The sequence below is a fragment of the Papilio machaon genome, chromosome 5, assembly GCF_912999745.1.
Source record: "Papilio machaon chromosome 5, ilPapMach1.1, whole genome shotgun sequence".
Lineage (NCBI taxonomy): Eukaryota > Metazoa > Arthropoda > Insecta > Lepidoptera > Papilionidae > Papilio > Papilio machaon.
Genome location: NC_059990.1, coordinates 4,511,649 through 4,785,633, shown reverse-complemented (window position 1 = coordinate 4,785,633; position 273,985 = coordinate 4,511,649). Strand labels below are relative to the sequence as shown.

General features: G+C 34.7%; 19 protein-coding genes and 1 non-coding gene across 27 annotated transcripts; 13 read left to right on the top strand and 7 right to left on the bottom strand.

Moving 5' to 3' along the window:
• Positions 1-11,950: 11,950 nt before the first annotated feature.
• On the bottom strand, positions 11,951-26,326 carry LOC106708595 (ras-related and estrogen-regulated growth inhibitor). Its single transcript, XM_045678076.1, has 7 exons — positions 26,175-26,326; positions 23,444-23,612; positions 21,482-21,618; positions 21,074-21,229; positions 18,510-18,662; positions 12,898-13,051; positions 11,951-12,215 (listed from the first exon to the last, which is right to left on the bottom strand). The coding sequence occupies exons 2-7, from the start codon at positions 23,568-23,570 to the stop codon at positions 11,974-11,976; spliced, it is 969 nt and encodes a 322-aa protein (XP_045534032.1). The 5' UTR covers positions 23,571-23,612; positions 26,175-26,326; the 3' UTR covers positions 11,951-11,973.
• A 5,029-nt stretch (positions 26,327-31,355) lies between these two features.
• LOC106708664 (probable glutamine--tRNA ligase) lies at positions 31,356-37,216 on the top strand. Its single transcript, XM_014500201.2, has 12 exons — positions 31,356-31,586; positions 31,678-32,076; positions 32,172-32,283; positions 32,525-32,854; positions 33,001-33,188; positions 33,287-33,513; positions 33,651-33,787; positions 34,896-35,067; positions 35,216-35,453; positions 35,832-35,986; positions 36,427-36,616; positions 37,134-37,216. Exons 1-12 carry the CDS (start codon positions 31,470-31,472, stop codon positions 37,179-37,181), a joined length of 2,313 nt encoding a protein of 770 aa, XP_014355687.2. The 5' UTR covers positions 31,356-31,469; the 3' UTR covers positions 37,182-37,216.
• Positions 37,217-38,206: 990 nt separating this feature from the next.
• On the top strand, positions 38,207-63,532 carry LOC106708852 (MAP kinase-activating death domain protein). Of its 2 annotated transcripts, XM_045678181.1 has the most exons (40): positions 38,207-38,333; positions 43,317-43,520; positions 43,680-43,860; positions 45,191-45,332; positions 45,493-45,640; positions 45,896-46,053; positions 46,309-46,559; positions 46,801-47,053; positions 47,433-47,559; positions 48,069-48,101; positions 49,047-49,138; positions 49,396-49,618; positions 49,744-49,902; positions 50,013-50,223; positions 50,348-50,449; positions 50,535-50,629; positions 50,774-50,956; positions 51,197-51,415; positions 52,158-52,292; positions 52,565-52,618; positions 52,995-53,198; positions 53,430-53,604; positions 54,044-54,264; positions 54,398-54,556; positions 54,654-54,912; positions 55,075-55,199; positions 55,830-55,973; positions 56,499-56,655; positions 56,739-57,076; positions 57,184-57,325; positions 57,527-57,654; positions 57,791-57,916; positions 58,241-58,282; positions 59,139-59,147; positions 60,155-60,227; positions 60,424-60,470; positions 61,698-61,961; positions 62,099-62,491; positions 62,597-62,694; positions 63,246-63,532. In XM_045678181.1, the coding sequence occupies exons 2-40, from the start codon at positions 43,419-43,421 to the stop codon at positions 63,397-63,399; spliced, it is 6,126 nt and encodes a 2,041-aa protein (XP_045534137.1). In that variant the 5' UTR covers positions 38,207-38,333; positions 43,317-43,418; the 3' UTR covers positions 63,400-63,532. The 2 variants fall into 2 exon arrangements, with proteins under 2 accessions (XP_045534137.1, XP_045534136.1); XM_045678180.1 differs by lacking the exons at positions 52,565-52,618; positions 62,099-62,491; positions 62,597-62,694; positions 63,246-63,532 and adding an exon at positions 60,560-60,684 and having other exon boundaries at positions 56,496-56,655; positions 61,698-61,765.
• Positions 63,533-67,113: 3,581 nt separating this feature from the next.
• LOC106708888 lies at positions 67,114-74,998 on the bottom strand. The gene is made up of 6 exons (XM_014500479.2): positions 74,918-74,998; positions 70,730-72,905; positions 68,569-69,724; positions 68,100-68,220; positions 67,361-67,771; positions 67,114-67,143 (listed from the first exon to the last, which is right to left on the bottom strand). Exons 2-6 carry the CDS (start codon positions 72,897-72,899, stop codon positions 67,114-67,116), a joined length of 3,888 nt encoding a protein of 1,295 aa, XP_014355965.2. The 5' UTR covers positions 72,900-72,905; positions 74,918-74,998.
• Positions 74,999-76,272: 1,274 nt separating this feature from the next.
• On the bottom strand, positions 76,273-90,301 carry LOC106708860 (THO complex subunit 2). 3 transcript variants are annotated; one of them, XM_045677864.1, is made up of 31 exons: positions 90,259-90,301; positions 89,914-90,175; positions 89,261-89,426; positions 88,773-89,014; positions 88,565-88,698; positions 88,239-88,495; positions 88,015-88,164; positions 87,413-87,582; positions 86,819-86,984; positions 86,570-86,739; positions 86,286-86,484; positions 85,735-85,985; positions 85,428-85,545; positions 85,188-85,320; positions 84,687-84,850; positions 84,124-84,380; positions 83,837-83,996; positions 82,890-83,138; positions 82,302-82,522; positions 81,957-82,125; positions 81,369-81,482; positions 81,092-81,206; positions 80,799-80,883; positions 80,621-80,690; positions 80,404-80,473; positions 80,054-80,094; positions 78,097-78,195; positions 77,760-77,817; positions 77,033-77,103; positions 76,898-76,947; positions 76,273-76,311 (listed from the first exon to the last, which is right to left on the bottom strand). In XM_045677864.1, the coding sequence occupies exons 2-31, from the start codon at positions 89,979-89,981 to the stop codon at positions 76,278-76,280; spliced, it is 4,251 nt and encodes a 1,416-aa protein (XP_045533820.1). In that variant the 5' UTR covers positions 89,982-90,175; positions 90,259-90,301; the 3' UTR covers positions 76,273-76,277. The 3 variants fall into 3 exon arrangements, with proteins under 3 accessions (XP_045533820.1, XP_045533819.1, XP_045533821.1); XM_045677863.1 differs by having other exon boundaries at positions 89,914-90,273; XM_045677865.1 differs by having other exon boundaries at positions 76,273-76,308; positions 89,914-90,273.
• A 675-nt stretch (positions 90,302-90,976) lies between these two features.
• Positions 90,977-91,531, top strand: LOC106708790 (probable 28S ribosomal protein S6, mitochondrial). The gene has a single exon (XM_014500345.2). The coding sequence runs from the start codon at positions 91,038-91,040 to the stop codon at positions 91,488-91,490; it is 453 nt and encodes a 150-aa protein (XP_014355831.1). The 5' UTR covers positions 90,977-91,037; the 3' UTR covers positions 91,491-91,531.
• Positions 91,532-91,918: 387 nt separating this feature from the next.
• LOC106708806 (soma ferritin) lies at positions 91,919-92,764 on the top strand. Its single transcript, XM_014500361.2, has 2 exons — positions 91,919-92,350; positions 92,509-92,764. Exons 1-2 carry the CDS (start codon positions 91,961-91,963, stop codon positions 92,734-92,736), a joined length of 618 nt encoding a protein of 205 aa, XP_014355847.2. The 5' UTR covers positions 91,919-91,960; the 3' UTR covers positions 92,737-92,764.
• A 175-nt stretch (positions 92,765-92,939) lies between these two features.
• LOC106708593 (Bardet-Biedl syndrome 7 protein homolog) lies at positions 92,940-97,215 on the bottom strand. Its single transcript, XM_014500131.2, has 15 exons — positions 97,046-97,215; positions 96,845-96,968; positions 96,552-96,666; positions 96,310-96,439; positions 95,819-96,009; positions 95,439-95,616; positions 95,121-95,302; positions 94,921-95,038; positions 94,699-94,839; positions 94,301-94,530; positions 94,024-94,182; positions 93,805-93,914; positions 93,618-93,720; positions 93,298-93,422; positions 92,940-93,103 (listed from the first exon to the last, which is right to left on the bottom strand). Exons 1-15 carry the CDS (start codon positions 97,148-97,150, stop codon positions 92,940-92,942), a joined length of 2,175 nt encoding a protein of 724 aa, XP_014355617.2. The 5' UTR covers positions 97,151-97,215.
• A 693-nt stretch (positions 97,216-97,908) lies between these two features.
• Positions 97,909-101,488, top strand: LOC106708908 (translation initiation factor eIF-2B subunit epsilon). Its single transcript, XM_014500509.2, has 10 exons — positions 97,909-98,176; positions 98,245-98,369; positions 98,453-98,644; positions 98,748-98,925; positions 99,123-99,367; positions 99,576-99,695; positions 99,770-100,083; positions 100,168-100,350; positions 100,447-100,727; positions 101,198-101,488. The coding sequence occupies exons 1-10, from the start codon at positions 98,084-98,086 to the stop codon at positions 101,405-101,407; spliced, it is 1,941 nt and encodes a 646-aa protein (XP_014355995.2). The 5' UTR covers positions 97,909-98,083; the 3' UTR covers positions 101,408-101,488.
• A 75-nt stretch (positions 101,489-101,563) lies between these two features.
• Positions 101,564-102,361, bottom strand: LOC106708907 (anaphase-promoting complex subunit 10). Its single transcript, XM_014500508.2, has 3 exons — positions 102,239-102,361; positions 101,933-102,169; positions 101,564-101,790 (listed from the first exon to the last, which is right to left on the bottom strand). The coding sequence occupies exons 1-3, from the start codon at positions 102,330-102,332 to the stop codon at positions 101,579-101,581; spliced, it is 543 nt and encodes a 180-aa protein (XP_014355994.1). The 5' UTR covers positions 102,333-102,361; the 3' UTR covers positions 101,564-101,578.
• Positions 102,362-106,068: 3,707 nt separating this feature from the next.
• LOC106708805 (G1/S-specific cyclin-D2) lies at positions 106,069-116,348 on the top strand. Its single transcript, XM_014500360.2, has 4 exons — positions 106,069-106,448; positions 107,308-107,523; positions 110,562-110,718; positions 115,846-116,348. Exons 1-4 carry the CDS (start codon positions 106,212-106,214, stop codon positions 116,127-116,129), a joined length of 894 nt encoding a protein of 297 aa, XP_014355846.1. The 5' UTR covers positions 106,069-106,211; the 3' UTR covers positions 116,130-116,348.
• A 7,048-nt stretch (positions 116,349-123,396) lies between these two features.
• LOC106721646 lies at positions 123,397-127,530 on the top strand. Its single transcript, XM_045678026.1, has one exon. It carries the CDS (start codon positions 123,397-123,399, stop codon positions 127,528-127,530), a length of 4,134 nt encoding a protein of 1,377 aa, XP_045533982.1.
• Positions 127,531-131,082: 3,552 nt separating this feature from the next.
• Trnam-cau lies at positions 131,083-131,155 on the top strand. The gene has a single exon. It is a non-coding gene; the product is annotated as a tRNA-Met (tRNA).
• A 1,795-nt stretch (positions 131,156-132,950) lies between these two features.
• On the top strand, positions 132,951-158,275 carry LOC106708803 (paired mesoderm homeobox protein 2A). Its single transcript, XM_014500358.2, has 4 exons — positions 132,951-133,179; positions 139,615-139,811; positions 153,919-154,126; positions 157,787-158,275. The coding sequence occupies exons 1-4, from the start codon at positions 132,951-132,953 to the stop codon at positions 157,990-157,992; spliced, it is 840 nt and encodes a 279-aa protein (XP_014355844.2). The 3' UTR covers positions 157,993-158,275.
• Positions 158,276-162,530: 4,255 nt separating this feature from the next.
• LOC106708684 (muscle-specific protein 20) lies at positions 162,531-164,308 on the top strand. Its single transcript, XM_014500221.2, has 4 exons — positions 162,531-162,632; positions 162,740-162,951; positions 163,156-163,276; positions 163,857-164,308. Exons 1-4 carry the CDS (start codon positions 162,603-162,605, stop codon positions 164,046-164,048), a joined length of 555 nt encoding a protein of 184 aa, XP_014355707.2. The 5' UTR covers positions 162,531-162,602; the 3' UTR covers positions 164,049-164,308.
• A 2,178-nt stretch (positions 164,309-166,486) lies between these two features.
• LOC123721023 lies at positions 166,487-183,826 on the top strand. Of its 2 annotated transcripts, none has more exons than XM_045678030.1 (3): positions 166,487-166,745; positions 169,313-169,396; positions 183,558-183,826. In XM_045678030.1, exons 1-3 carry the CDS (start codon positions 166,716-166,718, stop codon positions 183,759-183,761), a joined length of 318 nt encoding a protein of 105 aa, XP_045533986.1. In that variant the 5' UTR covers positions 166,487-166,715; the 3' UTR covers positions 183,762-183,826. The 2 variants fall into 2 exon arrangements, with proteins under 2 accessions (XP_045533986.1, XP_045533985.1); XM_045678029.1 differs by having other exon boundaries at positions 166,489-166,745; positions 183,555-183,826.
• Positions 183,730-191,026, top strand: LOC106708830 (muscle LIM protein 1). 4 transcript variants are annotated; one of them, XM_014500386.2, is made up of 11 exons: positions 183,730-183,825; positions 184,456-184,589; positions 185,073-185,238; positions 186,227-186,350; positions 186,784-186,880; positions 187,051-187,135; positions 187,988-188,284; positions 188,375-188,507; positions 188,763-188,950; positions 189,400-189,553; positions 190,379-191,026. In XM_014500386.2, exons 2-11 carry the CDS (start codon positions 184,475-184,477, stop codon positions 190,499-190,501), a joined length of 1,482 nt encoding a protein of 493 aa, XP_014355872.1. In that variant the 5' UTR covers positions 183,730-183,825; positions 184,456-184,474; the 3' UTR covers positions 190,502-191,026. The 4 variants fall into 4 exon arrangements, with proteins under 4 accessions (XP_014355872.1, XP_014355873.2, XP_014355876.1 ...); XM_014500387.2 differs by lacking the exon at positions 186,784-186,880 and adding an exon at positions 186,537-186,633; XM_014500388.2 differs by lacking the exon at positions 183,730-183,825 and adding an exon at positions 183,861-184,054.
• LOC106708831 (selenoprotein F) lies at positions 189,560-190,362 on the bottom strand. Its single transcript, XM_014500391.2, has one exon. It carries the CDS (start codon positions 190,131-190,133, stop codon positions 189,627-189,629), a length of 507 nt encoding a protein of 168 aa, XP_014355877.2. The 5' UTR covers positions 190,134-190,362; the 3' UTR covers positions 189,560-189,626.
• Positions 191,027-192,439: 1,413 nt separating the features above from the next.
• Positions 192,440-199,929, bottom strand: LOC106708592 (DNA repair protein complementing XP-C cells homolog). The gene is made up of 11 exons (XM_045678186.1): positions 199,420-199,929; positions 199,200-199,315; positions 198,646-198,916; positions 197,091-198,452; positions 196,173-196,859; positions 195,593-195,864; positions 195,043-195,284; positions 194,335-194,560; positions 194,031-194,199; positions 193,505-193,659; positions 192,440-192,679 (listed from the first exon to the last, which is right to left on the bottom strand). The coding sequence occupies exons 1-11, from the start codon at positions 199,787-199,789 to the stop codon at positions 192,482-192,484; spliced, it is 4,068 nt and encodes a 1,355-aa protein (XP_045534142.1). The 5' UTR covers positions 199,790-199,929; the 3' UTR covers positions 192,440-192,481.
• A 17,064-nt stretch (positions 199,930-216,993) lies between these two features.
• On the top strand, positions 216,994-258,423 carry LOC106708681 (LIM domain only protein 3). Its single transcript, XM_014500217.2, has 7 exons — positions 216,994-217,359; positions 244,407-244,491; positions 253,779-254,013; positions 254,775-254,900; positions 255,205-255,346; positions 257,816-257,974; positions 258,358-258,423. Exons 2-6 carry the CDS (start codon positions 244,446-244,448, stop codon positions 257,942-257,944), a joined length of 678 nt encoding a protein of 225 aa, XP_014355703.1. The 5' UTR covers positions 216,994-217,359; positions 244,407-244,445; the 3' UTR covers positions 257,945-257,974; positions 258,358-258,423.
• The last annotated feature ends 15,562 nt before the right edge of the window (positions 258,424-273,985 follow it).

Sequence of the window (273,985 nt, the reverse complement as noted above, 5' to 3'; positions counted from 1 at the left end):
CTTTGTGACTTTTAAGATGGAATACTGCCAATGAACTTGACTGTACGGATTGTTAGGTTATTTTTTGTTATGACAAATTCGATCGAAAACTGTGATTCTGATTGGAATTTGAATCCAAGGACCTCTATGTAACGGCATTGATTAATGGCTAGATCATAGTGGACGGAGGAAGGAGTGAAGTATATTAAAAGATTTAATATTTTCCTCAATTCTAATACGGAAGTTGAGGAAAGCTTCGCTCTGATTGGTATAAATTTAAAGACACCGCTGTTATCTATTTAGATTCATCTCATTCATTTGATTAAGATGAATCACGCATGTTAAGAGGTCTCGTGTCGTGTTGATTGTCTTCGACGAAATCTAATTTGACGCCTGCAAATGAAACTCTTGCTAACGGACAAACGTCTACATATTGAAAAACGTAGAAGCTTACCTTATGTTATTTGCACAATTTATCAGTAACTCAGTTTCCCACTTTTGGGGTATTCTAATTAAGAAACGATACTTATTTATATAGACATCTATGTTTTATCTTTTATAGAAATTGTGAAGTAAATCCTGAGGCCATTAAGTCTTTTTCATCTTTTTATATCTTACGGATCTGTTTAGCATCGCACCATTTATTCCTTTCTGCGAATTGGCTATATTTCTGGAGTCATTTAATACGAATCAATTGTCAGTCTTTAAGGTAAAGACTGGAAAAAGTATAATCCTAACATATCAACGTAATATCATACAGGGCTATTGACACTAAGTCCGTATTTTTTTTTAATTGTTATATTAACTAAATCCATATGTGTGGTATTTAGAAAATATGATATTCATAGTTACCTGTGTTTCTATCAAACATAATGAACACGAGTGTACATAAATCAATTTGCTATTGACCGTGTTTATCTCCGTGCAGTAATACAAAAGTCGCACGCCTTTTATCACACGATTCAGCAAGGGTTATCCGTTACTTATGTTTCGTAATTCTTACGTTAACTGATACCGAATTTAATTTAATTGTTATTAACTGCTATGAGGAACATCATCCATCGACTCGACAATAAAAATGCTTATCGCTACGATTTCTGGGACTTTGACAACCATTGTACTGGTCCTACTTTCACGTTGTTGTTGATTTTTATTCATTTTTAATATGCGTATATTAATAATTAAATATTTGTATCAAAATAAACAAAGCGGACCAGGAGGTCCTACGCGGGCGGTCTCCAAGAATAACAATATTTCACTAAGCGCACCTTACATTGTTACTAAAACAAGTTTATCTCGGGCGCCTAGTATTATTTCACTACGCTATATTTACTCGAAATTATCGTAAGGTGCAATTGAAAGTGGACGTGTAATAGGCGGTCATTATCTGAGACTCGTCTCGTAAACAGCAGAAGATGGAATATCCCAGGCGATCAAGTTCAGTGACTGGACGTGTGCCAGACGACGCTACTTGTCGCTTGACGGCGAGTCACTGACTCCCCTCTCACTAGTTATATTCATATTAATTCTTTGCGAATTGTAGCTCTCAAAATAGCCTTTCTATTTACAAACAATGTGACAATTTGACGGATGATTCTGTACATGTTAATGAGAATTAATTGCGTTGTAAGTGTGTCGGCAGCACGGCGCATCGGACGTATGTCTACGTGTATATTATATGAACATACAGCTGTCTGCGGTTGGGGGTCAGCCGCCGAGATAGTCCAATATGTTGCAATCAGAAGATATGTTAATTTGATTAAAATGTATATTAATAAATTAACAGAAGTTAACTGAATCACAATGGTTTGCAGTTATAGTTGTAGTACATAGTATATTTCCACTTTAATAAATATTTGACGGCTCCATCCTTTTTTCCTATAACATTTACCATACAGCACATTTGCTGTAGTCAGACTCACAACCATCAAAAACGTTAGGTTATGAGTTATTATTTATTATTTATTTATTTATTTACAATACAATAAAAAAAACCTAAAATAGAACTATGTCCCACAAAATTATATAAAATAATTTGACTGTGGGATCAAGTAATTTAATTTAAATTTAAATTGATATAATATAAAATTAATATATATAAATCTCACAGTCAATGTGAAAAGTAGCTTTATTCATCATGGCAAGCAAAATGTTTTTGTATACATGCAGTGAAAACCCACAGTAAATCTGAACATTGTACTGAGATGAGCAGCTAATATCTATACATTATAACCGCAACATGAAGTAGCAGAGTTCTTATCGCGCGTGTCCATAATTCACTCGAATTAGAATGATAAGTTTGAAAGCTGTCAGCGCCGCGTCTGGCGCCACCAGACTTGTTTGATGGATTAAATATAGGTAACATACAACACAAAATTAAATAGGTTACTTACAGCTAGTATACTTAATTATGTGGTGTACTCAGTATAAATTGTATTGTCTTAAAGCAATTCATATAAATCTTTAAAGACTTCAGTGATATCTTTATAATTGCCCTATTTTGCATTTCAGACCTTTACTTAAAGATACTTAGGTGGTAAAATAGATTCCCTGTACTAAATACCAATTAATAATATTAAAAAAAAATTAAATTAAAATAAATCGAATTTTGAAATTTTAGGAATAGAAAGCTTAAATTAACAACAAGCTTATAACAACGAAAGCTCATATGAAATAGTTTTCATACAATAAACGTGGTGAAACTTTTTGGTACCAACGATTGTGTTTAAGTTTACGAGCCGACATTAAGCAACTGGCAGTTTATGTTTAAGGCTACTACTATGTTGCACGCAACACCGATTTCTTAGGAGGTTTAATTTTAAAATTCATAATAATAATATTGTTAGACTTAGTGCTAAATAAATAACGTTGTATCCACAATGTATTAGAAGCTTTGTTGTAAGTTGTGAGTATGTTGAAGGGTATATTGAGGAACGACCCGGGAAAGGAGTTTATTTATTTATTCATCGAAGATAAATGTTGAAGGAAAAATATAACTTTAGAATTCGACAAGCCTTATTTGTTAGTTATTCTGATTTTACTGATTTAGTTGAAAATCTTACTAATATTTATAAATGCGAAAGTTTGGATATTTGGATAGATGTTTGTAGAAGGTATCTCCAGATCTGAAATTTGGCAAAGATGTCGAACATAGTCTCGTGGAAGACATAGGCTACTAATTAAGTTTTCTTTTTAATTCCGCGGTGAAGGAGTCGCGGGCGACAGCTAGTATTTAAATAGTTTTAAAGGCATTTATAATTTAGAAATACATATATCGTGATGTACGCGTCTTTTTTTGATTATACCTTGGTGTCATAATGACGAGATTTTTGCTGTCCCACTGAGATGTAATCTGTTTGATTAAGGTTTAATTTGTCGGCTCCATTCCTAAAGCGGTCGGTCAAACCTTCGCGACAATATAACTGTTATCTTAATAAACTATTGCCCTAATTTTGTTGTTACGAATGGGTACAGTAATATTCTATTTACAGTATGAAACTAAAATTAATTTGATTGATGTTAACAATCTAGAACGTGACAAGGCCAGATATCGGCGATTGTTTTGTTTCGCTAGTAACATGCAATAAACAACGGCTAATTAAATGCAACTAAGTGATAGAAATAGCTATTAGTGGACGCCCTCTGACACCCGACATATCATTTACTTGATGTCAGTAAATTTTAGAGAGCGTTCCCTCAGACTGGTGTCTCTTCGATTTCATTTATATCACTGATTACGTCACAGCCGTCTGCTTTAGATAACTTTCTGCCTAGAAAGTTTGATTGTTGGATTTTAAAATTGAAAAAATCTGGGTATGAATTTGAAAATCAATATAATCTGTACTTTTTCTGACTGGTCTCTCACCAATGACAATGAATGACTTGTGGCACTTACAATGCAATAAAGACAAAATCTACAGCCTTGTGCATCAAGAATAAACATTGGGACGTCCTGTTGTGCTACCGACACTTCCCTTCAATATCAAAACAATTTAGTATAATCAAATTTAATTTCATATTGCATTGAACCATATAGGTTAAGAAACTTAACAAGTTTCTGTTTATTGTGCGGACAATTTTTGTAGAAGATTATTTTCGTCAGGTATTTTTGTGGTTCTAAAAGATATTATAAGGCCCGATAAACGTATTCCAGCTAAGTGTACTTTTAAACTGTACATTTGATAATTTCATCATTTCGATAGGCAGAAAATTAGCATTATAAATTAAATGTGACAATATTAATGAAATATTGCATTTAAATTCACATTCTTAATATATTACATACATGGAATGTAACAATTTGCAAGTATAATACATTTGAGAATATAAAAATGAAGTAATAATACCTACTTGTAACTTCTTAGTATTTTTGCAAACAGAAGAAATACTTCGTAACGTAAGGTTTTAAAATCGTAAATCGTAGCCTTTGCTGTCATTTCTTATAACATCAGACATTTTAACGCTATGTTTTTACAGGAGTAGGTAAAGTGGGACCACCCTTGCACCAATCTTCCCGGTATTCCTGTGTAAACTTTGCGGGATGACCTATCGATGTGTTTAACGCTCCAAGAAGTTGATTTTACGACGTGCACGCAGCCGCCGTACGCACTTTATTTACATTCTATTCAAACAAGAATTCTGCAAATAGCATGGCTCCGGTGCTCTCTTGCAAAATACTCGTATTTATGTGTTCCAAGCGGCACAAGGATCCTGATTCAGTATTTATGTTTAGATACAGTATGAGATTGTAAAACGTACTCTCACGAGTATGTTATAAACAAAGTTGTGAGGAGAAAGCTTCTCTTGTAAATTTATTGGTGAGTGCGAAACATCAAAAGAGCTTAGCTTCAATCTCGAGATTTGATCCTCTGTCGAGTATCAAGCGTTATCATTGTTTATTTATGGAGTCAACTGCACGCTAGTAATTTATTGCGACCGACTTCCTTGTTCTAGAGTGAGGTCTATCAGTTAGGGTATCTGATACTCCTATTACTGTTTCGTAATATGAAGTATATTGAAGCTTCTACGTCTTCTGATTCAATTGAGGTAGACAGAGATAGAATAACTGTTGCTCGAAGTTTTTGTTCACATTTCTAATGCAAGGTATGATTGATTGATGCCAAAATGTAATAATAATAATATAGAATGATACCGGAGTGTTAAATAATTGAACAACTGTAACAATAAGTTGCAATTTAGAAGTATACTCGTAGATATTCATGTGGAATAAGATTTCAAGCTTTATATCAAATAGCTTTTACCCGCGACTCCGTCTGCGCGGAATAAAAAATAGAAAACTGGGTAAAAATTATCCTATGTCCGTTTCCTGGTTCTAAGCTACCTGCCCACCAATTTTCGGTCAAATCGATTCAGCCGATCTTGAGTTATAAATAGTGTAACTAACACGACTTTCTTTTATATATATAGATTTGTGAGGAATCAAAAAGTTCCTTGTAAATTGCAATTCGACTGAGGTTGAGGATTTGTGCAAGACTTTCAACAACAATAACACAGAGCATCGGTTGTTAGTATGTGATGGCTGCGGCGAATGCTCGCCCGTGGGTGGTTCGTACAATAAAACATTCATTAATCACGAGTTAGCGGGCATCCTTAGCATTACGAGAGACGTGCAGTTAATTGTGACTAACCTATTGTTTAATAGCGTATTTAGACCTTGTTACATTCTGTATTACCTAACAGTGAGCTTCCATTGCAAAACGTAAAAAAAAGTCAGTTAAAAGTAAACTACAATTTACGGTCATAAAATCCATTTTTTTTCGTTTCATGTTTAGTTTATTATTTTATCAACACTAATAGAGTATGACAGTGAATGGCTTAGCTTTGTACTTGCTCTTGATTTAAATTATTTATTTAATAGACGTTACAAAAACATTTAGGTATTTTAAACTCAAAAGAACAAATAGCATTGTATTGGTGTTGTTTCGTCTGGGAGATATAAACTTCTCAAATTAATTTATATTATGAACGTATTATTATTGATATGTATAACTTCTTATGGGCAAATGCCGACACTGTTTAGATTATGCAAGTCTTTATATTACCATGTGCCTTCTCACGTTTCATTGCTTATTGTTAGCATCTTTACGATTGTTTTTATTAGGTCAAACTCAGACGGTCTCAACTGGGACAGACTGAAGAATACTTTTTTGGAAAGGAATAGAGCTGTAAGTAAAAGACGCAACTTTCCGACCTAGAATGCAAGTTGCGAAAGAAATGTTTCAGTTTAGTTCTGAGATACCAAAGAAGATTTTGGCAATTGTAAGAAGACCGATTGACTTGGTTGAAATTCCGCAGAAACTGATGTTTGATATTACTGATTTAGGAATTTGAAAATATACTCGACACACGATGCGTTTGTTTTTTTTATTGTTGTCAATAACAACAAGCAAAAATTATATGAAAGTTAGATAAAACTGTTATGTTGGAAAAATATATCAACTCTATTAATATAAATTTGTAGCTTATCCTTTACCTCGCATTTGTACTTTTGCCTGCCCTTTCTATAGTAAGTATTCTTTAATAGTAGGTATATATACACATATAAAATAAAAATAAAAGAACTTGGTAACAATTTAAGTTGCACGTGGCGAACACCACGTCAACAACAAACCACCCGCTCTCTTCTCACATCCTAGTACTAAGAAGTCAACAATCGTTACTATTATTACCTAACTGAATGATACGAGTACGTAGTACGGGCGTAGGCGCAGTGCAGCATTGTCAACGGTGCAATTGCACCAATGCGCCGTAAGCCGTAGGGCTGCCAATTTTTCATATTCGTAAATCGTAACGTTAGCGTTGAAAATAAAGCGACGACCACCGATCGACCTCTCATTTACGACATCCCTTCATCTTTAGCGGGCGACAATAGTCTGCGATTGTATATGGAATTGTTAGTTGGTTACTTAACAGTAAGGGAAATCACTTAACAAGTCTTAGAAAGAAAGTAAGACTGTTTTCAAATCATCCATACCAGACATCCAAGACATCTAACCATGACATCGGAGAGGTGGCAGCCCTAGCTGTAAACCGAGTGCAGGACTATTTATATCATAATAGAGGCAAGAGTGGTGAGTTAGACGCACCGACCCCGCTCCACTGCATCGCCGCGGCCTATAAATCCCGCGGTCACAATGCACTCGCATGCTCCAACTATCCTCCTAGTAAACAAACAACACACTTATAGCCACTTTATAGGAATTGAACATAATCGACAGTACAATTCATAACAGTTACGTGTCCCCTTCCCGCAATAACCCTTCGGTTGTATGCTCTTTTGTTTTTAACTGATGTCTCTTCCGACAATTTAAAATGATTACTTATAGAATATTGTTTATCTTACCTAAAAGTTGTCAATCGAATTATGCTTTCACTATTGCTGGGAAACTCCCACTGCTGGGTAACTTCTTTTGAAACATATTATAGTCTGCGTTTTTACAAAGAGAATGACAAAATGTATAAGTATATATAATTAACACGGCAGTGGAAACCCACTGTTACAAAGCTAAATTGTTTAGGACAGCGGTGGAGAACCTTTATGTATCGACGTGCCATTTTATGAAAGTAATGTTAATGAGATCCCAGACGTGTCATCAAACAATTTTGCCTTTGTGATTATATTGTAGCGTAGAAATCACTCGTGTTCGGTCCTTTAATTACTTCAATATTTCGTACCTTTTTCGTAGTGATAAATAAATTTTGTGGTTATTGATGTGGCCAAAATATTGTATCGCGTGCCATGGGTTCGCCACCCCTGGTCTAGTAATGCTTTAATTGAGATTTGATAAATTTAATAGAGTAGGCGGTAGAAACGATAATATTTAAATTAAAATTTCCATTTAAGATTGATACTTCACGAGTAGTGGAACCATCCACCCAACTTTGTGTCTTTTCGAATTAATATTACATAATTTATCTTGGACGAAATGTAATCCACCGAAAAGTATGTAAATTTGTAAACACAGTTAAGTGTAATGCATTGCACAAATGCATTCTAAATTTATATGCATATGAACTACAGTAGCATGTATCTCCGGGCTCCCATATTTGTGGTCAATTGGCATTATCACGAGAGTCGACACGTAGGGCGAATGCTGAGAACGGGAGCCTATTGCGAACAGGGTAGCCATGGATTGCGCCAAGCGAGTGGAAATTTATTTACGATATATTTTTAATTTATTGAACATGTTAGGACAATACTTATGTAACATAAATATAAATTTATTAGTAAAATTGTTGTACTCACCTATACTAAAACGTACTTTGAGCATTCAGTGATCGGACATATAGATACGAACACCACATTTTTCTTCACTCGTGTGTTTTGTATGAATTTGTTCCTTCATTTTAATTAAACGAATTTCACGAACTTTATCGCGTTTATCTAATGTCGCGTCGCGCGGGGACTGACGTATTGACGTCCCGATATACAAGTTGATAGTCAAGTACCCTCTTTTTTATTTGAATTTTTACACCAATCTACGCTGAATTAATTTTATGTGTATTATGAGAGTTAATTTTATTCATTACAAAGTAGATTAGAATGGAGATTACAAACATAGGTATAACGTAAGATTTTTTCCGAATGAATATAATGTTTTCTGCGAGAATGTACATATTTATGAGTATGTGGGAGTGTATATAAATGTATTGTACAATATCAGTGCGTTTTAACTTGCTGACTGACCTGTCGATTTTCAAGTGTAAGATTACAGTATTCTTCCAAGTAGCAACAGGAGTAAAGTCATTGGAGTTTCTTGATTTTTAAATTAAATTTCAGTTCACAATTTAGACTATTTTTGGTTGTTATATATTATGGTGACCGTAGCCATGATGAATTGGTACCGACTGGGTCGGCAGTGCGCGTTGCACTGCTTTACTAACCTACATACTGAAGGATTACACAAGCACTCTTCAAAGTTTTTTACAACGTTTTAGATAATTCTTTAGTAAGGGCTAATCTTTATTTGTATAAAGCGATGAGGTGCTTAGACTTCTGGCCAAAATCCTAAGGTACGTTTTATTCACTAGTCATTAAAGTAAAATTGCCAATTTTCCATTTGGTATTTTCCCTTATACTTCTTCATTGTAATTAACTTATTGGTGTAGTTATGAAAACGCACTTCCTTGCTTGTATAATGCGACAGGAGTAAAGTAGTCTCAATACTCGTAATATGATTGTTAACCTTTAGTTATAAAAGTACTAGCTGGCGCCACAGACTCCGTCGAAAGGGAATTAAAAAAAAATTAATTATCCTATGAGTTCTTCCAGACTATATTCTACATATACCAAATTTAATCGAAAAGCCTCTAGCCGTTCCGGAGATATCTTCCAACAAACATCCATCCAAACATTCGCATTTATAATATTAGTATGTATGATATGATTTCTACATCACACGTTATTTTATTTTTAGGATATATTATTGACATTATTAATTTAGGTGTTGGATAATATTACCGTGTATTAGTTCGTAAAGAGCGTTCCCGTATAGAAAAGCGCGCTTTAATCATTCTTGTTAATATAATGTGCCCCGCATCATGTTTACCCGGGGTCAGAAAGAGTTTGACTTTCGCGTAAACAAATGCCATAATTGTGATAAATCTAATCTGTACACGCGACGTTCCATTTGACCTCAAGACATCAGTAATTTTCCATCGACGTTGTGTCGCTTAGTTACCTATGAATGTAGTTGATAGGTGAATTCATTGCAGAATGTTGTTATACAATCATTACAGCTTTTTTACTGCAAACAAGATGGCAGTTACATTTAATACTTAGTACTAATACTAAGCACAAATATCACCTCCTTGGAAAAGGGGGTAAACGGACGTCTGACACAGTCCTCGTATTTTTTCTTTTTTTTTCTACCGGTATTTTAATATCCATTTATACACTCGGTCGACGTAGCCACTTTTGACTACTTTGGCAACAAAAGGTAAATAAATCTTTTTGTTACCAAGAAAAGGTAAGTCCTTACTTTGGTAACAAAAGGATTAACCTTTTGTTGCTAAAGTCCCACATAACATATTTTTACCCGTATATAACGAACTGTGATAAAAGAAAATAAAAGAAAATATTATTATTTATTTTCTTAAGCAAATAAAATAATCACTGGACATAAAGTATTATTGGTCTGTTCTATTATAGAATTGAAATAAACATGACGGTGAGATAAAAAAATCTAAATTTAAATGAACTTAAAAGTAATACGCGATAAGATTTGTATATTCTTGTTTACTTCTGTAGTTACTTTCTTGCCAAATCATTAGAGAATATGTTGACTAAACCGAATAGGAGTGTAATAATAGTTTACCTTACCTTTGGACATTTTCTTTTGTTTTTTATAAGCAAAGGTGGACAGAGAAAAGGATGAGGAAAAGAGGTTTCTAATCGTCATTTCGTGGGATAAAACAGTATTTTCAAATTTCTTCTAATTAACAAATTAATTTCTAAAGGAACGGAATGAGGTTCTATCACGGTAAAAGGTTGCTTTACACTAAGAATAGTTCTTACATAATGTCAAATATGTGCACAAAAATTATATATTTATTATATACATAATGCAAAGAGTTTCTGTTTTATACACTTATCGCTTGATCATATTTACATAGCATTATATTCTTTTTAAATAATTATAAACTACACATTTATTTATTTCTTCTTTTGGTGCCATCCTAACGAAGGCGATTATCAAAGCAATCTGAACTCTGGACAAAGCAGCTCGAAATATAGAACGTGGATTTTATTGTACTATAATTAATTTTACATATCATATACAAAAGAAACAACACTCATTACATATTTCAAATAAGGTAATAACTAAATAATATGTACATATTATTTGACATCAGCCTTACAATCGTTGATTTGACTATAAATACAATAAAATATTTACGTATTCTTACGCTTTATACTGTTTTGGTAAGGAATGACTAGGTTGACAAATCTAAAGTTCCTTTTTTAAGTAAGATTCAGAGATATAGTTAGAAAATTAAAATGATTTTCATTATGGTGTCTGTCTGTCTCTATAGCTTAAAAAGAATGATTTATCGTTTTTCTACCAAATTTATATCTTTACTAATAACTAATTAACCGATAACTTAGTTTGACCATTCTTATTATATGGGTCGTATATTTTTGATTTGGACTATATTCAAGCATCTTAATATTTGATGTTTGGATTTACCTTCGTATTTAACAATAATAAAATGTAACAATTTCTAATAACAATAAAAAATAATAAAACTAACATTTTCAACTTGTCAAGTAATAAAATATTTGATAAATGCAAAAATACTATTCTAAGTTCATATTCATTCACTCATCTATACCTACATTATATTAATAAAGTTAAAACCTCTTTGGACAAATGCGAACCTATTCTCTACCATATACGTGTCTATTATATTTTCATAGCCCTCATATTTAGGTAAATAATTTATTGATTCTACTTGTAAACACATATATATTGTATGTATATTAATTTCGTTAATTCTCAACATACACATATATATTATAAAATTTCGTTTTAAGTATATTTGAACACTCAATACATTTATGTTATACATATAGATGTTTCGTATTAATCTGAATATTCCACTACTCATAGATTATTATTGATAGATAGACCATTTGATGACAAAATAGGCATACTCGGATACTGATATCTAAATTCCACACACTAGACACATAAGTAACATAAGCTTATAGTAAAGAAATTATAAAAAAATAACAAATAAAAAATATTAGAATTATATCATTATTTGTATGGAATATGTGTATATTTGAATAGGTATTTATATATTTTTAATCTCTAACTCAAACAAAATTAATAGTCTCCAAAAGTACCAATATTTTTTAACATTATACGAAAAACATATTTATTCATTCATTCTCGTTACAAAGAAAACTCTTGTCTTTCATGACCATCTAATCGTAAAATGATTTTGACTTTCATGACCTAATTTTTTTTAATATGTACTAGCATTGTTTCCCTTCATGGATACGCTCATCCGTCGCACCGGCGGCGCCATGGGCCGGGTGGGCACGGGGTGTCGAGGACGAGCGGGCCGCGGGGGCAGCCGAGAGTCAGTGCTAGCCCGGGCACGGAACTCCTCCACGCCTTCTGACAGACCTGATGATGATGTGGAGTCACTCCGCACCACACCCATCTCGTGCTCTTCTTCTAGATCTACTTCGGTCCAGCGACGGCCTGGAACGATGTTAAAAAAATATTTTAAGGATGACCTTAAATAAACTTACAATTTTCTTGTTAAGAACTTGCATAATTTGAGTTTCCAACAAAATCAGTGTACCATGATTGAAATATAATTTTTCTTTAATTTGATAGCGAGAAATATTATAAAACATTATATCTAAATTAAAGAGCTGCATCGAAGTATTCGGAAAGCGGTGACCCTTATCTAATATTTTCTCGTTTAAATCCGATTCCGAATGTGGGTCGCGACTTAAAGTAATTAAACTGAATCTACTTGTTTTCAGAATTTAATTACACCGCACGTGACAGAGGTAAATAAATTGTAAGCTCGACTCGACTCGACTCGACTGTATTCATCAGGAAAGTGCGTGATGTAAAGTCGACACCTCTACGTGTTTTCACGTTTATTTCCTTCACTCTGCTCCACACCAAGTGCTGTTTCTCCTTTGTTTTACTTTTTATTTGTAACTATTTAGTGCAACATTTGTTTATACTGAGAAAAAGATGGTCATAAATATCTTATTTGTAATGCCAAAATTACTTTGATTTTTCATCCTTGTTTAAAGACATCCTAATGAATCAAAGCTTAAGTACCTACTTTATTTTCGCTTTCTATAGTTCTCTTGAACTGTCTTATTTTAGATTCGCATAGTAAAAAGTTTCAAGATGTTCTTACAGAATGGCGTAGTCGGTGGTTCTGGGGCCGAATCGGAAGCGGCGCGCGCGAGCGGGCGTGCAAGCGCGGTGGACACGCGCGCATCCCCGCGTCCGCGCGTCCACTTGCTGCCCACACGCCAGAAACGACGCGCGTCCCGGAACACACCCCACACCTGACGTTAGAAAACATTTTAGTTACATATTACATTATTTGAATCGTAGTCATTTTATAAAACGTCCGGTAAACGATTTTTTTTCACGTTTTTTCACATGAATTGATACTTAGTATGCGTCTTTGTTTGAAGCTTTTAGATTTAATGTCGAACCCAGATAGGCAAGAAATCTCTATAACCTGTCCCGAGGGACGACTTCCGTAAGCGGGTAAGAGAGAAACCTCTAACCTCTTCTGGCTAAACGAGAGTACCTCGTTTATCCAAGTTCGACTGTATTTCAAATGTTCTAATATATCTTGATCTAACATACATATATATAGCTCCGTCCGCGCGGACTTAAGAAAAACATAACTAGTAGCCTACGTATGTGTTGTTCCAGACTATGTTATACATCCAAGCCATATTTCACAGAGTTCCTTTGAGTCGTTCAGGACCTTCTAACAAACATCCATCCATACATATAAACTCTCGCATTTATATTATTAGTGAGAAATGACGTATGGCTAGCAAGGAGTGAAATATCGTTGAACTGCAAAGTTTATCAAGACATTTTAGGAGTTACATCAAACTGTGGAACTTCTTGTTAGAAATAAATTGGACGTGTCAGAAACATTTGTCAACATTTCTCAAAACGAATTGGTTTTTATTACGATGTTAAATTCCCACATGAAGCATTCACCTAACATTTTTTTTGGATTAATGGATTGTTTAAGACGCTGCGTGTTTTTTTTTTGCCTTTTGTTATCGAAGAATGTAATGACATCTTAATTATTTCAGAATTGAATAAAGTTTTCCTATTTCAATGAGTAAGACCTTGAAATATGTAAAAATATAAAACCAATACGTAACAAAAGTCTTAAATATAAATTGTTTAGATTGTATAGACATATTTATTTATACTGGAAGATTTGTTTGTAATAAATTACAAATCAATGTTTTAAAATGATACTACTTTTAAAGTTTTAAAAAAGATCAAATATTTTTATCTGCTCAGTAGTCTTTACTTTTCGACAATTTGTTTCATCACCTGAAAATAGGATAATAATAAAGGTAAGTAGGTATGTTAAAAACATAATATGCTCTTCAACTTGAGAACTTTTTCTACATACGAACTTCTGTTGATAATCTTTAGAAAAACTTTATATAATGAAATTGAGATCGTATTAAACAGAATTTGACAGAGTTCATTAAGTTTGAAAAAGGCCGGATGTCAATTATAATTCCATAAATGATTGCCCGTCTACCGGATTAATCGATGACGCATGCTCAACGGTTTACTTAATGTACGGTACTATGAGTTTCCACTCTTCAAACACATGTACAAAAACAAATTAATCTCTGTTTATCATTTACTAGCTTTTACCCGGGACTCCGTCCGTGCGGAATAAAAATAGAAAACGGGGTAAAAATTATCCTATGTCCGTTTCCTGGTTCTAAGCTACCTGCCCACCAATTTTCAGCTAAATCAGTTCGACCGATCTTGAGTTATAAATAGTGTAACTAACACGACTTTCTTTTATATATATAGATTAAAGAAAATATGATTAATTACATCTCTTCGTCGGTGGAAACTTACTATTTTTTAATAATGGAGATTAAAAATCGCAATGAATAGTTCAAAATGAAAAATCAGGATTTATGAAATTTGTAATCTGCGTGCATCGTTAAATTTAATCTTTGGTTCTCATATACATATGTAGGCCAAAAACAACAAGTAAGTACTAAGGTGTATTTATTGCTACAATTTTAACCACTCAATAAAATGCCACTCATTTTTTGTATATTTCTCTTCGCTTTCACGTTATAATATGAGATAAATTCCTAAGTATTCAGAGAATCAAATTGGGCGTAACACAAAGTTAAATTATTCCGGATTTCTCGTACGCCTCCAAGTTTGGCGGATTACTCTGCGAATCGTATAATCGCTTGACATCTCATCCAGGGGTACGAGGCATAAAAATAGATTTGATTTACATTATGTTTTTTGACGGGCTTCATACTTTTAAAACAACTTGGCAATTGTTTTATTTTTTAGCCGACTTCAAAAAGAAGGAGGTTATCAATTCGACTGTATTTTTTTTTATGTGTGTTACTGCGAATCTCCGCCCCTGGTGGTCCGATTATGATAAAAATTATTTTAATCGAAAGGAAGTGCTTGCAGATGGGTCCTATTTTTTTTTTTTTTTTTTTTATTATACAAGAAAGCTATAAAACATGTATCAAGTAAGTTTTCACTGGCACAACACTTGAATAAAAACATATTGCTTAAAAGGGGTGGAAACTGATGGATACATATATAATTGAAGTGTCTGTATATAAAATCGAATAAAAAAACTATTTCGTTCACGTAACTGCATTGCTGAAAACGACAAGCAATTTTTCAATTCTTCTGTTTGTCTGTCTGTAAATCCGCATTTGACTCGGGGCAATCTCCGAATTTGACAGGACTTTGACGGGAAGGTAACTGATGCAAGCGAGCATATTATAAGGCTACTTTTTTGTCTGCTAAAGAAGTGGCGGGAGACCCTTTGTTGAACACTTGTGCGATAAAATAAGTAAAATTTTATTTGTAATAATATTTTACTTTCTTTTATATATTTGACGTTTAGTCGGGCTTAAGTCTAATTGAATAAGAAGATTAACTACAATATTATAAAAAAGAACATTAAAACAAGTTAAAGGAACAAGAAGTTCAACATTTTCTCGTAAAGTAAAAGGGAATCGCAATTTAATTGCAATAAAGCGCAGCTTTATTGGACTGAAATAAACTCTAAAAATAAATTTAAAGAGACGACTGCTGGCGCAGTAGCTAATGTAGGTATAACGTTGCTAATTCTAAGTTTGAATCTCAGTCAAATATTATGACTCAAAAAAAAAGACCCGGTTATCGTATTTTTATCTTAGGAAGAGATGGCAATGTTTCTCGTGAATGTATAAATAATTACAAGAAAAAGACTACAAATATTAATTAAAATCGAATAAAACTTATGTTAAAAAAATATGACGCAACTTTAAACAGTGGTAAAATAGGGAAGATATACATATTGACAGTGTAACAGTACATTATACTCGTATAGTACAATATGTTCTAGTAATAACAATATGTACTAGAAATTATCGGTTCAAAGTATCTTCGCTCAAAAGCTTAATAGAAATATCAAGTAATAGCGAGCTAAAACGCGCACTTCAAGTATCAGGTTAGTTATTTCACTCAAAGGATGTCAAAGAGCCGTAAGGTTCGTTAGAACGGAAATTGGTTCTACGATATCAAAGCATAAATCTATGTAAAGCTTGGTAAAGTGTTTTCCTTATTTGTTGTTGGCTGTTAGTGTGGCAGTTAATTACACTTATATTAATTTTTCTAAACGTATACGTATGGAAAAAAAAACAAATTTGATCAATTAAAAATAAAATGAAAGTGTTTTATTATGATTTTAGAATTAATAGTTACCCCTACGTAGGTAGGATGTTCTATCGTTCCGAGCTACAATAGAATGTAACGCAAGAATTTAAGGAACACTCAGCCTACCTGTGGCCCAGTTTAAGCTTATTGTAATATGTTATGCAGATAAATCGCAATGACATTTCAAAGATATTTGAGCTCGTCCACAATGTAACATTCGATTATAAACATCGCTAGTAGAATAGTCGAAATTAAAAAAAAACTAGCTATTTATTTAAAAAAAATATAGTACTTAAAAAATTTAAAACTACATTATATTTCCTCTAAAATTATACAGGATGAAGTAGATAGTTCCACTGCTATTTTATGTCACAAAAAGAACTCGGTCGTAATCAATGATTTACGTGAACTGAAACTTCCTTGATGTCACCTTCAATCTTTTTTACGTATCTAACGACATATTTAAAGCTCTAAATGTTGTCAATTATACGGAATCCACTTTTAGAACATTATTCTTGATCTTATAATAGCTACGTAATAAATGATACAAAATATTTTTGATATAAATATTTGTCAACGCAAATATAAATACTTGCCAGTAGTTTTATCATGAAGATGGTTTAATAGGTCTGACGTGAACGTTAAGATAGAAAATAACACGAATAAAAATGGTAATTCGATAATGACACTATTCTTCCCAAGTCCTATGTCCAAAAGAGGAGTCACAGCTTCATGATTTTAACGATTATAAAAATTAAATAAGTGAACAACTGAAACACCCAGAGTTCTTAATCTGTCACTAAAATAGTCTTTTAGTGTAGATATCTGACACTAAATGTAAACTAAATATGTGGCAGTGAATGTAATAACAGAAGTCACATTAAATCCCAAAGTAACAGCAGAATATGCGTGTATATGTAAAGTATATTTTAAAAGCGTAACTGAGTACATATATGTGCCGTTTCAATACTATCTTTTATACTATTTCCACGTTCGTCACAATAACCATTAATTTTGTTAATGCTCTCGAGCTCGGCGGACGTGTCGCAGTGACGCTTTGATCGCAAAACGATTCGTACCAAACGTTCCGAAAACACGACCGTTTTGATGGATCATCAACTACTTAAAAGCGTTCATTTTCCACTCTCTCTGACTTCTGCATTCTTAAAAAAATCGATTTTGAAGATGTGAATGACATTAATATCGCTCTCGTAAATAAACCGTTTTACGAGCATAAAATTTCATTACAGTTTTGCTATACCATTAAAAACTATTCTTAAATAATAATACTGAATAAATTTAACGAAACAAAACAATGTTAATGTAAATGGAACATTTAAATAATAGAACATAAAAATGCACAGACAAGTCTGAGTTTGTACATATTTTAAAGCTTTCTGGCAATCAAGTAACATGTTTTGTTTTCGAGAATTCGTTTCATAAATGGAAGTGCAGTTAACTAAAGAAAATAGAGAACTAAAATACTCAAAGACATAACATAATAACTCTTATTATCTTAACATACTATTTACATAAAAATATTAAAACTGCGGAGTTTTTACAATATTGCGAACACAAGCTGCCATCGCCGTAGTATCGCTATACTGTGGTCAGATTTAATAACAAGTTGTTTTATTCCAGTTTTTACAAGAGCAAATAGCGTTGTGTAATAAGTTTAGTTGGTACAAATAACTTACAACTTTTAATAATGGAAGCGAAAACAAGGTAAATTTCGGTATGTTAGGATTTAAGAACGAAATAATATGATGACAGATTTAATAAACTATCATGTTACGTCTTTTTATGGTAAAGCTATAAGTAAATATTTAAATTTAATAATAACATTTATATCTGAAATAAACCTTCTCAAAGTATCTAGCTTAGAAACCTCTTAGAAAATTGGCTACTTTCTATGTTAGTTTAATGTCAGTAGGACATTATAGAAACCGGCGATTACGTTATTAATACGTTGACTTTGACCGATTTATGTGTGCATAAACTAAACGCGATGAACTCGAGACGCGGTTTTGAAGTGTTTGGGTTATTTTTACTCACTTGGTCGATGCTCTCTCTGACTGAGATCTCGTGGAAACACACGCAGCCTATCTCCTTGCTGCGTCTCTGGCCCTCCTCTGTGGTCACCATGCGGTCGCCGATCTGATCCGTCTTGTTTCCCACCAGAACTACTGGTGTCTCCAACACACTATCCTGAGAAATAAATAGTTTACTGAGTAACATTAGAGAAACTATTAAATATACTTTAGACCTATTACAATGGTAGACGCCAGCAACAACAACATCAGTTGCACGAATTAACCGGCTCGCCAGGTGAAATACCACGACCACACAGAAGACAGACGTGAAGTGGAAGTAATTCCGCGTTTCGTCTGATGAGTGTGTTGCCGGAGGCCTAATTTTAGTCCTCTTTCGCTTCCCACCCTTTTCTTATAAGGAAAGGATGGGAAGGGGATTTGATGGAGGAGAAGATGCATAGAAAGATTAAATATTCTCTTTTTGTGCGTCTCCTCCTTCGTCGATTGAGGGTAGGCAACGCATCTGCAATTGCGAATGTCTTTGGGCAGCGGTCGCTTCGCCATTTCGGCGAAATCGTAGGGCCGCTTGCTCATTTGCTACCTCTTAATATAAAAAAGACCACATCGCCACTAACCATTAGGTAAGATCGTGGCCAAACTTTAATTTTATTCATTGGGCATTTTTTAGTAGAACCGGAGTTTAGCTACACTTAAAATATTGTTCTATGTTCTAACTTAACCTAACCAACTTTGAGTCACAACAAAAAATTAAGTTACCATTATTTTTAAAGTTACTATAATGGAAGGATCTTCTTAGACAAGAGTGCTGTGCGGCCTTTTTGATACTGGTCTTTAAAGATCAAGTTACGTACGAGTTCGTAGCTTTTCTCTAGTACTGTGTGTCAATTGTATGTTCGTAAACAATAATCATTTGCGCACGCTTTATTCCGTAAAAAGTATTTTAGTTGTAAAAAAAACACAATATAAAGAAACATTACAAATTCCTTTCTATTACTTTCAAAATAAGGACAATTGTGTTTTTCAAACAATGTTAAATTAAGTCCGGAGCCAGTATGTGGGCGGAATCGGGAGGGTGTAAGAAATGTTTGAGCTTCAAACTCTGTAATCCGATATATTTAAACGGGAGGAAAAGTTGGGGGACTTTTATTTTTCGTAATTCAATAGGAAAACATTTTACGATTAAAGAGAAAGTAAAATTTATATTTTTGCCGAAGAGCTTTTCATAATGGGAACCACAAATTCAATTCAATAATATAAAAAGGATTAAAATTTACATACAAAAACCTCGTAAGAGAATTTACTCGCTTTTTTTATTTCTTGGATGCATAACAAATTCGGTAGTTCAACTCTAAAATATGTTTCAATAATTTCAATTCTAAAATCGACGATTATTTGTTAATGTCGAGTTTCAAAAAATTAAATTCTTAAACATAGCTATTGGTTTTGTACCCTTGAAAGCAGATGTTTTAAATTACGTATTTTAATACGTAGAATAGAACGTCTTCGTTCAGTTTTCCTTTGATAACTGAATCGCAATGTTTATTGTTTGTTATTACATCGTTTCACAAACAGAAGTAGAGCGGGAACTGGCAACCTGTGTGAATGTCGCGGTCGCCGCGGGAGACAAAAAGTAAGGGACGTTAATTAATTTCATATAAGATGTTTTTATTAACGATACTCTGGTTTCTCTTCAAAGAACATTTTGTTAATTATTTTTGTACAAAGCGATAAGTATTGCTTCAACCCTCTCATTTGTAATACAGCTGTAATTAATACATAATGTTTTTAGATTAATATAGGTATTTAAATTCAAATACAAAGACCAGCACTTTCAGGCTGTGGAAACTCTAACCAAGCTAAGAGCAGTTCTTGTCACATACTCTATTACGATATGAACCCACTAGGATAGAGATAGTAATCACTATGTTATCACGCTTAGAAAGTCCAAAACGTATCAAGCGTCAGTAGCCTAGATTAGCAAAATCTTTTAACCTAATACTACAAATTTTAGCTATAACTATATTTTGCCACATCTCAAATTCAAAAGGTACTTTTAAAACTGATGGTGTAACTCTTTAGCAACTATTTGTTAATACACATTTGTAGCTTTCGAATGTAATAATACGTGAAAATTTTATATTTAGTATGTAAATACTATTAAAACCAAGACGAAGAGATTTATTGTTTCATCCAGTTACCTAATTAAATTCCACAACTAACTTCACTCAACGGAGTTCAAAACTTTTACTTAACTCACATCAAATCATGTGAATATTTAGTTAGTTAGCCTTTGTACTATGACTAAAGTTTTAGGTATGGATTGTATAAAAAATTCCTAGTCATTTAAATAACAAACCGCGCCCTGGTATTCATAGCAGAGTATAAAAACATACAGAACTTGTTTTAGGTAGGAAATTATGACGGAATAAAACGAAAGACGAAAGATATGTGTATCATGTATGGAAAAATAAGTCTTCTGTAACAATCGTTGAACTTTATTAAATTTACATGACTTTTATAAGAAAGTTATATCTGTAAGTTTAAAAACATCACAAGAACACGTACCTTCGTAGCTGATAGTCTGCGTCGTCTCTTGTTGTAATTGATGAGGAATTTGAGGCGATGACATTCGTCAAAGGAGCATTTGTCCGTTACTGAGTACATCAAGATGAAAGCCTCCGCCCATCGAATATTGCTCTCCAAGTTCGCGTACTCACTTTCCTGCAGTATATAATTTAATTAAAACGTTTAACTGCATAGTTTTTAAAAATAGGAAAGTTGTATGATTAATTTTCTGTAATTTAAAAAAACGTACTAATACTTATTACATTAGTGCGGACAGCGGGAAGTCGTGGGATGAAAAAGTCAGAGGACTTAATACTGTGAAAGGCATTGGGGAAGGCCTATGTCCAGTGAGCAGACAAAGGTTGATGATGATGATGATGATGATGATATTTTTATTTCTAAACTCACATGAGGTTCTCCGGCTGAATCGAGTATTTCGAAATAAACCATTTCGTTGTCGATAACAGTTTGAAAGGCGTATATCTTTTCTAAATTGGGATCGTATTCTCCAATAAAACGCTTCGTAATGAACCGCACCACAAGCGCTGTAACAGTTTTTATTTGTTTATATCTAACGTATCTATTTTTCGCCATTTACTATTTAATTTGTTTTGAAAAAAATCGCTTTGTAAACTTTGTTCAGTCTTGAAGGAACTTAACATTAGTGTTATAAATTTCATAAATTCTATGCTAAAAAACTTGTTTTCCAAATTGTATTTTGTACTTAATTACTATCGATTTTTAATCTTATTAATATTTCTATCGTAAATTCTCATGGCCAGGTAAATTATATTGGCTATTAAAAGTAATTGACATTAAACCAAACTAATGTGACACCTTAAGTAAATTAGATGTCTCGTCAACTTTGTACAGCTTTTTCATTACTAAAATTGTCAATATCCACGGAATGATAAAAAAGTAAAAATAGTGATTCATTGAAATGAAAACGATGTTCATTGGTTGCTGAATTTTCAAAAGGTAGTTTTTGTAAAATTGAAGCAAAAAGCGTACCTTTCGCACGGACACGAGTGCTGGGATAAATGAATACGCAAATAAAAACACGATGTCGACTTTGTTATATATGTATGGTCGAATAGTCGCAGAATTTAATTTCTCTCTTTACTCATTTAGAAGTATAGCAATGATGTAATAAACGAAAAAGATAATCATTAAAACAAATGAGTGACCGATTGTTACGAAGATCATATATAATTTACCTATATATACATATAACTTAAGTACATACGGGTAGTATGTATTTGTACACACGGGCAGTTCATTAGAGCAACACGGTCATAAGGGTTTGTTTCAATATTTACATTCATTACGAATTTACTAAATGACAAGGTTGTTACTAACTTGTAGAGTAGATATGTGGCTCGAATGTGAACCATGTGGCCATAAATAATACACAACTTTTGGTTGTGCGAGAAAATAAAGTAATCAACTATCGCTAGTATTACAGTTTGATGCCTAGCGTGATACGTGATATTACTCTTGTATTTTATGATAGCGTATCCTATTATAGGTAGCTTTATCTGTAGCATTTCAACTACGGCAGAAAGCAAAGTTCAATTCATTGCTCTGCTTGATTTGTTAAGCAAATAGCAAATAGAGGTATGTATTTGCCAATTCCGCCTCGAGAAAACTCAAATAGGTTACAACTATGCGATTTATATTTTATAGAAACTTGTAAACGCATTGAAATGAAAGAAAAAGAAAACAATAACAAATAAGTAGAAAGTGGAGGTTCGACTATCTTTTTACGAACTCACGTCATCGGCATGTCTAAAATCAATTCATAAAACCGTCGACGCAGTGGGTAGGGAGGATTTTCTAAAAATTTATGAAGCGACTTGACACGGTTTACATGTTAACCATTACAGTAAATAATTCACAGTTATATGCCCTCTAGTTTCACTTTTGGCAATCGATATTTATACGGTAACCCAATTTTACTGTAATAAAATATTTTATATCCATGTATTTCCTATTCGACGCTGATCAATACTCACAGAATTTCGCATCAAAACTTTTCTATAGCGCATCAGCTAGAAAACTGTAAGTCTGCAGTATTCGTTCGAAATTAACCTGATTTCAAATGACAACTAACTTTATTCTGACATACTTTGTATTGTATTTTTTAGAATAATGCTAAAAATAAAACAAAAACCCATTCAATAAACAAGATCAAAAGTTATTTTTCATTTTTTTTTATTTATATTAATATTATTCAACGCAACGAGTACCTTAACAGTTATTCATAATCGTTCTTATGTCATTATCACGGGTAACTAAGCTTTATCTGTCTCATTTAACATTTTTAAATAACGAATTTGCATTACCTATTAGAAATAGCTTTATACTAACCTGATTTCCCAACTCCGGACTGACCTAGCACCATGACTTTGAACGGTTTCTGCTTCGGATACAGCACAAGTTTGGCAAGAGAGGACTTTGGTGAAGTGGTGCTACTCATTGTAATCAATGTTGCCATTATATAACTTATCTTGTGTTAAATTCGATGCAATGCAACCATCTGTAATAAATTATTATTATATTAATAATACAATATACTGCGTCTGAATAAAACAGTCTCATCTGCTTTTCAATTTTATTTTTAAATGAAACAACACTTTTAACGAGCGAAACGTTTTATAACAAGATACTCATAGTAAACTAGGTAACAAGAAGTGCTTGCTAAAGACGAAACGAAATAGCTATTGACTACGTATAAAAGTCACGTCTAAAATTGCATTACTGTTAGAACATTGAGAGAAATAGAATAATAACATAAAATAACGAATGACATAAAATACCAGTCTTATAAACATAGTACATAGTCTTAGTACATTGTAAAATATATTAAAAAGTTCTTGACTTGAATGAAAATAAATTTTAAATTGAAATATGAAAGTAAATTTTTCATCGAACGTACTTCGAAATACACGCTATACGCGTAATCAAGGTTTGTTGACTGAGACTACAGCGCGAACCTTTGACGAACAAACTCGACTTCAGCAACTTCCACTTTCTCGACAACTTACAATAGTCACATCCTTAGCAAATAGTTATCAAGTTTGTCACGTAAACTTTTTTAAATGAAGTTAGATTTCAATAAAGATGTTTTTTTATCTTTATTACACAAACTAGCTTTTGCCCGCGACTTCGTCCACGCGACATTAACAGAAAAAGAATGAATCGTAGTACTATGTGTTATTTGCGACTATGTTCTATACCTGTGCCAAATTTCAATGACATATATATGTCGAACCGTTGAAAAGTTACTGAGTAAATATATTAATCAAACCTATATGTTTCCGGGATCATAGTTAACCTATAAGTTCTACAAGACTGTGTTCTAGAACTATATAAAATTTTATCAAGATCCGATTCGGCCTTCTGTAGATACCTAAGAAAAACATCCATTCATCCCCAAACATTCACATTTATAATATAAGCAAGAAGATATCGAATCGGAGACATAAACCTGTTGTACCGATCACATATAAAGTGGGATAAATTAAAGATAAAATAACCTAAAAAAAAACTAGTTCCCCACTAGTAATACCACTATTTTCATTGTATTCGTATTTATCACCCCTAATAATTACAATAACATTTTTATCATTTTATTAACTATACCGTAGTACCAAAGTGTCTGAAAAAACCCACGATGGGTTTATAGACACTTTTATTGTAATTCTGTATTTTGTACCCTGTTTAATATAAACAAATAAAAAATAAATAAATACCTACTTATAAATGCAATTTAATTATTTTTCGCTTACAAACAAATTAAACTCGATCTTTACATACGATGAGGTTTCAGATTAATTTGGTCGAGTACTGTGTCGAAACGTTTCACTAACGAGTTACCGATATCCGTACAATGCTAATAATACAACCGAGCTGATAATTATCACCAAAAACGTTGTGCTCGCCTAATTGCAAATCAGATTTAATAAAATTAAATAAGGGCAATTTCGATGTTCATATAACTCTGATAATAAAACTCATCTATCACACACTCGATTACACTGATGAAGCGTGTGGAGATCGCACAAAGTGTTGATTTAGCTGATTTCGTACTTTGCCTGACTCAAACTATAGATAAAAAAAATATTTGATGTTATATCAATGATTGTCAAAGTGGTCCAGACCTACGATCCGGCATTGTACGATGAAGGAAATAAAATTGAGCGTTGAAAAAAAAATGGGAGCAGGTGTTCACCAAAATCGGTAAATTTTTTAAACGGGTCCATGCCAGAAAAATTTACGGGAATCTCTGCTTTATGTTCTTACTAATTACAAAGCGCAATAAAGGCTTTAATGTTGTCCATGTTGGTAATAGCATTTTATGTTGTCATCTACATTATTGATTTACTTCGGGTATGTATTACTTTTTTTCTTTTTTTTTTTGTTGTTTTGCTTTGGCAGAATAACTACGATTACCTTAATGACTTATTCTATTTAAGTCCAAGGAATATAAACTTTCGGTCACGTAGCCAAGTTATAAAATTTAGTGATAACATTGTTTTCATAGTTTAAAAAAAATATTAGATACTCCATTATGTTACAAAACATAGGACTGATTTTATTCCAAACATGTAAGGACTTAAAACAAACAATCCACATTAAAAACTAAAATTTGTAAGTAAATTGAAGTAATTTGAAGAACATACTTCATTTGTTTAAAAAAACTTAACAATAGTCGCTTTAATTGTTCAACACTGTAAATCAATTAAACGTGAAGGGTTTTCCTGATATCAAATTAGTTTTGCTCCCTCACACTTCAATTAAAGTGGTGCTTGAATACACTAATTAAAATATTCAACAAAACAAAATTGTCTGGTATCACGAAAGGCATCTTAATCAAACGTGAGACATTTTATTAATTATTACCTCAAATAGGAGTTTAAAAAATATATTTTTTTTCAAAACAAAATATAATAGCGAAGAATAAAGATAGAACATTTTATTAAATTAATACAAAATACAAATAATTATGTCTTTAAGGTTAGAAACTAATATTCTGCATTTTTTTAATCTTACTTTGATGTGGATTATCCACATAACAGATAAAGTAAAGTGTACTTACAACATTTTTAAGCGAGCCTTTCGTCCAAGATTTTCTAACATCCCAAACCGCTTGCTTAAAAATTTTATTCAAATGAGATAAACTCAATGTAACTCTTTTATACAAATAATATATTATTCACAAAGACTAAATATTATTTTGAATAACTTCACACTTAACTCTTAGTTTTCGCATGTAATAAATAAAAAAATACTAAGAAAATTCGTCGACACATCCACGTCAGAGCGGGCGCCGTCCGCGAATGCCGGGCATAGTTGGTTGCTCTCCGCCACTGCCGGTGACTGTAGTAGCAATATAGCATTATAAACGAATTACTCTATGATCCTGTTTCCCTACTTCTGGATTTAATTGGCACTCGATAATTAATTTTAAGCCTAGCTTGTTAAAAGGTGCCTCACAAAGGAAAGTTCTAATTAAGTATTATACACCAGAGACTTGTGTTACGTCATTTCGAAGTAAGAATTTTGCGATATGAAAATAGACTTGAAACGTTATTAATTTTGTCAGTTTTGTGATAACTAAAAGTGAAAGAGTCAATAAATATATATTTCTTTATAGTTTTATATTACGTTATTTTAACATGTAGTCACTGAAATAAAATACAAAATGCGACGAATCTCGTGATATATCATGAATTAGTTTAATACTTCGACGAATATCTCTTAATCTCCCTAAATCACCAAAATCGATGAGTAAAAGGTGTAATGTGAAAATGGGTAAATATTACATCACCACTGCTTAGAATTGTTACCAGCGGGAAGTGTTATAGTGAAAGAATATAATGAAACTGTAATAAATGTAACAGTAAGTAATTTTATAATATTAATTTTAAAAAAGATGTCAATAGTAACAAATTAAATGTAATACACATAAAGTACATAAAGTAATCTGATTTCATTCTTATTTCTCTGCTGTCTTTATTTAAGTACATTTTATAATACTTTTACAACAGAAACTATAACGTATTAAGTCTTAAAAATATTAAAAGCTCGTATAGATTTCTAACCGTGACTATTAATCTAATTATTTAAAAAGTTGTACTAAAATTTGAACGTAGCGTTACAAAATCGTAGCAAGGTAAATAGTCTACGAGCTACGAGCGCGGACGCTTCGTTAAACTGCAAACGGATTAAGCGTAGCGGTGTAGCCAGCGAGCGACCAAAGTAAATATGCCACGTTACAGAAATTTCCAAACTATAACTTATCTGAAATGTTCGCCTAAATTCTGTACTCTACATGAACTTTTTAAAGTTACTTGTTAAATAAATATTTAATCGTTTATCACTTATTCATTACAACTCTACATCGATAAATGAAACCTGTCAATAACATGTTGACAGTTTTTTGGTAAAGGCTCGAATGTAGTTTAATAGTAATCATTTATCACCAATTCCGACCAAATTGAAAATCGGACACTAGGTTTATCAAAATTAATTATTATTAATTCAATATTATAATTCAATAACTCTTATAAAACATTATCAAAATAATATTTCCAAGTATTAACTAGTAGCATCTCATTACTTACATGATTTCAAACAATCTTTGGAAGGTTAAATCTGTGCAGTTTACTTCTTTCATAATTTAAATTTTAGTTCGTGTAAATATGTTCAGTCATAAGAATAATTCGTGATATAAAGCATAATGATTGCTTACACGATGTCATAAACTCCGCCAAAGAGGATGTTATCGACGGAGCGGCGGCGGACTCGGTATGTTTTACAATAAACATGTCTACTCACCTATACATATCAGAGTCATCAGGTGTGTGTCCCACGCTATTTTCAATTTCGATAACGTTTTGTGGTACTTGCGTAACGTGCGTACGGCTCACAGAGATTGAAAACAAGTAAAGCTTACTATAAAACGATAAGTTACAAATTAATATTTAACTACCCTCTGTAGATTTTAGTAGATGCTATAAATTAATATAATTCGTAAGTGAGAGACTATGAAGATTCATTTAATTTCATATGTTATTGGGACCCGCCAGCCCTTCTTTAATTGGACTCAAAGGCCACCACTGGTTAATGAACCACGGTTCATTGTGGAACACGGTGAGCATCATGGCGAGCGCGTACTACAAAATTTTTATTGCGGGACGAAACAGTGGCTCAATTTTATGTGAGTGCTTATTATATTTAACATAGCTATATATATTTAATCACAAAAATGAACAAAGAAGAATATAAAAGTATATTTACAACAATCAATGGGATAAAACTCAGTTTCAAAGGTGGAGCAAGGCTTGGGCGAAGTAGAACTGTTTTAATTCGTCATCTGTTGTGTACGTTCTCGGTCCGGACCGGTGGGGACGGTTCTCGGTCTCTGGAATATAAAGGTTAACTACCCCGCTCTGATCTCAAACCAATAAATGTTGGTGTTCAACAAGGCTGTGTACCCACCCTGTTTCTTCTGTATATCAATGATATGATGCAAATAAACTGTATCCACTGCTATTAAGACGATGATACAGGATGCATTTTACACGGCCCGCGATTATATTTTTCGTGCTACTGCCGATGTGGACCGGACATAGGATACGAGATGTAAGTCTTTTCGTCCTTAATAATATCATAAGAGATGTAACTTCTATAGTGCTTAAAGGTCTAATAAAAGGTGTAACTCTTTTGGTTAATCTTTTTTTTAACTTTATAATTACCTAGAGGTAATAGAAATTATTTTTAAGTTTTCAATTCCTACTCTTAGTGTAACAGATCTTACACATTTCAGACACACGTCTTTTTACTGATGACAATGTGATTTTTTTTATTCAGTATCAGTGTAGATTCGAGATTGCCACCGACAGATATGGTGGATAACATATTTTTGCACAGCCCCCAACAAGGCTTTAAAATGAAAGGGTTTGATTAGTAGAGTACGTACACATGAAAAATCAAAAATAGCCGCCGTCATAAAATGACTAAACAGTGTAAAGATAACAAAATGAAACCTATTATAATTTTATTTTAAACATAATTTTTAATTTAAAGGCTTTCCTTTCCTTTTCTTTCACGATATATTTATAGAAATGAACTGGATGAAAATAACCAAGTACGGTCACATCACAAAGCTGTCTGTATGACTCTAAGGGCTCATTTAGACATAACTCGGAATCGTACGGACAACGCTCGGCAGTTGCTTCAGAGCGAGATGAATGTATTTCCCATACGTTTTTCTCGCTCTGAAGCGACTGCTCAGCGTTGTTCGTACGATTCCGGATTATGTCTAACTGAACCCTAATAGGGTTTACGTATTGCGTAGGCCGACACGTGGCTGTTGTATGGAAATAGATATTATAATAGCACTCATCATTTGTTAGATTGCTGTTATTTGATTCACGTAATATCAAAACGCCGGCCAAGCCATAACCGACAAATGGTTATTGTTAGTGAGGTGTTAAAGTTTTATATGATAACCTTTGTAAAAGTTTTATATTTAAAAATAACGTTTTATAGCTATAACAGGCGCTCATTTATGAAAAAAATCTTAGACGACATCCAATTCAATAATAATAAACATTTAATAAAGATTTTTAATCTATATATATAAAAGAAAGTCGTGTTAGTTACACTATTTATAACTCAAGAACGGCTGAATCGATTTGACTGAAAATTGGTGGGCAGGTAGCTTAGAACCAGGAAACGGACATAGGATAATTTTTATCCCGTTTTCTATTTTTTATTCCGCGCGGACGGAGTCGCGGGTAAAAGCTAGTAGAATATAAATAAAATCGCTATATATTAAGAATATACTTTGTTACGTCCATTCGTATAGTAAACACTAATTTATCAAGTACCACACTTCCTTAACCAACAAGCCAATCAGTATAGGTAACAACAATTCCAAATCACAATATCAAGTACTAATGACTATTGTAAGATGAAGATTTTCTTTATCATAGGTATTCTCCTATGCACTACTATATTATAAGTTTTTCGAAAAAAGGATACTTCTGCAGTGCTCGCCAGCGTGGGTACAGTCGTGCCCGAATATAAAGCACCCAAAATGTATGAGGAGCCCAAATTCAAGTCCAAGAGCCGTGCCACGAATTTAAATATATTTCAAAAATATTTTATCTTTTAGTATTTCAGTAACAAAAGTAAGGTGCAATATTGTGCTGTTATTTCAAACTTTCCTTCGAGTTAATGAGATTCAAACTCCAGCTTTGAAAGGCTTTTATGTTTTACAATATTGTTATCGACAGTTGATTAAAAGATAAAACGGTAAACTTATACCAAGCTTTGTAGTAGATCATTTAGTTACTGTACAATGCTTAGTATTTTTTTAATTCTTAATTTAGCGCAAACCAACGTAAGAGGTAATCTACATATCTATACAATGAATAAAATTGGAGTTTCTGTGTGCAATATCGAAAAACATGTCAAATATTGTACACATGATGTCTTTGCGATTGTTACTCCCGCACCGTAGACCATCTTTTAGCAGTCAAAAATATAAAATTAGCAGTTAGTAAAAATGTAAAATTAATATTGTTTATATTACTGTAAATTTAAATATAAAAAAGGAAGAGGAAACGTCGTCATTATGAACACCAATAAAATTAAGTACAGGTCACCGAGCCGTCAGTTCCGTATGACTTGGTGCTTAACTTGATGCGATTGACATAATATAATGTAAATTTATTAAGTAAATATCATGGAGGGGGGGCGAAGTCAATAATATACACATAAAAATAGTCGAATTGATAGCCTTATTTTTGAAGTCGGCTAATAAACTACTACAAATTCATTCAAGTACGTATAACTTGTCGTTAAATAACAATACTTAATGAAATTGAATTTTGTCGTTCTGTTTCTGAAACTTTTTTTTTCCCGCCTTCAGGAAAAATTAAAAATAACCTTTTTTACGAAAATGTATTAAACAGGATATTAACTGTTTAATAAGTAAATAAAATGCTAGATTTTCGACTATAACCTTTGAATATAATGTTTTTATCACAAGTAGGAAAAAAAATACGAATTTTATATCTTTACCAAACTTCTTTCATTAAAGAATATATTTAAACCATAATTAAAACGAATACAAACCTATTAAAAATAGATATTTTTAATGTTGTTCCATTTTACGAACACGACGAACACACGGTACTTCGCACATGTAGGAAGTTTCTATTACGGGTAACACCGATGATAAGTTGTGTTTAATTGCTGACAACTGTCAGTTTCAAAATGTCAAATGAGGTGTGAAAGTAACATCTAAAGCTAAAGGTAATAGACCGCTTTTTTCTATATAATTTTTTTCTGCTACTATAGTAGTATAAATCAAATTAAAATGACCCCTGAAGAGACCGTAGAAAAATTAAAATTACTAGGATTAAGTGAGCAAAAAGCGAAGGAGACTTTAAAAAATGTTAACGTCACGAAGATCTTACTCGCCGCGTTGAACGAGGTAAGTAAAAAGAAAGCAAAATATACGCTTAAATATATAAAATTACTTGAGTATATCCAGGAAATATTGTGATCGCTTTGATCTGATCCAGGTTGATCTACAAAAGGCACCAACCGGTGCAGGAATGTTACTGTACCATCTGGCGACTAAAATAAAGCCACAAATAACGGAAAATTTATCATTTCTGTGCAAGTACATTGCCGATGGAAAATTAGATTCGACTTTACGTGTTGATGCCGCTCTAGAATATCTTCTTAATACTGTAAATGAATCAAGTGTTGATATTGGCAAGTTTGAAGATGCATGTGGTGTGGGTGTCAAAATAACACCAGAGCAAATTGAGCAAGTTGTTGAAAAACATATGGCTCAACATAAACAAGAAATACTTGATAAAAGGTACAGATTTAATTCAGGGAATATAATGAAAGAAGTAAGAGCTGAACTGAAATGGGCTGATGGTAAAGCTATTAAAAATGAAGTGGAATTACAGGTATAAAATATCTGCAGCTAATTAAACTTGTAAAAGTTTATTTCTATCTGTAAACTTTGTAACAAATTTAAGCAAAACATTTGACATGATTCCAGATTTTGTATTTATTGGGCCCTAAAGCTGAGATTGACTTAGCACCTGTACCTAAAACTGATAAGACAAAAGGTGCTGCCGGCACTAACAAAAGTAAAAGGGAAAATCAAGAAGGTATTTCCATATAAAATACTTATGCACTGCATAAAATTAAAGCATTATTGAAATTAGATAACTGGCAACCTACTAATATTTTTTTAATTTGAAATTATTGATAGATTACTTTGAATAAATAATAATAATAATAATTAGTTTTATGCTTGTTCAAATAGTGGGATTCGTACCCACAACTTGGTTGGATATCTGTTTCATTAGTATTTTGGCATCTCTACATCACATAGCAATTTTTTTACAGATAATAAAGCATTATCAATGATGGATTTAATGAAAAAACTACCCTTCCATGCACCTGGAGAGAATTATAAATCAGATGGTTATATTGTTACTCCTAACACAAAAAAGTTACTTGAAGAACATTTAAAAATTACTGGCGGAAAAGTACGTACAAGATTTCCACCTGAACCAAATGGGATTTTGCATATTGGGCATGCTAAGGCTATTAATATAAACTTTGGTTATGCGGCTGCTCATGACGGTCTTTGTTTCTTAAGATATGATGACACAAACCCAGAAAAAGAAGAAGAAAAATTCTTTGTTGGCATCAAAGATATGGTGGAATGGTTAGGTAATTTATTTTTTCCAATATTATGTTTGTTTATTTTACAATAAATACAAGGATAAGAGAGCAACCAGCTGTAATATATAATAGTGAAGTAACTCGCAAATAATATTCCTGTGTGAAATAATAGTTATTTAAATCAAATTTTTTAGGATATAAACCTTACAAAATAACTTATTCATCTGACTATTTTGATCAGTTATATGAATGGGCGGTGCAGTTGATTAAGAAAGGTCATGCATATGTGTGTCATCAAAAATCTGAGGAAATTAAAGGGTTTAACCCACCTCCGTCACCATGGAGAAATAGACCTATTGAGGAAAGCCTACAACTTTTCGAGGTATTTAGATATTTCTAAATCCGAACATTCTGTCTTTTTATTGTTTATAAAAAAAATCATACCTTTTTTTATTAAAATTCTTTCATATTTTCATTTAGGATATGAAAAATGGTAAAATAGATGAAGGCGATGCAACATTAAGAATGAAAATAACCCTAGAGGAAGGAAAACAGGATCCCGTTGCATACAGAATAAAGTTTTTACCTCACCACCGCACTGGCAATAAGTGGTGCATTTACCCCACTTATGATTATACTCATTGTCTCTGTGATAGCATAGAACATATTACTCATTCACTCTGCACTAAAGAGTTTCAGTCTCGAAGGTAATTATACTTTTCTAACATATGTTAGTTGCCTCTTGTACTTTTTTTTATTTTTTTTTTATTTATGTGTACTTTGAAGAAGGTCAAATATATGTATTAAAGATGTGTTTAATTTGATTGTTTTGTAAAATTTTCAGATCATCATATTACTGGTTGTGCAATGCCCTGGACATCTACTGCCCTGTGCAATGGGAGTATGGTCGACTTAACATCAATTACACTGTGGTGTCCAAAAGGAAGATAGCCAAGCTTATTGATGAAGGAGTTGTTAATGGTATGTTAAACAAGAAAAGTAATTCATCTAATATATAAAATTCTCGTGTCACAGTTTTCGTTCCCGTACTCGTCCGAAACGGCGTGACCGATTCTCATGGAATTTTGTGAGCATATTCAGTAGGTCTGAGAATCGGCCAACATCTATTTTTCATTTTTTTTTAACTGCGCGCGGACGGAGTCGCGGGCGACAGCTAGTTTTAATGTGTAATATAATTGTGTAAAATATTTTAAGCTTTTCCCTTTTGTTTGATCAGTCTGGTACCAGATGTCTATTTCCTTTCCCATAATTTTTGCCTAACTAATACAGATGAAAGAAAAAAATTCTTGTATCTACAGTCGAACCTAGATAAGCGAGGAACCTCTATAAACGAGTGTCATTGTCTGTCCTGATGGACGACTTCCAAAGCGAGAAATACGGTTAAATGAGAAAAATATCGCTTATCCAGTGTCGACTCTATCATGAATGTTTATTATTATTACCTTCCTACTGTTTAGTCAATGTATTCTAGCCTTTAACGGCTAGAATACATTGACTAAAGAGTGTCATTTAATTCATATTCTTCAAGAATTCGACAAAATATATAATATTCAAATGAACCTCTTTGAGAACCAAAAGCCCCTGTTATGTATATGTTTTGCAAAATTATATTTAATTAAAAATTTATTATTAAGTTATACAACTTAATAATAAATTTTATAGTATAAAGTGGTAAACGAGCGAATACCGAAGCGACCGCTACCCACAGACATTCGCAATTGCAGATGTGTTGCCTACCCTCAATGGACGAAGGTGGAGACGCACAAAAAGAGAATATTTAACCTTCCTATGCATCTCCTCCATCAAATCCACCTCTCCTTCCCATCCTTTCCTTATAAGAAAAGGGTGGGAAGGGAAAGAGGACTAAAGTTAGGCCTCCGGCACCACACTCATCAAACTGTACGCGGAATTACTTCCACTTCACATCTATCTTCTGTGTGGTCGTGGTATTTCACCAAGCGAGCCGGAATATTCATGCAACTGATGTTGTTGCTGGCGTCTACCACTGTAAAAATATATATAGCTTAATATAGCTTTGATAGTATAGTGAAGTAAAAGTTGTGTATAGATTGGGATGATCCTCGGCTGTACACACTGACGGCGCTGCGTCGTCGTGGTGTGCCAGCAGCTGCTGTGAACTCGTTCTGTGCGGGGCTGGGTGTGACAGGAGCGGTCAGTGCAGTTGACCCCATCATGTTGGATGCCGCTGTCAGAGATGTACTTAATTCCACCGCACCAAGGTATCATTTTTTATTACAAGAACAGAAACTATTTCAAAGTTAATAATAAATAACAAACATATTGTTTAAGTTATTGTCAAAGCACTTGAATACTTTAAAAAAATACTTGTTTTAATAAAGTGTTAATAATGATTTCTTTATATTTTAGGACGATGGTTGTAATAGAACCTTTGAAAATTACCATAACGAATTATATAGAGAAAGGACCAATATTGTACACAGTGCCTGATTTCCCAACGCAGGCAGAGAGAGGATATCACAGAGTTGTATTCAATAAAGTTCTGTATATAGAGCAATCTGACTTCAAGGAAGAACCAGAAAAGGGCTACCGACGACTGACACCCAACCAGTCTGTGGGACTGAAGCACTCAGAGTTTCTTATTAAGGTATGTTTTAATTACAGTAAAGTAATTTTGAACATACAAAACTTCTATCATATTTATTTTAAATATTGTTATTGAATTTTACTCTTTCGAAAATTTAAAGTTTTGAATGATACATTTTCTTTAAAAAGTATAATAATTATAAACTAACTAGGTTTTGCCCGCGTCTCCGTCTCCGCGAAATTAAAAATAAAAACGTAATTAGTAGCCTATGTGTTCTTCTAGATTATGTTTTACATCTATACCAAATTTCACCAAGATCTGTTTTGGACGTACCTTCTAACAAACATCCATCCGTCAATCCTTCTAAGCTTTTCATTTATATTATTAGTAAGATTTATTAATTTATTGAATAAATATATATAATATTTCGATATTTAGGTAACTAAAGTGATAAAAGATGAAAGTGGTGTTATTACCGAGTTAGAGTGTGAGTCAGAACATCTGGATCACATAACAGCTGCAGAGAAACCAAAAGCTTTTATACATTGGGTAGCGGACCCCATAGCTGTTGAAGTTAGACTCTATGAACCTTTGTAAGTACTTATCTTTATAAAGAAAACCATTTCAAAAATTGAATTTGTTTTGAGAAATATTATAATATTCTAATATATATAATATTCTCTAGTAAACCAACTACCCAAGCTATACATAATTATGTATAGCTTGAGTAGTTGGTTTACTAGAGTTTTAGAAATACCCACATTTAAAAATGAAAAGCAAATTAATTATTTTGTCGTCCGAGACTCTGTCTGCGCGGAATTAAAAAAAAAACTTAAGTAGCCTATGTTTTCCTACAATCTATGATCTACATCTATGTCAAGTTTTATAGAGATTTGTTGAACCGTTTTGGAGATACTTTGAAACAAACATCCATCCATCCATCCAAACATTCGCATTTATATAAGTAAGATAAAGGGAGAAAATAGTATGGTAATTATAAATTTAACGCCAAAATTTGATTATTTATTTTAAGATTTAAACATAAAAACCCCGAGGATGGTAACGAAGTGCCGGGTGGTTTTCTATCCGACTGTCGCGAGGATACTTTGAAAGTGGTGACCGCGTTCGCTGACCAGGACCTCGCCAGCGTTAAGGTTTATGACAAGTTTCAGTTTGAAAGGATCGGCTTTTTCTCTGTGGATCCTGACACCACCAAGGATAAGGTATTGTTATTTTAAAACCATACAAGCGCCAGTAAAAATACGTATAAATAAACCAGGGATCCCCAAACTATTTTGGACAAGTGACCCCCTTTTCCAAAATGAACTGATACCTCAGACCCCCCATGGCCAAATTACCTACTTTTAAGATCAATTATTATTATTATTCATGACTTAGGTCAATTAATAAAGACAGAGTGAGAATTAGCAATGTTTTAAGTTCGATATCAACCCTTTGAGGGTTGACCCCTTTGAGAATCCCTGCTGTAGACAGACAAACTTGAATATATATAGACAGACGATATCTATAAGCGAGAAACTCTGGTTAAGAACCACTATAAGCAAGACAAATATCGCGTTCCCTTGGATTCTCGCTTATCCAGGTTCGACTGTATTATGTATGAATGACTTTGAATGTCCAGTGTTGAAATCCGATACAAAAACACATAGACAAGTGTCATTCTCTATGAAAATAAATTTCATAATTTTTGATCAAATTAACACTATTTTTTTTTTTCAGATTGTTTTCAACAGAACTGTATCTCTTAAAGAAGATACTGGAAAATAAAAGCATATTTAGTTACCATTTTTTAAATTTTTATACGTACATATTTGATATATTTATAAAGTGTGAAATTATAAATAAATGTTTTTAGTGCAATGTAGTATAAATAAAACTTTTTGCAAAATAACTTTCGTATTATTTTTCGTTTAACTTTTAATCTCAACCAGATTCCTCATTGTGTTATTGTTAAGTGAAAAGTGTGATAAAGAAAGTGGTGACACATGGCACCTCATTAAAAGCTTCTGCTATCAGGCCTTAACCCGCATTCGCACTGGTGCTTTTTTTACGTCGCGTTAAAACTGCGTTGGCGACTCTCAACATGACGCTTTAAAATCACACTTGTTTCCTTCGTCCAATGCTTAAAATAAAACACTACGCGACGAAAAAACGTCGCGTTTTAAAAGCGTTGCGGTATGAAGAGATATATGAAAATGCATTTATTCTATTTGAAGGCGTTTTAACGCGGTGTAAAAACTGTGCCCGTGCTAATGCGGGTCTAAAATCTTATTTATCCGTAGTAGAAGACTCGTTAAAAAGTTTCTGATCAATCTATTAGTTTTTCCATTTTAATGAATGGTTAGTTCGTAAAGAGTTCATCAGACTTACCGTGGGTTTCTGAGACCAAGTTATATGTATAAAACATGTTTTAAACGGAGATTTTAGTATCAGAAATCCACTATACATATGTCTATATATAAATAGTGTTAAAATTATTTTAATTCCTACGTAGAAAATTCTATACAAATGTTATATGCCATATATTTGCTTTATACAATGTCATAAAATAAAATAATACGTTATCAATCTTAAATTTTATTGTTTTCATAAAGTTACGTGGGACAATAACATCGTAAAATTGTGTATGATATTTTAATGAACTTAACGTATTAATATATGTTAATCAATTCCTTATTGCAATCTACTTATGGAATTAGAATCGAGTGTGATACTGTCGAAGCGTAGTACTACGAGTTATGTAGAGTTGGGTAAAGCGTCGGCGCGTATTATCGAGCGTGGGCGGGCGCGCATGTCCATTGAATGCCTTCTAACTTGTCACACTGTCACTCCGGCGAACACGCTCCCGTGATACAGCCCGCAACCGTGTACAGTGCAACTTTGCTTAGAATCCACAATGCCAGCTACGTCAATATAAAAGTGAGTATCGCATTTTAATGTAGTTTGCGTTTGTTCAGTTGTTTCAGTTTTATAAAACTACGTCATATTATTATTGTGACGCAAATTTTTAATAGTTGTCAAATGTACTTAAAAATCTACATTTTTCTTATATTATACTTCTCTTTTATATAATGTGTAGTTTTTTAGTTTTATGTATATAATGATGTGCGTTTTTATATGCTATATAACTTACATAAGCACCCCCAAGGGCTAACGTGGCAGCCACAACCTGAATATCCATTAACCTTGACCGGTATTGTTTCATGAGGCCATTCATTCAATGAATACGTTTTTTAAATCATAAATAGCTTTTGATTTTCATATTCCTATCATTTATCAATGTCATATGACATTTTATAATATTTCTCGTCGCATAAATTCATTTTTTTTAAATACCTTGATTATGAATATAAAAGATGTATCAAATATTGTTAACATATTATCTAATAATTTCAAATATAATCCGCTTACTTTAGATGGGACAATTCGTAATTCTAAATAAATGCGTGCGTAGATAGCATTATTTCATCGTGCAATAAATTTAAGATAAACATAAGGAACAACATAAAAGATTTACGACCTCAAAAAGTTGTATATTTTATTCGAATTAATATTTGGGATAATAACCTGATTATAGTTGCGGAAATTCACTGGATGAGGGCAACAGGGGACCGATCATTGTGGCTATTGAAAAGGGAGGCCTACGTCCAGTGGGCGGGCGACCACAAACCGAATAGATTCATGTATAGAACACTTAAAAATTCGATATCTTATATTCGTATATACTTTTTCTATGACGTCCATATTAATGGTAATTAAAATTGCGTAAGCCGAAGTTTTATAACTTGTTTGGAAAGTCTCCAAACGTTCCTTACAATTTTTTACAACGTAAATCGAATTTATTACATTTATTATGATTATATAAGTAAGAACATTTGAAATCGTCTAAATTTTTACATTAATTTTATTTCAGTATAATTAAAATTATATGGAGAAAACTTTAACAAGAAATAAGCTTTACTAAAATCTGCACTGTCTTTGAAAATATCAACCAATTTATTAATAACCTCAAACCATTCTTTCTGTACTTGTGTTCTCGTGTTCAGGATTTTTTTGTGCCGTTACCCAATAATCCAAAATACATTCGATTAAGTGCTTTAACCACGAATGTTTGATTCACTGTTCTCGTCATTCCATCCTATTATATACAGTCCTTTAGGATCATCATCATCAGCCTACTATACGTCCCCACTGAGGAGCTCGGTGCCTACCCTAAGTTAGGAATGACTAGGCCAGTCAACGACGCGGCCCTGTATGGGTTGGTAGTTCCTTAGGATTTAACAGTTAAAATGTTACAAATGCATATTATCTAACTAAAATCGAAGGTTACTACTATATTCGCAAAGCGCACTTTCATTTCAATGTTATCTCACGTTATCCGAGTGTGACGGTGCCGGTGTGGGCTCCCGCAGCATGTTGCTGATTAACTAACTGGAACACGATTTGCATATCGTGCTAACGGAGGCCTTTTGCCGACCCCAATGTAGCTATAAATAACACTGACATTTTTATATAAATAGAAAAAAATGAAATGTCACTGTATTGGATTATTTCTCAATTAAAATATTTTAACAGCAATAGCGTTTTTAATACGATTTTGTTACAAAAATACCGAAACGATAAAAGTATAGATTTTACGAAGCCCCGAAACGAAATTAAGTTTGGTTGTGCGAGAAACTTTACATTGTTTAAATTCATTTAGACGTAGGTACTCGATTATTTTCATATTTTGCAATATTATTCGTATAATAAATGTTATCAGTGAGACTGATATTCAACGCCTCCAGAATCCTTAATAATACGGCGTAGGTAATTAAAATGTTTTATGGCTTAATAAACTTGAAACTAGCCCGCTATTTGTAAATTGATACAGTCACAGGGAAAATGAAAGAGTCAAGTTCATAAAAATATAGTACATGAAATAATTCAAAATCAACATTTTTCATTTTTAGAATCGTTCAAATATGTATGTTACAATGAAACGAAACGAATCTGGATAGGTACAAATTTTTATTCCCATGATCCAGACATCTCAAAATTAATGATTTATTGACCTAGTTTTTTTTGGAACTAGGCCAATTATAAATTCAATCATTTTTCGAAATTGTAGTAGCAATAACAATTTCATTATAAATCCCAATTGTTAAGAGCGCTTCGGGAACGATTTTGACATGATGAAAAGATAAATGGAAATTACTTTCAGTAAAGAGAGCTTCGAAACCTTTTGAGAGACAATTTCCTCCGTTATTCGTTTAATATCTTGGTTAATCTCTTCAAAGTAATATTGAACAGTCTTTTTTGTAAAAGGCAAGTACAAAATGAGATATTGCTTTTAATTAAAAGATTGGTGAATATAATTTTTTGCTACATAATTATGGTTTTACAAGTTTCCATAGTATACCAAAATATGTTACGACTTACGAGTAGTTCGTGCTATCTAACATTTCTCAAACCTAACAATAGAAAATCTACAGAGGGAACATAGAGTTCTTGGTATATAAGGACATGAAATTTATATTGTAGACATTTTCCTTTTGTTGTCCTACGAACAGAAAAGAAGTAGTAGTTTATTTTCGAGAATACATACATTTTAGTATGTGGATATATTTCATTTTGACCACTTTAAATTTCTTTAGATTTGCCATTTTTTTATTGGCATATAACAATAAATTCAAAAAATGGAATAGATGCAACTAATTCAAGAACAGGTTTCTAGAAATCATTTCAATTCCTAACCAATGAATATTAATCAGCTTCGATGAAAAGCCAACAATAAATATTTATATTTTCTCATGAAACCAAGTTCATTAACTTGCCCTCTGAGTAACGTAGCGAAATACTTTGCTATTTTTGTAAATCTATATACCTATACCTATATATAAAAGAAAGTCGTGTTAGTTACACTATTTATAACTCAAGAACGGCTGAATCGATTTGACTTAAAATTGGTGGGCAGGTAGCTTAGAACCAGGAAACGGACATAGGATAATTTTTACCCCGTTTTCTATTTTTTTTTATTCCGCGCGGACATAGTCGCGGGTAAAAGCTAGTTAATAATAAGGGAGGTATTCCTTATATTTATCGTCGAATCATTTCCTTCACATTTGTACCATGACTAAGCGTAGCAAATTAAGCACCTGATGCGAGCATCATTACTTTTGTGTCAACTTGCATAGACATCGCTCAAGGGATCTGCTGAAATATTGCTTTAGTGTTTCTACTTGATTAGGTTTCTTAGCACACAAATTAAGTCAATTTTATTGTTGCGTAGGCGAGTTGCTTATTCTGAAGTAACAGTCCGAGGTAATTAATGTTTCACTTATAGGCTGACTAGAAATAGGCAAAGAAAGATATTTATTAGAAGCGAAATAAACAAAATCTAATTATATCTTACACCAATATTTTAAACACGTTTGGATTCCTAGGTATGTAAACAAGGCAGTAATTCTAACTCAAAAGGCTGATTGTATTGCGGTAGATTAGTTCGACTGAGACAAAATGTGCTTTAATTCCACGATGTGTAGATATTCTTCAATAAAATTTCGTATGTAATGACATTCTCTAAGTTTTTAAATTTATAAGTAAGATGGCCTTAACACACACTCTCTCAATTATCGGATCTTTCACTTTCTTCAGGAATTTATATAATTTAATTACCTTTAACCGATGTGGCCGTTCACTTTATTGAGAACACACTGTCTTCGATAGGCGGTATTTTTTCAGTTACATATTTATTTTTAGTTCCACCTCTCAACTATGTAGTATCAGTATATATGTAATGGCGTATCAACATATAGTGGGTCCTGTTTTTTGGCAAAAATCTACTTTCCACTGTTTAACGCCACCTACCTCAGTCTTGGTCTTGGTCGTAGGCTTTTCGTAGCGATATCTACGACGACCACTCAGCAGTCCAAATTGTAATTTTTTTAATTTAAAATTTCGATACAAGCCTTTTGAAGAAAATCTTTAACGACCATACTGAATCCCCCTTATTTTTAAAATAAGTGTACTTTTTATGATGTTAGCGGATTTTATTTAGATTCAAATAGTTTTTTTTCGCCCACGCTCGTGACGCTACTGCAGATAACGTAGCATGACGTCCGCAGATGGAGATATTCAGGGAAGCTTTGAATGTCAATTACAAATGGATTGCATCATTCTTAACCAGATTACACCCATTGTATTTTATTATAACGTTTTACACACAAATATAACTATTATTTAAAAAAATGTATTAAGTATACTAATTTTTTTTGTTTATCATATTACTAGGAAGGAATAAACTAGGATGTTTAGATACATAAATGTTGGTTACAATAGTTTTCCTAATGTAAAAATATATCTTTTATAACTAAGCTAAAAGCAATCCCTTACATACCATTGAAAATACAATAACTACGTAGTTTTAATGGCATGTTATGAAGTAAGCAATTATACCGTTTTTATACTATTAAAGGAAAAACCTTATATTGAAGCATTTACGATGCTGCCACTAATAAATCGAGCAATAAATGTCTTTATTTAAGCTAGCAAGACATAAAGCTAGAAAAGCCATTTCGGTTTGTACCTTTTAACGATAGCACTTCGAGTTTTATGTGAAACCTAAGCCATACGTCGTTTTATGAACAATAAAAGTATTAAGGCTCCCAGCTCCACGGCGGTTTGTACGGGACGCTAGTACAATAATTAGGTCAAGGACCACGAAACGGTTGTTCCTCACCGCTTTAATACAATTAAACCTCGGGAAAATTGTTTAGAAGGTCGACGAGGGGTAAATTCTTGGAATGGGTAAATTACATTTAGTTGATTAAATTGATTCATGCCCACTGGTCTCTAGGCTCCGTGTTTATGCGGCATCTTATGTGATTAACGTGTATTTTATTATCTTCTATATCTTTTTAGGTATATTAAAAGGCAATAATTATGAAAAGCCATCATTTAAATTATAATGGGTACAAGCGGTCTTAGGATCAGTGGCTGCAGAACTGAGGGTACATTGAGATTATGGACGTCCAAAAGCAGCAACTGTGTCCCCGGCTGGTGGATTATTTAACCATTGTAGGCGCGAGGCCATATACTTCCGGCAAGGGCTTAGCTCCTGTACAGGTGCGTGACAGTTTCACTTTTATTCTCAAATTTTAATCAAATAAATGTACTAAAAACTGTACTTTATGTTTTGTGGGTTTTTATGTTAATATTATATTAAGACAATATCAGTCAGCAAAACATAAGCATTTTTTTTCTTAAATTATGTTTAACTCTTAGGCTCCGGAGCTACTGCGACGATACCCGCTGACAAATCATGATGACTTTCCCTTGCCTTTGGACATGGTGTACTTCTGCCAACCGGAGGGCTGCGTGTCTGTGGGGCCACGCCGTCAGCTCGCGCACCTCGCCACCCGCGATACCACCTCCTTCGTGTTCACGCTCACTGATAAGGATTCTGGTAAGAACAAACAAACAATATATAAAAACAAACAATAACAAACCGACAGAATGCGTCCGACATACTTTTAGAATAGGAATCGGATCTTCAAAATCATTCAAACTGTTTAAGCTTACACATTAAAAAAGAGAAGAGAATACGTACAAAGAAACATTTGGAAAATTGAGATACTAGCAATTACCCGCGACTAAATTATACTAAATCTATCTTACTAATATTATAAATGCGAATGTTTGGATGGATGGATGGATGTTTGATACAAGGCATCTCCAGAACGGCTCAACGGATATCGTTGAAATTTTGCACAAATGTAGAAAATAGTCTGGGAGAACACATAGGCTACTTATCAAGTTTTTTGTAAAACCGCGCGGGCGGAGTCGCGTGCGATAGCTAGTTAATTGATATAGCCATGTCACCCGGGAATAGTGTAGCTTCGTAACAGGCGAAGAAACTAAAATTAACTGTATATCAATATTTCTTTATAATATAGCATTTTCAAGAATTGTGTCGCTCGCAGGGATCGGAGTTATTGATCGGGGTTTTTCAATTACCCGCCTCCTATCATTTCCTCGCGACACAACGGCATAATGGTATTACACATCCATCATAGGCTTGTCATTTTTGTTTGACCGTATTAATATATGTTTTCCTCAATATTCAGAAACTAGGTTAAACTTGGAAAAGAAATCTCAAGAATATATAAATAATATACAAGACTTTATGTACCAACATTGTGTTAATTGCTTGAGTAGGGTAATATTCTTACATAGGGTTAGGTAAGTTACATTATGTTTAGGTATAACGTACGTATATTCTTCTTTGAATATATTTGTATACAAAAGTATTTTCCATCTCATTTAGATTTCTAAATATAAATCACTATGTTGAATACTAATAATAACTTTTAACTCTAAATTATTACGTAGGTAGTTGTTGAATATAGGTATAATGATTAGTGATGTGTGTTAAGTCAATATTATTGTCGAGACAGGATGTGTGGGTGGTGTGCTACCGTCTTGTTTGTTTTGCTGTACCTACTTTGTACTATAAATAATAATAGCATGCCCCTTCTTTTTAGGTAAACTGGGTTAAAATACGTACAATATAGGTCAAGATCGTGTATTAAGTTGTTTTGGTAATATTATATTCTCCATATTTCTTTACCTAAAAACTTATGAATAATTGGGTAGTTACGGATAACTACGGATACGTAACAATCTTGTAAAGTATTTTCATTGGTTTACCGTAAGTTTTTACTGTTTTTTCAAACAGTATCAAAGTTTTTCAGCAGTGGAAACGCATTGTTATACTTAAAGTGATATGTTGGCAGGCAAAACCCGGTACGGTGTGTGCGTGAACTTCTATCGCGCGGTGGAGCGCGCGCCAGCGCCAGGCCCGCGCGAGCGCTCCGTGCTACGTCGTGACTCCTGGCGCAAGTCCATGGAGAAGAGCTCGGACTCCGCGTTCTCCAGGTGAAACCAACTAATTTTTCAATGACATGTTTGACAACAATTTATCTCTTGTTATTTATTTTGTTTTTTGTAATAAATTGCACACTTCCACATTAATAAAGGTTATATTGTATACGTAATAACAAGTTGTGCATTTAGTAATATGTGGCGAATGTTCCAGTGACTATAGGAGCAGCAACGTCGCCCCCAGCGACTCGGAGCGCGACTGCAGCGCGACGCTGACACCGCGTGCACCCCCTGCGCCCCCTGCTGACTCCGAGAGCGGCGGTTCGCATTCGCCCAGCCCGCGCGCCACTCGCAAGCGACAGGTATACTTCCCTTTTCGAATTAAAACCTTGTTTTAGAAATTTGTTGTTACACTTTTCATAGGCAAGGGTCCGTACGCGACACACCTTCACACGTTAAAAAACACGCTTGATTGTTTACAGGTTATAAAGTAATTAAAAAGGCTACACTCACGTATACTTAGTCGTCTTTTTATTAAAGTATATTTGGTAATTTTTGATTAACAATAATTATTACACAGAAATTGTTTTTAATTGATAATCAATGTTTATTTGCAGCGAATCCGCAATCACTCCCTCACATCACTATGCCTTTTATCACATCATCCTTTCTTTTCCACATTCCGAGAGTGCCTGTTTATCCTTAAAAAGTTAATAGATGCCTGCAACGAGTCTTCCAGTCCGCGGCGTGTCGGCGCCTCCAGACAAATATTTAGGTAAGTCGAAATGTTTCATTTAATAGAGGTGAGTGAATTTTTGTGATGAAACCAAATGTTCCCTAAAATTTGTCACGCATTCTTTAGATATTGCATATTTTCTTTTTTATTTAGAGTTCCTTTGTAATGTAATCAGTGTAATCAGTTAAAGTATAGTTCAGGCATTTGATTGGCATGCCTAAAACAACCATACTCTTCTTTTAAAAGAAGCGCAAATCAAGCGCCTCTTACTACAATTTTTTTTACCGTCGCCAGAGATACGGTATGGTCGGTGCTAACCGGTCAAGCATACGACAACACACCGACAATAGTGGTGCACGACGTGAAGGAGATAGAAACGTGGATCCTGCGTCTACTGTCCGCCCCTGTACCGGTGCCGGGCCGCACGCGACTAGAACTTGAAGTGCTCTCGCCCACTGCGCATGCGCCGCTGCTTTTCGCACTGCCAGATCACACCAGGTTCACCCTGGTTGACTTTCCATTGCATCTACCATTGGAACTGTTAGGCAAGTATAGCAAAGCAAATAATACTTGATGTTAGGGAGATTTCTGCGAAATGCTGGTTGCCGTTTGATATTACGGAATATAGAATTTAGAAGAATTGACATTGACTGTGGTTCAGTAGAGTTCAGTAGAGTCTTACAACAGTACGCCTGTTTAGTCTAGAAGCGGTTACTTAGAAAAATGTTATCAAAACCAATAAATGTGTTTTAGACTATTGATAATTTAATATTTGTAATAATTTAGGTGTGGACACATGCCTGAAGGTGCTAACGTTGATCCTAATGGAGAACAAAGTGGTGGTACAGTCGCGGGACTACAACGCGCTGTCGATGTCGGTGATGGCGCTGGTGGCGATGCTGTACCCGCTTGAGTACATGTTCCCCGCCATACCGCTGCTGCCCAGCTGCATGAGCTGTGCCGAGCAGCTGCTCCTCGCCCCCACTCCCTTCCTTATCGGCATACCGGCTACTTTCTTCACTTATAAAAAGAATTTCAGGTCTGTAATTTATATTAAACTAGCTTTTACCCGCGACTCCGTCCGCGCGGAATAAAAAAAAAAAAAGAAAAAGTAAACGGGGTAAAAATTATCCTATGTCCTATTCCTGGTTCTAAGCTACCTGCCCACCAATTTTCAGTCAAATCGATTCAGCCGTTCTTGAGTTATAAATGGTGTAACTAACACAACTTTCTTTTATATATATAGATATGCCCTCTTTTTTGCAATTTATTGCAGATTTATGACTGAAAATTATAAAAAGGTTTATTTAGAAATTGTATAATTCATTGTAATGTCGACAAAAAATTAAAATATCGAAAAGATTTGTCAGTGAAAGTAAAATTTCGTTACACTACATAAAATATTTATTTTTCTATAGATTACCAGACGATATCTGGCTCGTGGACTTGGACGCTACGAAGCTGATCTGTCCGACAGGCAGCGACCAAGACCTGCCGGCGCTGCCCGAGCCTGAAAGCTCAGTACTAAAGAGTCATCTCAAACAGGTCAGTTATAAATTATACACTTAATTTTTCTCGTGTATTTCGTATTCTCTATGACCACGATTTGTTTTCTATCACACGCATCTATTAGCGCGTTGTCGATGTTGCTACGCTGTTATTCTGTGAGTTTCCACTGCATTGTATTAAAACATGTTGTCATACTTCTAATTCTTTTTGAAAAAGCAGAGAAAACGATCATTATAAAAGATGTTTCGGTGGTGGAAATTCACGGATGGATTCATGTTTTAATTTGGCATTAAAATATCAAACATTTAAAATGTGACACGTGATGAAAATCATATTTATTTTAGACACAAAATTTTCCCCTTTTTCTGATCACTCTAAATTCTGATTAGACACTATTATCTTTTAAAATCTTATATTTAATATGTCGATGGTTATAATTTTTCCTTGTGTATTATTTCGTAAATATGTTTTCTATCAATTCTGGTATAAAACTGACACCTTTTATTTTCAATCTACTAACCTGTAGCTCACTTTTCCCGCAATAGGCAATGCGTCTCATGGACATAACCGGAACTGGTGTAAATATTATTTATATTTCTTACATGCACACTTTTACTCTTATTTTATCACTCATAATTTATGCTAACCTAGTACTTATGTGCTGTACTTTAAGAAACAAAATACAATGTTATGATAAACACACATTGAATTGCCAATAAACACTAACCGTCAATTTTCACTGGCGAAATATATTTACAGATACATAAAGCTATCTCACGCATTACCTTTGAAAAACAAAGTCAGCAATATGTGTTTATAATAGTGTTTCGCCAGTGAAAACTCGCGATTAAAGGAGGTATCATCGACTGAAATCAGTGTTACACACATAACATATATTTTCTTATCGACATTTTCATTGTTCTGTTTATGATTTTATTACATTTTAACACTATTTCAGTCAAAATTATCAAAACAAAACAGCATGTCGGTCTTTATTTGCTTGTGCCATGTGAATAAAAGCTTTTTGTAAATGCTAGCCATTTATTGCAAACCTTTTTACGACTGGGCTATGAATTCAAATAATTGTTCTTTTCAAATTCTTTCAAACTCTTATGTATATTTGCTACAGTAAACTGTTTACTACAAATCATAAATAGCCAGCTGTTACAAACCTTTTTTGAAATTATTCATAACGTATTGAAATTAATTTTCCAATAACTTATTTGCCCGGTCTACGATTTTTGCCTGACTTTAATAATGTTGCATATAGGATATTTATTCTAAATTTTGGCGTTATGCGCCTACATATTGTGTATTATAGTGAATCAAATATTGAACGCATACACAGGTATATGTAAATTTATTTATACTCTATATAGAAATGGATTGTGACTAACGTAAGCATAGATTATAAATAATCTTTTTTGAATGATAATTATGTTTGAGTACGACTTAGAATATTTAAATATTTAATGCTTGTATTTGTTCGTTCGTTTTATATCGATTTGTTTTATCCTTACCAGGCTCTGAACAGTTTGACCAACAGTGCTGTAGAGCATGCTACAGCGCCTCTGATGCCCTCTCGCAGGGATAGCGTTGGCGGGGCTACCTTAAAGTAAGTAAAAACTTTAATTAGCCTGTTGTTTTAGTGAGTTAGTGATCTTTATATTTAAATTGCTGAGCTCTATTTTTTTAATATAATTGTAATTAGATGTATTGAATATTTACTGATTTGTTTTGTTATAACATCGTTTATCCGGCTCGAAGGATCAAATTCATAATGAAAATAAATTACTAAAAGAATGATAATTTGGTAATCCGTGTTATTAGTCCCTTATGGCTTGTATAATGATGTGTTGTGCGTTAACGTAGAGTGCAGCAGGCGTCGTACCGCGAGTCGCACAGCGCGCCACAGAGTGCAGCACACAGCACGCCGGAGAGCCGGCGCGTGTCCGTGGGCAGCGCGGGCCACGCGCCCCGACACTCACTCGCCTCCCCCCACTCACCCTCCCCCCATTCCCCGCAACAACCCTTCAACCCCCTCATATATGGCAACGATGTCGACTCCGTCGATATCGCCACCAGAGTCGCTATGGTGAGTTTTAAGTGACGGCATTAAGTCTCTGTGTTAATTTATTTTGTATTGCCAATTTCATTTTCTTTCTTCTAATAAATGGAATACAACTTATCTCGAAGCAAACTCGCGTTTTTAAATTGCAGGTGCGATTTTTCAATTCGCAAAACGTGCTGGCGAACTTTATGGAGCACACGCGAACATTGCGCCTGTACCCGCGGCCCGTCGTCGCCTTCCAGATCAACAGCTTCCTGAGGTCCCGCCCTAGGACTAGCTCCTTTCTCAATAAATTTGCTAGAACTCAGGTATGTAGAAAAAAAGAACCATATAATAGGTCGAACATATTTGATTATACATTTTTTCATACTATTTTCGTTACGCTAATAAACATCAAATGAATACAACTTTTGTACAGGCGGTAGAATTTCTAGCGGAGTGGTCACTGACGCCGTGCAACGTGGCGTTTCTGCGCGTGCAGACGGGCGTGTTCGACCCGCGGCAGATCGGCGACAAGGCCAAGTGGTTCGCGGATCAACTCCAGCCGGTGCGCTTCGCCGTTTGGGACGACGGTAGCTCATTGAACGGGGCACTGAGACAGCTGCAGCGACATGAGAACCAACCTACTGGTGCGTACACTTCATACGTATACTTACGGCACAAGTGTATTACTTACAAATACACTTAAAATTCATCTTTTAGGAAGTAAAGAAATTTCGGTTCGGTGCGAATGATAGATTAACATCTTTACAGACGAGAGCGGTTCAGATTCCGAGGCGGCGGAAAGTACCAGTTCATCGTACTCTTCTCTTAGCGATTTTGTCTCTGAGATAGCATCATCGGATTTATCACCAGGTATTTTTATATAAATAAATTATTAGATATTTATTGTGACGAATTTTGGCGCTTCTATCTCGTATGTTTTATATTTATTTTCTAGGCGGCAATCCGTATCAGCAACACGTCATTGGAGAGACGTATAACGCAGTCGTACAAGTGCCAATGACGCTGTCATCTTCTTTAGACCCCAAAACAGTAAGTAGACAATGTTTAACGGCTTAAGAAATGCTTATAAAATTTTAACTGCCTTGTTAAATAACTGTTTTATTGTAATGAGAAATCACTTGAAGTTTGTTGAAATACTTATTGTACAACTGGATTTAAATATATTTTGTCTAGGTGTACAGTCCTCCTTCGTCTCTAATGTTCGGTGACGAAGAAGAGGGCAAGGAGGAGGGGCGCGCCTCCACCTCCCCGTCGCCCTCCGCCTCCAGCTCGGAGCACAGCGACGCCTCCGACGACGAGGTGCCGCTGGACAACCAGAAAGCACTCGACTCACATCCAGTACCTGTTAAGAAAAGTGTAAGTATACTACTTTAATAAAAAACTTGTTTACGGGCCTTATATCCTTTATGTTAAATATTCGTTTATACTTGAAAAAAAAACTTTGTCTACTTGTTTCTGTTCTCCATTCCTTATGTTCCCTAGAAAACGTCGACTTCAAAGGGATGTTGAAAAAATAAAATGAACGTCAAAATGATGTAACTCACTGCCGTTCTAATCTACTCTACCACTGTTCTAGTACTGTGTTATGTTACAAAGGACACGGACAGCGGTAGCTTCGGACGCGAGTCGGATTCGAACTCTACGACCACGCCGAAGACGGTGGTGAGCCGGCAGCGCGCGCCCGACAGCGGCAGCGCCAGCGACACGGACCGCGCACACACGCCCGCACACCAAGCGCACCAAGCGCATCAAGCGCACCAAGCGCACCAAGCGCATCAAGTGCACCAAGCACAACACCAGCAGCAATACGTCAAGGTAAACATCATCATCATCATCATCATCAGCTCACTATACGTCCCCACCGAGGGGCTCGGAGCCTACCCCAAGTTAGGGGTGACAAGGCCATAGTCAACCACGCTGGCCAAGTGCGGGTTGGTTGACTTCACACATATCATTGAATTTCTTCTCCGATATGTGCAGGTTGCATCACGATGTTTTCCTTCACCGTAAGAACGTCGGATAAATGTACATATGTAAATCGAAAATCGAAAAACACATTGGTACATGGCGGGATTCGAACCCAGGACCTGCAGATTGCAAGTCAAGTGCTTAACCCCTGAGCCACCGACGCTCTCATACGACGAGGTAAACATATCGATACTAAATTGCGAATGGGCCAGCTCGATCGGTGAAATAAAACGACCAGACAAAAAACAGGCGTGAAGGGTCAAAACAGTCAAATGAGTGTGTGAGCTGGAGGCCTAATTTTGCTCTTCTTTCCCCTCCCACCCTTTTTTTATAAGAAAAAGACTAAATGGGAAAAGGGAAGTGGATTTGACGCATGAGAGAACATATAGGAAGGGGAAATAATTTCTTTCTGTGCGTCGCCCCTCCTCTGTCGATTAAAAATAGATAACACATCTGACAAGATGTCTGGCGTCTAAAAAAAGAGACACAATGAGAAAAAGTGTTTTCCGTTTTTTTTCGCTCTATGCCTTGATATGTCGAGTCAGGGTTAACTTCTATAAAGTTTGTGAAAATTTGATATGATATACAGAACAAGAACAGCAGTGTCTCACGCCAAGCATCACAAACGTCTCTTTTGGAGCAGTTCGCGGCACAGGCTAAGGAATTAGTCCGCGAAACTACGCGCCAAAGCAGCCAGGAAGGCCTGTTAGCGCATATGGATAAGGTATTTTACTTAATTTTATACTATCCTTTTAGAGTTTAAATCCTCTTATAACCACAAAAATGTATTTAAATTAAATTATAACATTTAAAATTTAGGCAACACTAAATTTTTACTGTAATTAAAACAAATTCTATGTAAAAAAAGTTTTAAATAAATTATTATTTTAATATAACATTTTACACTTTTTTCCGTTTTTCAAAGAATACAAACAATACTTTGTGTTGTTTATTTGTTGTTGTAATTTTATATTTTATTTTAACTTAAAATCGAAGAAAGGAAAAGCGGCTGAAGGAGACGATATGAAAATATTTGCTCCTTTTCATCAGGTATTTCAGAACCAAATATTGTTTAAGAGTGCAGAGTAGAATTTTTACACGACAACACATAATTTGCTTAAAAATTACACATTAATAAAAGCCAATTATTTGTAATGCCTCATCCACTAATACTTTTTTTATTATTCTCCAACAATAGACGTAGACCATCATTGGAAATGGTACGCACATTATATTGAAACATTGTGAAACGTTAATTTTTTTTTAAACCGTAGTCTTAGGCGTTATATGACTATATTAGTAGACGTAGGATAGATAATTTAGGTCTTAATAGCTGATGGTAAGAAAATCATTTAAAACTAGTGCTCAAAAATAGAAGAAATTTAATGTTAGGAGACTTGTTATTATTATCTTACAAACATTTTAGCTGACTCATCATGCCAAAAAAGCCGCGGAAGAGGCTTCCAAAAGCGTTCAAGAGGCGTCCAAAAGCGCACTTGAAGCGAGCAAAACAGCAACCGCCGTCAGTAAGAATACTTTTGAAGACTTGACTTACGTCGGCAAGTCCACTATTGGGGATCTTACTAAAAGTGCGAAGGAGGCTGCAGCGAAAAAAGGTCTACTAATCAAGGTAATATCAATTTAAATATACACTATTATTCCTTAAAAGCTGGAAAAAAAAATAATTCTTCTATAGTTAAGATAGATCAAATCATCCAACATGTGGTTTTTTGAGTCCACGATAGTGTATGTTTATTTAATTTTTGTACACAAAAGTAAAAAAAAATAGTAACAAATACAAAAAGACAAAATCATTAAGTACATTTACAGTAGGTAATTAATTGCAAATAATATGTAATAGAATGAAAGCCAGGAGTCTTCAGCGCCGGCGAGCACGCGGCGGGACTCGACGGCGCTGCAGACGACCAGCCTGCTGGCCAGCACGCATCGCGACTTCTTCTCCAACATCAGCTCGGACCTCAACGGCCTCGCCGCCTCCACCTCCAGCATGTTCAGCGACTTCTTTGGATCCAAAGGTATCATGTTACAACTCGAATTAGAATAACATACTAATTTGTGTAATATTTTTTAACCATAAGATAGCGGTTAATGCGTTAGCTTGTATGAGCACAATTACGTATGCGACGAGTTGTAGCCAACTGTACCATCATTAAAAAAAAAAAAAAAAAAATTCTTTATTTAACTATAAGCCATTTTTCACAAAATTAGTGGGGCTCTGTCTCCCGAACTAGTTAAAACTGTGTTTCGGGAGGCAGCGCCTTCTCTTATATATTACTTAATTAAGCGTTAGTTACTATATTAATATGTTAAAAGAGATCATTATCTAATTATCTAAACGCCTGAGGAATTGCTAGAACTTAGAACTTTGATATGAATGTCGACTTGATTATTATGATTGCCATGTGATTGGTTACCAAAGTGTTTGATAGGTTTAAGTATTACTCGGTTATTTAGGAAAGCAAGCGAAGCCGGAGGCGGGTCGCAGTCCGAGCAGCGTGGGCGGGTCGAGTGCGGCGGGGGGCGGGGCGCCGCTGGCGACGTTCGGACCGTTCTCTGGAGGTGCGCGCGGGCTGGTGCAGCGCTCGCCGCTCATCCGACATGCTGCGCCCGCGCCGCACTCCCCACCGCACACGCGCACCTCCGCCAACACCGAGAACCAGGCCTTCCTCAATGATGTCAGTATACGTAAATGTTATGTGACACGCAAACACTAGCTGCTGCACTGAGACCAATTAATTGTTCGCTAATCGCAGTTCCCTGTAAGTTTAGTATTAGAAACCACCTCAAAGGGACCGTTTGTATTAACAGCTGGTGCAACACGTCCTGGAAGGCGAAGGCGTGGGTTGGCTCAAGCTGAACCGGCTCAAGAAGTTGATGGAAGACGAGTCCTACAGGAACATGGTACTCAGCAAACTGAACAAGAACTTCAACAGGAAAACAACGCCCAATGATAAAGTCGATGATGTGGTGAGTCCACCCGCTAATTAAGTTACTGAGTCATTACTCAGTGTCAGAGAACTAATCACTCTAACTATTGTGTCTTCTTACTATACTTCATTAACAGTTCGTGAGCAAGCCCGTATGGAAGGGCATGCTCAAAGTGCTCCAGGCCGTTATCCACGGACTGGAGCACACGTACTCCAACTTCGGTCTGGGCGGCATGGCGTCCGTGTTCCAACTGACGGAGATGGCGCACACGCACTACTGGAGCAAGGAGGTGGCGGGGCTGGAGCACGGCGGCATGGGGGGCTCCGCGCTCGCTGACTACGGCCGTCACGATGACACGCCCTCTACGCCATCTTCTAGGAAAAGCTCGCAGACTGGTTAGTGTAGTTACAAATAGATGGGTTAACCCGAGTGAATCGTATCATGTTAACAAAATGTCGCTCACTCTTAGTCTAAGATACAATTTTAGTATTTTTTTTTTTCAAAATTGTACTTAATAATGTATTCGTATTTCATTGCTATACTTTTGTCTATTTTAGATATACCAGTTTTAAATTACCCGGAAATGGACACAGAGACGCAGAGCACCACAGACATGTTCAAAGACATGTTGAATCAAAAAAGGAATCTTCTCTTCAGCAAACTAACCTCGTTTGATTCAGATGTAAGTACAAAAAATCTTTTATGTTCCCAGATGTAAATGAATTAATGTTGTAACATTGTCGCATGTTGCCCCTTCAGAAATGTTAACAATGTTTATTGTAAAACAATCTTTACTGCTCATCTTAGCATCTCTACAAGGCTTCGTATTACCTGTACATATCTAAAAAGTAAAAGCTTTTGCACGTTAACTAGTTTAACCAGTTACATATCTGACTGTTTCGTTCAATAGTTTACCTAGTGAAAAATTCCGGAAATTTGACACGATTCTATTTAAATATCGGATCTTTAACTTGCCATTTAATTAAAACAATATGTGCCTTAATTGAAACATTACATGTAGGTTTGTTAAACTTTTGTTTTAAAACGAAAATGTGTCTCTACTCCAAATATCGATCCTCGCATTTCGACCTAAAAGTTTGCGACGCCTTAGTACAGACAGACATAGATGGTAATGCGATGTGTTGGGCGCAACACGACCCCTGATACAATCAGGCATAGTTGGTAATGCGATGTGTTGGGTACATTAAGGCCCCTGGTACAGTCAGGCATAGTTAGTAATGCAATGTGTCGAGTGCAACAAGACCCCTGGTACAGTCGGCATAATTGGCAATGTGCATGGCGCGGTGTGCAGGCGGCGCAGTCCTCCGACTGCTCGGCCGACGAGAGCGGCTCCATCACAACCAACCGAGCCGCTCTCCGCGACCCGCGCGACCCTCACGACTCCCGCGCCTCCCTTAGGTCCAACCTCTCTGACACTGACGTCATGTTCGTCAACGTAAGTTGTCGCATAGTTATCATCCGATGGCATTACTCGTGCTTTGTTTTTTTTAAGAATGCACATTTTCAATAATAAAATCTTATCGCCTGCAAGAATGCTGTTACATCTCCTCTGTGTGGATCAAAAACCGTTTCGTTTTAATACAATTCATTTCAGCGTATTGTTATGTTGTGATTGCTGTTTATAACTTTTAGAGGTTTTTAAATAGTCGTTTTCAATTATATCGTATTGTCGAACATAAATTACATAGAGTACGTCGTCAAGTTTTATTGCACTCTCATTTTTGAACCGTGGTATGTGAATTTTATTTATTTTAAAATTTGACGACGTAATTGTATGATGCTACCATTGTTTTATGTAATAACAAGCACTACAAGCACTATGACTAACATTTCATTTTCACGTATTATTGGATTAACCAAAAATTTATAAATAAAAATGGAAGCAACATAATCGTTCATAAAAATATCACAGTTTTTTGTAATTGCTACGGAAGTAACGAAATTCTTGGTCTCACAGCAGGTAGGAAAAGGTTTGCCCGGTAACAAGCCTCGTGCTGCGAGCGTTTTCTCCTCCAAGTCCTCGGTAGCCGGCTACCGGCCTCCCATAGGCGTGCCTACAACATCGCCCATCACCTCGCCTGATACCGCCAGGACTTACCTCTACCAGGGATTAATTGGTAAACTACTCCTAAAGTTCTCAACATTCTTATATGCATAAATAACTCAGTACACGGTATAATTATTGCAAATTTATTATTAGGCAAAGAACGATCAAACTTGTGGGATCAAATGCAGTTCTGGGAGGACGCTTTCCTCGACGCGGTGAGTCAGGAGCGGGACATGATCGGCATGGACCAGGGCGCCAACGAGATGATGGAGCGCTACAAGTGTCTGAGCGAGACGGAGCGCAAACGCCTGGAGCACGAGGAGGACAGACTGCTGTCGACCGCGCTCTACAACCTCACCGCGGCCATGGTGCTGTTCGGCGTCGAGGCGGACATAGTGCGCAACAAGGTGCGCCGTCTGCTCGCCAAGAGCCACATCGGCCTGGTCTACAGTCAGGAAGTCAACCATCTTCTCGACGTCGTTCATAATTTGGTATGCTTTCATGAAAGTACTTATAAAAACTACTTTTGTAGTTTATCTTTAGATGATAGTGACAGTATTACGTGTGAGTGTACGTACTAAGGAATTATTGTGTGTAGCACGGCAACGAGGTGGAGCTGAAGCCGCTGGGGTCTCGTCAGCTGCGGCGCGCGTGTTTCACGGTGCACGAGCGCGACGCCGCCGGAGAGCTGCGTTTCCTCGAGGTGCGCGACGACGGCCTCGTGCTGCGCTCCACGCAAGGTATTATGATACTCAAACATGCCGGCGGCTTGGAACATCACAAGTCTCTACGCAGAACACTATTTTTTGGTTTGGCGGCCGTCAAAAACATTGACATGGTCGTCTTCGTTCGCAATTGCCAGAATAATTGCGTTGCACGACGAACGCCCCATGTAAGAAATAAATGAGGGTGCTACCGATAGTTAAGGTCGGTTTTTTCAGGTACAATCGTAGAGCGGTGGTGGTACGAGAGGCTGGTCAACATGACGTACAGTCCCAAAATACGAGTGCTCTGTCTTTGGAAGAAGAACGGCGGACAGACGCAGCTACATAAATATTATACGAAGAAAGTAAGCCATTATCTACAATATTTTCAATAAAATTGCAGAAATATAAAATAAAACAATTTCTTTTTTAAGAGTTATAAAACGAGAAGCATCACATAGGAAGTGGAGCGACGCCAATAAAGTTGTTTTGTTTGCGTAGTGCAAAGCGCTGTACTACTGCATCAAGGAGGCCATGGAGCGCAGCGGGCGGCGGCGTGACGCGGCCGAGCTGGGCGGAGAGTTCCCCGTCCAGGACTGCGCCTCGGGCGAGGGCGGACTCATACAGGTAATAAACAGAAATACGAAAAAAAAATACAGACACAAATTTTCGATGACTATAGTACTTTATCTTTATTAAATCATGTTTGTATTAAAATTAGTCGTTATTGAGTTAAATGATTCGATTTTTTTTTTCAGTTACATGCAAATATAACTTCGCTTCCAGTCTTAAAACAAAATCTTACTGTAACATAATTGTTTTTCGAAGAAAACACACAGTAGTTACAGAGTTTCAACATTGTCAGCCTATTTGTATAAAGATCATTTCACAGACAGACGTTCTTAAAGTTTTTTGAAACAAACTTTTAATGTACAAAAATTAATATTTAAGGTGTGCATGGAGGGTGTCGGTCTACTGTTCCACCACAGCAAGGTAGGGTTGCCATTTTTATCATTTATATTTTTGTCAGCTTTCTATATGTATTTGCAGTGATATACCAAAACGATCACAGATCGATCTGTGAATCGAGAGTGTGACGTGAAACATCGGTTTTGGTATTATCATATAACGAATGATACCAGGTAAGGTCTGTGTCGGTGTTTACGCTTCGTATTTGGATAACATCGTATAGAAGGGAAGACGGCCGCAGGCAGCGCCGGTCAGCGCTTCCTAAATATTGTGCCAATGATACTGCATTACTTTGTCAGCCCCCATACTTTAAATAAATAACAGTATGTCAATAATAATTATTTATTCAGTTATTATGGGGAAAGTGTTTTAACTATGTTAAATAAATTAGTATAATTCAAGAATAAGTTACCGAAATCCCCAGTATTATAATCTAGATCAAGTATTTATCCCGACGCAAGGACCACTCAAACTTTCCTATTTCGATATCTATAAACTTCTTTATGTTTTTACATATTTATTACATACCTATTTTTTTCCTTTAATTCCATATCTATTTATTTATATATTTATTATGCGCGATTTTTATTTTAATTCTATTTGCTTATGTCGAATCGAAGTCATATTTTGCCCTTCGTTTCTCTACTACTTATTCGATGTAATAGTTAGTTTTTACATTTTAAGGTTATCCGTCGTCATTTTCTTTAAGTCTACTCTATGATGTGAGTCGTGCATGTGCTATATGTCTGCCGCCGCCGCCGCCGCCCTAGGAACTTTTGAGATGGTCCTTGACGCGCGCTCGGCCGCCCTCGACTAATTATCTTCTTTTTGTCTGTTCTACCCTTTCCGGACACGCCGAACTCGCGCCGCTGCGCTGAAGGATTTCGAGGTACTCAGTGGTTCATAACCTAGTAATGGCTGGCTCTTACGATGATCGACACGACCTTAGCGACCCCGTGATCACGATCACCGTAGCGCGCCGGGCGATGATCGTTCGAGCTCGTAGGGCTTTACTTGTAGTTTTGAGGCTTACCGATTGTTTTTAGCCGTTGTTAGCGTTGTTTTAGTACTCCCCAGTGCGGCGAGCGCCGATGCGCGTCGTGCATGCACTTAGACGCCCTTCGTTATTATTTGTTCATCACCGCACCAGACAGCTTGCATACGCGCCACGGAGCCGGCGAGCGGTCCCCCCTGTCGCTCTCGCACCGCGTCTCGACACGTTAGTACGTCGTCCCGCCCGTGCGTCACGAGGTCAGTCGTAGAGCATTCGCCATCTCACAAGTTCTGGCGCGGCTCCGGGCCCTGCCGCGCGGTGCCCCGCACTCGCCCCGCACCGCCCAACACCCCCTGCCTCCGCTCCCGCAATCGATCCCACTTCACCTCGCACTCTACACCAAAACGGGAACTTCCTTCGAACCACCGCCCAGCACTTTTTCCTTATTTATTTTATTCTCTGATGAACTTAGCTTGCTATACCTATTTCGTATCCGAAAATAGTTGTAGAATACGCTAGGGGACTACGATACGCTAACACACCGCACGTTAGTGCACCGTAGTCCCGACGATCGCATCGTGGCTCGCGTACCTATCGCATGTTTGCATGTTGTGTTTATAGTTTTGCTAAAGAAGTAGTTATACGAAACTCTTGTGAATAATGCCAAAATATTGGAAGTCAATTTAACTTATAAATTATATCAGATTTTTTTTTTGAAAAGTGATTCAAGGAAGATAACGTAATTTTGTGACACTAAATCTATTCTATGTTCTGTAACATAACCAACAAAATGGTATCGTCGGCATTGTTCACTTTTGCGATGTAGATATTTTCTTTTAATTTAAATGGAAAATCAAAAACGCTTTAAGTACCTACATATTGTCATGTGTTTTGTGTTGCAGTTCTTTGTGCGGCTCGACCATATTCGGAAGTGCTTCACACAAAACGGCGGTATCTTCGTTTTAGAAGAATTTAGTAAGTTGCATTATTTATTTCATTTTATTTATCTTATGACTTTTACTTGACGCCTGTCTCCTGTTTGGTTGTGGTGGTAACGATCGAGCGGGCAATTCGTACAGAAGCTAATGCTGCTGCGGATTCTACCATTGTTAACTTTTAAAAGAAAAATCTACCAAGAATAGATTCAAATCATTCCCTATCATTGTTACAGATCCTAAAACAAGGCAGATAATTCAAAGGAGATACAAGTCGATAATGGCAAGTACAAAACTACAGTTCTCTGCATCCAGTGTTTAATGTTGTTTTTGTTTATTTATTTTTTCACGATCCCATGTCTTATGTTATAGGCAGAGAAAGTAGTGCTTGATCTTCATCGTTTCTTCTCCATATGGCTTTCTCGGTACTATATAGTTATCGAGACAGAAGGCACCGACGCAAATTATGCACCTTGTGTCTCATAACACACTCCGATGTATGTACTTTCACTACCTATTTTGTTTTTGCACGTCTTTTTATTATTTCTGCTATGGCTCTTTTTCATCGATCTATTTTTCTGTATTTTTTTCCTCATGTATCGTGTTGCCAGCATTCTTACGCACTATATCATATTATATTTAGGACTATATTTAATTATTCTCTACATTCACTTCAAGCAATCTTTAGTGTATTTTTCTCTCTAAATATACACTAAGCGTTTGCCTTAAATATTAATAATATGTTGAAAGTTGAATGCACAGAGTTGTTGAATGCAAGTTGAATGCAATATTGTGTTGTTCACATTAAACGCGCCACTTGTTCATATACGCCGCCGGTAACCTTACTCGCTCGTGAACCGCGGCGCTCAGCCGCTACTTAGATGTGAACACTTCCATAGAACTTAGTATAGTTAAAATTGCGCCCGCATCGATGCGTCCAATGTGAATAGTCGCATACATCATAATATGTTTGAAATTTCGGGACCGCAGGAAGGTAGGTAATGAATAAATTCTTTCAACGTCTTTGCAACGGTCGCTTCTTTATTGCATATTTTTAACAAACTACTTACTACGTACTAAAATTTTATATTTATTTCATGTTTGCATAAAATGCTCTTATTCTAATGCTAACATAATTTAATATATTTTTAAGAGAAACTGGAGAAAATTTTAACTAACATTTGTTTTTGTAAGTAACTATTAATATACACACATTTATGTAGGTATTTGTTGTGAAATTTCTACGCAAAAGTTAGCATGAAATTTGTCTAAAAAATATTTTTTTTATCTTCAACACTTAGTTTTTGTCTACAGTATTATTTACTTGCACTTTAATATAATATTTCTACACCAATATTGCATTGGTTTATAAATATATAACTTCTCGGACTTGTTCGTGTTTTTTATTATGCGAATATTTTGAATTAATCGACAACTAATATATATAAATACTAGTCACCTAGCCAGTAAGCTTTCTGTCAGTCAGTCAGTAACCATTCAGTATGTATAGGCGGATCAGATTTGCTACGCGGTGTTGTGCGTGTTCTCGTACTTTGCGGCGGGGCAGGAGCAACGCAAGGCGATACTGGAGCAGGCGGCACGTCTGCCGCCAACTACCCCAGAACCCCAAGCCAAACCCCCGGGGATCCCCCAAGCCAAGCCAGCAGGGATTCCGCAAGTCAAGCCTACAGGTTCTCCGCTATCCGGATCCAGAAGGAGTTCTACCTCAGACCTGCCCGAGCCTTCGTCGCCCACCATACGAGCCACCTCACAAGTAAGTTTATGACATTAGATGCATAATCTAACTATTGAAATCGAAGGTCCTCTATACTCCGTCATCCTCGGGGTCTAGCCGTAGGACAAATACTAGGTTTGACATAAAATTCCAAGCAACATGTTATTTGTTTACAGGTTGAAAAATCAGACAGTCGAATAGAATCAAGATCGATGTACAACAAAAACAATAGCAGCGACGGCGATGTTAGAATTACACCTGAAAAACAACGGACACCGCAGGAGAGGCAGCACCGGAACCTTTCCAAGCAGTACACAGAGCAGCCTCGAAGTAGCCCGGAGAGACAAGAAGACCTACGTTCTACTCCAAGTCGTGGGGACTCCGGCAGCCCGAGTAGAGCGGACGCGGAAAGACGCGGCAGTGTGGAGAGGCGAGACGTACAGGAGAAGGCGATGGCCGCGCGCACCGAGAGCCTGCCCCCGCGTCGTCCGCCGCCCCCCGCGCCCCTGCAGCACCGCCTGGCGCGCGCGCACTCGCAGGCCGCGCCGCTCCGCCCGCACGACCCCCCTGTAGTAAGTATATGCTTGTGATACTCAACTACCGAGCCTCAAGCTAATTTTATTAAAACGTTCAGCATTTGGATAAGTTTGTTTACGATGTCGTTGTGCTGACAGGTGCCTCCCCGTGTGAGCGGGACGCGGCCGGCCGGCCCGCCGCCCGCGCTGCCACCGCGACAGCTCTCCGCCGCCGCCGACCTCAATACAGTTCCTAAGTACTGAGCTTCCGCTACTTTTACTTTTAATTACTGCCGCACTCAGACTCGTTAATTGGTCGCTAAAAATATCGTTAGTGTATATCTGACATGACATTTCTCATCTTTATAATAAGCGAATAAGGCATTAAAGCTTTAAAATTCTTTAAAAAATTATTTCTTATCTCGCCGCTAATGTAACATGTAACAAAGAGCGTCGGTGACTCGGAAAAGAGCGTCTGTGGCTCAGGAGTTGAGCACTTGACATGCAATCTGCTGGTCCTGGGTTCCAATCCCGCCATGTACCAATGTGTTTTTCGATTCTCGATTTACACATGTACATTTATCCGACATTCTTACGATGAAGGAAAACATCGTGATGCAACCTGCACATATCTGAGAAGAAATTCAAAGATATATATGTAAAGTCAACCAACCCGCACTGGGCCAGCGTGGTTGACTATGGCCTATTCACCCCTAACTTGGGGTAGGCTCCGAGCACCTCAGTGGGGACGTTTAGTGAGCTGATGATGATGAATGTAACATAAATAGTTAAATTGTTTTATTTGTAGATCATCAAGTCCGGTGCGACGTGCGCCGGCGCAGCGCCAGGCTTCAGTGAGCGCTCCCTTCTCTGCCACCAACCCCTTCAGCGCGCCGCGACACGCTGAGTTCGTGATCCCGCAACGGAACAACTCCAGGCGACCCTCCACTGAACATAATTAAATCTAATAAAAATAATAAATTATTTAATATATCAGTTTAACTGTGTATAGAACATTTCATTTCTATGACGAAAATGGCTATTATTTAAAATTTAAATGTATTAAAATTATAAAAGCAATAACTATTTTATAATACAGGACCATTGGTTTGCAAAACAATTTATAAAATGTATTGGTAAAAAAATATACCTCTACATCCATACAGTCATGCCACTCGACACTTTAGGTGGAGAATGCAAAAAAGAGAACTTTTTTGCAAATTTTCCCCTGTAGTAAGATATTTGTTACATTTTTCTGTTCAGTCGTCCTGATAATAAGTTTAGGTAAATATAATTTTCAATACATCTTAAAAATATATAAAGTAATTGTAATTGTCAGGTACAAAGTATTATATTTGTAACCAGTACATGTTACCTGACTATTTTTATAGAAAAGTGATATTCGAAAATCGTTCAAAAAGTCATCACCATTTTAGTACTTATAGCATTTTAATTTTTTTTTCATTAAACAGTTTTCAGGTGCATGATTTATTACAAAATTTATTTTAATAAATATCGATATTTCCTGGTATTTTAAAATTAGAAAACAAATTTTGTAATATTTAAGTTCAAAGAAACATTTATTGCATATTGTAATCCCGCCCTAAAAACAAAAGATTTATAAAATATAATAATTATAATATTAGCTAATCGCAAACTCTGCTTCGTTATAGGAATATATTTACAGAAGTTTTGCATCTATAATACTAAATCCTCATATTTAGATTAACTATAGAATTTTGAAACTAGATTAGATGATAAAATGTATAGTATAGTAGGATTTTGTATTCTAAATGTATTTTTTTTATTTATTTCATGTTGCAGTATCTCGAAATGAATGTTTCAAATATACCAAGTGATTTTATTTTTACTAGTATACAAAATTTAAAAAACTTAGATAATATGTTATAATTGCTACATATTAACCTCGTGAACATGTATTTGACTATTATAAGTTTATTAAAGTTGTTGTCTTTATCATAATGTAAATTTGAAAAAGAAATTCAACTCGTAACTGAAAAATTAAATTATGGACAATGTCATTTGAATTATATTCGACAACATGACTCCTGTTCTAGTGGCCATTTTGTATTATTAATAATTGAAATAATATAAAACTGGGCTTTCAGATTACTTAGTATGTTTATAGCAAAGACCAGGGTTTACAAAATTGTATAGTTATATTTTGTTCTAACCTACTATGAGTACCAAAACATATTTCGTTTAAATTAAATAAGATATACAAGTCTTAATGTTGTTTTTCTACCTTTTCAATCTTTTTGTCGATTGTCAAAATATTGTATCATCATGGAGGGTCGGCACAGTATATACTACTTCTACATACATCTCTATCAGCCGTCATATCCGAATTTACCCCCTTCTTACGAAAACCCTTTTTCACACAATCCATTCATACTTTCTTTGGTCTTCCTCTACCTTTATAGCCATCCACATTCAATCTCTACTTTTTTGTTTATATGATTTATTGTAATTATGATTTATTTATTTTATAAAATATTGTATCAAGTTACAATCCGGCCTGAAGGACCAAAAAATACTTGATATCAACTCCCGAATGTTATTCGTGTTATTTCGTTATTCTGGTTAACAAATTTAGTTCATTTAAAAGTTAACATAAAAAAATTGCCTTCCTTTCTACTTGATGAGGATGTTTACCGTTGGGAAGATTGAAACAACCCTTGTCTAAAATAAAAAAGAATATATCATCTGAAATATTTATTGAAACCATTATATATCTAGTAATGGAATGGCGTAAGAATAAAACATGAAGTACAAATTATAAAATGAAGAATAACGTCATAACGAAATTAAAATATAACCATTGTGGCCGTAATACACAGGGCAATATCTAATTAAAAAAAAAACTTACTGGTAGACAAGGAACATTGAATAGATTACATGAATATGTACATATATACAGTATTACATACCTCCAGATGCCGAAATCCGTAATTTTCACTGGATTGACACAAAAAATCATTTTACATTAAAATTGCAATGATATTGCTTTTTTTTGTTACACGTGAAATATTTTAAATTCGTACAATAAACTGAATTACAGCAGGATTATATTATTTTACGACGGGTTTTTTTTTTTTTTGGAAGTTTATATTGGCTTCGCTATTTGTAAGGGGATTGTGTTCTGTTTAAGCTAAAGGCTTTAACGCTTTAACGTTAAATCATTCTTTTCTTCTCATTAACGGACTTTTTTAACAATCACAACATATATAGGTTGAATTACAAACATTTAGCATACAATTTTGCGATGTATCAAATTGTGTTTAAAAATTGTGACATGAATTGAAAAAAGCCAGTTCAAATATTAAAAACATAAGGAGCATTAATCTTTTTCGAATCTTAAAAATAAAAAACTTACATTAATTAAAAACTAAAATATTATCACAGAAATTTCATACAAACTCTTGTACGAATTCAAACAAAAAAAAGGTTTAATTTTTTGTTTTCTATCAATTGAGACAAACTTACTAAGCTGCGGCCAAACTAGTGTATACAATATTTTTACACTGTTAAAAGATGTTTAGATGTAAACTAATGCCTGTAATTTACATTTAGTGACATATTATGTAAAGTACATGTTAAAGTCTCTAATGTCTGGTTTACACTATTCCAGTACAGTAGGAAAGTAGCGCTGGCCTGGCATGGACTATTTTGTTTCAATGGCGTCAGTTAGTATTTACATCATGCTAGTAGTATGCCAGCGCTTATTTTAAGTGCTCCTGTCCTACTGTACTGGCGTAATTTAAACCAGCCATAAGAATCACAATAATATTATACAAATTACATATTAAATCAGTGTCAGTGCAGCGGAATTCTGGGGTAAAGATGTCCGTAACCTAATAGAAAAAAGAGTCCGACTTAATTATTTACAGTCTTATAAGCAGTTTTATCTAAGTAATAATCACAAATGACTCAGTACAATATCATTATGACGAACAAACCTCACCAGATACAAAACGTAAACACATTTTGATGTATTGTATCAGTACAAACTATATAAACCGAACTAACGTTTCGTTTTACCGAATTATCAAATCAATTTCGAATTTTTTAAAAGTTAATTTATTTACACATATACAATGTTTAGTACTAAAGAATAATATTTGGCACGACAGTGATAACGCGTGTTAAAGGGATACCAGATGTTAGAGGGAGAGAACATCCATACGTTTAGGTAAATCAGATATGGAAAAAGGTCACATTTTAACTCTTATTATTTATAAAGCACCTGAAAGACATAAAGCAAATCTGACAATAAACGTTCATCCATATAATTTTATTCCAATTAGTAAAAAAGAATTATAATCCAACTTATCTCTGCACGGAGAACAATAACCACCGTGTGGATAACCTAGGTATAGATATGTATTAATTACAATAACAAAATACCAACAGTCTTCAACAAATAAAATTCTTACAACTAATAAAAATAACTGAAACAAACCACAGACTGAAAAATTGAAGTGACTCCAAAGGTCCTCCTTTTGACTCACGTTGTGTACCTCCACTAATATATTTATACTAACGGAACATAAATAACATAGATACTTTGAACATTAAAAATACCGATATAAGTTGAACAAAAATCCGATATCTTAGTAAATTTCGCATGAACTTATTCTAGTGTAGTGAAAATTTCAGTCGGCTGAGTCAAGCTTCAAAACTTCCTGCAAGGAAAAAAGTATATTAAACTTATAACGTTGAGTAAATGCAGACATTTATGGTAACATAATTTGGTGATTAATAAAAAAGAATTAATTGAAAAGAATCTTGATAAGTGCTTTATGAAGGTACAATATATCTAAAAGATTCGTTTTCATAAGTCAATTTATGCAATATACGTAGCCTAACTATTATAACGCGTTATCTCAACTTTTTACTTACTCTTGTAGACAATTGCTTCATTCTCGTGGACATGGACGCAATGGCAGGAGCACAACCAAATACTTTACGATATTCCTCCATTTTTTCTTTATCTTCGAATAAACTATTATCCTCGTCTTGAATATTCTTATAAAATACGGTATCATTGTTAATTTCTTTTTTATCAACATTATCGCTACCTTTTTTATCATCGTCATTTTTCATCTCATCACCTAACACATCATCAACATCCGAATTATCTTTATCCTCTGGTAGGTTAATATACTCAATATCAATTTTATCAACGTCGCTTTCATTTTCATCATCGATTCTTATTTTCTTACTGCTCCATAAATTGTTATCTTCCTGAATTCTCTTCCTTCCTCTGAATACCAAACTATTTTTATGTACTAAACCATGTTTTGTTAAAACCTAAAATTACAAAATAGATAATTTAATAGATAGACATTTAAAAAAGGTAATTGAATAGAAGTAAATGCTGATATTAAGCAATCGACCGAAAGACATTAACCTACTAGGACAGTCGGGTAGAAAACTGTAATCATACAGGGTGTCAAAACAAAGTACTTAAAATACTAAATAAAATAATATTCAAATAAAATATTTTTAAATGAAAAATCACTACACTTTTTCCAAGTTTACGATTTGAAGAAAATAAAACAGTGTATGTACTGTATTTCAATTATGAATAATTTTGCGATCTTATTTCATAACATATATTAATGTTTTGAATACTTACGTAATCTGCATTTAAATAATTTAAATTCAATTCATCTTCCACATTTACATCTGCTACGTTCTCTACAACTCGCCATTTCATTGTTATATTTTTTGGAACGTACACTTTTCTCATGAATACTCTGAAATAACATATTTAAAATTGAAATAAACGTAATAGTTGTTTAGCAAGCAAAGTAATTTTTATTGCAGAATGGGTGTGGGTGAATTACCAGGATCTCGAAAAAATCTGCGTTTCGGCGGTGAGGTGACATAAGTTGAAATAAGGAAAGGACGGGATGCTATGGGTTGCGGTCACTTTACTACATTTGCGACGTTCGCGCGTTGCTTTTTCATATCATACTATAAAAATTGAAATCAATTTTTTTTAAATAAATCAGCCTGGGGTAAATGCTGCATTAATGAACGCGTCTCACAACTCTTTTTACTTAATTGATTTATAAGTAAATAATTTTGTGGAGAATACTTACTGATTTATTTTATTAAACGCTACTTCTTCTTCATAAAAATCGGTAAATGCAAAACCTGGAAATCTAAAACTGAGTTTGTTTTCCTCGTTTCTTCTTCCTGGTACCCAACCTAAGTTTTTTATATTTGTGCACATAATCCATATTTCTTTCCACGAGCTAGTACTTGAAAAATTATTAGAATCTTCTTCATCGGAAATTACACAAACGTCAGTCGTCAGTGGTGAATATATTGCAGTGCTTTCGAGAGAGTTTTCATCGCCTGAACAAATTGGTGTGGTATCAAGCGAGTCTACAACTTCTGAACTATTTGCAGGACAACCAAGAGAGTCTTGAACGGCTGACAAGACGGTAGCGTAATTAAAAGAGTTTTCACCCATAGAACAGATTGTAGCAGAATCTTCGGGGATTGTGTGAGGTTGTGCTGTAGGTAACTCGGTGCTGCTTTCATTTATTTCATCGGGTTGCAAGAGACGAAAATAATTAAACGCTAATCTTTCATTAATTTCTTCAGGTTTTAAGACGAACATGCCCTTTTCGGGCCTCTTGCTATTCGTTAATTTGCCACTGGAAGACTTTAGTCCACACAGGGATGCAATGTTTGTTATTTTAATTTGAGGTGGGATCTTGGCTAAAAGTTCATTAAACTCTGAATTATTTGTTACATTAGAACTTTCAATAATTTTTTCCTCAGTTTCTTTAGGCAAACTAACCATGTCATCTTCTAAAGAAGTATCTGTAGGTGACTTGTTTTCTTGAATAAATTTGCCTCTCTTTTTAATACATCTAGGGAATGGTTTAGTTAAAATTTTCAAAGGCAATTTAAAACAATCAGCTTTATTTATTTTCACCGGTTTGACAAATTTTGGATTCTTAACTAAACTTTTTGCAGAATTTTCATTCGCAAGTTGTTGATCGTCCGCAGAAGTTGACGGTGTTATATCATAATTTGAGTCTGAGCATCCGTCATTTCCAAATGTTATTACCTGGTCACGGCCCTTATTAAATGATGGCATAAAAGATAGAGGGTTATTGATCACTTCAGCATTATCAACTTTATTTACTGTTATCCACATACCTCTTGTTTTGTTTTTACTTGGAAATATTACAGGTCTTCTTAAAGCTTCTATCCCCAATGGTTCATCCTTTTCATATGGTCCTATAAATACACAGTTATCATGCATGTTGGGTATCGCATATAAACCAAATTGTGGATCATTACTTCCTTCTTTGCATTTTTGGGAAGACAATCTAACAGTTTTGCCAAATTGTCTTGATGCAACGATAGCTCTTACTATACTATCATACTTGATAAAGAAACCTTTTTTAAAAAATTGAATCTCGATAAAATCGTTTTCTATCGTCATTACGAACCATTTTGAAATTTGAGCAATTTCTTTATTACTTAAGTTAGGGTCAGTAGCTAAGGTCGTTGTGGTTTTGTCCAAATTAGTTTCATTGTTTGTAGGCTCAACCAAATCTTGGGAATAGTCCACCAAGTCTTCAACATCATTAGGAGCAGGTTCTTCACGTTTATTTTCATTTACCTTAATAACAGAGCCGACTAGTTCCCAACACAGAGATAATCCACAGAGTATACAAAAAGTTTCATTTTGATCTTTTACGTCATTTAATAAGTTGCGTATCATTATTGGATAGTTATCAAGATGAGATCGTTGAATGAGGTTGACATTAACACATTTACTAAAGAAAGGATTTTTTGTATCGACAGCCATAAAAATACGAAAAGGTTTTTGTTTTGAAATTAGAAACAGGTTTTTTCTTTCACGATATCTACTTAATATAAAATTCCATGGATACAAGGCAACTTTCCCAGATCTCGGAGGACTTAACGATGTTTTCCAAAAGCCTTTATCTAGTTTCTCCTTATATTTTTTATAGCTGGTCTCAAGCCACTGTACCAATTTAGTTTTATTTGGTAATCGTTTCTTACAATTTGTGATCACGTCATTACTCAAGTCAACCTGTTTATTATCAGCATTCATGCTATCCATCAATTTTTGTTGTTCTTGTAATATGTTAAACAACAACTCATCTAATTTGAAGGGAACATTAGCAACATCTACAAGATCCTTTACTCCATCTTTCTCTGATACTTCACTATCTTTCTCTACTTTATTAATATTCGACGATTTTTTATTACCTTCTATCGAGTTTTCATTAACTTCCATCGATTTTTCAGGAACTTCTTCTGTGTTTTCAACTACTTCCTCAATGTTTTCATTAACTTCTGTCATATTTTCATTAACTTCCTCCGTATTTTCCACTCCATAAGATTGGTTTAAAATATTGATCATTTTCGCTTGAAGCCTAATATCGTGTTTTTCCATTTCCAAAATTTTTTTATTTGTTGTTTTATAATATTTAATATCGTGATTTCTACCTTTATAAGGCAGTACTCTTGAACAAAAATAAGGTGTTAGACCGGCAATATTGCGATCAGTATTTGTATGAGAGATTTCGGTGATACTTAAAGCAGTAGATTCTTTTTGAGTTACATCTGGCACAGAAAGAACTTCATTGTCTTTACCGACTTCATTAGTTAAATGTTTCTGCTCGTTTTTACTAGCATCATAAGTTAAACTCTCCGTAAATTTACCTTTGCAAAAGCACTTATATAAGTTATGAACCATACACCAAGGTTCAATGTTACGACAATTTAATTTGGTCACCACAATAGATAGCATTTTTTTATTTTTTATTTCAGAACGTAAACGCATGTTGTTATAAAAATCCGCATATTTTTGTGTTGCTTTCCAATTTCTTCTGTTGGACTTTAATAAGATACTTTTATCGTCTTTTAAAATGACAGTTTGATGAAATTTTTGTTCTTCTTTTGACAATTTACCGTTAATTTTTTGGTCTAAGTAATATAAACCAGGGTAGAGTTGAGAATTATCACCGTCTAAAGAATCCGTAAATTTATAATTTGAAAAGTCACATTTACATATAAACATGCAATCCACGCGACCGCAATGATCTTTTAGGTTATAATTACATTCTAAGGAATCACAAATGCATCCTAAGCTACAAAATGTTTGTTGACATGGTTTAGTGACATTTTTTTTATGACTTTCGGATAATCTTATCACCGTTACGTCAAGTCTGTCTAACTCTCCATATCTACGTTTAACTTTTTCTTTGCCTTGAGTAGGAATCTCTGTTTTACTAGTGGTTAAAATATCTCTGGGTTCATCAAATGCTGGGTAATTTAGATCTTTATTTAAACTTATTTCAACCGCATCAACAATTTCGTCGACTACAGCTCTAACTTCTGATGTCAATGTTGACTCATTGAATATTGTGCAAGGCGGAAGCTCTTGACTAATTAAATTGTCGTTTATTGTACCTTGAAAACTACCAAGATCCTGCCGCATTAAAATATGGTTCTGATTGTATTTATAATTTAAGTTAAATGTGATAAAATCTTCATTTTCGATATGTACAACTTGATTTGTTACCTTTCCTAGCATCGAAACCGCAAACTCTGCCCATTTCGCGGATATAGTACCATCGTCTTCGCGCAAGCTTTGCAAAAATGTTTTTACTGTCGGCTCTATCGGTGTACCGTACATTGGCTGAATATGTAAGCCCGGTTTTGGTAACTTTACTAATTTCACTTCACCCACATTATATTTTTGGTAAGAATAATCTAAACGTTTCTTTTTACTTAATGGCCCAGGTTTAAACCTTACATCCAACGAAGCACGCAACAAACATCTCTTTTTATTTAAAAGTTTACTTCTTGTTGAAGTTGTTTTTCTACAAATATCTTTGTTCATGCCTCTATATACATCAAAATTACATATAAATTTATTTCTTCCACCTGTGCTTCCATTTAATCGAATACATTTCCCGTCCCATAAAATGTATTGCGAAGAATGTATTTTGTCTTCTGGATTGAGATTCATTAACATTTGCCACGATAGTCTAGAAATTGGATTATTGGATTTTAACAAATTTATAGCGATGCTTCTAGTATTTTCGTCTTTGGCAAATCCATGTTTTATTTTTCTAAGCAAGAGCTTCTGTTGTTTTTCCAATTCATTAGGTAATGTTTGCAATATATCTTCTTCATACATAACACGTAGATCTCTAATAGTTAATACTTTAAGTTTACTTTTCTTCTTTGGTATATAAAATTTGCCACCTGATGGAATGAAATTGAAAGTGATGTCTTCAACGTCATCTCTTATTTTTGAAAGAATGGGTTTAGCGACGTCTCTTTGGATAATCTCATAAAGATTATTTTCCAAGATTAACGAGTTTCTCTTCACGCCTGTTTCAAAAACTTTTTTATTGTCATGGTCCATGTCAAGCTGAAATTGGAAATTTTAACAAAAATAAATTAAAATTATCTTAATTCACTTTATGGCTGTCACTTTGTATTTAATAAAACGAGAGCGTGATAAATAAATTTTCATAAGCGAACGAACATTAACAATTAATCAACGTAACAAAATAATTTTTCTTTGTATCTCAATACGGTAACTAGATACTTCAATCCATTCTGTTTAATCGGTGTTCAATGTTGGTATTTGCGAATCTTTCACGTTGCTCATTTTCGTAATCAAGCGCATAATGCCTGAACCCGCGACACACTATACTCTGTAAACGTCATAGTACATATTAAAAACTATTGACTTTTAATTCTTTAATGGTATTCACGTTTTAAGTCGCATGTTCAACGATTGTTTTATTTCATTTATAGATTTTTATTTATACTCTACTAACTTTGTGAGGTATAAATAAAAATAAAAAAGCATTTCAATTGTTAATATTTATTTTGGGTATCACTAAGACAAATAGTAAATATTATTTTTTTCAAATTAATGTACTCCATATTACACATAATGTATCTCTTTTCAATAAAAGGCTTAGACATTTTCATCTTAGAAAAACAAACGCAAAAATTCAAAAATATTTCCAAAAATAGTTTACTCACATATAACTTAATATCAGCATTACTTATTTTACAACATCATTTAAATACCCAATTTTCACAAAACAATTAAATAGTACAGTAACATGTGTAAAACATGGCGGCTATCACGCCATAACGCTATGTGACATTCAATAAAACGGAATACGGTTACGATTACAGAATTCATAAAGAAATATCGATTTAGTGCTTGCGGATTTTATCCCACACTTAATAATCCGAGATTCTTCAACATAAAAAAGATAATCATTAAAATCACTAATTTAACTTATAAAGTTTGCATTATTTTAAAATTGACATTTTATTACATCTTAGCATAAACATCTTTGAAGGGGAAACTTGTCTATTGGTTACATAAAAACAACATGGTCACCACACCATGGACACATCCAAAATGGCGGACGTCCGCCACGTTTGATGCGACGGGTTAATATTTCAAATCTTTGTTCATCCTATCAAATACTACATCATTCAAACGTTTACATTGCAATTAATGTAATAGTAAGGTAACTTACGTGTAAAATGCAGGATATTTTCCACACTTTTTATAAATTATCCTTTTTTAAATCACACTCCTTAGCAGACATGTTTGAAGTTACAAAACAATCCAATATGTCATTTTTCAGTACAGATAATGTATTAAAAAAATAATGTACGCAGTAAAACTTTTTTAAATTTCCGAGTCGCACCTATCCAATGATCCATAATAAACCCTGAACCATAGACAAACTACACATTTCGCCTCAGTTTGTAAATTCCAAAATAGGTTTTCTTTCTTAGTACACTTTTTTTTAAGTAACATTAGCTGCTCCTATTTTACAAAATTACTACCCTTTATCACAAAATAACTGAGATAGCAAATGTCGCATAGGCCACCAGGAATGGAAATTGACGGAAATTCCTGACTTAATTGAGGCGTAAATTGTTTTTTCGACGTCCAAAATATTTTTATTACCAAAAAATAATACTTTGCCAAAACATTACTTTACTACATTATTATGGAACCTACGTATTACATATTAATAAAAACATGCAAAAATAATCTACACTTTTACGATTTTTTTTTTGTTTCGGGGAAATCTTCAAAAGCATCCCTACCTCCTGGGGAACATTTTACTATGTGCCATTCATCCGTTCCAATACGATACATTTCATGACAACAATAAGCCGAACATTTCAAATATTATTCATATAATTCGAAAAATATCAAAGAGTTTATGTTGAAATGTTCAAATATTTTCTTTAGCGCCATAGACATTACGATAATAGGTGCTCAAAATGGCCGACTTTAGATGTCGTGGAAGATAATTTTAAATCATAGTTTATCTTTGCAAACGTTAAACAAATCAATTAAACATAAAATAATTAAAGGAATTTTGAGCTACTTACGCAGGAATTGCGGGTTATTTTAGGTTTATAGTAAATAACAATATTTTAAAACAATACACGTTAAAAAGACATGTTTGAAGTAAAGCACAGATAAGAACGAACCCTGCTATTTTATTCAGATAAAAAATTAAAATTATTTTCTTGAAACTGTAGCAGAGATAGAATTTATCAAAGTAGAAATGTCTATCTAATTCACATTTACTGTAAATAATGTCAGTTGTTTGTGATTCCTAAAAAAATATATTTTAAATGAAAATTTTACAAGTTTATGGAAGCATTCAAAAATGTAATGGCAATTTTGTAAGATTGAAGACGTGGAAGGTGTTGTAACTCTGGGTTTCGACTGCAGTGACACTTGTATTAATACATATTGTAGTCCCTGCATAGTCTTATAAGTCTACGAGTCGCTGTTTTGTCAAAAAGCATGAAAGGGACAACAAGATGAAGATGATGAGAACAACTCTGCGGAGGAGTTCTGGTGACGCATATTTTAGTTTATCTTTACTTTTTATTACTTTTATATTCCATTTATCGTCGTTGATGATATATTTTCAAGGCCTTGTTTATGTACAACTAGCGTAAGCGACTGCAGTAGCAACTTTATGCTTAATTGCGTACCACGCGTTCACACGAATTTATCGTGTCATTATGATTGCAAATAAGGACGAAAACTTTACATCGCGCTTTGAGTTTACAAGTTCAAAATTGTTCATTTTGCCTGAAGCTGTGACCCATCCGCGCACTTTACCGCTATTTAAAGTTAAGCACACACGAACAACTACTTTACTACTACTAATAGCTTTTCATACTATCACGAATACGTCGCCAGCTTCAGGCTACTTCAACCGCAAGTTAGTTTAGTTATGTAAAACACATTTGATATTTCATGACCTCATACATAAGTATACGTGAACAAGCACTAATGCAATTTTAATGACTTGTAATCTAGAGGACCTGAGTTCGATTCCCGCCATGTACCGATGTACTTTTTGATTCTCGAATTTCCTAATTATATGTAAATCAACCTGCGTAGTTGACCAAGGCGTTTATTTCGAAATTTCGGATAGGCTCAAGCCCCTAGGATGAGCTGAACGAAGTGATGTCACCATCGACCGAATATCATCATTGAAACAAGGTGACATTACTTCCATGTATTGTCTTAAAATTGTACGAGTTGTTGAAAAATATTAACATACTCTATATAAAATTATTTAATCTTATCTTAGTTCAAAAAGGTTTAAATAAACACACAACGTTTAGACACCAAATTTATTTCTTACGAATAGTCATATTCAGGATGCTCGCATAAACATGCGATTGTTATTGTAACTTCAATCTTCATTGTTTCTTTGCTAGTTTTCTATCTTCTTATCTTCGATTCATTTGTTCGCCTGGTATTTTTTATTAAGGAAGTATATTAATCGATTAATGAATATATCAAACGGAAACCTACTGCTGACATATTTAAATAAAAGAGAACGAGATGATTTTATTGGAACGAAGTTCCTTATCGCGCGTTGTGAAAGGGGGCTAGACGGAAAAAATTCTTACGAAAAGTTGTCACGACACTTTTTGCTATAGTAAGTATGTTAACGACGAATGAGCGCTACTTCACCATGGCAACGACGTGACAATATATAACGAAAATTCATGGATATAAAATGTACTTCTTGTGAAGACTTAAGTTTTTTATTCATAGAATAAACATTGGTTCCTTCACTAATTAATAGAAAGGAACTTCGTTCCATCCGGGTGTCCCTTGACACCTCGTCAAGTTTTTTTTAATTTCTAATTCGGTCATAAACTGGCGAAGTGTAATCTGGACTGACAAAATATAGGTCAAGCTTTCACTAAAGTATTCTAAAGCATGAGTTAACGGAGAAGAAGCCTTGACTAGAATATAAGGCATAAATAAATGTGTGAAAATGAAAGATACTACTCGTATATTACACTAATAATAAAAGTTATTTAAAAGGATATTGTTTGTCTCTCGGTTCTTCGTGGGAACGGTCTCGAAAAGGCGATTTATCCTGAAAAAGTTTCAATAAATAACAAAGCTTTTTAATTACAAATAAAGTCTACAAGTTGACAACTATAGAAATATATGCTTCTTACCCTTTTATGATACTTTTCATAATGGTGATCCTCCTGCGAACCGTTTTGATGGTTGCCCATTTTCACCACAGCTGTACGATCAACAACAATAATGAAATAATAATTAATTTGATCAATATAAAAATACTAATATTTGGTCATATTTTGTGGCCTTAACCACAAGGTTAAGCACAACTGCAATTGGCAATATTTAAGGTTAATAATTATATATTTTATATTGTACAAGCAAAATAAAGGAGGTCGCTCATTGAACCGGCAACAACGTGGCACCTAGGAATGAACCATTCACGGTCGCATTGAAAGAAATGAAATCATTTATTACCACACATAGGTCACATTATGTACATTGACGTCGTTGTCAACTCGATAACTGATTAATTTATATCTAACTTGACCAATAGAAGCCGCGGCGGGTTTGTAGAATGGCTCATGATTGAAAAATAAAATAAAAAGTAAATTATATTTTGATGTATGATAAATATTTTACAGCAGCTCGGCGCACCCTATAACAATTTCGTTTTTTATCAGACAAAACTTTTCGTTGTAAATTTTGCAAGAAAAAAAAACAACATAATAAGTAGTGGTAAAATACAAATACCACATTTCCTCGAAAGGAGAAATTGATAACTTTAAAACGTTATGCTTTTTTCATATCGTATTTAGAATACAAAATGTTTATTGGAAGTCCATTGTCTATGTTTAAAATAAATATGCAAATATTTCAAACCTTTTTGTTCGTCCCGACGCCTCTTTTGTTCTAAAATCGCAGTCTCTTCTGCTCTATCCTAAACACAAAATAATGTAATTTACGCATGAAAATATGATAAAATATGTAGTGTTTAAGAATTCGAACAACATGTTTGTGAGAAACTTTGGAACTTATGCTAAGCAAATATGTACAATTAACTTGCAATCTTACTAATAAATAATAAACATTAAAAATTATCTATGTTTTGATCCAATAAAACATATATAACTCTACTACTTGTACAACCGACAATAATAATAGTGGAAAAAAATCGTCCTTAGTTAGTTATTATATTTAATATTTAAAAAATGCTTACCCTCTTGCGGCTCATCTTACGCTCTTTACGTTCATCTCCTCTTATTTTAGACTTTCTCTTTTCCTTTTCTGGTGAACGTTCCTCGATATCTTTGCTACCCTGCTCATGCAGAAATATTACATTATTTCTTGAAAATGGGACTAAATAACATGTCATCAATGCAACTACAAAATCTTTCCCGATAGCATGACATTTTTTGTGATACAAAATTCACATTTACCAAGTCAAAGATTTTCGGTTTACTAACTTTTCATTAGATATTTATAAAAAAAATGTCATGCTTCACGATAATTTTAAAATTCAATAAAATAGTTAAAAGACACAATGTGTTAAGAACATGTTCTCAGAAGACTGGTGCTTGTCTTCAGTACAGCTTCATCTTGTGCTTCATTTCGTTCATTCAATATTGTTAAAGTGTGTATTAAGCTTTTCTTCAAGTGTTGGTCCAAGCTTTTCTTCAAGTGTTGATCCAAGCTCTTCTTCAAGTGTTGATCCGAACTCTTCTTCAATTGTTGACCCAAACTCTTCTTCAAGTGTTTATCCGAACTCTTCTTCAATTGTTGACCCAAACTCTTCTTCAAGTGTTGATCCGAACTCTTCTTCAATTGTTGACCCAAACTCTTCTTCAAGTGTTTATCCGAACTCTTCTTCAATTGTTGACCCAAACTCTTCTTCAAGTGTTGATCCGAACTCTTCTTCAATTGTTGACCCAAACTCTTCTTCAAGTGTTTATCCGAACTCTTCTTCAAGTGTTGACCCAAACTCTTCTTCAAGTGTTGATCAATGTTCTCATTGTTTAAGTGTTGATCCATATTCCTTTGTTCTGGTCTTCATGACAGTAGAAGAAATGGAAATTGATTTACTTGCTTCAGCGTTATTTTCATCGTTACTTTTTTCGTTATAACTTAAGTCTTTATATGTGAGAACATTGTCTTAAACCATTGTCCCTTTTAACTCATTGTTACAAAAAAAAAACTTTCCAACCTTACCGATTTGCGACTTGACGGACTGGGCTGATTAGACGTACGACACACATTTTGATTTTTTTAAATGATTTTAAGTCCTAATGAATATAATTTTAATTTCTTCAATGATTCATGATGAGAAAGATCTTCATTTATTCTTCTGAAATGATGTTGACAAAATCGTTCCCTTTCTTCTTTAGTATTTCTTCTTTATATCTATAGTTCCAAATTATTCTTCATTTATTTTCTATTTAATATTCTTCTGTTCTGTAATATTATCGTAAAGATGACTCTGATCTTATATAATCATGGAAATGACGTAAAACATTTTAAATGATTTCCTTTGGCTTCTTAATATGTGCATTTAATTATAATTTAATTTAATTTATGCACATTTTGATAAGATGATTTAAACTTCAATGTGATGTACTGTTTGTTAATTTTTAATCATTTGACAAATAAATATATTCATATTGAAAGTTTGGTGGGTAATTGATGTAATATGTATTGGTAATCAAATTGTAATCCTTCTTTATTTTGATGTAGAATTCATTGCCTTCCATTATAAGTAGTCCATATCAGCTTTCTTCTGCAAGATCTAGTTTTTTTGTTGGCCTTGTCTCGGTAAAGAAACTTCTATTTGTGTATCATCTGATTTGATATTAGTATTTTCTGATTTGATAAAAGTAAATAAATCTTCAATCATAAAACGTTATTAATTCTTCTTTTGACATCTCCATTTTCATAATTTATTAGTTGATATATTTTTCATTGATTTTTTTTATTTTATTTTTTATTTGAACACTATTGATTGAAAGTCTTAGTTTTTTTCACTGAACAGTCTATAGTCCACACACATGAAGAACACGAGAGAGCAGATATATTTAGTTAGTTTAGGGTAGCGAGGTCAGATGTGGTCCAGCCCAATCGTCAGTCCGGTGCGAGCGGGATGTGAGCGGGATGCGAGCGAGGTTTATCACAACAATACTCACCTTGCCAGAGCCGCTGCTTTCTACTTTGCGACGCTTCACGTCTGTTGAATACAAATATCATAAAATTAATAAAACTATATGAATCATATGTGTTATGCAGTAAGAAGATCTTTCAGGGGAGAAATTTAATTAAAAAAAAAGGAATATATCATCCACATTCAATATAATTCATTTGGACATAAGCTGGAATCTTACAACATTCGGCAGCCAATTCAGAGCGTAACAAACGTATGTATCTAAATGAAGACATGTCTAAAGGTTCATTTAGACTAGTTAACCTAAGCATTTAGACATATAGACTATGTCTATGTGACTTGGAATGACGTCACAAGTGATAAATGACAACATACCACGATCTATATCGTCAGCTGGATGACGATGGTCATGTGGAGGTGACACGGCTTCCAAATAACGCTCCTCCTAGAAAAAGTTCTTAAATATTAAATCTCTATGACTCTAGGTCTATGTCTAAAGAATGTTTGAAATATCTTTGGTGAAAATTATACATTTTATATTCCATTATTATTATATCCTATAAATTATATAAAAATTAAATCGTACACTTACTCTATGTGATCTGTCTCTGGGTGATCTATCTTTACTTCTTACGTCTTCTTTAGCTCTCTCTTTAAGGGACCTAAAATAAAATCATTAAAGATTGAATGAATTGACAAGTGTGAAACCGAGAAAATTTCTTTTCATTGTTAATTAACTTAAATAAAATTAAATATGATATCAATCTTACGATCTAGACTCGCGTTTAGATTCTTTCTCGCGATCGGACTCCTCTCGCCGTCTGTCACTGTTCCTCGGCTCTCTTTTATCTGAATCTGAAACAATTCATTGAAGTTAATATTTTCTAGTCTTTTAACTATTTTACAGAAATCCTTTATTTCAATACAAGTAATGTAAACCAACTCACATGTACTAAATCAAACCATTCCTCAGATTGATAAATTTTTGTTAAAAGCTATCTCAAATAGTTAAACAATCACTTTTTAAATCTAATTAATAAATTGACTTCTAGAAATATCTCACCGACAGGTTGCGGGGAGGTGCTTGCTTCAGTCTCCGGCTTAACTGGCGCAGCTTCCTCCTTCACAGCGGCGGCGGGCGCTGATGCTGCAGCCAACACCTTTTGCTGATCCCCGATCTATAAACGTTTTTATAGTTACAAACTAAAACATAACCATTGATGTACTATGTTTTATCCAAATCAATATTGATTCGTTGGTCTTTAGAAAGAGACAACATTGTTGTCTCTGTGACACAATATCTTTAAAATTTCGTATTTATTAAGTAATGAATAACTTACTTGATGGAAGTCACACTCTCTCATCATATTGGGCACTTTGTTACGCAGCTGTCCGCTGTATCCCGTAGCCAGTACGTACAGATCTTGACGTTGAGTCTTTTCTTCTTCTTTTACCTGTTTCGAAATATTTTTAAAGATATGCTAACAACTAACTCAAGCTCCTCTAGAGTAAATAAACCAAAAAATATAAAACATGTTACAATGGATTAAATTGCATTCTATTTCTGCAAGAATTTTTACTCCATTGACTCAGGTCGATAATGTTTTCTGCGCATATGGAAGCTTACAATATACATACTATGTGAGTTTGTGTGTTTATAAGTTCCTTTGTAATAACCTACAGTCTAAACAACTGAACGGATTTATTATTATACTAGCTATCGCCCGCGACTCCGTCCGCGCGGAATAAAAAAAACTTAATAAGTTCCAGACTATCTTCTACATCTGTGGAAAATTTCATCATCCATTGATCCGTTCCGAAGATACCTTCAAACAAACATTCATCCATCTAAACATTCGCATTTATAATATTAATAAGAAGTAAAATTCGGATCAAGCAAATAATATATCTATAATAATAATTATTACCTTTTCAACTTTTCTCTCAATGATCTGCGCCAGTTTCCCCAACACAGGAAAGTGCGGCAACACTCGTATGAGGACTATGAGTGCGTTGCGGATCTGTACGTAGTCCCCTGAGTCCAAGCACACCACCATAGCCTTCGTTATCTTGTAGTGCCATTTATGACACACGTGTCTGAAAAAAACATTATTCTTTCCAATCCGATATCTAAACCATAGACAAATTCATAATTACTAAATTATATCAGTAAAAAAACTTCACAAAATAACTCTTTTTTTTAAGATCCTATGTTTAAATCCATTCATTAGACACTTGATACTGGCAAAAGAAATAAAAGGTTAGTATTGCACCTATAGTTCTCGTATCCGACATGATCATTGGCCTCAGTGAACTGGTTGGAGACGCGGTACTTGGTGACGAAGCCGGGATAGTGCGCACACTCGCGATGGAATGCCGTGCGGTCTGCGTGCCACCGCATTGCCGTCGCCAGCACTTGACACAGGAAAGTGCCGTAACGCGCCGCCTCGCCCTCCGTACACGACATCACTGAGTACGCTATGTCACAGAACAGCTGCAAAATAAAACAATCTCTTATATACATCTAAGTTACCTTATTATTACACAAAAAACTAAACAAAATGTAAAATGTTAATAAGAAAAAAAATGATGTCATCAATATCAAGATAAGAGTTGCTTACTGGTGAAATATTAACTTTTAAAGCAAAAATAAAACTGTACCTCAGCTGAAAATTCTCTAGATTTTTACACTGCTAAAACCAATTACATATAAATAAATAAACAAAAAGTAAATAAAGAAAGAAAGAAAAAGAGAAAGAAAGAAAGAAAAAGAGAAAGAAAGAAAGAATGATAGATAGAAAGAAAGAAATAAATAAATAAAAATAAAATACACATATAAAGTTTCTATTGGTAAGTCTCACCCTATCGTAGCAGAGCAGCGTGGAGAAGTTGGGGGTCTTGAGAGCGTGTACAGTGTGCACGAACTGTGCGCAGTAGAGCGCGTCTGCGGCGGTGAAGACGCAGCGCGGGAAGAGACAGAGCTGCATGAGACGCGTCACCGTCTCGTTCTTTGCGGACTTGGCGGCGCGCGCGGGGAACCAGCCCGCGCACTCGCGCTGCAGACGCGCCGACACGCGCCCAGTGTGCTCGCGCTGACGGCGACGCTCCTCCTACACAAACAACAACAACTGACTTAAATAATAGTAGATTTTGGTAGAAAGAAAGAAAGAAACATTTATTGCCACACAAGGCACAAACTTGGTACAACAGTGTGGCAAAAAGCGAAGCAGGGACAGACTAAACTGCCCCTGCGCAGACAACATATGTTGCACGAAGGACCCGGCACGCCCAGTGCAATATCATGACCACACAGAATATATACCTCAAGTGGAAGCAATTCTGCGTACAGACTGATAAGTGTGGAGCTAGAGTACTAATTTTACTCTTTTTCCCTTCCCACCCTTTTACTATAAAGAAGGATAGGAAGTGGATTTAACGGTGAAGGGGACATATTGGAAGAGTAAATGTCCTCGATTTGTTAATTAAAGGTAGGCAACATATCTGTAATTGCGGATGTTTATAAGCAGCGATAGCTTTACTATTTCAGCGAATTCGGGTAGCGGCTTACTCGCTCGCTAATACGAAAAGTTAAAAAGTCATTGCAGTAATCTATATATATAAAAGAAAGTCGTGTTAGTTACACTATTTATAACTCAAGAACGGCTGAATCGATTTGACTGAAAATTGGTGGACAGGTAGCTTAGAACCAGGAAACGGACATAGGATAGTTTTTACCCCGTTTTCTATTTTTTTATTCCGCGCGGACGGAGTCGCGGGTAAAAGCTAGTCTTTAATAAATATAACTAACCTGCAGTTTTTCTATCAATGTCTTAAAGCGCTCCTGCTCCTTCTTGCCCTTGGCTCCTTGAGAGACATCCTTGGCGGCTGTCGCTGCAGCAGATTTTAAACGTTCGATCTCACGGTCGTAACTTTCTTCAGGAACTTTGAGGTCGTACATAGACAGAGACCTAAAAAAATAATTAAACAAATGGAATAAATATAGGACATATGAACAAATAGACATAAAACTACAATAAAAAGTCTTCAAAGTGTTAATATTAAGACTTGTTTAAAGAAGATAAGAAAAAGACATACCAAAACGAGACATAGAACTCTGGCGATATATCTTCCCAAACTCTAGAAGGTAGAAGAGGAGTTATAGATATGATGACTGGTTCTAAAATTTCTTTGGAAGCTGAACAATATCTTTCTATGCTCAGTTCCTGCGACTCCGTTTTACTGTCAGATTCTTTACGCAGTGCTTCTGTCTTTGCGGTTATTTTCTGCGCTAAAACTGGACGGTGCAGGAAAAACGCAACGTCCGCGTCCACGTGATAGTCTTGTAGAAGTTCCTAAGGACCACAAAATATAATATAAAAAACATATTAAATGTGGTATGAGCGTCGGTGGCTTAGGGGTTAAGCACTTGACTTGCAATCCGCTGGTCCTGGGTTCGAATCCTGAGCTGATGAAATATTAAATTTGAGTTGCCACTCACATACTATATTATAAAAATATATGAATTTAAATCGTATAAAACAAATTATTATAACCATTTTTTATAACAAAGTAATACTAACTATCAAAATATACCAAGCCGAAATGACGGTAGGTAGGAAAAAAAAATAATGTAGTAATAATCTGTAATTATCAAATACCTGCAATGGCGGCAGTCGGGCCGCGTACTCGTCTGGCGCGTGCGAGGAGGCGAGGAAGGTGCCGAGCTGCACCAGCGCGTCCTGGCACTGGTCTGCCAGCCGCCCCACCACCTTCAGCTGCGACCCAGCCGGCTCCCCCCCACTCGATACCTCATCCTCGCATTCTGTGCACCAGACATTCAGTACATACCATTCACTGCCATGCATACATTTCATCATTACTTAAGAGAACACTTAATATAGATTTTCCTTACTAAAACTACACAAAGGGACTTTAGTTACGTTCATAAGCCTTATGAAAGAAAATAAAATGAAATAAAAAAATACATATGTAAAATATGAAAATTTTCTGAACACCATATGAAAGAAAAAATGTTCGTTCTAAAATTCAACAAGGCGATGAGCAAAAATTTTCAATGGGTCAGCTAGTGATATAAAAATTCACTAAAAACGGACAAAAATATAAATATTTTAGTTCTTTGATAACAATATATGACAAACCTTTCCATACACAGCAATGACGTTGTTGAGCTGACAGTATGCACAGAGCGATGTCCAAATTGTTGCCTACAACAGCGTCCTTGAGTCGTGCGGACGACCTCCGAGTGTTACGAACTTGTGAGAAGTAACCAGCCTGAAGGAAAGAAACCAAAGCGGACATGTAATTTTAACTTTGTTTAAAATAAAGATGAAATAAAAAAATACGCGAATAAAAATCTTAGTTTTTCATAAATTTCTTACCTCCCCTTTCAAGAGTTCACCTCCTGCCATGGCATCAAGTTGGTCAGGTGTCATCTCTTCTGCGGCTTCAATGCCAGCCATCTTTTGTACAATTTCTTTCAAAATTAATAAGTCCTGACTGTGAACAAAGAAATATAAAACAAGATAATTATATATAGATATTATTACTATCAAACATATAAATTAAGAGCCACAGTTGACATAATAATTGTAATTTGTGACATACTTAATGGAAGACTGAGTCAAGGTATTTTGGTCCCAGAAACCAACAATCAAGAGGGTAATTGTCGAAAAGTGTTAGGCATACCTTTGTTGAGCCTTTAGCCTATTAGCAACAAACTGCAAAAGAGCGGTCAGTTCAATGTTATGTTTCTTGAAGGCGGCTCCAGCAAACGCAGCTAGTGCTTGTAGCCAGGGCGGGTGTGCGGCGCCTCCAATGTTGCCCTTACCCGCACACAGCGCCTCCAGCAAACAATAACCCAACACATCCAACGATAGCGATGTCAAGTACTTCAATGATTCCACTACTGGACCTATCAGATTATCATACGTCTGAATCTGAAAGAATAATATTTTGTAACAAAAGTTAGCTAGTACTTCTCGTAATAAGTAAACTGAAAGATTGTTTAGAATACATTACATTACATGGTAATAGTCAGAATATTTCAGAATTTGAACCGACAACTGGAAGATTGATATTCTGTACCTCTAACCAATAGGCTATTGATGCTTCATTGTAAAAAATACGTTAACAAGCATATATTCAAAAAGAGTAAGTTTACTTAATATTAGAGAATAGAACATTTATCTTCAACAACAAAAATAAGTTTTCTCAACTTGAATAAAAATAATAAATACCTGTAAAAGCATATAATCGAAGAGGAAAGCCGGTGCAGCATGAGACAGTTTGCCGATCAAACGACCCTGTGGTTTTATATTCTCCTTGGACACACGCTTCATAATGTGTTTTATTCTCTGCAGGGAGTTACCTCTAACACGCATCAGTGCTGGTATTTTCTCACCAGACTCGTTTTTCCAACGAGAATATAAACAGTACCTTGAAATTAATGTAATTTCCATAAACATTGATTCATCAGTTTAGTTAACAGATTAAAGTTAACAAATATGTAGTTTGTATGTACCTGCATTGGTACGGATATAGCTTCAATAAAGTGTACACTTCTTCAGCCATACAACAATTTCCTTCCATAAGTGTGAGCGCTGGAAGAATCGCCGTGTCCAGTACTGTAATCGCTTCATAATGCAACGGATCTTCGGTTAACGAACGAGACGTTCTTAATATACGAATTATCTAAAATTAAAAGTATTATGAAACATCCGAATAAGTGAAATATTTGAAATTAATATTTTCCTTAATATTTTTAACATACTTTGTACATTAAAACAGGATCATGGTGTAAAGAAGGCCCTAATATTATTAGAGCTGGAATGACAGTTTCCTTCATATCTTGGAAAGTTTTGCACGCTCTAGGAGCCAGGTTTGACTTCAAAGGAGGAACTGGTATTCCTATAATTTTTGGAGCAACACGGCAATGTCTGTCAACAATAAATTAAATAAGTAGATACACAAGAAACAAAAGTAAAATTCAACATTTTCCGAATTGTTAATATAATGTCAGCTTTAAGAACTAAACTTTCTCTTCCAAACCTTTTTATTACCTACTAGCTGTCGCCCGCGACTCCGTCCGCTCGGATTTAACAAAAAAAAACTTCATAAAAATAGTCTATGTGTCTTCCAAACTATGCTCTACATCTGTGCCTAATTTCATCAAGATCTGTTGAGCCATTACGGAGATACCTTCAAACAAACATCCATCCATGCATCTAAACTTTCGTATTTATAACATAGGTAAGAATTACTTAATTTCCTTTTCTTTTAATAAAGCTTACAATTTACCCAAATCCCTGAAATCTGAAAGAATAAATCTCAATAACATAGTAAAGGTATTATGGCAAGTACATACGTTCTATAAAGTGGCTCTATGAGTGCATGTAACATAGCACATAGAGCTAAAGCAGGACGTGGGGCCATGCTTGTAGTAGGCAGCCGGGCTGACAGTGCGGCAAACTCGCGCCACGCGGTCACCTTCAGCAACGCCTCGCATAACACTAGCTTCTGATTACTCCAGTATTCCTGATAACAAATATTTTTAGTGTGAAAAATTAAAAATTATTATTATTTTAGGTTTGTAAGTAAAAGATGAACGATGGACTAAAATAATATCCAACTGGCTGCCAATCGATCACAAAAGAAGGAAAGGAACACCATATCTACGGTGGTGACAATATAGCCAAAGTAGCTGGACACGGCTGACTACTGACAGGACGACGTGGAGTACTCTGGATGAGGCCTCAACCTCGCTAAACAACCCTTATACCAAACATGAGCAACAATAATATTAACAATACTTAATTAAGATAAGAAAACTAACCAAACTAATAATTACTATTATTTTTTTTTCTTTCTGTCATAATTTTTATTAAAATTTGCATAGTAGAAAAGTATTTGAACTTTGTTAGTAAATCTTTGCCGTTACTTTGCTCTGTTTTGAATATATCTGTTTACCTGAGGATCTGCCTTCTCTTCAATGAAATCGGTAGAACCATTAGCTTGTGGTCCTTTTGTTGAAACAATACTAAGTTTCCGAATATAATCCTGTACTGATTTAATCTCCTTTTCGGCTTCCTTCGCCATTATTGTATCATCAGGACGCAACTACAAATATCAAAAAGGTTAGATACTAAAAGTAATTTATAAATTTCAATTCCAAATTAATATTTTTAACTTACCCAAGGATAAATATCATCTAAAGAGATGACCTCATGTTGCAATAGTAAAGCTATTATAGTCATTAAAGGAGGTGGTTCCTTATAATTTTCTAACACCTCCATGTTTCCAAGTTTAAAACCTAAAACCTCTGATATGACTTGCGGATCAACCATGTAATTTTTAATAAGAGATATAAACAGTTGATCTAGATGAGGTCTAGCCTCAAAAGATTCTAATATTATGTCTAGAACTCTGTTCGGATCCAAATTAAAACAACCTAAAAGAATAAAAGTGTTAATAAAATTATAGACCAAACACAATCATTATTATTATACTAGGTACATACCTATTAAAGATTGTATGATTTCTAGTAGTGTCTTCCATTCTGTATCTTCTGTGATTTCCTGATTTAATTCTACAATTAACTTTGCGTATCCTTCACTTTCTTCTCTAAACAAATTGAACTTACGTTGTTTATAACTAGAACGTGAAATACAAACATTAACTTTAAATGTATAATTTTTCAACTTAAAACAATATTATGAAATACTTACTATAACTTGGTTTTTATTTTAATGAATTTTGTATAAAAGTTTTTATTTTTCAATGTCCCAACATCTTGTAAAGTGTCAATTTCAAGTCGCTCCTTAAGTAATTTGTCAGATATAAAAGATTCTAATTCTCTGACTATATAACAAAAGTTTGTTCTGTCTTCACTCTGCACATCAGTGCAAGTTTCTGCATCAAGTATGCATGTAACATCTAAGATTATTGAGGGTATGTCGGCATGTAATGTCTAGGAAAAAATTAAAAGATTAATATTTACTACAATTAAGAAAACAAATGGTTCTCATATAGATAATTGTAAATGTTTAACAAAATTTTAAAGACCTTTAAATACAGCATGAAAAATAAACTTATTGTTGTTGTTGTTTGTATTCACCAATGTAATACAAAAAAAACAATAAAGATCGTGCAATTTGTGGGATACAATAATTTACAGAGGCACCATCAAGGAAATAATATGTATTAAAATTCTTACAGTAATATCATGAAGTATGGATACAACAGCATCCTTTTTCAAGTTACCACGGAGACCACATAGCAATAAATCATATATGCTTTGTGACAACCCAGACAGCTTTCCTGATTTACTAAACAATGGGGTTTTTCCTTCATCTTTAACATATTGCGTCACTGTTTTAATACTGAAAACAACATTTATTCATTGTCATTGTTGTGAGACACAATAATAATCTGAGTTTTTTTATTGTACTATTTTACTGTTGCTAATTAAGTACTTAAAGTTTTATAAGGATTCATTATCATTGACAGCCAAGACTGTCCGCTGCTGAACATAGGCATCCTTCAACAATTGCCACAATCATTGGTCCTTATTCAGGTAGCCAACTTAGGGAGCTAAGTCATTAGAGCATTGGACATTTTATAAGGAATAGGTGCTCTATTACTATAAGTTGACAATGCAGAACAATAGGAAATATCTATTTTTTTTATGTTTCAACTAGTAAAATAACCATAAAAAAAACTAAAATACAAAGCATTGGTATTCAATGACTATTTTAAATTCTTAAAGATTCGTGGATGTAGTTAAATATTTGCGTACTACGAGTACCCATTCATAAACTATACACACATGTGGTATGGAATAATAGAATTTGTCTTAAAATTACTTACAACAGTTCTTTCCCTGATTTCTCCCATGTCTTGCAATAGTCAGACACAAATTTCTGGTAGGTAGTCATATTCTTAAAAAATGACAATTATATTATTTTCATAACAAGTTTATAATATACACACATACGCCGCAGCCATGGCAGTTCACCATCATTTTAAAATACTTCGTCTGTCATGTCAACGCCATATCAACGCATAAATGCTTGTTACAGATAACTTAGTTAAAGATGTAAGTAACCTCGTTTTGGAATATTCGTATAATCTAAAGTTAGAGAAAGAGGAACGATTAGTCTTAACAATACTAATAAATTATCAAATATAAAATATAATTACAGAATATATTACAGTTTTAATGACTTTTGACAGTACTTTTTCAAAAGAAAGAGGAATATGAGCTATGAGCCAAAGAGTATATAGAAGAGCCATGCTATTTGCATGATATCCAATGCCTTCGAGCTCATTAAGCTCTGAACTCGAATGGACTTGCTATAATCCCTTTTTGTGTGCCTATTTGATTTTGATATTTAGTAAACTAAAGTAGAGATGGGACGTATACGATACTTGTTTGGCCCATCGTTTCCGATAACATTTTCGGTCTTTGATTACAAATACAAATATACTTTATTGTGCACTAACATGGAGTTAAAAAGAAAATTACAATATTTCAGCTATATAAATAAATATAAATAATAAATAAATATGATTATTATTTTTTAACAATACACTTTTATTCATTGTCGATCAAATAAATCTGACTATTTTGGAATTTTTAATATAAAGGAAAAGGCAGTATTTTCTTATATGAAAATACCTTTTTTTAATATTGGTCTAATTGAAATAAACGACAATAAGTGAATTAGTGGCAGTCAGTTGACTTGATATTTGCACGTGACAATTGATTTACGAAAGACATAAATGAACTTATTTAAAAAAAAACTTAATTAAAGGAAAAAATTCTACGTAAGACTAGGCAGTATGGTCGAAAGACTATAGCCTGCGCCGTGGGCGGAAAAAAAATTGACAATTGATAATTTGACATTGACATATAACCTGTAAAGAAAATATTTTTTGTTGATTGTGACAAAAATACATTTTACAATAGTGGATTTTCAAATAGAAAAAAAATGCCAACTTATGAATTAGCACTAATTCTGCGGGCAATGCCTAAACAAGATCTAAAAACGACTCTTACGCGTGTTTCTCATGCTATATTCAGCCGTGGTGGTATTATTAGAAACATTGAAAATTTAGGGTTTCGGGCTTTGCCATATAAAACTAGTGCACATGGCTTAGTGCACCGAGAAGCTAATTTTTTTGTTTTTAAAATAGACACAGCAACTAAAGCTGTAGCAGATCTCAAAGAAGAATATAGTAGAGATGTTGATATTGTGCGACAACGAATGTTTAAAACCCAAACTGATTGTGAACATTCATGCACTTTAGAAGAGGAGATGTTACCTCCAGCATACCGAGAAGAAGTACAAAAGATGATAGAAATTGGAAAAACGCAAGTAGATCGCTTCAAATATAAATTCAAATATAATTCTGGTTTAGATTATTACCCTTTCCAGAAATAAATCAATATGTATACAAGTGTTATTATAGGTTTATAAATATAGAACAATAGTTATAATATAATATATAGTACAAATATACTGAATAATCTTTTATTTCATACCCACAACCTCACCTTACTAATATAATAATAAAATGGAGTGTCTGTATTTTTTTTACTGTACAGTTTTTGCTTAAAATAAGATTTGTATAACCCTTAGCTATGTAGTGATGCTCTAAATAGCTTGAATTTTTTAATTTTGTAGATGAAAATTTGTTTATGTTCACATTTTTTAAAGGAACAAATTAAAAAAAAACTTTTTTTTGTATCTAGATTTGTTGTAAATTTAAAAATTAACTCATGTCAAAAGTGAAGTGTTTGACATAATTGAATATAATGTGATTTTGTAGTTTGTTTCATGTACTTTATTATATTTTTAAATAATTTTTTAAATTTTAAGACATGAAATTATAGTTTATATGCAAACATAACATGCACAACATTTTATTAAAATCTCTTGTATTAAGAAGACCAGTTTTCACATATAACTTCAGATGGAAAGCATATTACCAACACAAATACGATCCTAAAGTTGAAGATGTTATAAACAAACAAATTCAAGCAGAGCAGCAAGCAGCACAAGATTATTTAGCAATAGCGACTATGTTTTTGCATCCGTGTATGTCGCGGCCCGGGGCCGGCGGGTACTTTATGAAAATGTATAACGAAGAACTCGAACATATGCAGAAACTCATTGAATACCAGCTGATAAGAGGAGGTGCTATTGTTATCAGTGGACTTAAAGCACCAACAATGGATAGTAAATTAACACTGCAAAGTGCCTTTAAAAAGGGTCTGAGTATGGAAAAAAGTGTGACAGAGGTACAGATAACTCTAATACATAGGTTAAATTATGTACATAATAGTCTTATGAACGTATGCAGGTACTTATATTCCTTGTCAAGGGCCGTCAAGACTCAATTCAACTTGATTTTGTAGCTTAGGTTTAATGTTTTAATTCAATTGCTTTTTATTCACAGCTCTTAGAAAACGTTGTTGCGGTAGCTGAAAAAGTGGACGATTACCAATGCGCGGATTTTATCACATCTGTATACTTGGCAGAACAGATGTCGTCTATAAATGAACTCTCACATCACGTTACGAATATGGACAGATTGTGTGGCGACGAGCACGCAGTATATCAATACGATCAGCACTTATTAAAATCTTATCCGAATCCGTTCAAGTTTAAAATGCCAGAACGCTAACGATAAAGCTAAGCTTCGGAATAGTTTCGACGGACGTAATGAATATATTTGCAACTTAATTGAAGGAAATATTAAAGTATAAAATGTGATTAATGTGATCAAACTATAAAATCGTTTAATTTTAAAATTGATAGAGTTGCATAGGTGTTTGAACATCGTAAATTTGAATATTAAACGATAATTAAAAACAAGATCTTTAATAATTACATATTAGAATCAATTTGTAAATCATTATGCGTCAGAATGCTTTCAATGTCATTCACTTGACACTCTTGCAGTGCTGTCTTCAGTTGTATCTTCTGGCTGCTGTTATCACGACCGTATAAAGATAATTTGCACCAGTCGGAATACCATTGATCCACTGTAGCTGTAAAGATAAATCACAAGAGTAAACTTTTAAGTAGACTTGAAAATCACTCAATGAAAAACAAACGCAAGTGTAAGTTAACAAGTATACCGGCAGCGCTCAGCGCCATCTATGTAATGAAACCAAAGAAAACCATATGTTTGTTTATACCCTGAATTGATGGCCTATAAGTTAACACATAATTCGAGACTTACCGACTAAATCATTGAAGAACAATTTATTTTTTGTATCATCCGCCGATTTCCATACTCGTAGGTATTCCTCACAGAGAATGGGTTCAGATTCGTTGTTAATGGTATTTATATCTAAATCAAGGGCACTGAAATAATATTGACGGAAATTAATTTATACAGCCTAAACTATCGATTCCGTGCACTTTTCTTCAAGATGGAATAGAATTAGTTTATTTAAATGCACCGCTTTATAATACCGAGTCAACTTTTATTGTAACGGTCAAATAGATGTGTAATATATCACAAACAATAAATAAAACAATAATGATTACAACCCATACCCAATAGCTTCTTTTAAATGAAATTCTTTCTTTCTCTGATATTCCGATAGAAATCGATCTTTGATACTTTTAAATAACATTGGACAACACATTTCCGGGATATCTGTACAGTAAAAAATAATACATGATAATATGTATGTATGCAATGAAGCTTTTAATCAAACTTATCGTTTTTACAAGAACTTACCGCATGATATATCGACACGAATCGCTCTCTTTAAAGAACAATAAGACAAAAGATCTTTTAAGGTGGCGATCGTTGATACATTGTCGGATTTCATTATGGCGGCACCTCGTCTGAAAAAAACGTTGCGGTATCATTAGCCAATCATAACTTTCAAGAAAATCAAACCAGCAAGACGTGACAATTCGTTTGCTTCAATAAAAATAATTTTATTATTCTTACTGATATCGACAAATAAGGATTGTCTTCAAGAGACAATGCTCCCTGGCGAAGGTAATGTTGACCGCAGGTCTCGGCAGCTCACCGGGCAGCGCCTCGCTGAGCCATGACGTCATTTCAGCCACGGAAAACCCGCCCGACAAACTCAATTCACACCAGACTCTAGACATGCAAAAATCACTATAGGAGTAGATTGTTTGCTAATCCTTTACTATATGCAATTTTTATGTCGTCTGTTGCTTCTCCACCAAAAGTAAGCAAAGTTAGTCTGTAAGTTTACCTGTCATCTGCACGGTCTGGGTCTACGTGCTGTGAGTATTGCGGTAAGGCAGGCAATGACAGTTTGATGAGCCTAGCTATCCTGGGCGCGCCGGCGGGCAGCACGTATACCAGTACTTGTGTACCTTCAGTTATCTCAGGACCACAATCAACGGCTGCCCGCATTTGTAGCCAAATACGTCTCGTACCTGCTTGACATCTCACAGTTGCGAGGATTTCTGATGCCTTGCCCTGCACGTGAATGTTCTAATATACGAATAAAGAAATATTTTAACATACATGCCTACAAGAGCGTCGCCAGCCGAGGATTTCGGCTAGTAGTAGTAAAAAAAATCTTGGGAGCTGCCATCCATTGGCGAAGCCCTTGATAGCATAACCTGTCCCAATAGTTTTAATTACCTGCGGAGGGCAAACGCTTAAAACCGCAGCACTGTCAGTTTGTACTTCAAGCTTTTTATTGCAATAAATAAAAAGCATATCCAAAGGAACGCCAGCAGTGATAACCACTTCTTGCCAACCATTTAGCATCGCACCTGTTAACTTTAGAAAAAAGGATATACTGTAAAAACAGCCAAAGGGTCGGAATTATTCAATCAATCTTTCTATTTCGATCTCGATTACCTCATATTGAATTTCCAAGAGCGGTGGTGTTGACATCCCGGCATTTAAAGAACGTGTATTTCGTTGGTATTTTTCTCGTTCAGCAGCTGTTTGTTTTTCCAACCGCGCCACTTCTAACCTGTAATTAGTCAACGAAAGTATTCAATTAATTCACTTTCTTATATATTTAAACCTGAAGTCTATCGATGACACTTTCTTACTCGAGTTTATTTCTTCTTGAAGCTAGAGCTTCAGGAGTCATGTTGTTCAACGCCACCCCTCCAGAGATCAGGCGCTGGGAGCGTAAAGCAAACACTCTGCCAGAGAATGTGGAGACCAATAGTTCGGTTTCCTCTGTGCCCACACTACCACCACAAACTGATGTTATTGGCTCACCGCAAAACTAAGAAAGCAAACTCATTTATAGAAACATTGTTACTCACTAAACTAACATATCAATAAGGTCTCTTTCAGAAAATAGGCCGGTACGGAACTCGGAATACCGTGACCTCACAGGACATTCGTATTTTTACACTTACATAAGTAAACTTTAACCGTGGCTTCTCATTTACATTGTCCAAGTCAACTAGGTAGAGCTGCACGGAGCCGTCGTGCCGACCGACCGCCAAGTGAGCACCGTTGCTAAAGTACCAACCAACGCACACCACCGCGCCCAGCCCGCCGCCTTCCACCAGGCATGTGCTCGATAGATCCGTCCTGACAAACAAGCTACTACTAAATCACATATCACTCACGTATTTCAGAGTGCTAGGCTGATATTATAGCGTTCCATTATCTGTCCGTAATCTACCGGCCGAAATCAATATTCAAACTCGTAAAATTTTTAAGCCGTTATATTCAAATCCAAATGTCCAAGAAAATTATATAACTGATTTTAAGTGCTAATAATAAAACTCACTCGTATTGAATGAGTCCTATAGAGCCATCAGAGGCACCGTAGAACACGGCAAGTTCCGCCGTGCGGTGTGCAGGAGGTACGATGAGACGAGTTGGCCCTGATGGTATCTGCGTCCGCGCTAGGAGCTCTCCATTCTCTACCACCGCAGCGCCCTTGTTGCCAACCAGTACCAGCAGACGGACACGAGTGCTCTTCAAAATTATACCCTAAGTTACTCCAAATAGTGATGCATTTTAATTAAGTACTAACTACCAAATATTAAATTGGAGAAGTGTCACAACTCGCAGCAAGATGAATGTCGTGACAGACTTAGTTATTATTACGAGTATACTTTCGTAACTTTGGACAATAACCTAAATTGAGTAGCTAACGGAATCCCGTTAATTAATTAACTTGCAAACTTATGATAAAGTTTTATCAAATGCCTATGTAATTTATGCTAGCTTTCATTAGAATATCAGAAAAACAAGTAAAACATAGCTTATCCTAACATTTGGCGTAGAAAAGGCGGCAATGTCTAACACTCGATCCTCGCAAGCGTAAGTGTAAATCTCTCTCAAGTCGCGGTAGAAAGTAACCGTCCGTCCGCTGCATAGTACCAAATCACTATTCAAAATGCACCTGGAATTAGTCATAAAATGTATAATCATATAATATATCTTAATTAGCACAAGTTGATTTATTACGGAGGAAAAAAGATCTGTTACTATAAGTGTTATTTTAGGATAATTACATCGATGTTATTGTTTCTGATACTGAGGTTTCGATTGTAAGAAATACTTTGCCTTTCCGTGTGTAACCTTTTACTTCATGGCCAGATGCTGCAAAAATTTTATCTATATGATTACCTGAAATAGAATAAATTAGCGATCAAATACTAATAATTTAAAGCAGTTAAATGCATGGGGTAAACTTTTGGAAGAGTTATCTCTAAAGATACTTTTGGAAAAGTTCCTTTTAATTAGTTGAATTTGTTAAAGTAGACACGTCATCATGTTTTTTACGAAGGATACGAAAATAAATTACCATTTGTCGATGCGACTTGTATTGACGTAATTGGTTTCCCTGGTAATGTTTTAAACTGTACAATTGGTTCTTCGTCTTTTATACAAAGACATTGTAAAACACCGTTCTTATCTCCGACGGCAAACTAAAACACAGAAGAAAATGAAATAAGCATCACGAACGTTAGGCTATTGCGTTGTTAAAAATGTTGCGTATATGTACCTTCTGCTGGGTTTTGTGACCAGGATTAGGCAGAATTTTGAGAGTGCCAGGATAGGTAATACCACAAAGTATATAATCAATTCTTGCTAAATCGTATTCCATCATATTTAGTCTTAACACAGTTTTTCACTGAAATATTATTCAGTATTAGAGTTCTAAGATCAATATTTCCTTGGCAACGTTATACCAAACAGAATGAAGTATAAGTATAGTCGTACGTACATATTGTAACATTCCTTAATATATACTAAATACTTATGTTATCCCTTATTGCTATAGTTAATTGAAGCTTGCAGTTTTTTGTTTTGACTTTAATTATTATGCTTTGCACGTTGTAAACAGAAATAGTAAAGTTGCTCACACAGGAAAAAGTCTAAAAGGTTGATGGAGGAGGAAACGCATAGGAAAGGGAAATATTTTCTTTCTGTGCTTCTCCTCCTTCATCGATTAAAGGTAGGCAACGCATCTGCAATTGTGGATGTCGATGGGTAGCGGTCACTTCGCCATTTCGGCGAATTCAGGTGGTTGCTTGTTCGTTTGCCACCTATAAATATAAAAAAGTAATAACTCGAATCTCATCACACGAAAATAAAAGAATATAAAAGAAATCAACGAAATAACTTTTGGTCCGTGGCTCGTTTGCCCCCTTCTCCTATAAAAAAAAACATATACGACTCAATATAAAAGTATTAAAACAATAATTTCATGTATGTACTCTGCTTTCCTCTGCCAAAATATACATCCTTCTGTAATTGCTGCAGCTTTCGATATCAATTTTTCTGATGTCATTTCCATCCCATCTCAATGAGAAACAGCATAAAGAACTATATTAGACATTTCAATTTTTGGACACAAATTCAAATGTCAGTTCAGTTGCTAAGTTGTTATTGTCAGTCAAATTAAAAGAGCCATCAATTAAATAAATAACCTCTTCAAAGGAAATATTTTTGCAATTTTCAACAATCGTAAACTAGCTGAGAAGTGCAGATAGCACGTTTTTGCATTGGTAATACTTGGAGCAATATAACTCTGTTAAACATGGAGCCTAGTCAAGAAAACGTAGTTCAAGCTGTTGTTATAATGGATCTTTTCAATAACAATTTCTCACCTATCAATAAAACTAAGCCTGTGGTAAGCTTTGATGAATGTTTTTAAATACATTAAAGGAAAAACATCTGAATCATCCATGTAATTTTCAGGCATTACTTTCTGTAGCTGGAGTACCGCTTATTGATTATGTTCTGGAATCATTAGGGCTTGGAGGAGTAGGTGAAACAATTTTGTTTTGCTGTCAAGACGGACCTACAATTAAGGAGCATATAAAGTAACCTAATATTCATACATTTTATGATATTTGTTTGTAATTTTCATAAATTCTCATTAACTTAAATTATTTTTATGATATAGGATGTCAAAAGAGAAGAAAGCACCATGGAGCTTGACAATGGATGTCCAAGTTATTATGTCTGAAACTTGTCAAACTATGGGTGATGTAATGAGAGAAATTGATGCAGCGGGTCTTGTCAGAGGATATTTTGTACTATTGGGAGTTAACAGTATTACAAATGTTAACTTTGCATCTTTGCTTGAAGAACACAAGTAAGTTGAATTAGTAAATTTGTTTAACACACAAGGTGGCAATGATCACCTAAGGTCACTGGATTCATTTAATGTAACCAAAATAACTTGTTTACTTTTTTAGATTGATCTGTAAAAAAGATAAAGAGGCTGCAATGACTTTAATATATAAAAGAGTTTCCTGGGAACATCCATTAATTAAAAATAACAAACCATTATTTTTGGCAGCTGATGGGAACACAAATAAAGTCCTTATTCATGAGAAAACAAGATCTAATAGTAATACTTTGCAATTACCACTTGTGAGTGTATTTTAATTTAATTAATTCAAACTTCTTGTGACTTTGTCATCTTCTATTTTTTTTATAATTCAGCTGTAAGTTGAATAATTTTATTTTTTTCTATAATGTTCCTGCTAACCACATACAAGTGTTTTTCTTCAAGTAACTATGTTTTTCTTTATTTCTAATTTACTTAAATTCAATTGCACATTTTTCAGGACTGTATCTTGAGTCATTCAGAAGCAAAATTGCATCATAATTTGGTAGATGCCAACATTGCATTATGTTCACCCTCAGTACTTCCTTTATTTGCTGACAATTTTGATTTCCAAACTAGAGATGATTTTGTTAATGGTGTATTGATAAACGAGGAAATTTTAGCAAGTACTTTATATTATAAGATTCTGAAAGAAAATCAATATGCTGCTGCTATTACTAATTGGAAAACTTATCAAATTGTTTCGTAAGTTCTTTTGATAATTTAATACATATTAATGTAACAGTTATTTACTATGATTCAAAGGCAATATTAAGAACACCTGAAACCTATGAGATTGTATGCATAGATGTCTGAATGTAGAAGCAGTGAAAGAGGTGTGTCAGGACTGGACTAAATGGATGACCATGACCTTTGTCTAGGCTTTTGGTTTGATGACTTAATTTCATTCCAGATGGGACATATTACACAACTGGGTGTATCCATTATCAATTGAGACTGGATCATTCTTTCAAAACAACTATATTCTTATGGAAAATCATAACTTTCGTAAAATAACATCAAAGTTAAGCAGGTAATAATTTATTATCCAGTGAATAAAATGTATCCATTTTTTGAATAATGTATTTAATGTTTTTATTATTTTAGATCTTGTACACTAGATGAAGATGTACTAATAGGTGCTGATACTGAAATTTGTGATAATACTACAATAACAAAAACTATGATTGGTAATAATTGTAAAATTGGAAACAATGTTATCTTGGTAGGAAGCCAAATAATGGACAATGTTACCATCAAAGATAATTGTAAAATTATTAATTCATTTATTGACAACAATTGCATGATAAATGCAGATTCACTTATTGAAAATGGCACCATTATAGCTGAAAATGTAAACATAAATGCAGGAAGTAAGTTAAAAGGTGCTATTATTGAGTGTTCCGAAGAAGATAAGAATGGTAAGTTATCTATCCACAAGAATTAAAATGCTAATATTTTTATATTCATGTAAAAGAAATAACATGACAATAATTTGTTTACAGAGAAAAATTTGGTGAAATCAACTTCGGAAAGTGGCACTGAGTGGGAGAATGAGTCTGACGGCAGTGGAGATGATGAGTTTGTAGGATTCGATAAAGTGTGGAGTGATAGTGAATCTTGTTATTCATCAGATAGCAGTGCTCAGTCTTCCTTACCTGAGTCACCAGTTCCAGAAGACACAAATAGTAAGTACTTTTTTTATTCAAATGGTATTTTTAACATAAAATAACAACACACAAATTATTAGCTACATTTTAATTGCTATATCATTTATTTTTCAGTTTTCTTACAAGAAGTTATTGATAGTCTAGCGAGAGGTTATGAAGAGAAATTGAAATGTGATTACTTAATTTTAGAAATAAATTCATCTAGATATGCATACAACATACAATTACATGAAGTTAATTTCTTTGTCATAAGAGCTATGCTTAGCATGCCTATACTTGTTGACAGTAAAAGTGTTCTGGTTACTGTTAAGGATATATTAAAATTCTTCCGGCCAATTTTGTCCAATTACATCAAGACTAAATCATCAATTATGGATTGCTTAAGAGCAGTGGAGGTGAGTATGACAAATTAACTTCTCCATTCTGCATTCAAAGATGGTTATTGATTATTTGAAATGGAATTGATTCTTTTACTAACCTTACATCTCTGACAATCATAATGGAAAAATGCCACATATTTAAAAAAATCATATCGATGCTGGAAAGCGTAAACGCTGTAACCCCGAAAGTATGAACTTTACAGGAGAGCCAAAAAATCATAACTCGTGAGCTGATACGCCTACAAGCATGCGGTATTTAGCAATGTTGTGTAGTTTGTGCTAACCTATAATAAAATCATTATCGTTTGATAATGGTTGAAATTATTAACATGTGAAAAACATATTCGCGATTTCAAGGGTTACAGCGTTTATGCTTTCCAGCGTCGATTTATGCATGGTCCAAAACTTGGGTTATCCAATGTTATTTTATTTTAAAATTAATTATAATAGCAATATAAGGTTTATTGAATAATTTGTTTTTACAGGAAAGTTGCATAAAGTGTGACTGGCTCGAGGGTAAAGCAGGTCAAATTTTACATCTTCTGTATGAGACAGATGTTGTTGATGAAGATTCATTGGTTGAGTGGTATGATGACTTGAAAGATAATGAAAGTCCACTTGTCAACCAAACATCATTAGTAAAGTTCTTTGAATGGCTTCAAGAAGCAAGTGAAGAGAGTGAAGAATCGGAATAATGTCTGAATTCCCATTGCACATACAAAAATATATTGGTATCTCTGTCTATTCAAAGAGAATGAAAGGGATGACAATCTATTTTTGTACATGTATTTTGTTGTTGAAAATTAATGATTATTCTAATAAAATATTTAATACAATATTGATTTTGAAATATATCTTATTTTCATTCACCGAATAGTAGCATACTGTTGGAATTTTACTGTAGAAAAATTCTGCAATTTATTAAGATCAAATGATGTTGGTTCACACGGAGAATGAATTTTGATCTGCCTCATATGAGTGTCCCGTCCATTTTGGTGGTTGCTTAGGACCGCAATTTGAATCATGTAAGTTCTTATAGGTCTGTCATGAATATCTTTTATTGGTATCATTTCCCAACCTGCAACAAAATTAAGTATAAAGAAAATTGTGGTAAAATGCTTTAAGTTGTATTAGGAAACAATTTATCGCAATCTTAAAATGTTAAAATAAATATTAGTTAAGTTTATGGCTTTTAATAGTTTACCACTTTGTGAACTTACCACTTGGTTCAATCAGTTCTATAACTTCTATTTCTTGAAGATCATTAAAGTGAGTTCCAGCCCGAATGGATATTCTACTGGGAGTATAGCTCTCATCCAACTTGTAATCTGTATAGATATAAATGTGGGACACCATAGTTTTTCTTTGAAACTGGATGTTTACGAGATGCGGCAATTGTCCATCTGATTGCCAATAGGTATCCATGCAATCATCTCTCAATTGATCGATTCCAAAACCTGCAAAAAAAATCTAATGTTTATTTCCTTTACATTGTACGGATAGTTAAATAAATTCGAAACACTAACCCGGTTTGCAAGATGAAAGACTCCAAATTGCATGGTTTCCAACTTCTCTAACAGTTCCAGAGCGTTCACTTATAAGCGGGTCTTTTTCTGCCATTATTAACTAACTATAAATAAATTATGCACACAAATGTCAGTTGTGTACAAAATGTCAGTGTCACTGTCATGTCAATTTTTATTTTTTATTTTATTATGGCATTGGATATCGGTGTCCTTTAGCCTGATACGCTCAGATGTTCAAAGATGAGTTATGTCAAACAGATACGACTCAGATTTATATGTATATGATTTCAAAACACAAGTATTAATGAGATTTAAAAGTTTAGCTGTGCAGGATATCCCTAAACGAATATCCTATACTACTCTATCCTATATAATCCAGAGGTAGGCCAAAACTATAAAACAGATTTCCATTTGGATATCTCTACCGTTAAAATTGGTTCACAACTTTTTGATTGAAAGTTCAAATTGTTATCAATGGAGTAAAAACTGAAAGTTCTAAGTAGGTGGCGCTAGCTTTCAGAGGGGGCATGGGGCATGGGCTGTCATCTGTCGAATTTTTGTATAAATTAATGGACTACCTTTAAAAAAAATATTTTTGAGTTTATTCAGTGAATTACGACGGACGTCGTTACTATGACGAATATTACTACTCGTCGTTACTATAATCCACAGAATACTTTATAGTAAAAAAAAGCTTTTTCCTTTATATTTGTTGTATATTTGATGCTACTCCCACTCTCGATCATGCTGATATCTTTTTCTCTCCTTTATTGGCATTCGTCGATTGATCCCTACCGAAACTCATTAGTGAATAAATACCAATGCTCAGGCAAAATAGCAAGGATGTCGCACTATTATTAAAATATGGGAACCAAACAGCTATGTAACGGCCATAATTAAATTATGTTTAGTTCCGGTTCACTTAAAAAATAATGAGAGATGGGAATGGGATGGGTTGACAAATTAGAAACATTGTAATTAGTGGTTAGCTTGTGGTAGCACTAATTTAACAATTGCATGCCATTCTAGGTTCTTAACAAGATTAAAAACTGTGAGAATGTGTTCAACCTTTTTGGTATTTTAGCCATCGACACAATTATTTTTAAATGTCAAAATTATTTAAATGTTTTGGTGGCGATAAGTGATTTTAGTTTTGGAAGTATTTTATCAAATTAAAGTCTGTAAAATAACATTTATCCAAACAGCTTTTTATTTTAGCTCATTTTCCATTATATTATATATTTTGAATACAACGGATATCCTTTACACCTCGTGAGAAATATTTATTAACAAATATCAGATATGGCTATTGGTAGAAAGCTTTCGCAACAGTTAATTTCGTTTATTCCTTCAGGGGTGGCTTATGGCATAACTGGATTCCTTGGTATGGTTTATCTCACAGACTGGAAGGTTATCGTTAAGGTTATTCCATTCTACAGAAATGCATTTATAAATGATAAAAAATGTTAGTAAATCAAGACGAATCTTACGATATTTACGAAATTATTGTACTGAGCCTTGTTAAATGGTAGATGAAATTCAGAAGATCGTCGAATTTGAAATCAATGATGCATTTTAAGATTTGGTCAGCACAGAATACAATAGTACTACGCCAGGTGTTGTTAACAAAGTCGGGCAATTTGAATTTTAATAAGAACACGCTTTGAGCACGCGTACATTTACAATGGAAATCTGTAAAGAGAATGGAGTTGTAATAATGACTAGTTTCGTAGATCAGGTGTGTTGGGATTTACAATGCAATGTCAACCGGCCTCCGTGCACCCGGCGCCGGCGCGTGCGCAGCTGCCCTCAGCCCTCTCGCTACGTTCCATCGCCCTCCGAATAAAACACCTCCCATTGTTGGAATTACAATTTTAATGTGTTATTATTTTATTCGTACAATTGTTATGTTAAGGCTGTAAAAAATATAATCGTAAAATTGGAACCGGTGTTTCATTTGTAAAGCTATCGGAGTGTAAAACGATTACGTTAAGAAAAAAGTTTAGTAAGTGTAGATTTTTTGGTTCAATTGTTTAGATGAAGAAAAATATTTAAAATTGGATGAAACCAGCTTATATAAATTATACGAAAAATAAAAATAATTTTTAGGCAATTAAGTATGGAACCCGCGATATAACATATACATCTCCCGAATTGAAAATATTCAAAAAAAGTTTATTAAATATTTATGCTTCCGGTTAAATTATAATTATCGTTCACAAGATTATCTAAATTTATGTAGTAAATTTCATATTCTCCCTCTTGTTGTTCGACGCGAAGTAGCAGACATAACCTTCATGGTAAACATTATAAATGGTAGTATTGACTGTCCCTCTCTTCTCACCAATGTATCATTTATTGTACCAAAGAAATCAGCACGTCACCACACTCCTATCCATCTCCCTATGGCATCTTCTAACTATCGTCAAAATTCATTTATGTGGCGCGCTGGCTTTCTTATTAACAGTTACTCTAAAAGTTCTAGTTTAGATATTTTTAATTCCACAACTAACTCTGTAAAACAGGTATTCTATCGAAACTTTTTCATTAAGAACAAACTGTAAACTATAATAATTAAACTAGATCAAGTTTCTCTTTTTAGTAATCTTTGTAGTTTCTTGTGCTTTTCTTTTGACTTTTTGTTTGTATTTTTATATTTCTGTTCGCGCAAAAGAATTGTTTAAATTGTTTCTATTTGTGAGGACCTATTATTGGCTATGTTTGTATTAATTACTGTCTTACCTACTTTGTTAAAATGGCTGTTGGTCTTCCTAGAAATAAATAAATAAATAAATAAATAAATAAATTAATAGGAAAGAAGGAAAAAATCATGCGGGTCTCTAATTGACCCTCGACAATACATTAGGTATTTGAAGATTCGACGGACGAAAGTAGTTTGAAATTAAAGCTTGAGTATAAGAAATAATAAAGACATTGATGAATATAAGAAAGGTAAAATAATTGCAAACTGAGTTACGTTCTCGTAAAATATTTTAGGTATATGAACTTCCTAACGATACTCGGTGATCTTGTAAAGTAATTTAGGCGATCAAACCTAACTACAGTGACTACCGCTGTTGACAAATGGTATATTTCAGAATTGTCCAGAGATCACGTATAGGTGTTTTGGCGTATTGATTACTACCAATCAATAGGCATTTATTCTGAATTTAACAAAATAAATAGTGGATTAGCAATTAGGAATAACAAACATCGTTAAAAAAATAATTCGTAATTTCCTGCATTCAATCTAAATGTCTTAACAATCTTAAATAGTTACTTTATTATTATAAATCAAATTCAATAACGTTCAAACCATTTTGTGCATAATCCTATTTTCGTCAAAATTCTAAATTACATGATTACAAAAAATTACTTTAGAACAAAAAGCAACCCTTAGTAGGATAACCATGTGTTACGATCTGTCCTGCGCGATTATTTTATTTTTGTGAAATTTCAAGAAAATATTGCTTGTACTATTTAAATTATGAATTTGAAGAATTCTCGTGTCTTCTGCATAAATTTGATTTAAAAAATAGGAGATTCTCGAAATTAAAATTAATACTTTCCATCCATTGGTTAACCTCTGTAGAAATTACCTACGGCATTACTAAATCCACCGAATAATATTAGGTAGTAATAGAAGAGTAAAAAAGACTTTACATAAGAAATGTAATCAAAGAAAGGGAGCTTTCATGAAGGTTAGTCCGATGTTTGTCACTATCATGGTATGCCTATTCATAAGGGACAAGGGAGGGGTTACGATAACATTTGTGGAGCGTAGCTGAGTTCCGACGCAGGCGCATAGCTTCACTCCGTAGTTGCTCGTGAGCCGCTGTTAGCGCGGCGACGTGCTTTACGGCATTACGAAGAACTTACGTAAAAAATATTGCGCGAGTTTTATTTTTGAAACAATTATTTAAACTTTATTGGAACTGCACGTGTATGGATTGAGTGTATATTGTGAACCAAAATGGATTTGTCTTGTGGCGAGAATCTGCCTAATTCTGGCAATCGCAGCGGGGGCAGCGGAAGAGCCGTAGACATGTGCGTCGCCGGCCCCGACCGGGCCTTGGACCGCGACCCTCGGCTCATGCTGAACCTCCTTACACTGGAGCGAGCACATGCCTTGCACACAGATTACTTCCAAACCGTACAGATTGATATACAGCCGTTCATGAGAAAAGTTGTCACAACATGGATGTTAGAGGTAAACATTAACTAAATTATTTTTTATTTATAAAAGTTTCATATGTTTTTTAGTTACTTAGTAATAATGAGCTACATATATTCTTCACACGACTTACTTTCGTAGTTGTAAGTATATCGTGTGAAGACGTCGTACACCGTATTGCATCAACAGCTGATTAATGTGGTGTCAATGACCTACAATTGTGGGGCTTTTAAGCTTTGTTATCGCCTTATATTGGAAATTTACATTTAAACCGACAAAGTGCCGTTAATTTATATGGGAAATATTTATTAGAATCATATTAAGAGAAAGAGCGACATTGTTTACAGTATAGTATTTAAAAGTACCCTCATTCCGTACATTCTCTGTCAGATGTTATTGCAGATGTAAACAGACGATTCATCTTAAACTTATTTTTTTAGTTATGATAGCTCAACCTACCTCTAATATTAATAAGAAAAAGCACTTTAACAATTTGACTTAAAGTATGAAATAGTATTGATTTACGGCTTACAATAACCGCTAATATTAAAAATCAGTTAGGTATATTAACACAAAGTGCTTTCCAAGTAGCCATTCCTTAATAACTGTAGAACCTCTCAAACTAAAATAGTATAAAATAGTGTTTTCTTTTTTACTAGCTTTCATTATATACAATCCCGTAATTAATAATCGTAAAAAATATCTCTGTCATCCATGGACACTCATAAGACCAGCCTTTCTTAAAGACCAGACACTTTTTTCCTAAATTAAAAAACCCGTACTTAAGATTTACCGTGCCGTTTACCGTAAATGAAAGTCAATTTATTACGCACATGGTAAAGTTTATTTACAATTATATGTACATAACTTGTTATAGTATATTTGTTTACTATAGGTGTGCGAGGAACAACAATGCGAAGAGCAGGTGTTTCCACTAGCGGTGAGCTACATGGACCGGTTCCTGTCGCATCGCGCCATCTCGCGGCAGCAGCTGCAACTGCTCGCTGTCACCGCGTTGCTCCTGGCTTCCAAGTTCAGGCAGTGTCACCCGCTTTCCGTTGATCTGCTCTGTGCTTACACGGACAACTCCGTTTATCCTAATGAAGTCAGGGTAAGAATTGTTTATTACTACATGTATTGTTAATATGTAAAAAAGGTCCGGGTATATATTACATTACGTTAAAACGGAATTATCTGGTAAATTTTAAAGTTGTATTACACAATCTATAAAACGATAGAGGTACACTATGATTTAAAAGAGGATGAAAGGGGGAAACATCCATTTCCTGCACAGTCTCTCCAATATGTAATTTCGTGAATTATCATGTTAGTAATTTTGAGTATACAGTCAAAATCTGTTATAACGACATCGAAGGGACTACTCATATTGAGTCGTAAAAACCGATAGTTGTAACAACCGGTGACAGGTATTAATAGGAAAGATATGTATATAACATTCAGCCAGGACCTTTGATTTTGGTCAATTTAACCGGTATGTTGTTCTAAACGATGTCGCCATAAACGGTTTTTACTGTAATATGTTTAAGATTGTGGAAATTTTAGTGTGTGAGCGAAGCTGCTTATGAATTCTCTGTCAAAGTTTCATTGTTAGGGAACAAATACCGCATATTTATAAATCGAAGTCTTAGAGCCCCCTTCACCTTACATCCTGCGGCGACCGCAAGCCTATACAGTGTTCTGATTCTCCTGTGAACGAACTCGATTGGCAGAGTCAAATGTCATTGCTTCGCCCCTCGACGAAGGTGGCATTATATTGGCCGCTTCCTTAAAGTCGCCTGTGTTTCCGGTAATTACCTTCTTCCGCGAGTGTCACGATCTAAGGCCCACCAACAATTTGTCGCCCTTCTTACAAGTAGCTGCAGTCTGTGACGACTATTCAATAGGCCGCCCGCTTCCAACGGAAATGTGGGTAGATGTTCTGATACGTGTGATAAGAAGCTTCCTCATATCAAGAAATGTTCACGTAATTAATGCATTTAGCCCTATTAGCCAATGCCCCAATTATAAACGAAGTCTTTACGCTTGATTTTACTTAAATTTGTCCACGCTAGCTTGATCAAAAACCTTACGTTATGCGTTTCATCGAAGAAGGTATAAATAGATTAATTATATAACTTCAAGTGTTATTATCTTTTCCCACAAAAGTTTATTACAATAATTGATATCACCGTAATTGTGATATTGTGTGACCGCAGTGGAGGCTTTGCCAGCGGCGCGGCGGTCAGGTAGACAGGTGTGATTCCATCAATTGCCCACTAATGCGCGTGAGTGTTTGACTTCCACGCCGCTTCACACGCCATTGTTGTTATACTTTGTCACATGTCCCTTATGTACTGTATACTGGATACATAGCCCAAATAATTATGCATTTAATTAACCCGCTTGTTTGTCACTTCCTTGTAAAGGTTTCAACCAATTTATAATATAGATTGATGACAAAATCAAATGCGTAAGATCACAAAAGGCTAAAAATCAATCTTGGAATCCAATAACTCTTGTCATTTTTTCTGTTGCTATCTTTACTTTAATTAACTTCTACTTTTTTAAATAAGTAAACATGTATGATTCTGTAATAATATACATTGATAGCTCATAGTAGAACTTAAGATATTTTTTACGTATTACCACGTGTAATTATTGCGTAGACCGTGGGAAAGCAACTGGTTTTGAATTGAATGTGGGTCTACTTGCACCTTATGGCGTAGGGACATCCTTCCTTGCAATTAATTCGTCTGATGACACCGATAAGCATACGACGCGCATACACAATGATATCATATGCCACGGAACTATTCGTTTCCCATACTTCACCTTTGCCCGCTTTAACTTTTTCGTAGTCCATCGCGCGTGAAGTTTAAACCAACTGTTTTCTTTCACACGAATCATTTAAATTTAACAATTATGATAATACACCGTTTCTTTATGAATTGTTTTTAAATTTTATCATCGGCTTTTCGTAATTTATTAGTAATTTGAGTATTCATAGGCGATAAGAGATTGTATAAAAAGGGATGTTTATTTTTGTTCCGATGGATCATTGGATGTCTTATCTGAGCTCGTATTATCTATGGGTTTAATGAACTTCCACAGGGTTCATGTGTAAATAACATTGATTTAAAAATATTAACATTTAATTACTTTAAGTGCCTCGTTATTTAAATGACAAGATATATTGTGATTGTTTTTAATATAATATGAACAATTCACTAAATTTATTATTAAGTTTTTGAGTTCAATTATCTAATAGCGTTATTGTGTTTACGAAGAGCAAAATAGATTTGCAACAAAAGTCTTAACCGTATTCAAACGGTAATCGCCCACCCTTGCATCTTACTATCTGCATACATAAATACAGAACCTGTTTCTTCGGCTTGCCCTTTCCTTTTCAATCTTGGTACTTTGCTATTTTTTGCGGTTTCCGCCTGGTTCGTCGTGTATGACGGTTACGATTCAATTGCCGAGTGTCAGTAAACACTGAGGAGGGCTTTGTCCTTCTTAAGACACACATCGTTAACCAAATTATGTAATTGCAAAATTGTTACATATTTGCGAAATTGGCTACGACTAAAAATTTCAATTGTAGAATTAATGAATCTTAAATGTCTTCAAGATATGAAAGGAGAGACAATATTCAAATGTTTGTGTGTGGAGTCCAGTTAGAGATAAAGATATTTTGGTGTGTTAGATTACAAAAAACCAAACACATTCGCTTGGCTGCCGAATATCTGACGATTAGCATAAAGTGTATGTGTTGCGATGAATTATTATTCATTGACTATGCAGTAATTTGGTTTATCAAGTTTAAGAGGAAGTCTGTTAATAGCTTCTCCGTTCATAAATTCCAAATAAATGCCGGTTTCATGTATGCAATGTAACTGTCGTCTTAACTTCTCAACTACGGAATGTGAGAAAATAGTATTGTTTATTTCTAAATAGTTATGTACCTAAAAACTAGTATTTGCATATAAGTAACAAATTTAATACATTCACCAGTCATTACTTAATTGCCCGATACTGGTCTAATCCACAAAGAAAGAGCTAAAATCTAAAGTCGAGTTATGAAGTCAACTAGGAACTTCTCTTGACATACTCTTACTAGAGTATATTAAACGTTAACATTTGTTGCAGCAATGGGAGGTGATGCTGCTGCAGAGATTGAACTGGCAGCTGTCTATCGCGACAGCCTTCGACTTCGTGGACCCATTCCTAGCGAGGCTGTCGTGGGGCAGAGACAACGCCCTGGTCCGGACTCACGCACTTACCCTCACCTCGGTCTGCTATACTGGTGAGTACCAAAACATAAACGTCAAATATAAAAATAAAATATCTGCCAATTGTGAAGAACTTGTATGTGGACTTCATTGTATTGATACAGCTTCAAATCGTTATTAATTAACCAACAATATCATGTTAAACACGTTTTACACTAGGTATGTTCTTTTTGTGTAGTGAGAACTGCATGAAACACTGGCATAATGAGAATTTTTTTTTCTCATCCTTCTAAAAAACTGAGTTAATTTGCTATTTGTGTGGTAAGGTGTTTTATTATATACATCAAACTGGTTTCGAAAGCCTTGTTATAGAAACCTTTTCAAGGCCGATTTTAGTTATCACGTACAAAAGTTGCCGAAGTCATTTAAGGGCGAAGTAAGTCATTAATTCTATGTCTAAAATACACTTTATCGTCTTGTCGGTCTTTCATCCAACACGAAATGTCGACATTATTAAGCAAAACATAAATCGTGTTAGTTTGAGTCAGTATGCGGGTTGAATGCCACATATTTTTTTGTCTTGCCTTTGCGTTCATTAACATTAATCAATAATAATTACTTGGTGTTTATTTAATTTAAATGTAGTTTAAAATGTATGTCATGGTAAATATTTTTTACAATTAGTTTACTTTGACACCAAATCTAAGTACATAATTACAAAACAAGTCAATACTATGAGGATTAGACTAAGCATGCTCGTTGTAGACCGTTTCTATGCAGTACCATAAGCTATTTAAAAAGTTTAGCATAAAAAATTTGAAAACTTGAATGATTGTTACGCCTCGATTAAATAACTTTACGGCGAGAGGGAGCATTTTTAATCGTGCATTACAATGCAGGGAGGTATGTCTCTATATTTGTAATGGATTTGAGTGCGTGCGCGCATGGCAGGACACAAAACTAGAGGGCTGGTGCGTGTATCGGAACGCACATGCCGTAGCACTGATATCGCACACCTTGTGCCAACCCTCACTGCCCGCCCCTATCCCTCTGACCCCTGACCAGTTGCCACTCATATTGTCAAATTGCATGTTGCAATTATTTTTTTTGTAATTTTTTCAATGTGTTATGTATGTAAGATTTTATGACTCGCACCTGGAAAGTATTTAAAATCAAAAATTAGCGGAGGTTTTAATTTGTTTAAGGAACAAAAAGGTGGTAAATAGTACCTATCAAGCTTTTTATTTGGTACAAGCAAGCACTGACTTCTACTAAAACTCCTTGTCTTTTTATATTAATGCCTTTTCAATTTCAAAAATTTCATTCAAGTTTTAAAAGTGAATGTTTAATATACGTAGAATAGCTGTGAACCAAAAATGTACATAATTTTATTCAAATTTCCGTTATGAAACAAGTTTCTGTTTACAAAATCATCTTAAAGTATTTATTATCTATTAACAATCTAACCGATCAATAGCGGCGAACATTGTAAGGAAATGTTTGATTTATGACCGTCATACCCACGTCGTCAGGACTCCGGAAGTGACATAATTGTCAGTAACCGATCGTGAATTACCGGAGGTGTTAACAGGTTAATAACACTCCTTGACCCTTCAACCCTTTGATCTTAACACTCGGGTTTAATTTACGGCTATTTTGCCATATAATTTTATAGAAATTCGAGTACCAAGTTGGTCTTTAAGTAGTTGGAAAGAATGGGTTTCGATTTCATTGACCTTTGTTATTTTTATTTTGTTTTGTTTTTTAATACATAGTTGGATTATATATTTTAGAATTTGCAAAGTAACACTGCAATTTTCTTGCACTCTTACAAAGTATTGAGTCATATTATTGCTTTTATAATGAAATTATTGTATATTCACTTTTCAGTTCCATTTTTATTTAAAGATCGCGGACTGTATTGACCCTTTTCAGACCTCGATCCTCAGTTTTGTCAAGGTACCAAAATCTAAAAAAAAAGTGTTGAACACTATCGAACTTGTAAAGCTGTAAGAAATAAATGTTCGGAATGTGAGTTTGTCATATAAAAATACGAGTATAGAAATTTACATTTGTGTAACAGTGTCACGGTCGTGGCCTACGAGTTATGTAGAGGAATCGCGACAGCTGATCGGCGACAATACGCGAAGACGTCCCGCGGCCTTTGTCCCCGGCGGCCCCGCGGCTGCGCCCCACGGAGACCGTCTCAGCGCGCACCTGGCCACGGACCCTAAGCTATCTAACTCGATATTTAGCTCCACATTGACAACGCTTTTGAACAACTGCACATTTCGAAAGTAGACATACATCCAAGGGTTTTGACAAGATTTCACTTAGTGCTTTACATAACCTAAAGTAACGGAGGGTGAACCTATATAATTTTGGTAAGGGGCATAAGTTCAATAGAGCTTGCATTTATCGATACAATGTTAAAGTGCATACAGTAAATCTTTTAATAATAGCGTATACATTAATCGCATAAGTTGATAAACTTTCTTGAAAATTTCCAACTGCAGTATTATTGTTTTTTGTTCTAAATATCCACAGTGCTTCGAAGTGCTTCAATCTCAATGAAGACATAAAAGTCTTGTCGAGGGATGTGTCGTATTGAATTACATACGACCGGTTTCACATTAGCAGAGAAAATCATTTGCTATTTGCAACCCTTGCACTTTGGCTATCTATTTTGAATACGTTTGGGGTGTGAGGCAGGTTTGTTAAACGGAACTTAACGGTTCCTGTCGTCTGTTTGAAAGTTGTGTTAGCTAAGTTTGTTACGGCAATTAGAAATGGGGGTGTTGTGTATAGTAGTCGGGTTGTTGGTGGTCTGTGGCAGATGTTGGCGTTAACTGTCGGCCAAGGAGAGTTTGTTACGACAATTGGATGTGTAAGAAGCGGGGGTGTTGTCTAAGGTAGTGGGTGCGCGCGTGTCGGCGACAGATGTCGGCCTCAACTGTCGGCCAACCTGTCGTCAACCGCCCGCGTCGCTCCGATGCCCGCTCAGCTACAGATTACGCCCGATATCGCCTGTTCCGTCATGTTATGTGATTTTTAATGAGCCATTCACTGAAAATCGGAATATTTATTCGTTTAATTTTTTTTATTGAAATAATAATTTTGAAGTTTCAAAGCACAAAAATGAAGTCTGCCGGAACGTTTCTTGTATTTGGATAAAATTAATTAAAAAATAGCTTTTGAAACACTCTTTGCATCATAATTCATCTAGACATAGTTCATGCGGTAGGAATTCTTTTCACTCTTTATAAATTTCATATCTGCGGAAGCTAGTTTAATTACTTTCCTGTCACATTAAAACAGTAGTAATATAAAATGCACCTTGTAATGAAGTTAAATGTTGTTAACCGTATGAATAATATAACGCTTTCATTTAACGATTATCCTGTAACGACTTTGGTTGAACTTAGCTCGTTAACTAAGCATGTTTTTCTGATTAAAAAGAATGAAGCGTTCGCGTGTAGCAAGTTGTTTTTTCATAATCTATTCGTAGCGTGAAGAAGGTAAGGGAATACGTAAGGACGTGCATAAGGAAGGGCGTAGGTGGGCAGTGACCCTCCGGCGCGTAAGGGTCGCGCTCGCGTGGCCAGGTGCCGCCACATCTGCCGTCTTGGCCCTGGCACCCAACACCAAGACGATTCGCTTCACTACGCCCACCGTTACCTAAGTGTACTGCACTGACCATTGGCCATTGCCCTGAGTCTTTAATTGTCTATGTATTGTTCTGTCTTGTTTACGATTTGCAGTAAACGTAATTGATTTTTAAAATGAGATACAGCTGTAATTATTTCATGATGCATTCTGAAAATGATCCTCATTAGGCAAATAAGGTGTAAAAGTTCTGCTTTAAATTAAGAATCGCTTAGAAAAAAAATCTTTTGACATTCATAGGCAAAAAATATTTACAAAGGGAATGTTCATTTATATCTTGTCAATTTCATAAACAAAAGCTTTACGTTCCCCTACTATGGTTACAATGTGAGTGAGTTCAATGAAACTAATGCAATTTCTTTAGCTATTTATCGATCAGATTAAAAGGCCGCAAATATAAAATCATAACATCGGCGCGGCGAGTCGCGAAATCTGAGCAGCTGCGATTTGGCAGAAAGACTTAAGATGTAAATTACCATTATTCCGACGCTATTGTCCGGAGGTAGGTACGTACAAAGATGCAGACGGGGACAGCGGCGCGGAGCGGCACAAACCTGGCAGCTGCCGGCTCCTTCCTTATTCTTATAACAATGAACCACTCGCATTGTGCAAAATGCTACGCGACGTTTACACACAGTTCATTCCCAGCGTTTACTTTCCGATTTTGGGTCTATAAATCCTTACGCTATACAAATTTTGTGCAGTCTTATTCCTTTCTCTGTCAAAAATACAATTGCTCAAAATTATCTATGGTCCTTTCTGACCACATTGTATTTCATTTGTTTTTGTCATACAATAATAGTCAAATTTCATTGCCTAGTTGATAATATCGCATTTTATAAATACAGTTTCATTACTCGTATCATCCAGTATGGATATAAAATCTTGTCAGATTGGTTTTTGTTTTGTCGCGTCCTTTTTGTAAAGCGCGTCATGTGTTGGTAGTAAACAATGTAATATATGAGAAAGGTTTGTCCGGTCGCGATATAGTTGCAAGGCCGCTGAGAGCCGCTGGGAGCCATCGGGATGCAAGGTGCTTCGCCCACCTGTCCGTTATAATTATATCTGGCAACAGATGCGACTTACCTGCGCCCGCGATGCGCTTGCCTCGTGAGACGGAGTGCATTCGACTTGTTATAATGCAATCATTATTTTAATCTTTTGACATTCTTCACTTGTTTATATTTAGGTTTTTATTTCATCTGCTTTTCAATACATTCCGTATCGAGTTTTAAATAGAATATCTCTCTATATACATAATGACTGTCGATTTTTTACATACAAATATGTGTTGCAAAGATGAACCGGAATATATTTTGAGACGGTTTTAAAATTTGAAAATCCATTCACTTATAATTATCAAGGTTCGTTATTTAATTGTAAGTATTATTGACAAGCCAATCAAAGAACTATTCAAGTCTTGAAAGCTCATAGTCAGACCATGTGAGCTTTGACAAGTCCAAATTAATGCCCTGTTCAATCTTATGAGAAGTAGCTATTGAGTTATTGAAGTTATTTATTATCTTTGTCAACAGAAACGGAGTTTCTTTTGGTGCCACCATCTCTGATCGCTGCCGCCTGCATAACAGCTGCGGCGCGGGGGCTGCGCGTGCGTATGTCAGTGAACGAACTGTGTGCGATGACGCGCGCGCCTGCCGCCGCCGCTGAACTGGTCGCTAGGCACGTGGAGCGAGTCCTTGCACGAGAGACCCAGCCTCAGGAACCCAGGACGAGACATCTCCAGCCCATCAAAGTAACAACGCCGGAACAAACACAATTACCCGACACACCTACAGATGTACAAGATGTGCACTTCTGATTTGGTCTGCTATTGCTGGTTTTTGTGGTTATTAGCACTCTGTAGTTCATTACCAACTCGCTCAAATACATCAATTTATGCTTGTGAGCATACCTTTCTTCACACAATAACTCTCCGCTGGTGCATTGAACTAAAGTGAATCTTTGCCTTTCGACACAAGAGAATTCCAATGCCTTATTCAATTTTTTACATCGTTGATTCGTTTTGTGATTTGTATATCGATTGATATTTTCATTGTAATTCTTCGTCGATCGAAAGATCATTTGAGTTTTGTTATTATTTATCAACGATAAAAAGGATATTGACAAATTAGGAGGAAGAAAAAAAATATGTTAAAGTACGGAAATATTGAAGATTGTGTCAAAATAAGAAATAGTTATTTCTCAAATTCCATACATTCCTTGTATTACAAATTCTACAAAGCTTATTGTAGGTTATCTTATTGTTGTTTTCATACTGACTTTAGACTCACGTCGAGTGAATTGATCTCATTGGTAAACAAATGGATCCCCGCTCACATTGTCAGCGTCCATGTTTTTTGTCAGCACACCTGGTTCGCGCAGAGAAAAAAATTGAAGAAATATTTTTTTTGCTACGTTTCCTCCCAAACGGCTGTAGTAAAATTGTACAATGATCTCAAATTATTTATGTAAAATATCGTCTTAAGTTAGGTTAACTCTATTTATTGATTGTGTATTTGTTAATAGCTTTACTTTAGCTTAATTCTGATCAGGTGATTCCTGTTTATTTGATCTCCGCGAATCCCAAAAACAATATTATTTTAAGCTTCAATACATTTACCGTTAACCATAAACATTTATATTCCAAAAGTTGCGAAAGAATTTGATTTTTAATGTTGACAAAAATTTTGTTTTGCTCATTTTTATAATTTTTGAAAGAAAACAAATAATCGTAAACTTCATTTTATATATTACACGGATATGAGAGATGTAAAATAAGTGATTCTCACCGAATATTTATAAAGATCACGAATACCGTTTAGCTGTAGTTTTGTGTTGTTAAATTAACTTTAGTACACATATTTTATTTAAGTGTAATCACAATGTGTGGTGTGTAGGAGTGTTTAGTAACGTTATTCATAAGATCTCACTGTGTTACAAGTTCAAAATGAATTGTACCGTACAATCAGAAATGTATTTACCTTTAAGGGACTTCATGTAAAACTGTTGAGATATTGTAATATTTATTTAGGTCGATGTTATGTTTTAGTAAATTCTAGTCACATGTTTACACATTCCTGTTTTCGACCAAACTTTAGTTTAAGTTGTAGTTAATTAGAGTTGTACTTAGCTAAGGTAAGGTAGTGTATCTGATTTGTATTTTGTCCTAAAGTGCGTTCACGAAATTCTAAACGATTTTTTCTTTATGTACTATTTAGATAAAGGACAAAATATATATCAAGATTATGCTTTTCGTAGCGTAAAGTGTATTTGTAGTAGTTGTAGGGCGCAAAGGTACTTCAAGCAAAGTATCGATGCGCATCGAAAACCGTTACGGACGATAAATAAACTAATTAAAACAATTAATGGATGAGCTTTTTAACTTTCACTATAAATTTTTACACTGAATGTATTTGACTTGGGTACAGTCCTTATGAACTTTATATATTTGATATTAATAACTGTAATTATTTTTCGTAACGACTGTACTTTACAAGTAATGTTGAAATGATTATTTCGGTACCAGAACTTATGAGAATAAACAATGTAGATCTTTAAATTAAATATGCATAGACTAACAAAAGTAGCCACTTTCTATAATTTTATGGAGAGTTCTCTGTTAGAAATACTTTGAATTTATTTGAATCGTTTGATGATTTGATAAATAGCTTTTCTTTTGTGTAATAGATTTATGGATGAGAAGTCAAAAAAAAATTGTATAATATTTTAAAGAAATCCTGTTCAATTTGTTTACTTGAATCTTTTTATTCGATTTATTTGTTTATGCTCGTCCATCAATTGTTTTTGTGTTGTTTTTTCCATCGAGTAGTTTATTGTAAAACAAATGAAACTTCTTTTTTTATTCAATGTTAGTTATTAAGACTAATATATTCTATAACTTAGGTTGAATTTAATGTACAACTCTTATGGGTATTTTGTAAAAATGAAAAAATCTAAATAAAAAATTAAATCAACACAATGTTTGGCTTTTATTACGTTCTAGTTATTCGCTTACAACATTCAAGTTTAAAAATAAGTTCCAGAAAAAATGGGTTTACCTTTGCTAAATTGAAAGTAAAATTAAGTTTAAGAAACACCAATGTTTTCTTTTAAGTGAACGATTTAAACATTTTTAAATAGACAGTCGAATAATGCAATGATCGGTTATACAACCTTAAAATAAGATGTTTTTCCAAACCTAACGATTTCATATCAAGGACTATCCACAGATTATACTAAAAATGTATGACATATTTATGACATATCCATTATACTTTTGCAGAGTAAAATTTAACCTTTTTACCCCTTTTTTACTGTACTTATGATTGTGAAAGTTTAATTCAAGGAATGAACGTTTTTTACACTTTGATAAAAGTTAGAGGGTTTTTGATTATTGTGGATTGCTTACGTCTGTCAAACAATATATTATAAAAAAAAACATCTGTAAGAAATTAAAGATGGCCGCTAATAATGAATAACCATGGGTTTCTGAGACCAAAAGTCGTTTAAAACATAGTGTTATCTCTGTTTTGTCAAAGATAAGGGATGCCGATATATTTTTATACAGAGATTTCGGTCTCAGAAACCCGCGGTAAATGAAATAATCTCCGAATATATTTAAGTTATTTTTTCTTATCTTCGCTCAGTTTCCTGTAATCTTACGGAAGCGACAACAATGGTTCACAAAACATTGATTTCATTCAATAGTTGTTTTTTTGTAACTATTTTTTTTCCGCTCAATTCTCGCACGTGTTTGCACACGTGTTTAGATTTCTTATACGGAATTAAAGTATGAAAGCTTAACCATTTAACCATTTCTGATCTTATAGGGTGGAGAATAAAAAAAATTATCGAAAGAAAAGTATTAACTTACTTTTTTATTATGTTGAAATTGACTAATAGGTTATATGTATATATAATAGGTTATAATATTAACTATTCGTATTTATTTAGCTCCGTAAGTAGAAATTTTTGCTCAGCTTTTTATTACTTACATTTCCTCAACCCACCAAATTTAAACCACATATTTCAGCATAAAATATTAAATATCTTGCAAATTATATTATTTTTAAATTAACCTTTTGGTAATATGAAAATATCCAAATTTAATTTGTATAATGAGGTAAAAATTACCGTGATTTTTTAAATGATAACACCAATAATATTGGATTATAAGTTGTTCGTCTTATTACCCTCTAAGAATATTATTGTTTTCGTTCTTTTTGAGGTAAATCAAAGTTTTTAGATAATTTGAGAGTTAAAATCACTTGTATGCTCATGATACTTTTCTAAAAGCAGAAAATTGTTGCTAGTGTCTTTCAAACAAGAATAAAACCATAAACACTCGACACTCGCCCAATCTGAGGGAAAGCCATTATCATGAAACTGAAATGAACATAGTACGTAGTGTCATCTGTCGATTATATTTTGCAATTTTAGAAATAATATCCATTAAATAGATGGCGCTGTAAATATTAAATTATTATTATTATTTGAGTAGATTATTATTTGTTGGCTATTTTAAAAATAAAACACGTATTTTGAAGAAAATTTAATTTAATTTCACTTTTAATTTTAATATCTTAACATAAATAAATATACAAAAAATCTTTTGCCATTTCTCATAATAAGGTTGGTTGGAAATTAAACCAACGCCATCTATTAAACGAATACTAAAATAAAAGTTAACGTTTCAAAGGAGTAGTTGTCATTAATTTTAATAGATGACGCGTGTACAAAAAGTAGCCAAATAAAACAAACGGCTTACAAATTATTATGAATTTTAAATAAACAATTATTATTTGTAATTTAATATTATTATAGAATATATTACATGAATGTGGATTTATTTATTTTGTTAAATTATCATACTACAATACCGTGGTTATATTGCTTTTATTTATTGTACAGTTTTTGTCCAACTGAAAAAGATTTTTGCGGGTATTTTTGAACCTTTATTTGTGTCCATAGCTGTGGGAAACCCGGGAAACCAAATAGAATCACTGATATTGAAGAGTGAGGTGAGGCGTTCGGAAACCCAACAAGCAAGAGTGGTTAAGTCACATTTTTTTGTTAACTGTTAGTTTTTTAGCAATTTCGATTTCCGACGTGTTTAAAATATTTAACCATATTAAAGTGCGGTTTATTATTGCAACAATAAACGTATTGTATGAAACGAAGTTTTACAGTATCCATAGGTATTGTTACTTTCGTACACACGCGGTTAAGTACCTATTGTTCCTTGCTTCTGCTATCTATACCTATATACATAATCGTAATGTAACTTTGCAGTACTGAGCAGGCAAAGGTGGGCATTAACTCGTTAATCCGTTAATCGTTAATTAACGAAGTTAAAATTTTCCTTAACGGATTAACTTTTAAGTTAAATTCAAAAAGTCTTAACGCTCTTGTTAACTTCCGTTAAATTCTACTTCCGTTAATTTAGTCCGTTAATTGTTACAATAGACACTTATTGACGTGTTGTCATTTTATTTAAATTATGCATCAGGCTACATTCGTAAGTTCAGCTATGTTCGGCGACCGTCGGCGAGTCGAATGGTGAACGAGAACGAGAGAGAACGAGAACGAGCGAGTGTGATGCATGTTATACAAATACAATACACCGAGCGGCCGGGATAGACGTGATCAAAAGAGTACCACAGAATCCTTGTTCGAAAATAATGACGATTTAAACAAACTTACCTCTATCAAATATTGCGAAGTTTAGGCGCTAGACACCTTCAAAGTTTATTAATTATTTCATGTAAATATGATGTCTCGAAAAGTCTTTATTACATTTTAATCACATTAAAACTGGTTTTCATTTATTTAAAATCACTTTTTCTAGAAAAAGACTTTGTTATAAAATCAACATAAGGTTCGAAAACACTCACACTCTTAATACAATAATTGTTATACGTGAGACGCAAAATCTATTAAAAGAGACAAACTCTGCGTTGAATTGCAATCAAAATAATCGAGATTACTCTTCAACGTCGTACCTAAAATACAACTAAACTTTGTTGCAGACAAAAATGTTTATTTTAATGTTGGAGTTTAAAGACAACAAAAAATATAAAAAAAATAGTTTATGGTTCATTTGAAAAAGCGTACAAATAGGATTTTTTTTGTCATTGCGTAGATAAGAAACAAACAATGAAAAATAAATTTAAAAATTCGAAAGACGAAATGTGCACGCAATAAACGTTCCTCAAAAACAAAAGGGATTTAGGTGTTTATTACCGTCGTTTGTTTTTTTGGGGCTTCTTCATATTCAACGAAAAATAATTTTAAAAACAACAAAAATATGAACAAAGGATCAAATGGACAGCCGCACAGAGAATGCGATAACGAACTCGATGGATTTATGGCCCCAACCCTTCTAATTGTCGGGGATGCACGTGCGCTGCGCAAAGACAATAGCGAAGATAATTTGTTTGTTTACAAAAAAAAGTATACGACAAAACGAGAAGGAATGAGGAAAAAGATAAAATAATTATGTTAGTGAAATAATGTTAAACTGTGTTATACTAAATTTAATATATGAAATGTTGCCACAAGTGACCTTTACAAAAAGACATCGATTTTTTTACGTATATCGAAAGTTTATTTTAAAACTAATCGAATGTCGTTGAAAATAATTCAAAACATATTCTTACTAATTGACTATAACGATTTTATAGGCGATAAGAAAGATAGAAGACATCACCCGCGATCGGTTGTTTTCGTTATGTCATGTAACGTATGCTCTATACACTGAGAGTAATTTAACTTGATTTAACATATAACAATAGATCGGACGATAGATCATTAGATGCTAGAAGTTATTGAATGTCTCTCAGTTGTATAGTTTGATGCGTAGAGATGTATCACTGGATTGGTTTATATACGAGTAGTTTATTTATCAATGTTATAATAAGTTTCCTCTGATGTTAGAAGTTTTATTAATAAATCTATATTAATAAATAAAAAGTACGTAAAAAATGATAACTCTGTTCGTAGGTCCTTAGCTAAAATAAAATAAAAAAATATTATCTAATTATACATAAAAATAAATGTTCAGTTGTTGAAGTATGAGCAAATGAATATCCAGGTGCAAATAGTAACAGATAAATGTAAAATACTGCACAAAAGTTTTGATTGTTTTCTTTGGAATATTATCACATGTCGTACTGTTTAATAGAAAATTTGTGTCGTCTAAATTAAGGCCCACTGTCTACGGAGGCGTAGCTGCATAGACGCTTCAAAATACGCCGTGCAGCTTAAGCAGCCCAGCGTACTGATCTCTATCCACGAAGCGTATTGCAAGCGTACATTGTCAATCATTTGTGAGAGTGCAGTCGGACGACGAAGACGTTATTTTGGCTTATCTCTACATTCGAAGTCGACGAAAAAGACGATTTTATTGGACCCATCCATTATAGCAAGAAATATCAACTGTAGATTTCTTTCGCCACCTCACTCCAAGTTTTTTCAGTTAAATCTTTTCTAGCATATTCAGCAAGATTAGTGTTGGCGACGTAGTTACCAACTCATGTTACACGTGCCGCTCTTGAACTCGCGTCGAGACAAGTTTAAGATTTCAAACAGTTATCGTCGGTTCTATGTTTATCTTGTGGCGCCACAGCGGTCTGCTATAGGGTTTCTTTGTCAATTCCTTTATCAACCGACGACACAGAAAGACGCGCATTGTTTTAACTGAAGCCCGCTAAAGAACGGTGCGGCACAGTGTTACGTTTGTTGGAGCTGCGGCGAACTTAGTATAAATAGCTATTGTAAGTTTTCAAAATGGTCCAATCGTTTGGGAGAAATAAAGGCGTAAGCATCTCCGTTCAAGAAGAAGTTTCATTTATACAGTCCACTACAGTTTTGGTCCATCGTCGCCGGATTTATGAAGATTTATGAAAATTTATGAAGAAATTTAATTTTAATTTATGCAAGAATTTATGAAGATTGTTTTTGAAGAAATTATTTTTAATTTAGTTTCCGAAGATTATTTTGAAGATCATTTTTATTTGTGAAGATTTTGCCTTCGAATTCCTAGTTGAAGAGACGTCTTATTTCACGTCAGTCACTGTCAGATCGAGATGGTGATCACCAGGAGCCAAGGTGACGCAGCTGACGCGGAAGAACGAAGACGGCTTCAAGATCGTCAGGAAGAAGAAGCGCAACGTCAGATCGAACTAGAACGACGACTACGCCTACACCCTGACCCTCCGGCGTCACCCATACTACACCGATCCTATATGGGTGAACGGAGCGGCGATCTAAGGGTTGATCCATTACTCCCTACGACGACCGCCACAGATCTTTCGTCGGGGCTTCCGATCCATGAAGACCGTCGAAGATCGCCAACAATGTCGCAACGCTCGAACGTCAGCGTGAACTCGCGACTAAGGCTGGCAGAACTAAAAGCAGCAGAACGGTTGGCTGCCATTAAGAAAAAGGAACTTGAACTGGAGGCAGACCTCGTGAAGAAGCGGCTAGCAGCCGAGGTATCTGCCATCAACGATGACCGGGAGAGCCTACCCGATGTTCCTTTTACCCCTGCTCAAGAACGTGAGAAGGTGGTCGAGTGGTTACACTCAAACCCTCCTGAACCACGGGGGGAGATTGTAGGTGGCCAGCGCAACGAACCTAGGGCCACCCAACGAACTAGATCGCCGACGCCAACCAGAAGAAGTGGCATCGAACAGCTGGCAGCGACATTAGAGAAAATGGCGCGACCACGTTTACGGCATACCGACCTACCGATCTTCTCGGGTGACGTAAACGAGTGGTTGCCGTTTTATGCCGCTTACAAGGATACAACGAACATGTATGGCGTGTCGTCGGCAGAAAATATTCAGCGATTAAGAAGCTGCCTCAAGGGAGAAGCAAGGAACGCTGTCGCGGCGCTACTTCATGCAGCGTCAGACCCTGACACCATTATCAAGACACTAGAACAGTGTTTCGGCAGGCCGGAAGTGCTCATAGACCGAGCGCTAGACGAATTAAAGAGGCTGCCAAAGCCAGGGTCATCGGCGACCGAACTGAACGCGTTCGCTATTAAAGTGCAGAACACGGTGTGCGTTCTGCAGACAATAGATAAGAGGGGTTACCTCTATAACCCTCTCTTAGCACGAGAAATCTTAGACAAGTTGAGTCCGCATCTGCGATCCAGATGGTGCGATTACGCACACGAACATGAAGACGCAACAGATCCTGAGATAACGTTGTTGTCACGATTCCTTATGCGCGAAGCTGATCGAACGCTACGCTTCGCATATGCACCAGCAACGAGCACAAGCACGACGAACGCAGCCAAACGGGAGATCAGACCTGACGTCATGATGAAAAAGAAAACGCAACCCGTCTACGCTGTCGCCGAGTACGCAGGAGGTACCATCGTCTGCCCTAGCTGCGAGCAGCAGCACTCGTTGCCAGAGTGCCCGAAATATAAGGAACTCGCTGTCGAACAGCGGTGGGAGCTGGTGAAAGAAAAGAAGATCTGCTTCAGATGTATTAGAAGCAAACACAGGCGCATCGTATGCAGAGCCAAGGCATGCGGTGTGAATGGGTGCCAACGACCTCACCACTCCTTACTGCATGAAGAGGTCAAGCCAGACCCTGAGGAGAAGTCCGACGAAGAAGCTGTACTGTCGGTAGCGCCCAGATCAGCTACCGGCCCTAGAAGTGTTCTTCTGAAGATCTGTCCCGTGGTAATTAGCGGTCCACGGGGGGAGCTCAAGACCCACGCGCTGCTGGATGAAGGAGCAACGACGACCTTGATCGACGAAAGCCTAGCTCAACTGATCGGAGCCGAAGGCCCTTCAGAACCGCTGCACCTTCATGGCGTGAACATGGAACAGAACGAACATTCCAGCCGACGAGTCTCCTTATCGATTCGGGGTCTTAAAGAAGAAAAGTCTTTCGATTTGAAAGCGCGAACTATACGAGATCTACGTCTGCACAGGCAGTCCATAACCAAAGATCTTTTGAAGGGCGAACATCTGGAAGACATAGATAGTGAAGAAATAAGCTACGATGAAGCTCGCCCAGGCATCCTAGTGGGGACAGACCACTGGGAATGTATCGTGTCCCGTGAGTTACGAGTTGGCCGCCCTGATCAGCTAGCGGCATCACGAACACAGCTCGGTTGGGTGGTACACGGAACGGTGCCACGAACGATAGCACAGACCGAACGCGTGCTACATGTATACGAACCGATACAACAATGCACGAACGACCAAGATCTGCGCGAACTGATGGAAGATCATTTCACGACCAAAGCTTTCGGAGTCTCACAGAAGTCACACGTCAGCGATGAAGTACAACGAGAAATTAATATCGTCGAGAAATCCATTAAGAGGATCGATGGAGGCTGCAAGAAAGGGCTGCTGAGGAAACATGACCATCATATTGCCAACAAGAGAACCGATTTCCGAACTGATTATATAACAGCAGTCTACTGGGTACGCCACGATGCTCGACGATACACACCCTTCGTCGCCCACAGACTCAGAGAGATAACTGAGCTTACGCAGAAGCACGAGTGGAGTTGGCTTCCCACCGATCTAAACGTAGCCGACAATGCGACCCGCCTATCTAATAGTGTAACCAACGTGAACGATCGTTGGTTCCGGGGTCCTGCTTTCTTGCGTGAGCCAGAGTCTGAGTGGCCCACCGAAATAATATCTGAACCGAAAGAGGCGGAAGTTATGCACGTGACAGAAGATAAGAGGAAGACGAACTCCTGGCTACCTGATCCAGAACGCTTCTCTAAATACGAAACTCTCGTCGGGGCAACAGCGCGAGCGATCGCTTTCGTCGACATCGGGATTCGCCGATCTGCTACGCGTCTCGAATGTCGTCACCTGGAACAAGCGGAGAGACTGCTCATCCAACACGCGCAACGGCAATGCTTCGGCGAAGAGATGAACCGTATTGAAGCAGGTCGACCTATACAGAAATCATGTAGACTGTACAGACTGGATCCGGTGATCGAAGACGGAGTACTCAAGGTCCGAGGACGCATCGAAGCCGCGTCCACTCCAGCGAGCGTCAAGCGTCCGATCATCCTGGACGAGCGACATACGCTCACAAAGCTGATCGTGCTTCGCAAACATTGTGCTGCAGGTCACGCAATTAGAGAACGCGGGATAAATGATCTTCGGCAGCGCTACTGGATCATTCATCTCAGACCAACGGTGCGCACAGTGGAACGGAACTGTGCATTTTGTCGCGTGCGCCGAACCAAGCCGCGACAACCAGTCACCGGAGACCTGCCGCGAGCACGACTCGATCCATTTCATCGTCCTTTCACCAATTGTGGAGTCGACTACTTCGGACCGATGACAGTGAAGATAGGAAGACGCCGCGAAAAGAGGTGGAATACACTTTTCACGTGTCTCACCTCACGCGCCATCCATATAGAGATAGTAGCATCACTGTCAACAGACTCAGCAATCATGGCCCTACGTCGGATGGCGGCGCGAAGAGAATGGCCACGACTTATGTACTCGGATAACGCTACGAACTTCAGAGGAGCCGACATAGAACTGCGGACTGCATACACCGAGTGGGCATCTGAACTTCGAGGAGAGGGACTGCGGCACCGAATGGAATGGCGGTTTATTCCTCCCGGTGCGCCCAACCAAGGCGGCGCCTGGGAGAGGTTAATCAGATCAGTCAAGACCGCACTGAATGCTGCGATGAAAGAACAAGCGCCTACAGAAGAGGTGCTTCGAACTGTGTTGACTGAAATCGAGTTCTCAGTCAATGCCAGACCACTGACACATGTAAGTGTCGACCCCCTGGAGCCAGAGGCGCTTACCCCGAACCATTTTTTATTGGGGTCATCGACGGGAATTCCAACCAACGGATCGTGCGACGCAGAGGATCGACGGACTTGGCGCGCCAGCCAAGCGCTTGCCGACCACTTCTGGCGGCGATGGGTACGAGAGTACCTGCCGACTCTCGTACCACGCGGCGAGTCCGGAAGAGGAGAACGACCACTGCAGACCGGAGACATCGTAGTCATCGCCGACCCAACGCTGCCACGGAACGTGTGGCCACTGGGGGTTGTCTCGCAGACATATCCGGGACCCGACGGCGGCGTCAGAGTCGTCGATGTCAAGACCAGAACAGGAGTCTTCAAGCGGACCGTCAGTAGGATCGTCGCCTTAGGAATAGAAGAGGCTACGCAAGCTGCGCCGGGGGGAGAGCTGTTGGCGACGTAGTTACCAACTCATGTTACACGTGCCGCTCTTGAACTCGCGTCGAGACAAGTTTAAGATTTCAAACAGTTATCGTCGGTTCTATGTTTATCTTGTGGCGCCACAGCGGTCTGCTATAGGGTTTCTTTGTCAATTCCTTTATCAACCGACGACACAGAAAGACGCGCATTGTTTTAACTGAAGCCCGCTAAAGAACGGTGCGGCACAGTGTTACGTTTGTTGGAGCTGCGGCGAACTTAGTATAAATAGCTATTGTAAGTTTTCAAAATGGTCCAATCGTTTGGGAGAAATAAAGGCGTAAGCATCTCCGTTCAAGAAGAAGTTTCATTTATACAGTCCACTACAATTAGTGTTATACAAACACGGATATTTTTCTATGATCTGAACAAATTTGGCAGCCGTTCCCGCCATTTTTTACAATAAAAATGACGTGCGTTCACTCCTTGTACGCCCAGGCGTACGACAGCCAGTACGGCAGGCGTCATGAAGCTTGCGTGCAGCGACGCGAGCGCGACGCCGCCGCTCCGTCGACAGAGTTACATTGTTTTGTATGTAAGCTGCAAGCAAGCGTACACCAAGCGTATAATGACGAATACGCGTCTATGAAGCTACGCCGTCGTGGACAGTGGCCCTTAGTTAGCTCTCTAATTCCGTGACGTCGGATTGTCGATAAAAAAATTGACTGAAAAAGTCAATTGTCCATCATTGTCAGTGTAGTATAAAAGTGTGTGTAACTAGTGCATGCTACGTCATTAGTATGGTACAGGCGTTATTACATCGCTCCTATTGTCTAAATTATATTTTAGTATTATATAACTAAATTATAGATAGGATTAGCGATCTCCCGAGATTTCGTAAGGGCAGTAAAAAAATAGCCTAAGTTCTATTGAAAGTCTCGACAAAATCGGTCCATACGATTCGGAGATTATTCATATGGCCATTTCCCGCTTGCGCCTTATACTCGTAATATAAACAAAAATTAACTTTAACTGTTAACTTTAACTTGCGTTAAATTTTCGTAAATTAAACGCTTTAACGATTAACGAAGTTAAATTTTTATTTAACGAATTAACGATTAACGAAGTTAACTTTTTGATTAACTGTGCCCACCTATGTGAGCAGGTATTGATTTCCTTAAACATCTACGCATACATCAAGCCGATTTCGGCGGTTTGTAAAAAGTTTGCTAACAATTTTCCAATTTGCACTTGAAAGTCCGATACGGTATAGAGTGGGGCGCAAATAGAGACTGCGACGTAGAGCCCCTGAACATGGAGAATGGGGGGTTTGGGGTAGGGTCGAGGGGGAGGGCAATGTTTGAGCAAAGCCGAGCGTAGGAAAAAGCCAGGTCGGGGCGCTCGGGGGCGTCCGGGGGCAAACACGATGTCTCCGGGGAGCCGCTCATTAGTCGTGCAAACACGCCGGCGGCCACTTTGACAAGCAGCGGCAGCACTCGCAAGTCGCAAGTCGCAAGGCCGAGCCGAAGTCCGCCGCGCGATATTCCCCTCCGCCAACCTTAACGTTAGCTATCAGCCAACAGAACTGCACATACTGTGTAAATAAAGGCGGTCTGCTTTATTTACTTGAATTGCGCAAGTTCTTCGGAAGTTAGATTTAGTCCATGTAAAGTAGCTATCGAGTAAGTTCTATGTGTTATTCCAATCGAGTTTGTCACTAACTTACGTAAGACTTTTGTTCATTACAATAATTATAGTAAAGAACTAAAATTAGGTAAATGATTACTTTATAATGTATCTACAAAAGCATAGGTTCATCATTATCAGATATATTAATATACTAGTAGTGTTAGCCTTACGCTTTCTGCATCTTTTTAGTACTACTCTACTCTACTACTCTCTTCATCGTTCTTTCGGCCTTGGTTGTGCCGTTCCGTATATCGTAAGTAAACGTTTCGCTGTCGGCACCCTAAATCATTAAAGCCTAGCACAGACTTTTACTAAGAATCTTTGATTAAAGTTAGTATAATGTAGTAAAGCGGCTGCGCTCTCGACGGCAGAGACAGCGGCGGCGGGCTACGGTCGTCATCAATCACAGGCTCAGGTGCGCCGTCGCCGGGGATGCCCCGCTACCCCCTTCCTAAACCCCTACGACATTGTATTTACTCTGATATACACGCTATATGTAAATATGCATTTATTATGATGAATCAAATGCTTGAAAGCTAAATGAGATTGCACGTTTACTTCATGATCTGCATCTCGGCGTTGATATTTTATCGAAACATATATATTTGATAGCTTATAGGCGATAATATGATGGACGACAATATTTATATTTTTTATTATCTATTTTACATTACTCGTATACGTAACTCTTAAGTACGTTGCACCAACCATGAGTGAAAGCCTTCTGTTTCTTTGTCTTTCTTTAATTTCTTCATTTAATCGGATTCATCCTCGATTTAAATATCTTGCGTTGACCACTGTCTTAAAACGGCACTGGGCATACAACAGTGGCTTTAACGTAGCAATCATCTCAACTCAAAAAAAAATGTATGTATATTCGTTAATTAAAAACAGCGAAGTGGCGTGGGGCGCACGGCATGTGGCCTCGGAGGGCGTAAATTGAATTATCTAGCGCGCGGCCGGCACACGCCGTAACCGACGTATTATCTGATTACAGGACAGCTCATCCGCTGCATCTTGCGAGATGCATTACTAATCGTCATCACTACCGTATTATTGTACATTCATTTATTGCTTTTATAAAGTGCTGAGGTACTTGAAAGTTCCCTCACCGAACAGGTCATCAACATCTAGTACCATTTCAGGGCCAACTTTAGGAATATAACTAACCGTTGATTTCTGAGATTGAAATCTCTGTATAAAAATATCGTCGTCCCTGTCATTATATTTCACAAAACAGAGATAAAATTATGATTTAAAAGGGGATGTTACATATTTTAGTTTCAAAAACCTACGATTAGAGATAATAGAACACACAGGATCTTCTTATTTGGAGTTAGTCGTTCAATAAAACCAAAGAAGTCAAAGAAATATTTTTTTTCCCGTTTGTATAAATTATTGAGGAACTAACATCATATCCCTTAATAATTGAAGTTCTCAACTTTATGTTAATATAATTTTATTTAACTTATATCAGTATGTCTGTTTTAATTGTTAGAGAAAAAGTTTTGAGCATCTAACGTAAGTAGATTTTTAGAATACAAACAACAGTTAAAGCAAGATAATTGAACAAAACAAAACTTAAGTTCATGTTATTTTGTAAAGTCAGCTATAAAATAGTGTCGTTTGATTGCAGGTCTTTAAGTGAAGCCGTTTATCACGCGACTTGTTTTTCTTCCAACTTTCGCTGCAACGAAGGTTGCTTTCCAAGCGGTTTTGTTTTCATCCCTATTTCCGGTTTGATATTTCCTGAAACATTTCACAAAGTATGTTGTTAAAAATCAGTTCGGGTGCTAATTTTTATGGTAGTTAAATGTAAAATGGTATTTTATTTATTACCGAATAGAATACTTATCAGTTTTATTTATAATTATCAATAAACATATTTTATTTTAAGACACTTCCCGTAGCCTCGGTGGCGCAGTAGGCAGCGCGTAAGTCTCATAATCTTAAGGTCGTGAGTTCGATCCTCACCCGGGGCATTCTTTTTACATCCTATTGTGCGTTTTAATTGCCGTGACATAGTATGCATATTTTTGTCTTTGACTTTTAATATTATTTTTAGGTATATCTGAAATTGGTCTAATTACGCTCAAAAACGGAAGACTACATCTGCAAGAATCAAGTCGTCAGGCGTCATGTTTCTTGCAGCGGGTTTACACTGACGAAACTAGAAAACAAATTGTCATATCCTTCAGTCTCCTAGAGACTAGAGGAAAATGATATTGCAATATGTTTCGGAAATTGAATCTCACGGCAACTTATAACATTTCATTTCGTATTGTTTCCTTTAGATACAAACGAAGAAGATAACTGCAGAGATGGTTTAATTGGGGGGGTTATCTGGGGTACGGTTGACATGACTAGATATTAAAAAAACGTTGCAATGTAATGAATATAAATAATAAACGAGCCGCGCGACATCGCGCGGGCGACGCTGCGCTCTCTGGGGACCGCCGGAGTAATTCCGATATTGTGAATATTATACTTGCCGTTTTCTCACGTACCCTTTATGCACCACCCCCCGCGGAGGACGCGTGCATTTGATGTATATTCCTTATATTATCAAAATTATCTATACAAATTTATTTCCGGGATGTTAACATTACATTATATTCACATAGGGTACTACATTGTCTTAAACTGAAGCCTCAGTGTAGATTTTTTCATTAAATTTACTCCAATTATTTCATTTATTGTTATTAATTGGTCACAAAGGTAGTCTTTTAGTGCAGAATTTTTAAACACTGAGTGCAGGAGTAAGTTTCTCCCTTCGTAACCATTAAACGACCATTAAACCTTTTTTTGTAGAATAATAATTTATTTAAATGATCTAATTTGATTATATTATAATTTTGTTCCATTCATTTGCGTTATGTAGGTAGCTAGAATGTGTGCGTAAACAAAAGTTGCAACTGCCTCCTACTACTATTTAAATTAATCTATGTGCGGAACATGGAAGAAGCATTTGAATTCAAAATCATTTATCATTTATGTAATGTAATGATTTTTTTGATAGAATTTCACAAAATCAGTAATTACAAAGTATGACGATCACTTTCTACCCAAAAACACTTTTTGTCTATTATAACTTACGGAGAATTAAAATTTTTTTTCTAATAACTTTTTCATCTGTCGATATAGAGTTAGAATATAAACAGAAAAAAATTTCGAGTGCGCACATCAGCTGCAAGTGTAATTACAATTAAATAGCAACATCTACTCATTAAGTACCTGGATCGTTAATTACAACTTTTTTTATTTTCCTCAATGACAAAGGAACTGTCGGCGAAAAGAAAAGTAGACGAGTGTCGTGACACGCACCCCGCGCGAGAGAGCCGGTGAACGAAGCGCCAATGGTAGCCGGGGGCCGGGGGTGTGACGGGGCTGCGCCGGGGGTGCCCGGGGCGCGCCGCGGCCATTGGCCTGCCGGGCCGCGCGCCCCGCCCCCTCCTCCAGCCTCGCCCTTATTGAATTAGGCTTATCATTCGATTTCGAGTGGGGCTAGAGAACGGACCTCCGCGCTAAAAAAACTCTTCGATACAGTCTTTAACCGCCGTAATTCGATAGACGCACCGCTCATTTAATTATGCTAGCGTGAGTGTCTACGCGCCTCGAGCGGTTAAGCCAGCGCATACCAGGAGCTGTTGAGCCGACTCGTTCCGCTAGCGGTTGAACGTGCACGTACCAGAAGAGCGTGCACGTCCTGCAGCAGTTGGGCGGCCGGCAAGAAGTGAGCGGATGTCAGGAAGTGCAGCGGTGAGCTAACGCACGAGCATGGAGTACGGGTACCTAGGCGGCGCGGGCGGCGGGTTTGAAGGCAGCTGCCTGGCGCCGGGTAGTGGCGAGCTGGCGTGGGGCGAGCTGGCCTCGTGTGGGCAGATGTCGCAGGCGGCCTACCGCTACCAGGGCATGCGTTACCAGCCGCCGCCGCCGCAGTGCGCGCGTCCGCAGGACGCCACCATCAGGAACCACCACATATTCCCGCCCTCAATGAACTTGCAACGTGAGTAAATATCTAACACTCTCTTGGTCTTGACTCAATAAAAACACCAATATCTAAGACACAAACCTTTATAACCATATCTTACAAACTCTTGGTCATTTCTTGGAATTTCGCGTGTTGTAGGTAAAGTAGGAGTGCGCTTAAGTGCGTTCGCTTATAAGTGATCTCTTTAATATCTTCTGACTTTCAGTACCTACAATTGCGAAGTATGTCAGTCGTAGATAGGTCATTAAGAATGCCAGGTAGTCAAGCGTTTTAGAAGGCGTTAAGTAAAATTACTTAAAGATTTTTCACTTATATCTAACTGGTTGGCAATGCTTTATGCTGTATTTATGATATATTAATATCTTACCTCTTACAAATATAATAAATGCGAATGTTTGGATGTTTGGATGGATAGATGGATGGATGGATGTTTGATAGAAGGTATCTCCAGAACGGCTCAAGGAATCTTTATGAAATAAGATATAGAACATTAGCTATTTATTTATTTTTTTAAATTCCGCGCGGACGGTGTCGCGGGCAATAACTACTTATGATATAAATGTGATTATATATTTTCCATTGATGCCTGTTTTAGCCTAAACAGCTTTACCAGTTAAGTAGAGTCAGCTGTCATTCTAATTGGTATATTTCTCATAACGGTAAAATCAAGACTAGTAGTAGGTCAACGGATGTATTTTTTTAAATATACATTGACCAATTATTGCTATATGAGAAAATAGCAATAATTGGTCAAAGTTATTGCCGATAACTTTATTATATACTCCGCTTATTTATATAATAAGAAAGTGCTCTATTATTATTAAATAACAATGATCGTTTTATTAACACTTTTTGCAATTTTTTTTAAGCAACAAAGAATAAGTAATATATTTGAATTCTTAACAATATATTGCGTCTACGGTCGTAGCATCGTGTAGAATGTCTTCGTAAATTTAGGATGAGTAGACAATAAAGTACGCTACACGCGTAGCAGTGTAGCATCGTAGCACATTAGGTGCTATAAAACTAGTTTTTAAAGAATGTAATGATCATGAACAGGCACAGAAAGAGTGGGCTCAAAGCAGAAAAGAAAATTTGTTTTGAAGAGAGCTTTGAAATACAAATTAAATCGATAACTTCTCATAATCTAAGCTTACCTGTAGTCATAATCAGATGTTTCTCAATAGCGGTGTAATGCAAATGGTAATAATGTAACAAGTTAGTTTTTCAAATTTAGACACCTTAGCAAAAAAAGTAATTATAGATAACAAGAAACCTTTAGTAATAATCTTTTCATTCGAGAATTACCAAAGTGAAATCGTTTTCATTTGTCGCGAGTGCCGGCGGGTGCGATGCGGTGCGGTGCGGGCGGTGGCGGGGAGAGGGTGCAGGCCGCCGGTGGCGCAGCCCCGCCGCGTGAGCGATTGTGCCTCTAATTGGCAGCGGCGTTACAGAATCTTAAGGGGAGGACCCGGCCTTGGCTATGTCTTGCACTTCTACAGTACATTGTAGTGATGCGACCATCTAAAAAAATACTCATATCGATTACCTCTCTATGAATAATTATTATTATTCGGTATTTCACGTTTATTGTATTTAGCTAGGTAAGGTTCTTTCTTCACTATAGTAGAATACTTTTTGTCATAAGGAAGACGTACATAAAGTGTATAAACATACATATTCGTATTTGGATTCAAGATTGTCGACATGCCATAATTCTTTGCCGACAGTAAGTCCCTCTCCCGCAACTCTTATACAATACAATAACTCCCGAGGCGGCAGCTCACGTAATCTCGAGTAAGCCAGGATTATGCCCGTTAATCACTCGGAAATTAATTACAAGTTTGCGTATTAATTGTAGTACAATTACAACAACAACTGGGTGATATTAAGATGTTTTGTTGCAAGATTTGCGACAAAAGGATTAAATTACGGTCGTCGCGGTTTCTCATGTAAAGCTAGGGTAATTTATCACAGCTGAGAGAAACTCATTACACTTTCTTGTCTGTTTGATTCAAGTATATTAAATTATTACACTAGTAGATATTTACTGTGTACGTATCCACATGTAGTACATACAATTTAAATGTAATTTAATGAATAAAATAAGAAATTTAACGTTGTGGCGGTTTCTAGCAAAAGCAAATTTTATAAACTTTAAGCCACAAACTGTGTATTTTTATACATGTAATAATATAAATTATAAAAAATCAATTAACTTTTAAGCTTCTTTCTTTTAAAGTTCTTGCAATCGATCTAAATGAAAGGAAATATAAAATTATAAAATTATTTTTTATATTCTAGAAAATTTTATATTTTAATACAAATCTTTCCCAGTATACTTATGTACATATAAAATTCATATGATTTTGTACATGACGCGTAACGGAGCGGGAAAACACAAATAGTTTGCGAATCCTAAACCAATACCGCCATTTCTATTCTCATGTCGCCTTCGCATGCTGGTGGACGGGTTAATTCGATTTGTTGTGAGGACCGAAGGGCAATATTTTATCGCATCATGTGATCTATTCTGTCCCAGTAAAGTGTAGTATGGTGGAGTGAGCCATAAAAAAGGTAATATCTTACAGTTGAACAGCGCCGTGAGCCATCGTAACTTCTACAATGTTACAACTATACATCGATCCTTGAATCTACGGTTATTCATTTTTTCTTTTGAAAATACATACCTACGAAACGTTTTGATGTCTGGTCGTAATGTGTTAATTTTTTTTACTTTTTTGTTTTTAGATTTTATGTTTTATTATTATACATGTTTATATTTTTTATATATTGGATGTAATAACACTTTAACCGCACAAGTAGAGAAATCTCCTGCATTGAGGTAACTAATTAATTTTATCAAATTAAACCACATAAATAAAAAAGGAATAAAATAGACAAACTAAACAAAACATTTACCCTTAACTACATGAAGATAATGAGTTTTCTTTGTGATGGTAGTGCTGTTTCAGTCGAGCGGATTCGTTAGGCAATTTTAGAGCTTATAGCTATTTTAGTGACCTTGGATTTCAGCATATTTAGTGCAAGTAGAAGATTTATAATAAGTAATATATACCTTAGATGTATTTTCTCTATTTTAATTTAAATCAAATGTAATGCAAGTGACAGTAAACCGTGTCATTCGATTACACTTACTTTTATGAGTACGTAGCGCTCGCCGATGGTTACATTTGACTCCGGCATCCGAATGCTCGTGTTTTACGGCCGCCATTACGTAAATTTACCCACATGTTTATTTGCAAATATAAAATATATTGGCAATGTGCACTACGCTTATAAGCTTTTTATATCTGCCGTGCGACCGAACACACTGTGCGTAATGGTATGCCGACTGTAACAATTTTATTGCGGCTAAAATAAAGGTGCTCATACATTACCAATTGCGGACTATCATATTTAATGTAACGTATTATCAGTAAGGTTATAAAGTGTACTATTGGCACCGAAATTTAATCAACTGTAAAAAATTGTGTCTTAAAATTTTGGCGACACCGTTTTATGATTATTAAAAAATAGGTTAGTCCTTATATAAAAAAATAGCTGTTGTTTTTACAACAATAATGAAAAAAAAAATCATAAGAAATCAGTTTCAATTACTTATGACTTAGTAATGTTTGTTCCCAAGTAAGTGAGTTGAAATTTACGCTGGAGGATTATGAAAAAAAAATATGTTGCTTTAATTCGCTTTATATTCAAGTCTACAAATTTATTAAATTGCTTATAACATTGGCGGTGTACCGAGACTTAAGCTCATATTCGTTATATCATGAACCAGATTTAGAAAGGGATTTAAAGGGCCTCGTATGAACACCGAAGTGAGGCAATGTACGCGTAACGTCGGTCCATTAATCTACGCGTAACCCTTGCCTGGTGCGGAGCTACGCAATATGGCGATGACGCGCCGACAACGTTTGCATTATGGATGCCGGGGAAGTTTTCTCGTGACGCGAGAAAAATGAACCGAGGCTCAACCAACCCGGACGGATGGCGAAACGATTTACTACGATTTTCTGCTACAACCGCTTCTCAGAGATTGTAGTGTATCATTTTTGGGGTGTCATTTCATTAATTTTCACAATTTTGGATGTAACTTCACCTGTATAGTCGCTTCTCAGTAATTAAAGTCTGTGAGGCGAAGGAAGCTCGGGCGCGGGGTGCGTTGCGCGGGGGACGGGTACAGGGGCACGGATCATATCACCTGCGAATTAATCGGCCTCTGACGATTCATTAACGCCACGTGCCGTCGTTGCTCGCGCCACTGCCTTATTTACCAACACGCGGCTCACATATACACCGTTTATAGCAGTGACGACAACTAAATCGACTACACCTCGCGTTGCTAAAGCTTTGAGGTTTATATATAAATATTTGTTTGGTAAAATTATTTAGTTACATTTTTAATTAGCAACTAAAACGTGGATATGGAATATTTTTAAATTCTTGAATTGTGTGATGAAATTGTAATAATTAATAAGTTCGTCAAAAGAGAACTCTACAGGCTAAAGTTTTTAGAATAAGATCACTAACGAGTAAAAACAATTCAGTAATGTTTTACAAGGAAGCTCTTTTGAACTTTCCTCGTTACATAACCTTAAGTTGAGGGTACAATAAAATTATACCGCCGTAATAACAATGAGTACGTCGTCCGCCTGACCCACGAATTGCAAACTCGAATTAAACATCATAAGAACCGAAACATCTTGCCAAGATCCTCTTCATTAGGTCCCGCAAATTGCATGGAGGCGAGGAGAGGTTCGGGGTTCGGGGAGGGCGGGGCAGTGACACGTCCCTTGCCTCCCCACAGTCCCCATCCTGTGTCTCTCCCGTCTATTAATAATGCAAATGAGACCGCAGCGTGGCCAAGAAGCGAGTCTCGCTTAATTCCGGTTCATTTGAGGTAATTGTCGCTGCGAGTGCGGTCTGCGGTCCGGAGTGGGCCGCGCGGTCGCACGTCTAATGCCTCTAAAGCTCGCTAAATGACCCTCACTTATGGCCCTAATGAAACACCAGCATTGTCCGTTTGTGTTTCGGACATGTCATTATTTCCTGGTATGCTATCACTGCTTTTAGCTAATACTCCTTACGTTATAATTATATATAATATCAACAGATACACAATCTTTAATGATATATAAATAAGTCATGTAACTTGCTGTTATTTCTATGAAATTGTATTATCAGTCATGATACTTTACTGAACACTAATTTAATCATTTATACTTTCTCAATAAATACGATTAGTGTAAATTATAACAATAGACGTTATAAATCTATACATTGCTCTAGAAACTTAAAGACAGTATTTAGATGTAAAAACTTATAGATTTTTCTAAAGTAGAAAGCCAAATGAGTGAAACGGAAAGAGGACATTTTTCTACGTAGAGTTACTTGCAAGGCGTAGCTCACTGCTACGATCGATACTCTACGCCACATTCCACCGCTACGGTTTTTCTACCGTATTTTGTTTTATCTTTATTCTCAGAATTATATTCTCTCGCTAAAGAGATTTCCAAATAGTTTTATTTAGGTAATATTATATTTCTCATAAAGTACTAAATTGTAAATGAAATTATAGTGACAATAAAAACATTTAATTTACCATTACTTACCTTACACTATAATTTATCGTAATTATTGTTTTTAAACTCTACGAATTCTACTAATTTATGAAATATGGTTGTAAGCATAATTTGAATATAAAATCCGCAATTAAATGTTTGTTAAAGAACCCCACAATGAAAGCTTTTGGCTCATGTAATTTTAAAATAGAAAAAGCACAAAAAAAAAATATTTATCGCACCACTGCTAATTAAAACGGCTTTGTTTACTCATGAAGATAAACAAAAGAGGCGTAGGTATAAAATGTATTTCATTGCAGGCTGTCGGTACACTGTATATAGCGCGGCGAGGGTGCGTCACGCTATGGGGCTACGGGGGAGACAAAAATGGCCGCCGCACAACCTTACTTCATTCACAATTTGCTACTCTGTGCTTTTTTTACTCGATGTCAACTTACATATATACTACTCAATAGTACATAGTTAACTTAAAACAAAATAATTCCATCATGTTAAAGTTTGGCATATTGTGCTGTGCAACCTTAAAAATACCACAGCGCACTCGTACGTTTCTTCGAAATAAGTATGTCATAAAAATCTTAGCAAAAGTAATAGTACCTAGTGATATGAAGTTTATGGGGAAATCGAAATAAAACAAATAGGTGAAAAGATCAAAAATGTAACACGACTTTATTCCTCTTATTTATCTGCAGATACAACGGTTCTAGATCGGTCAAACAACCTTGAAATTAAACTTACTTTAAATTCTGCAGCTCCTAGAGAAATCCATTACGCAATTTACATATGTCTGTCCGTCACACCGAAACATCTTTATTTACTCTTTAGTGACGTAAGCAATGTGTTCCAGCTGGTCTTCCATACAAGATGTACGGCGGCAACGATGGTTCGCTGACAGAGAAGCGCAAGCAGCGTCGCATCCGTACCACATTCACGTCCGCTCAGCTCAAGGAGCTCGAGCGAGCTTTCCAGGAGACCCACTACCCTGACATTTACACGCGGGAGGAAATTGCCATGAAGATAGATCTCACTGAAGCAAGGGTACAGGTATGTTAGAAGTTACTCTATTGTATTATTGAACACAGTGGTGGATGCCAGAAACAGCAAATCCGTGTTTCGTATGATGGGTGTGGGAAGAGGTCATAAATTTGACGGAGGAGGGGACGCATAGGAATGGGAAATATCCTCTTTCTGTGCGTGTACTCCTCTGTTGATTAAAGGTAGACAACGCATCTATAATTGCGGATGTCTATGTGTAGCGGTCCCTTCGCTATTTTGGCGAATTCAGGTGGCCGCTGGGTCGTTTACCACTTTATACTATAAAAATTAACTATTAAGTTGTATCATTGTATGTATGCCTACTAGTCCTATAATTTTGCAAAACATATACAAAATAGGGGCGTATGGTTCTCAAAGAGGTTCATTTGAATATTAACGTTGTTATACGATTCAAATCTAGTCCATAACTTCAAACTTGTAGTCAAATTGGTATGTTGTATTAACTTACAATATTTACTAACAAAATTTCATTTAAAGGTTAAAAACCAAACAAACCTAGCGTCATCCTGTAAATTGAGTAGTATATTGCAACCGTTAGTACCGAATATTTCTAGTCCAATTAACGTCTTATAATTCAGAGGTGGTTGACGTGTAGCTGCGAAACAGATGTAACAGTTAGGTTGGTTAATTTCATAATAGGTGCGCATTTTTACGTAAGCCGGACGCGACGTGGGATGGTGAATGTTTAATGGTACTGGGGCGGAGTACCAGGGTACAGCGGCAACCGATCACGTACATATAACTTGTAAGTGACTCGCCGTCACTCGATGTCACTAATTTAATATTCTCGAAGATGAGAGCCGCGGTTACACCGAATTCCCATTTCGTATCAACAAACTTTGTCGCGACTTTTGAATTATTAAAATCGGAACGTAGCACATCATGATTTTTATATTTCTGTTATGTTCATAATTTAATGTAAGTTTAATCTGGTAATTGGTATTTCTCCTGAGTTGTTTTAAAGACTTTATAGATAGAGTTTTAATTTTTTTTTTGACAAACCACAAAAGAACTTGTTAATAATAAAAACATGAATAGTGTCTGTGGTTGGTTATTTACAAGTACATATATTGAATTGCTTTACAACGTAAAACTTTATGGCTGAGCAATAGTTTTATAGTATTCATGTATTATATATGATAGAAAAGAAAATTTTGTTCCTTAAAAACGGAGAAAAAGTAATATAACATAAAAAAACACACCCATAATAAGAACACAGGATCAAAAATATGTTGCCATTTCTTTAATTGTCATTTAAAATTCAGAGGTAACGATATGTTCTTGTACAAATGTATTGACTGTGGAAATCCACGGTAAATGTATATAAAATGGTACACAAAAGCCAGCGGCAACGAGCGCTCATTACATTAAAAAGTATCGGAAGCCGGGCCACCATAAATATCAGGGGCGGTCGCGTAACTCAGGCGCGCGCGACTACGTTAATTAAAACTCGCCTGCAAAATGCGAATTCACATATTACAATTAAAATTGGGCAAAAGCCCGCGGTAAATGTTGTATTTATTTTGTTGTTTTTTAAATTGTGAAGTCGGAATATTTCGTGTGGTGTTTTAGCTTAAAATATTAAAATACACATTATTTATTAAGGAAATATTTTGCGTGAATGTAAATTATTACAACACATTTTAAGACCAAACTTAACCTCCTTGAAAAATATTTTATTATCTTGTGTATTAGTGTATATCACAATTTAATAGTAAAAGGCTCCGTAAAGAGAAAGAAATGTCAAAAACCTGTGTATAAAACATATTGTCATCCCACTCATTATCTTTGACAAAACAGAGGTACACAATACATTTTAAATTTGGGATTTTGGTCTCAGAAACTCACGATGAGAAATTCTATAATTATTTAGAAGTGGCTTAATAAAGCTTCCAGATTATTATATGATTCATAGGTCATTGATAAGCACTTGATTTAAACCTACTTGCAAAAAAATGCTCCAATACAAATATTCATATACTTACTTTAACTTTTCTTTTAAAAACACTACCAAGAAAATGGAATATTGCATAGTTTCGTATACCACAGTACATTTTAAAATAGTCGTACAATATTTGTAAAAATACTCCAATAATTGTTACAAAAATGAAACAACTGAACAGGAGCGCAAAATGTTAAACAATTTTCTCACCCGGCGCACACTGGCCACCTGCATAGCAGAGCAAAAGGAATCACTTGAAAAATGACCAGCTGTTTTGTAGCGAGCGTATTTTTTCCGTGGCCACGTTGTCATAGGGACAAGGCAATTTAATCCATCAAGCCACGAGCGCCGCCGTCCGACTCAATAAATTCTATATAATCGCACACGATTTTGGTTTTATTGTTATACCAGACTGCCGGAAGAGATTAGAGAGCAATAAAAAGAAATGTTATTGTTCTTCATGTAGAAACGACTTATACTTTGTCCGATTAATTAAGAAATTAGAATAGACTGTACTGTAAAGGCCTATAATAATTGATACAGTGTTTAATTTATTTATTATATATTATAGTCATATATTTTAGGAAAATATCTTGATATGTTTGATATAACCTCTCGTCTATAATAATATATTACGATATACATATATGATAGGTAACATAGTACATCTCTTGTAACACATATATGGCACAGAAATCACAAAATTAAGATTGACAAAACGGTCATCGGGGATGCATCCGTAAAATACAATTCTGATTTAAGATCTTCAGTTTACTAACCGCTAGGGAAACGTCAGTTATCTAACAATCATTGTTAGATATGTTCAAATGGTACAGCATTCTATAACATAATTAAGCCTAGACGTTTCTGGAATACCAATCAATTTTCGAATGTGAATTGAAAATTAAATTAACCACATGTATTTTAAAATTAATAAAAAAATAAGTTACAGTTAACAAAACTTTCTTTTAAACCGTAATAGATAAATTATCCATATTATCATGATATCAATGTTTTCTTTTTAGATTTTAGTAGTCTATGTAAGACCTACTTACTCGTACTACTCAATAAGAGATTTTTTGATAAAGGAATTCATAAAATCTTTTGTGTTTTCAAATATTCTGACGAATTTACACGAAGATACAAATTTTCCCTAGTATCCCCTCATGGTACAATGAAGCGCAGGTGCATGTCGCGTGGCGGCGCGTGGCGCGCACGCTTTCGCCAGCACGCACGTCTGATCGCACTTGCCACAATTATCTGCTGCTTGAACTCCATTTGGGGATAACATTTGCTTTTGTTACTTTATTGCTCTTATTTATCTTGTAATTTTATAAGTGTTTGTTTAGCATTGCGACTTATGGTTATTAGTGATGTTGATTTAGCTTCGTTATTTCGTGATGTTACCTAAAACATTTATATTTTCGTGATAACTATTTTCTTACGATTGTACTTTTATATCATATGTTTTAAGTTAATTCTCATAACTTCATTTTAAGAAAGTATTTCTAGATAAGATTCTGGATAAAATAATACATTTATTATATCCTACATCTGTATATTCGGTTTACTTTAGTATTGAAAAGACAAGTGTCACTATAAAATAGAGATGTAGAAGCTTATCAGATACAATTCTCACGTCAACGTTTAATCTGCACGACTAATCGGAGCGAAGGGCGTGACATTTGATATGGCGCGAATAGATTTAGTACCAGAGTCAGAGTGTACAAGGGAGGTGGCAGGAGGACGCTCGATTGCGCTCTCGCACCGTGTCCCGCGACTCCCACGGGACGCACCAGTACCTACTGTCCGAAGATCAAACGATAATATTCCGTGTTCAATCGATTAACATCATTTGTATTTTCTCACACTCCTAACATGACTATTAAGTTACTGTCAGTTGATTTGTAAATTTCAGAAATTATTTCAAGTGAAATTTATTTAAAGTTACTCTTAATTCATGTACACACTTTGTTAAAACACTGAGAAGTTAAAAAATGTCTCAGTATTTCAAATTTGATAGTAATTATTCGTATAATTATAGGATCGGCATAGTTGGAGTTTATTTACTGATAGCATTTTACCGAAAATGTTTAATATTGATAGATGTGAAATTTAGTATTACGGTCTTGAAAAATAGTCATTGTAAGATGCGACAATAATAATTTATACACTAATATACTATAAATTTAAAAATAAATCTTATTCCTTAGATATGTGCCATTAAGAAAGAGCACAAATCGTAGCAAGCACTTAAATTGATTAAAAAGTGGCGAGACTTCGTAGAGAGCTACGACTACGCGTAGAGGACGGGCGTAGACGTTGCGATGATGAAGGAGCAATTACATTATCATCAATTTAGCTATTGTTTTGTATAAAAAAAGGATCGGTTTACATAAAATGAACATTTATATACATTTCTGAATAGATGTCAAAATAACTTATACGTTTTGAGTTTCATTACAATAGGAGAAGATAAGTAGGGTAAAATCATATTTGTAATTTCAAAATAAAGTCGCTTTTGAAATTGACAATGTTACGGAAATTGTTAATTTGAGCTATGTTGTGTAAAAATAAGGATTTTTTTCGTTTTATGCTTAATTTCTTTTTATTAAATCACCTCACATCTCTACCTAAATACCTATCGAAGAGAAACTTATGATTACGGATATGCGTCAATTTGATGTAAAATTTTAATTCTAAAATTTTCACATTCAATCATTACTATCCATTAGAGCATGAGCGTTGTCATAGCCTGTGCTCCCACGCAATTATTTTTCATTTAGCCCCGCGCAAGTGCATTCCCCTGAGACGTATAGATTCAAGTGTACCGACGCCCCCATAAACACAACTACGATTTGAATGTGAGAAAGTCGCACAGAACAATTTCGTTCGTGTCTACGTCGCGTCTAGGGATTTGTAATTTTCATTTTCGCACGATAAAAACGTAGGGTTTTATTACATGCCCTGATTGATGATATCAACCAGCACTAAAATAAATTATACAGTTATTTATTATGTACTCGCAAAAATGTAGACTTTCGAAATATTATTTTTCAAAATTTTAAGTGGAATTATAATTTTTAAAATAACAAATTTGAATATTATATAGGTAGTTAATATAGCAGTATCGGTTTATAGAATATTAAGTCATATAATAGATGAAAGTTTTTCTTTTAAAATAGCTGATACTAAACCGAGTAAAGTAGTATAATTTATGCCTGTAACTAAAAGGGTAATCAGCGGTTTCATCCACATATGAAATAGTCATAAGAAAAATACAATTCTAAATTATTCCAAAAGTATAAGTTAATATTTCGCGGCTTGGGGGAACATAGACGACTTGTCAAAAACTATCAGACGAGGGGAATATATGGATATGATAACCGAAGCTCCCCGCCGTCCCGCACCGCCCCGTACCCATTGCTGACTAGCAATTTATGTGTCGGCTTAATCATACCGAGATCATGTTAGAAAATTATTACTTTCCGTGACAATACTTTGTATCAATATTTTCTTAAATAAAAAGGAAACACTCTTTTTTAACTTAATATGACAAAGGGCGATCTTACATTATTACATTTAAGTTTAATTAACACTGCGTACTGACTGACTGAAACAAGCATGTACTAAAACGTAAAACGTGCTTCGAAAGAAACGTTCATTAGAACTTAAATTTTACTTGTGTGGTTAAAATCCTGAAAAATGCATTACGATACGTTTAGTTACCTTACCTAGTTTGTTTAACGAAAATGTGAAGTAAAATATACAAAGAACTAAATCTACTAACATTGATTTAACTCGCATGAACATGATTTATTTAAAAGCAGTACAGTGTTTTTTTCGTGATTTTTTTAGTTTATCAACATGTTTGTTTTTAAATTAACATTATAATATTATTAACAAATAATATCGTACACATATCATAAAAACAGAAAAATGTCATAAAGTCGACGTGAATAGAGTGAAGCGCCCCACATTTGGACGACACAAAGCGATTCTCTCAGGCCATTTAACTTAGGAGACAAGTGCCGATATTGTGCATGCGTTAAATATATTACACTTTAGTTCCCCGTCACATTTATAACTATAGCTCGCGACTCATTTAATGTAGCTGCGATTATATGGACTTTGTGTGTGAGTAAATCAAATTGTACTTCGCACATCTGTTGGTTTGTGTACACATCTTAGAACTTAAAGAAAAAATTAGATTGCTTAGATAATATTGAAAAATAGTGATTTATCCTACTAATGAGTGTTTTTAAAAACGTGAAAGGGATACTTATGTATTGTTATTCAAAATAGTTCATGATTACAATTAAAGAAATACATGACGTAATAGAGGAATAATATTGAAAAATAATGAATTAAGAGGCAAAAATGCTTTCTAATGTTTTTCAATTGAGTTTTATGTAATGTTATACGACATTGAAAATCTCAACAAGCTAATAAAAATTAAATTCAACAACTAAACATTGTAATCTGGTACTGTAAATTGGCAAAAAATAATATCTATAGACCAAGGATTATCGAATTAAATGCGGGAATTGTTTTGTTAAAAATTTTATGACATTTTTACTGTTCTCTTGGTGTTTTGTATATCTTGAATATCATCTTCAGCATCAATCAGAATTTCTTCATTGAATATTACGTTGACTCCTCAAAAACAATATTAGAAAATTATATTTAATTTAATGACTAACTCTAAAAAAATAGGGACAGTTTCTTATCCATTATCTATAAGTCTTGACTTGAAAAGTATTTATTATTTCATTAGTTCAAAGTTAGAAGTCGATGAATTAAAAAAGATCAATACGCACGGTGAGAGAGCACTCGACTAAATGACTGCGGGCCATCTGCCGATCTGTATCGGTTATTTGTCGCGTCACGTGCCGAGATCTTGTGATAACGAGCCATTGTACCGCGGAAGCTCACAATCACGGTGATGCGTCAAAATTGATTCAAATCTGTTACATTTTTAATTGAACTACCGCTTGGGGAAGTGTCGTTTGTATCAGACTCAATGATTAATCGGTTTGCTAACAAGTCATATAGAAATCATATTGATTTAATCATTTAGCGATGTTTAAAAATGTAGACCGATACTTATTACTGTACTTATATTATAAAAAAAGTCTCGGTAAACCTTAGTTTCTGCTATAAAACACTTACAGATTAGATTTAAAATGCAATTTATCAAACTGTGTTATTTGTGAGTTTTTCTGTTTGAGTTCAGCTAGTTCTAAAGGTAAAATTAACTAATTTACTCGCTGTCGCTTTTTATATGCGTTCAGCTCATTATCTAACTCATATAAGAATTATTCTTAGAATCTAAAATGACGGAAACAAACAAAATTACTTAATAAATACTTCTTCAAAAGATCATCATCATTACGTTTAGTCAGACTTGACTAGTGGGTCGTCTTGTTGTCGCTGTTTTGTCAATGACAATGACAGGGATGACGATATTTTTTATATAGAGATTTTGGTCTCAGAAACCAACGTTTAACGGTTACATAAACTATCCCTTAGTGGCGATTTCTCTCACTAAATCTACAATAAGGAGCTTCATTAATGATTATGACTCAGTGTGATAGTAAATCGTGACTTTTTAAGTTTACAAACGAAAAAATAATGAACATGGTGTTCATATTTTGAACAATAACAATAGGGTAGCAGAATAGAGGAGGTAATGGAGCGCGCCTTGGTCACCCGCGCATCTGTTGTAGGGTTCGCATCTCTTCGTCATGTCAGATTGCCAACATTAAAAATTCATTGCCGGATGATGTTAAAATATTAAGTACAAAATGATTATTGTATTTTTGATGTTCACTGTTAATAAATTTTAATCATTTTGTAATTATTTATTTTATTTAATCGTAATTTCACCTATTTAATTATAAATAATCGAACGACGCGACGTGACAAGGTGCAATGTAACATTGACGTCGAACAGCTCGTTGCTTGATACGCACTGACTGAATAAATGCTCGCTGTGTAACAGTTGCACCTCGTAATGACGTTCAGTACCCAGCTATATTCATCGTATATTCGTAATTTAACGTTCACCATTTTTAAGAGTATTGAAGATAGAAAAGAAATTTTCTTGTATATGTATCCCCAGAATGTAATATAGAGTAAATAAGGAATAATGAAAATTCTAAAAGTTTTCTTTTTAAATTAATCAAATTTCTATAAACTCTATACTGACATACATACTCTAGACTGACATTCGCCTTTGTCAGCAACAATTCAGATTCCAATTACAACAGATATTAAATTGGAAATACCGCAAATATTAATATATAACCAGCTAAAAAAATAATTCATTAATTTGTCAACAGTCGCCAAGTCCACATAAAACACGATGAATTTCGATGACACACCTGTCGAGTGAAACGCCGGCCTATTACCGACATACGGACTGAATAAACCGCGCATTCATCTCTTTATTATGATGTGTTAATCCTGGATTATCAGCAAATGTTAACACATGTTACCAGTTAGTAAAAAAATTAACAACCATCCGAAACGACACAACTACCGTTTGCATGGTAATCGAAAATCAACTTTAATGTAATGAATTCAGTTAGAATTTCGAATGTAGGTATAAAAGTGCCACAATTGGGTGGATTATTGAAGGGTAGCTAATATTATTCCGGGGCGTTCGGTGTTGCCTTTTCATCCGCTAAGTATAAACAGGGGGGTGTGCCCGTGTTTGCCCGCGCTCGACCGACGCCGACGATTGATTAACTTTGTATTACTTGCTAACTAATTTGATTGCAATAAAAATATTGAAGATCTGTTACTTTTACATTGATATTGAATAAAAATATTGAAGTATTTTAGAAATATTCAAGTAAGAAAATGTAATATTAAGTACTCTGTTTCGGGGAAATCATTTTTGATGTTTAATTAAGCGATTTAAGGATTGCTTTTCGGAACAATATCTTTAGAAATGTATGCTTAACATTTGCTATAATCTAGGAAAGACGTTACATAATCTGCATGCTTTAACTCTAAAGAAATTTCGGAATAAAAGCGCATTTTGTAGCTATTGGTTTTAGCTTACAAGTGTTAGTTTTGTTATTACACAAATGTTATTTTCTAGCTAAGTGATTTTAAAGCCAGGTTTAAGACGGACTTTTCTTTAAGTGTAAAAGATTTATTTTCAAAAATAGAAAAATGAAGAGATTTTTAAAGTAAAAAAGAGATGTTATTGATATATTATGATATGTTTGTAGTGTATAAAGTGTCGGAGGTGATGTTTGTCACGGAGGCTCGGTGAGGCAGAGGATCAAAGCGACGTCGCCGGCCGCGTCGGCCCCGAGCGAGCCGTGCCTGCGTCAATATTTGCCCGCCACGGCCCGGCTAATGAATACAATTAGATCATTCCGCAAGGCCTCACGTTTTTCGTACGCCTCGCAGCATCGCCTTCTGATGTGTTGACGAGACACCGCTTTTATACCTCTGTGTACCAACCTATGTACATTTTAGGAATACTAGGTGGCCGCAGCGACTTTCCACGTGAAGGATGAATTTTAAAGTAATCTGAAAAATTTGAATGTCAATTTTTACGTTATTCTGCTGAAGGTTAAACATTTCTTCATACAAACTTTCATCTTCCAATTTATGAGATGAATCCGTTATATTAGTAATCACCTACGTAGTAACAGAACATTAAAAAAAAATGTTAGTATCTAATATAGTCTGTGACAGATCTGTCTGCGACTACAGCGCCACGAGCCATCGAATACATTAGCCTGTTTGGTGTTTGCTCTGCGCACAGCAGCGCCACATGGCGTCGCCTTTGTTTATTTTAATACTCAAGCATTGTTGATCGCCATGTTTGTTTAGGGAACTGTATTAAACTACCCTCGTGGATTTGTTTAAGGTAGACGTCAGACGTGCCGCGGGATTTAATCTTTTGGTCAAACTGTTTCTACGTATTTTTCTTTTCTTGAGTTTCGATTTGTTTGTATTGTTAGAACAATTGTTGTACACATTTACAGATATGTATGTTACATTTTATCAATTATAAATAATTAACTATTTTACTAATATTATAAATGCGAATGTTTAGATGGAAGGATGGATGGATGTTTTTTTGAAGGTATCTCCGGAACGTCTGAACGGATCTTGATGAAAGGCATTGATGTAGAACATAATCTGGAATATTACGTTTTTTTTAATTATGTGCAGACAGAGTCGCGGGCGACAGCTAGTATTTAATAATAAACAAAAAAATCTTTATAAATAGATCTATTTTACATGGTTCTGAGATATTGTTATGAAGATACAGAAACAGTAAACTTAAAACTTTATTTGTTTGTTCATAACTGTTCAAAATTATACCTTTCTTGCAAATTTCGTTTATAATAAATTAGAAACTCTTTGTATTTGGCACACGTGATGACTGATTCCATTACACAGTACTGAATGTTGAAGTTTATCAAGAAATAAATTAGTCTCTATTTCAGTGGTTCACTACGTTTTCATCATCAACGATATTTTTATAAACTTCAGCATGCTTATTCTTTTATATATTTTAAATCAATTAAAGAGTTAGTAAGTTACATTACATGGTATATAATTTACAATCATTTAGTATATACATTGTTTATCACAGAGAATCAGATTTTAATATAATTATTAAACAAATTAAACTAATGTTGAAGCCTCAAACAGAAACAATCAATGTAGAATGATCATATCTTTGATATTAATTAACTAGAAAAGGTACTTTAGTTAAAGCTATTTAGTAGGGAGTGTAGGTCAGAGGTGGCATCTGCAGAGCGTGTGCATCTCTTGGTTAATTACATTTGTCGCCACCCCTCGCCCCTACGCCCCCGCGACGCCCCGCTCACTCCGCCCGCCCAATTCGGTTCATTTGCAAAGTGCATTTCGATGCTGCGCTCGATTGTTCCGACCCCGAGCTTAATTGCCCGATGCTGGCCCGTTATTTATTATTGACATTCGCTTGTATATTTACCGGTGTTTATCGAGCGCCATTCATTTGGCGATTCGGCTAAAATAGATCGTTAAATCTGCACGGCATCGGGCCGCTCGTAAAAATGGAACCGCAACTGTGTAAGTCCCGCTCGAATGTCGAACGGTTACATCGTTTTAATGGATATCGCTTTGATAATGTAATATCAGACAAGGACTTCTTATCTTTACCTGGATCTTTATCTAAATAACAATAGTAGTTCAGTTGCTTGTAAAAGTTTAACACAAGGGGCTCACTGATTTATAAAATTAATAGGTAAATTAAATTAAAAACGGTGTCGATTAAATCTTAAATTTTTAGTCTTTGAAGTTCCCAGATTTAAATATATATTTGCTCTTAGAGCACGCACCAGATACAATAAACATCGGCAAGGAATTCTTCCATACAAAACAGCAAATTGTTTGCGTCGGCCGCACGCTCGGTAGCATCGTATCGCTCATTTGTATTGGTTCTGCATTATTTGCTTGTTTGCGAATGGTCCGTACGATGTTGTGCTTTGATTTTTTTCCGATTCGGATATAATGCGGCGAGCGTGGCCCGAGGCTATCGACTTGTGGCAATCAGTGGAGATGTACCGTTCGTTAGACGCGATGCTTGCCTACACTGGGCACGTACGTGGACCTCTCGAATATTAGCTCGAAGTCACTGATTTTCTTTTAGATTCCAACATAAGTTTAGAAATCTTTATTCGTTCTAATTATATTGATTGTTCTAAAGAGAAATTATTTTTGATGTTCAGTTTTGTTAAAGCATGTATTACAATAAGGTATTATTAGCCAGCCTATTATATATTACAACAGTGCACTTTTGTAAAATCAGTTTGTAAAATCCAAACAAGTGGAAGAGACGAAATGGATATAAATAGTATACCTAGAATTATAGTAAGACTATTTTTCTGGTCTTTGAGCGTGTTAAAAATAAAAATGATCCTTGTTTTTTAAAACGTAGAATCGATGGATATATCTACCCATTGCCACGACTAGGCAATTCCACAGTTGATTTACAAAGTAAAATGAATATCACGGATATGCTCTGGAGTGTTAAGCATGTCCTATTTTAGATGTGTACGAGTGTGTGACACAGTAACAATTTGCATGTGACACGACTGGTATGATAGATGTCGCTGCTGCAGTGTGCATTGGCCAGATGTGCAATGCGGCACTTCCCGGCTGCCCGCTGCCCACGCGCACGTTGCATTCAATGTCAATTGTCTAATTACATTTAATTGCTTATTATATTTGTTTAAATTTATCTAAGGGCAAATTTATTTGCCGTCTCTCATTTTAGTGATGAAGATGACTAGATGAATAGATAATTTTAATATAAAATTGATTCCAAGTGCATTCCTTCGTAATATATATTAAGTATCCTTTTATTTTACACTACCTGTCGTCCGCGATACCGTCCGCGCGGAATTAAAAAAATCTCAATAAGTAGCCTACTTGTTCTTACAGACTATGTTCTACATCTCTGCCTGAGCCGTTGAGCTTTTCCGGAGATACTTTCAAAAAAACATCCATCCATTCATGCATCTAAACATTCGCATTCATAATATTAGTATGATTATTTATAAATGTTTACGTAAGAACAACCAAATTTTATTGACGTCAAACATTGTCGTTCAATGTAAGGTATGCCAAATATTTTACAACTTTAGCTGAGGTTGACGTATTGCTCTGTAGTACAATATAACATTCTAATTGTCTCTAGAATTGTTGAAGTTCATTACCGCTTGTCTCGATCATTGCCAAGGCGAGTACGTGGGCCCGCGGGTGATAGATGCTTGATGGATATTACTTCGTCTACGGATTTATAGTCGGTTGCTATTTGTTATTTATTCTTTGCAAATAAAAAGTTCTTTTAAAAATAGATATGACCGTGGGTAACTGACCTATGGTTTTAGATGACAATATTGTACCATAAGTTAATAGTGAAGAAATTGAATCTAAAATCAGAATATTTGTAAGTATTTACCTCGAAGCTACCAAAACACATTTCCCTCGAAATTTATTTAAATAAAGACCCGTGAAAATGTTGAAAACTAAAGAGCATTTTTAACAGTGAAACGTAAAGAGTAGAGTTCGAATGTGAAAAAGTATAAAAGCGGGCAAACATCATCAGAGTACAATGGGTTGTGCAAACAGTGCACGCAGTATGATTGTACCGGCGGGTCGCGCCGGGCCGCGCGGACCTCGCGTTTTTTACTCCAACATCGCCCAATCAGCGCCAGTGGCAGTTGCAATTATCCGCCGTGACAAATCGAATTACGATCAATTCGGATTTGCGCGCATCCGTACGAATATAAAACGGTTTGCATTAAAATTTGTCGTGCGATGCACGGGATGCCTTCCCATTAGTCGGCTTGTGCGCTAACTTTGTTTGCACTACGTCCCGCTCTCTGTGACGTTTTCATTAACCACACAACTTTTCAAATTATTTTTCGTTCCGCTTGCGGTTTTTTGCGATTACAATATAAGAGGAATTTTCTAAATTACACTTTACTGTAATGTTATCACAGCTAATTTATAATCCTTTCGCCCCTCAGTGATAACCAAAAGTAAATTTGAAACATTGTCAACAATCCTTCAATGCTTGTTACCTTTAATAACTTGTATAAATATTTTAATTAAATTAATTCTTGCTACATGAAAGAATGTTACTTTTTATGTTAGTTATTTTATTCTAGACGATTTAAATTTATTTCGGAAAGCTGCAACATATAATTGGCATCTCGTAGCCGGCCGGCGCTTGCGTTAATATCACGAGATAGTTAGTGACGTCTGATTTGCACGATAATTAATTTAATAATAAAGTGTGATTTAAGGATGATAAATACACGCATTTGTACAATAACTTACTAAGATTACAATCATGTAGATTGAAACAGTTTTAATGGAATATACTTTTTGAGACACGATTTACATATAGATTAATTATTGATAATTATATCTGGGGATAGGCAACGTCTAAGTATATTAAATTTGAGATAATGTCAAATTACTAAGCAAGTACTGATTTCTTTACGTCTCGTTCAAGTCTCGTTACGTCTCGTTCAAGTGTATATTTGTTTACTAAACAATGTTTAGTAGATTTTACAGTTTGTTAATGAAATAAATGCTTTATCTAATCTTGGTGTTTTTCAGGTATGGTTCCAGAACAGACGGGCAAAGTTTCGTAAGCAAGAGCGCTTGGCGCAGCAGAAGGCGGGCGAGGCACCAGTTAAGGCGGAGGGCAAACGCGACAAGCCCGGCTCTCCCGCCTCTCCGCAGCACACCCCGCCCGCACCACAACCCACACACCACACTCTGCCACATTTGTCGCCGCCTGACCTCAAACCTATCACCTCTGCAGGTACATATTGTTCCTTACCTTCCTTGAAGAAAAACAAATACTTTTTACTTAAAGACTGGCAACGTTTCTGCACCTCTCTTTTTCCCATGTCCGGTAGAAAAAAAACATTATGATCTAGTTAGATGTTCCCCAAAGTTATAAAAATGTTAGTAAAATTACTTCTAGATGTCTTATGGCCTTTTGGTTGCGATCTTAGTAGGTGAAGTGGACTTATCTCTTTACATTTAGGTGTTTATTTAAAATGGAATCGAGCTCATTACACTCTTCTGTTTTATTTAAGTAAAAAGACGTTAGTGACACTACGTAAAAGATCCATATTAGGATATCATTGTTAACTATTACATTAAGTTTGTAATCGTTTAAAACTTGGAAGAGTAACGTCAGAGCAAATATTGTTGGCATGAACAATAGGGCGATGACAACTCTGACACCTGTCATGTTCTATTTCATATTAATGAAAATTATAATGCAATTAATAGTACGTTTGCATACGTACTTATTTTCTTCACTACCTCGTTTATTTTATTTAAAGCAAATATGTGATTCTGTATTATTCTAAGATTTTCATTTAAATAAGTTGCTTTCAAAAGTTAAAATAAATAATTGTTACCGCATATTTCTTTGTTTTAACTAGACGCACCTATCAAAGTCTGACAACCACATTGTTTCTTCTGTTAGCGCGCTACGGCCCATTAATAAATGTCAAGAAAATCTCTTACCATGAAATTGTTTACAATTTTCATCAACAAAACCGCGTTTAAAAACAAAAATACCAAGAAATGAGAACGAAAGAAATAAACTTTTTTTTTTAGGAAAAGGGGCATCATATAGTAAAAGCAAACATCGGATTGCTTAATGTTAATTGATCCGACGCCCATGGATATACGCAACAGCAGAACAACCGCAGATGCGTTGCCGGACTTTATAACTTATCGATACGGGATTAATATATTTTTAACATTCAATTTTAACTCTTGAATCGAAACGCTTACTTATATCTTATCATATTCTCCTTTTAGTTTAAAGGCTCTGAAAATTGACAAACTTATCACATAGATTTAGGTCCTATTTAATGATTGAAGTAAATGAATATGCAATGGAACAAACAAAGACATTAATTAAGGAGCTCAGTAAATTTTACTTGATAATAAAATCGTTTTAAAGAATTTACAAACGCTACAAGTTTGAGATTATCGGCGATTCTTAGCACCGATCGGCATTCTTAAAAATAGTTTGAGAACTTGTGAAAGAAACGGCTATAGTTTAATATTTTTCGTGTTTCGAGTGTTATTTAGTGGCGTACGGACACACTGAGAGAGCGTGAAATAATATTTATTTTTACTAGAGTATTTTGGCAACGCGCGGCCCGCGGTGGATAAAATGAAATGATGGTTTTTCACACCGCATATGGATTCCAGTGTAAACAGCGTTTGATAACACGATTAGATTTGTAAAGCTTTTAATATTTAATTTAATTATGTGGTTACTATTTATTGGAATGTTGCAATAACTATATTAAAACGCTTTTCATCTCGTGTTGCACAACGTTAAAATTCGTATTTACGATTTGGTACACTAAAAATATGAGCCGAGAAAAACATGAAACAATAAGCATGTTAAAATTATACTTTGGTACATTGTACCTTTAATCTTACTAATAAATGTGAATGTTTATATGGATGGATGGATGTTTGTTTTAAGGTATGTCTTGAACGCCTCCGCGGTCCGCTGGATGAAATTTGGCATGGATGTAGAACATAGTCTGGAAAAACACATAGGCTACTACTACTAATAAAGTTTTTTTTTTTTTTTTAAATCCGTGCGGACGGAATCGCGGGCTATAGCTAGTATTATTATAAAAAGAAACATCGCATTAAAAAAGTCTTCTTTCACAATAAACTACTTATTGTATTGTAAAAATAGACACAAAATAAACAAATCTTTCCAGAGAATAATTCAGGATCACATTCGTAACATTTCATATCGCTGACGTTGTAACGTCAGTGTAACATCATGTTATATTTTTAGACACCATATCTTCTAAATCTTGACGTAATTGTATTGAACATCGAATATCTTAGTGAGTCACCGTGTTCCGATCGGTGGCAAATCTCTGTGATGCGCGTGGGCGAGCACAACAAGGCTGCTTTCGTTAAACTTAATTTGTCTCCCGCAAATAGATTTTAAATATAGCAACCACTTCGATACGTGTGCATACAAATCCGTTTATTTTTGGCGTAAATCAATTCAGGTCAAGTACAAGTAGCTTTCTATAAGAAAGATCCTTGTGTCGTAAATTTCTAATTATTCTTACGAGTTAGCGTTGTTCCTGCTGAAGCTATAGATTCAAAAACTATGTTATTGTTTTTACGTAGTCTTAAAAAAATAGTTAAAATAAAAGTTAAATAAACCGATTTAAGATCGAACCGACCTCTCAAACTTAGAAAACTTTTAACTCTTCACTTTCGATGCAAGTTTTCGTTTTAAAATACACGTATGTATACAATTTTGTTTATTAGTATTTACTTATTTTCTTTATTTAAAACTCTTTTAATTCTTATACGACATCAATACACTTAGGCAAATATTTAGGTATATCGCTACCGAAATAGATTTAAACTAAACAATGAGGCCAAGATCATGAAGAGAAGGCCAAACCTTGATTAAAACAGTATATTCTAGTAGAAAAGTTTTAAATACAAATATTATTCAACGTTTCTATTAAATTGTTTATTTTCCTTTTAAGCAACTTCTGAATTATTTGAAGCAAAACTAAAATGTAAATAAAAATTTAATCAATACAATAATTTAACTTTGGTTATTAAGAAATTAAAATAATTACTAAGTAAATATCTGTTTTTTAAACTTTCTTAAATATATACTGCAGTTTTTTTTAATTAGTAGTAAAAAATACATAATAAATCCAATTCTTATGTCACATTCACACAATGGTGTATTAATGTTTTTGAATTTGTTTATGAAGTGCGAAATATAATATTGGATTATGATGTTGAATTGTTAAGTAGAGTACAGGTGAGTGCTGTGGTAGTGAGAGACTCCGATGTAGGATAATGCGGCCTTGCGGTGCTGGTAATGACATTAGGCTCCACCACCGCCGCCGCCAGATTTTCACATCGGCTCATTTGCGCTAATTGTGCGCGTGATTGTCACTCAGGCTTGAATAAACAACGGCACCGCGCAGCAAGGATTAGGTGATTAGCACTAATTGCGTTACCACGATCATTTCCGCGTACAGCCGTCAGAGTGCGCTACTATTTCATATTCAGAATTGAACGTAGAGCTTTCGGTCGAGCTTAATGCGGAAATTTATTACGGCCGAGCTCATTTGGTAGCGTGCACATGTTCCGTGTCTTAATTACGAAATTAAACTTTTGAAAAATTTGTTCACCTAGAATTTCTTGCTATTCTCTGGTATGTGATTGCATTTATGTATACGCTATATATATAACCTAGAAAGAAAAGAAAAACATCGCGGATTTCCATTTGACTCGATGATCGTCAGTTTCATTTCTCCCTTTATTATCATTTATCTATGAATTGAAACCAACAGTACAGTTTTAAAAACGCAAAATGAAAACAAATTTGCATTTATAACTATAGTTACGTTTAGCATTTTAATAATGCTTTCTTGTATTACAGCGAACAAACTCTGTGATGAGCTAAACGGCGTGGGCAGCGGAGGAGGTGGGATGCCACCAGTAAGCAGTGCTAGTGGCAAGTGGGCCGGCGGTTGCGGTCTGCTGCGACAGCCCTCCGGCTTCCCGCTGCTGGGCGTCGCGCCCCCAAACTACCTTCTTTCCGACCACCTCGGCACTCTAGCCAAAACGAACAACCATCTTTTCTAATGGCCTGTACCACGCGAAGACGCCGACCTTACCACTGATGATACACTGAACGCATACTACTCGTCCTTGTATTTTATGTGACAGAAGTGAATCAGTATAGCAAAATGTAGAAGATTAACAGCCTTTTTTAATGGACTGTACAAGCTATTACTTGTTATGCCGGACGATTACGAAGGTTGATACACTGTAGTACAGTTGTAATCAAAAGTGAATCAGTGTATTGAAATGTGCAGTATTTCTAATGGAATGTATCTTTTCACCTCGAAGCTGATTCGCTAGTTATTCGTGCGTATACTTTTTGTGACATTTCCATGTGAACTTTAAAGTGATTTACATAAGTGTAGTCAATATGTAAATTGGTACTAATATGGGACATTAGTGCTAAAACGAAAGTGTCCATTATAAGTAGTGAATGTAATATTAAACATTGCAAAGTAGTGTATTAATACACTTAGTGATTATTTTAACAAAATGGCTGAATTACCACTTGTTAATAATATAAAATAATTAGGTGATCCTATTTAAAAGATATAAAGTAACATTCCAAAAAATATTTAAATGAATTGTTGTATGACTTTATAATTTTGAAAAACGTTACGTTATTTTGAAATGTAGTTGAAGGTGAATCTTACCATAAATTGTTAATAAATATTCCTTTTAATGTACTGAAATAAGAATTTGTATGATAATCAACAATGTACATAAATTGCGCTAATTCGTATACTTTTACGTTAAAAACTTTTTTTGTAACATCTTTAATAGGAATCATGAGTTACCAAGTTATCTGACAAAATTAGATGATTAAATGTGGCTCTTACTTGGTAACTAGTTGTTAATGGTAACTGCGTCAAGGTAAAAATTATTTTTAAAACCCATTAGATACTTTATTTTTTAGTTTTATCTTAAACTTTATCGAATTGAGGAAATAAAATGCTACGTCCAGTAACATTTAAAGGCTGATGAAGATTTGAAAGAAATCTTAACATTCCTTTATGGTGATAATAATAATTTACTGCAATTTATTTACATTCCGGTGTATTTCATTTTTTATTTATTTAATGGTACCAAAAATATCTAGTCAGTTTTGTGTGATTTCCAAATTTTATGTATTAGTTTTATTTTAAATTAAACATGAAAGATTATTTATTATTTTGTTAGAATGGGGTTAGATATTGTTGTAAATATGTGATGTATTATATAATAACACATTGTACATATGTATCATTTACCATAGTATTGTAACTTGAGTGTAACATTCTTGGTGAGTGGAGGGTGTTTTAATAAAGAACCTACTAAATGACTTTGTTTTTTTTTTTTTACTTCATTTACTTAATTGATAAGCAAGTAAAATTCAAATGTTATTACAATATATTTTAATTATAGAGGTGAAGATTGTGTCCAGCAATATTTCTCGTTAAGCTTCAATGTTACAAGGTCTTTTAGAAAAATTTACAAACTGGTTAATATTTTTTTGGAATTGATGTAAAAAATGCCGTAGACCGGCTAAGAATTACATAACGAGCACTTATTTTTCTAAACAATTGGAACGAAGTTCCTTATTTTTGTTACGTCGGTCATTGAAGTGTGCAGGCAAATAATCACATGTGTATTTTGTATTCACTTCCAAAATAGAACGGCAACAATAAAATACTTCCGTAAACGCTAGTCTTTAGAAGTCTTGAGTTGTTAAATCCAATTACAATGTCACAATATGCAACAGTGTGGAAATCAGTGTGGAAATTTAAATTTAGCGAATGCTGATTAATTACAAAAGTAATGAAAATAAAATTTAATATTATTAAAAATGGAAACATATAAATCGTATTATTTTTCATACTCTTGAACACCATCATTTGTAGAAGAGCTAAGCATGTGAAAAAATGTGAAAAGGGTTGTCGGTATAAGGTCTAAGGCGAGCTACGAGTTCTTTAATATTTATTTTACGAAAAAAAATTTACTCCTGCGAGGTGTCCAAATCGACTACAGATCGTGTCTAAACACGGGAAATGGTTTATGTAGCCCGTACCGTAGCCCGTAGCATCTGGCATCTGTAAACACTGTACCTAAATTTGGACGTGTTATGAAAATTTTATTTACTAATAGAGATCGATGTGAGTCACGATATGCCGATGCAAAACATGCGCGAGAGATGACGACTAATGTTCCCGCAGTGCCACGTACCTTATGCCTGATTAAATACTATTTTTATATTCAACGAACATCAAATGTGGCAGCTGTAAAATAAATGACCGCTTTGTCTATTTTTATAAGTTGGAAATCTAATTTTATACGTGATTTTTATTTCGTTTGTATTATGTTGATGAAACAATTGAATTCAAGTTGAAATGGATACTGAAAAGATTAAGTTTTGGCTATTAAATGTTTATCTTACATACATAATATAGTGAAGTATTATTACATTTTTAACACGTACGTATAACAGTATACAGAGAATACCGTAAACAGCATTAAATTTACCTTCGTATTATGATGCTTACAAACTTGTGTGCTAGTTATTATTATTTATATTTATTACATAGAATTAATCATATTTAGACATTGAACTTGTACAAACCGTGCATTCTATGAACGGAAATATCTCTCACATTAAAATGTCCAGGCGGTTTTGATTTATTGAAATATATGTACTCTTGGCACTCACGTTCTCGCCATCTATTGATGTAGATGACCGAATTGTATATGGCTTAATACATAGCGTAAGTAAAGGTATTCTATTAAAAGTTTAAGATTTTTTATCCTTTAAAATAAAATTAAAAAGATTTAAAACAATAACAAGGTTTATGTTCACTCACTCACTTATTCGTTCGACCTATCCTAAGTTAAATATTTTCCCATTCTCTATGTCTAATACAGGCCTTGTTAATAATATTCTCAAAAGTTTTTTTTCATTTCACACAATGCAGGACATGAGAGCATTTTAGTCGTTACGATTACTCTTTTGACTAAAAGTAAGGTAAATAAATTTAAAAATAATATATGACGCCTTCCCTTCAGTATCATGTGAATATCGGCGACAATGAAAACTCATCGGCATCTGAGAAAGGTCGGTGGGCGGCTCGGGAAGCGCCGACGCAAGGATGCCGACAGAGTGCGCTGTCGGATAACAAAAGCTTCAACCACATATTATCTTAATTATGTGTTATTACATTGTAGTTTGTTTCCACTGCCGTAATCACTGACATGAATACGATGTTATGACAATCTCTCCTTTCATTATCTGTGGAGAAAAAAAGGTTCATATGTATATTATGTATATTATACCTACATTAGTCCGCAAGATTAATTGGACCATTGCCTTCGTTGTGTGTGCGAGAGTATGTATCATAGAGTTGACAGCTGCGTGGGTAAATTTGTCAGTTGTAAAATCATCGTTATGACAAAAAACTACGAGCAGTTTTTGTCACTTTGCTCATCATCGGTAAAATATTTATCCATCTAGCGAACTAAAAATGTAGATTCGATTCTTAAGTAGCTAATATTAAATTAATTTTTTTGGATCATTTTAAATGTAGCAATAATAACTATTTGTTCAAATCTAAACGTGAACACCGACGCTTGTTAAGGTATACTTAAGTTATGTGAAGATTTATCGACTACATAGTCGACTACATACATTCACTATGAGTACAAACTTCTACAAAATCTACCATTTTTAATTAAACCATGGAAACCATGATACAAATGAGTAAAAGAAGAACTTACACATCATTTTTTGAAAAAATCCTTCCTTGAGATGCGATTACCAAAATAACTGTGAAACAAGAAATGAACTTAGGTTATAAAATCACTTCCTAAGATAAACATTTTACGTGCGTTATTGGCGTCATCATCGTTTTATTTCTTGATATTACCAATTCGTACCCGATGTCGACCGGAGTAAAATTATGATCTTATGATATGAAATTAACACAACATATATATATACTTATCAAGAAAACTGGTCTTACCTAAAAAATTGAAAGAATTTACTGTATTTAGTATAATAGTTAAGTAAACCTAGAACAAAAAAGAAACTAGTTATATACATGCAATAATGCAAGATGCAAAGTACAGAAACTATTTTAAGGTTGAAATGTCCCATAAACTAAAATACGAATTATGTTTATTGCTAAAACCTCTTAATTTTTATGAAGACCGAAGATTGCAATAATATTCTTTTTGATGTAGCAAAAATATCTATCTCTTCAAAGTAAATTCACAAAAACTGCATCAGAACATAAACATTACATAAATAAAAATAGCAATATATAGCTCTAATTTTTTCGATGTCGTGAAGCTCTAAACAAAGAAATTCGTTAGAACAAAAGAGATAATAACTACGTGGCCGGCTTTTAATTAGAATGAAGGTCGATCATTTTCTTTGAAGGATGTCCATCGAATAACTTCAAATAAGGCTGTTGAGTCAGAAGCTTATTTTGTAGCGCTTCGGTCACCCGTACGGTGGCGCGATGACTGCGTAAGAGTTTTCCAGAAGGGCGCAGCCTGAGCGCGCTCTCTATAAATACGTGGTCCCGAAATTCAGGAGTTCAGTCTAGCTCTGCTATCCGTGCCGGAATCATCCCTCGCAAGAAACACACACATCACACAACATGTCTCTGGAACGTCAAGTCCGTGCCAAGGTTAGAACATTTAAAAATATCACGTTTCGATCTGTACACATAAAAATATGTGGTAACTCAGTGACTGTAAAATTATAGTAGTTTACTTATAAAATATCCAATTCCAGCTCGCTTCCAAGCGCAGTCCTGAACAGGAGAAGGAGGCCCAGCAGTGGATTGAAGGCGTCTTAGGCGCCAAATTCCCCCCTGGCGAACTGTTCGAGGATGTACTTAAAGACGGCACTGTCCTCTGCCAGCTCATCAACAAGTTGAAGCCCGGCTCCGTCAACAAGATCAACACCTCCGGTGGACAGTTCAAAATGATGGAGAACATCACAAAGTATGTACATTGTTTCAGATCTACTCATATCGAAATTACAACAGAATTGCTTAAAGTCGTAAACTGAGTACTTGCTCTTACCTCTTAGCAGCTTTATTTTTTAAAACGCAACTATACGTTCAGTAATTTTCATAAATTATAAAAAATCAGGGGCAAAATCGCAGGGCATGATTACTACGTATCCTAATGATGTGTAATTTGCAGCTTCCAATCGGCGATCAAAGCGTACGGCGTACCTGACATAGACGTATTCCAGACAGTGGACTTGTGGGAGAAGAAAGACATCGCCCAAGTGGTCAGCACACTCTTCGCCCTCGGCCGTGAGGTAAAAATTTATAACTCACCTTAAAATAACATTTAATTTATTGATTATACGGTAAATAATAAGTAATAGTAAAGGTACCAAAGGTAATTGCTGAGGATGAACGTACAAGGAAACGATTAGTAATATTCCTCTAATATAATTGTTGAATCCTTTGGAATATGCCATAAGATTTTGGATTGTGTTATTTTTATCTTACACAATATATCGTGTCTCATAACTGACTATGGTTTAAAACTTCATCAGTTATGACTTTGTACACATGAAAGATGATTAGAGATCCATGTTAGTACAGTGTTACCCTATAAAGTAGTGGTCGGCCGCCTCTAATTATAACTAATCTACCAAGCGGCGTTCTCTACGCTCGTACATTATAAACATGTACAGAAATAACGATTAGTGTTGCTGAAATACGGTGTGTAAAATATATTAGCTTTATAACACACCTACGTTACGATGTGATGTTTTTGAATCTTTGCCAAGTTCAACGATATTTTACGATTTTTGTACAATGTTACCTCACTAATCACAAATAAACAAAGAGGTTATATTGCGTAATATCAATGTATTTTTTTATTTATAGACATACAGACACCCAGAATGGAATGGTCCTTACCTCGGCCCCAAGCCCTCTGAAGAGTGCAAGCGTGACTTCTCCGAGGAGGTCCTGAAGGCTGGCCAGACGGTGATCGGTCTCCAGGCCGGATCCAACAAGGGCGCGACCCAAGCCGGACAGAACCTCGGTGCCGGCCGCAAGATCTTGCTCGGCAAGTGAGCACATCGCAAATACATCGCGAAAAGTGATATTATTTATAAGATTTTTTGTACAAAACTGAGTGTTATGGACGCTATTGTAAGGATGAGATTCTTCGTGAAGATTTTCTAGTCATGCGTGATGTAGGATTACCTACAATGGATAAAATTGGACCTTAAAACCCTTTACTTAATGTACATTGTACATTGTTCCATGTAGCGCCAAGTTGGTTTTGTGTATAGTTAATAAGTCTTATTTATTTACATCCATTTGATTATAAGTCGTTTTATTATTTCTTTTATAATAAAATACGATCTTATATTTTTATACCTCTTTTCATTTATAAAAAATAAACGTATTACATATTTTTGTAACTTGTATTTTATTCCTTTAAAAAAAAAATTCCTTTTATGGTTACAATATCCTACTCAAAATATATAAAAAATGTATAATACAAAACGAACATATTCTTGGAAACAATTAAGTATACTTACACAAATATACATTATTGTTAACTGGTCCAAATTTTATACTGCGGTGTATAAAAAGTATATTGTCCCAAAATTGAAGTGAACAAACAATACTTCGAATAAGACCATTTAATAGTAGTTGCCAATCCCCCTCTGCACTAGATCTAGCCTAGATCTTCGGATGACGATGCCCATGGTTCTATAACTAGTGTTTATGATGAACATTTAAAGTAAACTGCTAAACAAATTGTACTTATAAGAAGCCATCAATAGCGTTTTACGTTATTTTTACATAAGAATCTAAGAAATAAATTGCATCGTTCCTGATCAGCAGGAAGTAAAAGTACACTTATTGGCAATGTAACGAGTACATCTTAAAAAAATAGTGCATATAAAGTTTTGCAATATATTAAATTCAACGTAATTAAGCAAATACACTGTTACTTTAGCATGTAGCTCGGAACAAATTTATGTTTTCAAAGAAAGAACGTTACTAAGAGTTGATTAGAATTTTTCTATGAAATTATGTTGTCTATCGTATTAGATTAGGGAAAAGATAACGAGTATAATTTTCAAAATGAACGGGTAACCGAATCTTTACATATTGCTTTAAAATTAAAACTGTTTCAGAGCGGCTCGTATACCAGGAAAGCATTTCCTGCGCGAAAAGTAATTTTTCGGAAAAATACTGAAAGAGTTATAAACATGAGTCTAAAACATTGATTGTTGAAATGTTGGAAAAAGATGACATAAAATAAATACCTTGATGTCAATAAATTTCAGTTACTACATAAAAGGATATTTTAATTAGTAAAAAGTTAAATAAGTGAAGAGTCAGTTCCTCTGAAGTCGCATATTTATATTATGGATAAAAAGTAAAAGTTTCGAAAAAATCTTGAATTTTCGTCAGAAATGCATTTATTTTTAATTTATTTCTGTAGAGGAATAGGTAATAACAGTGACCATACAATTCACACCAGCAGTTTTAAATCTGCCGTTTTTAAGCTTTTGAAAAAGCTCTGCTAAATGCTACAGCTAGCTCCACCTTTTGGTACACTGTAAAAGTATAATAGATTTGTTAAAATGTAGTTCTAGCGGTTTTCGAAAGATGGCAGGTATTAAGTTTTCATTTACTTACCTGAAGAAGAAGTTGTAGAAAAATGTTTTATTTTAGGGTGAAAAAAAAAAATATTTAAAAGTTTTAACTTCTGTAACCGTTGCTAATTTTGGCATCGATGCTGTGAATTTGGTTTATGTGATAATATTACTTAAATATTGATTAGTGCATTTAAAACAAATGTAGGCAAGATTCATAAAAATCATATTATACCTAAATTTATATTCAATCGGATTTTATTTTCCGATCTATCAGCAACAACTCTTTATTAGTCAAATTTATAATGTCACCGTTCTGTACGTAAATTTATTTTTATGTTTTTAAATAGTCTCTGGAATGCAATTCAAAATTGTTACTAAGTCTAATTACTACTAATACAATAAAAAAATACAAGTTAATAAATAATTTAATACATCAAAATGCAATAATATATAACAATAACATGTAATTTTATGGGGATAAGTTTTTTTATTATATGTTGGTATTGTAATAATAAAAAATTATTTTATTTTCACAACACTTTAGTTTGATTAAATGCACGTAATTCATTCTTAATTTTATTTATGCCCTACATCCGAGTTATTTAAACTTTAGCTTATGTTATATAGTTGTTAACTTGATTCAATTCTTTTATTTTAGTTTAGAAATGGAAAATCTGGATGACGTTTTTTTGCTATCAAAATAATTTTACACATTCTTATTATTATACGTATTTGTAAGCAAATAGGTTATAACGCCCGCCATCTGGCGACCGTAATAGTTCGAAATCCCAGGGTTAACGGCTAACGAAAATAACGAGCAACGAAAATAACGACCAACCGGACGCCGTTATTATTTGCACACGAACGCTTCCCAGAACCGTGTAACGCCGTTACGCGAATATTCGAAATAGGTTGCAGCCGCCGCTTCTTGATTTCATCGTTGTCTATTAATAAATTCGTTAACATTGAAGCCTGTAGAAGTTTAGTTAGCGCCGAGCCGTGGAGCCTTCAGCACTGAAATTGCACAATGGCGCAATTTTTTTTTCAATGTATCTTATTTCATGTTCCAGTCAAAAGATGGGGTTAAATAACAATCGATGTTTTAAAGAATGACCACGAGATGGAACTAATCAATCAGATGCAATACAAGGTCAGTGATATAAAATTTCAGATTTTGATTCTTTTATTTAGTATTCATATTTAAATTAAAGCGATAGCATCACCTAATTAATTTGTATATGCATTTTTAAATAGTGTTGTAGTTTTTGCCCTTTTAATTATAGCGATCTTTCGGTGCATGAAGTACCTACTAAAACTTATTGTTTTATTTTTAATTTTATTTTGCCTATTAGATAGAAAGTGTTTTTTTTAATTATAAACTGAATACGAAATTTACAATGTTTTGTAAATAAATGTCGTAAATTGAAAGTAATTTTCCATTTACATATTTTTGATTTAATTTATTAAGAAATACCCACCATTTCGTCTTAAAACAACATTCACAAATTACTTACATATAATTAAACGTATAGTTTTTTTTACTATGCCACATTTACCTTATACTTCTTTATTTACTACAAAGTGTGATACCATAGATGAGTATTCACTCATACAATATGAAAGAAAAATTAAAAAAATTGAACATAGTTATGTACATGATATTCACATTTGTAAGCTTGTTATTTTGTTCTTGTTATTAATCCTTCAGGAGTTTTATTAAAATGACACAATTTCTGAAAACTATAAATAAATAAGACCGCCATTCCCGATGGAAACCGGCTACGGACTCTCGTTGGAGATTTTGATAAATATAGGTAGCTCTGACTGTGATTGCGGAACGAACGCTGCCTTCGTGTCTAACTAATCTGTGACCTTAATTAATACTTCTACGTTGTCCTTCAATAAACCTTTATAACACTTTGTGTTTCTATTTTTATTATTATTATTCAGTCCGTTCCCACCCACACAAAATATTTAATAGAACGTTGCGTCACGTTTCGAGTTTCTGCAACAAACAACCAGATGCGTCTCCTATCTCAGCTGTGGTTATTTAATATATATTTAATAACTGTTAGTTTCCACTGCTGAGATATGTAAAAATATCATACCTCTCGTTTTCTTTTAAAACATAGAGACAACAATATGTATATTGTCGTCTCTATGTTTCACCAGTGGAAATCGATTACCTTAATCATCTTTGCCTGTGTGATAAATACGTTTAATTCTGTTTATTGCGAGATATAAAAGAGAGCCAAATTTGTACTGATATAAACAAAGTCATCGAATTACATGCTTACATCCAAAATAGATTGAACAAAAATAAAATATCACGATGATTAATTCAGACTATTATTTGCACATGATTTAACGCTCAAGATTTTTATCTGTACGTCTACTAATAATAAACATTATTTTGCTGCTTTAATTTGTATTTAATAAATTAGAATAGTCATTTTATTTTATAACATTATTTAAGTACAAGACTTCTTCTTTACTCGCACAGGTAAAAAATAAATAAACGTCAAAATGAATCGATAAAATAGTTTCGAAATAAAATGTGAAGCTTTTTGATGTTCTTTCATTCACAGGCGACAACACGATACACAGTATAGTTAATATTTCATGACCCAACGACTTCCGGGACAGAGCAAGCTTTCTTCGAATTTAATTCAGATGTGGGTAGTTTAACAAAATTAATCGCCTTATAGTTATTGTTAGAAACGTATTCATTTCTTTCTTGTGTTCATCACTGCGTGCGTTGTTTGTTTTTTATGCTCATCTTGATCTACCATAGATCTTTTTATAGATTAACTGCCTATTTTTTCTGCCAACTCTCCACTTTGTTGTTGTAATATTTTAAAGGCTATGTTTTTCTTTAAATATAATAAATAATTTATAATAGAATTAGTCTAAAATACACTGTTCTAGATTTGAGCGGCGGGGTGTTCCTAACTGTGCCATATTTTTATGTACATAATATGTTGTTATAAATAAAATTATTTAAAATTTACATTTGCATACTACAGCTACTATAAAATGCACATTTTACATTTTGTAACAGAGTTCTGTTCACGTTGAAATCTTAAAATAGTCGACGCTGATGCAACTCCTTGTCAGAAAATACCCTGCCCTCTTTCCTGCTATCTCGTTAACTGTATAACAGATGCATTTGAAATGAAATTCGTTCGATTAATGCTCGTATATTATTTGTATTTGTTAGTTATAATGTGTTTTTTTTTCATAAATTATTTATAGATTTGTAAATACAGTCTTTAATTTAAACTATGACATCTATCTGTACCAATTTTATTACAAAAAATAATTGATTAAACTCAATAGTGTTGTGAGTGAATTGTAGTCAACACTATTAAGTTTACTCGTCCTTGTCTTCCTTTACTTTTAGTTACCCGCTTTTCTTTTCCGTATTTGAACTGGATCTATAAGAATGTCGATGTTTACACTTCACAATAAGCCACTTGCTCATTGGTTGTTTACTTACCATTGAAATCCTTAAACTGTATTTCCCGCTCTATATAAGAGACTTCGTTATTAAACTACCAGAAGCCCTTAAATATTTTCCACTGGGAAATTCTTTGCATTTTATATTTTTACGAATCCAATTGTTTCGTGCGTTGGCATTTTTTTCGTTCTTGGCACAGTGTTCAACCAAGACTATACTCGAAGCTTGTGTTAAAACGGCAAATTACAAATTTTCAGATGACGTATGTACTGGGAATGGTGCCCACCGAAGCCGGTAGTAAGCCGTTTGCTGGATGCTGTCAACAAACTTTACTTGGAAATGTAAGTAATATTAAAAAAATTGAAAAACATAGGAATGGTTATTGGAACGAAGTTCCTTATCGCGCGTTGTGAAAGGGGGCTAGACGGAAAAAACTCTTACGAAAAGTTGTCAAGACACTTTTTGCTATAGTAAGTATATTATATGCCTCAGGAAAACATACAGCATTGCTTATGAAGACGCATTGTATACTTAGCTTAAATTTCGCGGTCTTTCGCCGTTGACAGTTGGTATCAGCTACGGTTGGTACTACCTGCTCTGTTGCTATTTCACTCGCCAGCCAGGACGAGGCAGCCGATGTCATTTGCGGAGCTCATAGCGTTGTGTACTTTCGTACAAGGCGGTCGTCACTGTACTCAGTAATAACAAATGTTTAATAGCTAAACATTTACTAGTGTCGAAGTTCATAATTCGAATAAAGCATTCTAAAAGCACTTTCTATTGCTTAAGAGAGTTTAAAATTTCGAAATAGTCCAAAAAGGTAGTAATGGAGCCGTAGATGAAACCACCGCCGAGATGTCGGGTAAATATTTTACGCCCGCATACAGCATAAGAAGATTCTTCGTGGCAGAGCAGCTCATCCAACAGCGATATAAAAGAAGAGGGGGGCCGACACGCAAAACGCAAACAATCGGACCACCCTCACATCGATGTATCTAAACCCAGGTTAGTGGGTAGTCTTTATATGAATATAATGCTCTAATAATTTGCACGTAACAAGGGCGCAAATAGCACTAACGTTTTCTAATAAACACAGCCTCAGTCCCAAAAGGACTCTTAGATATTTTGGATTAAATTAAGCGTGAATCGGCAGACGAGGAACGCTTCGATAGATTTAAATTTATTGAAATTTAATTTGTTTACCTAGTAGGCAACTAGTACGTCACTTCTTCCTTAGTACAACGTAATTACCACATTAATGAATATGTTAACTGTCCGGGACCTTTTTGTACCTAAAAAGTAAAAGAGTAATACTATTTTGTTCCTTTCATCCTTATGTTTTGGTAGTCTGCTTTAGACAAACATATTTGTAAGAGTATCAACTTACGTTCATATCGCTCGGACAACAATAACAAAGAAACAAGACGCACATGTAGGTCGTTACATTAGAATTTACATTACTAACTAATTAAAAATGGCTTTACTCAGGTAGGATTATTTACATTTACATTGAATTCGTCAATAGCACATCCAAAATGGTTAAACAATACCACAAATAAATCTAAGTACCTACGAAAACTTAAAAAAAAAAAAAAAAAATAGCGGACCGTGGGCCACTGCTGTATATGTTGACTGAACTATTTTAACAATTTGTTTTCAATTAAAAGACGAAAATACAGAAACAAGCGAACCTTGACCAAGGTGCAAAACACTAAATTCCGTAACATGCTTGGTCGCGGAGACCTAGCGTGAGTAGGTATGTCGTGCTAGTCTACCTAGACGACTTCCATCCGGCCTGTAACGTAGGTGCATCACACCAGCTTTGCGGAGTATTAACTACTAATCGCCGAATTGGCGCAGCCGGGTTGGTGCCAGCGCCTGATTTGTTCTTTCCTGTAACACGCTTTTTCGCGGAGACCTAGCGTGAGTAGGAATGTCGTGCTAGTCTACCTAGACGACTTCTTTCCGGCTTATCTGTTCTTTTCCGTAACATGCTTGGTCGCGGAGACCTTGCATGAGGAGGTATATCGTGCTAGTCTAACTGGACGACTACCTTCTGGTCTATAACGACCCATACAAGTTATGTCTCAGGCCGCGGAGGTTGTGTGGCACTTGTATCACCTTAACTGGCGCAGCAACCATCAAATCGGTAACTAACATCGACAAAACACTTAGCAAGAAGCAAGAGACAAAGATAAACTATCGCTGCTAATGAACAGTAACCTAGAAGTGATGCAGATATGTTTTACCTGCTTAATTGTTACCTGAGGTCAATTAAACTTTAATAGAGAAGATTATTTTACCAGAAAAAGACATAGATAAGTCAAACTACAAAAGCGTTGGATATTTCATGCTACTTTGTGAGCACTCCTTTGGAACACTCAGCACCTCTTTTTGGCAGTCTTCAAACAACATACACATCGTAACAAGTTCAAATTCTCAATACATAATCTGTAATTGCCCAACAACGGATATTTATGATTATTGAAAAAGTTATTCATGACTTAAAGCAATCTTTCCGTCAGTCAAAATAATAATAATAAATGAGTCATCATTACATACTAACCAGACTTGGATAATTTTTAAGCCGCAAAATCGTGGGTATTCCTTTGACATTGTATGCCGTCCAAGCATTATTAACATTATTGTTTTTCTAAGAAAGAAAGCTTTAACTATGATATTCATCGAATCTTTTCTTTTAATACCTATGGTACATTGTATATTGCACATTTTATTATATACTAGCTTTTACCCGCGACTCCGTCCGCGCGGAATAAAAAATAGAAAACGGGGTAAAAATTATCCTATGTCCGTTTCCTGGTTCTAATCTACCTGCCCACCAATTTTCAGTCAAATCGATTCAGCCGTTCTTGAGTTATAAATAGTGTAACTAACACGACTTTCTTTTATATATATAGAATAGAATAGATTAAAGTTTAAAGTGACATAATATATTGAATCCAATTATACAAAACCTAATTACACTTAATTTAAATAAAATATGAAAACTAAAATATGTCATTAAAAGGTGTCCCTCCAGGCAAGGTTCCAAAGATACTGGCATACATTTATATTACATTGGACATAGCTTTTAAGGTATAAAGTTATTGGATTATAGAAGTAGTTGTCATTTCTTGAGAACAAATATCACATAATACATCATAATTCAATGATAATATTTTATAATTAACTAAAAGAGGCTTTGGTCATTATGGAAGATATTGAACATAACAGTTATGAAAAGTATGAATTGAAGTGAAAAATAAAATAGATGATAGAGGATGATAAAGGAAGCAAATGACTAGAACATGCTAACCGACATTGATTTTTCAATTTATTATAAAAAGAGTTCAGAAAACAGATTGCTGTTAAATGCACTTAGTAGCGTACCAATTCAAGCTTAAGATTTTTTTTTATATGAGAAGATTCCACAAATAAGGTACGGTAGGTAGGTAAGGTAGGTAAGGAACCTTATAGTGATGAAGGAGCATCTTGCTACATATAACCATTCTTAATGAAAAAATAAATGTTTTCCATAAAAATCCTTATAGTGCCTTACCTCAAAAGATCACAATTGAAATATATACTATTACACTATAGTAAACATGGAGGATATGTAAAAATGTATGAAGAAGAAAGATATGTAGTGAAGAGAGATAAGAAATACAACAATATATATGAACAAAGAGAATAATAAAGTTAAAAAAGGAAGTTTTGGTTTGGAAAGCTTAAATCAATTCAGATATAAATCAAGTATGGAATAAATAAAGTTGACGTGCACTCTTCTTTATAAGTTGTATATATATTTACAATACTTTACAGCAGCAGCAGCAGCAGGGGCCCGAACCCTAACGCACTGAAACCCATTTCAGTGACTGGCTTCATTTGACTCCAACGGTATTTTCTTATTTACAACATACTTGCCACATCCAGGATGGTATAAGGAGGCCTCAACTAACGAATATATTCAACCATGTGCTGCGACTGTCATAAACAGTCGATGACAATACCAATACCTTGGAGAATACAGCATTTCACCTGCTTCGGGAGATGAGTTCAGTTTAACACTAACAAAAACATTTTGTTACTTCTTGATATTTTATGTTCTGCTGACAACGGAGAGAACATTTAGCTGTTATAAACTATCAGCCTTCGGATTAAACACTGATATTGACGTCAACAGCAAGCTGTATGAAATCTTTCTTTACACTGTGCTAAAAGTACATTATGTCACTCCATGTCAAATTCTGATAGGGCTACAATGAATCATTCAAACAAGTTTTTAAAGCCATTTTAGTTAGATTAGTCTATTTATTTGGATTTGGATCCAATCTAATAATTTAAATCGCATTCTTGCACTGACCATAGATGATCTAGAATTTAGAACTATCAGTTCTGACCACTATAAGACATTGTTTAATGTTTGTTGTATGATTATCTTATTTTTTCTTATGTGTTTCTGAATGAATTTATTATCACCGTGCATGAATAAAAACGCATCACATAGTCAATCAATGGGTCTTCAGAAACATCATTTCAAACGACAGTTTAACAATTGAAATTCTATCTAGGACTTCCTCAGTCACAATAGTCGTTAAAGAGAAATCCATCAGGAAAATAGTAACTTAACAAGACCCGACCTTAATCGTTAGGTTCTAAACGATTATAACAATATAGACTTAAGCTATCTGACCCGGTGGTCATAAGTAAAACTGGAATGGGATGGTACACTAGCTCCCTTACTTTGTACCATTTCCTGTATTTGTGTCGTGGCTCGATGTAGGTTTTACATATATCAGTTTCCAATCAAGACTTTAAGTTATGTAGGTGGTATTTTTTTATGTATAAATTAATTTTAACTCCTACTCAGATATGTAATTTTTTTTTTCAGTTGTAACGTGTTCATTAATCTGTTTTTTTTTTTAGAAAAACAACCATGCAATTAATCATCATAGCGTTGTGTTTTACGTGTATTTCACCAGCAGATAACAAACACATCGTCTTCATAAGCAATGCTGTATGTTTTCCTGAGGCATATAATATGACGGTTTTACATTACAATAAAACCGATATTATGTGCCGAGAAAACATACAGCATTGCCAGAAGTTCTTCCTGGTGAAGACGACTATGAGCTCCGCAAATGACATCGGCTGCCTCGTCCTGGCTGGCGAGTGAAATAGCAACAGAGCAGGTAGTACCAACCGTAGCTGATACCAACTGTCAACGGCGAAAGACCGCGAAATTTAAGCTAAGTATACAATGCGTCTTCATAAGCAATGCTGTATGTTTTCTCGGCACATAATATCGGTTTTATTGTAATGTAAAACCGTCATATTAACGACGAATGAGCGCTACTTCACCATGGCAACGACGTGACAATATATAACGAAAATTCATAGAAATAAAACGTACTTCTTGTGAAGATTTAAGTTTTTTATTCATAGAATAAATATTGGTTCCTTCACTAATTAATCGAAAGGAACTTCGTTCCATCCGGGTGTCCCTTGACACCTCTAAAGTTTTTTTTGTAATAGTATTTATATAATATTACTATGTTTATGCATGCACTATGGCATTACCACATATGATTACGCATCGATGTGATTTGTCAACCATTTATTAAGGCAAGATATCTGAAGAATTAATTGGGACGAGGATCCCAAGTAATTAGGAAAAGGTAGAGACAGGATAAGAAGTTATACTTTATGCTAAAATATTTTTATAGCCAAAGTTAAAATAACGAACATTATTTTAGATACATTCGACATTATATGACCACAACATCTTTAGAACACAAAAATTATTACTACTCTTTCAACATGAAATTAGTCATGAAAATGAAAAAAAAAATCATTTTTTTTATTTATTTACACTATTTTTGTGTAGACGGTCAGGTGAAATCAGAAAAATAAATTTTAAAGTCCTTGTACATTAACACTTGGACTACACTTACAAGTTTTGTCTTTGAAGTTATTTGATATAGTCCGTTCCTCTCCGCCTACTAACGAACATATCAGTATTTTCTTACTTCACTCTGTATTTTAACTATTGCTTTCTAAAATTCTTTTAATCTATGCACATTTAGTTCATCGTTAGCTGCCATTATTTTGAACGTTAATACCTCCTCTCCGACCTCTCGTTCGAACAAATTATTTTGGCCTGTTCTGCAACGGCGTTTTTCTGTCTGTTTCTGTGAGATAGAGACTTAGTTACCTAGAACATTTAAAAGAACAGCATTTATGTAAACTAATGGAGGAATTTATCAAAATAAGAGTCGAAGTAGGTGAGTGTTTACGGAATGTTTTTATTACTCTCATACGTTGTACATCTGGTTTTAGGTTTGATTCTATATTTCACCTTATTTTAAAACACACTTAACTCGTTTTTATAACTTTAGACATTGGTATGTTATGTCGTATTTCGTCCGAGAGAATCTGTTTTGACTGAAATCGCTTAGTTAACAAATAATGATGTTCTGAGAAATCTTCAGTAGTAGTCGACAGTGCAATGTCCCAAAATAGCAGCAAATATGCGTCCATTTGGGTTACCGCGTAGTCTGTAGAATGTATGTCTGTATTTTGCAATATATAGTTGAACATGGATTAGCTAGAAATCTATATAAGTGAGAGGTATTATCTGGTCTCTACTTACGACCTCCATAAGCGAAAACCTCGGGTTAGAAATAAACCTCTATAAGCGTGAAAAATATCGCGGTATCTGGGACTCTTACTTATCTTGATTCAACTGTAGCTGTTAGGAGGAAAATATTATATTGTTAATTAAAATTTAATAAAACACGTTTGTTCGGCATTCTTCTAAATGGTGACACAATAACACAAAGAAAACATTACACCAAAACTGATATCCAGTAAATTGAAACAAGTGTGAATGTTAAAAAGCGCATACATTTATGTTACTTTACTTACTTTTATTACCATCTAGATTCTAGACTTTGTAACAATTATGCCATTGGTTTAGTTATGATTCGAAACACATTTAGTCTGTATGTATATATTATTCAGTTTGAGGCGTGAGTAGCAACGTGCCTCCAGTACAAACAGGAGGCAGGTAATTTTAGAACTATGTTTCATACAACGCGAGCCGTGCTGAAATAGCAGACGTCGACTTATCAGCACTCTATTAAATTGAATTGCAGAGTTGATAGCAACATTACACTACCAGTTTATTTCGGTAACCACGATATTATATTTTTTAAACATAAATATAGCTGTAAATATTAACGATCATCATATAAATATTATAAATGCGAATGTTTAGATGGATGGATTTTTGAAGGTATCTCCAAACCGACTCAAGGGATGTCGATGAAATTTGGCATATAATCTGCAAGAACACATATCCTACTTACTAAATTTTTTTTAATACTTCGTAGACAGAGTAGTCGGCGACATCTAGTGTTTATATATCAAATAGATTAAATCATAAAGTACATATATGCAGAGCTGGGCATTAACTCGTTAATCCGTTAATCGTTAATTAACGAAGTTAACATTTTGCTTAACGGATTAACTTTTAAGTTAACTTCAAAAAGTGTTAACGCTTTTGTTAACTTCCGTTAAATTCAACCTCCGTTAAAAAAAGTCCGTTAATCGTTAAATTAGAAACTTGGAGACGTGCTGTCATTTTGTTTAAATTACGTGCCACGCCACGCTCATAAGTTCATTTATGTTGGGCGACTGTCGGCGACTCGAATGGTGAACGAACGATTTGATAATTGATATATGTGAAGTTCGCGTGCAAGTGTGATGCATCAGAGCGTCCGGGAAAGACGTGACCAACAGGACAAGATCAAAAGAAGGTTCGAAATAGTATATTTCATTACGAGTATATAAAACAAGAGTGTGTAATAGCCCACATTCCGAATGCTCTTCGTCCCTGCAATACCCTCCAATCCCTTTCTTTAGAAACTGTATTAAAACAATTTTTTACTCGTGCTTTTTCTTTAGCTTTTCCAAACTCGTGCGTTCTCTTTCACAACTGTCAAAATAATGTCTATTAAAAAGAAAAAAACCAACCACGAAATTTTTTACAAAAAAATCATTGAAGTTTTTATGATTCATGTAAGTATTTCTAGAAAGAAGTTCCTAATTTGTTACAATATCAGATTTAATGATTTGATTCAATGAATTAGGTTAGTTTTCATTTTATTTCATCTCACTTTAGTGAGACACGTACACATGCGGAACTGTCATTACAACTTGTTCCAACTGTCAACCCTCACCTTCGGCCGCGCCTTGCCTCGGGTAGACATTTGTCGGAACTCTGCAATGACAGGATTTCTACACTCGTAATGAAATATACTATAATGCATTCATACTTGTCTCCAATACTAATTTGTTAAGGAATGTATAGTCAAATTACTATTTTAAACAAGTGTCGCCACAATAAGTGTGAAATTAGTATGTATAATTTTGGTATGGTTAACTGTTAACGATTAACTTTAACTTGCGTTAAATTTTCGAGAATTTAACGCTTTAACGATTAACGAAGTTAATTTCTTAATTAACGAATTAACGATTAACGAAGTTAACTTTTCGATTAACTGTGCCCACCTGTGCATATATGTTATTATTGCTAACAATTGAACGGAATACATAACTATACAAAATCCATATTTCTTCAAATATTGCAGGGCGTTCACACTAGCCAACTCTTCGATTTTATCATACTTATTTATATAGTAGTACCTAGTATTATATTAAATAAATATAGTTCGTTTATAACAAACGCTGAATACAACCTTTTCTTCAATATAACCTCAAAATTATGATCACTAGTTAACGTCATGAACGTTTCTTGGCCAGTATTCATAATTTCGTTTTATTATTGGCGTCATTATAATTTGTTAAATAACGTACGCAATAATGTGTCGTATTTTCTTAAACATATAACTATGATCTAACAATATTATAAATAGTACTTTAATTGTTGTAGTGAAAATAAATTATGAATATTGTCAAGTGATTAAATTATATTATGGTTTATGAGTTGTTATTTTACGATAATGATAAGAATAGTTTCTTTTTCACATTATGCGCGTGTTGAGAAATGAGGAATTTCTCTTGATCTCCTTTCCCTTGTAATTTTAATGCCTTTATCGTTTTTGGAATTTTCTGTTCTCTGTTTCGCTCTCTCTCTGTTTAGACAAAAAGGCGTCTTCTTCGTAGCGGATATTTTTATTATTTCGTCGTTATAATGAAATGTAATGGTGAGATGTCAAGTTAGCTAATTTATTTCCTATAAAATATTTATGACTTAGCACTTTTATCATTCGAATGATATCAAAATAATTAGAATAATCGTGACTAAAATGTAATTAGATATATGACGTACGTAGAGCAATGAAAAAACTTAACCTGTAGGTGCCAATAAAGTGTGGTAAAAAAAGAAAGGAAACCTAGATCCGCGGTTGAAATTTCGCGGCTGAGATTTCGCGATATAATGTTCGTGGTTCTCTAAAAGTGGTGTGTGAAATTTTGATATGACGTGGGCGCAGACTGCCCAGCTGCCCACGGCATGACTAACACTATGAAGCTTCGCTAAGCAACAGTTGCGAGGGTTAACGCGTTATTTTAGCAACAACCCACGCGCATACATAGAAATCTACCACACCTGTAAACACCTGAATGTTATTCAATCTACGCATAACATTCCTTCACCGCATTTATGTAGTATCTGTATTTTTAAAATACAATCTTAAAAATAAAAATTCTTACCTGCCACTGTGTCGTACAGAACATTCTACAACTCTTCGATTTTACGCAATTTAAATAATGTGTTGATTAAAAATAAGAACAAACGAGATCTATTTTTATTGAACAAGAGGATAAAACCAGTTATTTTTAAGCTTCTTTATTTATTTTCTACATTACCTACTATCTACCCTACAACGGTTATCAAGTAGCTTGAAACATTACAGTTTCATAAAGCGAGTGGATTTTTGCATGATCTTTGATTGCAACAGTATTCGATCCTCCTGAGACATGACGGCATGGCGTAGCACTTTGCTCGACGAAATCCAATAAATGGGGGTTATAAGTGACCGATCTTGGTAATTAGTCTTAGTACTGAGTTATAAGAAATGCACAATAGATAGATCGATAGTACACAATAGTATGTTAATTCTGGCAACAGAAGACCATTCATCACGTAGTGGTTACAGGAAAAGGGCAGCTTAAAATAGATTGATTGAAGAATTTTAATATGACTTTAGATTGATTAGATAGGTACATTTCAATTGAATTCCGAATGTCGTACTATATCTAACTTTTGAACGTAGCATTGTCACTGAACTCTTCTGAAAAAAAGGCACCCAACAAAAGCTTTTGAATTTATTAAAACTATGAAAGTCAATAAGTAGTTAATAAGATTTACTAAAATCATGATTACCTTAAAATACTAATAGACAAAGGTATTGACAATACATATTATTTAAGCTTTATTGAATCTGTGAACGTATGTATTGTAATATACGACCAACGTATGGACATTGCTTAAAAACATTCATTTCTGACCGAAAAGCTACGTCTACTATCTTACTAATATTATAAATGCGAATGTTTAGGTGGATGGATGGATGGATGTTTGTTTGAAATATATCCAGAACGGCTCAACAGATCTTGATGTAATTTGGCACAGATGTAGAACATAGTCTGGAAGAACACATAAGCTACTTATTTTTTTAATGCCGCGCGGACTGAGTCGCGGGCGACAGCAAGTTGTGCTATAAATACTAGTTAAGTTATAGAAATGACGTTTTATTACTTTTAAAATTTTCAGACGGTATTTTGACTATTAATTTTCTATTCCGTTTAAATATTTAGTATATACAAAATGCCATTAAACTGTAATTAGTCATGTTATGTAAGTATTGTCATTACCAATGGCCAGCGCACTTCGACAGATACGATAATAGGAGTCACAAAGGGGCGGCAACATAACATGGACAAGTTTGAAATGTTGCCAACGTCCAATTTTCCACAAAACATTTTTCCAAGACTATTTCACGGGCATAAAATTAATGTCGCCCGTGATAAAGTTGGCAGCGAAAATAGCGATGGTCTCATACATTTCGCTTTTCAAATAATAAATATTTTCAATGACGTCGATGCGATCCTCAATTAATCTTTCAATGGCATATTTTTGATCTCATTCGAAATTGATACCTGCGTCTGGTGGTAACGATTTACAGATACGTCATATTCCAAAATAGATCCTATAAATGATATATTTTATATCATAAACAGGTTTTGCGAATGCCAAAGCACTCTTGGTGCGTTGACTTTCATTTCGTTATGGAGTTTAAAAATCCTTTTTTTCTGGATTTCCGAACAATTTCCTTTTTACAGACACTAATTTTAAAATTTTCACTATTACAATACTTTCATTTTAAAGACAGACTAGAAAAATGGATTATATTATCAAGCTTATTTAAGTTAGGATTATGAACTGTATTTAGTTATGAGGTGAATTTGTAAACTATCCACTCATAAAACGTTTGGTTATATTAACAACATATTACTCATTGGTTTGAACATATGCTCTGTGAGTACATTCAAGGGCATCTTACAAAGTCTGAAGACAACGAGTCACTTATAAGGAAACTGTGTGTACATGACCTGGTGACATAATTATGACATTGCCATATTAGTCAACAATTGTTTATGGTAATAATAAAATGTGGATTTACTTTAGTCTTTTCTTAAATTATCTACTTCTTCTGTTACATAATTAACTTACAATGCGAAGCGAATAAATAAATCGCTATTATATATAAGTATATCTTTTTGTAAATTATATTTCATCATGATTTAATAATTAAAGCACATCTATAAAATAAAAAAATCTCATTGGACTGATTGATCGGTAGGTCGATAAGCCCATTGGGAAACACAATGGGTCTTGCAAATTTTTGAGAAAAAGGAAGCATTATATTAAATTAAAATATCTACAGCGCAAATAGGCATTTTATGACCCTATGCTGCTTTAAACGCAGTTGGTGCAAGACACAGGAGCAATGGGCAAAATACATAATATTATATGAATGAGAGTTGTAATGGTTGAGTCAGTAAGAGCTATCGTTCAATACGATTGTGTTAATTTTGATTAATACTTGTGCCACCGAACAATGAGTTGTAATATCTTATGCACGTCATATAGCACTGCCTGTAATTATTATTTGTTGACATCAAAATAAATGATCATATTTGTGACGTTGTTATAATTGCTATTCTTAAGAAAACAGGGATTTGTTAGATGAAAAATAAATAATAGTATAGTTGGACTACCAATCGATACATTAATGACACACATTTACCAATCGATATACGATGAATAGAGATTATTTTTCCGTTACCTTTAATTCCAATCTGACAGAGCGGCTACGTTATCGAAATCAGGTATTTTTCCAACCGTCAAAAACAAGCGTGCTCTGCAGAATGCACACAGGGGCTTATTTTTAAAATAAAAATATTAATAGATAGGCAGGTGTGATGAAGTTGGCAGACGCGCATATGATGTGACATGCTCCTGGACTAATTGTGTACGTAGGAGCATACTAAAATTTGTAGTTTATTTTTGTACCAATGAGTGCATTCCCTAACCGTCCCCGGTGGACGACGATTGACCATCACTCAGTACAGTCTATATTACCATCACAACAATGTATTTATCTTCGTTCGGAACATTGGTCATTGCCGGCGAGCTATTATGGTCGAATCTCATTGCCAAAAATCTGACTCAAAGTTGTCTGAAACCGGCACATGACTCATTACTTTGACAACAGTCCATCATATTCAAGACTTGGAATGTTTCGTGTATAACGAGTGATTTATTTACATAAGGTATTATTTTATGAGGCTCACTAAACTATTTTAGAGGAGATTTCGATTACAGGATACTAAGATTAAAATAAATATTTGTCAAAAATTTAAACACCTTTCGTAAGTAATCACGATTCTTTCTTACTTCAAGGACTTAGCTGAACTAAGAAATTACAATTTCGCACCAAGCGCAAGTTAACAGTTTCTCTGTAGTCTTATAGAAGATGAATTCGCCGAATATTTATTTATTTATATATAATACAATGTTAACCTAAAATACAACTATGTCCCACAAAATTATTTAAAATAATTTGACTAACTATTTAATAGTAGATAGTTTTTCTTCATTTACTTTTTGTAATATGTAAATAATAAATTGTTACGGTACATTAAATTAATTTATATCTTTTGAATAAACTTCGAAAATACTTTAATAAAATGCGTCAATGGCTAATTACACATATCGTCTACAAAAACGTTACAGTAATATGTCAGTACCTAATGTCGAATTGATGCCAATGTTTGATGATAATGAATTTATTTATTTACATGATTTTATGAGTCGTGTAAGTGATAAATTAGAGTGTAGTCCTCCTCCTCCCTTATTCTAACCCAAATCCTAAACATTTTTGACTATAGACAAACTGCATATCGCTAGCTTGTAAACTACAAAATATTTCCAGTAAAACACTTTATCTTACTAATATTATAAATGCGAATGTTTGGATGGATGTTTGTTTGAAGGTGTCTCCAGAACAGCTCCACGGATCTCGATGAAATTTGGCATAGATGAAGATTATAGTCTGGAAGAACACATAGGCTACTTGTTATGTTTTCTTTTAATTCCGCGCGGACGGAGTCGCGGGCGTCAGCTAGTCTTACATATCTATAATACATTATATCACTTTACACATGTTCATACTATAACTGAAACAACGAAATAGCGCGATGGCCGCCATGTATGTAAGTTGGCGTTCTTATGTTTACATTATTTATGCTTTCAATTGGAATAGACTATACTTATGACCATTATATGGTAGATGATTATTAGATGTTACAGTACCGACCGTACAGTTCGATTCTTACATTTTGTGTGTTAACAATATAAATATTTGGTTTGTATTCATATCCATCATATGTCTAGTCACGCCGTTGTGTATAGAATTCGTTGATGAAAAATATTATCAGAAAGCCAAGTAAATTTATCTGGCTTACTGAGTTACACGTTCCTAGAATATTGTTTTTTTATCAAAACTTGTAACATTCTACTTTGTACTAAGTACTTCCACTTGTAACATTGAATACTCAATAGACGAAGAATGTTACAAGTTCAGTATACCAATACAATACGTTTGTTTTAAAAGAGATTACAATGTCAATTGAAAAACCAATTAGGTTTATTACTTTTTAATAGTAAGTTAGTAGTAGTATGTTTAAAAATGGCTTAGTTTATTACTCTTAACATATTGCTGTTTGATGCGTATGAGTACTTTGATAAAGAAAATTAAAATAATTATATTAAAACAATTTTTTTCTTCTGAGAATTCATGTGAATAAAGATTGTCAAATAGATTGGTTATACATTTTCTGAATCATGGGTTTGATAAAAAAAAAAACTTGCAATAGATACCTGATATAATGTAAACCTGATTCCAGAAGCCAATGGATAAAAGAGTGTGGAAGGCGGAGGCGAGGGCGAGGCTTGGGTATAGGGGTTCGCAGAAGCCGGAGCCGGGTAGCGAACGCAGGCGTAGGGGGCGCGAGGGCGTGCTCCCCTCCACTGGGGCCGTGTGCAACGCGCGTATAGACTACGGCGGCGCGCTGCCCTCGCTCATCATTCGACCTCCGCGCACCGCAGTCTAGGCACCAACGCCCTGCACTGTTAACGCGATCGGGAGCACGACTCTCGTACCGACTCGACGAACAGGTGGTGAAAGTGATACAGATTCCTCTATCATAACAAAATCGCGTGTGATTCCATGGCTTCTTCCTAATGCGGTCTATTTATAGAAGTGCAATCCGGTTCCAGTAGCGTAACTTTACCTGGACGGCCCAAATTAGGCGCGCCCGGCCGCTGCCCACGCGCCGCCCGCCCTAAGCGGTAACCTTTCGAAATTCTCGTAGCATTCGGAAGGAGCCAGCGGTCCCAATACGACGTCAGTAACATGTGCCCGTAGAGATGTAGTGTCAATTCGGATGCAATGGAAGTGTTGCAGGCGACTTGGACGCCGGCCAAAGAATGATGCGTTAAATAGAACGTATTATGTCAGACATTTCCATGAAAACATCACCTCTTGTGTTACGTTTATAAAACAGTGAATGTAGGGGTGATTAGTTTGTTATAGATCATAAAATGTGTTATAGTTTTAATTTACTATCGGGAGCTTTTATACCTGCCAGCTTTTAAGTCGCCTGCACACGTGTTTCGGAGGAATTGCAACTTAATGCATTACAATGTATCGTGCATATTTACTTTAAAATAATAAATTGAGTGTGACCAATATGATAAAATAAGAAGAAAGTTGGAAAATAACTTATGTTAATGTTATTTTTTCAGGATAAGTTAAGCGAGCACAATGCCTTTCAAACCTGTAGACAACCCGAAATGCCCGAAGTGCGGCAAGTCCGTGTACGCGGCGGAGGAGCGCGTCGCGGGAGGACTCAAGTGGCACAAGATGTGCTTCAAGTGTGGTCAGTATTTATTTACTTCGGGATTGTTTTAAGAAAGAGAGCGAAAGAGGAAGAGAAAAAAAGCCAAAGTAAAACTTAATAACTTAAACCGTTTTAAAAGAAAAGCAGAAAATGGGCAATTTAATTTTTTTTTAAAAGAAAACAGATTTTTAAAATACAAGCTATTTCAGGAAAATAAAAAACTGAAAACGGTGAATGCTTGTCAGTGGACTTTATGTTGTCTTACGAGTAGATTTTATGAACAAAGAAATATTATTTAAATTTGATAATAACATTATAGAATGCAAAAATCCTAGGATTTACGGTACGAATGCATTATGTACGATACTATTCCCAATAAGAGTAAAGTCAAAACCAATACCAACCGAAACACACCTTCAAACATGTTTCGTGTCATTTTAAAATTGTTTACTATCTATCTATTCCTTTTAAAAAATCTAGACGCAAAAAGTAACTTCTTATGACCAATTTTTAATATTTTAGGACTGTGCCAAAAATTGCTGGACTCCACCAACTGCTCAGAACACGAAGGCGAACTTTTCTGCAAAGTGTGTCATGCCCGCAAGTTCGGTCCTAAGGGATACGGTTTCGGCGGTGGCGCCGGATGCCTCTCCATGGACACCGGTGACCACCTGAAGGGAGAGAACGCGTAAGTACAAACTGCCTCGCAATCCCGCCGCCCGCGCCACCTTTCGAGGGTCTTTCCTTATCTATGGCCGTCACAGGCTGGCCTCCGGGCCCGTGCGTAACAACATTAACAGCGTGTACATAAACTCATAGGCAGTAGGAGCGCGCGCTCGGCTGTACATTACGCGTCGCCTGACACGTGCATGACCAGTCTCCGTTTATGTCGCAACAGGAATTGAGTCGCAGCCGGCAGCGCAGCTAGCGGGCGCCGACACGCATCTCGGCAATCCTCGCCTCGGCGACGCCTCGCGACCGCCCACTGTACCTTATACTTTAGTTAGGATTATTTATTCGCTATCGCTTAATTTATTTTGTTTATCGGTCTTATATTTACAATTTATATAAAATAAATAAAAGAGTCGACCACCAATACTGAGTAGTTGTATGATGAGTCGGAGTGCGCGCGGGCCGGCGCGGTCCGGCTCCGCGGCTGACAGGACCGCGTCGGTCCGCAAGCGCTCTAGCTCTGACTGTTCCCCTCTTCCTATCTGGGCGACCATGTGCAGCGAAGCTACGGTGAGAAAACCATTATGTAAGCGATTGCACGGCTTCGCAACGCTCCAGACGCACCCCAACGCATGAATATCTCATGATACTATTCTCTATCGTAACCTTCCGCACTACTGACCCTCGCTAACAACCAGCTAACGCTTGTCGTAGCTTTTATCGGAACTAATACTTGTGATGGGATAAGGAAAGCGCCCTCTATGTCGATGTGTATTGTTACGGCGCGGCTATTTCTTGGGCCGGAGCGGAGCGGGCGGCTGGGAGCCTTACCTTCTCCCATTACGGCGGGGGTGCGCCGCCGATGATCGCTTTGCCGCCATTCGTGTGAACATTAAGTAAGGGCGATCGGAGAGTTCCGACGCCCGAAGGCTATTAACATATTTTCTGTCATCGTCGGCCCCCGAGTCCCGGCGAGCGCACTTTGACTATAGACGTATGTGCAGGGGCGTAAGGACCAATGGAGCCTGTTTAGAACCACGCGTAATAGCGAAGGCTCCGCCCGGTGAGGGCTGCCCGCGCTGCGGCGGCTTCGTCTACGCCGCCGAGCAAATGTTAGCTCGCGGACGGGTGAGTTTACTATCACATATTATTCTCGTCTGCTTTTAAAAATAATAATCGCAAAGCTCAAGTCATATTTCTAAAAAGGTAAATTCTTATAACTAATTAAAACAAACCTCCAGTAAGCATTAGCTTTTATTACACAATACAAAAAGTGCTTATGGCGAAAGAGTAAAGAAAACTGTTATATCGTAGGGCTATCACAAGCACTGCTTCAAATGCTTAACTTGCCACAAGATCCTTGATTCAATGACGCATTGTGATGGGCCAGATAACGATATATATTGTCGAGGTATTTGAGCGTTAGCTTACCTAAATAAGAGTCTTCCTCAAGCCCAAGAAGAACAGTTTGTGCTATAACATTCGGTGTCATTGTGGTAACGGTATGCCCCTCCGTTTTTCCTTGCATGCCGTGTCCTTCACACTTTCATTGTATGTCCAGGCATGGCACAAGGAGTGCTTCAAATGCGGCGACTGTCTGAAACGACTGGACTCCACTAACTGTTGCGAGGGGCCAGACAAAAACATTTACTGCAAAGGTTCGTTCACTCATTCATATTGTTACCTATAAACCATCAGAATGGAATGATAAATCCAATTATTTTAATGGAAAACAATGAATGTGTTATTCTATTATAAACTAAAAATTCATTAGACTTTCTCATATCAACAGTTTTTTGTAGTTCTAATTTTGTATTTTTTCCTTTAGTTTGTTACGCAAAGAAGTTTGGTCCTAAGGGATATGGTTATGGAAAGGGGGCTGGTGTCCTCCAGAGCGATCCTTACGCTAATGGGTAAGTATCAATTTTGGTGTTATGATTTTTTTATTATACTGATAGAAAATTCAGTGGGAAACAGATCCTTATTGGATTTTTGATGAATAATTTTGCTTCGTGACATCATTTAAATGTTTTGATATATCAAGTTATTTAAAGAAACACGCTCATTTAATTTAATAAGTGAACACATGACGGGTTACGTTTCAATTTACACGCCTTTGTTAACAAAACTAAAAGATTGCTTAGCGGTTTTCCGCAAGCCACTTATTACGTGTTGAAGTTCTCGGATTACAAGACAGGATTATTTCCATCCCATAGTCACTTTCATAAAAACAGCTTATAATACAAACAAGCGATGGCGGCGTGCCAGTTTCGAAATAGAATGCCCTCTCCGTTCTCGCACAACCTAAATATAATCTGGGCAAAGACGTTCTGTCTTACAGCACAAATTAAATTAATTCTATATTATTAATAACTTCAAGAATATAAGATATAAATTGACGATAAACACACAACTATTTACTGTTAAATGATCACACTAGAGCGAGCTTAAAATATGCAAAGTATCGGTAGAGTTTGCGACGAAAACTTTTTACCTATCGTCAATTACTTGACCAACGTACACATTTTTATTAATCCTTGGTTCGGTTCAGAAATCGCAAACATTTCCAATAAACATAAAAGGAATATTAACCACGGAGAAAAAATTTAAAAGAAATACAAGCCTACATGCTGCTACTATTAATTAAAATCACGCTTTAAATTTATAGGGACATTATGACACAAGTAATTAAAGTATGCCACTATAACCTATTACTTAATAAATTAAGCCCTATATTTCATACTGTAAATTAACATTCTTTTTAGGGACCAAGCTCCTAAAACAACGGTAATCGATACTGCGGCTATCCAAGCGCCACCCGGCAAGGGTTGCCCACGATGCGGCGGTGTTGTCTACGCCGCAGAGCAGGTTTTGGCCAAAGGCCGCGAGTGGCATCGCAAGTGCTTCAAATGTCGCGATTGCACCAAGACCCTCGACTCCATCATAGCCTGCGACGGTCCAGACTCTGACGTCTACTGCAAGACCTGCTACGGCAAGAAGTGGGGACCCCACGGATACGGATTTGCTTGCGGATCGGGATTCTTACAAACTGATGGTTTAACGTAGGTTTTTAATAATTTCTTACCTAAGTAAGTTGCAATACCAAACTATTATGAATATTATAAAATAACATTTCGTTTTTTTTTCAATAGCGAGGATGAGATTTCTCAAAACCGTCCATACTACAATCCAGACACCACCAGCATCAAAGCTCCCAAGGGTCAAGGCTGTCCCAGATGTGGTGGTATGGTGTTTGCCGCTGAACAACAACTTGCTAAGGGAACAGTAAGTAACAATGACAACTAATCGGTTTCACTTACCAATTTATAACACAATTGACAGAAGTATGTGTGAATAAATAAAATAATAGAAACATTTAAGTAGATGCAGTTTAAACAAAAAGGTGAAAAAAATACAAGCAGATGTGGTTTAGTTAACTGTTGAGACACTTGTGGACTTTTCACAGACATATAATATAGTAATTACTAAATATATCTTCTAGATCTCTTAAATTACTAACCAAAATTATATGATGTCCAGATGTGGCACAAGAAATGCTTCAACTGTGCCGAATGCCACCGTCCATTAGACTCCATGCTGGCATGTGATGGACCTGATAAGGAGATCCACTGCCGTTCCTGCTACGCCAAGCTGTTTGGACCAAGAGGCTTTGGCTATGGCCATGCACCAACTCTTGTGTCCACAGACTCTGAACCTACAGTCACATAGTAAGTATATGAACCTAATGCAGATGCATATGGGCAGTGGTCGCTTTGCTATTTTAGTGAACTCAGGTGGCTGCTTACTTATTTGCCATCTTATAATTTAAAAAATATTTGTTTATTAATCAATTTTAAAACAATACTAGGTCTTAGACAAACCTATTAGAATTCATACTATTGCTTGCTTACTACACAATATAAATTATAAACCTAAAGTAGACAGTAATACACTTCAGAGTGAGTCTAAAATACAACATGAAGAAAGTTAATTGAATTGAAAGTTATTGTTAAAAATTATTTTTAAAGCAACTAAAGCAAAAATATTTCTTAAGTAAATAAAATAAAACAATTTTGGTAAAAAGTGTTCTTACTTTATTGTATTCTTACAAAATTAGCGTTTTGTTATAAAATCAATTCTGTATGGACAAAAATTAACATGTACTTTACTTTTTTAGCACTGAACAACTTCCATTTACTGGACCCAAAGCAGCTAAGGGCAAAGGTTGCCCGCGTTGTGGCTTCCCTGTCTACGCTGCTGAACAAATGAACTCCAAGAATGGCACATGGCACAGAAGATGCTTCACCTGCGCAGAATGCCACAAGTCTCTTGTAAGTATGATGATAATAACTGAGTATGAAAATGAGTCAAACTACAAGAAATAACTAAAAAAATAATTGGTAATTAAATTTGATTAGTTTTTAAATAACTCCGATCTTCATCTTCTTCTTTTTCGAGGTGCGTATTTAAAAATTCTTCTACAGAATCAGTGTTCCATTTTTCAATTGCAACTGTATCTCTGACAATTCCATCTTTATCGAGAAGTTTAATTATAGGATCCAATCCACGCACGTATTTAATTTGCAAGTTAGGGAACTTAGCCGGTCTGTCACTTTTCACGAAAGCTTGGATTTGTGGATATGCCGGAAATTTGCAAGTACACACTTCTAAAATCGCGCGCGCGTATTTCTTCTCATTTGTTGCACTCTCGTCGTTGTGACAGCATTCCTTACAATGTTCAATAAGCTGTTCTAAATTGAAATCTTTGAGTTGGTCGCACGATGAACATAAAAGATTAGCTTTGATAAAACCCAGAGAGGAACAATCTTCAGTTGAAAATTCGGCTGTACAAGTTTGCGTTTGAATGGCAGTTAACAAGATAATCGACAACGAAACTTGAGCAAAATACATTTTCTTTATTAAGAAGCAATTACCTTTTCAAAAAGTACTTTTCTTTTTTTGATTCATTTATTTTTTGACAAAACAAACTTTTTCGGGACAGTGACAGTTGTTTCATTGACAGTTCATGTTAACGTCAATTTTTTTTTACGTGTTGCCCAGTTATTTGTTCAATGACACAGCTTATATAGCAATATAAAAACTATGAAAAGTTGCTAATTTGTTTTTTATGCAATACTAATTGATTTTTTTTGCAGGATTCTACAAACCTAAACGACGGACCTAACGGTGAAATTTACTGCCGCAGCTGTTACGGCCGCAACTTCGGACCTAAGGGAGTTGGATTCGGAATGGGCGCCGGCACATTAACCATGGCTTAAAAGACTATATAGTTGGATTTAACAAAACTGTACATGCATTTTGCATTGCAATATCTGTCATAAAATACCTAGATCATACCATATGTTAAACTGGTTTTAATTATGGTTGATCCCTAATAAGACTAGAAGTAAAATTGATAGTTTTAAGTTGAAATATTTTATGATAGAATAGTATAAATTAAAGGTTACATTCCTTTCTCAATAGGTACAAAACTGCGATGAATGTGTCTGGGCCCTTAGTTTATAAATTCATCATAAAATATATAGATTAAGGCACATAGACTTAATAGATATGTTATATGTAAGGATTTAAAAACAATAAAATAATAAAAAAATATTTAAAAACAAAAATATGGCATTGTGATTACCTACCTTCTATAATTATCACATTGTGATAACGGAAGTTAGGTATAAAAACTATCCTGTAAACACGGATAAAGATCACATTTAGTTGTGATCGTTGCGACCGACCAGATCTTATCCTCAAGATCTGAAGTGGATATACATATTTTTATACACCAAAGATTTTGTATATAATTTTATCATTTCATATAATAAAACAGCAATAAGTTGTGCTAGAGTTAATAAAATATTTTAAGGCTTTCGCTATAACTTGCTAAATAAATTATATTTTTAAATTATGTCGGCTTATTGCAGATCTTGTGGCAGTATTCTTCATTAATTTCATATTCAATAAATAAATAAAACCAAAACACACTTTTTTATTCCTGAATCCCAAATGAAAATAAAAAATACAAACAAAAAAAAAACAATCAATCGTTTTAATGCAAATCATAACATTTAAATAAAAGAATTAAGAGCAAAAAAAATAAAAATGCAAATTATAACATAAAATACACTGTATAAAAGACAGATATAATATTCAGAGCAGATTCATAATAACTGATTATTTTTATAAGATTACATACGCGTAGAACTACAACAATGTTTGTTTAACTTACATTATAGCGACAAAATATTGCTTGGAAGTTTTATATTTAGGATGTATATATTAGTAATTAAAAGTAAAAAAATATTAATTTGTTCAAGTCGAATTTAGTTAATACTCGCGAAAAAAAATCTTTTGCACAGATAATATATTGTTTCGCAATCTGTTTTCTTAAAAGAATACTAAAATGTTATAGAGGCGGAACAAATCAGGGATTTATTTGTTACTTAATTATTGTTATTGACAAAGATTTGAAATCTCTTCAAGGCAAGCTTATTAAAATTTACCCAATTTTATTCTAATTTCTTATGATCTATCGAGCAACTGCATAAACAGCTAAGACAAGCTAAATTACAACCTAAAAAATATGTGATTTAATCACTATAACAAAAAAAAACTAACAATTATTTTTTTCCATTTGGACAACCTAATCAACTGTAAACTTATTGATAGACTCACAAACTAGATTATATATAGAACAATTTAAAATTCAATAAAAATCACAGGGGTATTTTGACAATCAGAAAAAGTACGATCACTTAATATCTAGAATTGGATGCAAATCAAAATCTAATTTATGAAAAAATGAATTGATTCGATTCTTGAAAAATTGCTCGCAGTTCCAACAAATTCATTTTTTACTACAGTGAAAGTGTTATCTAAATACTGTGCTAAGCAGAGTGTAAACTAAATGATTGACCTTTATAGTGACCAAATTATAACCTGTGTAATGATCATGCTATAGTTGGAAAATTAAATATGAAAATCAGTATAAAATACAACCTGTAAATATTCTTATTACATTTAAATATTGCTGGATTCATACAATTATAAAATATTAGACGAAAAGGGAAACTGAGGTAGGAAGGAAATGCATAAATCTCTCACAATAACCTTAGAATAGTTTGCCTAAAAAATACCTTAAATTTGTCCAAATAATGACAATTAAAAACATGTATAATCCTAAAAGTTTAAGTTAATGTGTAAAAAATTTGTACCATACTCAAATTATAAATTTTCCTTCAATTCACTTATTTTTTCTTTTTAACAACAAGACGTGGCCCTTTTGGTTTTTTCTTGTCCTGTGATGTGCCAGGTGAGGGACCATCGAAGCCATACTTGTGCTTAAGTCTTTCTCGTATGAATAAACCTTTTATAAGCCTCCTCCAGTTACCGTAAACTCTTGCATCTATTTTCTCTCGCTCCTTTCTTTCTAGTTCTTCTTGATCCTGGAGTTATATTTGAGGGTTTTAACAAAGGTACTGCTAAGCTATGGGGAGAAAAACTGTCCTTTGCTTGCTTAAATGCGCCTTTTGATATTACTGACAGTTAATTCTATCTCTATTAATAGTTTGAATCTTCACCACTGCTAGAAACTGGTACCTTAAGTCCCAAAATGGCGAAAATCAAATAGGCACAAAATATCACGTGTTATTAGCCTGTCAAAAAAGTGTAGTTGTCGTGTATTTTTTCTTTTAAACCATTTTCTGTGCCTAAGTAGGTTTTATATATTTTGGAGCTGAACTATTATGGGCTTTGACAGACAGTTTTTCTCCCCATTACAGACATAGGCATATTTCAATAAGTTGTAAAAGATAATTTTGATGGTTTTTACTAAATCTAAAAGTGTTATTCCTTTTCAAATAAACAAATTGAATAAAGGTATTCACAAAATTAATTAAAAAAATAACTTTAAACATTGCTTCAATGGAAAAATTTTGGGCTACCATTGTAATTAAACACAATCACCCTGAATATATCAAAAAATTTTCGTAACCTTCTAAAAATAAAAAAATAATTAGCATTTGCGAGCGATTTCGTCCGCGCGGAAGTAATCTAAACGTTATTCCAACTAGTAATTTATAACTTTGCCACATTTCAGTTAGAATCGTTTTGAAGTTACCTTGTGACAATTACCTAGTGTTTAGGAACCAGGCATACTATTACTATATAATTGCTACAATTTTGTGGCCTAAATAAACGATTTTTATTATTATTATTTATCCTTCTAAAATGTCACATTTAAAATAATAGTAAGTAGATAATTTGTGTACCTTGACCCACGCTTCAGTTAAAATCTCTTCATATTCCTTACAAACCACAAATCCATCATAGACCGGATGAGACCACCCTCCATTGAAGTCGAAACCAGTCAGTGCTGGAGCGCAGTCTATGTTCAGTTTCTTGGCCACTCTATTCAAACCGGGCACTAAAATCAAAACAATGTAAAGATTAATTTTTATGTCCAGTAGATTTTATAGGGTTAGTCTACAAATTTAGATACTAAAGTACAGTTTTCAACTAAAATTCTTTGTGGCAACTCTAGCCTATGTGTAACCTAACTTCTTTGTAGCCTATGTGTTCTTCCAAACTATGTAATACATTTGTACCAAATTACATCAAGATGCGTTCAGCTGTTCCGGAGATCGCTTCAAACATCCATCCATCCATCCAAACATTCCCATTTATAATATTACTAAGAATAATATTTAAAAATGAAGATGGTACATAATTTGTACGATTATTTAATTGGAATTTAAATCTTGTAACCATTTGATAAAGTATGAAAAAAAAACCTACATTTAATGTGTACAGTTCCTTTAGGAATCATACATTCTTTGAACAGTTCAACATTTCCATATGCATTCCTCGGAACAATACCATTTTCAGCTACTGGTGGTTCGTAATCAGTTACTTGCCATGGACCAAAAAGTTCAAGTGGCTTGTCTGTGATTAATTTATTAGATAACTGAAAAAAATTAAAATGTGTAAAAATAACAAATGCAGAACATAACCTATATAATTTGAAATTATTTTAACTTTTGCATACTATTGAATGCCGAGAACAATAATCTCTTGTATATTAATAGATCAATTTACTCACTCTATCCCACTTTGGTCTGGCTTTAACCACTTTATAAGGCTTTTCTCCGAGTCGGACAACTTTAGCCTCCTTGAGCCAGATGTCTCGTGACCTGCAGATGTGTACACACTCCCGCGCATACACCGCCTCGCCGCGCACGAAGCCCAGCGTCGCAGCATCCTCGGGGTACAGCGCCTCGAACTTCAGTAGGTGTCGCTTCAGAGCGTACAGAGGATGGTTTTTGTACCTATCAATTATATCAATACCTCTCTTATTACATATAAGCTGTGCCCGCGACTTCGTCCGCATGAAATATTGTCTTCGGGTTATATATTTAATGATTAGGGTAATTATTTTACTTAAAATTATAAAATACAACAAAATATTCATATAAACCTTACATATTCCCATTCAAACTTTCATCACCTATTTCCTTTGAGAGTAAAAGTTTTGTGGACTTTGAATGTCATATTTATTTATATCAAATTAGCTGTCGCCCACTGATCTCCGCACGGAATTAAAAAAATAACCTATGTCCGTCTCCTAGTTCTAACCTACCTCCCCATCAATTTTCAGGTAAATCAGTTCGACCGATCTTGAGTTATAAATAGTGTAACTAACACGACTTTCTTTTATACATATAGATGAATGTGGAGTTAGAAACATTGATAAATCATATTTGTCTCCTATTGACATAATTCACAATAAAAAAAATCACATGAAACTTACTCAGTAATACTTGTCGGTAATGGTGCCTCTAGCTGCATTCTATCTAGACGTTCATCTTCTTCCTTGTCCCGTGCATTCTTAGGTCCGAGCCACGGGGCCACAGCTGTGTTCCACCAGGACACTTCTGCCCGTTGCTTACGAGTGACTGTGTTCCAATGTGGTACATATTTCCTTGTTAGATCTTTTAAATAATTATTGTTGTCCCAGCCAACAACGTAGGCCACTGGATGTGTAGCCTTTGACTGAAACAGAGCAATCTTCTATAATTAATTTTTCTACAAATAATTTATTCTATTAGTGACTAGCAGTGGCCCGCGACTTCGTCAGCCAGAAATACATACAAAAAGACAGGTAAAATAAAAAAAATGGGTTTTCCTTATTATCAATGCTAAAACACAGACAGACACTTCAATTATATTAATGTGTATAGATTAATTCAACACATGAATATAGTTATTTTTTTAATAACTTAGTTATAGTTATTTATTAGTAAGATACAAAATATAGAAATGGAAAGAAAGTAAGTTTGTGTTGCAGAAGTTTTACTTACATAAATTTCTTTTGCACAATGCACTTTATTTCTAGTAACATCTACAGCCACCCACTCTTCTAGTTCCTCCACAAACACTTCACACCACACATCAATCCTGTCGGGAAGAACTTCATCATCATCCGACAAGACTCTGCGGTCTATCCTGCGAGATGTGCTCGGCTTAGGTCCTACCTTGACAGGCTTAAAGTCATCATCACTGACCTCCACACGAGGTTTGATGTCCTCTTCTGGTAAATGATCACTATCTTCATCTGAATTATTAGTTATTCCTGAAATTTATGTGATTTTTAAATGATTTGTTGATACAAATGTGGTTCTATTAATGTTTTCTACTCAATTAATATAAATTTGGAAAAAGGCAGTTATTATGAAAATTCAATTGCTTATCTTCTGTTAATTTCTAATACTCTGAATATAATGAAATTCAAATCTTAATACATTCTTTCAGTCTATATGCAAATGTTTAGATGGATGGATGGATGAATATTTGTGAATCGCTTAACGCATTTCGCTAAAATTTGGCATAGATAGAACATTAGTTTACTTATAAATCTGAAATTAATAAAATTTTACTAACCTTTTACTTTGTTCTTCTTTGACTCGGCTTTTGCTTCTTTCACTCTATTTTTAATGATGTCCACTAAGTCTGATGTTACATCATTTTTAGCCTTAGTTTTTTGTTTTAAAAGATCTTTGTGACTAACTCTCTGTTCATCTTCTAAATCATTTTCATTTTTTTTAGCTTTTTTCGTAGGCGACACATCTTTGAAATATTTACTTGTATTGGCATTTCTCGATGGATTACTTTTTGATCTTGTTTTTGCATTTTTTTCTATTACATCTGTCTTTAATGCCTGATTTGTTTCTAAATTAGTGGTTGTTGATCTTTTCCTTGATAATTTAGTTTTATTAACATTTGTGCATGTTTTTTCACCAGTAAAAAACTCACTTGCCATTACTTCTATATTTTCTTCAGTGGAAACTTCGATTTTTGGTACAATTTTAGTATTTCTAGCAGCTCTTGCTGATCTAGTTTTAGCTGTAATAACTGCACTGTTTGTTTTTTCTTTTTGGTCTTGTTTATTTTGATCGTCTTTAGTAATATCTTGAGTGGAAAGTTTTCCTTTCAGTTTTGCACTATTGGGTTTCTTAGCACTTCTTGAATATGATCCAATTCCTTTCTTAATTTTGAAGTCATCATCACTATCCGATTTTTGAGTATCTTGCATTGAATCATCTTCATCAGAATTATTATCAGTCGTATCTGAAATTAAAAATATATAATTTTTTATAACTAATACCTTCTTTTTTTTACCTTGGTAACAACTAACAACAAGGTAATCATCAATGCCTATGGATCTGCAATACCAGAGGAACTGCAAATGTGTCATTGGCCTTAAGGAACGCGATGCACTTGTTTCTTAACCGAATAGAATCACTTACTTATTAACAAAAAGATAAAACGAATTTTATTTTAGCAGATCATCTACCATACCTTTCGGTTTCAAAGGATATTTCTTATTTTCCTGCTCTTTTGAAGAAGAACTCTTGGGTTTTTTGCTTGCAGACTCTGATAATTCTTCATTTGATTTTGTATTAACATTTCTTACAGGTGTACTTTTTGCTCTAACTTTCCCTTGTGTTGTCTTTTTAGGAACTTCCTGTACTACCATGTCATTAGATGTGCCTGAATTAGTGGTTGCAGATCGTTTTCTCGTTGATCTTTTCTTAGGATTTTCATCTCCAACAAAAAACTTACTTGCTGTGATTTCTTTATTTTCTTCAGTAGCTTCTTCAATTTCTGGCACCTCCAAGTTATTACCAGATTTGATTTTCTTGCCTCTTTGTCGATTGAGCGATAATTTACTCTTAGCTGCGACTGGTTTTGAATCATTACCTTCGGTTTGTTTAGCCCTCTTCGGTGGTGATGCACCTTCCGACTCTTTGGGAATATTTTTTGATACAGCTTTTCTAGAGTGTGTTTTAGGACATATTTCATCATTGTTGCCATCAAACTGCAAGATTTTATTGGAAATAATCTCACTGCTTTTTGCCACTTGTTTATTTTGGTTTACTTTTATTGTGTTACTTCTTGTTGACCTTGTGATACGTGGTGATTTATCATCATTGCCATCTATTTGCATAATGTTGCTGATATCACTATCGCTATCCGTACTGTAATCATAATTTCCATCTAACTGTGGAATTTTCTTTTTAGTGTTTGTCTTTATGGAATTAGATTTTTTTATGTTTTTATCTTTACTTGCTTCTTTTTTGTCACTTTTACTTTTATCTGTACTCTTTGTTGAAATCGAATGTAGCTCAGAAGCTGGAGGCTTTATTGGTACTGTTACAAAATTTAGCATCACCCTGCAATGAAGACCTATCGCTCTCAACATAGAAACAAACACATAAACAAGATATTTTTTTGATGTAAGAATCTTATTTCTTATTTGTTGAATTAGTATTTCCTTTAGTTTTGGTGCCTTTGGCCTAAATTTACCTTCATGTTTATCTTTTTTTAATGTTAATGTCTTTTGATACCAAGAGGTTATTTGTTCTACATATTTCATGTCAACTCTTTGTCCGGGATAGCAGTCCTTGGAGTTTGGATTTTGCAATAGTGATAAAGCTGTAGACATAACTTCCTGATCATTTAACACAGTGCTAATGTAATTTCCATAGCCCAGCCAACATAGAACATGAACTTTATGCATGTATACTTGACACTCTTTTTTTACTCTATTCATTTTTCTTCTCATCATGTTTTCAACATCAATCTTTTTAGTTCTTCTTGATATTGAATCTGGTATATCTACAATTAGCTGTAACCCTTGTTGGGGTATTGATTTGCTCTCTGAAAATTATGTTATAATTTTAATAAGACAATATAATTTCGTAAGTATACACAATTGTTGTAATGGAAAAAGAAAGAGTTCTAAAATTAAAAAAATAGAAAAAGTGAGGAAGAAGTTTATATAAATTGAATTAAGTAAAAAAAAAAACAATTTATTGCAAAATGACAGTAAAACAAATTTTCAAAACTTTACCCTTTACTTCTTCCCAATCTTCCACCTCTGAATCACTTTGGTCATGTACTTTCTTCTTTTTCATTTTGGTGATTGTCCCTACATCATGTTCTATATCTTCTCCTAGTGCCAGTAAATCTTTAACATCTGATTCATTTTCATTCTGGTTGTGTGATGAATACTTTAAAACTGACATTTTAGCTTCTTCAACTTTAGCTTTATGCTGTTCTAATTCTAAAAATGTTTTCTTGGCAATTTCTTCACTTTCATCTTTTTCATTAACAGACCATACCTGTAAACAAGAAGTTCACACTTGTTTATAGTTAAGTTTTAGAAGGAAAATAACATAAAAGAAAAATCAAACTATATTAATGACATAGAACTAAATAGCTAATGAAATTGTTATCTTAATATAATATTAAAGTAAATGCTATCACATATAAACAATATGACTTGGATATGTCATAGAATAATATTGGTGAAAGATAGTATAGTGATTGCTGAGAAATAATGTAATTTTTATAACAATTTTTACTATTGAATATATACTTTTAATAAATAAAAATGATACTAACATCTTTATATTCAATCCCAGCATTATTGTCATCATTTTCTGGATTTGTATATGGTAATGTTTCTGTATGAAATTTCTTTTTAATTGTTGGCTTAGCACATTCATCATCACTGCTGTCTGGAATGATATGTAGAATTATAGAACAAGAATATAAGAATATAAGAAGCCAAGAACCCAATAACAAAACTTTAATAAAGACATCAATATTTGTAATTTCTTACCACTTTCTGAAAGATTAAGTACTGATGGTAATAACTTATCAGCTTCTGTTAAATCTTTAATTGTAATAGTAGGAACAGGCAATGGTTCATCTTCATCTTCGGCACTGACTTGTTTGTTTATTTTACTGATAAAAGCTTTGGCAAATTGGGGATTCTTTTTTCGATTAGCCTTCAAGACTTTTTGTGGCTTTTTGTGAACTTCGTCGTCCGACGATGGACAATTTTCTTCCTCGTTAATACTGTCATCAGAACTAGGAGCCGATGAAATTTTGGCCTCCGAACCGGAATCGCTAAAGTCGCCTCCCATATCATCACTTTCATCGTCATCTTTATAAACAGTTTTGATTACTTTCTTCCTAGTCGTAGGCATAGTAAAAAATCTGCTTAATCTGAATCCTTTGTGTTAACATAAAATATTGCGAAACACTTTAATTGCCCAAAGCCCAAACACGTTCCTACACGCTTCAACAGCGTTTTATTCTTATTATTTTGATATCAAATTTGGGTACATTAAAATATTGGCGCTAATGCCAATGTCAAGTTTCAACTGTCAAAATGACATCGACATATCAAGTACATCAAATAACAGATTATTGCCCGAATACTGAAACGTCACTTAAATATGTAAGAGCGTCTTAAATTATAAGACCACGCTTAAACTCCAATATGGAATTTTCGTAAGTCAGTTAAAGACGCATCTCAACTTTGATGCCACTCAAGTCGTACCATGCTTAAAGGCCACTCAATATCACATTTCCTATACTGGATCGTCACTCAACGACATTTTGCTGTCAAAAGAACTGTCATGTCGACTTAAGTACGCCAACAATTTAAGAGTGGTCGCGGGCTATCTTAAAAGTGAAAATCAAAGGTGTTAAGATGTCTGCTTCATCATAATCATCGCATTCGGACAAATAAAATTCTCATGTCACAATGTTCGTTCCCGTATTCCTCCGAAATAGCTTGACCGATTCTCATGAAATTTTGTGAGCATATTCAGTAGGTCTGAGAATCGGCCAAAATCTATTATTCATACCCCTATAAAGTTTTTTTTAACTGCGCACGAACGGAGTCGCGGGCGACAGCTAGTATTTATATAAAAATGCCGACTGAACGAGAATATATCGAAATCGCAAATAGGTTTGTAGCGACATCTGTCTGCGCCCGCTTAAACTGCTTAAAAAGTGTCTTGATGATTTATTAAAATTTTATTAATTTAAACTTGTCAAAACATAACGCCAGATGCTTTCCATTCTACAAAAGTATGGTCAAATTTTTTAATTTTTTTTATTTAAAAATACTTTAAACAGAAAGGATATTTTTAACAACCTTCTTTGATTTTTGATTATTTAGTATTTTTATTTTAAATTTCTTTACTATTTGGGAATGAACACGTCTTACAACTATAAGTTGTCCAAGCCATGCTGCGTGAAACGGATACGTAAAGTGAATTTTAAGAAAACGTAATCGAGAACAAGTATTTTTTATACACTCTTTGACCGAAAACAAAGGATGTTGCCATGACGTAAAAATAATACGTCTACTTACGGAATCACGCGCTTACATGTCTTGATTTGCGTTTGTGTATACCACTTAAATTTTGACGTCTGTTAAATTGTAAGCAATGCTTACGAAAGGAGATATTTAAGTAACGTTTCAGTATTCGGGCATATGACTTTCTTCGGCTTAAGAATAATAATATTTTTTCTGGAATTTTATTTCTAATTATCTTCATTGTAATTATTATTATTATTTTATATTGAATAAGCTAGCGCTTGACCACGATCCCACCTGATGAAGTGATGATGTGGTCTAAAGATGGTACGCGCTAGCTTTGTAAATGCCTATTCACTCTACTCTTGAAGGCCCCCACGTTGTACTTGGATGGAAAAACTGACGACGGCAACTTGTTCCAATCCTTTGGAGTACGCTTAAGGAAGTAACAAACCTTTTCGTTCGAACGCGCGGTAGTCTACTACACAAGGCTGGATTCCAGCCCAATGTATTATTTATTTAAATTAATATCTTGTTACGAACCTATTTTCTCTTGCTCGCATTCTCTCTTTAGGCGTATCGTTGTCAGTGGCAGTAAGGAGGTACTTGGAGCGAATCATATACCTCCACCGACTCCTCTCCAGGGCGTCTCTCACAACGGTGTAAATTTTCGTGGGAAATTTCTTCTTGACTTTGTTTGTCGTTTGTCCAACCTGCTGGTGAGCGGCCGTGCGATATTTTTTCTTCAGTGTTTACTCGTATTATTCAATTCTAAATGATAATGGAGCACACTAACATGTTGGTAAAAATTAATAAGACAATAAACAATAATTTGAAAGAACACTATGATAAACAATATTTTTATTTCAAATTATACATGAATAAATGGGTTTGACTTTATTATCTATTCAACAATTTCAGCTTTATGTGACCGACTCATTCCTTCAGTTTCGATTTGCTAAAAGGTTTTATAATTTACGGTAATGGAAAGGTTTTTGTGTTTGTTTAAAGAATGGTAAATGGTTTGAATCAATCTCGTTAAGTGCTTTTGAACTGAGCTTTATTGCCTGTGTAGCGGTGTAGAGTGGATGAGTGTACATTGTGACCAAACCAAGCTTCACCGGCTAACACTATTGCACTGATAATGAGTTTTGATAACCCTGACTGTGTGGGTACTTTTAAAATGTATTATTTTCATAAAAAATAATTAACAACAATGACATAACACCAATCTAATCGTAACCCAAAAGGGTAGGCAGAAATCAGCAGAGACTACCATTTGGTGCGGTCTTGACACACCTCTCTCGCTTCTTCTACATAAAAATCTACGCATATACCTACGTGCTCGTATATACGCGCATCAAATTAAGTACATATATTCAAATACGAGTACTATAAAGTTTAAAATATTTTCTTATTTCTTTGTAAATAAACACTAACATAATTATGGATTTATGGGCGTGAACTATTAATAATAATGAACATTTAAGTGAGGGAAAATATGAAGTTTTGAAAAACGGTCTCATTAGGTTGGAGCTAGACGGATGAAGTATGCAACGCGTTTCATTTAAACCCTTAATAACCAACTCGGTGCCCCATATAAAGCATAAACAAACATAAATAACTTCAATTGTTAGCTGCCTTATTGTTAACTTTAATTACATTTTGAATTAATTTTGTAATTAAAACGGAAGCTAAGGCGCGCCGCGTGAAGTTTAAGTGGCTGGAAACGGATCGACCCTGAGCGGGGTACGGGCACTGCCGGGAGGGGGGGGGGATGTCTTTAGATGCAATCTCAAAGTGGATTAATTAATTCTGAGGTGCTAGTCATCTATGTTTTATAGTTAAAGGTGCCTTTTTCAACATTTTACATTCTTTAAAAATCACCATTCTGCGAAAATATAAATAAATCATTGTAATCTAATCCTTATTTATTTACAATAAAGGTATGTAAAGTGATCTGTATGTATTTTAACACATTATTTATTTAATCTCTATATGAAACTAGATGTGAGTTAAAATAACCCTCGAATTGTTTACACACTTAGATCGCTCCATGTTTTATGCAAAGTGACAAAGACTTACGTGTACCTATTGCTTGAACGGCCATCGGCGAAATAGGTCACAAATACATATTTATTAAGAAATGACATGGAGTTGTCGTAATAAATTCGGGATAACTGGAACTATATGCGATTATGCAAGAATATACTGCTGATATATCTAAGGGGTTGTTACTTTTGTTAAAAAAATAGATTTAGTTTCATCATGAAAATCACATTACGAGGTACTATCTATCTGCTCGTAGAAATTGTATAGAGTATTGTAGGATACTAAACATTGAGACAAAATATTACATTATAGTATTACTACGTCAATGATGCTTAACTTAAAGTTTACACAATTCGTTTTTATCAATACAATCTATTACTAACTTAATCCGACGCCGCAGCTGTATCTCGGTTTCCGACACAAGAAATCGCCAAACTCCGCCTGTTCTGCACCATCTCATGCCAGTCACCCGCTTGCAGCTCAGTAGGTTCAGCTCCACTACATCTCTACGCGAGACAATACAAAGGTCTTTGTACAGGTCTTTGACAAAGGTCTTTGTATTGTCTAATGGATTATATCTATGGAGATACACAAAACAAAAAATAATGCGTATTGAAAGATTTTTAAGTGAAATAGCCGCCAATTAATTGCATACAAACGCAGTACAAAAAGTACTTGTGAAATCATATATTATTATCAGGTCAGTTTTAGATTAGACGTTTAGATTCAACGTTAGTTAACTTTATGTTAAAAATACAAACTACATATATCTTTTGTTTTGTAAGTCTTCAACGATTTATTAGAGTTGTTATTATTATCGTGTTTATAACAGACACTTTAGGTTTGTCCGCGCTCGCAACACCGATGATTATTTCGCCCGTGCCGAATTCATAAGTGGAATTGATATGTCGTTAAATGTTTCATGAGGTGCAAGCATCACCTGGCCTGATGAAGAATAACGTATTCAGAACGCTTTTCAAAACAACACTCTGTCGGCGCTACATTATGCATGAGGCACTCCATTCGCTGATCCGCTCAGGACTCCCGTTCGCGGCTCGTTAAGCGCCTACATTACGAACAAACATTGATTTTTAATGATTTATATTATTTACAAACGTACACTTTTACACGCTTACTTTATTTATAGCGGATAGAATAACATAATATGAAAATATCTACATGGTATGAAAGGATATACTAAATTTTTAACCCTGAACTGATTATATCTTAACGCTATATTTACCTAAAGTTTAGTATTTATTTTAAGGAGAGAAATAGAAAATCTAGAGGCGACTCTCTGAGCTGATGATATTCAAGACTTTTGCACTTTTCGATGAAGATCCCTTGTAGTTGCCATCTTCAAAAGAGATCAAGACTCCACTTATTGATTATAAAAATATGAGAATTATGTTCGTAGTAAATTAGTTAGTGGAGTCATGTTTATCGGCCGCTACTTTAGAAGAGCGGAGGGTGTTAGAAATGTAATATTAATGCACCGTCGTCCGGTAGAGTGCATTTACCTAATGGATCGCATGGTAGTAGTAGGCGTATGTTGTTTACTTTGTAGGTTAATTTATAAGATAGTCTGGCGTGCCAAGCGAAACCGTGTATTAATTTAAAAGAAAGTCTATCAGTCTATTAATCTATTTATGTTGCGTGTATATTTGATAGAGTTGTCGAAAACTCGCACAAACAAACTTACCTATTACCTACGACTGTTCCAATAAAAAAAAATGATGCGACACCTCGACGACGTTAGGCGAGAGTGGTATACATTACCGGAGTGGAAAAGTTAAAAAGCTTAAATGTATCCCGAGCTCGGCTAAAAGTGTCTGACAAAAGTTCGACTTCCATTTTAAAAAGCTCCATTACAAAACATCGAGATTCGCTTCCGCCACGTCGGTGACGGTGGCCGGGGAAGATGGAATTAAACTCGCTAAACTTTTCAATTTATTTTGTACGAAATCGAGCGTGGGTACGCGAATGGGATTTTCGTGAATATCGATGCGTCGCACCGAGGCAAGGTAAGGGGGCATAGTGGGTATCATGTCACAGGGCCTGTGCATGATACGCACTAGACATCGCGACCACCTGCTACAACGCAGTTTCTGGCAATACGTCTTCGATGCCATGCGCAGTACTGATCATGAATTCGTTAACTATGTGTATGTAGACTAAGTTTCTTGATGCTTTAAAAAATCTTTTACGTGTACAATTACAACATTTCAAAGAACGCTATACGTGTATATTCCGTTCTTGATATAAGCTTATATCGAACTTTACAAATGTAGATTAAGTTACATCTATATGTTACTTTGGTGGTAAAAAAAACATTGCGTATTATGCAAAGATTATGAGAAAATTTGACCTGGCGTTTCAATTATGAGCATTTAAAAAAAAAAGATTTACACGCCAGCCACCTTATTTTTTAAGCTGGTAGGCTAACGAATTTTTCATTCTTCTTCACGACTACAGTTTCCACTTTGGTGCTCTAAACATTAAATTTAAAACAATGTGTGAAAAAAATACAAAGTATCAAGATGCTACTGTCTTAGTTAAACATATACGGGTTCCTCCGCACTGAGCAAAGTAAGTTGAATTTGAGAAGAGTTGTAAGGCTTTGGCGCTGAGATAGTGCTTTTAGACCCTAACCCCGGGGGTGATGCAGTGGGTCCGCGAAGCTTCTTAAAATGTTTTCACTTATGTATATATGGGAATACATTACCCCCGGCCCGGCTTACTTGAGCGCACACTTACTTTTAACACAAAATTGAAGTGACGTAAAGCTTTCACTCGTCTCTCCTGTGTACGCTAAATTACATTTTATTCGAAATCCGAAACATACACTAGTATGTACAAACAGATTACTGCGCCTGTTCCCATGGAGAACGTATGAAACATCTTTGAAATGTTTTTAAAGTTACGAAAATCAGTAATAGACTCGCACATGTATATTTAGGAATGCTTATTTCATGTCATGTCAATCACAAGTGAAGTTTAAGTATTCTTTTCGTTGTTATCACACAATTATCCAACTTATCTTATGTGTATCGAAAAGTAAATGTAAAGTACTTTATAGCCATTAACTGTGGGTTTCTGAGACCAAAAGGCCATTTTAAAAGTATTGTTATGCGCTGTTTTGTCAAAGATAATGGCAGGGATAACGATATGTGTTATGCAGAGTTTTTGGTCTCGGAAATCAACGGTTAATATTCTCAGTATCTTAAATGCAGTATTTAAACTTAATTTAAAACGTTATTAGGCATACAAAAAGTGACGTACGTACACGGAGCGCTTTGACGTCTGTAAAGTACGATACGTAATGAAGAGAGCGTTTCGTATCTCGTGCTCGCCATAACTAATAATCACTTAGCTTAATTACAGCTTTAATTACTGTCGATGTGGCCGGTTCAAATTACGTACTCTAAAACGCATTAGCGCCTGACAGCTGGAGATTATCCGTCCAGGAGTCGACGGCCGTTCGCGTCCGCAACTGAGTACTAATGAAATTTAATGAGCCTCAATCGTTGACAACTTAATGAAGGAACCATTCAGACTACGACGAAACTCGGCCAAAAACAAACAAGGCGCGATCGTCTCGACAAACTTCTCCATTCACTTACCCAGGCCACAACGGGCCTTCCCTTTGTGCGCTATGCTATATATTTTCTTTATATGTAAAGCTTTTAATGCGATTGCGTCGCTAAAAGGTTTCGCCGTGTACGACATAGAGTGCCGAACATTGTATCACTAATACAACAGATAATGTTTATGGATGCATTTTTTGCTTACTTTATTTTTAAAATTTTCACTTATAAAGAACATTTAGTATGCCATCTTGAGTTAAACACTAAGGTAATGTATACCTAAATATGTTTGATAATTTACTTGAAACGAATACTTACTTGTTTTGATCACAGCTTTAAATAAAAGCAATTATTTTCTGTACATAGTTAATTAGATCATGACAACGATATTCTGACAAAGATTATGTACAATAAAATTGAAATGAATAATAACTCTTAATTCAATTATTCTTATCAATCTATTATCTGTTTTGAATATAATTAGTGCTGACAATGGATAGTACTAATGTTTTATTAATCTTGAATATAAAATAGTCTTAGACACTGTTTTGAATTTAGACTTGCTAAAAATATTTAGAATGAATTACGTTAAAACATTAAAAGAAATAGGCTCTAATCTTCGCAAGCGATTCAAATTAAAAATGAAAGTGGTCATAATGTGTAATATGTTACACTTTTGTTATTCTTTCACTAACAATTACAGTAAATAAAATTGAATTAAGGCAACTACTTTCAGTATTACGATTCCGTAATAATATTATTTTGTAATTTAGTAGATGGCGTATTTAGGAATGACAATAGTGTGTAGTGAGTTTCTTGTTAACTGATTAGAGGCAGGCGAGTGGTGTCATCTCGGAACGTTCCAATTACCGGGAGTTGTGGAAGGATGCGGCGGGGTAGGGGCAGCCCGGGGCAGGGGGGGGGGGGGAAGGGACGGGGTGCGAATGATCCATTTCGAAAACTAATTTAGAGTTGGCAACTAAACAAAGAGCACTCCTCGCTGATAATAATTAACGCCTGTGGTAAAGTTTCACTAAGTCTGCCAGTTGAGCCCCGCTATGGCACCCGCTAAAGTAATTTAAATGTTATTTTTTCCGGTGTGTGAATAATTAAGTTCATTAAATTATAAGCTAAAGATAACTTTTTTAATTAGAAATCCGAGTGTTGCGCTGTAATTGTGTTTCGTTCGAGTTTCCTTATTTCAGTTTTTTTTTTTTTAATTAACTTTGTAGATTGATAAGCCGATAAAGTTGTGTTAATTAAGATGTTGCAGATTTCGGTCATAACAAGTAACAACCACTATTGTGTAATTATTTATTTTTACACATAATACTGCCTCTTGGTTTTACTCACCGCGCCTTCATAAATTCTCTAAAAGTCCTAGCTATGTTATGTAGTGTTTTTGCAGCCTATTAATAATACCTTAGGTTTATAAGATGACCTAACTAAACATAAATATAAACCTGATTTGCATTTCACAAAAACAATTTTTTTATGCAAACTTATACGAAAATGTTTATTTATAAGTTATCCTTGAAAAATATGCGGAACAAAATTAATATTTGCTGTGGAAACATACATGAAGGAACTATCGATAAACGTTGCAACTTTATTCATTCCCGTGCAACCTGTATTTATTTAATATTCGGTACTAGCAATTTTATGTTTTAAAAATATACTTACACTACCCTATATCCCCTACCCCTATACCCAATCTTACTAATATTATAAATGCGAATGTTTAGATGGATGGATGGATGTTTGTTTGAAGGTATCTCCGGAACGGATCTTGATGAAATTTGGCACTGATGTAGGACATAGTCTGGAAGAAGACATAGGCTATTTATTACGTTTTTTTTAATTCCGCGCGGACGGAGATTGTTTTTATAACAGAGAAGTTAAGAAAACTAGCGCGCCTTTTAACCGATGAAAAATACGTATCAGTATTTATCTACACGTGAGACAGCCCTTTTTATTTTCACTGTTAGCTTGTAGGATAATGATGGTGCAGAGAAATAGTAAATTGGAGGATTGAGCAGTTCACAATGGAGGGTGTATTTATTTAGACTTAAAGAAGAATGAATGATACAATGGAATAAAAATTACTCTATGTGTGTTGGGGTGGCCAACATAACTTACCAACAACTTGGTACAAGAGAGAATACTGGGGCATTAAAATGCTAAGTCTTTCTAATTGTATTACTTTGATAAACATATTCCATCTAGAATTACGATTAAATATTTCCGAAACACGCGGTTTATATAAAACTGTAATACATAATCATTTTATCTGAATCATACATTATTGCTAAGATGCCACGTCTCCCGATTTAGGAGCGGCGAAGTAACAAATCAATATTTGGTTTGAGTGCTTTTTCGTGCAATGTAGAACCTTTTATCTGGACAACGGACGCGACAGGGCAAACACTCGGCCACGGAGACTTTCGCCGACATGACGCGGCTCCTTTGACCGACTGCTCCACACCCGAATAGAATTTTTCATTAAATTAAGTTATAGTATAAGACACAAAAGCGTTGATTTAATTCAACCGAGATATATTTTGTAAGTGTAGTGCAATAACTATGGAATGCCTAATTTTACCTTTCCAAATTTTGTAGGCAAGATGTATCTAGATGATACCTATATGATCTCATTCCTCACAAACAAGAATACTTTCTGTTAGAGAACGGAACTACTCTTTAATCATAGCACTGATGGAAATTAGGTAGATTAAAAGTGAGAGAATTAAATGCTCCTTAGAGTAATTGGTTACTTACTTAGTTTATCTGGACGTAGATTTTCTTATCAACACAGTTGTGCTAGAGGCCGAGCCGGGCCGGGCCGGGCGATACTTACGCTAAATCCTAATTAACTACTTGATTAGATGCGGAATAAGAAGCTCGTAATCTTAATTGGTATTTTTAATCAAAAGTTCTTCGAACGCTCCGTGTTTATTCTTGCGAACTCGACCGTTATGTTTGTTAATTTATAATAAACTTATTTAAATGTAAATTACACAGAGCCGAGCTGTGTAACAAATTAACTAATTTCATAGCGCCTTTTACACGCTTAATTAGGATGGACTTTTATCAAATGAACGATACGGCAATAAAAAGATTATGAGTTACGCTCATGATTTCTCGCTGGGACGTAACGCCCTAGAAATGCTCACATTAAACGAGGAATTAAGGTATTTCTTTATTAATACTGTGAAACACTAATTGCTCGGTGCCTTCGTTTAATCGTAACGCCCTCGGTAGATACCGACCAGGGCTGTACTTTATAGGAATTTAATTACTTAATTTTTTTTTCATTTCTCTTTAACAAGAATTAATATTCTTAACGAATAATTATTAAGCTGTCGCTCGCGACTCCGTCCGCGTGAAAATAAAGAGAAAACGTAATAAGTATCCGGTGTGTTCTTCCAGACTATGATCTACATCTGTGCCAAATATCATCAAGATCCGTTAAGGCGTTCCAGAGATACCTTCTAACAAACTTCTATCCATCTAAACTTTCGCATTTATAATATTAGTAAGGTTAAGCTTTGTTTGCCAGTTTGTTTTTACTGTATTTCGATTTACAATCATGTTATGTAGGTTTAAAAGGCCTGTATACTAATAAAAATCCATCAGGCATATGGTAGAGGTGACTTGCTTGACCTTTATCTGACAGTAAATTATACTTTGATCTTGTAGCAAATACTTTTGCATTATTTACGAAGCTGTCAAGTAATTTTCCTAACGGCATTAGCATAACCATTTATTTTATTATAAGAAAGCTTTAAACTTTGAAATAACAATTTGTCCATTTTTAAAAAAAGATGAATGTTCTGGAAAACTAACACTTTAATTACGTTTGTAAAAAAATCGCTTCGAATAACGACCGCAATCGTTACGTACTTTGACGAAATAACTGAAACTGTGAAATTTGATTTCAGATTTATCTATATCTTATTTAGTATACTAGGTAGTAAGCATTGATAAAGAAACATGATAATATTAAACGCATTCAATAATGTATTTATTAATCGTTAAATACAACTAATAAAAGACATAAATATGCGTGCTTCTAAACTGCTAATGAGTCATGTTTTACCTTCGCAGTCATATTGCAATATTGAAATAGCATTAGCACTGCGCAAACATACGTACTTTATGGAGTAGTTAATCTCCCGAGAGTGCCGGCGTACTAAGTGAACGCAACACAAAGGCCCAACTGATATTTGTAGAGCTCGTCATTAACAACGCCAGTTTAATTGGCGGTCTGAATACGGCCCTGGCAGGCAATTACAGAACCTATTACTTATTAACTTTCAACCGCCCTTAATGGTTTCCGTATTACAAGTTAAGCTGAAACGCTTCGGAAATATGCAATATTCGTGTTCACAGTAGGTTAAGGTAATTAAATTATTTACCTTCTCAGTCTGACATTTAATTACTTGCGGTATATGTAAAATCATTTAATACGCGGGTGTGGTAAATATCAAGTTATTTTTGTGTGATTTACAGTGTAATTAGTTGGGAATTTATTGTTGAAAACAATTGTTGAAAACAAACAACAACAGACTATGTATGGCGAGGATTACTTTGATCTATTAGTTTTTTTTTAATTCATGTGGTGCCGATACAAACGGACCTCCTTGTAAATGTTTTCATTCAAAATTTTATGTTTTTAAATATAGAACATTTTTATATTTTTCTTCCTTCTTTATGCAAAATTGTATTAGTGGAAAATATTTTGATTCGAGTGAGTGCTTTTCTTTTCGCCTTTTTATTCAATTATTTTCATTTTCATTACCGCTCGTGCCTTTCTTTCCTCTACATCATGGCTAAAACTATTGATGTTGACAGTTTATAAAATCATTTTAACATTGTCCATGTGTTCGAAATGTGGTCGAACGATTAAGTAATTAGTATAGATCGGAGCTAATATATTACATTTTTCATATAATTTTTTTTGAAAAAAAAAAAATGTGATCGTTGTAAAGATTTGTGTGGTGATTACTTATATATGCGCATTTCGAGTATATGTTTACCTTTACAAATCTGTCGTGTCTGGTCGGCCTACGTAATTTCCAATAGTGTAAATATGAATACAAAGCTTGTGATCTATGCGCGAGCGCAACATAAATCCTGCTGTTATTACTAACTACTGACACCCCTGTTGATTAGGCCGCTGTTGGCTTGAGCAATGGAAATAATGATTTATTCGATTTGCTTATAAGATCGATTTTGGGCAAATAAACACAGACTTCATTAAAATGACAATAATGTTTATATTTTTATTTTTAAATTTTTAAAAATTATACAAAAAAAAATGACTAAACTCCTGAGCCATTACGCAGCTGAAAACAAATGATAACTACAGAACAATTAAAAAAAACAAAAATGCGTTTAGAAGTGTTACGGGTGAGTCGCGGGCGGGCGCGTGCACGACAATAGTGTTACAAAAGTGGGTTGCAGCTCAGTAAGTGGCTACAATAAAGCTTTCGGTCCATTAAGCTTCCGCTAGAGCGCCGTTCGCTAGATAACGAGACCCGTGGCGGCCGCAGCAGCCGCAAACATAATTTATACCGTCCGAGCTCGTTAAAAACTTATAAAGACGCGCATTGTTAGCGGGGCCAATATTCGCGTTTATCCGAGGATATACGACCGGTCTAACGACTGCTCGCCAGTTTCGTGTGAACCATTGCGCAAACGATGCTACAGCCGTGAAACTGATACTTAGTAGACGCTAGTCGCCGGCGCCGTCTTCTTTTTTATTGCCCGTCTCTATGTGCCTCCGATGTGCTATTTAATAAGCTCCTGGAAATGTTACTCGCTGGATATTAATGTGTTTGAATCTGTTACGATACTGAGTAGCTCAACGATAAGAATATCTAAAAGTTAAGCTACGACTAAGGATCAATTTCAAGATAAAACAAATTTGCGTGACCAAAAAAAACATTAATTTCTTCCATTAAAGTAATTGATATATACTTATAAGTCGTCGTCTTATAGTTTTCTACAGCTCAACACGTATTAGGCATGTGAAGGCGTTAAGTAATGCTTACAATATATTTTATAAATATAAAGTAACTATAAATATAGTAAAGCAATGTCAGTAGTCAGTAGGATAGCAGCGGACACGCGAAAAGCAGGGGTAATGGAAAATCCGTGTGGTGATTCAATCTGCCGCGAAGCTTTTAGGCCGACCAGTCGAGTGCTTCGTTTTACACTTAGTTTGTATGCGAGCAATTACTGACCCCCGCTATATGTGCCAATTTAGATTTTTTATAGAATGCATTTGGAAAATGCTTTTTCTATTGCAGTGTATGTTATTCGTGTATCATGTTATTTGAAAGTAACTTGTTGTAATGGACAGATGTAACAGATAGATATATAGAATGGGCAGATATAACAGATGCCTATTCGGGCAATTTTTCGCGTTTCATACACGGTAAATTTAATTTTTTTTCCAAATTTAACTTCCTAACCCTTTACATGAATGCAAAACACTGAAAATAAACACATACTGGCACTTAATAATACATTGTCTTAAGCTGTGCTAAATTATTTACTTTTGGCTTCAGACAGTACAGAAAATTAATAAAATATTCGTCAGACGATTCCAATAAAGAGCACATCGGGTCAGAGCGGAGCTAACAATGTCTTAACTAATTCTGTCGAAGGCCGGCGGCGGCGGAGTCCCGGCTCAGAGCGGGACAGCGGGCCCGGGTCGCGTGGGCTTCGCTAAACACAAATCAACACCGATTCTCCATTTGTTAGACACGGGAATGTAATTATGGCCGGAACACTTGGCGGGGGCCCGTCTGCAACCGTTCCCCACGTCATTCAAGCTTTTACTTCGCACTCCAACAACGATCTTCACTTCGCTCTCATGATGTGTTGCCAAACTTTTTGATAATATCGATTTCATAATTCAGGGGAAACTAGACATAATCAATAGGCATAATAAAAGTTTAATTGAGATGACAGTACATTTAAATGTTTTCTACAATTTTCCAAATTAAAGGTACAAACCAGAAACCCTACGAGACAAATGTAATTATGCATATTTTTTTTATATTACCAACTTCGGTTGAAAAAATACATGTTATTTCTTACTTCTTATTAAATTTCCGATCATTTATAATTTAAAAAGCAATTATATTAAATTTCTCAAAACTGTCGAGCGCTCATTTTTTGATCGAGTCTCATTGCCATTTAAATTTTAAAGGAAATTATCAACAACAGGTTCTACTACCGTCGGTTAATTCAGAAATGTTTAATCGAGTTTCAAAATTGACTCATTTTCTTTTTTTCCCCTCATATGGAAATGTAAACAGGTCAAGCATTTAAATTGGCTATAAGTACATTGCGTATTCATTGCCACACTCGATTATATTGTGATTAAATTAAGTTTATTTTCAATATGGCAAGAATTTTAGTGGGACTGCAATGTCACATAACGACATTTTATATCGGCTTAATTAAATGGTTTTACGTGTAAGCTGAAGTGATTTAAGATATAATAAAAAGTGTGGGTATGGTGTGCGCGGGTATCGGGTAGCGGGGAGCGGGGAGTGGGTAGCGGTGGAGGTCCGCGTGACACGAGTTAAACTAAATTAATAAACTTGCAGCAGTCTCGGGCTTTATTAAAAAACACTCATTAAAGCCGAGGAAAAGTAGGTAAAGTCGCCGGCGGGGACAGAGCCGCTAATTGCACAGCCTTTATTGCTTAAATAAAGTTTTAGTGGGGGAACACAAGTTTTAATTAAAAATGTGAGAATAGTTTTTAATAAAGGACGGGCTCTGTGCGCGTATATTGCGAAACTTTAAGCGATACGCTTAGCTTGCAGGAAGTCCGCCGCGCTGCGGACTGCGGGACAGCTTACACCCTGTAATACTGTTTGTATTATACTATTGGTTGTTTCTTCTTTCCATTATTCGATAAGGCATTATTGATTTTGATACAATTGTCGTATTACGAAATTGATGAAATGTTTCTATGTCGATGGTTTGCTTGATAAGAGGCTAGATCTTTATTGTTTAAGACATCTTGTGGCTGTAAACTTTAGCCGCCCTTCCTTGTGAGAGATTTAATGTGTGTGATGGTTAAGTTATGTTAAGGATCATTAGTTCAACTGTCGATAGACAACTAGTTAATGTTGTAGGTACTTTTTAATGATGTATGTACAACACCTTTTCGTAGGTGACAAATGGCATGAGTAACGGGAGAAACTAATAATGCCCGTGATTTACGCCCACCCTTGTTATTACGAGTCATGTGAAATGTAATTTCGCCATGCGTGTATGTAGTTGGGCACGCACACACGGGGCGTCGGTGTGTGCAATACGTTTAATAAAGGAGGGACGCGAAGTAAATCCTTCAATTTCGCCAGCACACAGCGGCGTATTCTCGTTAACCGTGGCAATAAGTTAAACGGGCCCGCTGCCCGCTACCCGCTTTCCGCGCTCCCGAGTCCGCACCCGCCGCCCGGCGCCTGCCGCCCGCACCCCTCCAGGAAATTAAAAAAGGTCTTGAGTCGGTAAGGCGAACCGACCGACTCACTCGCTAGCTGCACTCGACTCACTTTCTCACTTCAATAGATCTTCGGCTTGACCATGCTTTGTTTTCATCAAAGTAGCCGATGACCGTATCTTTTATAGCTTCATCTTTCGCATATGGAAAACAGACAGATAAATTTTCAAATAGAATAGAAATTTAATTATTATACTATTATATACTACATAAACATAAACATGTATTATATGTGCGGGTAGTATAAAATAAAATAGCTAAATAATTGTTATAACTTAGTTTAGAATAGAAATGCCCTATGTTCCTATTTGTTATAGTAGACCAGTAAATGCTGTTAGGTGTAGAATCTGACATTTGCACATTTTCCATAAAGAATTTCACAGATAGAAATTCTCACTAAGAGATTAATAAACTAACTGTTTAACTACAACATCAACAATAGTTTTCTTATATACCCTTGAGACAGTGTTCAGATGGGCTGATGGAATCTGTTATGTCGTCACGGCACTCGGTTTTGAAAACCACTAATTATGGCGCTTGTCCTTCAAAAGGAAACGCCATTAGGGTTCCATTAATGGGGTTTGAGCAACAATGTAGGGTTGTCAACAGTGCGCGGCCACGCGGCAAATGGATTCCGTCCGAATACTATAAACAACACTATCTATGCTATCTACCAATAAATTATGATCAGTGATTTTAATAACGTTCACGTAGATTTATTACAGATACAGCTTTGATAAAATCAGATTTGGAATTGAATTAAAATGATACCCTTTTAGACAAGTACATAATTTATAACTTATAGGTAGGTCTTTCTTTTTGTTCTATAAAAAAGGCGAATATTCCTTTCTTTTAGTATGACAGTACACAGCAGTTATACACTGTTTAATTTTATTCTATCAGATATTAAACAAAGTTGTAACATTCTATTGCTTTATATGGCATTTAATTTAATTTAAAATTTAAAGAGGTTTTGTTTCAGTAATAAAACGAGGATGATGTTAAGTCTGGAGTAATGTAGGCGGTCGGTTTTAATCAAAGTTCGTTCATTCCGAACTTTGGTCGGCAGGCGGGCACGCAGCAATAGCGGCTGGCCGTAATATCTGCAGAACAAAGAATACATACGTTCCCTTGCAATCCTAACGCCGCGCCGGGTCTCACCGCCTGCACTCCTAATTAGATGTTCGATGAAAGTGTAATCAGACGTCGGCCTCGCCGGATCCGGCGCGTAATTAAACCGCGCAGGCGAAGAGTGATTTATTAATAGAAAAGCTCCAGCCGTAATGAAATACTGAGCGGACAATGGCGCCGGGGGCCGGGGGGCGGACTCTGCAAATTAAATTCTCGACGTCGGTGCATGATCATCGCATCACGCGCCTCGCGATTCTTTCCTAATCCGTTGACCGCGACGTTACCATTTACTAGCCAGTGGTTAACACCGCATGCACGGAACTGCGACGTTCGCGGCCCAACCGGACGGTCCGCTCCCAGAGGGGAGGACGCAAGAAGGAATATAAATTTGTCGGCGAGGGAATGTAAAGAAGATTGGTTTCCGAAAGGGGTGCGGAGGAACGGGGCGGAATTGAATTCAGGCCGGAATCCACTACCGGGAAAGAGTTTTTGATATTTCTTACCTAATGTAGTGCGACGTGACACAAAATCGATCGAATTTTTTTTAACGATTCCTATATAATTCTGATTGACTTCGATAGCTGATTCAACGAAGCGCGGCCAATTTGAAGATTGGACCTTTTTCTAGTACAGCGCGAGTACTATTCCAATTAGAGCATTAGTGTTCCGAGCCCATCATTATATTAGAGTGTTGTTCCGTTTCACCCCGTGTTCGGGCGCCCGCCCTCGGCTCCAAGCTCCGCGGCTGCAGTCGTCGTTCGTCGGCTCATTCCGCCGCGAGCTTCCACTTGGTGTGCACGCGTTCGCGCTGTCTCTTGGATACGCAAACTTTACTCGATTTCAATATCTTTCCATATATTGAAACGATTCATCGTTTGACACCGTTCACAAAATAGTTATTCTTTAATTTTCATTCTATTATTGACATTATTTTCATTTCTTTCATTAAAAAAAAACTACATTGTTAAGTCTGTTGTTATTTAGAAGCGATTACAGCCGTAAATCCTGCTGAAAGTGACAATTGAAGTGGACAAGAAAATTTAGTTGTGTGCCCATTAAAAACATTTCTGTGTTTAGTGTAAAGACAAGTTTTCTGAGAGATTTATCTGTAGTGTTTGTCTTGGACGGCAAGGAGTTTTCCTATAATTGGTAAGTTTATTAACAGTTTTTCTATTATAAACAATGGTATTTAAACTTTATAAATAAGTGCGTAAGCTTAAAATTAATGTTCGTATCTACGAATATTAATTTTATTTATATTTTATTCCTTATTAATTTAAACCTTATTTTCTAAATAATACCGTTTATATAAATAAAAACAAAAGGAATAAAACGTATTATATAAAAATTATGATTATTATAGATTATATAATAAAATAAAATAATTATTTTAAGTAATAAAAATATATATAAGTAATGTATAAATAAATTTAAGTATTAATAATATAATTTTATTTTTTATTACTGAATACTACTATTACATTGCTCTGAATTATTTTTAGTATTTCATTATTTTTTGTATCCTAGAAACGCCAAAATATAAAAAAAAAAAACACAATTTCTATGAACTTGTAAAACAAGACTTAAAAAAACTATTAAGCAAAGTTATGATTGCTTGATTTGCAATATTGTTTGTTCAGTTTACCTTAATTAAACCATGGCCACTAAATTTATTGGTAGTTTGCCTTTTATTTATAAAAAAGTCACAAAACTGTAGGTACATGTATTAACGACATCGTATGCGGCCACACGATTCCGCATAATGAGTTACGGCGCTCGCTTGTTATTTTAATTATTGTGTCTTAATTAAAGTCAAAGGTCTTGAAGGCGTCCGTCTACGGCTCACAAATTTATCGATAATTATGTACTTTGTCCTCACTAACAACGTATCAAAGCCAAAATTAAAATAAACTTAAATTATAATTTTATAAAACTTATGTACATAAGTTATGTTATGTTACCGGATGTCAATGTGAGCATTTTAAATTTTTACATCATTTAAATTAATAAATGTTTTTGGGTTTATATGATAGTTTTTATTACATTTTAAAATTACATTTTTTTCAAAATAAATATATATTCTGAATCGTGAATTCATTCAGTACGATATAATATAATTAAATGCGTAGGTAATATTATGAATAAGTAAATATTATAATTAACTATTATAGTCACGATTAATTCAACGTTATGAGGTCGTTGTTCCCTTTTAAAAGTCATCACGTGGCCACTAAGTTTATTTAATATTGCACGTAATTAAGCAATTGGAGATAAGAACTTTTAATTAAAACTGTACTGGGATTTTCTTATCGTAGCAACATATAAACAAAGTAATAACTGGCTGGTTATAAATTAAAATACGTCAGAGAGAAAAAAATATAATAAGTGGTGAATTAACAAGATTAATAACAACTTTAATTGCAAATATAATAAGAACATATAACTTACATATTTATAATTTTTCTATAATATAATAAAGTCTATAATTTATTTTCACTAAGTTACTAAATTAATAAATTTTTGTTTCATTATATGACGACCACATTAACATAGAGAGCAGATTGGTAGATTTATTTTTTCTGTAACTATTAATAAAACAACTCCTTACCAATAAACTGCATTACATGAGTAAAAATGCATAATTGCGATAATTTTAAAAAGTAAAGTAAAGTATAAAAAGATTTCATCTTTGACTTTGAAAAAAAATTATCTACATTTGATTTAAGAATACATGTATGTAATAATTAAAAAAATTACCAAACGAGTTTATAATTAATTAAGTATGTAATCACAATAGCTGTTCGGATCATCAGCACATAATTAGTTCTTAAAATTGCCTTAATACGTGCTATATTCGCGGAGCAAACTAATTAACGTTTCATAATTAAGGTATGAGAACAGGCTTCGCATTGTCTCTCCCAATTATAATTGATTCTATTAACTAAGCTTCGCCCATAATTGAAAGTAGACAGTGTCTGTACAAGGGGTGGGGGGAGGGTAAGGTAATTACAAGATCCAATTTAGAATTGCCAACTCTACACTTCGCTGTTAGTTTCAAACAAAAGCTTAATTAATTAAGTCGGGAACAATTAAGTTCACTGCCGTAATATTCTCAGCGATTACGTTGAATTCGATGGATTTTGTAGACGTCGGTAATTACCGACGGGCCTCGATTCAGATTGTATCCGAACCTAATACGACACATATTCATTAATTAAAACAGTGAACGCAAACATTTCAGCTAATTGGCAAATCTTGTAATTAATTTAATTACTGAAAGAGCGCGCGCGGTTTATTGATCAATAAAGATACTATTACTATTTGAAGGTAGTGCAATTTAATTTGATAGTATCAACCAAATGCTTCTGAAGTAATTTTCTAATAGTTATCTTTAGATTGCTATCAATAATTTTATGATAGCTTCGGGCTGACCACATCGTAAAAATATTTACTATTTTTCCCCACAATTAGAATTCATATTGATACTAATAAGTTAAGGTTTATTTTATAGCTTTAAGTATGCATTTGCCTTAGCTGTAAGTGTCGGAACGATTGTTGCACCGATAACTGTTTTCACGAAAGTAAAGGTCAGCAGCGACGGTGCGCACGAAGCACGAATTCCGCCGCCACAAGGAGGCGTATTGTTTATCGCGCGGTCGGCATTAGGTCGCATTAGATCGTGATAGCGTTTCGCGGCGCGTTTCGACGCTGTCAATTTGAATGTATAGGCAGCAATAAATCAGAGGTGTCGGCGGTGAGCCGGGGCAGGCCGGGAAGGCCCGGGCGGGCGGGCTACGGCTACGTAACGAGACACATTTCCGGGCATATCCTTCCAATTAGCGCGGCGCGGCGGCGGCGAGCGCCGGACACCTCCGCTCGTTACCCTCCCGCCTCGTTACGAGAATTGTTTGTTCGAGTATGTAAAAATGTGTTTATTTGCACGTACGCCCCGGGTTAAAAAATATATGAAAAGACCCTTTTAAGACTTTTAATGATTTCCCCGGCAAAGGGAAATTGGGTTAGTTATTTTCCCCGGGGTTGGCCCTCGTTAAGTTTTAATGGGGTAGCTAGCTACGACGTAATCAAACGTGCTTATTTAAGTTAACGACGCTTACAAGTCCGCGTGGCCCGTTGTCAATAGGAGTTGTTTGAATGAGGATCGTTGGCGCCCGACCGCTCGATTCTCAAGCCGCGAGCTGCGAGCGGTACACGACGCTCGCATAGGGAATGTTTTTTCCTGCGAGCGCCTTATAAGAAATATGTTAATCCATGTCGAGTCAGAAGCAAGCTTTCCGGTACAATCTCTTTATAGGCAGAACACCTAATTAATCTTCAGTAAAACGTTGACTTTGCTAGTTTTTGCCTGGAACTCGCCTCATTAGACCAACGAGGCACGTTGATTACATTCTGCAGCGCTTATTAGCGCAAACTCTCATTAGGGGCCACTATTGTTGTAATTAAACAACAAGTTACATTGATTCAGATAACTATGCATGATTTATAGAAAATTCGCCTCTATACCGTAGCTTTAGCGGCGAAAATTTCTCGCTTTGGAGAGGGCAATAAATTTGCGTGAATTTAATTAACAACTCAATAGTTTCAGAGAACGAACGGCAAGGGAAGGGAGGGGGTTCTCGCATCGTCTGACATGATTCCATTGTTATACGCGGCAATGTAAAAAATGGAGGTTTATTTAGAAGTGGCTTGTACAATAACGTTTAGGTGGGTTCCGGTGGCGATAGTACATCGTCTGTAGCGAGCGCGAGTTTAATTGGAGCCCAGGGGGAGGTGCGCGGGGCTAGGGGCTCGGGCGGAGGACGGGCGCTCGCCACCCCCCTAACACTTCTAATTGGCTCGGATACACTAACAGGAGCACTTTTCTCTAAAATGTTTACTCATCGTCATTACGTATAATAGGGTCCGACTTCTCGACTACACCTGCTCCTATCTCAATCCCTTAAACGCAATTGTTACAGTCACGTTACGTGAAAAAACAAATTAGATAATTTTACAAAACAGTCTACTTCAGTGATTATTAATCTTAACCCATCATTACTCACTATCTAAAAAAACATACTTTAATCAAAACAGTGCAGGTTGTAGTGATGTAAATGGTAACACAATTACAACTTACATAATTGCCAATAAGCTCATTTTGACAGCTGTCAGTGCAATGTAATTTGGATTAACCTGTAAGCCGGAAATTAGATTAGGAATTCTATTATCAAGATAAATCGAATATGTAAATTATTATTTTTTTCTGTTCAATTAAAAAAATTAATTGCTATAATTCGTTTTTTTTTGTCTGTAATAAATAACCCTATCAATCAATTGTGGATATATCTTAATGTAATTTGTAAATAGATAGTTAATTGTACAAACATAAATGAAACATTTTTTGTGATTGCGTGGCAATGTTGATCCGCGGAGCACGCGCGGCGAGCGTGACCGCGGGACAGATATTGTATGTAAACAGTAGGTTAATCACATCTTAAGATAAGACACAATAATTAATCGGTAATATGCATTTATGATGGTCATAAATATGTAGAGAAAACAAAATAATTAAAATTATTATTATTTACATTTCATAATTTTGACAATCATTATACATATTAATAAGCAAAGCGAAAACTTTTTTCCTCCTTTTTTAATTGCGGGAACGGATGAACTAAAAAAAAATATCTGAGAAATTTGACACAGTTAAAGTTAATGTGGCGAAAAAGCACATAAAGCTATTTTAATTAAAAAATCGATCATAGATGTCGTGTGAATAAATGTAAAATAATTTTTTACCTTTAAAGCCTTCCAGCGCCCATACGAAGCAACTTTAGATAGAGAGATAGAGTTGGGTTGAATTGTCATATATGTGACCAAGGAATCTGTGGTACTTCGTATAGGTACACGTGTTTCTCGGACATCCCGTATAATAAATATATAGTAACCTCATTTAGCCTAAAGTTTTTGACAGATTTTGAAGTTTGTAGTGTTATTCAATTTATATTTTCTTCCTACAGAATATTATTTAATGCTAACTATCAGCTACATTTAGTGTAGATTTTTCGAATTAAAACTGCACTAAGGGACACGCTAACTCTTGTCGCTGTAAGAGTTAAAGAATACAGTCAGTCGAGTTAATTAGTATTAAGTACTTTTGTCATTGTTATTTACACATGTGTTTATAAAAGTTATTTTGTGCAAACAGTTTCCTCGCTATACAAGTGACATCAGTTGTGTGCGGTGCGTTCTACCGCCGCTGCTGGGTAGCGTTAGTTGCACCGCCAGCCAACGGATATGAGCGGCTATTTAATTTCCGAGCCTTCTATGATCACGTCACTTCACTCCTGTTTACCTATCAATTTTGCTGTAAACATGCGTTTTCATGTGATTAGATAGAGTATTTATAGTTTTTATAGTATGAAAAAAAAAACAAAAGAAGCTATCATTTTTATTGCGTTTCCATAAATATCCATAATAATCGGAGAAAGTAACAGAAAAACATACAACAATTGTTGCGAGTTATTATTGATGTGATTTTAAAGATTACAAAATCAGATACTATACAAAAATACAAAGGTAAGGCATTTATTGTTTGTTTATGTGTAGTTTTATAAATTTCAAAACCAAGGACAACTTTCGAAAGATACCGACTGTAAAGAGACTTTATAGAGCTGTGTAATGAATACGACATTCACTTGTAACCACTAAAGCGGACTAAGCAACATTCGCCTGTAGCTTATCGCCTGTCCCCTGTCACCTCACACTCGCACCGCATCGTGACATCGTGAGTCAAACGTTTGAACGCGATCCGAGAGCTGTAATTAGCGCTGAGTAAATACGCTCTTTGATTTGGCGCTTTTCATGTCTTCTCAGTTAGCCAATTATATGCACTCTCTGTACATTCCGACTCGTTCGTAATTGTTTCGAGCGTATTGTTCTCATTGTACAGTCTCTCTTGTCGTGTGAACTGTTTACCTCAATTAAAAACTGTGTTGTAGATGGCTACGATAAAAAAATTAACTTCTCATTATACTAATTTACTTAGAATGTTGAATTTCACCTTTTCTCGAGTCCAGACCAAATGCAATATAATTCTGTACAATATACAATATAATGTTCTGCATTTGGTTTTTATATACCCATATATGTATCACAAAAGCCCAGGCGTAGGTTGTTGAATATGCATACTAACGAACTACGTGAGAAGTAACAATTATGGCGCAAAGGGCTGCAGGAGGGTGACGTCGTCGTTACTGCGCTCTCGAGGGCGCAGCGCAGCGCCTCGCGATGCTTTTGTTTCAGCTGCTCGAGCTGCAGTGTACACAGAACAGATGCAAGACGCGCTGCCTCCTTCAATTGTTCGTTAGCGACACCCGCTTACATGGCTGTTGACTGTTGCATAAATACATCACAAAATATGCCGAAAATACTATCGCAACACATTTACTTTTTAATCCACTTTTTGGAAAGAAAGTAATCTCGATGTCTATGAACAATAACTGTAGTTTCACAAGCAAAAGTTAGAACTTCATCTTCAAGAATTGTGATCAATTAAAACATTGGTTAGTGAGGTTCACTTTAAAGTTCAGTTTTGTCACTAGGAGACAACTGATTTAAATTGGGCACGTTGTTATGTTCACACATTAATGAAGATAACTTCTGAATCATAGTTAAAGCTACTGACAATGAACTCTTACACAAAATTCATAGATAAGTAGCGATAAGTTGCTATGTTCGTTTCTGCGATGTTCTTTCTTTTCATTAAGATAACCGTAATGTGATATCGATGTATATTAGAAGTCCATTACACTATCACCTTTACAACAAACGCCTCCGCTTTTAGATTTTATCAGTAAATACAACAATCATGTATTTGTTTATTAAATAAATGAGACAGATATTAAGGAGTAGCTACATATACTGATAATTAACAATAATAATTAATTACTCATATATTTAAGGTTATCAAGCTAATTAATGTGATCATTTTGTTTTGACATCTCAATTTAAGACATTTGTCGAGTATTGTGTCATAATAAAATATTGTTACTACATAGTTTATCGGAAATATCTAGGTTAGCCATTCTAATGGTTCCGGGTTCAATTCTTTATTTAGGGTCAATTTAATTTATATTTTTAAAACTCATAAACATATCTTTAGACTCATACAATGTCATATTAAGGACTTTGTCTAAATAAAGAAGCAATTACTTACAAGCATTTACTTTAAGTTTACAAGGTCAAAAACATTATGCGTAAAATCTTTTAAAGAAATTTAAATAGAATTTATTCTTAGCACTGACACTAATGGATTTATTAGCCTGATATTATGCGTCAGATTCGTTCCATAAGCCATACAATACTTTCTTATTAAACTTAAAGGCTGCCTTATGTTTTGAGTGACAAATCCAATTTTATTCTCGACTGCCCCTCTCCCCCGCGCCCCGCGACCGATCAGACCTTATCCAAATTGGATCTTGAATAATAAAGAATCGGGGCGATTGGATTTTATTCCTTAAATTCAATTAGCACACGAGGGTCGTGTATGTGACTGCAGACGAAAGATAGAGCTACATTATCGTATTAAGAGGGATCGTTGGGTTTTATTCGGTGGATAGACTATTAAGTTTAAGACATCATTGTAACATTCTGCTTTATAATATTTTTATTAAGTATCAAAAACATTTTTACTTGCATTAATTGTGGACAGTACAGGTGCGTAAAAAATTAGCAAATGTTATTTTTTACTAATTTAAATTGCTACTTTAGCGTTTTCTTTAGGAGCTCTAACAGCAAATGGAAAACACGTGTAAGTGATTAGATATATCAACTAATTGTGTTTACTTAAAGTTTATTATAATAAACTTATCTGTTATTAGATGTGTTACGTTATCTTACTAATATTATAAATGCGAATGTTTAGATGGATGGATTTTTGTTTGAATGTATCTCCGGAACGACTAAACGACGAACGACTAAGATCTTGATGCAAATTGGCACAGATGTAGAACATAGTCTGGAAGAACATAGAGGCTTCTTATTACTTTTTTTTTAATTCCGCGGGGACGGAGTCGCGGAGTGACGTCTATCTTTGCATAAACACGAACAGTGAAATGTCAAGTATCGGAATATTAATTTCCAGGACATGTACGTGTGTGTATGTTGTTACCGCATGTTTCCATTGCTGAAAAACATTCATAAAACATATTGACATCCCTTACATCCTCTTTAAAATAACTGAGACAACAATATATTTGTATACGGATTTGGTAGTCGAAACCCACAGTAATGTTACACCTTTTATGAACTGTGACGGAAAGATCAATGCTTCGTCATGATTATATTAAATGTGTCTTAATTATAAAGCGAATGTGAAGGGTTTTGGTAATCGACTTAATATTACCGGTATTAAATTCAAATCTTGGTGAATTGCTCAATTTATTTAAACAACTAATATATAGGCTACTCTAATTTTTACATAGCTTACCGTGGGTTTCTGAAACCTACATTTCTGTATATACGAGTATATCGTCAATCCTGTCATTATCTTTAACAAAACAGATATAACAATATGTTTTATACGGAGATGTTAGTCTTGGAAACCTACGGTTGATATAATAATTTTTAAGGTAATATTTTATTTTCAAAATTCAAAACCTACCTCTCTACCTCTACCTTTTCTATTCAAAAACTGTATACTCATGGTCCTAAATAAATAAATAAAATTTTATTGTTACTGAAAATCGCGTAGATAGAAAAAGAATTGGCTAAATGTAACAAGTTTCATTGGATTTGAGTATCGTTTAAAACTCATAGAAGGTTATATATCTCTAAGGTGCCTATAAAACCTAATTTTTCGGAATACAGCCAGCTATTGCGATCGCGTTCAAATCTACGACTTAAGTTTCTAGACGTACAGTTTTATTGAATGAAAACGATCGCATTATTTTCCTGCTAGAAAGTGTTAGCTCTGTGTGTAATTGGTTTTAGTGAGGTAACATTTACTTGGATTTTCCTTCGCAATCTAGACTTAAAGTTCGTCTAAATTGTCTTTTAGAACAGTCAGAATCGAGTTAATGAAACGTAAATTCGGTTAACTCATAGTTTATAAATGAGTAGAAATTAACTGATGAAATTAAATATAATATATATATATAAAGAGTACTAAAATAGAGAGAAAATACAATCGTTAATGTTTAAGAACGTGGATTTAAAATCAGATAAAATGAAGTATGCGAATTATGGTAACATTACAAAAGTACCACGTGCGTGTATCATAAAAAAGACTTTTGACAAAGCTTCTTAAAAATGTTTCGAATTAAATTCGTATAAAATTTCTTGCTTCCCCGCATTTGTATTTTTATTTGTATGGGAATTAGTGTTGATTAATTTCAAGAAACGCTGGCCGTAAACATTTAAGCTAAAACTTAAGGTTTATAAAATCTTGTGCACTGACTCCACGTGAATGGGATAAGGCCAGGGTGATGAAGATAATTTCAATAAACGGTAATCATTGACGAGGTTTAAATAAAAACATGTAAAATGAATGAACAATGATTCAAGGTATAATATATTTTTTTAGAGTTATGCAGTATTCCTGGACATTTGATAAATAGTAGACATAGTACAAAATTAAAAGTAACAATAAATATTAAATATATTTAATTAGTTTATCTAAAACATCGCTCGACCTGCGCTCCGAAAGATTGAGTGTGTATTATTATAATAAATGGGTGTTTTATCGCACCAACATTTGACACAAACATCGAAATCTACTTAAAGTAATGGAACAGTTTTAATGAAACAGTAGAATCAGTGCGGACGATAAAACGACCCTGTTGACTTCGTGCACTAGATCTGCTGATAATTATAATGAATTTTAATTATATCGGGTTAATCACTTTTAGTAATACCGTTTTTACGGGATAATTACTTCTAGATTGATTAGATTAAGTGCATGCATACGAACAACATCAACGGACATTTTGTTTATAAATAACTAGCTGTCGCCCGCGATTTTGTGCGCACGGAATTAAAAAAAAAAAACTTTATAAGTACCCTATGTGTTCTTTCAGACTATGTTCTACATCTGTGCCAAATTTCATCAACATCCGTTGAGCCGATCCGGAGATACCTTCAAACAAACATCCATCCATCCATCTATACATTCGCATTTATAATATTAGATGCTTTTTTCAATCTTAAATCGTCCTCCATTTTTTGACTCACATGTTTTAAATCATATATGGTAAATACTATTGGTAAATTCCTTAAAGCACTCTGGGGAATAAACAATGACATTTATATAAAAAAATCGTACTAATTGAAACCGCATGACGAAGCATGAAACAGTTTTAAAAGGTTTTGCCTATTACCATATTTATATGTCGTAAATACTAAAAAAAAAAAACATATGGCCATCATTATACGGAGCACTGCACGTTTCTAGCATTTTAATATAAACCATGTGCCTTTTTTGTCAACTTGCTTTTTTGTGTAACTATTATTTTAGATTTCCGCTGCTAAAACATGAATTTAATATTATTATGCTCGTGTAGTAAATATTTTGACTTTCATTTGTATACAGATGATCAGTGTTACCCCTATTCTATTTCTAGACTTTAAACAACGGTCTAACAATGTTTTTTGCCTATTTGCTTGTATCCGTTAATTTCAAATTTACATAATAACTTACTAATTAAATCCATCGAGTTATAAAGTACATTATTTAAATAAAATATTTTATCAATAAGTATCAATACAAATGTTTGCATATAGAATATTCCATAAAAGGTCGAGTCAAGCGTAATTCCTATATTCGTATTTAATTATAAACGACGAGTAAAGTGAACGTCATCACGTCGGTTCGATTTCAAATTGTCTGTTCATTATCAAACGGCAGAAGGGGGGTCTAAATTTGTTGTAGTGTTTCCATAAAAATATTTTAATATTGAAATTCATCATCATCAGCACTATACGACCCCACCGAGGGGCTCGGAGCCTCACCTAGTTAGTGGTGACTAGGTCATAGTCCATAGATAACCACGCTGGCCCAGTGCGGGTTGGTTGACTTCACACATATCATTGAATTTCTTCTCAGATATGTGCAGGTTGCATAACCTGTTTCCCTTCACCGTAAAAACGTCGGATAAATGTACATATGTAAACCAAAAATCGAAAATCACGGTACATGGCGGGATTCGAACCCAGGACCTGCAGATTGCAAGTCAAGTGCTTAACCCCTGAGCCACCGACGCTCTCAAAATATTCAATTTAGGTTACACAAACTATTATAGATATATGGAATCCAGATACGAACTGAATTACAATTCTGTATTTGCCTTTTGGTACGAAACATCATTAACTAAGACGATAGATAGATGACGATATAAATAAGACGGAAGAAGCAAGAAACGAAACTAAAGCATTTTTTTTTTTCATTTTACATAGTTCCTTGTATATTCAATGAATAAATGAAATGGTACAATGACTCAATTATACACGCGTATAACTGTTGTGTATATTATTTAGGCCAATCTATACGTAATTAAAACGTATGCAAATTACATAGTTTGGAGGAGTGTAGTCTCCTCTGGCGCTGGCGAGGGCAATGTGTGCATTCGCGTGCCGCTGCTTAATTAACGTTAAAGCTTAAAGAAAATTTAATTTCCGGTGCCGCGGCAACGGATCGGGTTTCTGTTTATTACATTTATTACAAGGCATCAAGGCAGCCGTACAAGATGATTCTTATGCAGCTGCTATTTGTTTAATTATATTTATGACCACCCCGGAGACTAGGGACTGTTACGCTTAATTTACAGTATACAGAATACATACAGTACGAAGGGAAAATTTTGTAGTAATTATTTATAAAATAATAAGTAATTACGTCTGCTCTGAAATCAGCTTCGTAGTAACAAAACCCGATTAACTCAGCCACTTCTAACGTGTTTTAGGTTAAAATTTTTAACTATTATTTTCCCCCCTTTATATCTGTGTTTGAATAAAAATATTGTAAATCAATAGAACAAATAGAATTTCCGGATAACGAACTTCAAAACGTACATTCGTTACTTCAAAAACAAACGTTAATAGATAGGGTAAACGATTTTGTTTGTTTAGAAGAAATGTTTTCAATTGTCACACAAATAGAAATTAGTATCTGGTGAACCGTGTGTATTTGCGGGTTGCGCGTGATAGCGGGTAGCGGAGCGGAGCGGCGGGCGAGCAATGAGCGGGTTTAGTGACTAGTGAGGCTGGCGTGCGGCGCAACCTTAAAAGCAATATCCGGCGCCGCGCGAGCCGCACGGAAATGAACCGGAAACAGCGGTGTATTAAGCCGCAGGTAGCGTCCCTTCAATTTATAAACGCCCGCGGACGCACCACGCTCTCCGCTCTCGCCAAGCTTTTGTAGATTTCCGGTAATGTTAATTTGTAAATCACACTCCAGGTGTGCAATTCCAATAAAAATATAAAGTTGTTTGATTTCCTACAAACATGTTATAATTAATTTTAATTTCATGTTAAAACCATTTTATTATTGTTTTAACATTATATGATATGAAAGATAAATAAAGTTTGTATGATCAAAATTGGATATAATAACACAGTGGAGGGACATGTTATTCAAAACGTTGCCGGGAGGACAAAATCTAAAATTACATTCTCTCGGCCTGAACTAACAGTGAAATGAAATAAAGTCCACAAACAAAAGTTTGCAAATCCAATATGATTTGGCGCGTCGGTAAACATCGGCGGCATCCCGGTGATATCGCAAACGAATAACATTAAACTTTGTATGGATTGAATGTAGAAAACCAATTTCGGCATTCGGCGAGTGCGAGCCGGTGGGATGAGGGTGTCAGAATGCTTTGACAGCTCTCTGATTGAAAAATACGGAAGCCTGTTTATGGAGCAAGTGAGCTCCCGCCGGCCCGGTTCCGTCCCTACCCTTCCCTTCCACCATCCGCCGAACTCCATTCGCGTACTATTTATTTCTATTTTATTCAATTCATATAATGTTCCATCACTTACACTGAAACAATAAACCGCTTTTAAACAATTCCCGTGAAAACAGTTCGGATTTGTTTCTTGAATTATATAAAATACCTCAATAGAAGTCGTTTTATTCAGATTCTAAAACTTCTAAGGCTATAGAGACACCTCTGCAATGCCACATGTAGATCGTCCAACCTTTTGGCATCAGCCGCATAAACGAAAATGTAAATATTAACACGTCACGAAAAGAGTAAATATCACGTAGTAGTGTCGTAGTAACACATTCTTAAGTCGAAAGCAAAAAATATGAAAAAAAACTAGATTAGAAATTTATTTTAATTCTACTAATAATAATTAGACTAGAATATATAAGATCGATTTTAATTCACATACAGTAAATGAGCAGTACGTAGTTGTTAATGTCGCTCTTTATGGCTTTATATTGTTGTAACTCGAATGATTAGCATTGTAAATTTGTTCTACGTTCCCCTTTAGAAATAATGCAATGCGAGATATAATTATGTAGTTTTTTATTCAACTGGATAGGGGCTTACACAAACAAACCGCTCGGCCGCGACACTACTTGCGCTATAAAGACTTCCTTCGACCGCACTGCCATTACATCCGAGAATCGAAATAGAATAATTTATCCGCTGACTACAGGAAGACGGCCATCTTCTTTCAAACTCTTAACAACCGGAGCCTTTTGACACTAAGCGCTAAGGTCGTACACACGTACAATCGAGCTCAAATGTGTTTACTTTAAATCTTTTATTGTCGAGCAATTTTCACATAGGTGCCAAAAGCACATCGTTGTTAGTTTTTTTTTTTTTTGCTAGAATTGATTAGTTTAGCGACATAGCAGTATTTTGTTGGTGCCATTAGCGGCCGACGACGTTTTACAAGTGCAATTTACACGTCTTCTTTCAGATAACAAATGGTTAGCAGAGTTTAAGGTAAACATGTATTCAAATTGTACGAACACGTTTCGGTCTTATAAAATCTTTATTTTTACACTTCGTGTGTAAATCAGTTTGTATCTATTTACATTCATCTATTAATTTTCAAAGATATTTTAAACATAAATTTAAAAAAAAAATTATTTTGCATTATACTTCAAGTTTACATCAATCAGATTCTGCTATCAATGTTAAACCAAGGCAAATTATAAATATTTATTGAAATGTTAATGTAAACTTTGTTAGTAGACTTATTAATACATAAAATATGAAGAGATTTGGCATTTTTTGATATCGGAAGTTATGATTAATGGCCGTAGAATTATGCACGATATGAAATATCTCATAAACAGCGGCGCGCCCGATACGTGATATATCACGCGTTTGGACATCAGCGTCCTCTATTGGAATTCTGCAGATGATGTTCCTGAAATTTATACGGTGTGAAGTAATCACAACGAGAATTGTGGAAGGAATATGAGCTCGATTCCTTTAAAACTAAATTAAATGTCTAAAAGATTACGCTCTTATAGCTCAGGCTCGCCTTACGCGAACTTCAATGATATGTCTTTGTATTAATGCTGTCGATAAATTAATTCAAATTCGAAGGTTGAAGTTAATATGTTGTTTTTTTGTAGAGTCTCTCATTGCTTGTTACAGTAAATTAATTAAGAACGGCTTAATTCACGTGTGATCGTCCGGTGACGGCACCGACTAGCTTCGGACCAGTCAGGCGTCCATCTTCAGTGCGAGACGCGACTCGACCCAATCATACCTACGTGTGTTAAGCCGTTCTTAATTAATTTATTATAATTTCTCACGAAAGTTTAAACAATTTAATTGCTTATACATTACAGGTTTATTAATTATGCTTATAAACTTATAATTGTCTGTCATCAGTTTTGTATGTAATAGGTATATTGTTATACTACAACATATGCTACAACACAGAGAGATATTTTCTATAATTTTCTAGTATTATTAGCGTCTAAATAGTATACGTTAGATTAATTCAAACGCAATAAAAGTAACAAAGTTTATATTACGTTCAATGGTATAATTATAATTGAAAGTCTTGCGGAGGCCACGAAACTAGCATTCAATAATGAAGCTATTTATATTAAATTAAAGTATTGTGCGAGAGCGCGGCGTGCGAGTAATGTGCATGCATTTAAATTACACTCAAATGCGGCATATGCGGCACTATACGGTGTTACGCTACGCCGCAGCACCGCCACGCCGCGCCGCCTCGGATTAGCTTCACAACGACCACCTAAATGAGCATTGACAGCACTTTTATAAATATAAAATTACCTTTTTAAATTTAATCTTTAACATTGATATCCATAAAAGTTTAAGTAGACCTTATGCTGAGATTTATGTAACTTGGGTTTTCCATTCATCCGTTGATTTCAAACTGCAAAAAATATATTTTTTTAAATTACCAACGAAATATTTTTGCAGACTCTATTGATAGTTGGTTAGAGAGATTTCCTTTTTTGTTAATTTACTATTACGTCCATTCAATTTATTATAATACAACACGTGTAAGGGGGTCCAGTATTGCGTAATAATCAATTTAATTCAATCCCGAATGAACATAATAGCAAGGGGGGTATTTGAAAAATGAATGCAATCCGGATATCTTCTGTCGTATCGCCATTGAAAACTCAGTCAGTCTCCGATTTCTTTCGAAAGCGGCGCACGAAACTCTATTGTGCACGATTGAATCGCGTCTTAATTACGAAACGGGTGAATATTTAATTAAAAAAGTTTGCCGCACGCGAGTAATTCCTTATTCCATGTATACGAGATTGAGTCAGCGTCGATTCCGGCTTTCTGAAGACTTGGTCGTCGCCATTCAACAAGGGTTTTTAATTGAATGCGGCCCTATTGTGTTCGTTAAAGCGATTCCAAGTTAATCACCGAGTTTTTCGTTCGGTAATGGAAGAAAGTAATTAACAATTAACTGGTCGATAATGGATTTCGGCCGGCTGTCCCGCGGCTTATCGCGCACTGTAAGTCCACCTCCCACAGATTTCGTTTCATTTATTAATTTCAAGTTGTCATCGATCATCTTACTCGTACATAGCGGCCAGTATTAGTCAACTGAATTGTAACCTGTCAGACAAGTTAATATTAAAATGACTTAGTTTTCATATTAGCTACACGATTGAATAGATTTTTTTTTATTTAATAAATCTTATCATTGTCACTTTTAAATTAAATAAAATCAATTTTATAATTTGTCATATGAGTGCTTTTTGAACTTGATATCAATTTTTATTTCAACAGGGCGATTCTTGTTTCCTTTTTGTAATCTCAACGATATAACATATGCATAATATCAATTAAGATACGGTCTATATATTCAATGGTAAGAAAGCAGCTTGGAAGATTGAATATTATCTCTTTGACGTAACGAACGTACTTTGGTAAGAGCTTAATTTTGTTATTTTAATTTTATGATCTGATATAACGGTAGTTTAGCGGTAATCTTTATAAACTAACATTTTAATACGATCAAGATATTGAAGCTCTTAACATTTAACATATGCAAATTGTGAACCAATTATCGTGACAAAGATAACGATATTAAATATTCAAAGTACACAAAAAACACGTTTCATATACGAGACGGTTATCAGCGACTTAGCGCCGATAACTTTTATTACAATATTTTAAAGCTTTGAACTTTATATGTGTTAACGCCATTTAAAGAGTAGAAAGCGGATTGAGGTATCGTAAATTTCCAAATATTTTTTATCTGCGATTCGGTGTGATGCGGGGTGCGGCGCGGCGCGAACCGATTGCGAAAACAAGGCGCGACACCGCCAGTTGACGAGATATTGTGCCTGGAATTAGCATTGTAAATGCAATCACAGGTGTCAGACGGCTACTAGCACGTCCAATTTATGCGTCTTCCGCTCCAAACACTATGAATATAACAATTTATCGTCAATAAATAACGATTACCATCCTACAACCAGTCGCCTAATTAAGCGCTTGTTACTTTTTTATTATCACTAAAAAATTATAAATGCCAACATTGAAAGATCTATGAAGTTGTAATTAGTTTTATTTTTTGTTTTTATCGTTTATAACGATTTTAATTTAAACAATTTTAAATGCAAAGGAAATAAAACTTACATAATTATCGCATTCAAAAAGTTGTAACATTATTAATAAAATTTATGAAATAGCATGTATATCGTCGATTAAAATTAAATGTTGGAAAAAATTCAACTAAATTATACTTAACTTATTGCAGTCAATTATGCGTGATAAGTTTTCCTTTTAAAGCGGAAAGGTCAGAACAAACTGCTTAACACAAGTATACGATCTTTAAACCTAACAACCGGGCGTCACGACGATGTTAGTATTATTGATTATTTAAAGTTACTCGAGGTAAACGAGAGCTTCTAATTGCCTTAATTAGCTATCGCAAGCTCATGCCGTTTCAAACAGTAATGAATAGAACGTTCACCAAGTTTCACGTCAATCAGAAATTATAGACGGTGAAACCGGACTCTGCTTGTTGGACAAAAACAAGTATTAATCGGATTTAGCTTGACGGAAACCAATTAGAGCCTTAATTGACGATAATGTAGGTACTATAGTATTAACAACACTTTCGCTTTGTAGATAAACAAGACTTAATTACGATTTAAAAAAGAAAAAATGTTGTGCAAAATGTCACTTGATTTCGCTTCGTTCGTCTGAAGGCTAAAGGTTACAATATAATTGAATTTAAACTCTCTATCTCATTGTATCAAATCTGTCTAAAAAGTGTCACCAACTTATGAAACTTATCAATAGCATTATCATAATGTCTGTAATAGTTTTCTTCTTTTTCTTATACTTATTTCTTTTCATATATAATTTATTAGAATGTTTTGACCACTAAAGTTGTTTCACATTTAAAATATAATTCAAATTATTGACGTCAGAACAAGGTATTTACATTAAACATAAAGGTTGATACCGTTCCATTAGCTTGTAAACTTAAGCTAATAATTTTATATTATATTTGATTTTTTTAATCAATAACAGTTACTCCAAGTTATAGAAAATAAATCTGTTCCTTTTTTAATGAAAAAAATAAATAAAAACCCGTTCCGAAACCTTTACCTTTAAATAAATCGGCAGAATTGTAAACTCTTAAATGGTATGACACTTTAGAGATAAACAATTTTTATTTAATTACGACGTATTGCCACAACATATTGGTAATTATTTTTAATTCGTGCTATGCTGATTGTGAAAAAACTTAACTCATAATAACGACTTGTTTTCTTAAAATAAATTGAACCTTTAGTTATGTTAAGGTAATTATAATTTTTAAAATAATCAATAATTCAAAAATAAATATAACGATAAAGAAACCCAAAGGAAAATAAAAAAGGAAAGAAATAATTTGAATTAACATACGTAATCGCGAAAACGTTATCTGTCTGTCGTGCAAAAATTGTTTACCTAGTAAAAAAAGCGTGATAGAGTTTCTATGGTTACCGACCAAACCAGTTAACAGCTGTCAGATAAAATGGTTAATCTTCATTTTTATGCCCACCACGTTGACCGTATCTCAACAATTTAAATTAACTTTAAAGCATTTTAAATTATAGTGGACCGGTAGGCGAGTTATAAATGATATGGTGACATATTGAATTAAATGTCGTGTGCAATTAAAATTAAATGGCACGCCTTAAAGTATTCCAGACGTAAAGTACACTAATTACTTCGAGTATGTTATTACATATAAGAGCTTTCACTTGTGTTTAAAGTATAGATGGAGGAGTAATTGTTCTTTATTCTTACCGTTACTGTCGGGTCGTAAAGATGACAGAATAAAAACCAAAAGAATGGATTCAAAAATGTATTGTGGTTTAAAGTGGTTTCTTATATTACTAAATTAGGTATATATTTTTGAATATAAAATTATATGCTTTAAATATAACCAGTAATATTACAAAAACAATAAAATACGCCTCCACATTTAAATCTCTCAATATATACTGAAGCAATTCGGAGAATCCAAAGTTTAATCAATAAAATAAATCATACGTCCAAACGACATAAGTTACTTTATGAGATATCTTTCCAGTCGCTGTGGAAATTCAATTTAGACTTATATTAACATCCGAAAAATCCACAATTTACATATTATTAGCCAATACTTTTTCGTAACGCGACAAAATATGATTTATAGTTTTCGCACATGTGAATGTATTCGTTAATTCTGTGCGACTTTTGCAATATTGCCTGCTTATGTTACAAAATTATTTAGTATTAACTGTCACCCGCGACTTCGACCGCGCAAAATTAAAAAAAAGAACTTAAAGAGTATTCCATGTGTTCCCCCGACTATGTAAGATCATTTGATCCATCCATCCATCCATCCAAACTCTCGCATTTACATTATTCCAAAGAAGTGAGATAAACCAAATATAAATCCTTAGTCGGCAGTGATTACATGCATAATTTGAAGAATTTAATAATTGCACAGGACAACATCAGCTGTCTTAAATCAGGTACATTCCTATGAATAACAAAGGAACAAAAAGTATTTCTATTGATTGTTCTAAATCAGTCCCTCAGCCCGTCCGATTACATTAAGAAACATTGAATATTACTCAAATAATCTATGATAGGATCAGGCTAGGCGGGTGCGCGGCGTCGCGAGGCAATAAAGGTAATGCAGGCAAGGTATTTGCCAATATCCGCGCCGAGTGGCCCTCCCAAATATCTCGAGATTGTATTTCCCCCTACATAAAAATTGTTCCGGAATAGAGATACTACCCAGATAAATATTCAATTTCACTACGGACGAAGATTTGATACCTTCGCTACCTACCGCTTTATTGGATGACGGCCTTTGGAATTGTGTGGATAATCGTATTCATAGTTTCACAACTTGTACATTTCTTTACGTTTGCACATATTTTATGCCGTCTTTTTTGAAGGAAAAAAGTGCGAATTAAGGCGTAAAATATCTTGTTAAATATTAATAAGTTTCTCAAATCAAAAAGGAATTTATAGGCCTTGAAATGTTTACATTTAAATGTTAATTTAGTTAAAATATTGTATGACGCTGAACAACATTAGAATAAAATTTACATAGTTTGTTTTCGGAGACAATAAATATAATTCATATAGATTTGGTTATAGCTATTAACCTAGTTATCTGCTTTAACAACATCAATTATTTATACCTAGAAAAAAGAAAACAAACGTTTGCACATTTTTACTGATTTAAAACAAAAATTCAAATCCTATAATAAAATACTTTGTTCATTTTGAATCTAATGAATTATAGATGTGTTCTAAATGGCAATAAAATAAATGTGATGCAAAATTACCACTTAAAATAATAAAATAATGGGATTGCTACATTGAAATACATTTAATGGTCATTTTAATAAATAAACATATATATATATATATATATGTCTATGTCCCAATTGCTATATTTGTTATACATAGTGTACTTATTTCTTTATTTTATATAATATTATGACTATATGTACAGTCAATTCATCATTAATGTTTATAATTCTATGGGCAGCACTAAATGAATTCTTTATTATCATGTCCCAAGTACTATTAAGTTCTTTTTCTAATAAGAATTAAAAGGGCTAGAATAAATTATATAGTAACAGTTTGTAAAGGAGTATTTAAAGTGCAGATAGAGGGCGTATCCACCGCAGGCGACCTCTCGAGAGCCAAGGAGAGAACGACATGTAGATGAAAAGGGCAGCTGAATCTAATACAATCGAGAAAAGCGATACTCGCTATCCTATCAGGGTTGTCAACATAATCTTTTTAATAAAGATAATTTTTACTTTATTTTATTTTTGTTAAAAATGTATAAATAAAATTTATTCTTGTAACAAAACGATGTGAGACAATTCGGATACAGTACTTTTTTGCTAGCACAATGTCTAGGATAATTGATGCTTTCTCTTGCTTGGGAATAGATATTCTCAATTTCCTACCTTGTCTTTATTTGTTCAACATATCAAAACAATGAAGAAAAATAACCCAAGTGTCATAAAATTGTCAACATTATAAATCCAATAAAGCATTACTCAGAGTCTTATAACTACGGGAAAGTAGTTAAAAAGGAGTGTAAAATTTTATTGTGTTTTATATGGCTCTCACAAAGTATCTCATAGTTGGCAGCCCTGGCCGCAGGGGACGGGATGCGGACCGGGGCGGCCGGGTATTGAATGAGATTGCTTCTTACTTCGGCAAATGGATCACGTAGTGGATGAGATGTCACAGTGTTTTAAGATACCAATTCGACCGATCCAACGCTGACACACGCACCGATTTATTATTGCGACTAGTTTTGTTATCCTATTTTATAATAGAAGCGATTCTGATTGTTATACTCGTAATATAAGTAACAAATATTTTGTGTATTCAAGTTGCTATTTTAATATTAATCATATTACCTTAGCAGTGTTGCCTCAATAACGCGGTTTAGGCGCGAAAAACGAAGTAAGCAGATCCTACAGATGTAAGTAGGACCTACAGTAATAATGAGAGTGAAATATATTTACATTCAGTAATTGGGAAATTCTTGAGTCGAGGTGCCGCTAGAGCCGCGGCGGTCGGGTGCTGAAAAACAATTTCACGCCAAATCTTAGCTTGTGTTTTCCTATTTCCTTTTTATTTATCTTTCGCGTCTTTTCTTTTCACGAGAATCAATTTCACGGGTGAGTGTAGCGATGATCTGAGTTCAAAAGGCGAGGGACGGCGGGAGCGCTACACGGATCTATGCAGTCCGTTGATCAGTCCATTCACGTTGCCGCCCCGAATGGAGACATGCAATCTTCACCGCTCCTTGTAATTGGATGGCCAATGCGTGTGATCACTGCTTACAGGACAATATATCCGACCCCGCATAGTTCACGAGTCGCGAAATACGAGCATTTTCGTTGTATTTATGAGTAGTTTTTTATTACTGATGAAAATAATATCGAATTACTCTACTCTTACACCAAGCTAAAATAACTATTTTGCCATAAAATGAAAGTAGACGAAAATAAAGCAATCACAAAACCCAAAATGACCAATTATACGATCCCATCGTCCTTGTAAAAAGTCGGCGATGTTTCGATGTACGACGGGAGTATGTTGTATAATGAAACTGCGTCGTGGAGCTAAGTGCTGAATAACAGTGATTGTTTTGGCGCTCTCCCAGGGGGGTGCGGTGTGATGCTATATAAATATGACTTTTTAAATAACAAAAAACGTATTTATTCAAAATAATGACTTAAATAAAATTTTCATGGATCAGTTTCAAAAGGTGAAATATATTGAATTAAATTAAATTCAGAAAAACGCGAATGCATTGCTTATGCTCAAATTACGAAAAAAATGATCGCATTTACCCTAACTTTAATCACCAAAAATGTATCTGATAATACTCTAGTATGTTATATTGAAATACTTAATTTACTAATAATATCTAGGAATAGCAATGTAAAAGACTTTAGTCTAAGCGTTCACAGTCGGACCCGAGCGCCGGATTTCTCTCGGAATTGATAATTTTACGGGCGGTTTATTTTCCAACTCCTCCGTCATAGCTACGTCCCAAAAATTTCTATCCAAATACTGCAAAGAGTGCGGATAATCTGCTCTTTCCTTTTAATTTGTAGAAAAAAAAAAATTATACATTAAAGCGAAAACAACGTTATCATCCACATTTCGTCAATTACTATAATATCAACATTAAGAAAAAATTATAACATATAATTATTATTAATACTCGTATTTTAGAAAGGAAATATTTAATTGTATGTTTGTTTGTTACGAAACTACTGAATCGATTTAAAAAATTCTTTCTTCTTTTTTTTGAGAACTACACTATTCCCGAGTGGTATAGACTTTGTTATTACTAGATTTGTTTAAAGTCCGCGCGGACAAAGTTGCGGGCAACTGCTATATTAGATAAAAGTTGTAACGTGTAATGAATAATTTTAGTAATCAAAATACTTGCCTAGTCACTCAATAAGGCATATTAATTAATAAAGCTTTTACACATAAAACGCGTACCACAAATACACCACTCATGGCGGCAAATTAATTTCGTTTCATAAGCGACGCCTTACACTTCTAAGGTGGTACATAAAATTTACATTGTATGTAAGTGTCTTAAGCGAAAGCTTCCCACTTAAAAGCTCTACAAATGCACTGAAAGCTCTTTCGCGCACTAATCCCAAACCTTTTAGCTGCAATCAAAAGCCCCGAGCGCTCGGCGGCGCGCGGCCGACGCGATGCTGTGGAAGCGGCTAGGAATTTAATTTACATTTTTAATTAAGTTAAATTTTGTTCGGAAAGCTTTCACGGAATAGGAGTTTTCTTGATTAGAGTTCAGCTCTGGCTGAAGTTTGAGATTGATTAGTGGAGCTTTAATTGCTCTCTGCCGGTGAATAATGAATTCGATCAGTGCGAGTCAGAAGGGACTGTCTAACAGATTACTTTGACCTTAATGGATCAAATTGTTGTTTCACTTAATTTGTTATAACAAACATAATTAAAATAATTCTTATTATTAACATTATAAAACTTTTTACACAAACTTCATTTCAAAAGAATATGGTTTTAAAAAAAAATCTGTTTTCGGAGTAATGTCCATGTTATGCCTCACGTATCGTGCGCCGTCGGTTGCCACGTAATTAATGGCTGGGGTGAATTTTAACGTAATGCTGTTTAATTGATCGTGTTGATAATGCAATAATAATGGAGATGTGAATTAATTTTCAACGCAAAATGGCTCTTATACCTTGAAAAAGGATTTAATTTATAGCATTTCATAGCTCATTGTAGTATTTTTTAATTCGCTGATAGATAAATATGATATTATTAATGTTTAATGTTGTTTATAGAGACCATACACGTTTGCTGTCGCATAAATAAATATCTTCATTAACTAAATTTAGTTACCTCTAGTAATAAGCAATTGTATTCTTTAAATCGGGTATGCATAAGTATCCAGTGAAAATAATGTACATTATATTGTAAGAATAACCCCCGTTTAATTACTGTTTCTTGAAAAATATTGTAGATGAGAACTAACCGATTCGGTTAACAAATATTCTAATCCAAATCCGTTAATGGATGTCTGTAAATCGATGCAGACACAAAAGGGCTGCAAGTGACATAAAAGCGAATAAATATGAGATTTCTGCGGAGCACTCACAGTGAGAACAAGTCGGGAACCGGTGACGTACGATTTCATATAGAATATTTTATTCGGGATCCCGTCGTCCGCCATACATTCCACTTATCCATACTCTCTGTTGAATTTTTGACACGTTGGGGACGGACTAACCTTTTTGCGGCTTCTTTATTGTGACAACGCCCTTTAAGTTTGGATTACACTTCTTAAGAAACTCTAGGATGCAATAATTTGTCCTTTACGAACTAATCTGGAAGTTTCTCTTTGAAGTATCACATTTATAAAGCTATATAAAGCGCTTATAAAATATATAAGGAAGCAGTGTAAAAGCAAAGAAGAAAGTCATTTACTTTGTAATAAGATTATGGATTACGGATCTTTATTTTTTGACCTATCTTTTTAAATTATTATATATCTATTTAGCCGCGAATTCGTCCGTGCGGAACAAAATTTAGTACGCACTAAAGCAAGTAGTCACTGTTTTCTTCCAGACTATGTTCTACATCTGTGCCAAATTTCATTGTGATCCGTTAAGCCGTTTTGTCGATATTAACAAATATCCATCCAAATTTCCGCATTTATAATAGGATGCTGGCCACGATTTTTTCCTTTTAAGTATATATCATAAGATTGACATTCATATTTGTTGTTCAATTAAACTCTTCCATATATGGCGCAATATGGTTTTGATATGGTGACCTTTATTTACAGACAAAAAAGAGATAGTTACAAAATTCTTACGTGTTATTAAGTGTCTATATAAAATACAAAAACAATCTATCTTTGAATGTCAAACTTAATTAAATTTAACTCTTGATGAATGCCAATTTAACAACATTCATTCGTTTGTGTCAATTCGTATGAAATGCTATAAAAGGATATTAAATATCATCATAATACCATACAAATTTAATTGCTTCCCGTGTTTTATAATTCGAAATTGGCAAAGGCGGACGTCTCACGACCGACCCAGCTGCGATCCCCTCCCCCTGCCTGTGCCCCTCGCTTGCCAATCGTACCGAATCCGGCGCACGGCAATCCATATTAGATTTGCCCGTTCTCATATCCATTCTGAGATGTTCATATTTTATTGGGGGCCAATAAAACGGATTCATGAATATGAGAAATGCATAACGAATACCGTATTTATGGTTGGAGGCGTGCTCGGATGTGTCGCGGGTAATTTGATAGCCGCCTTTGTAACAGGTGCTGATGGGAATTTCGATGCGGTTGTAAAATCTTTCTCGTCTCCAATTGAGTGAGATGGCGTTTTTATATCATTCAACACATTTATATAGTACTTTTATATTAGAATCGCTTGATGTTTGGAAAGATGATGTTGAATGCTTTCCTTGGTCATGAAAAATATTAACGCAAAGAGACAGCATAATGTGGGTTACAACTATTGAAACACAGTTCATTCTCTATAATTCTCTTCGAATAAAAAAGAAATAAAAACATGTTTTATCCAGGTGTTTTAGAATTGGACAACGTCCGAGTAACAGAAAACGCAGATCTTTAGCAGAATAAATTGCCCCTTGCCCCATCTTACCTTATGATCTTGACCAAAAAAGGCAAAGTTATAAAGTATAAAGAATTTATTCTTGAGCTAAACCCTAGACCATAGACAAATCGCAATTAATTCTAAAACTAGTGAAATCCAAAATATTTTTGGTAAAACACGTTTCTCATACATTAGCTACCCTTATTTTATAATACTCGTATATTATGTACAAAAAATAATACGAATGTCGGTTCGGTTCGAAACGAAATCGGTTACATAGTTATGTAACATGATTTGACTTTAGTTATTTAAATATAATAGCCTATCGCATTACTTAAACATTGAGTTTTAATTCATTAAATTAAATTTTATTCTTCGAGAATGTAAATTATTAAAAAAATAAACTTTGCTTTGTAAGCTATATGTCAGAACTAATTGCCATTCCATTTTCATTAAAGATATTAATCTACAAAGTTCAAAATAGCTATGGCGATATTTCGTTATCTGTCTTGGTAATTTAAATAACGTGTATTAATTCGTGAAAGAACAAAAACTTGTTTGTTAAATTGACCGTATTGAGGCGACATCGATACGTGAGAAATATTAGCGTCTCCGTCGAGTTTCAATTTACAGCTTGCATGGACAATTCAACCTATAAGGACCAAATACGATCCATAAACCACGTTTATTCTTAACATTACTTCCATTGTAAACTTTATACTAAGTGAAATAAAGCTAAAATTACATAATCAGTTTAAAGTGTACTATAAACATTCAAAGTTAAGGCCTGAGGCTTTGCTCTAAGGTTTATTTTTAAGTAAACAGACTAAACAGTAATGCTGTTTGACGGTAGTTCGTCGTAGTAATAAGGTCTTGCGCGTAGTGGACGTGAGAAGAGGATATCGTTTATTCTAATGAGGTTACTCTGAGACGTCCGCATTTACAATACTTCCATTTGTACCTTTAAAGATTTATTTTAGGCTAATAAATATTACATTTACGTCAAATTGAAAACATTACAAAAAGGTAAAAAAAAAAACATAAGACTTCAACATTATTTCTCACGAATCACGAAACATGCTAGCATTCATAAATGTCAGGTAAATAAAAATTAATTTCACTTATTTTTAAAACAAGGTCAACTTTTCCAAAAATAGTCTATAATATTAATTAATGCATTAATGCCATATTATTACATGGTAAATATACAACATTTATTATTGACAACTTTATTTTTAACATCAAAAAGAAAATTAAATTTAAAGTAATTATTAACATGTACTAGTTTATTAAATTGAAATATAAAAAATGTCAACTTTTATAAATGAACGAGCCATATATGGTACAAAATGAGTACGAAAGTAGACTATTTTTGCAGGTTTAAAGTAATTTTAAATGACCTTAGCTAATTGTAACATTTTTTTAAAATATCTTATAGATATAAGCCAATATAAAAATAAATAAAAGCAAACAGAAATTAATAAATAGAACCAAATCTATATTTACATATAGGTACAGGTGAAGTTTATACTCTGTTTTGTTGCAGGATAATTTTGTGTGTGGGTGATGCGAGAGTGATTGCACCATGATACGCGATCCCCCCGCCATGCACAAGCCGGACACCGCAGCCAGTAAGTCAAATTAATTTAAAAAAACTTGATAACCTTAAACCCCGTGAAACCCCTGGGAATACGAATTACATCTCACTCATCAAAATCGGTCAAGCCGTTGATCTAAGACAGGTATGGTAAACCAATGGCAGGCGACGCAATATTTTGGGCACGTCACTGATCACAATTTTTTTTATACACTACGAAAAAGTGTGATTATGTGACGTGACCGTGAGTATTACGAGGAAAGAATGCGAGTGATCCCTAAGCTATGTTGGCACGTCTATGTCGTGCGTTTGTCTTAAAGCTTCGCCATCCATGATCTAGGAGATCTCAATAGAACAGATAGATTAACATACTACAAACCCTCGAAAAAAATTATGCTCTTATCAAACGGAGACAACTAACTGTCTTCAAATGTTTATGATGACGAACTTACGAACGTCCACATACGAAATAAAGTCGAACCTGAATAAGTAATATCAAATTATAAAATAAGTCCGGGGGGTTCCTCTTTAACCCGAGTTCTCGCTTATCGAAGTCGTCCGTCGGGACCGGACAATGTATCTCGCTTAAAGAGGTTACTCGCTCATACAGGTTCGACGGGGAACAATTTTTGGTTTTATGGAAACTAGAAAGTATCTATGTAGGTATGTCAATAGATTCGTATAGGCATTCGAAAAAGTAATATCAAAGTACATTCCATCAATGTATCCAAAAAAGAATACATAGTTGGTTTGCTGATGTCAATTTTTTATAATATTAGGACAAACAGGTCGTGAATAAAACGCGGGAAGGGTTGTGTCATAAACCGACCGGCAGCGTCCGTCGTGATATTAAAAAAGGGGATGAACGATATTGCAATATCACATTTATGCGAAATGTCCAACACCCAGATAGTATTGATAAAAATAAGCGATTTTTTATTGTACTACGCGCGTGTGTGCGTACAATATTAATTTGGACACATTTCAGCAAATAAAGCTGAAGTTGTAAAACAAAATAACATAATTTCAAATCATTCAAAAAAACCTTAGATCAAATTTACTTACAAAATACACGGAAAACGGTGATGATGATGAATAAATTATTATTATATATTATAATTATTTTTGTATACTTTTAGTTTACCTATTCTACAGAATGATGCTACGAAAATTGGTCTTAAAATATAATAATAAATATAAGTTGGAAAAACAATAAAAGTAAAAATAAAACACGTTATGCTATATAATTACATATTTAATCGATTGTAGATCTTGGCATAGCAAAACAAAACGCAAGATACATAATCGTAAACAATGATACTTCAAAAAGGTCTCCCTTCTGGTTTTCGCGGCATTTTATGAGCCTTTATCATAATCAAAATCGTGTTTCACGTTATTACAGACATTAAGCTCATTCGAGAAAGTGGAAAATCTAATAACTAACGAGTTTCTTTGTAATATATTTTGAACGGGTAATCGTATTGTTTTCACAGTGTAATATCGAGTTATTGGTAGAAATAAATCGGAGCCTTCCAATAAAAACCTAAATTGTTTTTATTTAATATTCGGAAACAAAATACTAAAACTGAAGCTTTTAGTTGAGAAGGTAATAATAGATATGAGATCTACGTTTAAGTTATTATGCAACACTCCAACGATGGATACATAAAATTTATAAAAACAATTTAATCAGGATTTTAGCGTTTATGTTTTTCTACGGTTTGAAATATGTTGATAACGTGTTATAATCATTTTATTACTTACTTATTTTTGCTAGTTTTGTTCTGTGTGTGAAAGCTGTTTGCAAGCAACAGTAAATTTAAAAAGCGTATATTGGAAGGGCAATCGAATGGTAAACACTTCCTGTTCATGACGGCCGGCGCGGCGCGGCGAAGGATTTCAATTTGTACAGTAATAACGCAACAAATTCACATGAGCCGCGAATGCACAAGCATGGCCGGAAAATTGCGGAGACAGTGGGTCGGGGCCCGCGGCGCTGGGCGGCCCTGATAAAATTTATGGCCACTTCCCCTTTAAAACAATATTGAGGGCTCAGTTGGGATTTATGTCTCGCCGCCGCTGCAGCGACTCAATTTATTCTTCAATTTTTCATACAATAACTCACATACGTATTACGAGTGATGGATGAAAAGGACTAACTTTCGGGCTTTAATAAGAGCCTCCAGATGCGAATCTCTAAATTGGTTGAAGTTTATTGCCCACTTATGTCAGGCTTAAGTTTCGCCTTGAGCCTTTCTCTCAGAAAATAATTTATGACGTAGATTGTCTCGACTCGGCAAAACTTCGACCCGGGTAATGTATTCACAATAAACCCAATACGTGGATCGAGTTATAAGACTTCATAAAATTCTTATGTAACGTTCTCTCGAAAATAATTCTTATATTCGCTTGTATGAAATAATAAAAAAAACTAACGTTACGTATGAACGCAAATATTACGATTGATGTATTAGTCATTACAGCAGAAAACAGAAGATTATTTTTTAAAACGAAATTGGACGAACACAAATGATTTCAGCGGATATTCACAGCTTTCTTAAGCTTATAAACTAATTATAATTGAAAGTAAAAATATTTACATGACTTCATAGTAGCAAGGTGCATTTTTCCTGCGCTAATAACCTATCGTGCGTCCTGTTTAACTTCCATTAAAATAAAGTTATAATTCCCTTTAATTATATCTTTCCACTTCTTAATATAAAAAGCCTTATTAAAATAAATTAATCTAATCAAAAAATAATACAGTACAGTTCAGTTGACAAGTATTTGAAAATAGAAACATAAGAGGTACAGTTGCAGTCATAAATAGTTATTGGTCACGGCCTGCAGCGATTAAAGACAAGTAGCATTTCAATTAAAATATGAGAAACACGACTCTACCATTCAATAAAAATATAAACAACTTAATTATAGATTTTATGGACTCGAAAGTTTCAATATAGGCTTATCTTTTTAATGATAGTTATAAAGGCAATGATTACTCGCCGCACCTTGAAATTGTTAATTCAACAATCGTAAGCATAATTATTATATTAAAAGGGATAGACTAGTAATAAAAACAATGAAGTATATTAATTATGTACTTTTATGACAGTTATTGGCGTATTTTTAATTATTGTGTTCTTAAAAACAGTAATATCTACAAATACATAATTTCCAAGGGATGTTTTTTTGACTTATTATCGTTCTCCGTTTATTTTATTGTAAAGAAAGAAAAAAAATGAAGTCCATGGCTGTATAAATTATACCTTCAGATTTTAAAGTCTGTTTCATTATCCGCTTTTATTTTTGTTGAAAGAAATATTTTGAGGCTTTTAATTTAGGCCCCACGAGCACTCGTCGCCTGTAGACAATTACTTTTATCTACAATTTCCACAGCTAAAACCAATTAAGACACGGTATTCTGCCATAAAATAATTGAAATTTTAATTGCTCAAACAGAAAACTCTTTCTTTAGAAATCGTTTACCACTGCTATTAGGCTTAATTCAAAAATTAATTTAAACTTTCACAAGGTTGAGTCGGGGAAGCGAGCGCCGGCGTAAAGGCAATATCAATTTCATAATTTTAATTAAAAAAAAAAAAAATAACTTCTCTGATGACAAAGTCTCATACTTTTTTAATAACGGAAATGTTAACGACGCTGGATTTCAGTCGGGCCTTTCAGTTGCACGGAGCGTTCTCGCCGATTTCCTAAGGTTCAGTTTTGCTTTGAACGGAACTGAATGAAACACTTTTAATGTATGTTATTTAATTTTTTAACGTATGTTACTACAAATAAAGTGTTTTACTATGTAGAGTGAATGGTGAATCACTTTTTTACATCATGTACGTAGGACTTTTGTGGAATACTTCTTGAAATACTAATTAGGACACAAATATATTTGTATAATAACATAATTTGTATGTTGAATTTCCTATATTAATAATTCTACTTTTATTAAATTAAAAATGATGTTAATCGTAATGTAACATGTCATCGATGTAGAAAGTGAGGCGATGTTAATTGCTTTTTTCACTCTTTATTAAAGTGAAACTCGTATTTGGTTAAATCTAATTGGAGCCCGCATAATGGATACGGCAACGGTGCAATTAACTCCATTGTTTAATGACTGACCGACTGCTAAAACTATACAAGCTATAAAAGCATTTAGAATCGCCCCGCACACAGTCGCTCTAATTATAAAATAACGTAAATGCATTAGTTTTGCACTAAATAACGTTATAATGTAAAGCGTTTCATTGTGCTATTATAACTAGTGTCGGATTTATGGAACAAGATGGAAAAAGATTATGTTTAAGCAATAAAACAGCCAGTAACTGTGTTTCTTTTAATTTTGAAGTTCGGCTCCATCCGTTAATCTATATATATAAAAGAAAGTTGTGTTAGTTACACCATTTATAACTCAAGAACGGCTGAATCGATTTGACTGAAAATTGGTGGGCAGGTAGCTTAGAACCAGGAAACGGACATAGGATAATTTTTACCCCGTTTTCTATTTTTTTTTATTCCGCGCGGACGGAGTCGCGGGAAAAAGCTAGTTTAATATAATTAAGTAAAATGGTTCTTTGTATTATTCAGGAAACGTCAATAAACATTGACATTTTCTTTCTTTTTTAAAAATATAATAAAAATGTCAGTTCTAAACAAACGATTATTACAATGTTACACAAAACGTACACGTCCACATAATATAACGATATGGGAAGGCCACGTTAATTGCAAAACGCAATGAACGATTGCAAATTGCACGGAATGATTGCGGCTCGGTCGTGATGCGGGTTCATTACAATAACCTGGCATTTAATTGAATCCGAGGAATGTTGCCTACTGTCGCCGACACGCGTGAATACTTGAAACTATACGGTTATACTCGACTAGAACTATTAAATACTCGGCGTTACCTAATGCGGCGCGCGTTAAATGATCCCCACGTCTTTTGTGGAAGTCCACTGTTCACGCAAAAAAATGTTTCAATGCAGAGTTATGTCTTTACTTACCTTATTGATTTAGATTAAAACAATTAATGGATTTATATGGACAGGTCTGTGTACATTTGTGTCATTAATTTTGACGTGGGTGTCTGAACATGTTCAAATTATTTGAAGATATTATTAGCCACTATTATTAATGGTACTTTATTATAAGGGCTTTCCATAAACTCGTGGTACATTTTATATAAATAGTGTAGCCAAAAATTATGTTCAATAGCATCAAATAAGAATTCAGGCACACTGTCGCCCCGACCACACACATTGCATGCCATTGTCGCACCAAACAACTCCAAAATAAATTACTTTTTATCCATTCCCTGGTTTCTTTTCATTTCAGTGCCTTAATACGTTTGCGAGAACCGTCGGCGTGTGTTGGCAAAATTATACTGTCTTCGCAGTTCGGTAGCCAAGTCTCTATCAAATTCTCTCGGCGGTAATAAAAAGAAAATAATACGAAGCGGCTTCCCTCGCCGATATTAATACACGTTTCACGTTATTAACACGCCTTTTATTTTTTATTATCTGTATTACATTTCACATGAACGTATAGATCGCTTGCCAAAGCTCGAATTAAGTTAGCCCGCAAAATTTAATTTGAAAACTGTCTGAACTCAATTAACTTAAATAGAAGTAAGACTTAAGGGAAGACTACACGAACTGTAAAAGACGTTATTAGAAATATGGTATTGGAAGTAGATTTTAACATAAGATAACATTGCGTTTCTCAATTCCTTCTTGTAAGTATAGTAACAAATATTTTTTATAGATGTATCTTCCGATCAAATAAGCAAAAATTGTAGAAAAAACAGAACATTGAGAGAACCTTAATTAAAACGTATACTTAAACAAAGTAAATAGATGACCATTGCCGTCAATCTAGACCAGACAATTAGTCCTTTTAAGTAAAAACTGACTTGGTTAATGATGTCCAAGAACAGACAGTAAAGACGAACAGTAGAGACAATAAAAATTAACAGGAATGAAATTTTTAGGCCCTTTTACGGACTGTCCACATATTACTTCGCTACGATTCTACAATTTAACACTTAAGTCTACGTAGTTTTGTGTTGGGAGAGACTCCATGTATCGATAAAATCAATCAAGTAGTTATAGCTCGCTGGATTCGCTCCATAACTACGGCAGAAATAGCATGCGTAGCCAGAAATGGATAAATCGCGTTGCAATCGGACGCACTATTGCCTTCTTGCGGTAAGTCTTGGGGAAACGGTGCAGTTGTTTTGATGTGAAGTTGCTAAACAAAATGTTTTCCTTGAGAACATTTATTGTTAGTAAAGAACCTTATGATGTTGAAACAGAGCACATTATTTCACTTTTGCATTTAAGTACGCGATTGTACCGCATCATCGATCCGCCATTATAACCGCAGCGTAATGAGTAAGCATCAATACATCGCATTAAATTACATTAGACTTAAAGCGTATCATTTCACTTTATGAGTGTGGCTACATTGTTGCCTTCGCTTTTATTATAGTCAGATTTTTTAGTGGTATATATTGCACATTAATTTTATAATACTGTACAACTTTGTCTCTTATACAAGCCAAAATATTTTAAAATAAACATAAATATCAATATGACGTTTTACATTATTATTTTAAACCTGAACACTGTCAAGAAAAATATAATATTATAATCAAACTTAAGAAATAAATGTTTATTCTAGATTTACATATCTAATACAGCGTCAATGTTTATGTTAAACGTAGATAATTAAATTAGATACTCTTTTTTAACATTAGTCTAAAAATACGTCATCGCAAAACCTTTCAAATTTAGAGTACGGTTCTCAATACCATAACTAGCTGTCGCCCGCGACTCTGTTCGCGCGGTATTAAAAAACCTTAGTAAGTAGCCTATGTGTTATTCCAGGCTATTTTCTACATGTGGGCCAAATTTCATCGAGTGCCGTTGAACCGTTAAGCAAGTACCTTCTAACAAACATCTAACTGACCAACCATCCATACAACTAATCTTTCGCATTTATAATATTAGCAAGTAAGATTAATACATTGTAGTCACGTTAAGAGAATGAAAATAAAATGTATTGCTAATTGTAATGTTTGGTGCAAATTAATTGTTAGGCGATGCTTGTAGATTTATAGTTCCGCACATAACAATCTCGTAGGAGCGTGGGCGTGGGCGTACGGACTCCCCGCAGCGCGCTAATTGCCCACTGCGACTCCCGCTCTACATCATCTTTATTATTTTATTATTAACGAACCGTCATTAATATAGTCCAATTAACTTTATTGTCGCGACGTCGGCTTCAATAAAGGAGACGTATCGGCCGGGCCGTGCTCCAGTGATCGATTGCAATGAGTTATGTCCACCTAGTTACCCCTTCAATTGGCTCCTCGATTGGTTGGACGTACCCGCCATTATTATGTGGACGTCGCTCCGATAAATTGGTACTGATTGTTTACTAACGCCAGTGTTTATTCTGTGCCGTGTATCGAATCATATGATTTTATCATACTTCAATTTTCCTTCTGACTTGTGTTTGCGGAAGAGGTTTATACGAGAATGATGTTTATTTATATCGGATAAGATCATATCCACTTTATTTTCATTGTGCATCATAAATACGAAATTTATTTTAGACTTCTTACTATAACATGTATTAATTATTACTTACTATAATATTTATTTGGTTGCCATTAAAAATTATATAAATTTATGCAAAATTATGTTATGTACTGTTTTCTATTATACTAACATCACGTGATTAAAAAAAAACAATAGCGTTAGTATGTTAATGCATTCAGTCAGGTATATTTGCAATTATGAGGAGTTGTTAGAAATGTAATTAAACCTTTTAGAGCAACAAAGAGGCATTAAGTTTTATAGAACGTTGTTAATATGTCTGACGTTATAGCAGTACACGCAGCACATTGTTGCTTTTTCTCCGCTTCAGAAGAATGCGTACGCGCATCTTAATAATGTCAGTTATAAGACTTAACGACTCGAGTTGCGCGTCTACTCGAATTAATTGATGCAATTACGAAGAAAACAATCGAGCGAGATTAATGCTATAAAGACTAGAATATTATGAACAAAGAGACGGTGTGTAGCGAAACAGAATGCTAATAATACTTGATTTAATATTTATCGCTGCGTCGTTGCAGTTATTTACGAATATAAACATCGTAACAGATCCGACAAATAGTTTTAGGTGTTCATTATGAGTGCGGTCTGTGGTGGTTCTTCATTAATTCTCAAATCGATTAATTGTGGTGGGAAATAATTTGGAATACGTTCGGAACATACTAAGTGTGTGCTTACAGTTTTAAATTAAATAAATTATGTTTGATTATCGTATTCATTATGTAGCAAATTGTCGAGACCAGAAATGTTAATATTTCATTACCTCTGTAAGACATAATTTACGCAATGTGTTAATGCCTTATTGCTCCGGCTTTTCCTAACATACCGGATGGGATCCATTTTTTCTCAAAGATTATTTTAATAGCGTCGTAACACCAATTAAATTGCGTTTACACATTTATCGCTAAACATCTAAGGCATAAGAATTTACAAGTATTTTAAGGCTAAAATCGTCTGATGATGTAAAATGTGAAGGTTAAATTTAAGTCATATAAATCTTAAGAATTTCCGAACGCCATTTGATAAGCAACATTTTATATTGATTGGGAGTTTCAAGTAATCAAGTCTTAATTAGAACGTTCGGTATATTTTTATTGCAAATGAACATTCTTTTGCCTTATTTAAATTCTAACGGCTCGTTTAAGTGCTAATATCCGTTTATTGCGATAACATATGTTCAATATTAATACAGCGAATGTATTCAGAATATATTTATTTATTACTGATTAATACGCTTTATAAACTTGCATATAAATAATTAATTAGAATGTATATTAATTAAAGATAGAAAGAAAACAAGGTAACATCGGTAACTCCTAGTTTATTATCGGCAGCAGGCAGCACACTCCTAGTTTCTTCTTTGACTTTTATGAATTTAGTCTAGTCTTTATGTTTATAAATATAAACACCAGACTACCTTTTTATTGGATGGCCTATAAATAAATGGCCGATCACATATCAACATCTAAAAGTTTAATACAACTCAAATCAACTTAAATTAGCAATAGTATTTCTGTGAGTATATTTTGAAGAAACATTTCCAGAGCAGACGTTATTAAAATAGTCTTTATAGGTTTATTTATCCTATATTTTTGTTTTCTTACAAATGACGGAGTGTCATTCAAAGTTCCGTATACAATATTCTTTAGAAGCTTCTTTTAAACTATTTTTTCTTCTACAGATCAACAAGAAGAGAACAAATATACACTGAGCAATGTGTCCGGGACGACAGGAGGTGCGAGGCTGTGCGCCCAGTGCGGCAAGGTCATCACTGAGAGGTTCTTGCTGAAGGCCATGGAGAGGTTCTGGCACGAGGACTGCCTCAAGTGTGGTTGCTGTGACTGCCGACTTGGCGAAGTTGGCTCCAAGCTCTACTACAAGGCAGACCTCATGCTCTGCAAGAGAGATTACCTTAGGTAACTTTGCTTCAAAGGTGCTCTTAATATGTTTTCCAATATACTCACGGTTACTTCATTTTTAAATAAAGCTTTTTATTATATATTTTTAATAATCAATTGATCATCGTCGTCATTTGTTTAATTTTTTTTTGACATAAGTAAAACCTTTTGTATTAAAATTTCTCCGAATTTCACATCCCATATTCATTACTCAAAAACCTTTAATTAAGGTTTTTCCCATAAAACATTTACATGATCAGTACTTGAAACGTGATATTAAGCTATCTGTAATCATCGACGAAATCAACCAGGCTTAAACAGGAAATTGTTTACACAAAATTTTACTGCGGCGATCAATTATCCTTTGCTCATGTCCAACCGTATTATTATGACCGTTATGTCACATGAAGTCTTATAGTACCGGTGTAATCGTAAAGAAACGTATACTTATAATGTTACCATGGTTACCCATGAACAATACGTGTTTCTCAAAATTACTGGATACTAAGATTATGTAGGCTATAATCGGGGTCGAGTTTCCTATCGTCTGTTTAGAAACCTTTGAAAGTTTTTTTAAGTAACCTCTTTGCTAAGGCATTAAACAGATAAAATCAATTTCAATTATTTTTATTGAAAGTAAATTTTATATAATGGATATAAACATGCTTTTCACTGTTGTATCTTAATGTTTTTGTCCAATTCATGTTTATTACTGTTTAGGTATTTGTGATTATACATTTTCTCGTTGCTCTTCATACTTATTTTGGTTTGTTTAACAGGTTATTTGGTGCGACGGGCAATTGTGTAGCGTGCAACAAAGTCATTCCAGCCTTCGAAATGGTTATGCGAGCGAAGAGTTTTGTATACCATTTAGAATGTTTCGCCTGTCAACAGTGCAATCACAGGTAAGCTTTAATGTTTTACATGAAATTTTACATTCAACATCTTTTTTATCAGTAGACGGGCAACAGAACCAAAATGTTTACACGCTTGTAAAGTGGCATTTGCTAGTAACGTTTGCTCTACTGACGAATATGATTATCTGTAGGGAAGTTTTCCGAATATTCGCTCTACAATTAATTTATTTAAATCTCTTTTGTTTATATAACATCGACTGAATGATATTAAGGATAAATTTAATAATACTAATTTTAGAATCTAAATTACCCTAGCATTTGATATCAACGATCATAAACCTTATTTGTTCAGGTTCTGCGTAGGCGATAGATTCTACTTGTGCGACAACAAGATACTGTGCGAATACGACTACGAGGAGCGTCTGGTGTTCGCTAGCATGGCCGCCAACCCCAGCGGTCTTGCGCATATACGAAGACAAGTTAGTGGACTACAGGTATATTTACTTATACCTTACCTTTTTCTTTTATTTTGGTACCTACTCACCTTTTAACTTCTAGTTCAGATGCCTCTCCAACTAGCTTAGAATGGCAGGTAGTTCCAAGTATTTGGTGTGATACGGAATGTTGACATAGGAAAATATTACATAGGCTCTAACTAGAGTATATACGAAGACATAATAACATCCAGACTGACAATCACCATTTTGGTAGTAGGAACTATCCGGAATCTGTTTATATAGACACGTGTGTTGAGTTTATACACACCATCTGATGAGCGTAAGAGCTTTACCTTTATTTATCGCTAATTGTGTATTTAAAAATATAAAGAATTTTGTATAAAGGTTATATAGGCGGCAGACCTTTTTACTTTTACGTAAACGTACGTATGATAGAGCAGAATAACGATGCTGCGTTTTATGTGACGAGAACCGGAGATCCAATTACTGGTAACGAGGCGTTTCATCTTAGTTCTACAGGACTACAATGCTGCTATATACGCTAACATATATCTTTATATTCACAGAGCCCGATATGAATATATCTGTAGCAATTATTTACACGTATTTACAAATCTACACAGAAATGTTGTAAACAAACTAATTTTAGTGAAAAGTTAGAGGTTTACAAAGTTTACTCTTTAGATTTTGGTTTGAAACATTTGTTTTTACTAGTTAGTTTGTAGTTACCACAAAAAAAATAGGTAATGTAAAATACATATAAGATCTTACATAAATGTTGTCATTATTATTTTACTCAACGATGTCAAAGTTATTAACAAATTGAAATTTTAAAAATCATGTAAAAACATGGAGACAATACTTTTTACAAACATAATACTACGAGTCATTTTATTAATGAAAATGGCCAGGCCGCAGCGGGCTGAAGTACGTGGGCAGGGAGTAGGTAAATGTCATTGCGGCTTTTTATGAATATAATGTGCGTAAACTATTATTATAAGCGTTATCTTAGCGTGTGTGTGTGTGTGTTGCACACACATTGTTATATTTATTGCTAGTTTTTTTGTAGAATATTTATTAATTTTAATTTGCATATTGTTTATTTCTTAAATATCGGTAACAGTTTATGCTATAATTTTTCTGGTAATTACAAAATAGGCGTGTATAGTCAAAATTTATTTAATAAAACCGCGTAGTATATCTAAAACCGTTTGACGTACTAGAGGCATGTCTAATCAGCTACGCACTGCACCAGCTTTGCAAATTATCTCCCAAACTATGTAATTATAACAATGTTAGGTTTACAGGTCACGTGGAAAGATTTTAATTAATTCGCGGCTTATAATTATCGATTGAATTTCAAAAATAGAACAACGATGCCACAAAGCTTTTTAATGAATAACATATTGTCTGTTCTCACAATATCGGTACTGGCTCATAAAGTTCTTTCCTATAATTACTTTACTTTCCTCTGACGTGTACCAATACTGTTTGTGGGAGTAGAAACACGTTTTCTGAGTTTGTTGTCGCGTTTATACTAAATTACTATAATAGCTCCTCGCGATGCTTGAGGGAAGCGTCAAGTCCTTATTATTCCAATATTATCAATTTTACACAGATTCGGATATTAAAACAAAATATACGCCTTGTTACGTACAATGTAGTTACGGTGTTGATGTATTTTTACGCATACTTTAAGCTTTAAGATAACACCAGCTCAAATAAAATTAAAGTAACTTAATATTCGTTTTAAAGGCAGAATGGCCACATGACCTATATGAAAGCTTTTGTTTGGACGGAAAGGATTAATTCTGTCATTTTTTTAAAACCTTTTTATTAAATATCGTCTTACATTCAAAGTGTTCCCGTTCTAAATAAAGGGCTCGTGAAAAAGTCGACTCAGCGAAGTAAATAAGTCCCGCAAGGACACTGTTAGTGGAAGATTCTATCTCCACTTTATTATGTTTCTTTTGTGATCATTAATCTTTCTCGTACGAACGCTTGTCGGAATGCGAATGTGGGGGAATCTATTTCATTTTATGAGCCGCGCGAGTGGAGGGAACCCATTCAGCCGCACGACATTTCTAATCGACTTTTTGATTGCGCTCACGGTCTACTGTTGGGAGCTCGCACAGAGAATTGCCAACATCCAAAATCGAATTACCCATATTTGCGTTTTTTTTTTGTTTTTTTTATGACATTTCCCCAGCGAGCATAAAATATGCTGTCAATAAAACTATAGGAATAGGAACATATTGTTCACATTGTTCTGTGTCAAATGTTTCACATATTATAACTACTGACTTCTTATTCCGTTCTGGTCTATCTGTTACGTAACTTTCCTCTGCCTTCCTTTCTTCTTTTCAAATCTATAAATTTACACCAATATTTGTACATGCATAATGAACATATTATGTTAGTCTACTACTCGTTTCCAACATGACGAGAAGTTCACAACTGATAATTGATGTGACATTTAATTGATATGACATATGTTTGATGCAGTCACCAAGTGGCGGGTACCCCGGCGCGCTGGTGGAGAAAGAGGTAGCGGGGTGCGCGGGGGCGGATGATGCTTCGAGCGGCTACGGCAGCCCGCCCGACCCTGAGCCCGTATGCGATGCCGCACGATGACCGACACTGCCGCGCCGACTGCTCGCCTCGGTTGGTTCATCTACCTACTGCTACACCAAAACACACACATAGTTCTGAAATGCTATCAGCCTATGACGTTGCTGTGTTATGACGTTTATGAGTGACTAACGCGACGCGAGATTTCGCGCGTCGCGTCGTTGTTTGTGGCATATGTTGCCGCCACTGTCTACGTATCGAAAGCACTATTTCACGTATCGCATCTACGTGGCATTCGAAACGACACACCCACTCTTGTGTTTTTTTATTTACCCTTTTTAACATTTATATAGCAGTGATATCTATCTACTTATCACTTTATGTAGTGGTTTACAATCTTGAGTCTGTGAGCTGAAAACATACACATACAACGTAATAATACAATACTGCGATAGTAACAATTTGTTCTCTTCTAGGTAAAGCCTCACTGATTCCTGGCGGCGAGCTGGGGCCGCGTCGGATCAGTCTCTAGAGCGGGACATGAAAAAACATCCGGTCAAATTTAAATGTTATGTGGCGTTTAATTTTATCTAAGACCAGCGGTGTGCAAAACCGTTTCCGGTGTGACGCTTTATTTCTGTATCATAGACTTCTTATGACGTAATGAAAATCATTCGATGGCAGCTTATTAAGAATGTATAAAGTGCAATTTAATTAGAGACGTTCATAAGCGGCGATGTGGCCCCTCGTAAGTGGTTAAGTGCAGAATTAAGTACATCGAAGAGTCTCGACGGACATATTTTAAAAGCATCGGCCGCGTACATTAGGCTAGGAGGCGGGTCGTGTATATGTGGCCACTTTACAAAATGTCCGGGATGAGACGATAACGTTGTCAGAACACGATATTTCCATTATGTATACGATTTGAGACTACATGTTAAGATAGCGCCAGTGCGGTGCTGCGCGTGGGCAGAGCAGGCCGCGATCTGCCAGCATCTTTACTTAGGCACTCCTCGTATTTACAATAGATTAAACAATATACCTTGTATCACGTTTAGTTCCAGCGTTTCACAACTCACTAGCTATACATTGTACCTACAACATTGATACAACGATTCAGGTCCACACTAAAATAGTTAATTGATTAAATCGATCTCATTGTTATGAAATTGTATGTATGTATGTACATTTAGCGAATGTAATATTGTTATCATACAAGGTATGAAATTTTATTGAGAATAATTTTTTAAATGGTTCTTTTATTTTTTTATCGGTTACGTATATCGCTGTTATTTTTTTACCAAAGATAACTTCCCCGTTGTTTGTATAACTTTAGTCAAAACAGATGACTTACAAATAAAGTATAGTGATAAGTTTTGTGCACTGAAGACGCAAGTCAGAAGTGCCGCTCTATAAATATAGATATTTGCTGTTAAAGCGTTCTGTAAAATTATAATTTTTGCCATAGCTTCGGTGAATGTCTTTCGCGCCTCCACAAATCATTGACATAACACTTTTTCCGCTATCTTGTTTCTTTATAATAAAAAGTTGTTGAGAATCTTTTAGAAATTGTGCTTAAATTTTCTAAGGTTAATAAACTTAATGTAACATATAGATTTTTACGATAAAATTGTATTTATGTATAATAAAGTTTCCGAAGAGTCGTTATAGCAATATTGGATAGATAATATTCCATATTACACACATTACGCTATAAAGACAACAATAAAATTGAACTATCTTACACATGGACGGAGATATTTTCAGTTTTATGTTAATCTGTAAATAAATATATTTATTTAATGATTAAACGTGTTTTTCATTTGTTTCACCCATATTACTTGGTTTCGATATTCAATAGACTTAATTTCAACGGCTAATGTTGCATGAAAACCTAGCAATGTCACTCAAACCAAGGTTATTTAACAAACAAAGAGAGAAGACTAAAAGGTACATCTACATCAAGGTGTTTTACTTATCTCTAAAGGAAAGAAAACTAGAAACTAAATAAAGAAATTGCTATGACAAATCAGCGAATTTGTTTTTGATTGACATGAACCTATAGTCATTAACTACATTTTAACCTTTTAAGTTTTATGCAATAGAGTGAAATTAAGAAATATTTTTAATCTGCTGGGTTAAAAATGGCAAACATTTCTTGGCACAATAAAGTTTTAAAAAGTTAGATGAAAAGGTAGAGTCATGGCTGTCTACTTTACATATTACTTCTTACTCTCAAATCCGAAATAGAACTAGACATTATTGGTTAATGTTGTTTTAAAAACGAAGTAAATAAATGAAGCAACCCAAGAAGTCCATAATCATTATGTGTACAGTTCAAGTTGTTTTAACTTCGCGTATAATTTAAGACGTGTAAACAAGCTTCACTTCGATAAGTAAAGAAAAGGTACTTACTTATTATTTAGTTCCATTAACGAAGCACTTTGCATTCGGTGGTCGATCAAATACATCAATCCATTTGTGTAAGCACTTAAACTCGTCGACTTTAAAAGATATTTTGGGGTTTTCGAATGAACTTGGGGCTGTTTACGTCGTGCTAATTGGCAAGAGTCCGGACCTCATCTCGACAAACCACAATCTTTTCCAATCACTTAAAATACGTATCTTTTTAGATAAAGACTATGTGCAAACGATAGTGTTACGCAGACATAGCTAAACTCTTTAATATTATTTATTTAAATTACATAAAAAAATAAGATCCTTATTGTGACGTTTTCTTATTTAAGACACTTATTTTAATGTTGGTTCGGAAATAAAATTACACCTACTCATTTAATTATTTTCATTTTCTTTATGATTTAAAGAAATCGGCCCAATCTTTTTTTTTTGGCGTAGAGTTAGTACTGTGGCAAGTATTAATGTGTATACTGGTTATAATCAGTTATTAAAGATTGTTTTCTTTTAATCTTAAAGTAGGTACTCATAGTAGTAGTTAGTAGTAGGGGCTCAGTTTTCCGCAACTCCACGACAAGCGCGTATTTTGCGTGAAAGATATTTAAGATATTTTTTTTAAACTACTCATATTATAATGTCTTATAAAATTGTTAAAGACATTATTGTTCTTTTTATTGAGATCTTTTACTAATATGATTACGATCACAACAATAACAGTCTAAATAAAAAGAGATATGATAACGGCATAGCTGATGTGGTTACCTACCACAAATGTATGAACAGACAAATCTTGAATATAATAGCGAGCATATAAACATGCTCTTCATTTATATTTCTATCACGAAGAGTTAATCTAGAATTTAAATGTAATTACAACACAAATGAGACACAAGTTGAGCTAAAACGTAAATTACTTTTAATTGTCAGTGCTCAGCTCGGACATGTCCATAACATGCCGACGACAACACGCATTAACCAGCGTCGCGTCGTCGTTTAGTTGTTTGCTGCTTAAATAAGAGCAGTAATGTAATTTTAATGAGCTCACAAAAATGTGTGCGTAACACTGACTGCTAGTGATGCGCCGTACATATTGTGAACATCGACATAACTATATTATCGATATTATTGCAGATATATTTTAATATATTTAAGTAAAACTAAGTTTGTCAAATGTTAAATTAAACAACAATGAAATAAGTTGAAAAATACTTATATGTTTTGAAATTTAACAGTTAAATGAATTTTAATTTAATTGTCATATAGGTATTTTAGTATAAAAATACGTTTTTATTGTACCTAGTATGTTGGTTCAAGAGCAGTTCAAACTATTTTACTGCGATTTTACAAGTATCGACTATCAAAAGTAAAAAAAAATTACATCTCTAATAGGAACCAATAAACGCAAGAGATAAGTACACATTTAATGACCCCATACGCACACGTGTTTTGTTCTTTTTTTTAATGGGAATATTTTTCTGACAAACAAAAACATTATGCTGTTGATGAAAGGGCTTTTTTTATCTTTCGACTACTTGGGTTCTATTTGTGAAACGCGGTAATTGAAGAAAAAAAAGTACGTAAGGTCTGCAAAAATATGTATAGCTAATTATAATACGATACCAAAAGTTTGTAAATTGACGTTAATCACATCTTTTATGCTAACCTTTTGTAAATTCCTTTAAACCCTATCTTTTTATTTTCCTTAGATTTTTACATTTATATATTACAATATTTATATTTTACGTATAGAAAAATGTTTCAAGCGTTTTTTGATGGTAAGCATATTCTTGTTATTTCAAAATTCATATCGTGCTTATCCTAAAAAAAATGTTGTACACGGTTTACAACGAAATGATGCTCGCAAACGATATTTTAAGGGCACATTTGTAACAAACAAGTTTTAAAGCTGGTTAATTATAGGCCGAGCGCGCTCCCAAAAGAATTTGCTCGCAGAAAGAATAGAATTCGCTTGAGTTATTGTGAGCCGCGAAGCGCACGCTCTGCCGTGAAAACTCACTTTAACTTTTTTAATTAAATTTCGTTTTTTTTCTTCTCCCCACCGCGCCACTGCTTTTCCGACGTATCTTGTCGCGAAGCTTTATTTCAAAAGCCATATTAATTAGTCTATACTTCAGGCTGATAACCATCGCAACCTATTTTAACGTGGTACAATGATAAACATTATTCTAATATACTTATTGCAAAGAGACCTAAGAAAAATTAGACGCGACAAGGCACCTATTTATAGTATAACAAAAAATGTCCATGTACATATTGTCTAAGCTTTCCTGCAATGCACATGATCTGAATCGAATCGATCTGATAAATTAATCAAGGACAAGTGATTGTCTTTGTGCTTACATGAATATTTACGATTCGGTGATATAAATTTCATTGTTAATGTTATCTCGTAAAAACCGAGAGTTACGTGGCGGACGATCTCCATAAGAACATTATTTTAAACAACAATAAATAAACGAAGGAAAACCGTGTGATTACTCTATCTGAACTCAAATAGTGTGGAAAGATGAAGCCTTTTTCGACCTATTCATTTTTCATGATAAATTCGAAGAAAACAGTTAATTCCCATATGCGTGGTTTGTTCTAAATAATAAACTAAGTTATTATTTGTCGTTAAATTAGTAACTTAATTGTAATCACGAAAACGAGCCCTTCCAATACGAAACACAAGTAATTTAACAAAACCTCGTACCGCTCATATTGTAAAACACGTAAGTACGTAATAAATGAACGAGCAAATACTTTTAGCCTTCGAGAGTCGGTCGCGTGTGGCACATTAAGCGTTGATTTATTTCTAAAAAGACGTTGGTATGATTGAATATAACTGAAGATACTTTATTGTGGAGCGCAAGGCAAGAAGTTTCCGTCGAATCATTTAAATAAACGAACTCACATCATTATGTCAGATCTAAGGATCGAACAAATTGCCAATTAGTGGCGCGCTGGGCCGGCCTTCGGGCTACAGGGTTGCAGGGAGCGGCGGGAACTCGGGAACTATGCGCCACAGAGTAGCGACAACCAGTAGAAATAAACGAACTTTATAAGCAACTACCAGTAGTGCAGAGATAAAATAGAACATAGATCTTATATTAGTAATAACGAGGAATCTGCAACCTTAACAAATGCCAGGCGAAATGCTTGTAATCTGTATGTATTAGATAACTATAATGTATGTAAAAGTTTATTGTCATCCGTATGTCCTACTTCTACTTCTACTAATTTTACTTTTACAGTACCAAAAGATACATTCTCGCATGATTTCAATTTTAAATGAAACTAATTCATTCTCCGACGATTATAAAACAATGTTTTAATTTAATTTTTATGAGCTTACTAAGAACCAGTTCTTTCGTGTTTATAAAAAGCCACAAAGCATTAAAGTAATGCGTGCAATTCGTATTAAACTTACTATCTTAAGAATGTATCTTGCCGTGTCAGTCAGATACGTTTGAAAGCCATAAGAAATAAATATAATTACGAACGCGTACCGGTTTTAATTAGGTTGAAAACTCATGATTAATTAACACGATGTTCCAACATGTGGCCTATATTTAATTGCCGTCTTCCCGTCTACTAAGCTTAGCAACATTCATGTTCCGTCGCCGGACTGTCCGGTAAAACATAATCACTATTGATAATTTAATTTTCTTGAAAGCTGTTTTAAAAGACTCCATTCTAAAACTTTAACAGTGTGTCAAACGAACAACGAATGTCATAGAGACGTCAGTCTTATTTATGTACAATTCACAAAATTCGTCTTCATTAAAGTCTAACTGTGATTATCGACTTCAGTGATATTTGTATTAACACATATTTTTGCGTCCGGTTTGTCAAAGAGAACGAAAGGGATGGCAATATGTATCAATACAAACGTCACTGCACTGGAGTTCTAGGATAAGTTTTACTTACTTTTTTTATTTCTTTAGCTTAACGAATGTAGTAAAATTTATAACTTCTTATTAAGTTCGTTTTGTACAGTGCTGTAAATATAGGATACTTAAAAACAAGCTGTTAATAAAAAAAATACTTGAAGGAAACATTTTTAAATTCTTTCAAAAGAAGAGCACGGACAATTACAAAATATATTACAAAACATAGGAATCTCTGAAACTATTCGAGGGTTTTTAAGTGAACACGTTTTAAACTAAACAATGTGTTTTATTTGTTTGTTTTCGGTTTGAGTAATAATTACGACTCCATGATTTTTTGTGTGCCTTCCGGCGAGGGGTGAGTTCGGGTGTCCAAGAGTGCTCAGTATTCAGAGTATCGCAAATGTAACTTTCGGTTCTTTTCATGACTAAAGTATGTTGGCGGCAATCCATAATGGGATCGCCATTATTCTTGCCATTAATCCGCATGGACCGGCTTCCGTGCATTAGCGGACAATCTGCGCGCCCTGCCAACCGCCAACTGCCAATCTGCGAGGGTCGAGCCACGCTAACGGAAGCTAACATCGTACACGCTAAAATGTTCATTAACATTATTCAAAATACGTATATAATTTAATATTTGCCGTCTGGTGACGTATTATACAATTTTCTTGAATTTGGAACTTTACATATTTGTTAAAAATTTTAGCTTGTCAAATAACTGAAACGAAAAATAAAATTTAATATCGTATTCCAAGACCCTGCAATTCTACAAATAAACAAGCCTCTAGAGCCTAAGTTATTTCTTGTTTTAAATAAATTGCACTGCGTGCGAATAACGACACGGTATTTTTCTTATTCTTCTGTCCAATTAATCTTTAATTTCATGCCTTTTATAAATATAATGAGAAATATTATTACGAAATGTTTTGCGTTTTATAAAATTAATTAACGGTAGGTGAACATGCAGAAAATAAATCCTTCATTTTCCAGCGCAGATTGCATAAAAATAATCAAATAAGTGGCATGGACATTACTCAAATCTTGCGGCTGCACGCTGAGGAGTGAGCAGCACGGCAGATAGCTGTGTCTCGCTCGCACGGCGGTTCCTCCACACTCCCCCTTACTGAAAGAAAAACTCTCGAAAAACTAATTACAAGTTGTAATTGAAATTTTGCGTGTTATATAATCGGATACTTGAGCCGTGAGTAATATATAAATGCGCTGGGGAGATGAACGGCCGCCGCAGTGGGTGGCCCGGCCCGGTCAAATGCCCTCTTCTTCTTAAATTTTACAACATGTAGCGTAATGTTTAAATATAATAATATACATCGTTTTAAACTTTATAAATTCTGGGTCTTAAAGCCATGATTTTAAATAAAACAACGGTGATAATCTGTGACATCTACTTACTATATATATCTGATCAAGTCCTTAAACATAGCTTTGCTGAAGATAGGCCACAATATACTCCTGATGATTTCAATTCTTTTGTTTCCTGTGTCTGTATCATGCAACACAATATGGCATGTATTCTTAACCATATAGTTATAGACAATCAAAACGTTGTATTTCTGTTTGCGCCCCTAACAAACGAACGCAGCTCGACTCCGTTTCTCTAAACAAGCATTTTTAATTAAAGCCCCCTTCAAAACCGCGCCAACAAAAACGCTATTACAATAGCAACAATCTAGGAAGCGATCTAACTGTATAAACACGCAAATAATGCGCAATCAAAAGGGCAAACGGCGAGCAGCGAGCGCTGCAGGCGGGGCTGTGCATCGGGGTCCCTTCGCTTGTTATCTTTTTTTTTGTTCATCTCACTCAAGCAATTAGTTTTGATTACTTTTCATCACTCACTATGTTTATAAGTAGGTGCCTTTTAGCGTACATTACGTTAATTGATTCAATACTGAGATAAAACACTTTTAATTTTATTGGGTCAGGTTAAACGCGAGCACTATTTACATTTTGTGTAAATACCGAATGCGAAGTGTGTCTTAAATGCGTTATTTGATTTATGATTGTCAAACCAAACGAAAGTAGCAAGGTGAGAATTGGTTACGATTGTTGTAACTATTCAAATTTCATACCGATCTCGGCAGACTTCAACACAGGAGAGACAAAGTGATGCGAGCAAACAAGACTCTGAGTAAGACTTTTTTTAGCTCCGAAAGTATACAATTATTTTAAGCAAGGACTAAAGAAGTATATTAAACATTTCATTAAAACAATCTGTAAGGATGACAAGAAGTATTTCGGTCAAGACGTCACGTCAAAGTGAGCGGGGCTGTGCGGGGGCGATGCGGGGAAGGGATGGTGACGCGGCGTGTAGTGGCGGGTGGCGGGGAAATGGAAAAGGCATTAACGGATATGTCAGTGCCGCATCAACAGTGAGTGCCTGCTTTCTAATGCTGAATAAATACCATCTACCTCCCCAAGCGGGCCTAAACGCACCGCTAACCAAGGATTAACCATAACTCCCAATTATGTCATATTTCTACATAGTCCGAGAAACATACTATATTTTTTGAATAAAAACTGTATCGTTATCTTCTTTTCATATTTTGGAAAAGTTGCTTAACCGCTGTGTGTAAACGTTAAATAAATGTTTTTGTTTTTGGGTAAATAGAAGTCACAGAAGTGTAAGACAAAAATGATAATGCCACAAATGATAATAATTAAATATTTGGTCCCTATTCCATGAATTAAAAACAACGTAAAGACATAAAACTTCAAGAACGAATAAGCAATAAGCTTCCAGCAAGCTGAAAATTAACTTAAACGAAATCAGAAATGGACAATAGCAAACAAAAAGACATAATTTTTCACTAACAATTTTCTAAGCGATGACACGGGTTAAGTGAAGGCTTACAATGTAACCGGTGGAGCAGGCCTCGTCATAAGTGGGCGAGACGTCCCATTTCCCGTTTCTGCGCGGGCATGGATCGGGAATGTTTTAGCTAAATCGACTCCGAGATTAGATGGATATTTTTAAAGCATCGCCTCGCCTGATCCATTAGCGGGATTTCATGAGCCACTCCGCCGCGCGGATTTCGCGTTAACGCTAAGGTCATAAACTTGATGAGGGAATGCTAAAATAAACATAGGTTAGAGTGAACTCTGCCCCGTCTTCATAATATAATTACTATTAAGTTGTAAAACTTGCAACTTGGTTAATATTTTTGTATGATTTTCTATGTTTTATTTTTGCTACACTTAAGTTAGTGTTATATATTTAGACATTTTTTATTACGTGTGGTTGGTTACATTTGGATTCAAAAATCACAAAAGTCTTCTCGATTTTACGGGAAGAGCGTTAGCTTCCTCTACTGGAAAGGAGGCGCAGGAAAAAGGTCCAAAATACGAATAGAACCATGAACTGCATGAAGGAAAAGATGGCTTGCTATTGGAAAAAGTAATAAATGACTTTTACGAAATCGCCAGAGAATTATGTGAATTAAAAGAAATATTTAAACAGTTAAAATTTCCTTTGTCCTTGTTGCCCATATCAGTATCGTACAAGAGGACATATTTATTATCAAATATTTCATCTGCTTTTGGAAGTTAATTTAAAAAATTCCGAACAAAGAGCAAGTTAAATTAAAATTCACCACTCAGTGTTATGAGACTAGCGCAGCAGCAATATCGTTACATAAGAAAAGTAATATCATAAATATTTAAGCGGCCGAGTGTTTTTTCAACGCGCCTCTCGGTATGAGAATTTATGGGTATGTTAATAAATTAAACTATTAGTTAATGAAGAGAGCGTGCGTAAATTAAATGCACAAAGTTAGTAGTGTAATTACAGAGGCGAAGTGTTGTCTCGCAAGCCGATGGAATTTAAACGCGGAACCTCTCGCGACAAACTTAGGTTATTAAGCCGCTAGTTTCGTACCTACTTTTATTGCATCTGAATAGCTATCCTCTGGCATGCCCCACTTTACCATATTAAAATTCTTAATCAACCTACGATAGGCTTTCGTAACTTATTATTATGATAATGCGTTCCTGGTTTATTTCTAGAAAATGGGGATTGCTTACTGACAACTTTAACGTAGACAATAACTAAACATTTGTTTATGTTATATCTTGAAACGTGTATTGTTTATGTTATATCTTCTAAAATGTTTTTTTTTTTACATTGATTACCATTTATTTTATACGCACTATGACTTTATTCTTTATTGTAATCAATTAGTTTTTATAAAATCAATCTCCAATAAAAAACGACTTCCTCCCACGGTGCGGAATTAAAAAAACAATTTCGCTAAACACGAGGCAATTTAAAGTATAAATCGTCTATTCCCCGGGGCTAAAATTAAACCATTAAATGAGATTGTCGAGAGTGCAAGGCAAAAAAGTATAAGAGGAGCGATCGCCGATGTGTGTAATAATTTATGTGCGAATCCATGACAGATGTCGGTTCGCATGTCACTATTAAAAGCGTCCGCGGCACCGCAGCTCAATCCCTACTCGAACAACAACTTTGTAAATTAAATTGACTCGGCGCTACATCGAATCGGGAGAATTGCACTTCTTTCGACCGCTATAATCACCCATTCTGTATAAATACTACATTAAAACTGGTGTCAATTACATTATTTCCTTATATGTTGAATGTTAATATATAAACTTGAAGCTATGTCTTCTTATTAAAATTTATATCAGCTACTATATACATTTAATATGTTGAGAGCAACGCTAACACGATTTCTTTAATGGCTTATGACACATTCAGCTTTTTGTAGGCTACATTACTTATATGATTAAAGAAAAAAAAGGTTACACTATCAACGGCCTAGTGGTCGATTTTATAAATATAGACATTTATACTCTATATTTTTTGCTATCGATTGATTTACCATATTTTATAAGCAGGCTTTACTCGGATATAGGTACATGAGACAAACGATAATTTCATTAACTGTGCTTTTCCATCCATTAAAGTTAAAAGGCACGCGAACTTACTGTATTAATTACAAACATATTAATTTCAAAATATATCTTTAATAACACAAAAGTCACATTCATTAAGTAAATTTATTCAAAGACTCGTATTAGCGACATAATTTCATTAAGTGGACCCCGAATTTAAATGAAAATTAGTTGACGGTTAAGTCGTAAAATTGTGCGCCGACGTCGGAATTTTACCTATACCTAAATTCATCGTCCTACATTTTTATTAAATGTATTGTATTGTTAATTCAGATTAGAGATTCTTACGCATCTAAGCGTATCCACAATAACTATTACTTTTCATTTGTTGTATCTACCTACTCCCTTTTGAGTTAAAAAGAGATGAAAAAAGCCGTGGCGAACCTCGCTAATGAAGCCAATTTAGAATTTGAAGCACTAAATGTAATAAAAATAATTATTATTCAATATTACAGTAATGGCGAAGCGCTATAAAAATACTTGTGTAAAAATTTAACGAAGAGAACTCATTAGCGAGAGTTTTATAAAGATATAAAAAGAAAAAAAAAAGAAAAACCAGCTGCAAAGCTCATGACATAGTTTGCATCCGGCCATCAACTTGTACGTAATTAGTAACACCCACACAAATTTAATTAAAACAACCGCTTATATATTTCAATTATATTCTTAGACGAAATTAGTAATTAGTGAAGTAATTTATCACCAGGCTGAATGGAAAAAAATATTGTTACATGAAGTCGGTAATGTAATTAGAAAGGCCAGAGCCAGTCCCGCTCGTTACGCCCATGGACATTTGTTAACTTTAACGAAGATGTTTGTCTTATTAAACTATTCAGACTTTTGATCCTAGCGAGATAGACAGCGAATTTTATCGTTTTACGTAAATATTAGAGGCAATTTATTTTGCAATACTTAAGAATTTTTTACTTTAAACACGTTTATCTTAATGATAGATCTAATCGTGTAATACCCAAGGGAATACACTAAAAATACCGGCACATCGAATCCATGCTTTCCAACTGGAATATAAATACTCTCACTACTGGGTTGATAGAGATACTGTATGGTTAAAATATCCTTTTTTAGGCGAACCCGATCCTGTTATTCGGCTAACGAAGCTCCGTATCCCTTGATTATTAAAATGAACTTGGAACCACCCACGGCGGCACCCGGGTGTTAATTGGGCCCCCGTAGACAATACTAATAAGGCCCGTCCGCGCCTCTATCTGTCTAATTAAACGCGAAACTTGAGAGTAGCACCCTCCGCGACGAGGGCTATTTGCAGAGCCTCCTGAACACACCGTAATAATACCGACTAAGCGTGTTTGAGTGCCTCTTTTTCGGATCTCTGTAAACCCGCCTTTAATTAGCTGTATTATACGTCTGAGTGTCGACTCCCGGCTTGTTTAATTAAGCCAAGTCAGTTACAACAATCCATTAACGCTTTTCTTGTTCGAATTGCTTTGATTGTTATTTGAAACCGTTGGGTAGTCGATTATATTTATGTTACATCGATGTTTAGCGTAAGTAAGTATTGTAAAAGACTGAATCTATATAAACATCAGTCGTATATCCTTAAATATAGTAAATTCGTTTTGTTGAAGAATGTCCCCAGTGTCTGCGAGCACTTTACTTACTCGATCCTAATTACAGATAGCTGAGGCCCCGTCCCGGCTCATCTCATTCGCTTCTCTCGAAAGCTCCGACCTCGCTGCTGCCCGAGCTTGTGACAAATCTTCATACCACTATAAATCCTATACTGGTAAGGGTATTCTTATAAAGAATTCTATTTCAAACACTTATGTAACTTACCGCGATTTCGTTTGAATCAATATGCGAAAATATTCATTAACATTTTACACACATTTTCTTTTACTGCAGCATTCTTCTTGTAGTTAATCTAAATCCTATTATTTAAATTAATATTTTGATCAAATAAAATGTATCTCATTTTAATACTCTATGTCTATGCGATGAAGTGAACGGAAAATGACTATAAACTCGAATATTTAATTACATTTTTTATATCTTGTGATATGAAATTTTAATATAAACATTATTTTATTCAACAATTTTCGCAAGAAAACAAGAAAATTATGACAGAATTCAATAATTAGGAACTTGTAAAAGACATAAGACACCTGTCGGAAACCACTTAATTTGTAACCTTCAATTAATGTGTAAACTCAGTAAAAGTAATGTTTTTTATCTACCTCAACTACTTTTACATTTGGATTTATTATTTAATAAGACTGAGTAAAAGATTGGCAACCCTTAGGTCATGTTGTGTGTAGCAAATTGATCACTGAAATCAGCTCCGAAAAGTGCGACATGACGAATATAAAGCAAACTTCAGAATAATTATAATAATAATTTTTATTCACTACAAGATTTAGTCTAATTTAACTAATTTTTCACTAACACCAATAAAGCCTTATGAAACGTTGATAAAATTAAAGAGACATTTTTTTCCTATATATATATATATATATATATATATATATATGACAATCTACTGAGCCTATAGGCGTCACGTGGATGAAAAGAAGAAGAATAAGAGCCTATATGTATCTCCTAAAAGTAACTACTGTAAGACATCGAAACTAACTGTTGTAACTACCACATGGTTACCAAAGATATCCAATGGTATAGAAAAATTTATTGGCTGTTTTCTTCATTCCAAATTAATAATCACCATCATTAAAATAAGTTTAGTCATTCAAACTGTTCAAGTAAAACTCATATTCCACATACTTTATACTAAAACTGTTGCCTTTTATTACCTTGTCCGTTTTCCGGACAATATAATTATCTCTCTGGGAGTATATTTAATTATTTCGTGATAAATTAAACGAGCTTTACCTCAGTAACGATATCCCAGCACTTAGTCGCTCCCACACTGCATAATATTCAACTGAATTCCACCAATTAATTTATATCAAATTACAATTTATTTTGATAAGACGATCAACAATATCGGAAAGATATTAAGCGATACATTTGCATTAAATAAATATTTAAAACCTTTCTAAAGGCTATAAAGTTTATTATAGAATGATCTACTCTTATCCACTCGTATTTGATTATATAAAATTATACGAATTTAACTACTTTGTATAAACGTATCTGCCGATTTGATAATGGACCTTTAAAAATTCTGAGCTCTTGAAATAACAGTCACCGATGATAGTCATAGAAATAAATTTCTACTACAAGATATTCTCTGACAAGCATTTTTATTTGTTTTGGACCTATAAGATATACCTTTGCCTATCGCCGCCTTCTTGAATAATTTTACAAGACTGTGGTTCTTTTGATAATTTTGACCCGTTGACATTTATTCAACGTTTACGTTTTACAAATTCATTCAACTTGCTTGAATTATTGTATAGCTTCGTAGTAAAGTGATTCCATAGAATATTTTATGAAACCAACTTCATTTATTCGACAAATCTTTGTTAACTCTGATACCTAGGGTTTCTTCTTATTCCGCTTGTTTTGGTTGTGTTTAACAGTACTAAAATTGTTCAATAGTGACGTAGGTTTGTTCCTTAAAGAGCGTATTGGCAGCGCTATCCAGTCCGGCTACGTGTCGCCGTGGGGCGCAATGATTTCAGATCGGTCTCCGCGATCCCACGATTGATTCTAATTAACGATAGCAGTATTTATTGAATCTGTTCGCAAACGAACCTAATTGATTTGGCTGCGGTAGCGACACCGGCTTACAACACGGACCCATAAATATTTTATAACTAAAGCAACTAGATCGTGACAAATAATATGTTAATTGATATAAAGCTTATCTATGAAATCTTAAATTGGTAATTATGCATAATATTACAATGATTTTATGCATATTACAATAATTTTATATATTTTATTTCATAAAAACAATGCAACAAATGTTAGGTTAGTAAGTAAGTAAAGTATTTTTATTGACAGTCTATTTTTAACCGCAGCTATACAAAGTTCATAAAAATGCAACATTTCCTTACATGAACGAAGACCAAACTTTTAAAAGTTGGAATTTCAATGACATATCATGAGTTTGTCATGGACCAGAAGTATGTAAACCAAGATCTGATCAATAGATGTCTGGAATGTATGCTCTTCACACTGCACATGTTCACGCTGTGAAAGCATCTCGCAAATTAGGACACGCTCTGCTTTGTAATTCAACTGTCTGCTAATTAACACGATCAAATGAGTACTGCTGAATACATAACGTACTATCTATTAGATCTATAGCGATGGAACAAGTGCAACAGATGGTAATGTAGAGAAATAATAAACTCATATTATGGAAAAAAAATGTAGAATGACTAAGTTGAAAAACAAATTCTTAAAAATTCAACTTCAAATTCAATCTTTTGCAAATAAATATCGGATGCATACGTTTCTAATTGACGTGTAAATATGAACAATAATCAAGGACTTACAACAAAAAAAATGTAAAAGAAGAGATAGGATAAATTTAGATCGACATAAAGTTGTTCTATCGGATAATTTCAGGCTAGCAACGTAACTGGAGACCACAGCGCACGCTAATTAGGCTCCAGTGCTCTGAAACCTAACACTCTAACTCCGCCAATTAGAAGAGAAGCGTATTGTAAGTATGAGGATCTGAAATCCAGTAAGTTTTCTTTGATTACAAATTAACTACACAGTTCATTGAAGTTAAATTTACAAGCAAAAGACATTTATCTGACATCGCTGGTGAAAATAAAGACACCAGATCTTTACGGAATTAGAAAAATGTCATTTTCCTACTAATACATTAATTTCGTTTAATAAAAAGGTTCGTATGAACAAAGATGACATTATCGCTGAAACAAAATCAGATGGAGCGCTATGAACTGCT

Excerpts from the sequence above, each read along its gene's own strand:
- LOC106708831 (XM_014500391.2), bottom strand. The coding sequence starts at position 190,133 with ATGTATTTTGCTCAAGTTTCGTTGTCGATTATCTTGTTAACTGCCATT.
- LOC106708593 (XM_014500131.2), bottom strand. The coding sequence starts at position 97,150 with ATGATGGAATACGATTTAGCAAGAATTGATTATATACTTTGTGGTATT. Across the intron at positions 94,531-94,698 it reads TAAGCGTTTGCCCTCCGCAG|GGCAAGGCATCAGAAATCCT; the intron begins GTAATTAAAACT and ends ATTCACGTGCAG. Across the intron at positions 93,104-93,297 it reads GTTCTTCAATGATTTAGTCG|CTACAGTGGATCAATGGTAT; the intron begins GTAAGTCTCGAA and ends TTATCTTTACAG.
- LOC106708790 (XM_014500345.2), top strand. The coding sequence starts at position 91,038 with ATGCCAACTTATGAATTAGCACTAATTCTGCGGGCAATGCCTAAACAA.
- LOC106708908 (XM_014500509.2), top strand. The coding sequence starts at position 98,084 with ATGGAGCCTAGTCAAGAAAACGTAGTTCAAGCTGTTGTTATAATGGAT. Across the intron at positions 98,370-98,452 it reads ACAATTAAGGAGCATATAAA|GATGTCAAAAGAGAAGAAAG; the intron begins GTAACCTAATAT and ends TTTATGATATAG. Across the intron at positions 99,696-99,769 it reads ATAACATCAAAGTTAAGCAG|ATCTTGTACACTAGATGAAG; the intron begins GTAATAATTTAT and ends TTATTATTTTAG.
- LOC106708830 (XM_014500386.2), top strand. The coding sequence starts at position 184,475 with ATGCCTTTCAAACCTGTAGACAACCCGAAATGCCCGAAGTGCGGCAAG. Across the intron at positions 188,285-188,374 it reads TTACAAACTGATGGTTTAAC|CGAGGATGAGATTTCTCAAA; the intron begins GTAGGTTTTTAA and ends TTTTTTCAATAG. Across the intron at positions 189,554-190,378 it reads CAGAATGCCACAAGTCTCTT|GATTCTACAAACCTAAACGA; the intron begins GTAAGTATGATG and ends TTTTTTTTGCAG.
- LOC123721023 (XM_045678029.1), top strand. The coding sequence starts at position 166,716 with ATGGAACTAATCAATCAGATGCAATACAAG. Across the intron at positions 166,746-169,312 it reads TCAATCAGATGCAATACAAG|ATGACGTATGTACTGGGAAT; the intron begins GTCAGTGATATA and ends ACAAATTTTCAG. Across the intron at positions 169,397-183,554 it reads AACAAACTTTACTTGGAAAT|AAGCCAATGGATAAAAGAGT; the intron begins GTAAGTAATATT and ends ACCTGATTCCAG.
- LOC106708803 (XM_014500358.2), top strand. The coding sequence starts at position 132,951 with ATGGAGTACGGGTACCTAGGCGGCGCGGGCGGCGGGTTTGAAGGCAGC. Across the intron at positions 133,180-139,614 it reads GCCCTCAATGAACTTGCAAC|CTGGTCTTCCATACAAGATG; the intron begins GTGAGTAAATAT and ends AATGTGTTCCAG. Across the intron at positions 154,127-157,786 it reads CAAACCTATCACCTCTGCAG|CGAACAAACTCTGTGATGAG; the intron begins GTACATATTGTT and ends CTTGTATTACAG.
- LOC106708907 (XM_014500508.2), bottom strand. The coding sequence starts at position 102,332 with ATGGCAGAAAAAGACCCGCTTATAAGTGAACGCTCTGGAACTGTTAGA. Across the intron at positions 102,170-102,238 it reads TCTTTCATCTTGCAAACCGG|GTTTTGGAATCGATCAATTG; the intron begins GTTAGTGTTTCG and ends TTTTTTTTGCAG. Across the intron at positions 101,791-101,932 it reads AGAACTGATTGAACCAAGTG|GTTGGGAAATGATACCAATA; the intron begins GTAAGTTCACAA and ends ATTTTGTTGCAG.
- LOC106708888 (XM_014500479.2), bottom strand. The coding sequence starts at position 72,899 with ATGGACCATGACAATAAAAAAGTTTTTGAAACAGGCGTGAAGAGAAAC. Across the intron at positions 68,221-68,568 it reads GCGTTTAATAAAATAAATCA|AGTATTCATGAGAAAAGTGT; the intron begins GTAAGTATTCTC and ends ATGTTATTTCAG. Across the intron at positions 67,772-68,099 it reads ATTATTTAAATGCAGATTAC|GTTTTAACAAAACATGGTTT; the intron begins GTAAGTATTCAA and ends TTGTAATTTTAG.
- LOC106721646 (XM_045678026.1), top strand. The coding sequence starts at position 123,397 with ATGGTGATCACCAGGAGCCAAGGTGACGCAGCTGACGCGGAAGAACGA.
- LOC106708860 (XM_045677864.1), bottom strand. The coding sequence starts at position 89,981 with ATGACTACCTACCAGAAATTTGTGTCTGACTATTGCAAGACATGGGAG. Across the intron at positions 85,321-85,427 it reads GTGAACTCTTGAAAGGGGAG|GCTGGTTACTTCTCACAAGT; the intron begins GTAAGAAATTTA and ends TCTTTCCTTCAG. Across the intron at positions 81,207-81,368 it reads GAGAGTGTGACTTCCATCAA|ATCGGGGATCAGCAAAAGGT; the intron begins GTAAGTTATTCA and ends AAACGTTTATAG.
- LOC106708595 (XM_045678076.1), bottom strand. The coding sequence starts at position 23,570 with ATGGCAACATTGATTACAATGAGTAGCACCACTTCACCAAAGTCCTCT. Across the intron at positions 21,230-21,481 it reads ATTCAGCCGGAGAACCTCAT|GAAAGTGAGTACGCGAACTT; the intron begins GTGAGTTTAGAA and ends TATATACTGCAG. Across the intron at positions 18,663-21,073 it reads GCAGACTATCAGCTACGAAG|GATAGTGTGTTGGAGACACC; the intron begins GTACGTGTTCTT and ends TTTATTTCTCAG.
- LOC106708684 (XM_014500221.2), top strand. The coding sequence starts at position 162,603 with ATGTCTCTGGAACGTCAAGTCCGTGCCAAG. Across the intron at positions 162,633-162,739 it reads AACGTCAAGTCCGTGCCAAG|CTCGCTTCCAAGCGCAGTCC; the intron begins GTTAGAACATTT and ends ATCCAATTCCAG. Across the intron at positions 163,277-163,856 it reads TCTTCGCCCTCGGCCGTGAG|ACATACAGACACCCAGAATG; the intron begins GTAAAAATTTAT and ends TTTTATTTATAG.
- LOC106708805 (XM_014500360.2), top strand. The coding sequence starts at position 106,212 with ATGGATTTGTCTTGTGGCGAGAATCTGCCTAATTCTGGCAATCGCAGC. Across the intron at positions 107,524-110,561 it reads TTTATCCTAATGAAGTCAGG|CAATGGGAGGTGATGCTGCT; the intron begins GTAAGAATTGTT and ends CATTTGTTGCAG. Across the intron at positions 110,719-115,845 it reads CACCTCGGTCTGCTATACTG|AAACGGAGTTTCTTTTGGTG; the intron begins GTGAGTACCAAA and ends CTTTGTCAACAG.
- LOC106708664 (XM_014500201.2), top strand. The coding sequence starts at position 31,470 with ATGACCCCTGAAGAGACCGTAGAAAAATTAAAATTACTAGGATTAAGT. Across the intron at positions 32,855-33,000 it reads AGATATGGTGGAATGGTTAG|GATATAAACCTTACAAAATA; the intron begins GTAATTTATTTT and ends CAAATTTTTTAG. Across the intron at positions 35,454-35,831 it reads ACTCAGAGTTTCTTATTAAG|GTAACTAAAGTGATAAAAGA; the intron begins GTATGTTTTAAT and ends TTCGATATTTAG.
- LOC106708852 (XM_045678181.1), top strand. The coding sequence starts at position 43,419 with ATGGACGTCCAAAAGCAGCAACTGTGTCCCCGGCTGGTGGATTATTTA. Across the intron at positions 43,861-45,190 it reads GCTCACTGATAAGGATTCTG|GCAAAACCCGGTACGGTGTG; the intron begins GTAAGAACAAAC and ends ATATGTTGGCAG. Across the intron at positions 46,560-46,800 it reads TCTACCATTGGAACTGTTAG|GTGTGGACACATGCCTGAAG; the intron begins GCAAGTATAGCA and ends GTAATAATTTAG.
- LOC106708592 (XM_045678186.1), bottom strand. The coding sequence starts at position 199,789 with ATGCCTACGACTAGGAAGAAAGTAATCAAAACTGTTTATAAAGATGAC. Across the intron at positions 199,316-199,419 it reads ACTTAATCTTTCAGAAAGTG|ACAGCAGTGATGATGAATGT; the intron begins GTAAGAAATTAC and ends ATATCATTCCAG. Across the intron at positions 196,860-197,090 it reads ATATCCTTTGAAACCGAAAG|ATACGACTGATAATAATTCT; the intron begins GTATGGTAGATG and ends TTTTAATTTCAG.
- LOC106708806 (XM_014500361.2), top strand. The coding sequence starts at position 91,961 with ATGCACAACATTTTATTAAAATCTCTTGTATTAAGAAGACCAGTTTTC. Across the intron at positions 92,351-92,508 it reads TGGAAAAAAGTGTGACAGAG|CTCTTAGAAAACGTTGTTGC; the intron begins GTACAGATAACT and ends TTTTATTCACAG.
- LOC106708681 (XM_014500217.2), top strand. The coding sequence starts at position 244,446 with ATGATACGCGATCCCCCCGCCATGCACAAGCCGGACACCGCAGCCA. Across the intron at positions 254,901-255,204 it reads TGTCAACAGTGCAATCACAG|GTTCTGCGTAGGCGATAGAT; the intron begins GTAAGCTTTAAT and ends TTATTTGTTCAG. Across the intron at positions 255,347-257,815 it reads GACAAGTTAGTGGACTACAG|TCACCAAGTGGCGGGTACCC; the intron begins GTATATTTACTT and ends TGTTTGATGCAG.